At 43.4% G+C, this 234,847-nt stretch overlaps 8 protein-coding genes across 13 annotated transcripts in view; 4 read left to right on the forward strand and 4 right to left on the reverse strand.

Annotated features, from left to right (window-relative positions):
* The window catches only part of LOC139387587 (leucine rich repeat and coiled-coil centrosomal protein 1), a 22,418-nt gene extending 12,988 nt beyond the window's left edge, over positions 1-9,430 (forward strand). The window contains exons 15-20 of the mRNA XM_071133930.1: positions 1,064-1,238; positions 2,874-3,037; positions 6,831-7,039; positions 7,344-7,481; positions 7,829-7,964; positions 8,167-9,430. Coding sequence (XP_070990031.1) covers positions 1,064-1,238; positions 2,874-3,037; positions 6,831-7,039; positions 7,344-7,481; positions 7,829-7,964; positions 8,167-8,277 — 933 coding nt within the window. The 3' untranslated portion in view covers positions 8,278-9,430. The remainder of the gene's footprint in view (positions 1-1,063; positions 1,239-2,873; positions 3,038-6,830; positions 7,040-7,343; positions 7,482-7,828; positions 7,965-8,166) is intronic.
* Positions 9,431-16,041: 6,611 nt separating this feature from the next.
* On the forward strand, positions 16,042-21,293 carry LOC139387015 (E2F transcription factor 5). The gene is made up of 8 exons (XM_071132964.1): positions 16,042-16,353; positions 17,374-17,483; positions 17,659-17,820; positions 18,327-18,435; positions 18,691-19,000; positions 19,276-19,455; positions 19,692-19,730; positions 19,863-21,293. The coding sequence occupies exons 1-8, from the start codon at positions 16,216-16,218 to the stop codon at positions 19,970-19,972; spliced, it is 1,158 nt and encodes a 385-aa protein (XP_070989065.1). The 5' UTR covers positions 16,042-16,215; the 3' UTR covers positions 19,973-21,293.
* A 209-nt stretch (positions 21,294-21,502) lies between these two features.
* LOC139387372 (atypical chemokine receptor 4a) lies at positions 21,503-30,240 on the reverse strand. The gene is made up of 2 exons (XM_071133509.1): positions 30,158-30,240; positions 21,503-26,271 (listed from the first exon to the last, which is right to left on the reverse strand). Exons 1-2 carry the CDS (start codon positions 30,238-30,240, stop codon positions 25,146-25,148), a joined length of 1,209 nt encoding a protein of 402 aa, XP_070989610.1. The 3' UTR covers positions 21,503-25,145.
* Positions 30,241-48,659: 18,419 nt separating this feature from the next.
* On the reverse strand, positions 48,660-61,358 carry LOC139386708 (uncharacterized). The gene is made up of 10 exons (XM_071132541.1): positions 61,243-61,358; positions 60,760-60,952; positions 58,924-59,037; positions 58,295-58,441; positions 57,513-57,627; positions 50,476-50,612; positions 50,080-50,118; positions 49,813-49,971; positions 49,292-49,387; positions 48,660-49,164 (listed from the first exon to the last, which is right to left on the reverse strand). Exons 1-10 carry the CDS (start codon positions 61,356-61,358, stop codon positions 49,144-49,146), a joined length of 1,137 nt encoding a protein of 378 aa, XP_070988642.1. The 3' UTR covers positions 48,660-49,143.
* Positions 61,359-62,106: 748 nt separating this feature from the next.
* Positions 62,107-116,238, forward strand: LOC139387110 (rab effector MyRIP-like). 6 transcript variants are annotated; one of them, XM_071133125.1, is made up of 16 exons: positions 62,107-62,213; positions 67,512-67,692; positions 81,002-81,223; positions 88,514-88,650; positions 94,706-94,783; positions 104,489-104,586; positions 104,672-104,752; positions 104,824-104,979; positions 105,225-105,372; positions 107,343-107,956; positions 108,077-110,284; positions 110,764-110,949; positions 112,448-112,609; positions 112,727-112,789; positions 113,027-113,122; positions 115,153-115,365. In XM_071133125.1, exons 2-16 carry the CDS (start codon positions 67,583-67,585, stop codon positions 115,174-115,176), a joined length of 4,383 nt encoding a protein of 1,460 aa, XP_070989226.1. In that variant the 5' UTR covers positions 62,107-62,213; positions 67,512-67,582; the 3' UTR covers positions 115,177-115,365. The 6 variants fall into 6 exon arrangements, with proteins under 6 accessions (XP_070989226.1, XP_070989227.1, XP_070989222.1 ...); XM_071133126.1 differs by having other exon boundaries at positions 107,355-107,956; XM_071133121.1 differs by lacking the exon at positions 62,107-62,213 and adding an exon at positions 62,824-63,077.
* Positions 116,239-143,136: 26,898 nt separating this feature from the next.
* Positions 143,137-150,660, reverse strand: LOC139386709 (MAM and LDL-receptor class A domain-containing protein 1). Its single transcript, XM_071132543.1, has 15 exons — positions 150,603-150,660; positions 150,173-150,296; positions 149,583-149,712; positions 149,410-149,488; positions 149,071-149,232; positions 148,861-148,986; positions 147,837-148,028; positions 147,464-147,583; positions 147,142-147,303; positions 146,825-146,916; positions 146,374-146,541; positions 144,271-144,607; positions 143,884-143,977; positions 143,545-143,704; positions 143,137-143,268 (listed from the first exon to the last, which is right to left on the reverse strand). Exons 1-15 carry the CDS (start codon positions 150,658-150,660, stop codon positions 143,137-143,139), a joined length of 2,136 nt encoding a protein of 711 aa, XP_070988644.1.
* Positions 150,661-170,818: 20,158 nt separating this feature from the next.
* On the reverse strand, positions 170,819-177,811 carry LOC139386970 (actin-related protein 2/3 complex subunit 5-like). Its single transcript, XM_071132884.1, has 4 exons — positions 177,568-177,811; positions 177,003-177,074; positions 176,605-176,781; positions 170,819-171,743 (listed from the first exon to the last, which is right to left on the reverse strand). Exons 1-4 carry the CDS (start codon positions 177,706-177,708, stop codon positions 171,681-171,683), a joined length of 453 nt encoding a protein of 150 aa, XP_070988985.1. The 5' UTR covers positions 177,709-177,811; the 3' UTR covers positions 170,819-171,680.
* Positions 177,812-204,672: 26,861 nt separating this feature from the next.
* On the forward strand, positions 204,673-209,371 carry LOC139387598 (prostaglandin G/H synthase 2-like). The gene is made up of 9 exons (XM_071133965.1): positions 204,673-204,818; positions 205,030-205,146; positions 205,266-205,409; positions 205,674-205,817; positions 206,080-206,261; positions 206,395-206,725; positions 207,003-207,289; positions 207,630-207,777; positions 208,211-209,371. The coding sequence occupies exons 1-9, from the start codon at positions 204,758-204,760 to the stop codon at positions 208,618-208,620; spliced, it is 1,824 nt and encodes a 607-aa protein (XP_070990066.1). The 5' UTR covers positions 204,673-204,757; the 3' UTR covers positions 208,621-209,371.
* The last annotated feature ends 25,476 nt before the right edge of the window (positions 209,372-234,847 follow it).

The raw sequence follows: 234,847 nt of genomic DNA on the forward strand, positions 1-234,847 counted from the left end.
AATCGCCATGTCTTTGTGAGACGCTGAACAGATGATCTCCGCATGTGTGGTTCCCACTGAAGCATGGAGGAGGAGGTGTTTGGGGTGCATTGTTGGTCACCCTGTCTGTGATTTATTTAGAATTCAAGGAATATTTAACCAGTATGGCTACCACAGCATTCTGCAGCGATACGCCATCTCATTTGGTTTGGGCTTAGTGGGACTATCATTTGTTTTTCAACAGGACAATGACACAAAACACACCTCCAAGCTGTGTAAGGGCTATTTGACCAAGAAGAGTGTTGGAGTTCTGCATCAGATGACCTGGCCTCCACAATCACCCGACCTCAACCCAATTGACATGGTTTGGGATGAGTTGGACCGCAGAATGAAGGAAAAGCAGCCAACAAGTGCTCAGCATATGTGGAAGCTCCTTCAAGACTGTTGGAAAAGCATTCCTCATGAAGCTGGTTGAGAGAATGCCAAGAGTGTGCAAAGCTGTCATCAAGTGTAGCTACTTTGAAGAACCTTAATTATTAAATATATTTGGATTTTTTTTTTTAAACACTTTTGGTTACTACATTTTTCTTATGTTATTTCATAGTTTTGATGTCTACACTATTATTCTACAATGAAAAACATACTAAAAATAAAGAAAAACCCTTGAATGGGGAGGTGTGTCTAAACTTTTGACTGGTAGTGTGTGTGTATCTATAGCTAGCTAGTCAGCTGACCTGCCCCCAAACGCCAATATTTTTAATCTTATAGCTTTTATTTCCATGATTGATCAAAACTCATTTTCTCATGCTCTCTCTTATCTCTCTGCAGCAGACATATAGTGAGCAATATGTTTGGAACATAAAATCGCAGTATCGAATCGCAATACATAATAGAATCGTGAGAATCACAATACATATCATATCAGCACCTAGGTATCGTGATAATATCTTATCGTGAAGTCCCTGGCAATTCCCAGCCCTAGTACCTGGACTACGGGAAGTTCCTATAAGGTAGTGTGAATGGATTAGGGGCTAAGATAAGGGGGTAGGGGTTGATTGTTTCTGTGGTGTCTGTGTCCCGTCAGGGCCGTGTGCGGTCTCTGGAGGCGGGGGCGGAGGAGGACAGGCGTCTGCAACTGCAGCTGGAGCTGGTGAAGAAGGACAAGGCCAGGCTGCTGTCCCAGCTCACCGCCCAGGAGTCCGTTATAGACGGCCTCAGGGCTGAGAGGAGGATCTGGGGACAGGAGCTGGCTCAACAAGGTATGCTAACACCTTGGAAATAGAATTACTTAGTTAATAATATTAAAGAAATAAGGCACGAGGGGTTGTGGTATAAAGCCAAAATACCATGGCTAAGGGTTATTCTTATGCAACACAGAGTGCCTGGATACAGCCCTTAGTCGTGGTGTACTGGCCATACACCACAAAACCCTGAGGGTGCTTTATTGCTATTATTATTATTGCTCCTCTAACATAGTTAGAGGAGTACAAAGAAATGTTTTGTCATACCCGTGGTATATATCACGGCTCTCAGCCAATCACCATTCAGTGCTCGAAACACCCCGTTTATAGCGGTAATTATATTTCTATGGTACACTATATATAAAATTAGTGGATTTGGCTATTTCAGCCACACCTGTTGCAAAAAAATAAAATACAAAAATTGAGCACACAGCCATGCAATATCCATAGACAAACATTGGCAGTAGAATGACCTTACTGAAGACCTTAGCGACCTTCAACGTGGCACCGTCATAGGATGCCACCTTTCCAACAAGTCAGTTTGTAAAAGTTTTTGTGAAGTGGAAATGTCTAGGAGCAACAACGGCTTAGACGCGGAGTGGTAGGCCACACAATCTCACAGAACGGGACCGCGCGCGGAGTGCTGAAGCGGGTAGTGCGTAAAAATCTTCTGTCCTCGCTTGCAACACTCACTACCTAGTTCCAAACTGCCTCTGGAATTAACGTCGGGAGCTTCATGAAATGGGTTTCCAATGCCGATCAGCCACACACAAGTCTAAGATTACGATGCGCAATGCCAAGCGTCGACTGGAATGGTGTAAAGCTCGCCGCAAATGGACTCTGGAGCAGTGCTTTACCATCTGGCAGTCCGACGGACAAATCTGGGTGTAGGCGGATGCCAGGAGAGCACTACCTGTCCGACTGCATAGTGCCAACTGTGCAGTTTGGAGGAGGAATAATGGTCTGGGCTGTTTTTTTTTTATGGTTCTAATGAAGGGAAATCTTAACGCTACAGCATACAATGACATTGTAGATGATTCTGTGCTTCCAAGTTTGTGGAAACAGTTTGGGGAAGGCCCTTTCCTGTTTCAGCATGTCAATGCCCCCGTGCACAAAGCGAGGTCCATACATAAATGGTTTGTCGAGATCGGTGTGGAAGAACTTAACTGGCCTGCACAGAGCCCTGACCTGAACCCCATCGAACACGATTTGGAACGCAGTCTGCGAGCCAGGCCTAATCGCCCAACGTCAGTGCCTGACCTCACTGATGCTCTTGTGGCTGAATGGAAGCAAGTCCCTGCAGCAATGTTCCAACATCTAGTGGAAAGCCTTCCCAGAATAGTGGGGGACCAACTCCTTATTAATGGTCATGATTGATTGATTGTTTGACAAGCGTTTGTCCACATACTTTTGGTCATGTAGTGTACCCTTTACAGTGATTTCAATCTCAAATCTAGGCTAACCGGTTGTAGTTCACTTTTTTGTAGTTGCTATCCTCTTCCTTTTCCATTCATTTAAATGTGTTGGGCTGCCGTCTAGCTCCACCAGGTCAATAAATACTGAATTCAACATTTTCTCTTGAGTGACCTTTATTGACACTCGTCTTGTGTTTTCCCCTATGTTTGACCCCCCCCAAAAAACACACACACATAGGAGCGTCTCTGTCCCAGGACAGGGGTCGTCTGGAGGCGAGGATTGAGGTGTTGGCTGCTGAACTGGAGAGTCAGAAGAAACAGAACGAGCGAGACAACGACGCCCTGAGGATCAAAGTCAAGGTCATCGATGACCAGACAGAGACCATTCGCAAACTCAAAGAGGTACTCAAAGCATAGAAATAACATTTTTCCTCAACGTAGCCGTCAGTAAAGTCAAAGCTAGAACGGGGGGGTCAAGTGCAATACTGGTTAAGTGTTGTTTTTTTGTTTATTATTATTTTTTGAGGTGGGTCAAGGTGAAGAGGAGTATTTTTATATACTCTTTGAAGAGGTAGGGTTTCAGATGTTTTCAGAAGATGGCCCCCTGCCAGGACAGAGAATAGCTTGGACTGGGCTGAGCGGGAGGGCCAAGAGACCTGAGGTGGCAGAACAGAGTGCTGAGCATAGTTTGAGCATAGTCTGAAGGTACAACGGGATGGCCGTCCACCTTTTTCTCTCCAAACATAACGATGGTAATTATGGCCAAACGGTTATATTTTTGTTTCATCAGACCAGAGGACATTTCTCCAAAAAGCACAATCTTTGTCTCCATGTGCAGTTGCAAACTGTAGTCTGGCTTTTTTATGGCGGTTTTGGAGCAGTGGCTTCTTCCTTGCTGAGCGGCCTTTCAGGTTATGTCGATATAGGACTCGTTTTACTGTGGATATAGATACTTTTGTACCTGTTTCCTCCAGCATCTTCACAAGGTCCTTTGCCGTTGTTCTGGGATTGATTTGCACTATTCGCACCAAAGTACGTTCATCTCTAGGAGACAGAAGGCGTCTCCTTCCTGAGCGGTATGACGGCTGTGTGGTCCCATGGTGTTTATACTTGCGCACTATTGTTTGTACAGATGAACGTGGTACCTGCAGGCTTTGGAAATTGCTCCCAAGGATTTTATATTTATTTAACCTTTATTTAACCAGGTAAGCAAGTTGAAAACAAGTTCTCATTTTACAATTGCGACCTGGCCAAGATAAAGCAAAGCAGTTCGACACATACAACAACACAGAGTTACACACGGAGTAAAACAAACATACAGTCAATAATACAGTAGAAAAATAAGTCTATATACAATGTGAGCAAATGAGGTGAGATAAGGGAGGTAAAGGCAAAAAAAGAAGGCCATGGTGGCGAAGTAAATACAATAGGGCAAGTAAAACACTGGAATGGTAGATTTGCAGTGGAGGAATGTGCAAAGTAGAGAGAGAAATAATGGGGTGCAAAGGAGCAAAATAAATAAATACAGTCGGGGGAGAGGTAGTGGTATGGGCTAAATTATAGATGGGCTATGTACAGGTGCAGTAATCTGTGAGCTACTCTGACAGCTGGTGCTTAAAGCTAGTGAGGGAGATAAGTGTTTCCAGTTTCAGAGATTTTTGTAGTTCGTTCCAGTCATTGGCAGCAGAGAACTGGAAGGAGAGGCGGCCAAAGGAAGAATTGGTTTTGCAGGTGACCAGAGAGATATACCTGCTGGAGCGTGTGCTACAGGTGGGTGATGCTATGGTGACCAGCAAGCTGAGATAAGGGGGGACTTTACCTAGCAGGGTCTTGTAGATGACCTGGAGCCAGTGAGTTTGGCGACGAGTATGAAGCGAGGGCCAGCCAACGAGAGCGTACAGGTCGCAGTATGAACTAGACAAATCTTTTTCTGAGGACTTGGCTGATTTCTTTTGATTTTCCCATGATGTCAAGCAAAGGCACTGAGTTTGAAGGTAGGCCTTGAAATACATCCACAGGTACACCTCCAATTGACTCAAATGATGTCAATTAGCCTATCAGAAGCTTCTAACGCCATGATATCATTTTCTGGAATTTTCCAAGCTGTTTAAAGGGACAGTCAACTTAGTGTATGTAAACTTTTGACCCACTGGAATTGTGATACAGTGAAATAATCTGTCTGAAAACAATTGTTGGAAAAATTACTTATGTCATGCACAAAGTAGATGTCCTAACCGACTTGCCAAAACTATAGTTTATTACATTTGTGGAGTGGTTGAAAAAGGAGTTTTAATGACTCCAACCTAAGTGTCTGTAAACTTCCGACTTCAACTGTACATAATTACAGACATACAATTCACAGCAAGGACATGTTCATCAATCAAATGGAAACCTGACAGTAAATGATAGCAATATTGTTCCCATTTTGTTCAGTAAATGTCTTGATATAATTTTGGCTCAATATATGATAAGCATTTGTAGTGTTCCCCTCGCATAGGAAAGAGTAGGAAACCACTGAATATGCTGTAATTATTTATATCATTATAGAGACTGTGGCCACTGGAAAGGTGTCATTATACACGGGTCATTCTTGAACGAGAAAATGTGCACTGGTTCTGAAGTAGTAGACTCCTCTCAATGGTGCAGTGAAGACACCTGCATCAGAGGAAAAGCAGGGACAAAGCACTCTCATAGCAGACAGGATATAACTATAGTTTTAACTATGCTTTGTGGAAAGTAGCTATTTTTCTGTGGAGACATGGTTACTTTGGAGGCGACTACAACTATTTGAATACAGATCCCCAAAAAAGGACTACTTTTTTTTCAACTATTTGAATACAGATCTGAGAAAGCAACTGCTTAATTTTTACAATTTGAATACAGATCTCAGGAAGTGACTATTTTTCTGAAACTATTGCATTGGCCGCCTTCAGCTAATGGCGGGCTGTGTCTGAAACTACATGTTGAAGATGGAAATAGAATGAATAAGAGCACACACATTCTACTATACCAATCTGACAGTCTTGTTTGATCTACGCAATACATTTCTATCAGACCATTTTGCAAATGTCCATTCTCCTGAATGTCCATTCTCCTGAATGTCCATTGCCCCAGGTGTACATAATCAAGTCTAACCAATGATATTTTGTACAGATAAGTATAAATAAGTTATGATGATCAACTCTGTATGACTTTCAACATGGCACTGAAAATGTTGAAAGCTGCAATTCATTTTATGATACTGTAAAATACTGCAGACAGCAAATTTAATGCTTAGAAAAAGCAACTTACCTTTGATGGACATACCTTTTTGTCCATCTGAGAGTAATTGTTATTGTTTCAATCAGACACTATACCATCTTTAATTGGATAGTTGACTAGAATTCAACACGTCACAGTGTTGTTGATTGTACATCACTTTACCTACGTTCCTGGTCTCCAGTTTTTCCACCTTGTTTTCGTGGAACTGCACCTCATTCTTAGTGACACTCAGCTCTACTCTGTGATCCACCACTTCTCCATTCAGTTCATCCACATGGCTCTCACTGGCTGTCAGTCTGGCCTGCATGTTCCCCAGCTCCACTCTCTGTGCCACCACCATGTCCCTTAGCTCCTTCAGCTTAGTCCAGATGTCAGGTTGATTGTTCAGCGTCACCTTCCCGTCTCTCTCCCCCGTCACCTAGGCCCCGTTGAGTGATGTAATTCTCTCTGACCCCTGCGCTCTCTCCCTGAGCCCATGTCCCAGACAAACAGAAAAACACCAGCAGAACTACAGCACCCCTCATTCTGAAACAATGACTCTTCAGAACTAATGTAGTCTATTTGGCTCAGACCCATTCTGTGTATATATACACTGGTGTTATTGAACTTTAACTGGTGTCATTGGGGAAACATTTGACAACTTTGCCAAGGAATATGTGTGATGTAACAGTACACCGGTTGAGATTATTTCATGCCATATCTTTCGAATATGAGGTGTTTCTAGGACATGGTAAAAATCAAACCTGTTACTCTGTTTTTAAAGTCTCTCCTCCATAAAGGTTGCTTATAGAAAGTAAAAATCAGACCTTGGTCAAATACATACGTCAAGTACTTGAGGTGCACTTGATTTCAGAGCTATTGGCATTTCTCTCTGTCAGCACTCTTTCGCTTTCTCTCTCTCTCTCTCTCTCCACCCTCCCTCTCTCTCCCTCAGGGCCTACAAGAGCGTGACGAGCAGGGCCGGAGGCAGCGCGAGGAGAGCCTGCAGGCCCAGCGGCGCCTGCAGCAGCAGCTGGAGGAGTCGTCAGCCACATCGCAGGACCTGGGAGACACGGTGCAGCAGCTCAGTCTCCGCAAGGAGCAGCTCAAGCAACAGCTGGAGGACAAGGAGATGGAGCTGGACGAGGTCAAGGCCGCCTTCAGGTAGCTCACGACACGCACAAATACACTCGCACACTGCACTGAATAAACTTGAGCTCCACATGTTACTCATACATTTCCATAAATCATGCGTTGTTGTAAATGGGAGATTTGAGTGAAACATTTTGTACAGATGTGGATCTCAAATTGGGATTTTACCCATCACTACATCATTCTGAGGACCCACAATCCAATATGTCTGACACCCTGTGTCACCATCCTCAATTATTTTAATGTATGCACATTGTCCCCACTACATTCCTTCATACATACTTCATGTTTACTACTTCTATGTTCTCCCCTGCAGTGTGTCCAATAAGAAGTGGCAGGACAAGGCTGACCTGCTGACCCGGCTGGAGAGCCAGGTGAAACGCATGAAGGAGGGCTTCGACTCTAAAGAGAGCCTGCTGCTGGAGGAGAGAGACAAGGCCTCACAGGCGCACAAGTACGCTGACTAACACACCTTCAATAGGACAATGTATAGGGCTTCCTATCTAATCCAGCCGTGGATTAGTAGTAATATGATTATAATATGGTCATTAGCAGATGTTTTTATCCAAAGTGACGGTAAATACATAGATACATATGGGCCCCATATAATGAAATGAATGTATGAGGGAAAGAAACAGAAGTCCAGTGTTGCAAACACCGAGCTCCAATGACCAACTGAGCCACCGGAATCATAGAAGAGATGAGAATATAAGACATTGGTCGAAGAGCTGCAAGCCTGCAACGGTGGTCCAGGTCAGAGTAATGGCGACAGTGTATCTGTGCTTGTGGTTTCCCCTCCAGAGCGGTGGTAGAGAAGCTACACAGTATGGACGATGCATTCCGGCGACAGCTGGAGTCGCTACAGGCATCCCATCAGACCGAGCTCCTACGGCTGGCCAATGACAAGCAGAAACGGATTGAACAGTCCAATCAGAAGGTAGCTTACAGTAACGGTTACCACAGTCACTACACTGACCTGCTCAGATGCATACTAAGGAATGAATGAATGTTAACTTGAGATCCATGCACGTAACTTGAAATTCCTTGCACATCTCCTAATGCATTATTTATGCAAATGTCTCAGATGTATTCGTTATTGGGGTTAGTTTAATAGTGGAATGTGTGTGTTATTGACTCAGGTATTTCAGGTGGAGGAGGAGATGCGTCAGCTCCTGGAGGAGACTGAAACTGAGAAGAAAACAATGGAGGAGAAGATGAGACGTCTCACCAGCGTATTGAAAGACTTCTAAGTACAGCTGATGGTGTATATCATCCACCTGTAGAGTCACCTGTGTTTCTACTTGGACGTTACACTGATGAGGTGACAGCATTTGTTGATGTGAATTATTTGCAAAACGTGAATGTTAAGTTGTTCTGACAGTCAAACGTTTTTAGGGGTGGACAGGTTTTGGACTTGTTGTGGTTAGGCCAGTAAGTTTGAAAGAGGGCACTATTTCATTTTATGTCGTTTGTCATCTGCGTCCGACTTTGTGCCCAGACGGATATAGACAAGTTGGTTGTTTAGCAACAAAACCGACGTGTGCGCAACTGTGAGGCAAAACAGACGGGGTTGGCTTAGATTGTTGACAACATGTCAACTATATTTAATCTCCAATGTTTATTGAAAACATAAATACATTTGCACAATGAGCATTTGTTGTCTCTCAACCATTGTTACAGTTGTTGGTTAAGCTAGCTAACGAATTTGATCCATTAGCATCAGTCAAAACACCTCAAAACAAGAAATGGTATCAAGAACAAGACTAGCTGAAAAGAGTCACTTACAATCCCCCTCGTGGCAGTTTCTTGTCATTGTTGGTAGCTATCTGGCCATCCAGAATCACAACTCCGACTTCTATCCCATTGAAGCGTACGCATCGTTTTCGTGATGTTGTCAGCTAACCCATCTATAGACACCTGTCCCCCCGCGACTGGCTTATACATAAAGCATCCTCCATTCAGGATGCAAAGGTGTTGGTTTCCTCCTTAACTCGATTGGCGGGCCAGCCCCCCCAAAAAGGGAAAATATCAGTACTGTTTTAATTAAACAAAACATTTCCCAGACTTTTTTCTAATAACATCCAGATGTTGCACACCGTGTTCAGTGCATCAGTCTGTTGTTATCCCATGGCTGAACAGCATCCGGAAGTTGTCCGAAATCGGTGGGGAGAAATTGTGTTTTGTTAAGAGTGCACATATTTTCCCTTTTTTTTATATATATAATTTAGGCTGGTGGGCCATTAATTAAATCGAGTTAAGGAGGAATACAACATCAGGAATAACTACGCCATCTAGGGCACTAGTTTGAAATGTAATACATTTACATGTTGTGTAAATATTTGAACTAAGTTATCAAATGTGTGTATATTTTTATCATGCTAAATAAAAGCAGTTTTATTCCGCTTTCGTTGTCAAGTCTTAGAAAAAGTTTTGGGCTGGGGGGAGCAGATGGGGCAGAGATACAAATATCATTTTCTAAAAGACTAAAAAATAAGACAAAGCCATCGATGAAGTCACCCCATTGTTTTCTATGAGAATGCTCAGCGGCGCATTTGATCGGGAAGTGTCATTTCAGCGTGTCGCTGTCTTGGTACATGGAGGAGTTTTTGAAACATTGCATGTGTTTGAGCTACTCTAGGAAGTGACTGTTGCAGGTTAGCTCAGTGCCCTTCAACGTGCAATCATTGGAAAACAAAATGGATGATATACGATAAAGACTATCCTGCCAACGGGACATTAAAAACAAATATCTTATGTTTCATCAAGTTGTGGCTGAACGACGACACGGATAATATAGAGCTGCCATGATTTTCCATGCATCGGCAGCAAAGAGAAGCTACGTCTGGCAAGGCGGGGGGGGGGGGGCGGGGTGTATTTGTCAATATCAGCTGGTGCGCAATGTCTAATATTAAAGGAGTCTCTTGCCTGAGGTAAGGTAGAGTACCTTGTGATAAGCTGTAGACCACACTATCTACCAAGAGAGTTCTCATCTATATTATTCGTATCCATCTATTTACCACCACAAACCGATGCTGGCACTAAGGCCGCACTCAATGAGCTGTATAAGGCCATAAGCATACAAGAAATTGCTTATCCAGAAGTGCCGCTCCTAGTGGCCGGAGACTTTAATGCAGGCAAACTTAAATCCGTTTTACCTCATTTCTACCAGCATGTCACATGTGCAACCAGAGGGGGAAAAAACTCTAGACCACCTTTACTCCACACACAGAGATGTGGGCAAAGCTCACCCTCCATTTGGCAAATCTGACCATAATTATATCCTTCTGATTCCTGCTTACAAGCAAAAATAAAAGCAGGAAGTACCCGATAATGCGGATACTGCGCTACAGGACTGTTTTGCTAGCACAGACTGGAATATGTTCCGGGATTCATCCAATGGCATTGAGGAGTATGCCACCTCAGTCATCGGCTTCATCAATAAGTGCATCGACGATGTCATCCCCACAGTGACCGTACGTACATATCCCAAGCAGAAGCCATGAAGCAATTTTCTTAACCAACAATGCAGTTCAATAAAGAGTTAAGGGCTACTCTAGGAAGGACCGAGGACTACTACATCTGTTGTATTTGGTGGATGTGACAAATTAAATAAAGTTTGGTTTGGTTTGGTTTGCTGCCCCCTCTCATGGAGTATGTTAAATTGAAGGCCTACCGGGGTACTGCAGGCTACCATTAGCAACTAAATTGTCCTTAGAAATTTGTCTGTATGTGATTTTAAAGTAATCGGTTCAAGGACATACATTTGGTGTACTAGAAGCAATTATTGATACCATGATTGTGTTCTGATAAAAAAAAATACATCCATGAATATCGACCACGAACAAAGCCATTTCCCAATTCACTATAATGGGGGAATACTGCTTTCTGAAAACAATGCTTGCAGTACCGCCAGAGATAGATGTGAGCATAGAGTAGAATATCTTTGATACCATGGTCGGCCATCAATTTGAAATCCTCTATGTGACGTGGCAGTCGTTATTCCCTGGTTTCTAAACCCATAGGCGCAACATTGCGAGACTTCTGGAACGCGCGAAACAGACCAGGCTGGGTTTGGGATTTGAGAAGTCAAGGTAGCTAGCTATGGGGAATAATTATTCATTAGTTGTTAATTTTCTAGAAATCTAAAGCCACAACCTAGATTTGAGCCAATGTCTTAAGTGGTTGAATATTGCTAGAAAATCCCCAAACTGACAAGGTAAAAATCTGTCTTTCTTCCCCTGAACAACACAGTTAACCCACTGTTCCTAGGCTGTCATTGTAAATAAGAATGTATTCTTAACTGACTTGCTAGTTAAATAAAGGTTCAACATTTTTAAAAACCTTGTAAAAGTGACAACTGGCACTTTTCGTCAACAACGTTATATCTAGTTAAATAAAGGTTCAATTTAAAAAATATTGAAGGAGTGCCTTTGATTTGACGCCCTGCACACGCTCAGTTTGGTGCGACCATTCGAAAATGACGTGTTTCTGCGCATGATTATTATTTATTTAGTTATATATACACTTTTTTTTTCATTGTACAAAATTATCAACAACTTACATCCCTACATCAAAAAATTCTAACAAAACACAGGTATAAACAAGTAAATACATACAATAAAATCAACTGTCTTGGTGTGCTTGGACCATTCTAGTTTGTTGGTGATTTGAACACCAAGGAACTTGAAGCTCTCAACCTGCTCAACTACAGCCCAGTCGATGAGAATGGGGGAGTGCTCGGTCCTCCTTTTCCTGTAGTCCACAATCATCTCCTTAGTCTTGGTTACATTGAGGGATAGTTTGTTATTCTGGCACCACCCGGCCAGGTCTCTGACCGACTCCCTATAGGCCGTCTCATCGCTGTCAGTGATCACTGTTGTGTTGTCTGCAAACGTAATGATGGTGTTGGAGTCGTGCCTGGCAATGCAGTCGTGGGTGAACAGGGAGTACATGAGGGGATTGAGCATGCACCCCTGAGGGGTTCCAGTGCTGAGGATCAATGTGGCAGATGTTGCTACCTACCCTCACCACTTGGGGGCAGCCCGTCAGGAAGTCCAGGATTCAGATGCAGAGGGAGGTGTTTAGTCCCAGGATCCTTAGCTTAGTGATGAGCTTTGAGAGCACTATGGTCTTGAACGCTGAGTTGTATTCAATGAGTAGCATTCTCATGTAGGTGTTACTTTTGTCCAGGTGGGAAAGGGCAGTGTGAAGTGCAATAGAGATTGCATCATCTGTGGATCTGTTTGGGTGGTATGCAAACTGGAGTGGATCTAGAGAGATAATGTTGTTGATGTGAGCCATTACTAGCCTTTCAAAGCACTATGGGTCTTTAGTCATTTAGGCAGGTTGCCTTCGTTTTCTTGGGCACAGGGACTATGGTGTCTGTTTGAAACATGTTGGTATTACAGACTCAATCAGGGACATGTTGAAAATGTCAGTGAAGATACCTGCCAGTTGGTCAGCACATGCCCGGAGCACAGATCCTGGTAATCCATTTGGCCCCGTAGCCTTGTGAAAGTTGACCTGTTTAAAGGTCTTACTCACGTCGGCTACAGAGAGCGGGATCACACAGTCGTCCGGAGCAGCTGATGCTCTCATGCATGCCTCAGTGTTGTTTTCCTCTAAGCGAGCATAGAAGTGATTTAGCTCGTCTGGTAGGCTCGTGTCACTGGGCAGCTCGTGGCTGTGCTTCCCATTGTAGTCTGTAATAGTTTGCAAGCCCTGCCACATAAGACGAGCGTCAGAGCCGGTGTAGTATGATTCAATCTTAACCCTGTATTGATGCTTTGCCTGTTTGATGGTTAATCGGAGGGCATAGCAGGATTTCTTATAAGCTTCCGGGTTGGAGTCCCGCACCTTGAAAGCGGCAGCTCTACCCTTTAGCTCAGTGCGAATTTTGGCTGTAATCTATGGCTTCTGGTTGGGGTATGTACTTAGTCACTGTGGGGACGACGTCCTCGATGCACTTATTGATAAAGCCAGTGACTGATGTGGTGTACTCCTCAATGCCATCGGAAGAATCCCGGAACATGTTCCAGTCTGTGATAGCAAAACAGTCCTGTAGTTTAGCATCTGCTTCACCTGAACACGTTTTTATAGACCGAGTCACTGGTGCTTCCTGCTTTAATTTGAGCTTGTAAGCAGGAATCAGGAGGATAGAATTGTGGCCGGATTTACCAAATGGAGGGCGAGGGAGAGCTTTGTACACTTCTCTGTGTGTAGAGTACAGGTGATCTAGAATTTTTTTTCCTCTGGTTGCACATTTAACATGTTGATAGAAATTAGGTAGAACTGATTTTAAGTTTCCCTGCATTAAAGTCTCTGGCCACTAGGAGCGCTGCCTCTGGGTGAGGGGTTTCCTGTTTGCTTATTTCCTTATACAGCTGACTGAGTGCAGTCTTAGTGTCATCGTGTCAACAGCCACGAAAGGTATAGCTGAGAACTCTAGGCAAATAGTGTGGTCTGAATTTTATCACAAGATACTCTACTTCAGGCGAGCAAAATCTAGACTTCCTTAGATTTTGTGCACCAGCTGTTGTATGCACAGAACGCCTCCCCTCGTCTTACCTGTTTTATCTTGCCGGTGCAGCGTATATCCCGCTAGCTGAATATCCATGTCATTATTCAGCCACGATTTCGTGAAACATAAGATAGTACAGTTTTTGATGTCCCATTGGTAGGATATTCATAATCATACCTCGTCTAATTTCTTGTCCAATGATTGCACGTTGGCGAGTAATATTGACGGTAACGACAGCTTTCCCACTCGCCTTCTGCGAATCCTTACAAGGCACCCCGCTCTGTGTCCCCTGTACCTGCGTCTCTTCCTCTTGCCAATAACTGGGATGTTGGCCTTGTCGGGGGTTTGGAGAATGTCTTGTGCGTCCTGCTTGTTGAAGAAAAAATCTTTGTCTAATCCGAGGTGAGTGATCCTGATATCCAGAAGCTCTTTTTCGCCGTAAGATACAGTTGCAGAAACATTATGTACAAAATAAGTTACAAATAATGTGAAAAAAACACATAATAGCACTTTTGGTTGGGGCCCGTAAAACTGATGCCATTTAGTACCAGTATTACATATAGTACCAGTCAAAAGTTTGATTACTCATTCCAGGGTTTTTCTTGTGTTTTTCTGTGACTGCGTCAATAATTGTTTTTATAAGAAATATTTATGGGAATTCTAAATTGTTTGCATAGTCAACTTACACACAACATTGACACACACACTTACCCCACCAGACATGCCACCAGGGGTCTTTTCAAAGTCCCCAGGTCCAGGACAAATGTAAGGAAACAGAATATTTTACAGAGCTATGAATGCATGGAACTCCTTTCCATCTTTAAAAGTTCAAGTGAACAGCAAACCTGGTTTCAAAAAACAAATAAATCAACACCTCATAGCACAAAACCTCTCCCCCATGTGACCTACTTGTGTGTATGTACTGACATGTACAGTACCAGTCAAAAGTTGACACCTACTCATTCAAGGGTTTTTATTTATTTACTATTTTCTATATTGTAGAATAATAATGAAGACATCAAAACTATGAAATAACATATGGTATCATGTAGTACCCAAAAAAGTGTTAAACAAATCAAAATATATTTTATATTTAAGATTCTTCAAAGTAGCCACTCTTTGCCTTGATGACAGCTTTGCACACTCTTGGATTTCTTTCAACCAGCTTCATGAGGTAGTCACCTGGAATGCATTTCAATTAAAAGTTGTTAAAAGTACATTTGTGGAATTTCTTTCCTTAATGCGTTTGAGGCAATCAGTTGTGTTGTGACAAGGTAGGGGTGGTGCACAGAAGGTAGTCCTATTTGGTAAAATATCAAGTCCATATTATGGCAAGAGCAGCTCAAAAAGCAAAGAGAAATGACAGTCCATCATTATTTAAAGACATGAAGGTCTGTCAATCCAGAACATTTCACCACCACAGGAAAGGAAGACAGAGTTACCTCTGCTGTGGAGGATAAGTTCATTAGAGTTAACTGCACCTCAGATTGCAGCCCAATAAATGCTCACTGAGTTCAAGTAATAGACACATCTCAACATCAACTGTTCAGAGGAGACTGTGTGAATCAGGCCTTCATGGTTGAATTGCTGCAAAGAAACCACTACTAAAGGACCAATAAGAAGAAGAGACTTGCTTGGGCAAAGAAACACAAGCAATCGACATTAGACCAGTGGAAATCTGTCCTTTGAGATTTTTGGTTCCAACCGTATTTTTGTGAGACGCAGAGTAGGTGAACGGATGATCTCTGCATGTGTGGTTCCCACCGTGAAGCATGGAGGAGGAGGTGTTGACACAGTCTGTGATTTTATTTTATTTTATTCAAGGCACACTTAACTAGCATGGCTACCACCGCATTCTGCAGCAATACGCCATCCCAGTGGGACTATCATTTGTTTTTCAACAGGACAATGACCCAACACACCTCCAGGCTGTGTAAGGGCTATTTGACCAAGGAGAGTAATCAAATTTCATCAGATGTCCTGGCCTCCACAATCCCCAGACCTCAGCCAAATTGAGATGGTTTGGGAAAAGTCGGACCACAGAGTAAAGGAAAAGCAACCAGCAAGTGCTCAGCATATGTGGGAACTCCTTCAAGACTGCTGGCATTCCAGGTGAAGCTGGTTGAGAGAATGCCAAGATTGTGAAAAGCTGTCAAGCTGTCGTCAAAGTGTGTCTATTTAACACTTTTGATTACTAGATGATTCCATGTGTGTTATTTCATAGTTTTGATGTCTTCACTATTCTACAATGTAGAAAATAGTAAAGTAGTAGTAAAGTAAAAACCCTTGAATGAGTGGATGTTCTAAAACTTTTGAGAGAGAGAGGTGTTTCTGCGCATGAGCTTAGCTAGCCAACGTCGCTATGACATCATCTACAAGTGTGATCGGGGATTTCTATTATCGAAGCAGTTTCTGCCTATCTTCATACTGGACTGTTTTTGCTAATATCTCTGCATGGGGTAAGGGAAGTTGCCATGGCAATTGTAATCTAACGTCACTTCCGTTCGTTTTAAAAACCTCAAACAGTATTTGCCGTCGTCCTGACTGAGGTAAATAAACTGAATGGAGAAAATTCCCGTTTCTCTCAACCATCACCTCACCACCCAAGAAGTGAGTTCAACAACCTAGCTAGCTCACAGAAACATTTCTCACCCAGGACCTCGAGACAATGGCTGAGTCTGTGCGCTCGAGCCTGCCGAACGGCGGAGCCGCATCGAGTCGACATGAGAAAAGTTTGGGGCTCCTCACAATCAAGTTCGTGACTTTACTCCAAGAGGCGAAGGACGGCGTACTTGACCTGAAAGTGGTCAGTTGTCGAAGCTTGCTTCTCCTCATATTTTTCACTATTTATGCAATGTTATGTCGGTGTTTTTCCCCCATCATCCAGCCAGAGAAATTGGTGTGAAATTGAACAAAGCCAAAGCAAGGTCTTGATTCACCAGTCATTCTTCTGACCAAATATCAGATTGTCAATGTGTTATAACGTCTCAAGGTCATTTCACAGTGAAGAATGTTGTCACATTTTTGTCTTCAACCAAGTTTGCTAGCTAGCTAGTTAGGTGCTGGCACACTTTCATTCTGCCAGTTTTCATTTCTATCAAATGCCTTAATTTATATCTCCCCACTTAAAGGCATATACCTAGCAAGGCAGCTAGCTTGTTGGCTCCATAGCTAGCTACCTGTTGTCATTGGTCCATAGCTATTAAATATTGTTTTCTGGACATGCATGTTATGCAACAACTTACTTAAACTGTTAATGGGACCAAGATGATCACAACTGGGCCACCTGGCCATCCCTACTAACCCCACCCCCATCAGTGTCTGTTTCCTGACAAGGTTTCCTTCCTTTTACAGTGATTGTAATGATTGATTGATTAATGCAGAGTAGACTACTTCCACCTAACTTACTACCCACCTGGACAACCTGGCTATTTGAACTGGCTGTTTTCAACTCCTTCACTGATAAGGAGTTTGGCCATTTCCCCCTCTACTTGCGCGCCACAGCAGGCTGTTTACTCAGTAGGCAGGCAGGCTCCCTCCCTCTCCTTCCATTGTATGAAGTCTACTTAGTCTTCATGTGCCAAGTTTTGGTTGGTTTGTGGCAATTCTGAGGCTGGGGGGGTAGGCGTATATACACAGTACTCGGTAGTTTAATTATACACAATAGAAAGCAGCTTCGTAATTTCCACGTCTTTGCATGGGTTTTCATCCCCAATGTATTGTGACTGTACAGTTTTCCTCAATATTAGTTTTCTCAGTAATGGTCTCTTCAGGTGTCTGTCAGTATTGTCTAGTTTTTAAACACGTCTGTTGTGTCCATTGACAGGCTGCAGACAGCTTGGCCGTGAGACAGAAGAGGAGGATCTATGACATCACCAACGTGCTGGAGGGAGTGGGCCTCATCGAGAAGAAAACCAAGAACATAATTCAGTGGAGGTGAGTTGGGCGGCTGCCTGTTGTCTGCAGGGTCAGGGTGATTGAAGTCAGTCACTCTGGATGGTGTTAATTTCCATGCAAGACATAAGGGAAAGGAATGTGAAAAATCACTGCACATCCAAATGCCCTACACACACATTCTTCCATTCAAACCCCTTCTCTCATCCTGTCCAAGAGGGGAGAACCTGGGCTGCCAGACAGCAGAGGTGCTGGAGCAGGTGGAGGTGCTGACAGCTCAGCTGTGTGAGCTGGAGGAGCAGGAGAAGGAGCTTGACAGCCAGAAGGCCTGGCTGGAGCAGAGCATCAAACACATGAACGATGACCCCATCGCCAGCAGATATCCTTCAACATGAACTCCCTCGCACTGTGGGGGTGGTGGGGCACTGCCCCATTAGGTTGCATGTGTTACTGACCGTAAGTCACTCGAGAAACTCGTGTAGCTCGAAGTTTAGCGTGAATCATGCATTTATTGGTGGGACGTTAGTGAGAATTTGAGAAGAAGGATTCAGTCTTAAGACTGGGCTGAATTTTGGATTAGACAAGGTGAAATATGAGATGGGTCTTGTCTGTTTCTCTTACACCTGTGTTCTACCTCATCTATGCCGACAGTGATTATGTCCCTGAAAGGCCCCCCTACTTTTAACGATGAACTCAACGGAGGAAATCCGTTAAATGTAAGGATGGGATTACATACACAAGTGTAATTAGCATGTCAGTTCAGTTTTAAGCTCTTTGTTGTTTAATGCTCTTGGTCTAGTTTTTCCAGTTTACACGGATTATCACGTCAGTCTTTCCTGCTCCACTTCAGTCTTTCGCCCCATTTCTTTCCTTAACACCGCCCACGTATATGTATGTGACCCACGAGGACATCTGTGATGCGTTCAGCGGAGACACTCTCCTGGCGGTGGTCGCTCCCTCAGGAACACAGCTGGAGGTACCGGTGCCTGAAACGGTATGTCATGTGGTATGCTAGGGTGGATATTGGAACAAAGTTGAGCGCTTTATACCTATTTCACACTACTGAGCTAAGTCGAACCAAGCTAAGCCATACTGGGCTGGACTGTTTACGCATACACCAGAGTTGGTTGAACTGTACTGGAAAGGATGATGTGGAAAGAAACTATCCGAACCAGAACAGTTTGTTTTGGGTCGACACCATTTTATGAAAAGGCTATTTGGTCTACAAACTGTCCCCATGGTCTCCTAGGGTCAGAGAGGCCAGAAGAGGTACCAGGTGAATCTAAGGAGCACGTCTGCGCCGATCCAGGTGATGCTCATCAACAAAGAGTCTGGTTCCTCCAGACCCGTTGTGTTCTCTGTGCCTCCCCCAGAGGACCTGTCTTCTATGCCTACCCCACCCACCACCCCTGCGGACCTGCAGAGGTTCCCCCTGCCCTCTGACTCAGCCCATTTCCCCAGCCCTGTGACACACCACATCTCTGAACACAAGATGGCGCCACTGCGGAGGCACGATGAGGATCTTACACCCTCCTCCACCCCACCAGACATACACATGGGTAAGGAGGACTACTAGGCCATTCACTCAGGGCTTTCATCAGTTGTGAAGATATACTACCAATTACTGGTGGTGATATCTTAGATTCCCTTCTGATTGCTACAGGCTAAGGATTTCAGTGACTTAAAAAAAAAAAAAGATTGTTATTGTCATATCTGAAATCAACAACTGTATAGATGAGGGAGTAAGAGCAATGGGAAGTACTTGCAGCATCAAATCCCGTCATGCTCCAGACTAATGCCATGCTACTGTTTTGTCCCCCTTCCCCTCCTGTAGAATGCCACCCTCAGGCGACTACTGGTCTAGCAATGCAGCAGTTGGTCGGCATGCCAACAGGTGTCCAGCAGCAAGGGGTTCTGGGAGGACACTTGGGCCAGGAGCTCCAGTCCATGCTGGACATGGGCAGCCTTCTGAAATTAACCAACACAGGAGACCACATGAAGGAAGAGAGAGAGGGTGAGAGGGGGAAGTGTGCAGCCTGCTGAAACTAACCAACACAGGAGACTAGCTGAAGGGGGAGAGAGAATGTGAGGGAGCGGAGTGAGAGGGGAGGGGAGGTCTCTCCCTCAGGAGAGCAGCTGAGGGAGGTCTGGAACTGGGAGGGTGGCCAACTGATTTGGATGTGGGCTTGTATTAAAATGGCTTTACTCCCTGTGTGGCGTACTTACAGAAATGTTTTCTGTGTTCTTTAGGTGTGGCTGACCTAATAGATGAGCTGATGTCTTCTGATGGTAAACATTAGGGCTGAGAGTCTAAAGATCCTATCTAGCTGCTCTCAATATTCTCTCTCCAAAGACCATCAAGATATACACGTTTAACAGTGTGAGATTTGAGTTTTCTCCTCTCTCTATTTTGTGTTACAGTGTTCCCTCTGCTGCGACTGTCTCCCAATGCAGGGGTGGACTACAACTTCAACCTGGATGACAATGAGGGAGTCTGTGATCTGTTCGACGTCCAAATCCTCAATTACTGAGGGACGAGAGGGCATCATGTTCGTACAAACAGCGGGGTGTTTCTTTACTTTTCCCTAGCGTAGCAGAGGTTCTTCTGTCATGTTTAAATTTCCTCATTTAAGCCTACATTGAGTTATTAGTGCACTGCCTATTCTGCCAATGGTTGTACTCCTAATAATATCCCTTTGGCATCAACCCTAAACACCAACATTTTCTGAGTCCCTAGATATCAGCGACCTATTATGACCTCTTATTCCCAGCCGTCAGTCATCTCTAGCTATGGCTCTACCAGCCATTACTATCTGTCCAAATGTGAATTATGAAGAATGTAGCAGCTGAACCTATCTGCCAGAGGATGATGAGGATTTTATCCGCTGTATGACCGTAATTGGTCGGCCTTTGTTTATACCAGGAGTCACAGTGCTCAAATGGGGGTCCTGAGGGAAGTTTCTCATTCATGTGTGAGGGGAATACATTGAGAGTCCAGACAATAATACAGCCATACTTGAGTCAGCTGAAGGAAAACCTCTGCTACATTCTAGAGGAATATTACAGTTAGCGAAGTGCCTGAGTGGATGCAGCCATGATGTGGGGTTGTTGGCTATCCAATGCACTTATTTAGATGCATCTCTACATCGTCTTTGTTTGGACGACCAAAGTATTTTCCACAACTGAATCGCGTTGCGTTGACGCCAGGGTTTTTCTTTTTCTGTAGGTCCTTTTGATATTTAAACACCTCAAATAGTCATGTGATGGTGTTCGTTGCTGACATGGACACAGTTATTGACGTTTCCGGTCGTGGAGATGCTTGTTGATCCAGTGTGATTGTCTGTAATTACGTCAGGTAGTATTGATTCTCACTGACTCGATGTCTTCCTCATCTCCACCATGCAATGTGAAGCGTCTTTCTGAACTCGATCTTACTCAGTCTTATTTAACTCGAGGCCTAACTGTATGGATGTTACTGTTTTGCTTTGTAAATGAATGTGACTGCTAATATTTTAGGCTTAAATATGTTATTTCCCTTAACTAGTTATATTTGAATAGATGTATAATAGAGTTTTTTTTTTTTTTTACTTCAATGAAAGAAAATTATTCTTGGTTGTAGTTATTTTTGCAGGACTTGGAGCTGTTCAACTGCCTTATGATAATTTGACCTGCCGTATGACAATTGGTCTGAATTTTTATAGACCAGAATGGTGCCTTGTGTGAAGCGCTTTTGTATATTTCTAGTTTCTTGTCCTAATCAAAGGAATATTGTTTTGTGATTTTGTTATATTTTGTATATTTGCACATTTTGTTGGACCAAAGTTTTATATTAAACACATTCAATTGCTGTGGGCTAATGGTCATGTACTGTTGTAATGAGTTCGTATGCAGTAGGTTGTATATTTGATTACTTGTCAATAACAGGAATGTTACCCTACCATAAACATTTTACTGATGGTAATAATAAACACCAACTTAAGTATACATTTTGAGTAAATGAATTACAATATCTGGTCCATAGACTAGTGAGACATCATTCAGCTGTCCTTGCTTACTATACATTTTCTGGGTAAGAATGGTGTTTATTTGTTGACATTGTACAGAAAAAAAGTGTAAAAACAAGGCATTTCAACAACAAGCTCAGATGGTACCAAAACATCAACACTGATACATCACTAAATAAAAAAAACTAAGCAGGTTAAGGGTCATGAACAGTCAAAATCATGTTTTTCACAAAATTGGATATTTGGGTGAACATTTGATTAGGGTGTCAGCAAATACAATTAAAAGTTTAGACTAGTTACTGGCTAGCTAGGTCTTCAGCCTGCATGGAATAAAAAAGGAGGAGGAGTCTTTCAAAACTCTGACACAGTTGTCTTGTCAACACATCTGTCGCTGCTGCTGTGAACCTCATCACAAGAGACATGCCGAATGGCAGATGTAAAAGATTTGACATTATTGATGCAATTTCAATGTTTGAGTTGCTTTGTGTATCACCAAATTAGCATGAGATGATTTTACTGCAACACTGCTCACTGCATCCAAGTTTCTTGACATAGGAATTTCAGTAAGTAAGATCCCTGCCCACAGCCTGTGTTTTCAACATTTCTGGTAGAAAGAGTAGTTTTTCTCAAATTTGGAGCATTTCTATGCCAAGTATAGGGGATATTTTAGTCACTCAAAAGTCTATTTTACATGTGAATCAGAATAACTGTTCTGGACCTTTAACAACTAACAAGTGTTTAAAAGCCGGTCTCAATCTTGCTGCTCACTCGCAATGGGGTGAATTTCTGAGGTGGTAACAGACAAGGAGCTGAATAATAAATGTACCTAACAGATTTCTTGATTTCTTTAGGGTGGAAAGAGTGGGGATGTTACTCAACATTTTGTCCACAACAGAGGGTTTTGGCTAAGAGCATAGACTGATCATGTAAAAACTGTGTAATATACAGAGCAGATGCCTCAGGTTTTTTGAAAGGCTCACTGTTCTTTAGCAGGTGAAATAATAGTTCGATTTTTCCTACCACACTCTTAAAGCAAATTAAACATGTTGCAAACTGAATATTACGAACAATGTCTCTGGGTCTTCGGGTGATGCTGGTATTTAGTGTCTTTAGTTTTGAGACTGAGGGATTGACATTGTTCCCAGGGCTTACATCTTTAGAGATTCCTCTGATCCCAAGAATAGTACTTTAGAAAATAACACCCCAATAGAGTACTTCTGTTCTGGCACCGGTGCGTCAAATCTAAGAAACATAATAAAATCCCCATCAAAATCTGTCAGTTTAAAATAGAGATATGTTATTTTTTGTTGTTGCGTGGGCTGCGTCTCAGTTAATTTCATCCGCCTATGTCGCCGTTCTGCATCTGCAGTAGACAGTGACAGAGCTAACAGGGCTGTTTGTCAGATCAAGATACATCCCGAAAATTGGTCTTCTCACAAAAACGTCTTTAGTGTCTGAACGGTTTGGCCTAAAAACGAATATGACCACTCAATAGAAAGGGGAGACAGACTCTCACAAACACGTTTTGCTCTTCTTCCCCACGGGACTCGTCTAAAGGTAACCCATACAAATGAATGGAAGTATGGAGGTAGTTTTGTGCCCCAAAAATAATGTATATATATCCTGCGCCTTAGGACAGACACTTCAAAAATGTATTCCTTATGATACATTTTTTTACTTGTCTTTTTTTGCCATTTATGAATGTGTTATTCAATGCGTTTCAGGACAAAAAAATCAGGATAAAAAATAAATGGAATGGAGCTAAGCACAGTCAAAATCCTGGTTCAGTCTACTTTCCACCAGACACTAGGAGATTAATTCACCTTTCAGCAGGACAAGAACCTAAATCACAAGGCCAAATATACACTGGAGTTGCTTACCAAGAAGACCGTGAATGTTCCTGAGTGGCTGAGTTACAGTTTTGATTTAAATCTACTTTGAAAATATATGGCAGACCTGAAAATAGTTGTCTTTCAATGATCAACAACAAATTTGACAGAGCTTGAAGAATTTTGGAAAAGAATAACGAGCAATTGTTGCACAATCCAGGTGTGCAAAGAAAGCTCTTAGAGACTTAACCCAGAAAGACTCACAGCCGTAATCACTTCTACAAAGTATTGACTCATGGGTGTGAATACTTATGTAAATGTTATATTTCTGTAGCAGGTTAGGTGAAATGGGTTACATTTAGAATAAGGGTTAGGGAAAGGGTTAGATGCTACAGTTGTCACTGACGCGACTCAAAAACATGCAACCTTTTGGATTGCTAGACGGTCGCAGATTACACCCACTCATCCTCCCTGACCAACCTCCCTAGTTTTGTTTCTGTCTAAAGTAACTAGACCATTTGTAGTTATCACGTCCTGGAGGTGGTCAAAAATACATATGATATGTCTTGTATGGCTCTGAGGTCAGGCTGACACACCCCACATAATGCAGCTGTTTTTTTAGAGAGTGGAGAAGATTGACCTGTTTTGGTAAGTTGTGGCTGACATTTGGAGGAATGAGTTAATGTGATTGTAATTAGCGGCACCACCCATCCCAGAGGACTGCTATTAGTAGGAGTAACTTACAACTTCAAATAGCCATTTTCTTATCTCACACGATTACAATGTACCCTGGCCCCACTGACAAGTGTGAACTCCCCAACATGCTAGGCCAATCGAGAGGGTGTGTGTGTTTGCGTTCTGTGCAACCCTATAATTTCGCTTTAATTAACGTCTGGAACTTGTCGTTGTTTTGATAGAAAAAGACAGGAATGTAAACACTTCCCTATCCCCGAGGTCATTGTCAACCACATGTCTGAGGACAATTGCTGGTGTCAAAACAAAAATGTGGTTTCAAGATGCAGGGTAGAGCATGAATCTACTCGTTTTTTTATGCTAGACCCTTTCTGATAACTGGAATGCGTCTCCTTAGCCTAATCCCATCTGTTTGTGCTGTTTTGTCACTTCCCCTTGACAATGACCATAGGAGCTGGCACGACAGCACATTTACAAACAGATCTGGGACCAGGCTAGCCCTTACCCTTCCCCTGGTTGGGCTCAATAATTCCATAGCAGCAGATATATAGTATTAATGATACTAAAGCATCTGGTTATACAGCACTGATAGCTTCTTAATACACTGAAGCAAGATTATGAATCAGATCTTTTAGCCAAGTGATTGCTTCCAGTCCCGCTGTGTTAAGGGTGAGCAGGCCTCCGCTGAGTTTGTAGATTGGACAGACTTCAAGAATGTGGTGCAGGGTTTGCGCCACCCCACAGGCATATGGTGGGCTTTCTTTCATGCCCCATTGGTGGCCGTGGCCAGTCCTGAACCTATTGAGGGTGAATCCCTCCTTCCCGGGGAGGTTGAAACCAGGGGGCTGTTGCGTGGGGGTGGGGATGAGGTGATTATTTGTCAGGTCCGGTAACTCCCATTGTGTACAGGTCAGATGTCAGTTGAAGTCATCATTAGGTAGATCTTTCCAGACTGGCTTTCTTGAGGGGAGGCGGGTATTTGGTGGGTTGAGGAGGTCCTCATTCTATAAAAGTGCTAGAATCTCATGTGATACAAAGGTGTTAGCCAAAGAGATCCTCTCTCTCTCTCTCTCTCTCTCTCTCTCTCTCTCTCTCTCTCTCTCTCTCTCTCTCTCTCTCTCTCTCTCTCTCTCTCTCTCTCTCTCTCTCTCTCTCCCTCCCTCCCTCTCTCTTCTCTTTCATATGGAGAAGGTGCTGGTCTCCTGAGAGGCAGTGTTGTGAGAGTTGAAGGACATCTCCGTTCCTTCGTCCTCTCTCTGCTCCCCCCTTCTCCTCTTCGTCCTTTCTCCAAACGCCTTGGCTGTTTTCAGCGCATATTGTCTGAAGGAGGACCCTAGGAAGACATAGAGTAGTGGGTTGAGACAGCAGTGGGTCAGAGCCAGGCTCTCAGTGACCTGTGCCGCCCGGTCCAGGGCCTTACTCACACCACAGTGGGTCACCAGTGTGTAGACCGAGTCCATCGCCCGCCACATCTTCACCGCGTTATAGGGCAACTGGGTGACCACGAACAACCCCACCACGACCAGCAACACCCGGATAGCTCTCCGCCTCCTGCTCCTGCTCTCCTCGGGCAGCCGCCTCAGCACACGCCCCACGCCGGCGTAGCACCACATCATAACCAGGAGAGGAATCAGGAAACCCAGTAGGACCTCAACCACCTCCAGGCAGGCCTTGACCTCCCGGGCCATACTGGGCGGGTAGATGGCCATGCAGACCCTCCTCCTGGAGGTCTCCCTTACTGTGGAGAACAGAAGATCGGGAAGACCCAGGAGAAAAGCCACAGCCCACACCCCTAGGCAGACCTTCCCACAGTGCGCCCGGGTGAAGACCCTGCCCAGCCTTCCCTGGTTCCTGCCCTCCGCTCTAACAGATGCTAGGTAGCGGTCCATGCTAACACAGGCTAGCAGCAGCATGCAACAGGTGAAGTTGATGGCGTAGCAAGCCGAGACCAGCTTACAGAGAGGCAGGCCCAGCTCCCAGCCCAGTGCCGCGTCTGCAGCCCAGAAGGGCAGGGTGAGGAGGAGGAGGAGGTCGGCTACGGCCAAGTGGGCTAGGAAGGCTTCCGTCATGCTTCTTCTCAGACATTTGTGGTAGGCGTACACAGCTAGCACCAGGGAGTTCCCGGCTAGCCCCACCACCACACAGGCTGCGTACACCACAGGGAGGAAGAGGCCAGCGAAGGAGCGCACATCAGCCTTCTCACACACGGTGTGGTAGTCCTCGTAGCTGTAGTTCAGGGTGAGGTTGTTGTGGTAATCATAGTCATCCTCTTCGGTCAGATCCATACTGGAGGAATATCTGTATCTGTAGGACAAAGCAGGAAGATTACGATGGAGCACTGGAAGTCAGTAGTACAGAGGGTCTTTAAAGGAATTCACCTTGTTCAACCCGGTCTGTGCAGCAAATTCAGATCAAATTAAATTACATTGAACAAAAATATAAACGCAACATGCAACAATGTCAAAGATTTTAGTGAGTTACAGCTCATTTACTGGGAATACAGGTATGCATATTTTGGTTACAGATACCTTAAAAAAAAGTTGGGGCGTGGATCAGAAAACCAGTCCGTATTTGGTGTGACCACAATTTGCCTCATGCAGCGCAACACATCTCCTTCGCATAGAGTTGATCAGCCTGATTTTGGCCTGTGGAATGCTGTCCCCTCCTCTTCAATGGCTGTGCGAAGTTGCTGGATATTGGCGGGAACTGGAACGCGCTGTCGCACACGTCGATCCAGAGCATCCCAAACATGCTCAATGGGTGACATGTCTAGTGAGTATAAAGGCCTTGGAGAAAGAGGGACATTTTCAGCTTCCAGCAACTGTGTACAGATCCTTTCAACATGGGGCCTTGCATTATCTTGCTGATATATGAGGTGATGGCGGCGGACGAATGGCACGACAATGGGCCTCAGGATCTCGCCACGGTATCTCTGTGCATTCAAATTTCCAACCATAAATTGCAATTCTGTTTGTTGTCCGTAGTTTATGCCTGTCCATACCATAACCCCACCTCCACCATGGGGCACTCTGTTCACAACGTTGACATCGGCAAACCTCTCGCCCACACGACATCTTCCCGGTATTTACATTTTTTAACTAGGCAAGTCAGTTAAGAACAAATTCTTATTTACAATGACGGCCTACTCCAGCCAAACCCTAACCCGGACAACGCTGGACCAATTATGCGCCGCCCTATGGGATTCCAAATCATGGCCTGTTGTGATGCCTCTAACACTGAGATGCAGTGCCTTAGACCACTGCAACACTCGGGAGCCCAATTTACAGTTGAAACCGAGATTCATCAGTGAAGACCACACTTCTCCAGTGTGCCAGTGGCCATCGAAGGTGAGTATTTGCCCACTGACATTGGTTATGACACTGAACTGCAGTAAGGTCAAGACCCTGGTGAGGATGACGAGCATGCAGATGAGCTTCTGACAGTTTGTGCAGAAATCATTTGGTTGTGCCAACCCACAGTTTCATCAGCTGTCCTGGTGACTGGTCTCAGATGATTTTGTAGGTGAAGAAGCCAAATATGGAGGTCCTGAGGCCGGTTGGATGTACTGGCAAATTTTCTAAAACGACATTCGAGGCCGTAGAGAAATAAACATTTAGTTTTCTGGCAACAGCTCTGATGCACATTCCTGCAGTCAGCATGCCAAGTGCACACTCCCTCAAAACTTGCGACATCGAGGGCCTCCCGGGTGGCGCAGTGGTTAACGGCGCTGTACTGCAGCGCCGGCTGTGCCATCAGAGGCTCTGTCGTAACCACAATTCGCGCACCAGCGACTCCTGTGGCGGGCCGGGCGCAATGCGCTCTAACCAAGGTTGCCAGGTGCACGGTGTTTCCTCTGACACATTGGTGCGGCTGGCTTCCGGGTTGGATGCGCGCTGTGTTAAGAAGCAGTGCGGCTTGGTTGGGTTGTGTGTCGGAGGACGCATTACTTTCAACCTTCCTCTCTCCCGAGCCCGTACGGGAGTTGTAGCGATGAGACAAGATAGTAGCTACTAAACAATTGAATACCACAAAATTGGGGGTGGCATTGTGTTTTGTGACAAAACTGCAGATTTTAGAGTGGACTTTTATTGTCCCCAGCACAAGTGTAATGTGTAATGACCATGCTGTTTAATCAACTTCTTGATATGCTACACCTTTCAGGTGGATGGATTAATTTGGCAAAGGAGAAATGCTCACTAACAGGGATGTAAACAAATTTGTGCACAACAATTTAGAGAAATAAGATCTTTGTACATATAGAACATTTCTGGGATCTTTAATTTCAGGTCATGACACATAGGAACAATACTTATTGTGTTTATATTTTTGTTCAGTATACATTGAAATGGTAAGGCAAAAAGAAAGGAATGTTAACACCTCTATTTCCCTGAGTCATTGTGTGTGGGGACAACGGTTTGTCACACCCAAAGGGTGGGTGTCGAAACAAAATGTGGTTTTGAGATGCAGAGTAGAGCATGAATCTACTCGTCTTTTCATGTGAGATCCTTTCTGATAACTGGGATGCTTCACCAAGTTAGCTGGTCTCAATAGTGCACTTATTTATTTTAAATGCACCTTTCATTGAAAGTGCATTTACATTTTAACATCTCAATGGATTTTACAGTAAAACAGATACAGTAAAATAAAATGCAAGGCATAAAAAGCAAGAATTACAACAGGCAGAGAGTGATTATATGGAGACCAGAGACAAAGTTTGGGCCACAGTCACTTCACAATCACTTTGCTTTTTCCTCTTCTCAGTGCACAGTCAGAGGAAGATGAACGAATACACACACACACACACACACATTCCACGGGTCCAGGTGGAAACGCTATCGAAATTCCATTTGCTCAATCCATCCCAGCTATTTCCGTTGCGTCTTTTACCTCATGAGGTTACAAAATCATTGGGGGCTGTAAAATGTGTGAATGTGATCTAACGTCTTACTCATACAGGCAGAAAGGTGGGGTTAAACTCCTGTGTCTCATGGCTATCTAAGTGCATCAGGAGCATAGGTACCATAGAGAAGTTAAAAGAACCACAAATTAAATGTAATGTTATAGGTAACAGGTGTAATATGTGTATCATCCAGTAGGGTATGTGTGTGTTATGCCCATCCCAGACATTCTCACCAGTGATGGACCAATAATAACAGACACTAAAAATAAAGAGTTTCTCACCAAAACGCTATATATACATTTTCAGAAATGTTAGCTTTTAATAACAGATTGGTGTGTTTTTTCCGCTATCTAATCGTAGCAGGAGGCTGTTTCTGTTTAAAATCTATCACTTGGTGGTTTCATTTCAGAGAGACAAATAATCATGTTTCTCCGCTAAATGCTATATATCCACCCCACTCTCAGAGAAATGAGTTGTACTGCTAGGTTTTTACACAGTCAAATGTAACAAATAACTACATTTTCAACAAAGGAATTAGCAAATGATACATTTGTGACATCGATATATATAAAATATACGATTTTATCAATACAGTAGTATGAGGTCTGCATGTAAAACATTTACATTTGACATTTTTGTCATTTAGCACCGTGTTTCCCGACCCAGGTCCTCAAGCACTCTGTAACACTGGACAAGCACACCTGATTCAACTTGCCAATTAATCATCAAGCCCTCAATGAGTTGAATGAGGTGGGTTTGTCAGGGGCTACAACGAAACTGTGTACTGTTTGGTGTACTCGAGGACCAGGGTTGGGAAACACTGATTTAGCAGAGGCTTTTATCCAGAGCGATGTACAGTAAGTGCATTCATCTTAAGATAGCTAGGTGAGACAAAAACATATCACAGTACAAATATACAGGATACAAACATTCCATTTCAGCTGAAACAATGGGTACATAGCTTTTTGTACAAAAATCTATTCATAAAAAAATCAAAGTCATTTCTGATGAACACATACAAATTGGTGGATATAGCATTTCGGGAAATTAAATCAATCAATCAAGCTGAAAAACATTCACCTGGATTTACTCTACATATTTAGGGAAAGTATATGACATACATAGGGTGTCTTTGTTTCTTTATGCTGTATACCTGTCTCTCCACATCCAATCATATCTTCAGCCAAACTATAGTCAAATGCTTTTGCTCGCTAAGGAACATATCAACTACTAACCAGCTTCACAATGTCAACACCAGGAATACTTTATCCACAAATAAGTAAGCCTTACCGCATCTGCTCGTCTCCTCTACTGCAGTGAGCTGTAGCTACTGGTCCGTATCCTCCGCTGTGCTTTTGGGAACTCTGACTCATAAGCACATCACAAGGAGGGTGTTATTTTTTGAGATTGAGGGAGAGAGAGAGAGAGAGAGAGAGAGAGAGAGAGAGAGAATTACAGAATGAGAATGAGAGGGGAGGGAGAGAGCGAGAAAAACACACCTAATTTGCTCAATCATAACAGAGTACAGCATTCCTACTAATATAACTGTGTCTAGAAATCACATGGGGCTTACAGGCTTGTAATTAGTGCTACCAAAACAAAAGTAGCGGTAAGCAAACACCTAACTTATTGTTGCTGCCACAAACTCTCTCAACATCTGCTGTCATGCATTTGTGGTCGGATAATTGAACAGCTCTGGAGAAGATGAAGTTGAGTGATGGTGAACCACACCGCAAAATGAAAGACCTGACTCATTTTATTAGATATTACAGCAGGAGCTCTTTCAAAAAGTGATTTCATACATGAAGCGATGACAGCGAAAACGCAAATCAGATGTTAGTGCAGTGAAAAACAAGAGAGAAATAACCAGCAACTAACCAACGTGTGAATGTGTTTGTAAATCTACGTGCTAGCTGACAGGGATGTCAAAGCTTTCACACTAAGTTGTAGGCTACACAAGCGCAATTTTTTACTTTGTGAAAAGTTGTCAAAGTTTTTGTCTTGTTTGGAGAAAACAAAATATTTCTCTCCTGTGAGTAAGGACACAGAAAAACAATTAACAGAAAATAAACCACAGTTGTATAGCATTGTAAAGTGCAATGGAATAATAACGGAATAGAGTTAAGCAGTACAATGCCATAATATTACAATATTGTCATTATTGATGTATGTAAGCTCAAAAAAAGAAACAGCCCTTTTTCAGGTCCAAATAACTTCACAGATCTTCATTGTAAAGGGTTTAAACACTGTTTCCAATGCTTGTTCAATGAACCATAAACAATTCATGAACATGCACCTGTGGAACGGTCGTTAAGACCCTAACAGCTTACAGACGGTAGGCAATTAAGGTCACAGTTATGAAAACTTAGGACACTAAAGAGGCCTTTCTACTGACTCTGAAAAACACTAAAAGAAAGATGCCCAGGGTCCCTGCTCATCTGTGTGAACGTGCCTTAGGCATGTTGCAAGGAGGTATGAAGACTGCAGATGTGGCCAGGGCAATAAATTGCAATGTCCGTACTGTGAGACGCCTAAGACAGCGCTACAGGGAGACAGGACGAACAGCTGATCATCCTCGCAGTGGCAGACCACATGTAACAACACCTGCACAGGATTGGTACATCTGAACATCACACCTGTGGGACAGGTACAGGATGGCAACAACTGTCCGAGTTACACCAGGAACACACAATCCCTCCATCAGTGGTCAGACTGTCCGCAATAGGCTGGGAGAGGCTGGACTGAGGGCTTGTAGGCCTGTTGTAAGGCAGGTCCTCACTAGACATCACCGGCAACAACGTTGCCTATGGGCATAAAACCACTGTTGCTGGACCAGACAGGACTGGCAAAAAGTGCTCTTCACTGACGAGTCGCGGTTTTGTCTCACCAGGGGTGATGGTCAGATTCGCGTTTATCGTCGAAGGAATGAGCGTTACACCGAGGTTTGTATTCTGGAGTGGGATCGATTTGGAGGTGGAGGGTCCGTCATTGTCTGGGTAGGTGTGTCACAGCATCATCGGACTGAGCTTGTTGTCATTGCAGGCAATCTCAACGCTGTGCGTTACAGGAAAGACATCCTCCTCCCTCATGTGGTACCCTTCCTTCAGGTTCACCCTGACATGACCCTCCAGCATGACAATGCCACCAGCCATACTGCTCGTTCTGTGTGTGATTTCCTGCAAGACAGGAATGTCAGTGTTCTGCCATGGCCAGCAAATAACCCGGATCTCAATCTCATTGAGCACGTCTGGAACCTGTTGGATCGGAGGGTGAGGGCTAGGGCCATTCACCCCAGAAATGTCCGGGAACTTGCAGGTGCCTTGGTGGAAGAGTGGGGTAACATCTCACAGAAATCACTGGCACTGCAGTACTTAATGTAGCTGGTGGCCACACCAGATACTGACTGTTACTTTTGATTTTGACCCCCCTTTGTTCAGGGACACATTATTCCATTTCTGTTAGTCACATGTCAGGCTGAGACAGTGTCTCCTGACCCCTCCTGTCTCAGCCTCCAGTATTTATGCTGCAGTAGTTTATGTGTCGGGGGGCTGGGGTCAGTTTGTTATATCTGGAGTACTTCTCCTGTCCTATTCGGTGTCCTGTGTGAATCTAAGTGTGCGTTCTCTAATTCTCTTTCTCTCTTTCTTTCTCTCTCTCGGAGGACCTGAGCCCTAGGACCATGCCCCAGGACTACCTGACATGATGACTCCTTGCTGTCCCCAGTCCACCTGGCCGTGCTGCTGCTCCAGTTTCAACTGACCTGAGCCCTAGGACCATGCCCCAGGACTACCTGACATGATGACTCCTTGCTGTTCCCAGTCCACCTGACCGTGCTGCTGCTCCAGTTTCAACTGTTCTGCCTTATTATTATTCGACCATGCTGGTCATTTATGAACATTTGAACATCTTGGCCATGTTCTGTTATAATCTCCACCCGGCACAGCCAGAAGAGGACTGGCCACCCCACATAGCCTGGTTCCTATCTAGGTTTCTTCCTAGGTTTTGGCCTTTCTAGGGAGTTTTTCCTAGCCACCGTGCTTCTACACCTGCATTGCTTGCTGTTTGGGGTTTTAGGCTGGGTTTCTGTACAGCACTTTGAGATATCAGCTGATGTACGAAGGGCTATATAAATAAATTTGATTTGATTTGATTGGATGTCTGTGGAACTTGTTCAGTTTATGTCTCATTTGTTTAATCTTGTTATGTTCATACAAATATTTACACGTTAAGTTTGCTGAAAATAAATGCAGTTGATAGTGAGAGAACGTTTATTTTTTTGCTGAGTTCATGTTTTGGCCAAGTTTTGAGCTAGAATTGCATTTTTAAGGATGGATATGGGGGAGGATCAAAGAGTTCAGGACTCAAAATTCAGTACATTTTTTTGTTGATATTGGATCAAGTCTTTATCTGTGGGAGTACATCTTTCTGTACATTTCCATCAAGGTTTGGCTGAAGTATGTTGTTCTGTAAATATTTATCTGCTAAGGATCTGCTCTTTGGCCAAGTGTCTACATTGCACTAGTCTGGGATCTGAACTGATTCACTGGTTAAACAGAGCATATCAGCTTGGATTCCAGTCTAATGCGGCACCGCCCAAAGACAGCAATGAGGTGATTCACTGCTCTGTTAAAAGTCGCAGACAGCTGGTCTTCTAACTCTCTTTTCAACATGTGTATATTCTCTCACTGCCTCCCTAAATCTACCTAAGTTTCAACTGTTGATTGGAACTTGTGGAGACATTGCAAACGTCCATGATGACCTTATCAAAAATCAAAACATCTGGGGTTGTGATGCTTTCTGGATTGAGTCAAATCTCTCATAATAACCACAGTAGGAATAAGTTGGATTGTGTTTCTGTCCTGTATATACATCTCTATTTAGTAGAACAGACATATAAAACTGTTGAAAGGTTTGCTATGGTAAAATAAGCAGTAACATAGAGCATTTGACAAAGAATAAAGAGAAATTGTGAAAAGATTGACTACTGAAGCAAATACATTGCAGTGTGTCTTGAAATGTTTGTTTCCTTTGTTTGTTTGTTTTTTTTACCCCTTTTTCTCCCCAATTTCGTGGTATCCAATTGTTGTAGTAGCTACTATCTTGTCTCATCGCTACAACTCCCGTACGGGCTCGGGAGAGACGAAGGTTGAATGTCATGCGTCCTCTGATACACAACCCAACCAGCCGCACTGCTTCTTAACACAGCGCGCATCCAACCCGGAAGCCAGCCGCACCAATGTGTCGGAGGCTACACCGTGCACCTGGCAACCTTGGTTAGCGTGCACTGCGAGGCCAGTCAAGTTCTTACACATCGATCGACAAACCATTTCAGTATGGACCTCGCTTTGTGCACGGGCGCATTGTCATTCTGAAACTGGAAAGGGCCTTCCCCAAACTATTGCCACAAAGTTGGAATCATAGAATTGTCTAGAATGTCATTGTATGCTGTAGCGTTAAGATTTCCCTTCACTGGAACTAGCCCGAACCATGAAAAACAGCCCCAGACCATTTTTCCATTATTCCTCATCCACCAAACTTTACAGTTGGCACTATGCATTCAGGCAGGTAGCGTTCTCCTGGCATCCACCAAACCCATATTCATCCGTCGGACTGCCAGATGGTGACGCTTGACTCATCACTCCAGAGAACGCAGCTCCAGAGTCCAATGGTGGTGAGCTTTACACGACTCCAGCCGATGCTTTGCATGGCGCATGGTGATCTTAGGCTTGGGTGCAGCTGCTCGGTCATAGAAACCCCTTTCATGATGCTCTTGATGAACAGTTCTTGTGCTGACGTTGCTACGAGAGGCACTTTGGAACTCGTAGTGAGTGTTGCAACCAATGACAGACAATTTTATCCGCTATGCGGATAGCGTTATTCGCTACGCGGATAAACATTGCAACGTTGTTACTCCTAGACATCTCCACTTCAAAATAAACAGCACTTACAGTTGACCGGGGCAGCTCTAGCAGGGCAAACATTTGACCAACTGACTTGTTGTTAAGGTGGCATCCTATGGCGGTGCCACGTTGAAAGTCACTGTGCTCTTCAGTAATGCCATTCTACTGTGGCCTTACTTTTGTCTATGTTTGTCTATGGAGAGTGTATGGCTGTGTGCTTGATTTTATCAACAGGTGTGGCTGAAATACCCTAATCCACTCATTTGAAGGGGTGTCGACATAATTTTGTATATTTTGTGTATTTTTTCAGTGTAATTACACTGAGATATTAGACAAATCAAGGTATTTAAAATAAAATAAAAATCACTTCTGATCATTCTGTTGAGAAAACAAAACAAATTAAAGTAATGGTTTCCTCTCCATGGACTGTCTTCTGTCTCAGTACCGTCTTCTTCTATGCTGAGGATCTGGAAGGCTGAATGCACAAATATTATATTTTGTTTACGTACGGCAGCAAAGGAATAATACAATCACATACATACAGTACCTTAGGAAAGAATTCAGATCCCTTTACTATTTCCACATTTTGTTACATTACAGGATTCAATATATTTAAATATTAAATGCATTTTTCCCTCTCATCAATCCACACACAATATCCCATAATGACAAAGCGAAAACAGGTTTTTAGAAATGATTGCTAATAAAAAATAAAAATAAAAACGGAAATATCACATTTACATACTCTAAGTATTCAAACCCTTTACTCAGTACTTTGTTGAAGTCCCCTTGGCAGCGATTACAGCCTTAAGTTTTCTTGGGTATGAAGCTACAAGCTTGGCACACCTGTATTTGGGGAGTTTCTCCCATTCTTGGATTGGTTGGATGGGTAGCGTTGCTGCACAACTATTTTTTTAGCTCTTTCCAGTGATGTTCGATCGGGTTCAGACACTCTAATGCACTTGTCCTCTTGCTCAGTTGTGCACCGGGGCCTCCCACTCCTTTTTCTATTCTGGTTAGAGCCAGTTTGTGCTGTTCTGTGAAGGGGTAGTACACAGCGTTGTACGAGATCTTCAGTTTCTTGGCAATTTCTCGCATTGAATAGCCTTCATTTCTCAGAACAAGAATAGACGGACGAGTTTCAGAAGAGTTATTTGTTTCTGCCCATTTTGAGCCTGTAATCGAACCCACAAATGCTGATGCTCCAGATACTCAACTAGTGTAAAGAAGGACAGTTTATTGCTTCTTTAATCAGAACAACTGCTTTCAGCTGTGCTAACATAATTGCAAAAGGGGTTTCTAATGATCAATTAGCCTTTTAAAGTGATAAACTTGGATTAGCTAACACAATGTGCCATTGGAACACAGGAGTGATGGTTGCTGATAATGGGCCTCTGTACACCTATGTGGATTTTTCATAAAAAATCAGCCGTTTCCAGCTACAATAGTCATTTACAACGTTAACAATGTCTACACTGTATTTCTGATCAATTTTATGTTATTTTAATTGACAAAAAATGTGCTTTTCTTTAGAAAACAAGGACATTTCTAAGTGACCCCAAAACTTTTGAACGGTAGTGTATATCTAAATAATAAAAAATAACATCATCCTACTCCACTATTTAAATCTATTTAGTCCTACCTCAGGCCAACAACCTGAAAGGATGGGGCACCACCACTTAACGCACCATTTAACTGTTCTGGGTGAAGTCTCACACACCCAAATAACTCTTTGCAGCTGCCACCACAATCTCAATTTTCCGTGATTTACATTCCATCCCTGAAGTACAGTTGATAACCATTGCTTTAAATGCAAAATATCCAATCTTACTGAAACATATATCACTTGTTGACCTATCTCTCTGTACTAGTACATATATACTATACTACTCACACCACTCCTCTCAGGATCCCTCCCACCCCAACCCATCTTCCTCTACTTTCTTCACTGCCTCAACATATGACAACTTCTGCACTACTCTGACCCTGGAAACCTCAACTTGCCTCTCTCGCAACTGATATTTCTGATCCCCAGCCCTATGGGCACCCTTCCAATTAACACATACCATTACTTTCCCCAATTCTACTCATTCCTTTGTCTCATGCCCTTCTGCACACTTCTCACACCTAAGAACCTCCTTTGTACACACTGCTGCCACATGCCCATAAGCTTGACACCTGTAACAACGTAATGTATTAGGATAACTTATGTAGTGTCTTAACACTTAGTACTTATTTATGTAATAAGAAATACTCTGAATACAAGCAATTGAACTGGAGCTTCACATTTACTCAAACTAGTTAGTGCCAGAATAACATAGAACAACACCACGCATGACCAAGGGTGCTCCATCCTTAAAGGGGACATCAGTAATTAACAGAACATAACAACTTATATATCCTAACATCACTTTGTCAGGCAGAGATTCAACATCAAAACTCAAAAGAACAGACAATGACTCTGTTCTGTTTCACCACTCATGCCACCCTGTCTGCGTCGCACCAATCGACGAGCATCACAAACACCGGGAATCTTCGCCCTTCAGTTGGTCAACTTTTACATTGACTGCTGCCCTAGTAATCACTCCTTTAAATGGTGCCCTTTTCTTGAGAGCAAAAACAATTCACATTTCTCGCCCACATTTGTTTAACGCGGCCTTCTCCTTCTGACCAGCAGAAACACAAACAATTATCACAAGACAGCTTCTGGTTACCTTCACCGATTCCACAGCATCCAACTCTGTTTTCACCCACCCTGAAACCACAAATGGATCAGCCAAAAGGCAAGGGTCCACTTTTTCCCAAAAAGGCTTTGGGCTTCGAGAACTTCACCATACCTACCACCTATGATACTTCGACCTCATTCACTTCCATTTCTCCTCCTGTCTTCAACTCACTCTGCTTACACCTTCTACCATTCTTCTTCAACAAACCAAATCTATTTTTTCCCCGCCATTTTTAACCGACTCAAGCTCACCCTCTTCCTCCCTCTCTCTCTTAGACCTCCTCTGCCTCTCTTTTCCCCTCCATTCCTCCTCCGTATTCCAAGTACATGTCTCCTTATGGTAACACAGCACTTCTCCTGACAAACATCTTGTTCTTGCCTTCTCAAGGGATGCCATTTAACCGGCTGTCACAATCTCTGTACCATCAGCACAAACCCCTCGGGATGTAGCGCTCAACAGTGCATCCCACTTATAAAGCAGCTGCTTCGTCTTGATGTTCTTCTTTATCAAAAGCTACCGAGACGCTTTTACATTTCAAAGAAGCGCGCTCTTCCAACCACCATCCACCGTCTTGCTTCATGCGCTTGATACCATCCCTACCAAAGCAGATCGGGCAAAGGCCAGGCTAAAACAGCCACCACCCAACTGCCAAGCTAATTATATTCAGGTGCCACGCTCTCCACTGTCCAGAAGATGTAGCCAATGAGAAGGAATATACCGGCCAACACACACCCACCCTCTCACTGCATCGCATGATGTACACTACATGACCAAATGTATGTGGAAACCTGCTTGTCTCATTCCAAAATCATGGGAATTAATTAAAATGGAGTTGGTCCTCCCTTTGCTGCTATAACAGCCTCCACTCTTCTAGGAAGGCTTTCCACTAGCTGTTAGAACATTGCTGCTGGGACTTACTTTCATTCAGCCACAAAAGTGTTAATGAGGTCGGGAACTGATGTTGAGCGATTAGGAACGAAGTCAGCGTTCCAATTCATCCCAAAGGTGTTCTATGGGGTTGAGGTCAGGGCTCTGTGCAGGACAGTCAAGTTCTTCCACACCTATCTCAACATTCCTTTATGGACCTCACCTTGTGCATGGGGGTATTGTCATGCTGAAACAGGAAAGATTCAGAGAACTTTAATATCCTCAGAGAAGCAATTCATCATGCAGCAGTCATAAAATATATCATATATAAAAATAAATAGCAAAGGATATTTACAAGCAAATAGTAAGTGCAGTTTCATAGTGCAAGTGCTAAGTTTAATTAGTCCAAAATGTTGTTAAGTTGCAGAATTGTATTTGGAATAAAAGAGTTCTTGGCCCTATTTTTTTTTAACCTTAGGTAGTCTGTACCTGCGACCAGAGGGAAGGAGCTGGAGTTCAGGGTGGAGTGGATGGGAAGAGTCAACCACTATTTTATTTGCCTTATGGAGAGTTCTGCCCAGGTAGCGAGATGACAGTTCTTGCTGTGGCTGCCTCGTGATTTTTCCGCAAGTCCTGACTATCTTGTCCAACCTATTTTTCTGTGCAACCTTGATATTCCCAAACCAGCAGGTCAAGCAGTAGGACAGAATGTTCTCAATTAATGATTTCTAAAAGAAAACCTATTAACATTAAAAAAGTGCAGATTGCGTAGGACATACAGTCTCAGTTGGCCTTTCTTAAAAATGGAGTGAGTAACCTGATCTAGGGCAGCTTGCTCTCAATGACTAGCCCAGGGTATTTGTACTCCTCCACTATTTCAATGGCATCACCTTTTATCTGTGATGGTGTGTGCATGGTATTGTTCCTTCGAAAGTCAATCATCATGTCCTTTGTTTTTGACACATTTAATTTTAGATGGGGTGACTCACACCAGGCATGAAAATCATTCAGAGACGGTCCGTACTCCGTCTCATCCCCTTCGATGAGACTGACCAAAGCAGTACCGTCAGCGTATTTGATCAGGTGGCACCCTGGGAACCGGCTATACAGTATGTACCGGTATACAGTATGTATAGTACTGGTGAAAGAACACTGCCCTGTGGGGTTCCAACTGAAGTATTGCCCTCCTCAGAGAGTGTGTTGCCAACTCATACCTGCTGAGACCTATCAGTTAGGAAGTTGGTGATCCATGTGACAAACATCAAGTCCGAAGTCTCCCCCCAGTCTGTCCGCGAGGATCAACGGATTGATTGTGTGAAACGCAATGGATAAATCTGCGAACATGATACGCACATGGGTTTTCTGCCCTCCAAATGCATGTACACCAAATGTAAGAGCGAGAGGATGGCATCATCTGTCCCTCTCTCTGACCGGTATGCAAATTGGAGGGGGTCAAGAAGGTGTCTGGTGGTGTTGATTATCTCTGCCTTGATGATCTTCAAGATAATTAATCAAGAGAAAGGTAAGAGTGACAGGTCTGTAATCATTTGAAGCAGATGGATGATGGATGAATTTTTGGGACACGTACAACAATATATTTTTTTCCATAGAGATGGAATTTCCAATGTATCCAGGGACCTCTGAAAGATAGAGCAGAACACACCTCTCAGCTGAGTGGAGCAGTTTTTCCAGACACGACCACTTATGTTATCAGGACCCCGGGCTCTTTCGTGCTCCAGTGCTTTTGAACACTCGTATGACTTCCTCATTGATGACAAGCTCGCTTTCGGTTGCCATAACATCCTTCTCCAGAGAGGCCGGTGGAGCGGGGGGCGCCCCTTGTATCAAAGCGGGTGGAGAACTTGTTTAGTTCATTGGCTGTAGAGAGGCACACCCTCTCGTCCAGGCAGGGATCGATACGTTACCTCCCTTTGAAGGGGGCGTTTGCCATATTCTTAATGCCCAACCAGGCAGACCGAGAGTCTCCCTCTGACATTATCTGTTACACCTTATCCTTGTACTGGCATTTCGCCTTTTTTATTCCTTTGTTCACCTATCTCTGTACCTCTTTTCTTTCAAGTAGATTCCCGGAGGCAAACACTTGTTTTTTCTTGCTAAGCACCACCTTCAATTTTTTGGTCACCCATGGTTTATTGTTAGGAAACATCTTACCATTTTTTTTTGTGGAGATCACCAAATCAACACAGAATTCAATATAGCCAGACATTACTCGTTCAGGTCATCGGATGATTCTTCAAATACACTCCAGGAGGTACAATCAAAGCATCCCTGCAACTGATCACTGCTGTCATTGTCCCACACCTGTATTTGTTTTTCCACCACCTTCTTTTGAGTAACTGTCTTTAAGTTGGTTGTAGAAAAGCAGTGTTATGATCTGATCCACCCAGTGGAGGTCTGGCCAAGGATGAACTCGCTTTGGGGACCGAGCCGTAACATACTGTAAGTCAATTATCTTATTTTTCCTTGTTAGGTAAGTCACACGCTGGGTGTAAGTACTCAAAGTATGCTTGAGAGTGCAGCTATTGAAATCCACCATGATGAATTTGGGCGCATCAGGGGAAATCACATCAAGCTCTTGAGTGATGTAAAAAAGGATGTCAGCTGCATTGACACTGTTTGCTCTTGGATGGATATAAACAGCAGTCAGAAAAAGCTGGGGGAATTCACAGGGGAGGTAGAAGGGGCGCAGCGACACTGACAGTAGCTCTATATCAGAGTGGATCATTTTTTCCCCTGACAATCATAGTTTTGGGCCTCCCGGGTGGCGCAGTGGTTAAGGGCTCTGTACTATCAGAGACCCTGGCTTCGCGCCCAGGCTCTGTCGTAACCGGCCGCGACCGGGAGGTCCGTTGGGCGACGCACAATTGGCCTAGCGTCGTCCGGGTTAGGGAGGGCTTGGTCGGTAGGGATGTCCTTGTCTCATCGCACACCAGCGACTCCTCTGTGCTCGCTAACCAAGGTTGCCAGGTGCACGGTGTTTCCTCCGACACATTGGTGCGGCTGGCTTCCGGGTTGGATGCGCGCTGTGTCACTCATTCATATATCTTTAAGTACATATTCTTTATCCCTTTACACTTGTGTGTATAAGGTAGTTGTTGTGGAATTGTTAGGTTAGATTACTCGTTGGTTTTTACTGCATTGTTGGAACTAGAAGCACAAGCATTGGCTACACTTGCATTAACATCTGTTAACCATGTGTATGTGACAAATAAAATGTGATTTGATTTGATTAAAGGGGACATACCTGCAGTGATCGTGAGAGAAAACAAACCGGGCGAACGACTACTAAAAAGGAAGAGGAAAAGGGAAGGAGGTGTGGCCAGAGGTTGAGGAGGGACAAAACAAAGATTCCGCTTCCAACTGTTCTGCACTCCAATGTCCAATCGCTTAATTGCGGGCAATCTCACGGTATCCATATGAATACAGGGAGGCCTGTGCGATGGCCTTTTCTGAAACTTGGCAGTCGGAGGCGATACCCGACTCTGAAGTAACCCCTGACGGATTCACTATCACTCGTATGGACAGAGACAGTGAAGCTACTGGTAAGGAGCACGGAGGCGGAGTCTGTGTTCTGCTAAATTATAGATTGTGTAAAACTATGATTGTCTTTTTTTTTCTTTTTTTTCTTCCCTTTTTCTCCCCAATTTCGTAGTGTCCAATTGTTAGTAGCTACTATCTTGTCTCATCGCTACAACTCCCGTACGGGCTCAGGAGAGACGAAGGTTGAAAGTCATGCGCCCTCCGATACACAACCCAACCTAGCTGTTGTCCTTGATGATCTTTATTGCCTCCTGTGACATCGGGTGGTGTAGGTGTCCTGGAGGGCAGGTAGTTTGCCCCCGGTGATGTGTTGTGCAAACCTCACTACCCTCTGGAGAGCCTTACGGTTATGGGCAGAGCAGTTGCCGTACCAGGTGGTGATACAGCCCGACAGGATCCTCTCGATTGTGCATCTGTAAAAGTTTGTGAGTGCTTTTGGTGACAAGCCAAATTTCTTCAGCCTCCTGAGGTTGAAGAGGCGCTGCTGCGCCCTCTGTGCTCCCTCTGCTATTTTCTGAAGTCCATGATCATGTCCTTTGTTTTGTTGACGTTGAGTGTGAGGTTATTTTCCTGACACCACACTCCGAGGGCCCTCACCTCGGAGTGTGTCGTCAGCAAACTTGATGATTGAGTTGGTGGCGTGCATGGCCACACAGTCGTGGGTGAATAGGGAGTACAGGAGAGGGCTCAGAACGCACCCTTGTGGTGCCTCCCCCCGGGGTGGAGATGTTGTTACCTACCCTCACCACCTGTGGGCGGCCCGTCAGGAAGTCCAGTATCCAGTTGCACAGGGCGGGGTCGAGACCCGTGGTCTCGAGCTTGATGACGAGTTTGGAGTGTACTATGGTGTTAAATGCTGAGCTGTAGTCGATGAACAGCATTCTCACATAGGTCTTCCTCTTGTCCAGATGGGTTAGGGCGTGTGAAGTGTGGTTGCGATTGCGTCGTCTGTGGACCTATTGGGGTGGTAAGCAAATTGGAGTGGGTCTAGGGTGTCAGGTAGGGTGGAGGTGATACGGTCCATGACTAGTCTCTCAAAGCACTTCATTATGACGGAAGTGAGTGCTACGGGGCAGTAGTCGTTTAGTTCAGTTACCTTAGCTTTCTTGGGAACAGTAACAATGGTGGCCCTCTTGAAGCATGTGGGAACAGCAGACTGGGATAAGGCTTGATTGAATATGTCCTTAAACACACCAGCCAGCTGGTCTGCGCATGCTCTGAGGACGCGGCTGGGGATGCCGTCTGGGCAGCCTTGCGAGGGTTAACACATTTAAATGTTTTACTCACAACCTCCCGGGTGGTGCAGTGGTTAAGGGCTGTGCCACCAGAGACCCTGGGTTCGCGGCCAGGCTCTGTCGTAACCGGCCGCGACCGGGAGGTCCGTGGGGCGACGCACAATTGGCCTAGCGTCGTCCCGGTTAGGGAGGGTTTGGCCGGTAGGGATATCCTTGTCTCATCGTGCACCAGCGTGCACTAACCAAGTTTGCCAAGTGCACAATGTTTCCTCCAACACATTGGTGCGGCTGGCTTTCGGGTTGGATGCGCGCTGTGTTAAGAAGCAGTGCGGCTTGGTTGGGTTGTGTATCGGAGGACACATGACTTTCGACCTTCGTCTCTCCCGAGCCCGTAGTACGGGAGTTGTAGCGATGAGACAAGAAAGTAGCTCCTAACAATTGGATACCACGAAATTGGGGAGAAAAAGGGGGTAAAATTAATAAAGAAATAAATGTTTTACTCAAGTCGGCTGCAGTTGAAGGAGAGTCCACAGGTTTTGGTAGCGGGCCGTGTCAGTGGCACTGTATTGTGTCACGCCCTGGCCTTAGTTATCTTTGTTTTCTTTATTATTTTGGTTAGGCGGCTCTGCCAGGATCTGCCAGAGCCACCAGAGCCGTCAGTTAGCCAGGAGCTGCCAGAGCCGTCAGTCAGCCAGAAGCTGCCAGAGCCTTCAACCAGCCTGAGCAATCTCCCAGTCCTGAGCTACCCTTCAGTCCTGAGCAACCCCTCAGTCCTGGGCTGCCCCTCAGTCCTGAGCTGCCCCTCAGTCCTGAGCTGCCCCTCAGTCCGGAGCTGCCCCTCAGTCCAGAGGTGCCCCTCAGTCCGGAGCTGCCCCTCAGCCCGGAGGAGTTTGTTTAGTGGAGTGGGGCCCTTTAGTAGGGTTGCCAATCCTAGGTTGGCGGCGAGGGTCGCCGTTCCTAGGAAAAGACTAAAGCGGACAAAGACTATGGTGGAGTGGGGTCCACATCCCGCGCCAGAGCCGCCACCGTGGACAGACGCTCACCCAGACCCACCCCTCGGATGGGGTGGGATTATTATTTTGGTTAGGTCAGGGTGTGACATGCGGGATTTATGTGTTTTGTCTGGTCTAGGGTCTATGGGGCTGTTTCCTTTCTAGGTAGTTTTGTATGTATATGGTTGTCTAGATTGGTTCTCAATTAGAGGCAGCTGTCTGTCGTTGTCTCTGATTGGGAACCATATTTAGGCAGCCATGTTCTTTGGGTATTTTGTGGGTGATTGTCTTCTGTCTTTGTGTCATTGCACCAGATAGGACTGTTTCGGTTTTCACATTTGTTATTTTGTATTTTGTAGTGTTCTCGTGTATGGTCTTTATTAAACATGTTGAACTCTAACCACGCTGCATTTTGGTCCTCTCCTTCAGCGGAAGAAAACCGTTACATATTGTCCTCAAAGCGAGCAAAGAAGTTGTTTAGCCTGTCTGGGAGCAAGACATTGTGGTCCGCGATGGGGCTGGTTTTCTTTTTGTAATCCGTGATTGACTGTCGACCCTGCCACATACCTCTTGTGTCTGACCTGTTGAATTGAAACTCTACTTTGTCTCTATACTGAAGTTTAGCTTGTTTGATTGCCTTGCGGAGGGAATAGCTACACTGTTTGTGTTCGGTCATGTTCCCGGTCACCTTGCCCTGGTTAAAAGCAGTGGTTCGCACTTTCAGTTTCGCGCGAATGCTGCCATCAATCCACGGTTTCTGGTTTGGGAATGTTTTAATAGTTGCTGTGGGTACAACATCGCTGATGCACTTGCTAATGAACTCGCTCACCGAATCTGCTTATTTGTCAATGTTGTTGTTGGACGCCATGCAGAACATATCCCAATCCACGTGATCGAAGCAATCTTGAAGCGTGGAATCAGATTGGTCGGACCAGTGTTGAACAGCTTGGAGCTTCCTGTTTTAATCTCTGTCTATAGGCTAGGAGCAACAAAATGAAGTCGTGGTCAGCTTTTCCAAAAGGAGGGCGGGGGAGGGCCTTATATGCATCTCGGAAGTTAGAATAACAATGATCCAGGGTTTTCCCAGCCCTGGTAGCACAATCGATATGCTGATAGATTTTAGGGAGTCTTGTTTTCAGATTAGCCTTGTTAAAATCCATTCTCTCGAACGTGAGTTGTTACATTGTAAAATAACGTTTCTGCTATAGCGGATGTGTGGTGCCGCCGACTTTCTCAGAAGTTCGCATGCAGTTTCTGGTACCAGAAAAATTCATCCAAGTAGGAGAATAATCCACTGTATGCATTTCATGTCGCTCTACCGTAGCCTAATCGGTAATCAATTTAAGTTAATTTAATTGACAAAAAATGTGATTCTCTTTCAAAAACAAGGACATTTCTAAGTGACCCCAAACATTTGAACTGTAGTGTATATTCCCAGTGCTGAGCCAGTTGTGTAACTGACATGTTACGTTAGCTAATGTTTCATTCCCTCTATACTCAAGTGAATGAACTACTAGCAGCTAGTTAGCTAGCTAGTAGCTACCGTCCACAGCCAGTTCAGCTCTAGCTAGCCTCTAGCTACAGTATCTGTCAGGTAGCAGTATCTAACAGCTGTTTTGTCCCATTTCAACAGAAGTAAATTATATACCATTGTACCATTAGCTCGCAGAGCTAGCCAAAAGTTGGCTAACAGTAGCTAGCTTACTAACTTTAGCAATTATTTTTGCCTCAATCACACTAGACCTGAATTAAACGATGAAAGCAGCGGCCAACGATTGAAGACTGATATTCTTAATTTTTCAGTGCAATGTGAGTTTCTATTAGTCAGCATAGCAATGTAACGTTATTGATCTGTCAGTTTCCCTGGATAAATCCCTACTGTTCACATGTATACGGTATAAAGAACTCTACAGGCTTCACTGTCATGGTGCACAGTCAGTACACAACACTATGCTCATCATGTCTTAGTAGGATCAGATGGTGACAGGTGTCCCTGCGGGGTCAGACAGCCAGGGAAGACCAGTCTACGGAGCTCAGGTGAATTTTGCAGTATATTATAACAATCAGTGAAGGGATTCAAAGTTCCATCTTGTGTAGATGGGTAGGCTACAGTCTGGGACCTGGGAATAATGGTAATTAAAATTGTTGAACCATTGATTCTATTCATGGATAATATAATGTATACATGTACACCGATGTCATTGTTTGTCATGCCTCATTTAAACAGGATCAGATGGTGAAAGGGGTCTCATCAGGGTCAGGCAGCCATGGAAGACCAGTCTTTGACGGAGCTGAGGTGAATTTTTGCAGATACACTTTATTTTCTCAGTGCAGCAAACACTGGACAAGCAAGAAGCTTCAAAGATTGAAACTATTTTAAGGCAGTCTTTTAAACCTCTAAATTTGATTTCCAAACTTTATCAATGGTTGATAGAGGCTTTTCCCCATGACATAAAACATGTCAAACAAAAATGTGATGAAGTCCTGGGAGACGCTATTGATGATGATGAATGGATACAGAATGCCCAGTCATGTTCATATAATCTCAGATATAAATTACTGCAGTTTAAAACCATCAATAGAACATACTATATGCCAATGAAACTGAATATCATGCACACAGAAATGTAATTATTCTGCTGGAGGTGTAAAACACAAAAAGGGACATATTTGCATATGTTATGGTCTTGTGAAGGCTGGCTGAATTCTGGCAAAGAGTATGTTCTTTTATCTCAGCATGTCTACAGATTCTCCCTGGTTTTGTTTGCTTGGAAATGTTGATTCTGGAGACGGATATCAGAAGAAACTGTGTAACCTAGCATTTACATCGGCTAAGAAATGCATTGCCATTAATTGGAAGGTGGTTATCCTCCCACAATGTCACAATGGATATCAGTTCACATATGGTGTCAAGGGCACAGCTGGGGGCTGAGGGGGTCTATAACAAGCGGCAACAGTGAGAGACTTATTTCTGGAAAGATGGATTTTTAAAAGTAGAAGCTCGAATTGTTTGGGCACAGATCTGGATTGTAGACAGAACTCTGCAGGCTATCTCTGCAATAGATTGCAACTCCGCCCCCTTGGGCAGTTCTATCTTGTCGGAAAATGTTGTAGTTGGGGATGGAAATTTATGGATTTTTGGTGGTCTTCCTAAGCCAGGATTCAGACATGGCTAGGACATTAGGGTTGGCGGAGTGTGCTAAAGCAGTGAATAAATCAAACTTAGGGAGGAGGCATATAATGTCAACATGCATGAAACCAAGGCTTTTACAGTTACAGACGTCAACAAATGAGAGCGCCTGGGGAATGGGAGTGGTGCTGGGGGCTGCAGGGTCTGGGTTAACCTCCACATCACCAGCGGAACAGAGGAGTAGAATAAGGGTACGGCTAAAGACTATTAGAACTGGTCGTCTAGTGCGTTCGGAACAGAGAGTAAAAGGAGCAGATTTCTGGGCATGGAAGAATAGATTCAAGGCAATGTACAGACAAAGGTATGGTCGGATGATGAGTGACAATGAGAGAGGTTTTGTCTCTAGAGGCACCAGTTAAGCCTGGTGAGGTCACTGCATGTGTGGGGGGGATGAACAAAAGGGCTATCTAAGGCATGTTGGGCAGGGCTGGGGGCTCTACAGTGAAATAAGAGAATAATCACTAACCAAAACAGCAATAGACAAAGCATATTGACATTAGGGAGAGGCATGTGTAGCCAAGTGATAATAGGGTCCAAAGAGTAGCAATAGATGAGCCAGGGTGCCGATTCAGTAGTCGCTACTACGCTAGGCGAGCTGGAGACACGGCGATTCAGACAGCTAGCGGGCCGGGGATAGCAGATGGGCCTGAAGAGCCTGTTGAAACCACCTTCGACGATTACGTCGGCTCAGATCTTGAGGTAGGAATCCGGAGATGTGGTAGAGAAAAAGCAGTCCGATGTGCTCTGGGTTGATATCGCACTGTGCAGACTATCAGTGGCTAACTGACTACTAGCTGCTCTGTTAAAAGTTGCAGACAGCTGGTCTTCTAACTCTGTTTTCAACATGTGTATATTCTCTCACTGCCTCCCTAAATCCATCTAAGTTTCAACTGTTGATTGGAACTTGTGGAGACATTGCAAACGTCCATGATGACCTTATCAAAAATCAAAACATCTGGGGTTTTAAGGTCTTCTGGATTGAGTCAAATCTCTCGTAATAACAACAGTAGGAATAAACTGGATTGTGTTCATGTCCTAGACATATACAACTGTTGAAAGGTTTGCTATGGTAAAATATGCAGTGACATCGAGCATTTGACAGAGAATATCGAGAAATTGTGAAATGATTGACTACTGAAGCAAAGACATTGAATGCGTGTCTTGACATTGTTGTTTCCTTTGTTTTAACTGTGATTTAAGGCTTTGAATAACATTCAAATACAGAGTCCATTCCAGGAGCATAACATCACCTACAAGTTTGGTGACCCCAATGTGATTTGTCTTACCGAACATTCAGAAATGAGTGAATGGCTTAGTCCAGTCCATAGCGCGGTAGAGTTTTATTTATAATTCCATTGCTGGGAAACTGAAAAAAAAGTAAATGAAAGTTTAGTCCCGCTTTATTTGAAATGCATCTTATGAAGGCTTCATAAAGCCCCACATAGACGCTTCACATATCATCTATAACCTTATATCTTGCTCTATAAAGATTCATAATGTGGCATAACTGTGTGACATAACCATGCATTTATTTGTTCACATTTAGAAATCACATTTGGAAATATTTTATAGAGCATGAAATGAGTTACAGATTATTTGTGACCTATTTATGCAGTGCTTATGAAACCTATATGTTTTTTTTAAAAGCTTTCTCAAGATGCACTTCAAATAAAGCAGGACTGAGTGTTTTACTGTTGATACCACATGTTTTTTTCATGCTTATTTTACTTATGACCCAAAATAAAGCAAGTTTCAGCGGTGGGTTTCTCTCCATGGCCTGTCCTGTGTCTCAGTACCGTCTTCTTCTATGCTGAGGATCTGTAAGGCTGAATGCACAGATACATTTTTTTTGTACGTATGGCAGCAAAGGATTAATACAATCAGATACATATACTATCATGTAAACCTCTAGCGTTCCCTTATATGGACGATTGTCGGGTACACGTCACTTACAGGAACAGCTAGTTCGGAAAATGCAGCCAAGGCTCCAGGACGATAGGGTCTTTTGCGTCTGCCCTTAGTACTCTCATGCCTCTTAGTCCTGGAACTCTGAGGTGAAAGGATTAAGAGTGGAAAGGATTAAGAGTGGGTTTCCTTGAGAACTGCATATAATATTACATGAATTCAAGAGATTTAATATCAACCTTGCAGTATGACAGTACAATAGCATTGTAATGATATGGGCTGTCCACTCGATCAGCCAGTTTATACCCTCTTAGAAAAAAAGTGCTATCTAGAACCTTAAAGGGTTCTTCGGCTGTCCCCATTGGAGAACCTTTTGAAGGACAATTTTTTTATGCAGGTGGAACCCTTTTGGAACCCTTTTTTCTAAGAGTGTAGTTCTGATACATTTAAGGTTACTTATTCCCTCGACGGAGATGTAGCACCTTACTTAAAATCGGGTGAAAGTCTACATATCCTTCACATGTTTCAACACTACAGCGTCTCTCTCTCTGTTTCTCTCTCTCTCTAACCTCGGGTGGCGGTGGAGGTCCAATAGCATTCTTCAGGACTGACATCACTGAACAACTCCCTGGAAGCTGGCCGCCGCACCCCCCTACCCTGTTTCGGTCGGGGAACCCCTCCTCATGTCTCTTTGCTCTGAGCTGCACAACCAGTGGCTTCATGTCTACCTGATGTCCAAATGATGACACCATTAGAATCGATCATGGCTCAAAGCAAGTAAAGTAGAAATGATGTGGAAATGTAATGTGGTAATATGTGATAAAATTGTTTCTTACCTGACGTGGAGGTCCTGGGAGGAATGGGGAAGAGCCTCCCTGTTGAGAGTGGTGCAGAATGAACGTGATAGTGCCAGAGTGACTTCTATACCAATGTGCACATTCTAACTGTGTGTCAGTCTAGAGCAGGGCTCCCCAACTCTGTTCCTGGAGAGTTACCGTCCTGTAGGTCCCCCCATGAAAACCGCCCCTCTACCATCCAAGATCCCCCCCCACAGTCACCCCCGAAAACCTCCCTCTCTAGCGCACTTGATTCTAATAATTAGAATCAGGCTAGTTAGTTACAACTGGGGTTGGAGTGAAAATCTACAGGAGGGTAGCTCTCCAGGAATAGGGTTGGAATCATAGATTATAGGACAGGGAATAAACCTAGTAGAATCCAGAGGAATGTCTCACCATGGCTTGGTTGGTTTGAAAAGCTGCTGTCCGTCTGTCTTGTCCAGGGAGGGCCGTGGTGGAGAGCAGACAGACCTGCAGAAACAGGACACACAGCAGCCACACAGCCTTCTCCATGCTGATACACTGGATCCTGACTACGCACAACATCCTCTTTATATACTGACATGGCTAATGATTACCAGATGTAGAGAGGGAACACTGAGGAATTCCAACAATAACACACACACACACACACACACACACAGAGAGAGAGAGAGAGAGAGAGAGAGAGAGAGAGAGAGAGAGAGAGAGAGAGAGAGAGAGAGAGAGAGAGAGAGAGAGAGAGAGAGAGAGAGAGACAGGGCAAATTTTTAACTGTGTGTGAACAAGAGGGAGGAGGTATGGACTGTATTAGGAAAAGAGGCTTTGGGAGGATTCCATGTTACAGCAAACTGTGAGTCAGTGGGTACCATTTAAAATGAGGAAGGATGATATATTTCTCTATGAGCATGGCCTTATTTCTATTACAGCATATTGGATGGCTCATTCATGTTCCATTCACCCAGTTCAATGTAACATCGATAGGTATAGGCTACTACATGATACTTTCATTTACCCTGTACCCATCATGAGGTTGCTACAACCTAGCCTATGAATTAAAGCTTACAACGTAGGTGCACAGGTCGAGATAAAAAAAAAATGTGTAATCAAGGTGACAGACACATTCAATACCGCCTTGCACACTCTTGGCTGCATCTAGCTGATCTAGGGTGTAATCATTTGTCTAACAGTTGCAAACAAGAGTTTCTATTGTATAGATTCAGGTATGTTTATCCCCGCTTCGTTCCATTTGTTTCCGTTTAAGAAAAGTTTTTCAACAGAATCGGTGGAATGAATACACCCTGATCACACGCAAACACAGTTCCATTTCATAGCAGCCACATACAAACAGCATGATCAATTTGCTCGTTGTATAAATAATTCCTCCTTGCACCTCTCACCTTTTCTCTTCGCTTGTGGACTTCAACTAGATTAAACCGCAGGGCATTTTTTTTCTTGAGCGGATGGTCGGGGGCCCGGAACATAATTATAAATAAATGCGTAGACTGCAAATTGACAGCAAGAAGCCCAAACAGATATGTTTGACTAAAACATAATAATTTCAAATATTGCTTACATTTGTGTATGATCATGTGTCTCTATTATGCATGTGAAGACTTGGGAACAGATTTCATAAATTAAAATCACTTAGAGCTGATTTTCTGGTGTTTTTACATTCTTATGTACAACAATTATTATTACATTTTTTAAAGTGTTTTTTTTTTACTCAGAAAACTTGGGTGGCCAAATAAAACCACCCTTGGGACAAATTTGGTTGGGGAACCCTGGCCTATATCATTGCCTACATATTAGCTAACGTCTTAGTCAACATAGCTACTAGAAGTAACGCGTTAGTAAACCCGCTACAATCATGCAGTACAGTGTACAGTCAGCAAGCAGTTTAGCAGTTACACCAGCGGGCCCCGGTGGCAATACATTTAGAAAACCAAAATCTTACCTTGACTTGGAAGAGATCCAGTGTTGGATAGCCATAGCCAGCTAGCTAACATAGCATCCCTTTCTGTTTGAGCCGGGTGTTTGAGTAGGCTAAACTAACTAGCTGCATTCGCTAGCTAAGTAAGTGGAAAAAAACACTATGAAGTTTAACCAGCTCTCTCTCACTCCCTCTTTTGCTTCTTAATTTTTGAAGAAAATGATTTGTTCAAAACTGTTTAACTATTGTCTTTCTCTCTTTGAGTCAACTATTCAACACATTTTATGCACTGCAGTGCTAGCTAGCTGTAGCTTATGCTTTCAGTACTAGATTCATTCTCTGATCCTTTGTTTGGGTGGACAACATGTCAGTTCATGCTACAAGAGCTCTGATAGGTTGGAGGATTTCCTCTGAAAGTTCTCATAATTACTGTGTAAGTCTATGCGAAGGGTTAAGATCCATGAGCCTCCTAGGTTTTGTATCGAAGTCAATGTATCCAGAGGAGGAAACTAGTTGTCCTCCAGCAACGGTGCAACCCTACAGAGTGCTGTTGGCTACTGTAGACGTTAATTTCTGAATATATTTAGTATAGCTGTATCTAAAAAACAAGTATCACTTTTTAAATGTTTCAACAATTGTATTTTTCTGAAATTCACTGAGGAGGATGGTCCCCTCCTTCCTCATCTGAAGAGCCTCCATTGGATTGAGTAATATACTTTCTTATTGGAACAGCTTGTCAGACAAGAGGGAGTTGATCTTGGCTTCCCTGGCTGTTGGTTTGGTTTAATATGTGATTTTGTAGCATACAGAGGCGACCATGACAACTACTACTAATGATTATAGTAATACAATAATAACAACAGTCAATTTCATTTGCAAAGACCTTTTTACATAGTTTTGCAGTCTAAATGCGTACAGAGAAATAAAATACCAACATACACTGTAGTTATTATTGATAATCCAGTAGCGAATAGATGATCATGTCTTCAGAAGCTATTGGGCTGCCTTCAAGATGGAACCCAAGCCAATTGCGACACCACCCACTTTGTGGTATGTTCTTGCTTGTTCTTGGCTTTCTTCTGCCTCTCCTGCCTTTAAGTCCTGGAACACTAAGACGAGATGAGAGAACGATCAGAGATGGAAACAAGCCCAATGGCTTGTCTTCATTTGTTTGTTTCTCACCTAAGGTGGAGTGGAGGAGGACGAGGTCTATGAGGCAGGAAAGGGGATACGCCTTCCTGTTGATTGTGATGAAGGGAGAGTGGGGTATGTTGAGATATGTAATATTCAGCATCACTACGTCAAGGGAAATATAGTATTCTTTCTAACAAAGATATCTGCATATATCTCAGGATGTTGTGTATCCCTGTAAATAATCAGAATTCATGTCAACATTCTAGTTTTGAAAACATAGCTTGTCCAAAAAAGGTGGTCTCTTGGCACAACTTACCCCTGGGGTATGGGGTAAGTTGAGCTTAGGAACAGGGTAAGTTGAGCTGCCTTGGGGTAAGTGGGTGATGATGTCGTGTGACAGTGGGTGATGGTGCTGGTAGGTCAATGTTTAACTCATGGGATGGGGGTGTGGTATATCTTAAATATATGTCTACATTCAGATATACAGTACCGTTCAAAAGTTTGGGGTCACTTAGAAATGTATTTGAAAGAAAAGCACATTTTCTTGTCCATTAAAATAACATCAAATTGATCAGAAATACAGTGTAGACAGTGTGTTTTGCAGGTACTATTTAATGAAGCTGCCAGTTGAGGACTTGTGAGGCGTCTGTTTCTCAAACTAAACACTCTAATGTGATTGTCTTCTTGCTCAGTTGTGCACCAGGGCCTCCCACTCCTCTTTCTATTCTGATTAGAGCCAATATGTGCTGTTCTGTATAGGGAGTAGTACACAGCATTGTACGAGATCTTCAGTTTCTTGGCAATTCCTCGAATGGAATAGCCTTCATTTGTCAGAACAATAATAGACTGACAAGTTTCAGAAGAAATAGCTTTGTTTCTAGCCATTTTGAGCCTGTAATAGAACCCACAAATGCTGATGCTCCAGATTCTCAACTGGTCTAAAGAAGGCCAGTTTTCTTACTTCTTTAATCAGCACAACCACTTTCAGGTATGCTAACATAATTCCAAAAGGGTTTTCTAATGATCAATTAGCCTTATAAAAATTATAAACTTGGATTAACTCATGGGATGGGGGTGTGGTACGGTGTGGTACGTGCCATTGGAACACAGGAATGATGGTTGCTGATAATGGGACTCTGTACATCTATCTAGATATTCCATAAAAAATCTGCCGTTTCCAGCTACAACAGTCATTCACAACATTAACAATGTCGACACTGTATTTCTGATCAATTTGATGTTATCTTAATGGACAACAAATGTGCTTTTAAAAAAAAAAAATTAAACAAGGACATTTCTAAGTGACCCCAAACTTTTGAATGTTGTTTTGATGTGCCAATTTGTAGGCAAAGTCTCTGCATTTGAGGTAACTAAGCCCATGAATCTGTCCGCGAGATTCTTGATATGCTTATCAAGCTCAGACTCCATGTCATCAGATAATATCTTGTGTTCATCTGCTTCTCTATCATAGCCTCTCTTTCACACAGGTACAGTTGAAGTTGGAAGTTGACATGTACCTTAGCTAAATACATTTAAACTCCATTTTTCACAATTCCTGACATTTAATCCTAGTAAAAATTCCCTGTCTTAGGTCAGTTAGGATCACCACTTTATTTTAAGGATGCGAAGTGTCAGAATAATAGTAGAGATAATTAATTATTTCAGCATTTATTTATTTCATCACCTTCCCAGTGGGCCAGAAGTTTACATACACTCAATTAGTATTTGGTAGCATTGCCTTTAAATTCTTAAACTTGGGTCAAATAATTTGGGTAGCCTTCCACAAGCTTCCCACAATAAGTTGGGTGAATTTTGGCCCATTCCTCCTGACAGAGCTGGTGTAACTGAGTAAGGTTTGTAGGCCTCCTTACTCGCACACGCTTTTTCAGTTCTGCCCACACATTTTCCATAGGATTGAGGTCAGGGCTTTGTGATGGCCACTCCAATACCTTGACTTTGTTGTCCTTAAGCCATTTTGCCACAACTTTAGAAGTATGCTTGGGGTCGTTGTCCATTTGGATGACCCATTTGCGACCAAGCTTTAACCTCCTTGACCGATGTCTGGAGATGTTGCTTCAATATATCCACATCATTTTTCTTCCTCATGAAGCCATCTATTTTGTGAAGTGCATCAGTCCCTCCTGCAGCAAAGCACCACCACAACATGATGCTGCCACCCCCGCGCTTCACTGTTGGGATTGATATTTTTCGGCTTGCAAGCCACCCCCTTTTCCCTCCAAACATAACGATGGTCATTATGGCCAAACAGTTCTATTTTTGTTTCATCAGACCAGAGGACATTTCTCCAAAAAATACAATCTTTGTCCCCATGTGCAGATGCAAACCGTAGTCTGACTTTTTTAATGGCAGTTTTGGAGCAGTGGCTTTTTCCTTTTCTTTGAGTGGTCTTTCAGGTTATGTCGATATCGGACTCGTCTTACTGTGGATATCGATGCTTTTGTACCTGTTTCCTCCAGCATCGTCACACGGTCCTTTGCTGTTGTTCTGGGATTGATTTGCACTTTTCGCACCAAAGTACGCACCAAAGTACGTGTCTCTAGGAGACAGAACGCGTCTCCTTACTGAGCGGTATGACAGCTGCGTGGTCCCATGGTGTTTATACTTGCGTACTATTGTTTGTACAGATGAACGTGGTACCTTCAGGCGTTTGGAAATTGTTCCCAAGGATGAACCAGACCGCAGGTACACCTCCAATTGACTCAAATGATGCCAATTTGCCAATCAGAAGCTTCTAAAGCCATGACATCATTTTCTGGAATTTTCCAAGCTGTTTAAAGGCACAGTCAACTTAGTGTATGTAAACTTCTGACACACTGGAATTGTGATACAGTGAATTATAAGTGAAATAATTTGGCTGTAAACAATTGTTGGAAACCGACTTGCCAAAACTATAGTTTGCCAACAAGAAATTTGTGGAGTGGTTGATAACCGCGTTTTAATCACTCCAACCTAAGTATATGTAAACTTCCGACTTCAACTGTACATGTTAATTTTCTTTATTGTTAATGTACGTATTCAGTGTCTGTCACGTTCTGACCGTTAGTTCCTTTGTTTTGTATTTATTTAGTATGGTCAGGGCGTGAGTTGGGTGGGCAGTCTATGTTTGATTTTCTATGATTTGGGGATTTCTATGTTTCGGCCTAGTATGGTTCTCAATCAGAAGCAGGTGTCATTAGTTGTCTCTGATTGAGAATCATACTTAGGTAGCCTGGGTTGCACTGTTTGTTTGTGGGTGATTGTCTATGTTAGTGGCTTGTGTCAGCACAGGTCTCATTTGTAGCTTCACGGTCGTCATTAGTTTATTGTTTTTGTATAGTGTTGCAGTGTTCAGTGTTTTCTTTATTAAAATTCACTATGAACACATACCACGCTGCATTTTGGTCCTCTGATCCTTCTCGCCTCTCCTCTTCAGATGAAGAGGAGGAAGACCGTGACAGTGTCATTTAGTTCTTTTTTTTCATCCCTTGCTGCTGCTCAAATGGCCTTTTTCCCTTCTACTTCCTTGGTGGCTCTTTATAGAACCTCCAGGGGGGCTTCATACAAATGCGCCATTTGTAAATGATGTCTTAGTGTTGGAGCGTGCCCCTGGCTATCTATAAATAATAAAAAACAAGAAAATTGTGCTATCTGGTTTGCTTAATATTACTTTTACTCTTGACACTTAACTAAATGTAATTGCTAAAAATTTACTTTTGATACTTAAGTATATTTAAAAAATTACGTATTTTACACAAGAAGTATTTTACTGGGTGACTCACTTTTACTTGAGTCATTTTCTATTGACGTGTCTTTTTACTGAAGTATGACAATTGGGTACTTTTTCCACCACTGGTATGGGATATGGTGGCCATTCGGCTCAACTTACCCCAATGCAAACATTTTGACTATATTAGTCCACACAGCTACAAGGATGCACTTTAATGCTTGGTTTAGAACCTCATATTGGAGCGTATAGAGACCCCAACTGATGTACAAAACAATCTTAAAAGTATCTACTTTGGTTTAGATACAAGCATCATGAAACCTATAACACAATACAATAATTTGACTTTGTGAAAATCCGTTTTTTTTAGACCTAACTTGCTCACCACTTTTTCATGTGGTTCCTTCCTTCACAGACTCCTTGAAATGATAACCTCTTCCTAAATATTTGGTCACATGATCATTTTTATGTATGGTTTCCCAGAAATAAGGGGTGGCTCAACTTACCCCACTCTACCCTGCATACTGTTATATCATAAGAGAGGAGAACAAAATGTTTATTTGAATCTGCCAGGTGACCAGGCCAACTCCCAACTCCCTTTTTTCAGCCTCTGCTTTACTAACAACCTCTTCAGTTCTTCATATCTGTTTAGCTGTCTCTTACCCAATGGGGAGGTGCATGGAAGGAGCGCTCCTCTCCTAAGCGGGAGTGACAGATTCATGGCTTTTACTGGCTGACATTGGCTCCTGACTTTCTCCCGACTCTTAATCCGTGAACTCTGACGTGAGAGGAGAGAACAATCAGTGATTGGAAACAACATTGGCTCTGTCAAATGTGTTAATTAGTTAGTTTCTCACCTGCGATAGAGGTATAGGAGGTAATAGGGGTAAGTCTCTCTGTTGAGAGTTATTACATATTGTCACACCCTGATCTGTTTCACCTGTCTTTGTGATTGTCTCCACTCCTCTCCAGGTGCTGCCCATCTTCCCCATTATCCCCTGTGTTTTTATACCTGTGTTCTCTGTTAGTCTGTTGCCAGTTTGTTTTGTTTCGTCTAGCCTACCAGAGGTTTTCCCTCTGTTCCTGGCTCTTGATTGTTCCTGTTTTCTTGTTTTCCTGGTTTTGACCTTTTGTGCCTGCCTTGAGCCTGCCTGCTTGCCTTCCTGTACCTTTGCCCCACCGATATGGATTTCTGACCTCTGCCTACCCTGAGCCTGCCTGCCTACCCTGAGCCTGCCTGCCGTCCTGTACCTTTGCCCCGTCTATCTGGATTGCTGACCCCTGCCTGCCTTGACCTGTCTTTTGCCTGCCCCTGTTGGATGAATAAACTGTTGTTAATTCAACATGGTCTGCATCTGAGTCTGCATCTGGGTCTTACCTGAAACGTGATACATATTGTCATACCATAAGAAAATATCACTTTTCTCAGCTTCTGCTTTACTTACAACCTCTTTGGTTGGTGTTTGGTGGTGTTTTACCCAACTGCCCCCAGGATGACTCATGGGTGTCAAGGCTCCTAGGCGGGAGCGACACATTTCCAGGTTTTTCTTGCATTCACTCCTGAATTTCTTCTGCCTCTTAATCCTTAAACTCTGAGGATGGAGGAGAGAGGGTTCAGACAGTCGAAACAAGAACAGTGGTTCTTGACCACTCAACCACTTTGATTCTTCAAATCTTTGTTTGGTTGTCAAGGACCAAAGCCACCCATGCCACGGCCTTTTCTCCCTGCTTCCATCCCTCAGATGCGGGTAGGAGCATCATGTCAAAAACTGTCAGACTGACCAATAGCGTTTACCCACAGAACATCAGGCTGCTGAATAGCCACCACTAGGCAGGTACCTGCTCCCCCCCCCCACATGGACATATACCCTGCCCTCAACCCCTAATGGACGTTTATCATCATTACAGTTGTAAATATGTATATATTATTATTTTATATTTTCTAATTCCCTTCTCTTTTTGACCTTCACTGTTGGAGCTCTGAGCTTAAGAATTTCACTGTACCCTGCAATTACATCTGCGACCCTGTGAATGTGGCTTAATAAACTCATCCAATCGAATCATCGAGTCTTACCCAACCGGTAGGAGGCCCAGGCATTCCGGAGAGTCCACTCATCTCTCCTATGAGGGAGAGACAAACGTTCTTGCATTGGCCCTCAGCCTCGGTCTGCCTCTTAGTCCTTGAACTCTGAGGCCAGATGAGAGAGGAATCAGACAGTGGAAACAAGGGCAGTGATTCTTATCAAATTCATTTTCTGAAGTTGTGGGTTAATTGTTTCTCATCTGAGGTGGTGCTCACAGTACGATTGGACATGAGCCTTCCCGTTGACTGCACATATTTTCATACCTTAGTGATGTTAGTGGAGTTCACCTATTATATAACGGGTATTTTCACTAAAGTGGACAGACAGCCCAGCCGGCCTAGCTACAGTAGGCTTGGACAGCTCTCTTGTACGTGTGGATGAATAACATGACATGGGTTTTTGGTAGAGAGAGGACAGCACCATGTTACCATGACAATTGCTTCGACAACCCCAATGTAACTTCTCTAGCACTGGAACTGTACACTCAGATAAGAGAAGGAGTTGGTATTATCTTTGACACCATACAACATCATACAACAATTGCATCCTCATTGTTAACAGGAATTTGTTATTGAGAAACGAACATCGGAAGTAAAAAAAAACTTCTGAACATAAGCCCGCCCGAAATATGAATATGATAGCAATTCATCTATTCGTACATTTCCATTCTCCATTACTATAATTCAATCCAAATCAAATTGTATTATTCACATGCTTTGTCAAGAACAGGTGTAGACTAACAGTGAAATGCTTACTTACAGGCCCTTCCCAACAAACGCAGAGAGAAAGAAAATAGAGAAATAATAGAAAAGTAATAACACTTAATAACAAAAGCAATAACACATACACAATGAGTAACGATAACTTGGCTACATACACAGGGTACCAGTACCGAGTTGATGTGCAGGGGTACGAGGTAATTGAGGTAATGATGTACGTATAACTAGGAATAGAGTGACTATGCAACAGGATAGATTAAAAAACAGTAGCAGTAGCATATGTGAGGAGCAGAAAAAGAGTCAATGCAGAAGGTCCGGGTAGCTGTTGGTTAACTATTTAACTAACTACCGTAAAACTTCAGATAAACGCAGTCTCAAATAGCTGCCTGTTCCTTTTAATAGCCGGGCATCGACACACATACAGTATCAGCAAATTAGCGCCTGTTTCAAATAAACGCTGGGTCTAATTCTCTTGTTTAGGAGTGAACTACAGTGAGTACCCGCAAAGATTGCGCAAACGAAGAGAAAGGAGAGCCACATCCTTGCCATGGGTGAAACAGAAGTGTGGTTTGACATGGTCAGCTCAACTAGCAACACGATCTCACGGTCTCACTTCAGTATTCAACATTTGTCCAGGGGTAGATGAATGTCTATGGGCGAAGAGAAAGTAGGTAAGGCTGTTAAAACAGAATAATTTTTTTTTTGACTGTCAATCATAATTCACTTTGACGTTTAAGTTGCCCCAAGTGGACGGTATTGAAGTCATCTCACGATGTCCTGGGGACCTGAACAAACGTTGAATAGTGAATTCTATCTGGTGTGATTGGAACTACGGGGGATACAAAGCTCAACAAGGTCAAACTGGTGAGAGAATGGTGCTGAAGCACGAAATCGGGGGCGTATGATAGGCAGCCTAGTCTTTGCAAGTCTGATCTGCGATGGATTTGGTATTATAATGTTTATACAGGTCATACTGGTCACAGTGAACAGTGCGGTAGTCTTTTCAACATTTTATTGAGCAAAAGCTGTGTGTATTAAGGACATAGAGTCTAATAAGCGCTGTTGGTGTTCAGTGATAAACGCCCGAGCTACTAATTGAAGTTTTACCGTATTTAGCAGTCTTATGGCTTGGGGGTTGAAGCTGTTCAAGGCCCTGTTGGTTCCAGACTTGGAGCATTGGTACCGCTTGCCATGCGACAGCAGATAGAACAGTCTGTGACTCGGGTGGCTGGAGTCTTTTACAATGTTTAGGGCCTTCTTCTGACACCGCCTGGTGTGGAGGTCCTGAATGGCAGAGGTCCTGGATAATTGAGTGAAAACATATGATGTGTGTCAGCCCACATAGTTGAAGCCGCACATGCACATAGTAATATCATTGATGTGATCTGAAGATACGAGTAAATTTGCCTAAAACATGTACCATAATGATTACTTTATTTGGACAAACCCTCACTGACTCATAATGTTCCCCGACCCCAAAGGTTGTTACACCCATGGAGACACATTTATATTTGTGTTCTATTTAACTCTGCGGGTAGAAAAACACAGTTCATTCTGACCAGTAAAGAACAGAGGATTGGAATGTCTTACCATGGCTTGGTTGGTTTGTAAGGCTGCTGTTCATCTGTCTGGTCAGAAAAGGCTGTGGTGGAGAGCAGACAGACCTGCAGACACAGGACGCCCAGCAGCCACATAGTCTGCTTCATGCTGATACACTAGAACCTGCTACACACTCAACTCCCTTTTGTACTTTTATCACACGGGTGCACAACGCACACTCATGCATGCATGCAACACACCCACTTTGCTCTCCAATCCACTCCCTCTCTCAATTCAACTACCGGTATAGTGTACTACTTAGTGCAGTATATATTTTTTACTTTATTTAACTAGGCAGGTCAGTTAAGAACAAATTCTTATTTTCAATGACAGCCTAGGAATAGTGGGTTTTAACTGCCTTGTTCAGAGGCAGAACGACAGATTTTTACATTGTCAGCTCAGGGATTCAATCTTGCAACCTTTCGGTTACTGGCTCAACGCTCTAACCACTAGGCTAACTGCCGCCCCAAGTATATGGGGCATAGTGTGATTACGGTGTGATTCTGCGCTCTGATACCGAGTCTACTACAAGCATCAGAGATTAGAGACGTACCATGGAGCAGCAGAGGCCCCCAGTGAACTTTGCCCTCCCACACCACACCACACCACACCAAAGCCCTGGCAGCAGCCCCAGCTGGCTGGATCCTCATGTGACTGGGTTTCACATGAAGCAATCATTAGTCCAGCTTCATTCTCCAAAGAATCACTTTACCCACGCTCACTTTATCACGCTCCCTCAAAAAGCCTGGACTCAGATCTGTGTGACACTAATGACCATTCCCGTTGGCAAGACAGCACAAACAGATCTGGGACCAGGCTACAAAAAGCCTCCTTACCCCAGGAAACCTCACTGTGTGACTGTTCACTGTTCCAGCAGGAGCTTGCTTTTCTTTTCTGGGATATAGTCACAGGCTGTGGAGTTTCCTGGTTATTAGTTTGTATTTATTTCACCATCTCTTGCAGTTGAGTACCTGTTTTTCTCTCTCTTTTTTCATGCTGGGCTGATGCGTGTATAGAATGCATTGTTTTCTGGTTGGGTTCAGTAAGGGTGTGAGGAGCAAGGCTATCTGAATGGGAAAGGGATGCCAGGATAAAAACTTCAGTGAGCATTCAGTTGATCATGACTTACATTAAAATGTGATCAAATGTGCCCACGAACAAATTTGTATTTACAAGTGTATTATTTCATGGCATTTCAGGTTTAGTAGGCCGATGTGATTATGGAGTGTTAAACTTTGTTCCATGAAAAGTTAGCCTCAAATCCAGCTGCAGTTGCTCCTTAGAAATAGATGATGGAAGCTTAGAATATGATGACTTTATTCTCATTCAGTTAAAAACATTTCATGGAAAATGTATTGCTCAATTATATTCACTTTTGTCGATGAATGTAACTACTGTGGCATAGTCTTTGTGATATTACTGACGGGCTGTACAAATGAATTTACAGTTTAGCCTACTGTGCTGCGTTCATTCCAAACAGTAAAATAACGGTTTACATGTCGCGGTCTGATAGGCTCTTTCGCTAGCAGGTGTTTGCAACTTCAATTGCGCTTGTTAGTAGTCCAGATGCCGCCCTTTCCGTACTGTACAGAGACTGAAACATAGGTTACTAGCTTTATGCATGAGTTGCCTAAAAAGTCAGTCGAAATTCTGAAGAGTCTAACATGAAATGAGAATGAAATGGACTTGACTTACACGGATATGATCATGTAGGCTAGAGTGTTTCTGGTTTTTATAAATCGTGTTAATGCGCGCTGGCCAGAGACCGGGATTTGTTTACTGTACCGGTGTGGAACTGAGAAGAAGAAGCCTAGGGCACGGACCCGGTGAGTTACTTATTTGTCTATATTTTAATGTTTCGATATAAGCTACGTTATAAATGACAAATTAACATGTTATTATTACACCCCTTCAAAGTTATGGTAATACTATACTGAGGAAGCAGAATATCCTAATAGTAATAGCCAAATCATTAATATGAATTTGATTTCACTGTTCATCACTATCATCACAAGGTAGTGCTGGTATAATAACAAATTATTCACAAATGTACATTCAATCTCTCTCTCTATCTCTCTCTCCTCCTCCAAAAGAGATACTGAATGGATTAACCCGATTGTACAGATGCAGGCAATGTTTCCTGTTAACTCCAGGAAAATGGACTCCTGTGTACCTCCTCACATCAGCTCAACAGATTGTAAATCAGTAATCATGTAATCAATAATCAGTAATCAACTCTATTATGTCAGAGTTGGAGTGAGACATCAGCTTTTGGACTGCCTACACGCAGGCACACACACACACACACACACACACACACACACACACACACACACACACACACACACACACACACACACACACACACACACACACACACACCCTGTTGAATTTCTTCCGGGACTTCTGACATATGGTATTAGAGGTCTTCACTGGTCCACCTGAACCTGGATTTTCAGACCCGTCCCAGGACCTGCGCGAGTCCGGGTCCAATTTTTGAAACTTTTCCCCCGGGTCCGGGTCGGGTGTGTTTGATTGTCATCGGGTCTCAAGTCAACTACAGCTAATAGACCCGAATGGACCCGACCACAGCTCTGCATAGCCTATAGCATATTTATTTTACACTAATAAGGTGAATTTATTGATTTATAGAAGGCCTAGCCAACATATAAAACCTATTTGTTTACCAGAATGGCAACTTGGCTGATGTTATTTTTTTTTTGTCACTCGGGTCCAATCGGGTCTGGTCTAGACCCAGACCATTGTTGGTCTGGTTGTCGTTGGCTCCATTCGAGTTTGGGTCTGACTGTCCTGATTGTCCTCTAGTTCATATACAGTTAAACGTTGTTTGAAATGTTGCTCTGTGAGTCAGAATGAGAGAAAAGGAAACACTTGGGAAATGTAATTCAGGTCATGAGTACTAATTCTCCTTACAAAACGGCTTGATTGTTGTGGCTTAGCAGATTGAAATGTGTGTTCTCTCACCATGGGGGTTTAGGGGGCTGCTGTGCTGAGAGCAGTCCTAATCACCTGCTGTAGTTAGTGCCTTAATCAGGAGTTATTAACAAGCCAGTGATACGTGTCATACCTGGGTTCAAATACTATTTCAAATCATTTCAAATACTTTATCTAGGCTTGATTGACCTTGCCTGGTGCAATGGATCCAATACAACAGTTGAAAAAGTGCAAACCCAACCAATCTGGCACTTCAGGCAGGCTGAAGCAAATGCTAAAAGTATTTGAAGGTTTTCAAATTGTATTGAACCCAGGTCTGGGGGGGTATTTGGCTGCTCCTGAAGAGTCAGACAGCTCAAGGTGTTGTTCAATCTGAGAGTACAAGTGTCTAGCACAGTGTAGCCCAGCCAGGTTTTCCTTCAATCAGTCCCACTTGTAATCTTGTGCTCACTCTTGTTTTTCAGCACAGACCGTTAGTTGAGCTTTTCATTCATCATTGTTCATCTTAAATATTTAGCTTTGTGTTTCCCGCACACACAAAATACCAACCATGATTTGTCTTTTGTCGTCGAGGAAATGAAGGACTTGGAACCAATCTAGACAATGGTATCTTGATTTAAGAGAGAGTCAGAGCCTACAGTAATATTTCAATGTACGGATGATTAGGTTATATTCATTCACTCAAGTAAAGGCATCTCATTGCTGAGTGAAAAGGGACTAAATACAATTCAGTCTTCTGTAAAAGGAGATCATTTTTATAAAATTTTGTAAAGAAGTGTGCATTTCGGGAATGCTTATGGTTCTCCTACTGCATTGTTTGTACACAGGAAGACAAATGATGCTATGTAAGGATTGGATAGGAAGGTCTTTCTGCCCGACCTGCATACCAGAAAACTCACACACTGACAAAAGACTGCAGAGCCACCATGTATTCCTTCCTGGTGCATGCTCTATATTGTGAAATCAACACAGACACAGCATTTCATTAGACCTAAGAAGTAAAAAAGGTTTAATTTGTACAATTGAAGTCGGAAGTTTACATACACTTAGGTTGGAGTCATTAAAACTTGCTTTTCAACCACTCCACAAATGTCTTGTTAACTAACTATAGTTTTGGCAAGTCAGTTAGGACATCTACTTCGCGCATGACACAAGTCATTTTTTCCTACAATTGTTTACAGACAGATTATTTCACTTATAATTCACTGTATCACAATTCCAGTGGGTCAGATGTTTACATACACTAAGTTGACTGTGTCTTTAAACAGCTTGGAAAATTCCAGAAAATTATGTCATGGCTTTAGAAGCTTCTGATAGGCAAATTGACATCATTGGAGTCAATTGGAGGTGTACCCGTGGATATATTTCAAGGCCTACCTTCAAACTCAGTGCCTCTTTGCTTGACATCATGGGAAAATCAAAAGAAATCATCCAAGATCTCAGAAAAAAATTGTAGACCTCCACAAGTCTGGTTTATCCTTGGGAGCAATTTCCAAACGCCTGAACGTACCACGTTCATCTGTACAAACAATAGTACACACAAGTATAAACACCATGGGACCACGCAGCCGTCAAACCGCTCAGGAAGGAGACACATTCTGTTTCCTAGAGATGAACGAACTTTGGTGCGAACAGTGCAAATCAATCCCAGAACAGCAGCAAAGGACCTTATGAAGATGCTGGAGGTAACAAGTACAAAAGTATCTATATCCACAGTAAAACAAGTCCTATATCAACATACCCTGAAAGGCCGCTCAGCAAGGAAGAAGCCACTGCTCCAAAACCGCCATAAAAAAGCCAGACTACGGTTTGCATCTGCACATGGGGACAAAGATTGTACTTTTTGGAGAAATGTCCTCTGGTCTGATGAAACAGAAATAGAACTGTTTGGCCATATTGACCATCGTTATGTTTGGAGGGAAAAGGGGGAGGCTTGCAAGCCGAAGAACGCCATCCCAACCGTGAAGCATGGGGGGTGGCAGCATCATGTTGTGGTGGTGCTTTGCTGCAGGAGGAACTGATACACTTCACAAAATAGATGGCATCATGAGGAAGAAAACTGATGTGGATATATTGAAGCAACATCTCAAGGCATCAGTCAGGAAGTTAAAGCTTGGTTGCAAATGGGTCTTCCAAATGGACAATGACCCAAAGCATACTTTCAAAGTTGTGGCAAAATGGCAACAAAGTCAATGTATTGGAGTGGACATTACAAAGCCCTGACCTCAATCCTATGGAAAATGTCTTGGCAGAACTGAAAAAGCGTGTGCGAGCAAGGAGGCCTACAAACCTGACTCAGTTAAACCAGCTCTGTCAGGAGGATTAGGCCAAAATTCACCCAACCTATTGAGGGAGGCTTGTGGAAGGCTACACGAAACGTTTGACCCAAGTTAAACAATTTAAAGGCAATGCTACCAAATACTAATTGAGTGTATGTAAACGTCTGACCCACTGGGAATGTGATGAAAGAAATAAAAGCTGAAATAAATAGTTCTCTCTACTATTATTCTGACATTTCACATTCACTTCAACTGTATATTTGTTTTAGTTGAATCTTGATGTAGCTAGTTGTTAGTGATAGATACAGCAGTGCGGTGTGTGATACAGTCTTTGAAAAAAGGTGCAAAGTAGAACCATATATGGTTATTCGGTTTGTCCCCATGGGGACACTGCTGGATCACTCATACTCCCTTCAATTCACCTATTCTCTGCTTTATAAAATTACAGAAAATACTCATTTGAAAGACAGAAATCATGGCAAAACGTGTAATTGTCAGTACTGTAAATGTAAAGTGATTAAGGGAATACCAGATACATTCACAATATTTCCATATACATTTTAAAGCATTCTCACACATCTTTTTATATTTATCAGATTATTCAAACTCCTGATTTTAAAGTTGAAATACTTAGGTCAACACTAATGCTCAGGCACTATATAAAAGAAAGAAACATAGAATGCTCAAGGTTTTAGGTAGAACCCTTTGTCTTACAATGAACCGTTGTTTATCAAAAAGGGTTCTTCAGACAAAAACAGTTATTGGTGGAACCCTATTCCTCAGCAAATAACCCTTTTTTCTAAGTCTGCTCACTGAAAATTACTTTTGCTAAAGGAGGAGACGACACTGAGCATAGTTCTCTGTTGTGCTGTGTTGATCTACGTTAGGCACACACTTAAGACAAGCTTAACCCACTCAAATCCCAACCTTAACCATTAGAAGAAACAACCCAAACTGTCCTTATATCATAATCTAAGAGAAACGTCCCCCTTTGACCTTTTCCCAATGTCTGTCATCCACTTACAGTCTGTCCTGAGCTCAGTGGAGACAACAGATTGGGGCAGGGGGTTGGATTGACAGTGGTACCTGAGTCAGCCATGAGGCGGAAGCTGGACATGTCGGGACTGACGGACGATGAGGCAGAGCACGTTCTACAAGTGGTGCAGCGGGACATGAAGCTCCGGAAGAAAGAGGACGAGCGCCTCAGGTAAGTTTGGACCTTTGGACCATAGAGTTGGATGGAGGGCACACTTGCCACAAAGCCTGTTTTAGCATGGGTAGTGCCATTGAAGGCTTTCAATATTATAAAGTAATCAACTTGTTGGGACTTGCTACGGGTTATGGAGGATCACAGATTTCCATCTAGGTCAAATCAAATCACACTGTATTTGTCACATGCTTCGTAAACAACAGGTGTAGACAAACAGTAAAATGCTGATTCACTGGTCCTTCCCAACAACGCAGAGAGAAAAAAAAAATAATAATAGAGAGTGCAAATCTGTCATCAAGGCAAAGGGTGGCAATTTTGAAAAATCTCAAACATAACATATATTTTGATTTGTTTAACACTTTTCTGGTTACCACATGATTCCATATGTGTTATTTCATAGTTTGTATGTCTTCACTCTTATTCTACAATGTAGAAAATAGTACAAATAAAGAAAAACCCTTGAATGAGTAGGTTTGTCCAAACTTTTGACTGGAACTTTAGGTATGTACATATACTGTAGGTAGGGATAAAGTGACTGGGAAACAAGATAGATAATTGACAGTAACAGCAGCGTATGTAATGAGTCAAAAGAGTTAGTGCAAAAAGGGTCAATGCAGATAGTCCGGGTAGCTATTGGTTAACTATTTAACTAACTATTTAGCAGTCTTATGTCTTGGGGGTAGAAGCTCTTTAGGCTCCTGTTGGTTCCAGACTTGTTGTTTGCCGTGCGGTAGCAGAGAGAACAGTCTATGACATGGGTGGCTGGAGTCCAGGCATTGGATATCACAGGAGATTTCCCATCCTGCCTCTGGCCCACTGTGTCTCCAAAACAAGAGACAGGAAGAGCCTGCCCTTTCCTGTTTGACTATGACTCACCTCCTGCCTAAATCACCATGGAAACTGGTATACACCCAATCTCAAACCCCCAAGGGACCTGGGGAGATCTGAGAGGATTGGATGGGGATAATCAATATGGCCTATCAAGGGGGAAATAGAGTCATTACTGTACAGTACTATATTGCTTATACCCATCCAGTCATTACCAGTCCTTTCAGATTTGCATAACTAGGTAGGGGTGTATGAATTCAAATGACAGCTATTGAAGGTCCTTAGATACAAGCGTCAACACCACAGTGTGCGTTTGTGATAATTGGATACTAACTGAATGAAACTAAAAGGTGTCCTTGATTGGTTCTGAATACCCACAATCGCAATGAATTAAATGCATTAATGTACTGAGTTATGCTTGGTGAGGTAGTGAGCAGTGAGAAGCATTCTCACCTTTCCTTAGCCCTGCTGAGTGAGCCTTCAGAGGGTTAAAATAACATTAGAATGTCACCACTTCTGTCCAATCTCTCTATTATGCTCCAGAACCTTCAGGGAAAGTTCTCTCTCTCTCTCTCTCTCTCTCTCTCTCTCTCGTTCGCTCTCTCTCGCTAATGCATGCTTATGTACAGGGTGAGATTGTATCTCTTTCCCTGTTGAAAACCACAGTGAGTTATTCTGTCCTAATGGGCACAGAGTTGATCTAGCCTCGCAGAACCAGTCTGAGAGCTGTGTTAAAGTGGTGAGCTATCACGCAACCAGGCAACGAGGCAGTTGTCGATTTAGTGGTAACTGAAACATGGGGATTTGGCCAAGATTATTAGATTGTTTTGGACTGATCAAAGTCTTGGCCTGAATCTTTGGTGTCTGGCCAGCATTCACTCATGATCTATTGCAACATTCAGTGCAATAAGGTACGTGTCAACATTATGGAGATGTAGCTACCACGGAGGCTTGATCCACTTGACTAAGAGTAGTAGAGATGTGCTGGCTCTTACAACCTGGAATGTAGAAACCGCATAAGGAGTGTGTGCTCAGTCCTTGGAGACTCTAACTAGGCTTAGCTTAAGCTGAACCTTTTTTTCATTCCTCCTTGACTGATCTCGAGATAGTGGCAACTGACCAGAGGATGACCCGTTTGTAAAGACCAAGGCTTCACTTAGTTTATATCACAGCTGTACAACCTTCGCATAACCAGCATACTCTTGTTGGTGGTCTTCACCGCTCTATCTTCCAACCAGACGTTTGACCCTTCACCTCCCCAGTGATTAGGAAGTGAGTTTCGCTGCTGCTGCTGTGTTTGATTCTCGTAAACAGGGCAGGCGCTTACCATCAACTAATCTTGTTGTTTTCCATTTATGTCTGGATTTGTACAGTCAGGCTGGGGAGATTGGGCGAGCTTGATGGTGCAGTTTCTACACAGCATAACACACTGCTGGTTTTCTGAAGTGTGGCTTGATTGAATTTCAGCTGTATTCATCATCAGATTGATTATTATTCAGAATGTCCTCCTTGATTTAGAGGTAGTTTCAGAGATAAGACACTGGATGGTTTAGTTAGCGTCAGATCCTGTGATCCTGTTTTAATCAAATGCTGGTGATATACAGTACCAGTCACGCCCTGACCTTAGAGCTTTTTATGTCTCTATTTTGGTTTGGTCAGGGTGTGATTTGGGTGGGCATTCTATGTTCCTTTTTCTATGTTTTTGTATTTCTTTGTTTTGGCCGGGTATGGTTCTCAATCAGGGACAGCTGTCTATCGTTGTCTCTGATTGGGAACCATACTTAGCTTTTTCCCACAGGGTTTTTGTGGGTAGTTATCTTCTGTTTTGTGTTTCTGCACCTGACAGGACTGTTCCGGTTTCCGTTCATTCTCTGTGTTATTTTTGTTATTGAGTTGATTCAGTTGAATTAAAAGTATGCACATTTACAACGCTGCGCTTTGGTCCACACCTTCTTCAACAGACGATTGTTACAGTACCAGTCAAACGGTTGGACACACCTACTCATTCAAGGGTGTTTATATATATTGACTATTTTCTACATTGTAGAATAATAGTGAAGACATCAAAACTAGGAAATAACACATATGGAATCATGTAGTAACCAAACAAGTGTTAAATAATTAAAAATGTATTTTATATTTTAGAAACCTTCAAAGTAGCCACCCTTTGCCTTAATGACAGCTTTGTACACTTATACACCTGGCATTCTCACGACCAGATTCATGAGGAATGCTTTTCCAACAGTCTTGAAGGAGTTCCCACATATGCTGAGCACTTGTTGGCTGATTTTCCTCCACTCTGTGGTTCAACTCATCCCAAACCATCTCAATTTGGTTGAGGTCGGATGATTGTGGATGCCAGGTCATCTGATGCAGAACTCCATCAATTCTTGGTTAAATAGCCCTTATGCAACCTGGAGGTGTGTTTTGGGTAATTGTCCATTTGAAAAACAAATGATACTCCCACTAAGCTGATTATATCTCCCTCACTAACTTTAAGCATCAGCTGTCAGAGCAGCTACTGATCAATGCACCTGTACACAGGCCATCTGTAAATTGCCTACCCAACTAACTCAATCCCATATTGTTATTCTTTTGCTCTTTTGCACCCCAGTATCTCTACTTGCATATCATCATCTGCACAGCTAGTTAACGCTAATGAATTTATCCTCTGCAGCAGAGATAACTCTGGGTCTTCTTTTCCTGTGGCGGTCCTCATGACAACCAGTTTCACAAAGCACTTGATGGTTTTTGAGTCTGCACTTGAAGAAACTTTAAAAGTTCTTGAAATTTCCCTGATTAACTGACCTTCATGCAAGTAGCCTAGTGGTTAGAGTGTTGAACTAGTTACAGAAAGGCTGCAAGATCGAATCCCTAAGCTGATAAGGTAAAAATCTGTTGTTCTGCCCCTGAACAAGGCAGGTTAACCCACTGTTCCTAAACCGTCATTAAAAATAAGAATTTGTTCTTAACTGACTTGCCTAGTTAAATAAAGGTACAAAAGTAATGATGGACTGTTGTTTCTCTTTGCTTATTTGAGCTGTTCTTGCCATAATGTGGACATGGTCTTTTACCAAATAGGGATATCTTCTGTATACCCCCTAACTTGTCACAATACAACTGATTGGCTCAAATGCATTAAGAAGGAAATAATATTGAAATGCATTCCAGGTGACTACCTCATGAAGCTGGTTGAGAGAATGCCAAGAGCTGTCATCAAGGCAAATGGTGGCTACTTTGGTGACTACATGATTCCATATGTGTTATTTCATAGTTTTGATGTCTTCTCTATTATTCTACAATGTAGAAAATAGTAAAAAAATAAAGAAAACCCATGGAATGAGTAGGTGTGTCCAAACTTTTGACAGGTACTTTAGTTACTGTCTATTAATGACACAATGGCTTAATGACATTGAGCTATAATTTGTTAACTGCACACACACACACACACACACACACACACACACACACACACACACACACACACACACACACACACACACACACACACACACACACACACACACACACACACACAACCCTTTTCAGTTGTTATTACATCATGAGGCTAAACTCTCATTCCATGCAGCTAATGTACCTTGGCTAAGGCTTTCTCTCTCTCGCTCTACCCATCTGTCCCCAAGTGCTTGCTCTATGCATCCTGCTTTTCAATTTCTCCTTTGACATGCAGGAGCATCACACAATATCATATAGGGATGAGTGAGAGCCCGGAGGCACTGAAAGACACATCACACTCAGTGTGGTCTCAGAGATCCGAGTTAAGAGGGAGAAACTATATAAACTCAGCAAAAAAAGAAATGTCCTCTCACTGTCAACTGCGTTCATTTTCAGCAAACTTGTGTATATATTTGTATGAACATAACAGCATTCAACAACTGAGACATAAACTGAACAAGTTCCACAGACATGTAACTAACAGAAATTGAATAATGTGTCCCTGAACAAAGGGGGGGGGTCGAAATCAAAAGTAACCAGCTGCATCAAGTACTGCAGTGCATCTCCTCCTCATGGACTGCACCAGATTTGCCAGGTCTTCCGCCAAGGCACCTGCAAGTTCCTGGACATTTCTAGGGGGAATGGCCCTAGCCCTCAGATTCAACAGGTCCCAGACGTGCTCAATGGGATTGAGATCCGGGCTCTTCGCTGGCCATGGCAGAACACTGACATTCCTGTCTTGCAGGAAATTACGCACAGAACGAGCAGTATGGCTGGTGGCATTGTCATGCTGGAGGGTCATGTCAGGATGAGCCTGCAGGAAGGGTACTGCATGAAGGAGGAGGATGTCTTTCCTGTAACGCACAGTGTTGAGATTGCCTGCAATGACAACAAGCTCAGTCCGATGATGCTGTGACACACCACCCAAGACCATGACGGACCCTCCACCTCCAAATCAATCCCGCTCCAGGGTACAGGCCTCGCTGTAATGTCCATTCCTTCGACGATAAACGCGAATCCGACATTCACCCCTGGTGAGACAAAACCGCGACTCGTCAGTGAAGAGCACTTTTTGCCAGTCCTGTCTGGTCCAGCGACGGTGGGATTGTGCCCATAGGCGACATTGTTGCCGGTGATATCTGGTGAGGACCTGCCTTACAACAGGCCTACAAGCCCTCAGTTCAGCCTCTTTCAGCCTATTGCAGACAGTCTGAGCATTGATGGAGGGATTGTGCATTCCTGGTGTAACTCCGGCAGTTGTTGTTGCCATCCTGTACCTGTCCCGCAGGTGTGATGTTTGGATGTACCGATCCTGTGCAGGTGTTGTTACACCTCTACACATCTTAGGCGTCTCACAGTACGGACATTGCAATTTATTGCCCTGGCCACATCTGCAGTCCTCATGCCTCCTTGCAGATGAGCAGGGACCCTGGGCATCTTTTTGTTTTTGTTTTTCAGAGTCAGTAGAAAGGCCTCTTTAGTGTCCTAAGTTTTCATAACTGTGACCTTAATTGCCTACCGTCTGTAAGCTGTTAGTGTCTTAACGACCGTTCCACAGGTGCATGTTCATTAATTGTTTATGGTTCATTGAACAAGCATGGGGAACAGTGTTCAAACCCTTTTACGAATTATCTTTGAAAGACAGGGTCCTGAAAAAGTGACGTTTCTTTTTATGTTACCCAATACCACTGAGGTGTTGCCATTCTATTCTCACATTCCTGCAGTTCATACCCTGATGAAGACAGCTTGGCTCGAAACGTTGGTAATAAAAATGTTGCATCTGAGCTGCTAGAGTGTGCGGCTCTCTTTTATTTTCACATTCCTGCAGTACCTTGTAAAAGAGTGCCAACATGGTTGCCATGTTCTCAGAATATAAGATATTAATGTTCTAGACACGTTTCATGGGAACGTTGCAAGAACATTCATGTGTCCAGTTTTCTGAGAGTTCGGAGAATATTCATTCAACGTCCCACCAAACATACACAGAACATGGTTGCCATGTTCTCAAATGATAAGATATTAATGTTCTAGACACGTTTCATGAGAACGTTGCAAGAACATTCCTGTGTACCAGTCATTGGGATGGTCCCAAAGAAACATTCTATAAAAAAATATATTGTTTCATCATTATACATCACCCCTTGTTACTGTGGCTGAGCCCATCAAGGCTCTGATTGGTGAACCACCGATCCATTCACAGCTCTTTGTTTGTTGGCAAGGTTAGGGACACTCATACACACACAAACAATGCTTTTAACATACAGTGTTTTCAGCTTACATATTTGACACACATGATTACATTTTGCATGTTCATTTATAAAGTTATTATTATTCCACATGTCCACCCCTGGGATTTGAATTGTACACGCACATATCCCAACCAGAAGCCATGGATACCAGGCAACATCCGCATCAAGCTGAAGGCTAGAGCTGTCGCTTTCAAGGAGCGGGACACTAATCCGGACGTTTATAAGAAATCCCGCTACCCCCTCAGGTGAACCATCAAACATTCAAAGCGTGAATACAGGATTAAGATTGAATAATACTACACCGGCTCTGATGCTCGTCGGATGTGGCAGGGCTTGAAAACTATTGCGGACTACAAAAGGAAACCCAGCCGAGAGCTGCCCAATGACACGAGCCTACCAGGCGAGCTAAATGCCTTTTATGCTCGCTTCGAGGCAAGTAACACTGAAGCATGCATGAGAGCACCAGCTGCTCCGGACGACTGTGTGATAACATTCTCGGTAGTCGATGTGAGCAAGACCTTTAAAACAGGACAACATTTACAAAGCCGCAGAGCCAAACGGATTACCAGAGCCTGTACTCAAAGCATGCGCAGACCAACTGGCAAGTGTCTTCACTGACATTTTACCCTCTCTCTGACCGAGTCTGTAATACCTACATGTTTCAAGCAGACCACCATAGTCACTGTGCCCAAGGAAGCGAAGGTAACCTGCCTAAATGCTTACTGCCCCGTAGCAATCACGTTGGTAGCCATGAAGGGCTTTGAAAGGCTGGTCATGGCTCACATCAACAGCATCATCCCGGATACCCTAGATCCACTCCAATTCGCATACCGTCCCAACAGATCCACAGATGATGCAATCTCAATTGCACTCCACACTGCCCTTTCCCACCTGGACAAAAGGAACACCAATGCCAGAATACTGTTCATTGACTACAGCTCAGCGTTCAATACCATAGTGCCACAAAGCTCATCACTTAGCTAAAGACCCTGGGACTAAACACCTCCCTCTGCAACTGGTTTCTGAACTTTCTGAGCTGGCCTCCACAGGTGGTAAGGATAGTTAACAACACGTCTGCCATGCTGATCCTCAACACTGCGGCCCCTCAGGGGTGCGTGCTTAGTCCCCTCCTGTACTCCCTGTTCACCCACGACTGCATGGCAAAACATGACTCCAACACCATCATTACGTTTGCTGACGACACAACAGATTACAGACAACAATGAGACAGGCTATAGGGAGGAGGTCAGAGGCCTGGCAGTGTGGTGTTAGGACAACAACCTCTCCCTCAATGTGAGCAAGACAAAGGAGCTGATCATGGACCACAGGAAAAGGCGGGCCTAAAAGGCCCCCATTGAGATCGATGGGGCTGTAGTGGAGCGGGTCGAGAGTTTCAACTTCCTTGGTGTCCGCATCACCAACGAACTATCATGGTCCAAACACACCAAGACAGTCGTGAAGAGGGCATGACAACACCTTTTCCCCCTCAGGAGACTGAAATAATTTGGCCTGGGTCCCCAGATCCTAAAAAAGTTCTACATCTGCACCATTGAGAGTATCCTGAACGGTTGCATCACCGCCTGGTATGGTAACTGCTCAGCATCTGACCGTATGGCGCTACAGAGGGTAGTGCGTACGGCCCAGTACATCACTGTGGCTAAGCTTCCTGCCATCCAGGACTTATATACTAGGCAGTGTCAGAGAAAGGCCCAAAACATTGTCAGAGACTCCAGTCACCCAAATCATAAACTGTTCTTTCTGCTACCGCACGGCAAGCAGTACCAGAGCGCCAAATCTGGGACCAGAAGGCTCCTTAACAACTTCTAACCCCAAGCCATAAGACTGCTGAACAATGAATCAAATGGCCTCCCAGACTATTTACATTGACTAACCTGTTGACTCGGTACCAGTACCCCCTGTATATAGCGTCGTTATTTTTTTGTGTTCATTTTTTATTATTTTTTACTTTCGTTTATTTGGTAAAAATATTCTTAACTCTTTTTTGAACTGCATTGTTGGTTAAGGGCTTGTAAGTAAGCATTTCACGGCAAGGTCTACACCTGTTGTATTCGGGAGCATGTGACTAAAGAAGTTGGGTTTGATTTTATTACATTTATTTTGTCAGCTATCAGTTCATCACACTAGTCCCTCATCAATGAGTATGGTTACATGCACACAATAATGTGATTAATGTGGATAGTCTGATTAATATAATAGTTCAATTAAAATGTTTACATGCTTTGCAAGAAGAGTGATTCCCTAATAATACTGTTTACGTGGACACTTCTGAAATGAGGCTACCTGATGGCAGAAAAATCAAATCGCCAATCAAATATACGTTCTACCACGGCGAACGTTATTTTTGGGAAGCATATTTGATTCTGACTTCGAACATAAAGTTTGTATGTGAAAACTACTTCTAAGATGCATACATTCAGTTGTTCCAGACACACTTCACACACACTAAAGAGGGAGGCTTACTTGGCTGGTGCTAGCACATGCACAGATCAAGTACACCTCTGGAACACCAATTAAGGTGTTTACATGTCCTAATAATTAAAAAGATTGCTAAAAAAAACAGGTGTTTTAATCGGCATATTCTTACTTCCATTTTGACCATGCACCGATTAAGATAGGCAGAGTAAGGTAGTTCCTTTATTTCTTTAGGGATATGAATACCATGTATGTCCACTTCATCATCAGACCATTTTACTGGTAAACTACACGGTAATGTAAGTGTTGTATTTTTTTGCAACTTAATATGTAATATGGTATACTTATCCTAGGTGGGTTGTAATCCAGAGAGGTTAGAAACATGATCTAAATCATCTATGAGGCTGTGCAGGGATCCAGGTTGCAGATTTAAGAGGAAACTCAATTAAGTCGTCAGCATAAAACGACACCTTTGTTTTTAAGCCCTGGATTTCTAGCCCCTCTATATTATTGTTGGATTGGATTTTAACAGCTAACATTTTGATGGCCACAATAAATATATATGCAGACAGTGTAGAACCTTGTTTTTACTCCTTTTGACAGTTTAATACTTTCTGAGAAGTAGCCAATTTTTACTATTTTACACCTGGAGTTCTATACATAACTTTAACCTATTGTATAAGAGATTTACTGCATATATCAATTCTAGTCATACTTTATCAAAATTACTTTCTCATACCTTTTCAAAATCTTCCATGATGTCACGATCGTCATGGGAAGTAGACCAAAGCGCAGCGTGGTGAGCGTACATTTATTTTTATTCGCCAACAAAAACAATAAACAATACAAAACGGCCGTGAAGCTTACAGGGCTATCGTGCCCCTAACAAAGAAACTCCCACAAAACCAACAGGGGAAAAGGCTGCCTAAAAAGGCTGCCTAAGTAAGATCCCCAATCAGGCTCCGGACTGGGGACCGTCGCTGGAGGCTCCGGATTGGGGACCGTCGCTGGAGGCTCCGGACGGGGGACCGTCGCTGGAGGCTCCGGACTGGGGACCGTCGCTGGAGGCTCCGGACTGGGGACCGTCGCTGGAGGCTCCGGACTGGGGACCGTCGCTGGAGGCTCTGGACTGGGGACCGTCGCTGGAGCCCTGGTCCTTGGAGGAGGCACAGGATGGACCAGGCTGCAGAGACCTACTGGAGGTCTGGTCCTTGGAGGAGGCACCGGGCTGTGGGGGAGCACTGGAGATCTGGTGCGTATTCCTGGCACCACTCTTCCCGGCTGAATGCCCACTTTAGCCTGGCACCTTCAGAGCGCAGGCCCAGGTCGAACCGGGCTGTGGGGGAGCACTGGACATCTGGTGCTTGACACTTGCACCTCTCCTCTTGGCTGAATTCCCACTTTAGCCCGGCACGTGCGGGGAGCTGGAACAGGCTGCACTGGGTTCTCCTGGCGAACTAGGGATACCGTGCGTAGAGCTGGCGCAGGATAACCTGGACCGAAGAGACGCACCGGAGACCAGGAGCGCTGAGCCGGCACAATCCCTCCTGGCTGAATGCCAACTCTAGCATGGCAACTGCGGAGAGCTGGCATATAGCGCACCGGGCTATGAGAGCGCACTGGAGACACCGTGCGCTTTACCGCATAACACGGTGCCTGACCAGTACCACGCTCCTTACTGTAAGCACGGGGAGTTGGCTCAGGTCCTACCCATGACTCCGCCAATCTCCCCGTGTGCCCCTTGGGGCTGCCTCTCGTGCCTGCTACGATGACTTGCCTCCTCATATCGCCGCCGCTCCTCCTTCACTGCCTTTATCTCCTCCTTTGGACGGCGATATTCCCCAGCCTGCCTCCAGGGTCCCTTACCGTCCAGGATCTCCTCCCATGTCCAGGAGTCCTCTTTACCACACTGCTTGGTCCTTTGGAGGTGGAAAGTTCTGTCACGATCGTCATGGGAAGTAGACCAAAGCGCAGCGTGGTGAGCGTACATTTCTTTTTATTTAAGATAAATGTCGCCAACAAAAACAATAAACAATACAAACCGACCGTGAAGCTTAACAGGGCTATCGTGCCCCTAACAAAGATAACCTCCCACAAAACCAACAGGGGAAAAGGCTGCCTAAGTATGATTCCCAATCAGACACAACAATAGACAGCTGTCCCTGATTGAGAACCATACCACAAAGAAATAGAAAACATAGAAAATCAGAACGTAGAATGCCAACCCAAATCACATCCTGACCAAACCAAAATAGAGACACAAAAAGGCTCTCTAAGGTCAGGGCGTGACACATGAATACCAGATCTGGTTTCCTAGATTAAAGGTGTTCTATTGTTTTAAGTACTTGTCTTATCTCAAATGTATCATTCATTTAAAATACCTGTCTAATCAGGATGAATAATATCCAACAACACCTTTGCTAGGATTTTTGCATCACAGCACTGAAGTGTAAGGTGCCTCCAGTTTTTTAGATAGACTGCATCTTTATACTTACTACCTGGTTTCTTTTTCAATCGTAGTGAAATCAGAACTTCTCAAAACAAATCAAATCAAATGTATTTATATAGCCCTTCTTACATAAGCTGATATCTCAAAGTACTGTACACAAACAGCAAGCAATGCAGGTGTAGAAGCCCGGTAGCTAGGAAAAACTCCCTAGAAAGGCCAAAACCTAGGAAGAAACCTAGAGAGGAACCAGGCTATGAGGGGTGGCCAGTCCTCCTCTGGCTGTGCCGGGTGGAGATTATAACAGAACATGGCCAAGATGTTCAAATGTTCATAGACGACCAACAGGGTCAAATAATAATAATCACAGTGGTTGGCGAGGGTGCAACAGGTCAGCACCTCAGGAGTAAATGTCAGTTGGCTTTTTGTAGCCGATCACATTCAGAGGATCTCTACCGCTCCTGTTGAGAGAGAGAGAGAGAGAGAGAGAGAGAGAGACTTCCTCCTAGGGACGGCATGGAAGAGCACCATAAGCCAGTGAGTGACTCAGCCCCCGTAATAGGGTTACAGAGATTTCCAGTGGAGAAAGGGGAACCGGCCAGGCAGAGACAGCAAGGGCGGTTAGTTGCTCCAGTGCCTTTCTGTTCACCCTCACACTCCCGGGCAAGACTACACTCAATCATAGGACCTACTGAACAGATTCTTTGATAAAGACTTTGACAAAGACTTAAAGGATGAGACTAAGTCTGCGTCTCTCACATGGGTAGGCAGACCATTCCATACAAATTGAGCTCTATAGGAGAAAGCCCAGCCTCCAGCTTCCTCCATAAATTCTAGGGACAATTAGGAGGCCTGCGTCTTGTGAGCGTAGCCCATGTAATGCTTTGTAGGTTAGCAGTAGAACCTTGAAATCTGCCCTTGCCTTAACAGGAAGCCAGTGTAGAGAGGCTAGTACTGGAGTAATATGATAATTTTTGGGGGTTCTAGTCAAGATTCTAGCAGCCGTGTATAGCACTAACTGAAGTTTATTTAGTGCTTTATCCGGGTAGCCGGAAAGTAGAGCATTGCAGTAGTCTAACCTAGAAGTGACAAAAGCATGGATACATTTTTCTGCATCATTTTTGGACAGAAAGTTTCTAAATTTTGCACTGTTACATAGATGGAAAAAAGCTGTACTTGAATCAGACTTGATATGTTCGTCAAAAGAGAGATCAGGGTCCAGAGTAACGCCGAGGTCCTTCATAGTTTTATTTGAGACGACTGTACAACCATCAAGAATAATTGTCAGATTTAACAGAAGATCTCTTTGTTTCTTGGGACCTAGAACAAGCATCTCTGTTTTGTCCAAGTTTAAAAGTAGAACATTTGCAGCCATCCACTTCCTTATGTCTGAAACACAGGCTTCCAGCGAGGGCAATTTTGGGGCTTCACCATGTTTCATCGAAATGTACAGCTGTGTCATCCGCACAGCAGTGAAAGTTAACATTATGTTTCCGAATGACATCACCAAGAGGTCAAATATATAGTGAAAACAATATTGGTCCCAAAACGGAACCTGATCGTTGACAACTCGTATAGGAGTGGTTAAAACATGCTAATAATGTATCATTGAGTAGACTATAAAAGGTTTAATATACTTCAACTGGTATGCCATCCAGCCCTGGAGTTTTCCCTGGAATAAAGGCTTTAATTGCATCAAGAAGTTCCTCCTCTACAATTTGGCCCTTACACAAGTCTTCCTGTACAGCTGATCATTTTACACTATTATTTCAACAACAACAAAATCCTAATAGATAACTTCAGTTTGTGGAAATCACCCTCCCCCTCTCACTCATCCTCTCTCCCCCTCACCCCCCCCCCCCCCCCCTCACCCCTCTCCATCATCCTCCCTCAGTGAGCTGAAGCAGGAGCTGGATGAGGAGGGAAGTCGCTGCTCCCTCCTCTCCCGGCAGCATCGCTTCAACGAGCGCTGCTGCATCCGCTGCTGCTCTCCATTCACCTTCCTGGTCAACCCCAAGCGCCCATGTCTGGACTGCAAGTACAACGTCTGCAAGACCTGCCGCTCCTACAGCAAGAAGGACAAAGCCTGGGTCTGCTCTGCGTGTCAGAAAGGGAGGTCAGTGGGGATGGAGGAATGTGTGATTCTGTGTACAGGTATAAGCGGGGATGAAAGTGGGAGGAGGTGTCGTAGGATGGTGGATTGGAGATGAAATAGAAGACTGTCATAGAATTGTCCATGTGTGTGGGTGTGTCTATGTGTTTGGGTGTGTCAATGTGTGTGGGTGTGTCTATGTGTGTGGGTGTGTCTATGTGTGTGTGCATTTTGTAGTTAGCCTATTTGCCAATGGTGAATGACAGTGACAGTCTTCATCCGCTGTGTGAGATTGTGTTGAGCCTTCGACCTCAGTGACTAACTGACTATGTATTACTAACTATGTATTTAGTACTGGAGATGTCAGGTAGCCACACTGTCATAAACACATGTAATCTCCACAGTCTCCTCTCTCAGACGTCACTGTCTGTGACACCTGTACACCGCCTGTGTCAACTTAGTTTATATTCACTATGCAACATACTGTACATGCACACACACTGTCGCACCTCAACATGGCAACTACCACTCACACATTTACTAAGTTTATCACCCGTGTAGGCCTAGAGACACACATTTACTAAGTTTATCACCCGTGTAGGCCTAGAGACACACATTTACTAAGTTTATCACCCGTGTAGGCCTAGAGACACACATTTACTAAGTTTATCACCCGTGTAGGCCTAGAGACACACATTTACTAAGTTTATCACCCGTGTAGGCCTAGAGACACACATTTACTAAGTTCATCACCCGTGTAGACCTAGAGACACACATTTACTAAGTTTATCACCCGTGTAGGCCTAGAGACACACATTTACTAAGTGTATCACCCGTGTAGGCCTAGAGACACACATTTACTAAGTGTATCACCCGTGTAGGCCTAGAGACACACATTTACTAAGTGTATCACCCGTGTAGGCCTAGAGACACACATTTACTAAGTGTATCACCCGTGTAGGCCTAGAGACACATGTTTACTAAGTTTATCACCCGTGTAGGCCTAGAGACACATATTTTAAGCAAACGCAAAATAGGGTCATATAGTTATGACCCTATAAGTCTCTCTGACTAGAAGTGTTGCAGTTTGTTTGCTTTAGGTAACACTGATCTTTGGTAAAGGTTTTAACTAAAGCCACACTTCTCCCCATTGATTTGATATTTCGTTCTGTTCAAGACATATTGTGGTCATGCAGTACTGTTTATGGGCAAGCTACTATGTGCATATTAATGTTGACCAGTTAATTGAGCTTACCCTGGGTTGCCCAGTAATGGTTAGGTTAAATCACATCAGTCCACAGGGATCACAACCTCTGTGTTGTGTTGAAGCACTCATTAACCTCATGTATTATTCATGAGCCATGCTGCTTTGCATACAGTAAATATCTTAAGACACTCTCATCTAGAAATTGTAAATACTAAGCCAATGGTTGGTCTCTTTTGTAATATTATAGCTTATGATATAGGCTCGTATTCACACTGTGTATCAGACACTCATAGATATCTTCAGAAAGTATTCATACCCCTTGACTTATTCCCACATTTTGTTGTGTTACAGCCTGAATTCAAAATTGATTAAATATATTGTTTTACCCAGCTACACACCATACCCCATAATAACAAAGTTAATTTTTGTTGTTGTTGTAATTTTTGCAAATTGATTGAAAATAAAATACAGAAGCACCTTTGGCAGCAAGTTTTTCTGGGTAAGTCTCTAAGAGCTTCCACACCTGGATTGTGCAACATTTGTCCATTATTCTTATCAAAATTCTTCAAGCTTTGTCAAATTTGTTGTTGGTCATTGCTAGACAACCATTTTCAGGTCATGCCATAGATTTTCAAGTAGATTTAAGTAAACACTGTAACTCGGGAACATTCACTGTCATCTTGATAAGAAATTAAAGTGTAGATTTGGTTATTGAAAGGTGAATTAAGGTGAATTAATCTCCCAGTGTCTGGTGGAAAGCAGACTGAACCAGATTTTCCTCTAGGATTTAGCCTGTGCTTAGCTCCATTCCGTTTCTTTTTTATCCTGAAAAACTCCCCAGTTCTTAACGATTACAAGCATACACATAACGTGATGCAGCCACGACTACGCTTGAAAATATGGAGAGTGGTACTCAGTGATGTGTTGTATTGTATTTGCCCCAAACATAACACTTTGTATTCAAGACAAAAAGTGAATTGCTTTGCCACATTTTTTGCAGTATTACTTTAGTGCCTTGTTGAAAACAGGATGCATGTTTTGGAATATTTTTATTCTATACAGGCTTTTCTTTTCACTCTGTCATTTAGGTTAGTTTTGTGGAGTAACTACAATGTTGTTGATCCGTCCTCAGTTTTCTCCTATCACAGCCATTAAACTCTGTAACTGTTTTAAAGTCACCATTGGCCTCATGGTGAAATCCCTGAACGATTTCCTTCCTCTCCGGCAACTGAGTTAGGAAGGACGCCTGTATCTTTGTAGTGACTGGGTGTATTGATACACCATCCAAAGTGTAATTAATAAATTCACCATGCGCAAAGAGATTTTCAATGTCTGCTTTATTTGTGAGGCATTGGAAAAACTCCCTGGTCTTTGTGGTTGAATCTGTGTCTGAAATTCACTGCGTGATTGAGGGACCTTACAGATAATTGTATGTGTGGGGTACAGATATTAGTTATTATTGGACACAGAGTGGGTCCATGCAACTTATTATGTGACTAGTTAAGCACATTTTTACTCCTGAACAAAGGGGTTGAATGCTTATTCACTCAAGACATTTAACCTTCTAATTTTTCATAAAAAATGTACATTTCTAAAAACATGATTCTACCTTGAAATTATGGGGCATTGTGTGTAGGCCTATGACAAACAATCTCAATTTAATCCATTTTAAAACCTGGCTGTAACAATACAAAATGTGGAAAATCTGGAAAATGTCTCTGTCTTTTAGAGATGAGGATCTCATCCTCACAATTGGCTACTGCACTCTGAAGATGTCGAACACTTCTGATTCTCTGTGGACCAACTGTATTAAATGCATCAACTGTGGCTGAAGTGGGTTGGTGCTCCTCCAGAACTCCAGATGTACAGTACTACTTTAATTTGACCAGTTTCTCACAGCAGGAAAATATTACTTCAATTCATGGACATTTTTGTAGGGGTTGGTAAATACTTTGACATTTTAAAGTGGAAATTACAAACTTTAGAAGCCTTTTTAAATCTCAAATACATTACAATTTAAATTTCCTGCTGCACAGGAAACATATCTGCGACAACAGAGTAATCAAATTAATGCAGGTGCATCATTTTGGCACCCAGAATTAATTATTGCATGGTCTGCCCAGTAAGTCGATTTTGACTGTCATGAGAGACTAGCAGCTTTACTACAGGTGGTGCTTTCATGTCTTAGTGAGTCTGTTCAACGAGGCAGGATGCAGAAGAACTGTGTAGGCTATGCTAGTTGCCCTGCATGACATGTCCAGCATCTCTCTGGCCTTGTTTATACCTGGCGCTAACATGGGTTCTGTGTCCTGATCTTGTCCACATTCTGATTGTGCCCACATTTTCAGACATGTGTCTACACATAGTACCAAAATGTGCCTCTTATCTGTCCTCTGTGTCCGCATTGTGAACAGATGTCCTGGTCCTACCCTGGCTAAATATGTGGTTGCTTCAAGTTGTGTATTTACGGTCTTCTGTTATCAGCTCCAATGTTAGTCCATTATAGCCTAGTTTGTTAAACAGCCTACATAAACAAATGCCAAAATGTAAGGCTATCCCATATTTGTTTTAATACATTGAACAGTCCACATTGTTCTAAATAATTGCATGGCTTTAATATGGAAATATATTGTTAAACATAACATTCACACTAATGTAGGCCAACTATAAAACGCATCATGAGCCATGGGCCAAACATGGCCAATTAGCAAGATAAGTCACCATTGATTAGACCTAAAAAAGACAGTGAATAATTTGAATCAAGTTGTAATAAAATATTTAAAAAACGACTTGTTTTAAATAAGCCTCAGTATGTCTAAATAGAGTTAGGCTACAGGAACCATAATTGCGCCCCATGGGCATGTAATAACAAGACTACATAGACTATGGAGCTTTGATATGACTATCATCGCCGTTGATATGGCCAATAGTGACTTTGCAGGTAAATTAACAGTCTACAGTCTCCATAGTCTACAAGCGGATTCAGCAGCATGGACAGCAATCGAAATCCCCGCGATTTGACAGTTACGTCCTTCAGAGTAAAGTTGAAGATAATAAACAAAAAAACAATATCAGTCTTTTTAATTAAATGAATTGATCCTCCTAAACAGGGTTCCTACAGTCACTGACATCCTTCATGCGATGGGCATCGCGCAAATGAGTCCAAACTTTTCACAGAATCTGGGCAAATATACTGTGTGTACATGTATATATGTCCAATATAAACTGAAAAGGGGAATATCTGTTGACTGTTTTGCTGTTCGTGATATTTTCATAAAACATAGGCTACTGATAAGGCTACTTGTGTGTGCCTCCGTTGGCAAAATCAATGCCTTAAACAATTGTGTCACCACTAAAACCAGCTTTTGGTCGGTGTAGTTGTGCTGACTGAAATTGTCATATTGGCGCATGTTACACCTAAAATATTTCCATCCCTTCCACCTCAGCGCAATGGAGCTGATGTTAGACAGATACATTACCAACTCTGGTGCAAATGTTGTAAAATAGCAGATTGCTGGCTTTTACAAGTCGAAATTGCCAACGAGTGTGCGTTTGACACTTGCGCCAGTCTAATGATGATTTATAGAATTCACTGTCCAGATTCATATACACTTGTAAGCTATCCAGAACAAGTGTGTATTTGACTACCTCCGGAGGTGGGCAGGAAGATCTGATCTCAATCTGACCACAACCTGTCTTTTGATTGTCTACACCTGTTTAGAAATGTGGGCACAATCAGAACAAAGGTCGCATGTTACCAGGTGTAAACGGGACCTTTGTAAGTGAGTCAACCTTGGCAATGGTTGGCTGGGAGTAATATGTGAAGTCTGATTGTCTGAGAGTGTACAGGGGTTCGCAGTTAATTGACTAAGAGTCTATATGAGGCAGCAGGTGAAGACTGATTGTGTGAGTGTGCAGCGGAAAGCAGCCTATTGGCTGAGAGTGTTCAAGAGACCGTGTGTCATTGGCTGTTTTGGTTCAGGAAGCAACAGGTGAAGGGTAGCCTAATTAGCTGAGAGTAGTGTCAAATAAGTTGGATCTGTTCCGAAAGTGGACCTGGGGCTTTCCCAGCCGAACCCGATATGCATCATTTTTCATGTATTTTTTATATAGAGACCCATTCCGAAAGTACCCGAGGAACACTAGACCCATTCCGTGTAGGCCTGTTCAGATCCAGACCCGGTCCGATCCGAATGAGGGAAGCAGCAGAAAAGGCTGTAGTGCATGCACTTCCTCATAGTTACAAATAACAACTCCATTCAGAATATAAAGCAGCAGTCTGTTGGCTCTTGGTCATTGTAGACTATCCTCCTCATTTAACTTTTAACTCCGTCATCTTAATTACATCTTCCATTGATTAGATATCTCCTAACTTTTGCCCCACAAGGAGGCTCTATGACAGACAAGTCATTTAAAATGACACATAACGAGACCCGTGACAATCATATCAGATCCGACCCAGACCTGTGACATTATTTACAATTCAGAATCCGGACCCTCTCGGGTATTCGGGTACAACTGAATCCGTGAAGACCTCTGGCTGAGAGTATACAGAGAAAAGCAGGCTTTTGGCTGAGAGGGTTCAAGAGACAATAGAGCCGACTGACGACTGACTGCTGACTGACTGATCGACAAAGAACCTTGCATCATAAATAAATACTCATTATTATTTGTATATCAGTCAGTGTGTCATTGGTTGACAGTGTTCCGGAATTAGCATTCTTAATTCCATTCCTTTACTAGATTTGTGTGTATTGGGTATATGTTGTGTAATTGTTAGATATTGTTAGATATTACTTGTTACATATTACTGCACTGTCGGGGCTAGAAGCACAAGCATTTCACTACATCTGTTAAACATGTGTATGTGACTAATAATTGGATTTGAGCAGGTCATTGGCAGGTCATTAACTGCGATTGTACAGGAGGAGACAGAAGGCATGTAAAATCTGGACCAGCTGTTTCTAATGGCAGCCCTGTTCTGCCCAGCTGTTCCACTGTAGGATTTAGACCGGTGGACTGTTTACCTACATACGCAGCTAGAATGAAGATGATTTCCCTGGCAGACAAGGTGTTTGTGGGGGTCTGTGTGTGATCTTGTTCTTCTATCCTCATGAGGACCTGAAATCCCCAAAAGGAGAGTAAAACAAAGGGAAATTCTCCCTCGTTGGGGACATTTCTCAAGTCCCCACAAAGACAAAGGCTATTTTAAGCTTAGGGGTTATGGTTACAAGTAGGGTTAGGTTTAGAGTTCAGTGTTAAGGTTAGGTTTAAGGTTTAAGGTTTGGGTTAGGTTTAGGGTTAGGGAAATAGGGTTAACCCTAACCCAGGGAGGAAATGGACAATCGATTAAAGGGAAATAAATATGTCTACAATCAGAGATCTCCTACCTAGAATAAGTTGGCAGATGTTCAACATAGTGAGATGAGGACAAGGGATCTGTGTGGGTGTGTGTGTGTTGGCCATGGTCCCCTTGATTCAGAGGTACAGTATATGTGGTCACACACGCAAAGCCCATACACACCCTACAAAGTTATGACAGTAAGAGGTCACAGAATGCCTTAGCCCTTACCCAGAACAATGGAGCTAATGGAATCGTCCTAAAAGTTACAACCCCCCCCCCCCCCAAAAAAATAGTCCCTGAATAGAATCTGTGTTTGAAATTCACTGCTCGACTGAGGGACCTTACAGATAATTGTTTGTGTGGTGTACAGAGATGAGGAAGTCGTTCAAAAATCATGTTAAACATTTTTAATGCACACAGAGTCCATGCAACTTATTATGTGACTTGTTAAGCACACTTGTACTCCTGAACTAATTTAGGCTTGCCATAACAAAGGGGTTGAAAACATATTGACTCAAGGCATTTCAGCTTTTCATTTATTTGTAAAATGTTCTAAATACATAATTCCACTTTGACATTATGGTGTATTGTGGGTAAGTCAGTGACAAAAAAACTACATCTCAATTTAATCCATTTAAAATTCAGGCTGTAACACAACATCAGGGAAAACATCAAGGGGTGTGAATATTTTCCTGAAGCACTGTAATATCACCACATCTAATCAGTCCTCCTATCTCTCTCCTCTCTGTTGTCATCGTGCCAGGCTTCTGAAGACCCAGTCCCTGGAGTGGTACTACAACAATGTAAAGTGTCGCTTCAAGAGGTTTGGTAGTGCCAAGGTGCTGAAGACACTATACAGAAAACACCTGGCGGAGCATGGGACGCTGGGAGAACTCACAGGTACTGGACTGGACAGTTTTTTTTTTACTGCTGCCACTACTTTAATCGAACGTTTGCATCGACCGAACGAGTGCAGAGACTCTCTGCTTGTGTCAAATCTTCCAGCATCTTAGGGATGGATCAACATTTACAGAATGGTTACATGGAGGAAAACGGGGAGGGTCATGCTTTTTAAATTTCAGTCAAGGGCAGGGTTTAGTATTTTTATGGTCTAGTCCAGGGGAGGGTCATGTAATTTGTAATTGATAAAATGTCAATATTTCTTAGTGTTTTAGAATGAATTGCTTATTAAGCTATAAATAGATATGTGCCCGATGCCGTCCCTCATCTCTGATTCTCCGCTTAATATCAAATGTGCCTATAGGCTATTTAGTGTTGTCTCAAGTCAAATGATCCATAGCCTAGGCTATGGGCTACGAAGTGCATGCTCTGGGAAGCAAAGCACAGAGCAAAATGATATATTTCTAAGATAGCTGCTGGGATGGTGTAAATACAACTGCATTACACACTGCAATGGATATTCCAACCCTGAGCCCCGGGCTGCTCTGCTCTTGCTGATCAAAACCATTTTTGTGTGCTGCCATCCAGTGGCTGCGCCGTGTAAGCCTACAATGGTAGTTCAGGAGGAGTGAAAGGCTTCATCCCAAAAAATTAGGCCTAGTCTAAAAAATATTGCACGTGGACTAGCCTATACTTTATGTTCTGTTCCGTTTGAGAAGGAAGAGCGCAAAGATGAGAAGGTCAACTTTGATAGCTTTCTAATACAATAATTGATTTTATTAAAAACAATATTTTATTCTACCCATGATGTATTTATCAGAGTTATTGACCTCTCAATAAGCCAGATTCAAGGAACGTTGTGCTGCTAAAACTTGACGCAGCAGCCACAGCACAATCAATCAGAAACGGACAGCTAATGTTGCTGAAAGTAGGCAAATTCGAGTAGGCAACCGTCTTCATTTGAATTAGACTTTACTAACAACAACAAGACTTTGTGTTGGAGCCTATTTCTTCCTATTTAAGAAATAAGAGGCATGCCCTCCTGTTTTACAGATTCAATTAGGCTACAGGCTGCTATATCCATAGATTCGTCGGTCAATTCCTCCACCCACCATGCACTCTTTAAATAACCTTCCTCCTTGTCAGTGAAGGTCTGTTACTATCCGGATAAAGGTAAGACCCAGATGCAGACCATGTCGAAGTAACAATGTTTATTACAGCAACAGGGGCAAAGGTACAGGACGGCAGGCAGGCTCAAGGGCAGGCATAGTGGTCAGGCGGGCGGGCTCAGGGTCAGGACAGGCAAGGATCAAATCCAGGAGGACGAGAAAAGAGAGACAGGAAAAGCAGGAGCTGACACAAAAACGCTGGTTGTCTTGACAAACAAGACGAACTGGCAACAGACAAACAGAGAACACAGGTATAAATGCACAGGGGATAATGGGGAAGATGGGCAACACCTGGAGGGCAGTGGAGACAATCACAAGGACAGGTGAAAAAGATTTGGGTGTGACAGTTACATTAAAATCAAGACTCAAATTGAGGGGGTATGTCTACCTTTAATTGAAGAAAATGGCCAAGAAGCACAGGCCTACCCCTTGTTAGCGTAAGATTTTGGAGGAGAAAAAATTAAACCTCTCATTGAGTTAAGCCATGGAAGAAGAGTAGCCAGCAGTTAAAGCTTACATTTTTCTACGTTGGTAGGCCTACTCTTTCTAGGGTGGAAAGGTAGGCTTAACTTTTGAAAGTAACATGCTCAGATTCCTAATTATTTGCAAACAGGGACAGTTTCGTTGCAAACAAAACACACCGATTTGGCATTAGAGAAATATAATAAGATTAACACATAGGCCTATCTGTCTGTCCATTCATAGCCTGTAATTTTGGTAATCTATGTGGCATAAAAAAATATGATGCTAATATGTAAAATGAATTAGAATTGCATGAAATGTTTATAAAAGGCTATTTTTTCTCTGACTGGCAAATACAATGATAGAGTCATGCAATGCTTTTCCTACACTCCTACTCTTTTCCACAGTGGTCTGCAAACCCACAACTTTCAAAAACCTCTAATGTCATATCATGCTTAAAGGACACATTTTAAGCATTCAGGGAGGATTTAGGTAAAAATACTACATATATTGCTGAAGGGAGGGCCATCCATTTTCATTTTATTATTTATTTTTATTTTATTTCACCTTTATTTAACCAGGAAGGCCAGTTGAGAACAAGTTCTCATTTACAACTGCGACCTGGCCAAGATAAAGCAAAGCAGTGCGACAAAAACAACAACACAGAGTTACACATAAACAAACGTACAGTCGATAACGCAATAGAAAAACATGTATACAGTGTGTGCAAATGAAGTAAGGAGGGAGGTAAGGCAATAAATAGGCCATAGTGGCAAAGTAATTACAATTGAGCAATTAACACTAGAGTGATAGACATGCAGATGAGGATGTGCAAGTAGAAATACTGGTGTGCAAAAGATCAGAAAAACAAAAACAAATATGGGACGAGGTAGGTAGTTGGTTGGCTATTTACAGATGGGCTATTTACAGATGGGCTGTGTACAGATGCAGCGATCGGTAAGCTGCTCTGACAGCTGATGCTTAAAGTTAGTGATGGAGATGTAAGTCTCCAACTTCAGTGATTTTTGCAATTCGTTCCAGTCATTGGCAGCAGAGAACTCGAAGGAAAGGCGGCCAAATGAGGTGTTGGCTTTGGGGATGACCAGTGAAATATACCTGCTGGAGCGCATGCTACGGGTGGATGTTGCTATGGTGACCAGTGAACTGAGATAAGGCAGAGCTTTACCTAGCAAAGACTTATAGATGACCTGGAGCCAGTGGGTTTGGCGACGAATATGTAGCGAGGACCAGCCAACCAGAGCATACAGGTCGCAGTGGTGGGTAGTTTAAGGGGCTTTGGTGACAAAATGGATGACACTGTGATAGACTGCATCCAATTTGCTGAGTAGAGTGTTGGAGGCTAGTTTGTAAATCACATCCCAGAAGTCAAGCATCGGTAGGTTAGTCAGTTTTACGAGGGTATGTTTGGCAGAATGAGTGGAGGCTTTGTTGCGAAATAGGAAGCTGATTCTAGATTTAATTTTGGATTGGAGATGCTTAATATGAGTCTGGAAGGAGAGTTTACAGTCTAGCCAGACACCTAGGTATTTATAGTTGTCATTTTAGCATTTAAGAGCAGTTGGAGGCCAAGGAAGGAGTGTTGTATGGCAATGAAGCTCGTTTGGAGGTTTGTTAACACAGTGTCCAAAGATTCTTAGAAGTAGTTTGTGAACCAGGCGAGGCAGTCATTAGAGAATCAAAGGCTGTTGAGTCTGCCGATAAGAATACGGTGATTGACAGAGTCGAAAGCCTTGGCCATGTCGATGAAGACGGCTGCACAGTACTGTCTTTTATCGATGGCGGTTATGATATCGTTTAGGACCTTGAGCATGGCTGAGCTGCACCTGTGACCAGCTTGGAAACCGGATTGCATATCGGAGAAGGTACGGTGGGATTCGAAATGGTCGGTGATCTGTTTGTTAACTTGGATCTAAAAGACCTTGGAAAGGTAGGACAGGATGAATATAGGTCTGTAACAGTTTGGGTCTAGAGTGTCTCCCCCTTTGAAGAGGGGGATGACCACGGCTGCTTTCCAATCTTTAGGAATCTCAGACGATACGAAATAGAGGTTGAACAGACTATTAATAGGGGTTGCAACAATGGCAGCGGATAATTTTAGGAAGAGAGGGTCCAGATTGTCTAGCCCAGCTGATTTGTAGGGATCCAGATTGTGCAGCTCTTTCAGAACATCAGCTGTCTGGATTTGGGTGAAGGATAAGCGGGTGAGGCTTGGGCCAGTTGCTGTGCGGGGTGCAGAGCTGTTGTTCGGGGTTGGGGTAGCCAGGTGGAAAGCATGGCCAGCCGTAGAGGAATGCTTATTGAAATTCTTGATTATCATGGATTTATCGGTGGTAACAGTGTTTCCTAGCCTCAGTGCTGTGGGCAGCTGTGAGGAGGTGCTCTTATTCTCCATGGACTTAACAGTGTCCCAAAACTTTTGGGAATTAGAGAGGTCCGATTGCATTCAGGTCAAGAGGTGTGTGTGTGTGTGTGTGTGTTGTGTGTGTGTGTGTGTGTGTGTGTGTGCGTTCTTGTGCGTGCCTGTGGACCCCCAATACACAGCCAGTTAGCAATAGAGTCGCAAAGAAAACAGAATGAGGCTTTGTTCTCAAATCTAGTTCATGTCACTCAAGTTCACTGCCTTCCTCCTTAAAAGGACTGGAAATGACCATATCCACTTCCCCAATCCACTTCTGAACTACATGAACACTGGGCACACGCAGTCCAGGGATAAGGTTGATAATGCCTCACACAAGACCCAGTAATGCAGTTACATAACAACAAATAACCTCAGCTTTATGTGCATATTTAGAGGACCTGAATAGAGCTCAAAGCAGAATGAGAATGTATGACTAGGGCTGTTATGGTGACTGTAATACCGCCACACCGACGGTCACCAGTCTTGATGGCAGTCAAATTCCACTTCACATTTAGTCATGGTAATTAGGTTTCTGCAATCTCTGATGCTACTCAGCACTCTATTAATGCAAATGTAATCGAAAATCTAATCAATGACCCATGAGCCCATGTTGCCCAACATTTCAATAGGTCATGCAATTGCGTGAGAAAACATGGCCTCTATTAAAAAGAGGAGGATCCCATCAGCTTTCTATAGGCTTACAATATTTATTTCTCAACTTTCCTAATATTAAGCACATTGCTTCTCTATACAACAGGTGTATAGCCTACCTGGCTGGCATGAAAATGAACCATTCGCTATTTAAGTACATAGATGACATGTATTTTTCCGCTGCCCCTGTTTCGAGACAGGTGCATGATAATGGTCCATTCTAAATCCAATCAAATTTCACACATATATTATTTAGTATGTATGTAAAGACAATATTAAATCAAGGATAGTGTGATGTGTGATTGTGAATGATGCCTGGCTTAAGGGAAGAAACAGCAATGTATTTTTTTGCTACCTTTTTCAAATCATGTAGCCTAGCCCATAGGCCTATATGTTTTGAGAAGGTGTGTATCACAACTGAAGTGGCCAAATGAAACATGTGAGTTTCAAGTTTGGGGAAGATAATTTTCACCATAAAAATGCACCTTAATAATAAAAGCAATGCATGCACAATCGTAATTGTGGTCACTTTTGAGAACTGTGTTTTCCTGCTAATGGAACATTTGCGCTTATAGCTACTGCCATATGCGAATTGCTACGCTTATACGGTGAAGAAATATCCTAAAAGTTTATCAATATTTAAAGCTAAACATTCTCATCTGTTGCGTCAGGCTCATTGCTTAAAGGTTTTTTGATGCTAGTGGTTGTATTAATTTGGCAGCTAGCGCATCCCACAACTGTCCCAGACTAACATGCGTTTACATTTTTGTCTTTTAAACCATCATCTTTGAAATGCCAAAGAATGGCCAAAATGTATTATTCCAGCCCAGGCGCAATTTAGATGTTGCACACTAGATGGCAGCAGTGTATGTGCAATGCTTTAGACGGATCCAATGAACCATTGCATTTCTGTTCAACATTTTGTATCAAGACTGCCCAAATGTGCCTAATTTGTTTATTAATACATTTTAAAGTTCATAACTGTGCTATCTCCTCAAACAATAGCATGGTATTATTTCACTGTAATAGCTACTGTAAATTGGACAGTGCAGTTAGATTAACAAGATTTTAAGCTTTCTGGCAATATCAGATATGTCTATATCCTGGGAAATGTTCTTGTTACTTACAACCTCATGCTAATCACATTAGCCTACGTTAGCTCAACCGTCCCGCGGGGGACCCACCAATCCAGTAGAGGTTTACGCACATAACAGGAGACAATTATTTGAAACAGACAAAGTTGTCCAATGCCTTAAGTTTTCCAATACCGATTTTATTTTCCTGTTCACACCTTTTTGCTACATTGTGACCTACTGAACATGACCCATGCCCTGTGTGTTGTATCTTTTTGCAGAGGGTAGCACGTATGAGGAGAGCATCGGCAACGAGGGCAGCGTCTGTAGTGAAAACGCCTTCTACAGACAGAGTGAAGGTAGGCTTCTGGCTTTCCCCTTCTAAAGCATTTCATGTCTTTACTGAAAGAACAGATAGGGGTGCCGTAGGAAGCCTAGTGGTTAGAATGTTGGGATAGTAACTGAAAGGTTGCTGGTTTGAATCCCTGAGTCTACTAGGTGAAAAATCTGTTGATCTACCCTTGAGCAAGGCACTTAACCCTGGTTGTTGTCCATAATGGCTGATCCCTGGCTGTGACCTCTCTGAGGTATCTCAAAGAGATATACAAAAATAACTATTTCCATTACATACTTGTGTATATTTGTTAACAAATATAAGCACCCCAATCATTATTATCATTTTGTTCATAAAATAACTTCAGGTTCTGGTGGCATGCATCATAAATGGTGGTTATCTCGTGGCTTTTCTTTTGCAAAATAACTATACATTTACTTATTTTCAAATTATTGTCAACATATAACATCACATTAAGGTGTGGGACGTTTACTGTATGGCAAGTAACAATAGCAGGTCTAGGGGGAAAAGGTAAGGAACTTGTCTGTCTGCCCTGCATTAAAGACCAAAAATGGTTAAAGGAAATTGTGATAACTAAAAATATATATCAGTTTCATTTAAGGACCAAAAAATTGACAGCGGTGCCATTTAAATTGCAAAATAGTTGGGAAGAGATTTTCGGTGTACCAATTCCATGGCACATGGTTTATGAATTGACACGCAAAACAACGGCAGATTCAAAACTTTGATTTTTTCAATTTAAATTATTGTCCAAAATTCTTACAACTAATAGAATGTTATATATATGGGGGATACAATCTTCCCAGCTCTGCAGATTTTGCTGCAAGGAGGCAGAGTCATTAGATCATTTATTTTGGTACTGTCCATATGTAGTTTGTTTTTGGTCACAGGTCCAGGAATGGCTGAAGAATTGCAACATTTACCTAGAACTAACGCTGCAGATAGCAACACTGGGTGATTTGAAAAGTCAAAGTCAATCGATCAATAATATAATAATTATTTTAACAACATTTTTTATCTTTAATTTACAATCTGTAGAAACTATGAGAATAGAAAGGTTCAGTACTTTTGTACTGCACAGTTAAAAATATATGGCAAATAGAAATCCAAAATGGGATAGGTTGAATGGAGCTGAAGGGGGGCACTAATAACAAGATAACCAATGTAAAACATACTGGGTCTGTAAAATGTACATAGGTTCAGAACTTTTGTGAAATAGCACAGTTACAAATAGAACTGATTGACATCAGAAATAGAGGAAGGACTAAAAACAAACAAAATATAACTATTGTAAAATAGGTTGTGTCTGTAAAATGTGTATAGTATGTATAAACTGAAGGTAGAAGCCGAAGTGTTAATGTTTATTAGTTTACTCCAATTGGGGGAGGGGTGGTAGGGTTTGCGGGGAATAATAAAGGTATATTAAAAAAAAGTGTATATATATATGTGTATATATATATATGTGTGTATATGTATGAATGTTTTTGTATGTATATACACTACCGTTCAAACGTTTGGGGTCACTTAGAAATGTCCTTGTTTTTGAAAATTGATAAGAAATTCAGTGTACACATCGTTAATGTTGTAAATGACTATTGTAGCTGGAAACGACAGATTGTTTTATGGAATATCTACATAGGCGTACAGAGGCCCATTATCAGCACCCATCACTCCGGTGTTCCAATGGCAGGTTGTGTTAGCTAATCCAAGTTTATCATATTAAAAGGCAAATTGATAATTAGAAAATCCTTTTGCAATTATGTTAGCACAGCTGAAAACTGTTGTTCTGATTAAAGAAGCAATAAAACTGTCCTTTAGACTAGTTGAGTATCTGGAGCATCAGCATTTAGGGGTTCGATTACAGGCTCTTAATGGCCAGAAACAAATAACTTTCTTCTGAAACCCGTCAGTCTATTCTTGTTCTTAGAAATGAAGGCTATTCCATGCGAGAAATTGCCAAGAAACTGAATATCTCGTACAAAGCTGTGTACTACCCCCTTCACAGAACAGTCCAAACTGTCTCTAACCAGAATAGAAAGAGTGGGAGGACCCAGTGCAGAACTGAGCAAGGGGACAAGTACATTAGTGTGTCTAGTTTGAGAAACAGACACCTCACAAGTCCTCAACTGGCAGATTCATTAAATAGTACCCACAAAACACCAGTCTCAAAGTCAACATTAAAGAGGTGACTCTGGGATGCTGGCCTTCTAGGCAGAGTTGCAAAGAAAAAGCCATATCTCAGACTGGCCAATAAAAATAAAATATTGAAATGAGCAAAAGAACACAGACACCAGGACAGAAGGTCAGCATCCCGGAGTCGACTCTTCACTGTTGACATTGAGACTGGTATTTTGCGGGTACTATTTAATAAAGCTGCCAGTTGAGGACTTGTGAGGTGTCTGTTTCTCAAACTAGACACTAATGTACTTGTCTTCTTGCTCAGTTGTGCACCAGGGCCTCCCACTCTTTATATTCTGGTTATATTTTCCTGTCAAAATGTAACAACTACTTTTGGGTCTCAAGGAAAATGTATTGAGTAAAAAGTACATTATTTTCTTTACGAATGTAGTGAAGTAAAAGTAGTTAAATATAAAATAGTAATGTACAGATATCACAAAAAACGACTTAAGTAGTACTTTCAAGTATTTTTACTTAAGTACTTTACACCACTGCCCAAATGCCTTCACACCAGTACATTAGCATACTTTATATACTGTTACACATGCACTTATCACATAGTATTCCATACAAGATAAGACCATGCAACCTGAGTTGAAACCAGAGTGAGGTGAACATGTACAGTACATAAACAGATGCATGCGCCATATTTTTATGTGATGGACACTTGATACGATCACATGATATTGTTGTGGTATGTCACAAAATAATATTATAGTGATAGACGAGGTAGTTTTATGCATACAATCAGGGGTAAAGTGGCTGAGCAGCATGATAAAAAAAATAGTAGCAGCAACGTATATTGTGTGTGTTTTATAACAGAGTCATTTTAATAGAGCCACTGCAGATAGTGCTAATGACTGGTCCGCCCAAACCACTCATGAAAAAGGGAATCTATATTCGGAGAGCCTGTTGCTGTCCTGCCCTTGACTTTGGTGCAGGGCATGTGATGTCCATAAACTCTTCATCACAAAATTGTCTGATCTTGTCAAAAAGATAGCTTGTGTCCAGTCCAGGTGGCACTTTACAGGCTGACCATCTTTTTAAATGTTTTATTTATTTTTTATTTCACCTTTATTTAACCAGGTAGGCTAGTTGAGAACAAGTTTTAATTTGCAACTGCGACCTGGCCAAGATGAAGCATAGCAGTGTGAACAGACAACACAGAGTTACACATGGAGTAAACAATTAACAAGTCAATAATACAGTAGAAAAAAGGAGAGTCTATATACATTGTGTGCAAAAGGCATGAGGAGGTAGGCGAATAATTACAATTTTGCAGATTAACACTGGAGGCCACGGTTGGAGGCCACGGAAGGAGTGTTGTATGGCATTGAAGCTCGTTTGGAGGTTAGATAGCACAGTGTCCAAGGACGGGCCGGAAGTATATAGAATGGTGTCGTCTGCGTAGAGGTGGATCAGGGAATCGCCCGCAGCAAGAGCAACATCATTGATATATACAGAGAAAAGAGTCGGCCCGAGAGTTGAACCCTGTGGCACCCCCATAGAGACTGCCAGAGGACCGGACAGCATGCCCTCCGATCAGAAAAACCGAGGCTACTGAGTCTGCCGATAAGAATATGGTGATTGACAGAGTCGAAAGCCTTGGCAAGGTCGATGAAGACAGCTGCACAGTACTGTCTTTTATCGATGGCGGTTATGATATCGTTTAGTACCTTGAGCGTGGCTGAGGTGCACCCGTGACCGGCTCGGAAACCAGATTGCAGAGAAGGTACGGTGGGATTTGAGATGGTCAGTGACCTGTTTGTTGACTTGGCTTTCGAAGACCTTAGATAGGCAGGGCAGGATGGATATAGGTCTGTAACAGTTTGGGTCCAGGGTGTCTCCCCCTTTGAAGAGGGGGATGACTGCGGCAGCTTTCCAATCCTTGGGGATCTCAGACGATATGAAAGAGAGGTTGAACAGGCTGGTAATAGGGGTTGCGACAATGGCGGCGGATAGTTTCAGAAATAGAGGGTCCAGATTGTCAAGCCCAGCTGATTTGTACGGGTCCAGGTTTTGCAGCTCTTTCAGAACATCTGCTATCTGGATTTGGGTTAAAGAGAACCTGGAGAGGCTTGGGCGAGTAGCTGCGGGGGAGGGGGGGGGGGGGGGGGGGGGGGGGGCGGAGCTGTTGGCCGAGGTTGGAGTAGCCAGGCGGAAGGCATGGCCAGCCGTTGAGAAATGCTTGTTGAAGTTTTCGATAATCATGGATTTATCGGTGGTGACCGTGTTACCTAGCCTCAGTGCAGTGGGCAGCTGGGAGGAGGTGCTCTTGTTCTCCATGGACTTCACAGTGTCCCAGAACTTTTTGGAGTTGGAGCTACAAGATGCAAATTTCTGCCTGAAGAAGCTGGCCTTAGCTTTCCTGACTGACTGCGTGTATTGGTTCCTGACTTCCCTGAACAGTTGCATATCGCGGGGACTATTCGATGCTATTGCAGTCCGCCACAGGATGTTTTTGTGCTGGTCGAGGGCAGTCAGGTCTGGAGTGAACCAAGGGCTATATCTGTTCTTAGTTCTGCATTTTTTGAACGAAGCATGCTTATCTAAAATGGTGGGAAAGTTACTTTTAAAGAATGACCAGGCATCCTCAACTGACGGGATGAGGTCAATGTCCTTCCAGGATACCCGGGCCAGGTCGATTAGAAAGGCCTGCTCACAGAAGTGTTTTAGGGAGCGTTTGACAGTGATGAGGGGTGGTCGTTTGACTGCGGCTCCGTAGCGGATACAGGCAATGAGGCAGTGATCGCTGAGATCCTGGTTGAAGACAGCGGAGGTGTATTTGGAGGGCCAGTTGGTCAGGATGACATCTATGAGGGTGCCCTTGTTTACAGATTTAGGGTTGTACCTGGTGGGTTCCTTGATGGTTTGTGTGAGATTGAGGGCATCTAGCTTAGATTGTAGGACTGCCGGGATGTTAAGCATATCCCAGTTTAGGTCACCTAACAGAACAAACTCTGAAGCTAGATGGGGGGCGATCAATTCACAAATGGTGTCCAGGGCACAGCTGGGAGCTGAGGGGGGTCGGTAGCAGGCGGCAACAGTGAGAGACTTATTTCTGGAGAGAGTAATTTTTTTAATTAGTAGTTCGAACTGTTTGGGTATGGACCTGGAAAGTATAACATTACTTTGCAGGCTATCTCTGCAGTAGACTGCAACTCCTCCCCCTTTGGCGGTTCTATCTTGACGGAAAATGTTATAGTTGGGTATGGAAATCTCAGAATTTTTGGTGGCCTTCCTGAGCCAGGATTCAGACACGGCAAGGACATCAGGGTTAGCAGAGTGTGCTAAAGCAGTGAGCAAAACAAACTTAGGGAGGAGGCTTCTGATGTTGACATGCATGAAACCAAGGCTTTTTCGATCACAGAAGTCAACAAATGAGGGTGCCTGGGGACATGCAGGGCCTGGGTTTACCTCCACATCACCCGCGGAACAGAGGAGGAGTATTATGAGGGTGCGGCTAAAGGCTATCAAAACTGGTCGCCTAGAGCGTTGGGGACAGAGAGTAAAAGGAGCAGATTTCTGGGCATGGTAGAATATATTCAGGGCATAATGCCCTGGAAGGATGCAATGCAGCTGAAACCTGGTCCCGACAGTCCGAACACTCCTTGGCAACAACACCAGGCTCCAGAGCATTGAAGCTGTAAAACAGGGAATAACAAAAAATCAGAAGACATTACAACCCTGCACAACATCAATTCACCTCCCAAGTTTAGATAAGAATAACCTCATACAATTAATTTTTTTGCTGGTACTGCTTGATCTGTAGAGGAGGCCTGAAGTACAGAGTCAGGTATTGTTGCCAGCCATAGCTTTCCATCAGCACCGTACCATCCTCCAGTCCAACCAGATGTGGGATGTTGACCCCTGTCACAGTGCTGTCCTTCACAAAACCAGCAATCTCAGACAATGTTCACTCTGGTCTTTCTGAAGCGCTGCTTGATGAGCCCGAAGCACCAGTCGGGGGCAAACTTGGTGTGGCCTGTGATCAGGAAGTGAAGGTCCAGACTGTGGTGGAGCTTGTGCATTGTCCGCCAGGCACAATACCAGAGCACAAACATGTTATTGTTTTGGCCACTGCAGTTATCACAATGTAGGTCCACGCGTGTTTTCCCAACTCCGTAGTTGGTGAAGAAATGGTGCATGTAGTTGATGACTGTTCTACTGCCTTTGCTTGCTTGGGCCAGTTCTCTTTTTGATGACTGTATGACTGGTGGATTAGAGTCAGGCGTGTTCTACTGATTGATGCCGATTCCAGATACAAATATTTTTGCATTTTTATACGATAGATGAGTAATGGCATTCTGAGATATCACTATGCACAGTTCCTACAAGGAATTTTCACTACTGTAGCTAGCCAGCCATCTAACTTCAGCTGGCTAGCTAACAGCAAGCTTTAACTAGCAATGCAAACTGATTGTCATAGCTAGCTAAAGTTAACCAACAGGTAGGCTGGACACATGACATTTTTAACAATGTTCTTTTCTGATAAAAACTAGTTCATTGCATCTGCCGTGGAGCCCAGTTTCATAATATGACCATATTTCCCAGCTGCTTGCCGTCGTTTTGAAGTAATCGCGAAAAAACAGGCCTTATTTTAGTGTATTTTTCACCCTGCCAGCTCCTATTAGTTCTATTGAGCACTGTGTCACCAACTCGCCTTCCGAAAGTTTTATTCCCAGTATATTGTTCAACGTCACAATGTCTGCTTTGCTATTGTTGGCAATGAGACCTGCTCACGTTGTTTTATAGTTCAAATGTATTTATGAGCTATAGATCTGTCATTCTCATTGAAAGCAAGTCTAAGAACTGGTAGATCTGTTTTATTTCTATGCTTCCCGTTCTTAAGTTTCATTTTTGCCTCTTTTACTTTCAGTTTTGTACACCAGCTTCAAACAGCTGAAAATACAATATGTTAGTTTATTATAAACGTATTTAGATCGTACAAACACTATGCTTGATTTGCCACATGAACAGGAAAGTTGGCGAACTATTAGAATTTTTGATACGAGGAAATGGCAGAGCGATTTCTGCATATTGCACCTTTTAAGAACTCCTCTCAACAGGAAGGAAGCCACCCAAACCTGTCTCAATGGACTCAAAGGGGCATTGGATGCCATGAACATAGGCAAATCACTTGGATGGGAAAGTATTCCAACTGAAGTCTATTTAAAATGTTGGAATCAATTAGGTCCACTATTAAATTATTAATACAGCCGTTCTTAAATGTTAATTTGGGAGAGATGTGAACACGACACTAATTTAGCTCTTATTAAAAAAAGGTAAGGATGCCACCCAGTGTTTTCACTATAGTCCTCTATCTTTGATAATCACAGATATTAAACTTATATAAAATATTGGCGTCGCGTCTCGAGACTCACATGCTGACTACACCAGGCGTGCGCGCATGTTGATTTTGTCCATCCACACCAGACTCGATCAGGACACCCAGGTTGAAATATCAAAACTAACTCCTAAAACTACTCCTAAAAAAACAATGAGGAGATGGGAGAGGCAGGACTTGCAGCGCATCAAGCCTCACAAATAGAAGCAAGTTCTACTTTACCGCCTGGCTACACAGACTCGGTGACGTGAGCAAGCAGTGTGGATGCAATGATTGAATAACATGTATGTGTAAATGTATTTTGCAACGCTCGCGCACGCAATGCGGGCGGTATGGTCAGCATGTAATTTACCTAAATTAATCCACACGGTCCAAAGTGGGTTTGTTTAAAAAGCGTTTAACCTCGGATAACCTCCCATCGACTATATCATCAGAAACAACAGCTCTTTGGGCTGTATTATTTCTTGATGCACAAAAAGCTTTTGATAGACTAGAATGGTCAGTCTTGGAACATATTGGAATTGACAACAATTTCATTAATATGATTAAAATACCATATGCCAATTCTTCAGCCATGTTTTTTTTTTTTCAATAATAAGAACAAATTCTTATTTACTAAGACAGTAGGCCAAACCCTAACCCGGACGATGCTGGGCCAATTGTGCACTGTCTTATGGGATTCCCAATCATGGCCGGTTGTGATACAGCCTGTAATTGAACCAGGGTCTGTAGTGACGCCTCTAACACTGACATGCCTTGCCTTAGACCGCTGCGCCACTCGAGGCAATATCTGCTCTGCTTCGTTCAGGATCACTAGAAGCAGCAGACTAGGAGGTCCAATTTCACCTCTGCTGTTCTTATTATCCATGGATCCCCTGGCCCAGGCAATTTGGCAAACGATTTAAATAACACAGATTTCTCTATATTCTACTGATCATTTAATTTCCTTATATGCAAATTACATTTCACTATATATATATATATATATATATAGACACTGTATCTCAATTGTTCCCAAATGCATTGAAGATCATAGATACATTCAGCTTTAATCTCAAGTTATAAAATGTATCTAACCAAATCAGCTCTTCTGTCTCTCAAGACCCTGATGGAGGACTCCATCTCTACGTATAGAATCCCAACCGTTTTCCATTTTAAATATTTGGGAGTAGATATATTTCCTTCTTTAGATTAAACCATTACCAGAAACTTTAACAGAACGCTCAAATCAATTCAATCCGACATCAGTAGATGGAATAATATCCCAGTTGTTTTCACTGGCTGAATATCTATTGTCAAAATGAATATTGCCATGGCTGAATTTCTGTAGTTAAATGCATCCCATGGTTCCCCCTTCTGGCTATTGGGATAAAATTCATAGTGCGGTATAAAAATGTATATGGCAAGGTTAACGATCCCGGATACAATTTGTACATTTACAAAGAGGGAAAGACGTAGGAGGACTATATGTTTACCAAACTTTCAATTGTATTTCTAGGCTCTAGCATTTGGCCCCATCTTAAATTGTTCCAAACATTATTATTCTGCCTCCTGGTTGAGTATATAGAGATTGCCCCGGAAGAGGTGATCTTCACTGATCTATCCCTTAATGTAAATTACGATTTGGTGCTACTATTGCTCACACTTTCTATTTGATGCAAAATTGAAAAACAATTTAACTGGGAATCAAAATGTCATGCCCGTACTCCAATATTTCACAACAATGCCTTGAGATCTGGAGGGCGGCCTTTTGCATCCCCCTAGTAGTGCAAATATGGAATACGAACCCTTACTGATATCATGGACAGTAATGGTTTGAGAAGATTTGAAAAATACATTCACATTACCAGGTAATTCCTTATTTTTTTCTCCCATATTTACAACTTAGGTCAGCTACCGAATCATCTAATGATGGGATTTATAAATAAATTATCTGGGCTCCAGAAAGGACTGATCACTATAATGGATCAATGAATCGGGGGTTACCCTCATTTTGTTTTTGTACATGTTACCCCCCTCTGAAAAATAACAATTACAAAAATAAATAAAAACAAAAAAAGTATTCCAAAAAGACAAACAAACCACTAGCAAGACAGACTACCACCCTCTGCTGGCTGGTGAGTGTATAGCAAGACAGACTTTAATCTAAAGAAACCTCTTGGTTATGTCCCCATCCCTTTTCAGAGCACAGCATGGCAGAGACCCTGACGGTGGCACTAAGGGTGGCAGAGGAGGCCATCGACGAGGCCATCACCAAGGCAGAGGGACACACCGACAGTCAGGTAACATATTCTGCAGGATGGAGTTGTCTAAAAAGAGTAAACATCTTATTGACTGTCTGGCTGACTTCGTTGTTGTTCTGACTAGGACAAGCAGAGCGAGGCAAGGTATCTGCGAGACCACAGAGAAGAGCTGATTGAGGAACTGGCCACAACCATTGTGCAGAAAGTACGTCCAATTTCATTTAATTTAAATTAATTTCAATACAATTGAATTCAACTCAGTTTATTTCATGCTAGATCATCCGGCGGAGGAAGAATCTAGCTGAGATGAAGCCAGACTATGACATGGACTGGCTCCCCGACAACCAGAGTGGTGACCTGCCCTTGGCTTCAAGCTCCCCCAGCTGCAAGATCTCCCGCACCACATCAGCCCGCGCCAAGGCCTCTATATGGGTTAGTACGGAGTTTAAGGTGGTTCAGGGAACTACCTAACGTGATCAGTAGCCTTGCCTAGGCTTTAGCTCAGAGGGCTAACTGCGGCATGCAGTCGACCCAGGTTCAAAACCCAGTCTGTCACATAAGACCAGTACAGAACATATTTATATATACAGTATATACAGTGTGGCCTATGTTGATTATATTTACCTAGAGATTAGAGATTAGAGATTCAACTATTTCATTATTTGTATTTGTCTCAGCGGTCTCACTCTGCCTTCTCGCTGCTGGATGACAACGTTATGATGCAGTGCTCTGGGGTTTCCCAGGACTCTCAGCATGGGCTGAAAAAGGAGGGAGGAGCGGCAGGATTGGCCAACTGGAAGAGTGTTGACCGCCTGGACAACTCCAGTAAGACCCTGCTGGCCACCGCAACTCTGCTAGTCATTATTCACACGCACCATTACAACGGTCTTTCCACACACCTAGCTTAGTCATTTTCAAAATTACACTTTTTTTCAATTATTTATTCGCTTGTCTTCCATGTCCTAGACAATTACAGTTTCAAGATGCAATACAGTGGCTTCCGAAAGTATTTACCCGCCTTGGAATTATTCCTATTTTGTTGCCTTACAACCTGGTATTAAAATAGATTTTTGGGGGGTTTGTATCATTTAACTTACACAACATGCCTACCACTTTGAAGATGACAAATATTTTTAATTGTGAAACAAACGAGAAATAAGACAAAAAAACAGAAAACTTGAGTGTGCATAACTATTCACCCCCCCCAAAGTCAATCATTTGTAGAGCCATCCTTTGCAGCAATTACAGCTGCAAGTCTCTTGGGGTATGTCTCTATAAGCCTGGCACATCTAGCAACTGGGATTTTTACCCATTCGTCTAGGCAAAACTGCCCCAGCTGCTTCAAGTTGGATGGGTTCTGCTGATTTACAACAATCTTTAAGTCACACCACAGATTCTCAATTAGATTGAGGTCTAGGCTTTGACTAGGCCATTCCAAGACATTTAATTGTTTCCCCTTAAACCACTCAAGTATTTCTTTAGCAGTATGCTTACGGTCATTGTCCTGCTGGAAGGTGAACCTCCGTCCCAGTCTCAAAATCTCTGAAAGACTGAAACAGGTTTCCCTCAAGAATTTCCCTGCATTTAGCACCATCCATCATTCCTTCAATTCTGACCAGCTTCCCATTCCCTGCCGATGAAAAACATCCCCACAGCATGATGCTGCCACCACCATGCTTCACTGTGGGGATGGTATTCTCGGGGTGATGAGAGGTTGTCGGGTTTGTGCCAGACATAGCGTTTTCCTTGATGACCAAAAAGCTAAATTTTAGTCTCATCTGACCAGAGTACCTTCTTCCATATGTTTGGGGAGTCTCCCACATGCCTTTTGGCTAACACCAAACGTGTTTGCTTATTTTTTTCTTTAAGCAATTTTTTAAGCTTTTTTTCTGGCCATTCTTCCGTAAAGCCCAGCTCTGTGGAGTGTACAGCATAAAGTGGTCCTATGGACAGATACTCTAGACTCAGCTGTGAAGCTTTGCAGCTCCTTCCGGGTTATCTTTGGTCTCTTTGTTGCCTCTCTGATAAATGCCCTCCCTGCCTGGTCCGTGAGTTTTGGTGGGCGGCCCTCTCTTGGCAGGTTTGTTGTGGTGCCCTATTCTTTCCATTTTTTAATAATGGATTTAAATGGTGCTCCGTGGGGTGTTCAAAGTATGGGATATTTTTTTTATAACTCAACCCTGATCTCTACTTCTCTACAACTTTGTCCCTGATCTGTTTGGAGAGCTCCTTGGTCTCCATGGTGCCGCTTGCTTGGTGGTGCCCCTTGCTTAGTGGTGTTGCAGACTCTGGGGCCTTTCAGAACAGTGCCTTGCGAAAGTATTCGGCCCCCTTGAACTTTGCGACCTTTTGCCACTGAATAATTTTGCACGCCCAATTTTTCAGTTTTTGATTTGTTAAAAAAGTTTGAAATATCCAATAAATGTCGTTCCACTTCATGATTGTGTCCCACTTGTTGTTGATTCTTCACAAAAAATACAGTTTTATATCTTTATGTTTGAAGCCTGAAATGTGGCAAAAGGTCGCAAAGTTCAAGGGGGCCGAATACTTTCGCAAGGCACTGTATACTGAGATCATGTACTGTAGTAAAAGACTGGTAGCTAAATGCATCCTCCCCTGTGTTTGTGTGTCTGTGTGTGTGTGTGTGTGTGTCTGCCTGTGTGTGTGTGTGTGTGTGTGTGTGTGTGTGTGTGTGTGTGTGTGTGTGTGTGTGTGTGTGTGTGTGTGTGTGTGTGTGTGTGTGTGTGTGTGTGTGTGTGTGGCATCTGTCTACCCTGATGTGTGTGTGTCCGGAGGTGCGTCCTCAGTGCTGAAGAGCCCAGACGGGAACTGGATCGCCCAGCAGAGCACACAGCTGTCTCGGCCCAGCCTGCTGACCAAGAGGAAGTCACTGGTATTCAGCGTTTTGGAGAAGGAGTCCGGTGTGATCTCCGCCTACGATGAGATGGGCTCAGATGACGCCGAGGGGGGAGAGGGGGCCTGGGGCGCCGCCCTGCTGGAGATACGCAGGAAAATGACAAACGCCAACAACAACCAGGGGTCAGAGGCACCAGATTCTCAGGCCTCTGACGACCAGCAGCACAGCCTCCCCTCACCCTTGTTGGACCACCACGCCAGCACGGACACCCTCAACTCTGAATCTGAGGTAGGAGAAGATCAGATTCGAGGTCAAGGGCCGAAGCCCCAGAAGCCTCTGCTCGCCATCCTGAAGAGAAAGGTGCCTGTGGAGCACCGGTGCACCCCCTCTTCACGTCGGTCATCCCGCCCGGGCATCTTCGACGTGAACTTTAACCCTGAGGGGACGGAGGCTGAGAGCAGCGGGGCTGATGAGCTGGAGGAGGGGGGCAAAGTCAGGAGGACGCGAAGGAGGAAGAGGACTAAGAAGGATCAGGGGGAGGGAAGAGGAGAGGTAAAGCGAGACAGTCTGTCACTTTCACTTATGACCTCAATCACACTTATTCCCCTTATCATGTTGGACATCCATTTTATTTCTCTGATAGCTTCTATGTCTTCTATCTGCTGTTAACAGGAGTATAGCAGCATGCTACTGGATGCCCTGGCCAAGAAACTAAGTGTGAAAAAGACCAGCCAATCTGGCGCAGTCACCCCAGACACTCTGACTTTGGATGGAGGCTTGACCTCCAGGTCGCTGACCCCTGAACCCCGGGGTCCTGAGGGGGAGGCCCCCGGCTGCGGGGCCCCTAAGGGCCAGGGAGGAGGGACCATGGGAGTGACCATCAATCTTGAGCAGGAACTGACCATCAGACTGAGAGAGCTGGCCAGCCAAGTCGGCCTCGCACACCTCTCATCGTCTGAGGACGAACTGCACAGATCAGGAGAGGACGAGGGAGGAAGGGAGGGAAGGAGAGAAGGAACTCAGGAGGAGGAGCGGTTATGGCATATAGAAATCGAGATGGAAGGAGGGAGAGCGGGAGAGGATGAGGAGGAGAAGAGGACAAAAGAAAGGGAGGGAGATGGAGGAGGAGAGCTGAAGTCAACACTAATCAAGCTAGCTAGTCAGGTCAGAGGCACAGAATTCTCATCCACTGAAGATGAGTTGGACAGAGTGGGTAGGGTTGAGCGAGAATGGGAGAGAGAGCGGGTGGAGGAGAGGATAAAAAAGAGGGAGAGAGAAGGAAGAGAGGAGCACACCGTAAAGTTGCGTATGCTGGCTAGCCAAGTCACACATTTCTCATCAACAGAGGAAGAGCTTGACCGAGTGGGTGTCAGCGATGGAGAGATGGAGGAGCAGAGCGAAGGAGAGAGGGAGGGAGAGAAGGAAGAGCTGACATACGAACGGTGCAGACTGGCTAGACAGGTCAATGACGCGCAGTTGTCATCAACAGAGGACGAGCAGGATAGAGTGGGTCTTTATGATGAAGAGATGGAGAAAGGGAGGGAGGAGAGAGGAGGAGAAGGGGGTGGAGAGCGGGAGGAGATTGACGCTGAGGCACTGTGGGAGATGGAGGGAGATAAAGAGCAACTGACCTCCAAGTTGAGAGATCTGGCCAGTCTCGTTAGCGCGTCCCAATTCTCCTCTACGGAAGATGAACTGGATAGAGTGGGAAGGAACGAGGGAGAGAGGGAAGAGGGGAGAAAAGGAGACAGAATGAAGTTGTCCAATAGAGTGGCAGACTGGGTCAGAGAGAGATGTGGAGAGGAGGGAAAGTGGCATGGAGAGAGATGGGGAGAGATGGAGGGAGAGAGGAGGAGGGTACAGGTGGAGAGGGTGAGAGAGAAGCCCTGGTACCTGGGGGGGATGGAGGTGGAAGGGAGGAGGATGAACAAGGAGAGGAGAGATAGCATCGGAGAACTAGACGTCAGACTCTTTGACTTTGAGGATGAAAGTGAAAAAGAGGGAGAGCTGCAAAGCGAAGAGATGGACACAAAGGTAGAGGAAGAGGGAGTCATGAAGGTACAGAGGATGATGGAGAGGATGTTTGAAGGAGGAAAGGAAGGAAAGAGGGCAGGGGAAGCAGAGAGAAAGGTGGAAGGGGGGATGGGAGAGGCAGAAGTGGGAGAAAGAGAGCGGGAAACAACAGAAAGTGTGGACACTGTGGAGGGAGAGGTGATGTTTGACAAAATAATCAGCAACCTAGAGGACACACTGGGTGGGATGGAGGTAGAGATTGATGGAGAGATGGTGGCGAACCCCGAAAGAGAAGGGAGAGAAGAGGATAAGAACCAAACAAAGGTTGGAGAAAGCAAGTTTAAGAAAGAAGAAGAGATAGATGAACATCTAATTAATGAGATGCTAATGTTAGAACAGCTGTCAGACAGGTTTGGCACTTTAGATAAGACTGGAGTCAAACCTCAAGAGAAGGCTGGAGGGAAGGAAAGAGAAAGGGACAGTTCGGATAAGACAGTAGAGTGTGTCGTGGAGCAAGGTGAGAAAGAGGCTCGAGAGAAAGATGAGCAGGCTGAAACAGAGACCCATAAAAGCATCCGACCACAGCATTTAGATGAGAGAAAGGAACAAGTGTCAGACCAGACAAAGAGCGAGACATCCCGAGACCTGGAAGAAGAGAGCAAGGGAGTAGAAAGAGGGGGATATGAAGGTGGGGAGGTAGAGGAGCAAACAAGTGAGAAGGAGATAGATGATTTTGGGGAAAGAGAAGGAGAGAATTTTGAGAAGAATACAGACGAGAAAGAAACTGAGAGCAACCGAACTAAGGACCCAGAAGAGAGCGCCCCCTGTGTTCAGGAGGAGATACTGTCTTCAGTGGAGATCCAGAATGTAAGAAACGAAAAGCACCTAGCTTTACCCATAGAGATGCCTAAATTGCTATGTAATTCTGTGGATCTACCATTTCGACATTTCTAACCTCAAAGCAACTAACAGCTGTAACACTAACTCTGTGCTTGCTCCTCTATACCATACTACTTTCCCTTTCTTTCCCCCCTCTGTCCTCCCTCGTTCCATTACTCTGTGTTAGGATAGTCCTAACAATTAGGACCTAGAAAACACACACCAGATCCTTTCCGCTTTGCTACAGCAGGTGCGATCACAAACTGATAACTTGACTGTGCTTTGGGCAACAGGGGTAGCGCTATATGCAGTCAACCAGTCAAACACTCTTTCTTTCTCTTGACTCTTTGGCTCTTCTCTGCTTGTCTAAAACTGTTGTTCTCACTTGAATGGATGTGTTCCACACAGAGACCGTAGGCTTTTAGGGATTGCATAAAACTTGTGTAAATCCAATTGCGTGTGTGCAGAGGTACTCGGCGATGTCACTGCGCAGTATCACCACTGAGGTGCTGACGGTGTTGAATGCGACAGAGGACCTACTCCAGGGGGTGGAAGAGGGTGACTACGCTTGTTCTCCTCCCTACACCCCTTCACTACCTCTCAACACTGACACCAAGAGGCTGGACGAACAGCTCAGCAGACTGGAGGAGAATGTAAGACCTGTCTGTCTTTGTGTCTGTATAACATTTAACACACAGTGCCTTTGGAAAGTATTTTGACCCCTTGACTTTTTTCCACATTTTGTTACGTTACAGCCTTATTCTAATGTATTAAATAGTTTTTTCCCCCTGTCATCAATCTACACACAATATCCCATAATGACAAATCAAAAACACATTTTTGCAAATTTATTACAAATAAAAAACTAAAATATTACATTTACATAAGTATTCTGACCCTTTACTCAGTACTTTGTTGAAGCACCTTTGGCAGCTATTACAGCTTCGAGTCTTGGGTATGACGCTACAAGCTTGGCACACCTGTATTTGGGGAGTTTCTCCCATTCTTCTCTACAGATCCTCTCAACCACTGTCAGGTTGAATGGGGAGCGTTGCTGCAGAGCTATTTTCAGGTCTCTCCAGAGATGTTCGATCAGGTTCAAGTCCGGGCTCTGGAGCATGTTTTGATCAAGGATCTCTCTGTACTTTGCTCCGTTCATCTTTACCTCGATCCTGACCAGTCTCCCAGTCTCTGTCGTTGAAAAACATCCTTACAGCATGATGCTGCCACCACCATGCTTCACCATAGGGATGGTGCCAGGGTTTCTCCAGACGTGAAGCTTGTTTCTCATGGTCTGAGAGACTTAAGGTAGCTTTTGGCAAACTCCAAGCGGGCTGTCATGTGCCTTTTACTCTACCATAAAGGACTGAGAGTGCTACATAGATGGTTGTCCTTCTGGAAGGTTCTCCCATCTCCACAGAGGAACTCTAGAACTCTGTCAGAGTGACCATCGGGGTCTTTGTCACCTCCCTGACCAAGGCCCTTCTCTCCTGATTGCTCAGTTTGGCCAGGCGGACAGCTCTCGGAAGAGTCTTGGTAGTTCCAAACTTCTTCCATTTAAGAATGATGGAGGCCACTGTGTTCTTGGGGGACCTTCAATCCTGCAGACATTTTTTGGTACCCTTCCCCAGATCTGTGCCTCAACACAATCCTGTCTTGGAGCTCTACGGACAATTCATTTGACCCCATGGCTTGGTTTTTGCTTTGACATTCACTGTCAACTGTGGTACCTTATATAGACAGGTGTTTGCCTTTCCAAATCATGTCCAATTAATTGAATCTACCAATGGAAACAGGATTCACCTAAGCTCAATTTCATGTCTTATAGCAAAGGGTCGGAATACTTATGTAAATAAGGTATTTGTTTTTAATTTTTTATAAATTAGCAAACTTTTTTTTTTTTAACTGTTATGTCTTTGTCATTATGGGGTACTGTGTATAGATTGCTAAGGATGTTATATTTATTTAATCCATTTTAGAAGATTGCCGTTACGTCACAAAATCAAGGGTTCTGAATACTTTCCAAAGGCACTATATTTCACAGTCCCCGTGGGTTCAAGAACACTGTGATGCTAACCTCTGTTAATGTTATAAAACTGAAATGCCAACAGTCAGTCTATCTGTCTGTGCCAAATGAATTGTGCCATTCAGGTGTATGTGGCGGCGGGCACGGCCTACGGCCTGGAGGCGGAGCTGGACGACCTGGAGGAGTGTGCCCGGGCCATCGGCGATTCCACCTCTGACCTGGAGCTGTCCTACCTGGAGGAGCAGGTGGCATCAGCTGCCGCCCAGGTGCATCAGTCTGACCTCCAGGTGTGTTCAAGTCTGGATGCCCTCTGTGTCTCATAGCTAGCTAGTTAGTGTCCAAAATGGCACCCTATTCTCCATGTAGTGCACGACTTTTGACCCGAGCCCTTTGTGGCATTTCAGACGCAGACTTTTGCTTTGGAAAAAAGGAGAAAGCGGGGGATTTTACCTCTGGTTTTACCTCGGGTATGATGACATTAGAACTAGAAAATGTTATGTTATTGTATGTTTGAATGTTGGTGATTGTCACATAATGAAACTAGAAAAAATAAAATGATTGGAAGAAAGAATTAGAAAGATATCCATAATGTGGATATTTGCCTGAAAACATACAAACATATACATTCAATGGTGTTTTTTAAGTCCTTTTAAGTTGATCTGAGTGAGAGAATATTCATGTTAACGTTACGCACTTTGTTGTAGGTGTCGGACATTGCGGCCAGGATCACAGCTCTGAAGAATGCAGGTCTCAACGTGGTCCCACAGAACCGCTTCACTAAGCCCAAGAAACAGCCTAAGGTACTGGACCAGACCAGGTCACTTAGCACTAGGACCAGGAGTTTTACCTGGTCAGGTCATGTGGTCAGGAACAACTCCTGGCTCCACTTGTCACTCACTAGCAATTATAAACATATCTTGTGATTTTCGAACAACAATTTATCAAGTGTCACGTGACTCTCTGCAGCCACAAATGTTGGTCTCGTCACGGCAGAGAGGAGGCGAATACCTGCTCCACTCTTGAAGGGTTAGAGATATGTGACCAACCAGCTCAAATCGGTCTTATGAAACAAAATTTTACACTGGATTAAAGTAGAGACTCAGAGCTACAAAATGGTATGTCATACATTACAGTTGAGAACAGTGGGAAAGTCATTCTGCTTTGATCATCGATAAACTTGTAAACTCACTTTTGAGAAAATGGCCTTTGAATGTTTGGTACTACTACTGGAGAGCTCCTCTTTGTCTACACCCATTCAGCATCGTTCACACCCTCTTAAGCTTTAGCCCCACCCATCTCTTTAAGGATTAATCTGAGCATTCTGTGGAAACAACAGCAGCCAAGCACCCAAGCTAACTTGGTAACTACTTCCAGACACAAATGAGAGAACAGCTCACTTAACATTACTTGCCCTAGCAGAGCTGGTTAGGCTGTTATGTTATCCAGAGCGTTGGTGACTGCAACTGTGCTGTCAGATTGTCCGTTCGTTAATTCAGAGCGTTTCGCTCTTGGAGCATTCAGAGCGCAAATATGCAAGTAGCTAACCAACCAGGTTCAATGTTAGCTAGCTAACATTGGCTATAGCTAGCCAAGCAAATTACTCTGAGATACAAATAATAAGATCATACATGTAACGTTAGCTAGCAAGCTAGCCAGCTAACATTAGCTAGCTAGCTAGCCAGCTAACATTAGCTAGCTAGCCAGGTAAACAATGAACCATAATCCAGTCAAAAGTTTAGAAACAACTACTCATTCAAGGGTTTTCCTTTATTTGTACTATTTTTTTTAACTACTTTTTGTTCTATTGTAGAATAATAGAAGAGAGAGTGCCTTGAATTCTAAATAAATTACTGACAGTGTCACCAACAAATCATCCTCACACCACCTCCTCCATGCTTCACGGTGGGAACCACACATGCGGAGATCATCCGTTCACCTACTCTGCATCTCACAATGACACGGTGGTTGGAACCACAAATCTCAAATTTGGACTCATCAGACCAAAGGGCAGATTTCCACCAGTCTAATGTCCATTGCTCATGTTTTCTTCTTATTATTGTTGTCCTTTAGTAGTGGTTTCTTTGGAGCAATTCGACCATGAAGGCCCGATTCAGGCAGTCTCATCTAAACAGTTTATGTTGAGATGTGTCTGTTACTTGAACTCTGAAGCATTTATTTAGGTTGCAATTTCTGAGGCTGTTAACTCTAATGAACTTGTCCTCTGCAGCAGAGGTAACTCTGGGTCTTCCTTTCCTGTGTCGGTCCTCATGAGAGACAGTTTCATCATACCCCTTGGTGGTTTTTGCAACTGCACTTGAAGAAACTTGACAGGAAAGAAATTCCACAAATTAACCTTAAACAAGGCACATATGTTAATTGAAATGCATTCCAGGTGACTTACCTGATGAAGCTGGTTGAGAGAATGCCAAGAGTGTGCAAATCTGTCATCAAGGCAAATGGTGGCTACTTTGAATAATCTCAAATTTAAATATATTCAGATTTGTTTAACACTTTTTGGTAACTACATGATGCCATAATCTACAATGTAGAAAATAGTACAAATAAAAACCCTTGAATTAGCAGGTGTGTCCAAACTTTGGACTGGTACTGTGTGTGTGTGTGTGTGTGTATATATATATATATATACACACACACATACACACACATATAAACAGTATCAATATATATATTTATATATATATATATATATGCTGTATGCCATGATAGTCACACATGTACTACAAACACATTAGTTCCTGTATTCAATAGTGTGTGGTCTCATACTGTATATGTTCTGTATTTTGACCCACATACCTTATCTTTTTTTCAGATAAAGAAACCTAAGCCAGACTGATCAGGCATGTTGACCCCTGTCATGACCTCTAGCTTCCCCTCACACCAGTGCTACCTGCCTTTAACCAACCACCAGGAAAATGCCGAGTGCCGACTGACAGTATTACCACTCATTTGGGCACTGTGGACATAGACGAGAGTTGTAGATTTTTTTATAATGAGATTTTAAAAAATAGTACATACTTTATGTAAAAAAAATGGATGAAGTTAAAAACAAAGATGGTTTCGTACCTTTTAACCAATCAGTAACCATATAGCCATATAAGGTAATGAAGAGAACGGACACTAACAAGCTGTGTTGCTCCTGGCTGAAAGCTGTGATTAATACTACTGATTGTTTTAACATGTTTTAACAGTTAAAGGTCAAATGTAGCCATTTTTATCTCAACGTAAAATAATTTCTGGGAAACATTTAAGTAGCTAACTGTGAATTTTTTTTACCATTTGAATTTAAAACAAACAAAAATATATTTTTAGCGAATAACAATTTCTCAAGCAAGAATTTAGCTAGGACTGTGTGGGAGTGGAGAGGGGAAAACTGAAAAATAGCTGTTATTGGCAGCTGTTAATAACTAACAGACATTTCCTATTGGTCTATTAACTAATTTACCACCTGGTGATGCCACCAGGCAGGCCTAAACTCCATCCCACAAAAACAGGCAGAAATTGCATGTGTTCTTTTTAAACAGCCTTTACACTAAAAGCGCATTATCATTATTTTCACAGTATTATCCCAACCTCAGTGTGGAAATGCATATATAAAACACAGGAAAAATCTCTTTTTTGACTGCACTGGGCCTTTAACATGTTTAATAGTCTATCATTGTTATGGGAACAATTACATATGAGTTAGTTATTGCAAAAAGTGCCAAATTACATCCTTAATCATCAATGATTTGTCTAATGTTAAGTATCTGTTGAATATGCGTAATACGTCATTTTGTATTTTCAGGTAAACAGAAAGTCCCACAATAAAGGGCTATGGTCGTTAGTTCTTTCTAACCTTGTACATTTGATGTTTGATTGTAAATTATAGTGCACAATAAAATAATCAGTCAAGTAACTTGTGGCTTATCATTGTGCTCCTACAGACAGACCTTTCAATGTGAAGGCTAGCTACTTGTCTTCCACTATTACAAGTGTGGGAACAAAGTCATGAACTAAATAAAGCCTTTGAAGTTATCAATTTTGGGATTCATCCACACACAGAGCTTGCCTAACCTTTTAGGTTAAAGAGATGGGGAAAGACATTTGTTTTGGTTTTTGGTTTGGGTTTTTGAGAGGAGGAAGTGGCACCACCTGTGTTGATGGAGCCGAGGATCTGCACACAGGGCTTCTGGAGAAATAAAATCCATCTTTATGGAAACAAACATACAACAGTTTATGTTCCAATGGGTGTTAAAGGTAACACCCACTTGTTTCCCTCAAGCAGTGCTCCTGCCTTTGTTTTCCATAGACATTCGACAGCATCCCACCTTCATCCCCTTCACTAAGGTATGCATTACATTAAACATCACTTAATGACCGGAGAGGAATAGGTCAATTCAACTGTCCAGTTTAATTTATTCTGTGTCCAGTCCTCTGCAATCACAGCATTCTCACGCAAATTAGAAATGTTACAAATGTCATGAAAATGACAATGGGGAAAGCATATTTACAGTAGAGAATCATTAGTACATTGTTCCAGCTTTTCCTGTCACTGTAGTTGAGTTCAGTCAACTCTGCATAGGCATGAGACTCTCCTGTGGCACCGCCATTTCCATCTCCAGCAAGCTGTAGTAGTGTAGACCACCAGGAAAATAAAACCTGGTCATCATGCTGATGACATTCTTAGCTTATATTGTTCATTGCTTTTTAAATCAACCTGGAGGTTGTCATATGCTGAATAAAAGGTAATTGAATAAATTCCTCGACACAGTTCTTCCGCGGAAGAACTGAAGAAGGCCAAAGCGTGTTATTTTTTTCACAACCTTCAATTTGTCCTCCAAGTGTCTGAATTTGGTCTCACAAACTCCGTCTGTTCCTCTATTCATGCACCTTCACTAGACTGCGAGGTAGCGATAGCACACAATCTCATTTCCACGGTAGAAAGTACCAGAAAGTACCAGTTTCTTACACCTTGGTTGGACTGCGAGGTAGCGGAAGCATACATTCTCCTTCAACAGTTTAAAATACTAGTTCCTCCCCAAAGCGCCCTGAATGGTCAGGTCTGGTTAGTTCTGGTCAAATCCGGTTAGTTCCAGTCAGCACTGGTCTGACACGAAGCGTATTCTCTGGTCGGGGTCATTGAAACTGTCCTTGCCGTCCATGAAGCTCTCCCTGAGGTCTCGGCCAGAGATGATGAACCCTTGTTTGGGGTCGATGACCACCACACCATCCTTCTCCAGCGCCCTGCGTACCACCTCGGAGTACGCAGGGTTCCGCAAGCTCTGACGGGATGTCAGCTTTATAGCAGGCCAGCCTACCAGCCGCCTCTGGGGGAAGCACAGAACTGAAAGGAGGTTTGTGCACAAACAACTGTAAGAGAAGCATCCTTAAAATATTGGCATTCATTCAAGTACTTTCGGTGCGCTCGCTTATTGCTTGCCCAGCCTAATGGAACCAATGGAACAGTCCCAAAAGTGCACGCCCTGCCTATCGTGATCATATGTATTATTCACTAGAATAAGATTGGCAACCACTTCTTTGTGTGATCTGAAAGAACAAAACAACATACAGATGGGTAAAGGATTTGTTTGGACACCTAGTGATCATTTCATGGCAAGTCAGAGGGCTGCAGCCAATGTTCACACCAGAGCCACATATAGATGCATACCCTCACCATCACTACATCCTTGAGCAGCCCGAGCTAAACACAAACCTCAGCACAACTCCCATTCTATACCCGTCTCCCTGGAGTGCGCACTCTTTCACTCCACATCATGGGTTTAGATGGACACATTTTCACACAAGTGGGATTCAAGAAGCAATTCAGTCCTTTTTACAGTAAATCCACGAGGAGGAATATAACTAGTGCACGCTTTGGGAAGAATACATTTGGTCAGAAAGTGTGCCAGATATGTAGTGCTACTAACACACTGGAGGAGCACTGGTGAAGGGCAGGGCGGTGGAGACCGTGGTGCTGGGTCTGGTTGCAGTAGTAGTGGTGGTGGTGGAGGTAGTCGTGGCGATCCGTTGTCTCACTGTGGTTGTCGTAGCAACTGGAGTGGTTGTAGTGTGATCGAGAGTAACAATGTAAGGTGGCGTCGTGCTGGTGTGAACCATCTGAACTCAGCTCTGCCCCCCCCCCCCCTGTGAAATCAAGATGGAGTGAATTAGTATCCAGTTTTGAATGAGTTTCCTTGAAGCAGAAGAAAACTAATGAATTGAATAGTGAATCGTTCAGCTCCTTTTCAGGGCAGCCTCCGTCTACCCAGTCCTGGCGATGTCTGTCGAAGCCACTGGAGCACCTGATTAGGAGAGAACAGCAACTATGAGAAAACACAGAGCTGATATGGGAGAGATAGGCTGGTCTTTTTTCTTTTGGGTTCTTCACAGCAACATTCCAGTGTATTCTCTACCTACAAATGGCAATAACCTTTACTTGGACTATTTACCTCTACAGTCCACTAAACGAGCTGCAGTTAAAGCCGATCTCAGAAGAGACAAAAGGACTACAATGAGAACTGGACACACAATGAGAGACTAAGGAAGAAGGCATTTCCAATAGAACAGCCTCTCCTGAACCCTAGGCCAGAGCAATATTCATTAGAACACACTGGAGCAAAATGTTTTGCAAAGGAAAACTAAAATGCTTCTTATTGCACAAGTTCAACTAGTCCGCCCCGTTTCAGTCTGTTTTGTGCCAAATTAATACAGCCCTGGAGTACCCCGAAAATGTAACATTTTCGTTCCAACCCAGCACAAACAATAACCATATGGATCCCACTGTAAAGAGCTCGGCAGACTTTGACTTACTGGGCAGAGGAAGCACCTCGACCGCAGTGGAGTTGGAGATCTTGGACTTAAGGATACCCACTTTGTGGTACTCATAGACGATCCTCCTGCCATCAATGGTGGTCAGACATAGTGTTCTAATCATAATGGAGGACCAGGGATGCAGGGAGAAGAGACACACAGAGACAGTAGATTAGTAAAGTACGTTGATATTCACTGGGTGTCTGCTCAGTCTCATGAAGCACCACAAGCGCGTCAGAGACGCCCACTTCGACTGGGTGGTTCACTGCACTGACCTTAATGATGTCAATAGGAACCTAAACACAAAGAACAAGCACACCAAAGTCAGTCGATATGTATGACTGCCAGAGGGGAATTCACCTCCTTGTAGGCGAAGACGATGCTTCTGTCACTGTGCATAGAGGTCTGGAAGGTGAACCGGCACTGACTGTCGTGCAGGTGAACCTGGTCCCGCTGGACCACCAAGGCTGTGCCTAGTGGACAGACACACACAGAGACAGAGCTGGTCATAACCATACACTAGCACACCCAACCACACATGTAAGGTTCCAGGTTGTCCTTTTTTTTTTGTACTGATGCAGCTGCACAGATGATAAGATCTCACAATGCATGGGTCCCATTATGCCTGGCGAAAACCAAACACTGCATTCCACAGTAAGAACCTCATACCAACGGTCAAGCATGGTGGTGGTGTGACGGTTTGAAGATGCTTTGCTGCCTCAGGACCTGGACGACTTGTTTTAATAGAAGGAACCATGAATTCTGCTCTGTATCAGATAATTCTACGGGAGAATGTCAGGCCATCCGTCTGCGAGCTGAAGGGCAGCTGGGTCATGCAAAAATGACAATGATCCAAAACACGCAATCAAGTCTACATGAAAATGGCTAAAAAGCAATGCATTTTATGTTTGGAATGGCTTAGTGAAAGTCCAGGCCTAGATGTTGTGGCAGGACTTGAAAGGAGCAGTTCATGCTGGAAAACCCACACTTCGCTGAGTTAAAGCAGTTCTGCATGGAAGAGTGGGCCAAACATCAACCACAGTGACGTGGGAGACTGAACAACAATTACAGGAAGCATTTGGTCGGAGTAATTGCAGCTAAAGTGGCACAACCAGTTATTGAGTGTAAGGGGGCAACTACTTTTTCACACAGGGGCATTGGGTGCTACATAACTTTGTTTGTGAAATAAGTACCCCGTTGTTGTGTCATTTGTTCACTCAGGTTCCCATGATCTAATATTTTGGTTGAAGATCTGATAAAAAGTAAGCAAAATAACAGAACATCAGAAAGGGGGCAAATACTTTATTACGGTACTGTAAGTCAAATACTTAAGACCATTAAATACTTCAGATCCACTTGATTGGTACAATCGGCAGGGTAGCCTAGTGGTTAGAGCGTTGGACTAGTAACCGGAAGGTTGCAAGTTCAAATTCCCGAGCTGACAAGGTACAAATCTGTCGTTCTGCCCCTGAACAGGCAGTTAACCCCTAGGCCTTCATTGAAAAGAAGAATTTGTTCTTAACTGACTGGCCTAGTTAAATAAAGGTAAAATAAACAATGGAATGAACAGAATATTTAACATTATGTGTATATAAACGCAGGTCTGGAACTCTCCGGGAGGACGTAGCCCCTGCACGCCAGCACGGGAAACCCCTGAGGAGAGTGAAAGGTGCTCCATATGACAGTGTACTGGTTAAGTTTCATCCTACCAGTGTTTGAAAACCACGTGACAATAGCATGTTGAATGTATTTTCAGAGGAGAGAGGGACAGGCACTCTTGTATTCTTCACACTAGCAGGCACAGCCCAAGGGGATGGTATACGGGCAGCTATGCCAGAGGAGGAGGGTGTGTTGTGATAGGGTTCTGGTGGCCACAGGAGACCTCGAAGTGTTGTGGTGGTTTGGGGAGACATAGAATACTTTCGAAGACCTCGGTTTCAATGGGAAATCAGCAGTTCAAACAAAAGTACTCTCCTCGCCATTGATTTGGTGAATAGCTGAGTGATGGGGCTGGAGAAATGTAACCACTCTCAAATTCATAGACAGAGCTATGGATCCAAGATCAACATGACAGTTGTAACCGTGTTTTGAGGCAACACAGTGTTTGTTTACTTCCAAACGAAGGAGTAAAAGAAGCTAATATCATAAAGCATTTGTAAAAAGTACAAAAACGTATGTAGTGATCGCAGACTGCCCCTTAAAAGAGCTATGACTGGCAGTAATAGGTCTACATTTCAGCAAGGTGACATTTATGAAGCAGGTCCTCTTATCTTGCTAAGTTGTTTTATCTCCTGGTATCTTGGGAAAGTCCCTTGGGAAGTATTATTCTATTTTATTCTATGCCAGTCAACTGTTTCCACTCTTTCATGATTCAGCATTGCAGCGATGTCGAATATCACAACAATTGAGCCTGTTCTTTTATGGCCTAATGTTTACAGTAATTGCTTCAGCATTTAAGCTATTTCTAAAAAGGTGAATAACTTGCCAAAACATCAAGGCTAGAAATCATAGTGCACAAGGCTGAGCGTTAAGAACAAACCACAGAGATAATTTGAGTATGATAATGACTTACCACTTGCAGGCTTTAATTCCACATGGCTTATTTTATACTGGCAAACAATCAATATTACAGTGATAAAATTGAGTCTTCGACATCGTCAGTTCCTATGTCTGTTTTTTCTCTCTCCTTTTAAATCCCCAAAACACACTATCAAATAAAACACCCTGTTTGACAACTATTCATGCCCTCTGCACAAGGTCCTTTTGGTTCGAAGTCTCAAGGCTATACTAAAGGCTGTCCGCTTTTCAAACAAAAAACCGGAGCAAGGTACGCAATAAAAATCGAGTAGTTTAATCTTTAACGTAAAATACAAAACATTTCAATAGCAATACTTCCTGTAAGAATCAAAAGTTGCTATATCTATTCTTCATGGAAAGGTTGTGTGATCAGTTGATAGGACAAAGTAGAGCTAAGATCATACGTCTGACAATGAGTGTGATGCTGTTATTATCGTCACCCTCCTGCATGGTAGAGACTGGAGCCTGTCTGTAAGCGCTGGAAACTCGATGTGCACACGTCCCAAAACAGTGAGTCCGTGGCTGTGCTGAGTACATAGGACCGTCTCTTTCTGTACTATTTTGTGTGTGTGTGTGTGAGAGATGGATCATACTGTACTTCCTCCCACAGCCAAACACAGGACCTCTTCACTATACTGTATCTCATTAATACTGAATGCCGGCCTTATACAGTTGTGTACTAGTGAGCCTTGGCATAATACTGTAGCTTTCAAGATGAAATAAAAGACATCAATATGTCAACTCTCGGTTACCCAGGTTACTACATTGGAGTTATCATTGAGAGTATTGTTGTTGCGATTCGGTATAGTTCCCACTTGGTCTGTGGTGATGAATGAGAAACAGATATGGTTGTGCTTCTACTGCACCATTAACAGTAGCCACATGATAAATAAGCATCGGTTGACTAGACTAAGCAAGATGCCACTGAACATCACACTGCCAAGGACTGTGTTCACCCCGGAAGTCTATACCACAAATGGATGAATACACACTAACAGTAGCTGTGGTTTTCTATCATGTGTTAAAAATAAAGAAACCACGTCTTTGATCCTCAGCTAGTTTCAGAGGCAGACAACCTACAGTAAATGTGCCTGTGCTCACAAACAATCATTTTCCCCTCGCAGCTCGAGGTTCTACATGGAACCCAAAATACTTCTGTCCACTATGGGGACTGCCGCAGAACCCTTTTGGAACCCTTTTGTTTTCTAAGAATGTGCCAATGTCTTGCCACTGGCATGCCAGACACCCTCGCAGCTCTGGGGGGCCCATGCGCCTGTCATAGATATATCTATTTTCTAGTAACCCTTCAAAATGTCATTCATATGGACCTTTTTCATTTCCATACGTATGTACTGCTGTAGGAGGCTAAGTGTTTGTTTCTTGGGCTAGGAATATGACTGAAAAAGTGACTCAGGCCTTGACAAATAAAAATAAAATACTGGTTGAACACGTAAGGGGATATCGGTTGACAAATGCCGCGGTCAAGGCTATGCCAGTGTAATGAGTGGAGCTTACACAGGTGCTCAAAAGGCATATCAGAACAAGAGCCCAATGCTTCTGAGGTAGTTCTTCATGAGTTTTAGTTTAGAAAACAATCTCTCCGCAGAAGCGACAGTTACAGGATGGTAAAAAAAAACAGCTTTATTACCTTGGAATACATCAGGGAAACTGGGCCGAAGGGAGTTGGGCTTCAAATAGAGCAGCTCTGCAACATCTTTAATTGAGCCGCTCATTCTCCTTAATTGCCGGCCTCGACAGGTTACGGAAAGAGATTAACTGTACAGGTCGTCTGGATACTGGACAGCCAATACATTGTCAGACGCAAATAGATGATCATGTTTAGTGGACAAAAAAAAAAGAAGAGGGTTGCGATTTGGTTTATTCTGGTGAACCGCCGTTTGTGTTGTGTGGTCGTAAATATCAGCAGTCCTTTACCTCTGGTATGTCTTCGCACGCACCATTCAAAACGAAGTTTAAATTGTGTGCATCACAGTGGACATAGGCATACAATGCACCATGTTTCAGGAAAGACTGTCTGGGTTGGCAATACTCGGTATAGAAAACAGCCGGCCCGCAACCTGGACCGACAGTGAATTTTTTTCCCAGGGGATTCTCTGAAGTTGGATTTCATTTAATTTACCTTGAATATCGCAGGCCATTTGTGTAGGCTATTAGCCAGAAAACAATAAATAGTTGCTTCTTTTATCCTCGAGCCAACTACGTTTTTCCTCATTGTTAGGCTATTTGTATTTATTGAGGATGACCCTTAGCTGCTGTGTAGTTTTTATACAAAGTTCATAAATAGCATCTAAATACGATAGATGGCTATAGATAGTGTACTGAATTAAGAAACAATCCCTTGGATGCTAGTGTTTTGAAGGTGGACTGACTATTATTTGGCATTGTTAGACTGGTTTTTACGCACAACAGCTTTCCATCCAAGCTGGGAGAGAGCACGGGGAGGGCTCATGTCATGCAGGTTCAGGTAGACTACACAGGACAGGTGCATATTATAAAACATCTCGTGGTAGCTGATTAGTATTAGTTGCAGCAAACATTTATTTTACAATCTGCAATGTTTGAATTTCCAAATTGAATTACTGAACAAGTAATTACATCATTGCCACCAGCCAGCAGTCTAAATATGACAGCATTGAAACACCATGTATAGCTTTATGAAATAGGCTTAACGAAAATGATGAACAAATAGGCCTACCAATAAACATGTATACATTAGCTAAAGCAAAGATACACATGCCCTTGCACCACAGAAAGCCTATTATCGATTAATTAGGCATGCAGCCGCATGGGGGAGTCTGGGTGTTTGCTACCATGTCTGTGCTGGATGTGCCAGGGCCTGGGGATGGCTGGATAGTGGGGCTGGGGCTTGGAGAGAGGTCTGGGGACTGGGGATGGGGGTGGATAGAGGGCTGGGGGTTGGGGCTTGGAGAGAGGGCTAGGGATGGGGCTTGGAGAGAGGACTGAGGCTTGGAGAGAGGACTGGGAATGGGGCTTGGAGAGAGGACTGAGGCTTGGAGAGAGGGCTGGGAATGGGGCATGAGATGGTTGTCTTGTATTACAGGTTAGAGAGGCAAAGACTGAAGAATAAACTTGTAAATAAACATTTATTACAGTAAAGTGCAACACAAAAAACTACCTTACTCTAGATACAAAGATTTCTGTTTGTTGGTTTATCTAATGTCATTATGAATATACCACTTTTTAACATAGCTATTGATCTTGATCAACATTGTCCTTGTCACTATGGTAAATGCAATTCCCGAGCATAAAATAATGAACATACAGTAGCAGTCAAAAGTTTGGACACCTACTTATTCAAGGCTTTTTCTTTATTTTTACTATTTTCTACATTGTAAAATAATATTGAAGACACCAAAACTATGAAATAACACATATGGAATCATGTAGTAACCAAAAAAAGTGTTAAACAAATCAAAGTTGCCACCCTTTGCCTTGATGACAGCTTTGCACACTCTTGGCATTTTCTCAACCAGTTTCATGAGGTAGTCACCTGGAATGCATTTCAATTAACAGGTGTGCCTGGTTAAAAGTTAATTTGTGGAATTTCTTTCCTTCGTTAATGTGTTTGAGCCAATCAGTTGAATTGTGACAAGGTAGGGGTGGTAAAAGACCAAGTTCATATTATGGCAAGAACAGCTGAAATAAGAAAAGAGAAACGACAGTCCATCATTACTGTAATCTACAATGTAAAAAAAATGAAAAAATAAAGAAAAACCCAAAACCAAACTTTTGACTGGTACTGTATATCAATCGAGCGTTCCTGAGGCTATAATATGAATACTGTTCGATACAAACTGTAGCTTATACACTTCAGTTGACACTGTACTTGGTAGTGTTTGAGTTTATTAATTTCTTTTACAGGGATAGTGCACATGAATCAATGTTTCTGTAAAAGGGATGGTTTTAGCCGGCCAGCTAATTTTCAACCGCTCTCCCTTAGTGTATATCGTAACTTTGTGTTGTTATGAGCTCATGAGAACAGTTATGAGAACGGTTTAGAGATATTCCTCCTCAAGCATCCGAGTTAACCCCTCTGAACTCTGCAGGGTCTGAAGAGGGATCATACAAGGCGTTGAAGAATGACAGCTCAGATTCCCTTCCGACTTCTAAACCCTAGAAATAAAAATGGAGTCTCTTCATTACAGTCCTAGACAGAGCACAACTTGGCCAATATGGCTCTCAAACACACGTTTTCACGACGGCATTGACTGTCATAACTTTGAACAGTGTAGAATATGATTTTGGGATGATGTTCGCTATTTTATGTTATTTCATGTTATTTCATGTAATTCTACTTACGCTGCTCAGATCGAAAACGTGGACATTTTCCAGAGGTTCAGGCAGGCTGTGGGGGAGACATCACTGAATTATTTCTACCACTGTTGTGATCAGATACCATTGGATCTGTTTTTACATTGGAATCACAAATACTGCCATTGTCATCATCACTGTTATCATCATCATCATCAGCAGCAGCAGCAGCAGCAGTATTCTCATCACCACGAAAGACATCGCCAACTCATCATTAACAACTTGATCATACTTCTCATCGTGACATACTTGGTGGAGCGTTTCCGTGGGAGGACAAAGAGAACAGTGGCGATGACAGCCACCGCCAGCAGAGAGAGAACCACTCCCAACCACACGGCCCACGAATCTGTCGGCACAGGAACACATTAGAGAGTTCAAAAGTCTGTGAACACTGTAACATTGTGTACATCAGTGTAACACCCTCGTCAAAACGGGGTTGTTAGTAAACTCATTCTAATACCATCCTTCCGACCACACCAAATGTCTAAACCTGGGGGGCTGAGGGACCATTGATCAGATGTTCCAGTCCAGAACAAGTCCAGCCCAGTCCAGTACAGCACAGTACAATACAGCTCAGTGCAGTGTGGTTCAGTCTAGTGCAGTGCAGTCTAGTACAATACAGAGAGAGGCCTACTATCTGGAGTTGGAGTGTCCGTGGGTACGGTGTTGTAGCAGTGACCAGGATGGATGGTGATGTCATCGAGAGCCACGTCACCGCCGGGGGCCCGGCCCCTCCAGTACATGAACACAAACTGTGGAGGGGACAGGACACAGCCTTTATATAAATCACAGACATATAGAGTATAATTAGTGACACATCAGTCTCACATGACCGTGCTTCCAAGTCTTGTTAATGATTTGGCTTGGAAGCCTGGGAATTGTGGTTTCTGACACAGGTAGTCACACACTAATACGGTAGTCCAGTGATGTTTAATCAAACCAGGGACAAAACGTACATGGAGAAGACAAGTATAAAATGTAAGAAGATCCTTGTATGCTTTCCTGGCCACTACAACGACCGCTTAATATAAAGCCTCCCTGAAGAGTTAAATGAGTTACTTAATACGTATGACTGTAGACACTTACCCAGAATGGCTGTGAATAATCCACGTATACGCTGCCCTCCAACCACACGTCTCCCTGGCTGCCTGACTCCGTCCACAAGACATCAGCAGCACCTCCACTAGCATGCTGTTTCCTGGGGGAATGAAAGAATCAACCAATCAATAAGCCAATCAATCTACCATCCATACACCCCGTCCATCAACCAATCCATCCACCCACCCACCGTCCAAACTGTCCGTCCCTCCATCCATCCTTCCGAAGACAACACGATCGTACCCACCTGTCATTGCGGTAGAGGTTGAGGGTCCCGATGTGAGGGCCATACATGTGAAACCAGAAAGTCAGACAGTAACCCCTGCTGTCCGCCTGCAGTATCTCACTGACCAGCATGGATCTGTCTCCCCATTGGCCAACAGAACTGTCCACATACAGGTAGTAACCTGGGAGGAGACAGGACAGGGAGAAACTAACAGGCCTTTTCTGACCAGCATCCCATTGACAGCCAGACTATCCAACATATAGAACTGACACTTACCTTAAACCTAACCTTAAAGGGATAGTTTGGGATTTTGGCAAGTTCCATTTATCTACTCCCCAAGAGTCAGATGAACTCGTGGATACCATTTCTATGCATCTGCGTGCAGTTTGAAAGAGGTTGCTAATTAGCATTAGCGTAATGACTGGAAGTCTATGTAGAGCCTATGTAGACTTCCAGTCATTGCTTTTAAAAGATAGTTAGCATTGGCTTGCGAATCTACCTCAGACTTCCTTTATACTGGAGGCAGATACATAAAAATGGTATCCACTAGTTTGTCTGGTGTCAAACTCAATCAGTGCAAGGGCCATACTGGAAAAAAAATAAAAAATTCACAGGCCAGCCTATTATGTTTGTTAAAAGCAAATTTAAAAAAATCATACAACTACGACCTAAACTGGCCATTGTTCTATTAGAAAACATATGGCCCTTTATAATGTACACAGGATGCTGTATATAGCATATTTGACATGTAAAAATTAAAAACAATTAAGAAAAGTAATAAATACCATTTGTCCAGCCTTTGCTGCTTGCAGATGTGCATTAGGCTATATGCTGCGACCCTAACCCAAAAAACAATTGAATAACTCCAAATAGCAAAAACATATCTAGGTTATTGTAACATTTAAACCTAAAACAAAGTTTACATTTTTTTTGCACTGCATGGATCACCGGTGAGGTTGAATGCAGATTTGCTGTATGGCAGTGGAGGCTGGTGGGAGGAGCTATAGGAGCACAGGTAATGGTTGTAATGGAATAAATGAAACGGAGTCAAACATGTGGTTTCCATATGTTTGACACTTTTCCATTCCAGCCAATATAATAAGCCTGTCCTCCTAAAGCTTCTCCCACCAGCCTCCTCTGCTGAAAGGTGCACTCAAAGGGCCGGTTTACACTTTCAGTCCGGTAAAATATTCGGTCAGTGCCTTCAGTGATGACACAGTGCACTGGCTGGCTCGTGTGTAGGTCTGGGAGGAGGGGTGTTGTGTGTGTGTGTGGCCATTTGGCGTGCAGCACATTGGCTGTGACTTGTAGTGCAATGCATCGCGGGCTGTATGGAAGCGGGCCAAAATGAATTGACAACCCAAATCATTGCGTGGGCCGGATAGAAATGTGTCATGGGCCGGATTCGGCCCGCGGGCCTTGTGTTTGACACGTGCCCTAACCCTAACCGAATTTGAACAAATTCTCTAATTAAATAGCCGTTTGCACGTCAGCAACGTCCCCTGTGTTTTCCCCCACAGGACAGGTACACGTAACACAAAAACTTTCAAAATGTTTGGAAAACAGAGACAATCATACCAGAACGTTAACATTAAGAACGCTAATTTGATTTCTCTGTTTGAAAACATTTTGCTACGTTGTGCCCTACTGAACATAACACATGCTCACCTAGGGAGGAGTTGGTGGTGTGGTCCACACTGGGCCCAGTGTTAGGGTTTGGTGAGGCCCCTCTGCCCCTCAGCCAGTCCCCCTCATCCACCCCTGCCATGGCCACGTTGGCCCAGCCACACAGGTTGGTCTGGAAGTCACAGCGTCCAGGGGGAGGACAGGGGCTGTTGGTCACCAGGATGTCATCAAAGGCCATGTCTCCCTCATCACTGCTCCCCTTCACCCCCTCCACAATGATCTGAAACCGCGTAATTGCTATGAGAACCACCAGGAACAAAATCACCGTCATGTACAGCGATCCTAAAACGACTCCTTGTGGACCCCCAGATGTTTCACAATTTTGTTGTGGCCCTGAAATAACTCACCCGGTTCACCTATTCAAGAGCTTGATGGTTAAATCAAATCAAATTGTATTCATCACACGCGCCGAGTACAACTGGTGTAGACTTTCACAGTGAAATGCTTGCTTACAAACCTTTCCCACAGATGCAGTTGTATTGATTATTATAAAAGTTATTATAAAAAATAAAATAGTAACTAACACGAGAGGAATACAATAAAATACACAAGAATGGAGCTATATACAGGAAATACCCGTACCAGGTCAATGTGGAGCTATATACAGGGAGTACCAGGTCAATGTGGAGCTATATTCAGAGAGTACCAGCACCAGGTCAATGTGGGGCTATATACAGGGAGTACCAGCACCAGGTCAATGTGGAGCTATATACAGGGAGTCCCTGAACCAGGTCAATGTGGAGCTATATACAGGGAGTACCAGGTCAATGTGGAGCTATATTCAGGGAGTACCAGGTCAATGTGGAGCTATATACAGGGAGTACCAGGTCAATGTGGAGCTATATTCAGGGAGTACCAGGTCAATGTGGAGCTATATTCAGAGAGTACCAGGTCAATGTGGAGCTATATACAGGGAGTACCAGGTCAATGTGGAGCTATATACAGGGAGTACCAGCACCAGGTAAACGTGGAGCTATATGCAGGGAGTATCAGCACCAGGTCAATGTGGAGCAATATACAGGGAGTACCAGGTCAATGTGGAGCTATATACAGGGACTATCAGCACCAGGTCAATGTGGAGTTATATACAGGGAGTACCAGGTCAATGTGGAGCTATATACAGGGAGTACCAGGTCAATGTGGAGCTATATTCAGAGAGTACCAGGTCAATGTGGAGCTATATACAGGGAGTACCAGCACCAGGTCAATGTGGGGCTATATACAGGGAGTACCAGGTCAATGTGGAGCTATATACAGGGAGTACCAGGTCAATGTGGAGCTATATTCAGAGAGTACCAGGTCAATGTGGAGCTATATACAGGGAGTACCAGCACCAGGTCAATGTGGGGCTATATACAGGGAGTACCAGGTCAATGTGGAGCTATATACAGGGAGTACCAGGTCAATGTGGAGCTATATTTAGAGAGTACCAGGTCAATGTGGAGCTATATACAGGGAGTACCAGCACCAGGTCAATGTGGGGCTATATACAGGGAGTACCAGGTCAATGTGGAGCTATATACAGGGAGTACCAGGTCAATGTGGAGCTATATACAGGGAGTACCAGGTCGATGTGGAGCTATATACAGGGAGTACCAAGTCAATGTGGAGCTATATACAGGGAGCACCAGGTCAATGTGGAGTTATATACAGGGAGTACCAGTACCAGGTCAATGTGGAGTTATATACAGGGAGTACCAGCACCAGGTCAATGTGGAGCTATATACAGGGAGTACCAGTACCAGGTCAATGTGGAGCTATATACAGGGAGTACCAGGTCAATGTGGAGCTATATACAGGGAGTACCAGGTCAATGTGGAGCTATATACAGGGAGTACCAGCACCAGGTAAACGTGGAGCTATATGCAGGGAGTATCAGCACCAGGTCAATGTGGAGCAATATACAGGGAGTACCAGGTCAATGTGGAGCTATATACAGGGACTATCAGCACCAGGTCAATGTGGAGTTATATACAGGGAGTACCAGCACTAGGTCAATGTGGAGCTATATACAGGGAGTACCAGGTCAATGTGGAGCTATATACAGGGAGTACAAGTTCGATGTGGAGCTATATACAGGGAGTACCAGGTCAATGTGGGGCTATATACAGGGAGTACCAGGTCAATGTGGAGCTATATACAGGGAGTACCAGCACCAGGTCAATGTGGAGCTATATACAGGGAGTACCAGGTCATTGTGGAGCTATATACAGGGAGTACCAGCACCAGGTCAACGTGGAGCTATATGCAGGGAGTATCAGCACCAGGTCAATGTGGAGCTATATACAGGGAGTACCAGATCAACGTGGAGCTATATACAGGGAGTACCAGTACCAGGTCAATGTGGAGCTACATACAGGGAATACCAGGTCAATGTGGAGCTATATACAGGGAGTACCAGGTCAATGTGGAGCTATATACAGGGATTACCAGCACCAGGTCAATGTGATGCTATATACAGGGAGTACCAGAACCAGGTCATTGTGGAGCTATATACAGGGAGTCCCAGAACCAGGTCAATATGGAGCTATATACAGGGAGTACCAGGTCAATGTGGAGCTATGTACAGGGAGTACCAGGTCAATGTGGAGCTATATACAGGGAGTACCAGGTCATTGTGGAGCTATATACAGGGAGTACCAGCACCAGGTCAACGTGGAGCTATATGCAGGGAGTATCAGCACCAGGTCAATGTGGAGCTATATACAGGGAGTACCAGATCAACGTGGAGCTATATACAGGGAGTACCAGGTCGATGTGGAGCTATATACAGGGAGGACCAAGTCAATGTGGAGCTATATACAGGGAGTACCAAGTCAATGTGGAGCTATATACAGGGAGTACCAGGTCAATGTGGGGCTATATACAGGGAGTACCAGGTCAATGTGGAGCTATATACAGGGAGTACCAGGTCAATGTGGAGCTATATACAGGGAGTATCAGCAGTAGGTCAATGTGGAGTTATATACAGGGAGTACCAGTACCAGGTCAATGTGGAGCTACATACAGGGAGTACCAGAACCAGGTCAATGTGGAGCTATATACAGGGAGTACCAGGTCAATGTGGAGCTATATACAGGGATTACCAGCACCAGGTCATTGTGATGCTATATACAGGGAGTACCAGAACCAGGTCAATGTGGAGCTATATACAGGGAGTCCCTGAACCAGGTCAATGTGGAGCTATAAACAGGGAGTACCAGGTCAATGTGGAGCTATATACAGGGAGTACCAGGTCAATGTGGAGCTATATACAGGGAGTACCAGGTCAATGTGGAGCTATATACAGGGAGTCCCTGAACCAGGTCAATGTGGAGCTATAAACAGGGAGTACCAGGTCAATGTGGAGCTATATACAGGGAGTACCAGGTCAATGTGGAGCTATATACAGGGAGTACCAGGTCAATGTGGAGCTATATACAGGGAGTACCAGCACCAGGTCAACGTGGAGCTACATACAGGGAGTACCAGAACCAGGTCAATGTGGAGCAATATACAGGGAGTACCAGGTCAATGTGGAGCTATATACAGGGAGTATCAGCAGTAGGTCAATGTGGAGTTATATACAGGGAGTACCAGCACCAGGTCAATGTGGAGCTATATACAGGGAGTACCAGGTCAATGTGGAGCTATATACAGGGAGTACCAGGTCAATGTGGAGCTATATACAGGGATTACCAGCACCAGGTCAATGTGATGCTATATACAGGGAGTACCAGAACCAGGTCAATGTGGAGCTATATACAGGGAGTCCCAGAACCAGGTCAATATGGAGCTATATACAGGGAGTACCAGGTCAATGTGGAGCTATGTACAGGGATTACCAGTACCAGGTCAATGTGGAGCTATATACAGGGAGTACCAGTGCCAGGTCAATGTGGAGCTATATACAGGGATTACCAGTACCAGGTCAATGTGGAGCTATATACAGGGAGTACCAGTACCAGGTCAATGTGGAGCTATATACAGGGAGTACCAGTACCAGGTCAATGTGGAGCTATATACAGGGAGTACCAGCACCAGGTCAATGTGGAGCTATATACAGGGAGTACCAGGTCAATGTGGAGCTATATACAGGGAGTACCAGGTCAATGTGGAGCTATATACAGGGAGTACCAGGTCAATGTGGAGCTATATACAGGGAGTACCAGGTCAATGTGGAGCTATATACAGAGAGTACCAGGTCAATGTGGAGCTATATACAGGGAGTACCAGGTCAATGTGGAGCTATATACAGGGAGTACCAGGTCAATGTGGAGCTATATACAGGGAGTACCAGCACCAGGTCAACGTGGAGCTACATACAGGGAGTACCAGAACCAGGTCAATGTGGAGCAATATACAGGGAGTACCAGGTCAATGTGGAGCTATATACAGGGAGTATCAGCAGTAGGTCAATGTGGAGTTATATACAGGGAGTACCAGCACCAGGTCAATGTGGAGCTATATACAGGGAGTACCAGGTCAATGTGGAGCTATATACAGGGAGTACCAGGTCAATGTGGAGCTAGATACAGGGAGTACCAGGTCAATGTGGAGCTATATACAGGGAGTACCAGGTCAATGTGGAGCTATATACAGGGAGTACCAGGCCATTGTGGAGCTATATACAGGGAGTACCAGCACCAGGTCAACGTGGAGCTATATGCATGGAGTATCAGCACCAGGTCAATGTGGAGCTATATACAGGGAGTACCAGATCAACGTGGAGCTATATACAGGGAGTACCAGGTCGATGTGGAGCTATATACAGGGAGTACCAAGTCAATGTGGAGCTATATACAGGGAGTACCAAGTCAATGTGGAGCTACATACAGGGAGTACCAGGTCGATGTGGAGCTATATACAGGGAGTACCAGGTCAATGTGGAGCTATATACAGGGAGTACCAAGTCAATGTGGAGCTACATACAGGGAGTACCAGGTCAATGTGGGGCTATATACAGGGAGTACCAGGTCAATGTGGAGCTATATACAAGGAGTACCAGGTCAATGTGGAGCTATATACAGGGAGTACCAGGTCAATGTGGAGCTATATACAGGGAGTACCAGGTCAATGTGGAGCTACATACAGGGAGTACCAGAACCAGGTCAATGTGGAGCAATATACAGGGAGTACCAGGTCAATGTGGAGCTATATACAGGGAGTATCAGCAGTAGGTCAATGTGGAGTTATATACAGGGAGTACCAGCACCAGGTCAATGTGGAGCTATATACAGGGAGTACCAGGTCAATGTGGAGCTATATACAGGGAGTACCAGGTCAATGTGGAGCTATATACAGGGATTACCAGCACCAGGTCAATGTGATGCTATATACAGGGAGTACCAGAACCAGGTCAATGTGGAGCTATATACAGGGAGTCCCAGAACCAGGTCAATATGGAGCTATATACAGGGAGTACCAGGTCAATGTGGAGCTATGTACAGGGATTACCAGTACCAGATCAATGTGGAGCTATATACAGGGAGTACCAGTGCCAGGTCAATGTGGAGCTATATACAGGGATTACCAGTACCAGGTCAATGTGGAGCTATATACAGGGAGTACCAGTACCAGGTCAATGTGGAGCTATATACAGGGAGTACCAGTACCAGGTCAATGTGGAGCTATATACAGGGAGTACCAGCACCAGGTCAATGTGGAGCTATATACAGGGAGTACCAGGTCAATGTGGAGCTATATACAGGGAGTACCAGGTCAATGTGGAGCTATATACAGGGAGTACCAGGTCAATGTGGAGCTATATACAGGGAGTACCAGGTCAATGTGGAGCTATATACAGAGAGTACCAGGTCAATGTGGAGCTATATACAGGGAGTACCAGGTCAATGTGGAGCTATATACAGGGAGTACCAGGTCAATGTGGAGCTATATACAGGGATTACCAGCACCAGGTCAATGTGATGCTATATACAGGGAGTACCAGAACCAGGTCAATGTGGAGCTATATACAGGGAGTCCCAGAACCAGGTCAATATGGAGCTATATACAGGGAGTACCAGGTCAATGTGGAGCTATGTACAGGGATTACCAGTACCAGATCAATGTGGAGCTATATACAGGGAGTACCAGTGCCAGGTCAATGTGGAGCTATATACAGGGATTACCAGTACCAGGTCAATGTGGAGCTATATACAGGGAGTACCAGTACCAGGTCAATGTGGAGCTATATACAGGGAGTACCAGTACCAGGTCAATGTGGAGCTATATACAGGGAGTACCAGCACCAGGTCAATGTGGAGCTATATACAGGGAGTACCAGGTCAATGTGGAGCTATATACAGGGAGTACCAGGTCAATGTGGAGCTATATACAGGGAGTACCAGGTCAATGTGGAGCTATATACAGGGAGTACCAGGTCAATGTGGAGCTATATACAGAGAGTACCAGGTCAATGTGGAGCTATATACAGGGAGTACCAGGTCGATGTGGAGCTATATACAGGGAGTACCAAGTCAATGTGTAGCTATATACAGGGAGTACCAAGTCAATGTGGAGCTATATACAGGGAGTACCAGGTCAATGTGGAGCTATATACAGGGAGTACCAGGTCAATGTGGGGCTATATACAGGGAGTACCAGGTCAATGTGGAGCTATATACAGGGAGTATCAGCACCAGGTCAATGTGGAGCTATATACAGGGAGTACCAGCACCAGGTCAATGTGGAGCTATATACAGGGAGTACCAGGTCAATGTGGAGCTATATAGAGGGAGTATCAGCACCAGGTCAATGTGGAGCTATATACAGGGAGTACCAGCACCAGGTCAACGTGGAGCAATATGCAGGGAGTATCAGCACCAGGTCAATGTGGAGCTACATACAGGGACTACCAGAACCAGGTCAATGTGGAACAATATACAGGGAGTACCAGCTCATTGTGGAGCTATATACAGGGAGTATCAGCACCAGGTCAACGTGGAGCTATATACAGGGATTACCAGTACCAGGTCAATGTGATGCTATATACAGGGAGTACCAGAACCAGGTCAATGTGGAGCTATATACAGGGATTACCAGCACCAGGTCAATGTGGAGCTATACAGGGAGTACCAGCACCAGTTCAATGTGGAGCTATATACAGGGAGTACCAGTACCAGGTCAATGTGGAGCTATATACAGGGAGTACCAGCACCAGGTCAATGTGGAGCTATATACAGGGAGTACCAGCACCAGGTCAATGTGGAGCTATATACAGGGAGTACCAGCACCAGGTCAATGTGGAGCTATATACAGGGAGTACCAGTACCAGGTCAATGTGCAGAGGTACGGGATACTTTAGGTAGATATGTACATGAAGGCAGGGTAAAGTGATTAGACATCCAGATAGAAAATAATAAAAGTTAAATAAAGAACAGAGTAGCAGCAGGAAACAACTAGTGTAAAAGTGAGTGAGTGTGCATGTAGGTTTGTTTACGTAGTGTTGATATGTGTGTGTGCGTATGTAGTGTTTGAATATGTGATGGATTTGTGTGGGAGTGACAGTGTGGGATTGAGTGTTACCCGTTTCAAGAAGCTAGGTGTATGTCGCACATCACTACTTCACAGGAGAGGCATTTTAACGTAATAATTTATTTTTAATCAACATTTTGGGGGCAGAAATGCCTTCTGGAACATGTGAACTTTCATTTGTCTTAATAACAAACGTGTATGCCATCTGTAAATACAAATCATTTTGTAAAATTAGGAGCCTAGTTGGTTTAGCCACAGAAAAAGTTAAGAACCGTCCCGCTAGCCATGATTGGCTGAGATAATGGATGGGCTGGACATGCCAAGAGGCTATTTCAGATTGGTCTGCCCTGTAGCACACTTCTGTCTGTAACATGTGATGCTCAGTAAGTGTAGATAATCATTGCTACCACTGCCCTTTTGAAAGATTTAACATTAGCAATCCAGAACTGCAAAAGTGTTGCTACTTTCTGCACACGGAAGAGTGTGAACCGGAGGGATTTGACACAATGGGCCAAACAAGCTGTAGCTAGCTAAAAACCAAATGGAAAAGACACGCTGCCGTGAAGAATTCATCCATGTACTGTATACGGGTAAGAGTCTAGCTACATTTTCAGATATTATGGGTTTCAAATTTAGTCAGAAAGTCGTTTTCATTGCAAGTTAGCTTGCTGGCTCGCTAGCAAATGTTACGTGTATGAACTGTGTAGTAATATTATTTGTATCTCAGAAAGCCATTTGCATTGCTAGTTATAGCCTAATGTTAAGCTAGCTAGCTAGATAACGTTGCACGTGGTTTGTTAGCTTTAGCTACCTGCAGATTCAAAGTGCAGCATTTCACGCCTGGTGGCTAGCTATGACAATCCGTTTGTACTGTAGCTATGGTTTTTTAAATGTTTTTTTATTTATTTAACCTTTATTTAACTAGGCAAGTCAGTTAAGAACAAATTCTTATTTACAACGACGGCCTACCAAAAGGCAAAAGACCTCCTGCGGGAACGGGGGCTGGGATTAAAAATAAAACAACATATAAATATAGGACAAAACACACATCAGGACATAAAGAGAGACCTAAGACAACAACACAGCATGGTAGCAACACAACATGACAACATGGTAGCAACACCACATGGTACAAACATCATTGGGCACAGACAACAGCATAAAGGGCAAGAAGGTAGAGACAACAATACATCACGCAAAGCAGCCACAACTGTCAGTAAGAGTGTCCATGATTGAGTCTTTGAATGAAGAGATTGAGATAAAACTGTGCAGTTTGAGTGTTTGTTGCAGCTCGTTTCAGTCACTAGCTGCAGCGAACTGAAAAGACGAGACCCAGTGATGTGTATGCTTTGGGGACCTTTAACAGAATGTGACTGGCAGAACCGGTGTTGTATGTGGAGGATGAGAGCTGCAGTAGATATCTCAGGGGGGAGTGAGGCCTAAGATAAATAAGCATCAGCCAGTGGGTCTTAAAACAGGTATACAGAGATTACCAGTTTACAGAGGAGTATAGAGTGCAGTGATGTGTCCTATAAGGAGAATTGGTGGCAAATCTGATGGCCGAATGGTAAAGAACATCTAGCCACTCGAGAGCACCCTTACCTGCTGATCTATAAATTATGTCGCTGTAATCTAGGATGGGTAGGATGGTCATCTGAATCAGGGTTAGTTTGGCAGCTGGCGTGAAAGGAACGATTACGATAGAGGAAACCAAGTCTAGATTTAACTTTAGCATGCAGCTTTGATATGTGCTGAGAGAAGGACAGTGTACTGTCTAGCCATACTCCTAAATACTGGTTTGGGATTATGGTTAATTGTTTAGCTAGCTAGCTACAAGTCTAAACAAAATACTCCACATCGCCAGATGGTTAGATGACCCATCTAGTTAGCCAGGCGGGCCTTCCTCTGACACCTCCTGATATAGAGGTCCTGAATGGCAGGGAGCTCGGCCTCAGTAACATGCTGGGCTGTCCGCAGCGCTTTACGGTCAAGGGTGGTGAAATGACCATACCAAGCGCTGATGCAGCCAGTCAAGATGCTCTCGATGGTGTCGCTGTAGAACTTTGAGGATCTGAGGGCTCATGCCAAATCTTTTCAGACTCCCAAGGGAGAAGATGCACTGCCGTTCCCTCTTCACAACTGTGTGGGTGTGTGCGGATCAAGTCCTTAGTGATGTGGACACCAAGGAACTTAAAGCTCTCGAACCACTCCACAATAGTCCTGTCGATGTGGATGGGGGCCTGCTCTTCCATCTTTCTCCTTTAGGCCACGATTAGCTCCTTGGTCTTACTTTGTGGGAGAGGTTGTTGTCTTGGCACCACACTGCTAAGTCTCTGACCTCCTCCCTGTGGGCTGACTCATCACCGTCGGTGATCAGACCTACCACCATCGTGTCATCAGAAAACTTGATTTTGGTGTTGGAGTCGTGCGCGGCCACACAGTCATGGGTGAACAGGGAATACAGGAGAGGACTAAGCACACCCCTGAAGAGTCCCCGTGTTGAGGGCCAGCATGGCAGGGGTGTTGTTGCCTACCCTCACCACCTGGGGCTGACCCATCAGGAAGTCCAGGATCCAGTTGCAGGTTGAGGGGAGTCCCAGGGTCCCTAACTTGGTGATAAACTTGAAGGGGACTATGGTGTTGAACACTGAGCTGTAGTCTATGAACAGCATTCTCACATAGTTATTTCCCCTTTTGTACAAGTGGGAGAGGGCAGTGTGAAATGTAATTTAGATTGCATCATCTGTGGATCTTTTGTGGAGGTATGCAAATTGGAATGGGTACAGCGTGTCTGGGATGATGGTGTTGATGTGTGTCATGACCAGCCTTTCAGAGTACTTCATAATTACATTTAGGCTGATTACCTTGGAGCTCTTGGGAACAGGGACAATGGCGGTCAGTCAGAAACATGTTGGGATTACAGACTGGGACAAGGAGAGATTAAAAATGTCTGAAGATACCTACCATCTGGTCTGCACATGCTGTGAGAACGCGCCCTGGTATTCCATCTGTCCCCGCAGCCTTGTGATTGTTAACCTGTTTAAACATTTTGCTCACATTGGCCACGGAGAGCGGTATCATATAGTTATCCGGAAAAGCATGGGCTTTTGCGCGAGGCACAGTGTTATATTCCTCGAAGCGAGCATAAAAGACATTCAGCTCGTTTGGGAGTTCTGTGTTGCTGGGCAGCTCATGGCTGGGTTTCCCTTTGTAATCCGTTATCGTCTGCAAGCCCTACCACACAAGACAAGTGTAGAACAAGTAGTAGGATTCCACCTTAAACAGGATTATTTACAGTAAGTGTTAGGCTGGAGAAGGATGGGAATAGAAACTAAAAACATTGGGTTTCGACACATAGCAATCATCAGTGTGTTTGGTCTAGGACGGCATCCCACAGCGTCAAGACAGGGGCTCACCCTGTAATCGTCCCTGTCCAGCTGCAGCGTTGCCTGGGCAAACCTCCACAGAGCCCCCTGGTCCCCTGAGTGGGACAGCAGCATTACCATGCCCCCTTGTTCACTCCACTGGTACACATTCAGCGTCCCCATGCCCCTCCCGGACATGTGGTACCACAGCTTAAGACACACCCCTTTACCTGCGCCACAAACAGACACGTAACAAATATTATTTTTCTGTTTTTTTAGGATTTGCTCAAAAGTAGTACACTATATGCAAGTGAAATAATAGGCTATCATTTAAGACCGAACCTCTGTCATCTCTAGGAGATGGTTGCCAGTCTATGATTGCGTTCTGATTCCCTCAAAGTGTGCACTTGTCCACTCTTCTCCACGCATTGAATAGCATTGGGGATGGCATGGGTTCAAACCAATCCTCCACCAGTCCTTTCCTTTTAATTCCATGAAGGGAAGTGAACAAGTGCACATAGAGCAGAAGGGTAGAGAAATGGGACGCAGAATATCCCTTTCACCTGCAGGGAAAAGTGGGGAGGCCATCCTGGCTGTCTGTCCAGGCTGGTCAACCCCCGATGAGGGCAGGTAGAAGTAGTGTCCAGTGGCGGTGTTGGTGGTGTGGTCGTAGTCCGGACCCGTGTTAGGGTTAGGTGTGGACCCGGACCCCCTGACCCAGTCACCGTCATCATCAGCCTGCTGAAGCCAGTTACAACTGCTCTCCTCGAAGTCACACAGGTCTGGAAGGTAAACATTTTTTTTTAATGATATACAAAATATACACAAAATATGCAAAGATATGTGGACGTCAAATTAGTGGATTTAGCTATTTTAGCCACACACCGCCATGCAGTCTCCATAGACAAACATTGTCAGTAGAATGGTGTTACTGAAGAGCTCAATGACTTTCAATGTGGCAAAGTCATAGGATGCCACCTGTCCAACAAGTCAGTTGGTCAAATTACAAAGTGGTAGGCCACACAAGGTCACAGAATGGGACCGCCGAGTGCTGAAGTGCGAAGTGCGTAAATATCTTCTGTCCTCGGTTGCAACACTTAATACTGAATTCCAAACTGCCTCTGGAAGCAACGTCAGCACAAGAACTGTGAGTTGGGAGATCATGAAATGTGTTTACATGGCCGAGCAGCTGCACACATGCCTAAGATAACCAAGCATTGGCTAGCCAAGCATTGGCTAGTGGTATAAAGCTCACCGCCATTGGACTCTGGAGCAGTGGAAATGCGTTCTCTGGAGTGATGAATCATGCTTCACCATCTGGAAGTCCAACGGACGAATCTGGGTTTGGCGGATGCCAGGAGAATGCTACATGCCCGAATGCATACTGCCAACTGTAATGTTTGGCGGAGGGAGCAGGAATAATGGTCTGGGGATGTTTTTCATAGTTCGGGCTAGGCCTCTTAGTACCAGTGAAGGGAAATCTTAACACTATAGAATACCATGACACTCTAGATTCTGTGCTTCCAACTTTGTGGCAACAGTTTGGGAAAGGCCCTTTCCTGTTTAAACATGACAATGCCCCCGTGCACAAAGTGAGGTCCATACAGAAATGGTTTGTTGAGATCGGTGTGGAAGAACTTGACTGGCCTGCACAGAGTCCTGACCTTAACTCCATCGAACACCTTTGGGATGAATTGGAACACTGACTGCGAGCCAGGCCTAATCTCCCAACATCAGTGCCCGACCTCACAAATGCTCTTGTGGCTGAATGGAAGCAAGTCCCCGCAGCAATGTTCCAACATCTAGTGGAAAGTCTTTCCAGAATAGTGGAGGGTGTTATAACAGCAAAGGGGGGACCAAGTCCATATTAATGACCATGATTTTGGAATGAGATGTTAGACGAGCAGGTGTCCACATACTTTAGGTCATGTAGTGTATCAACATATAATTAATGATATATGGAAATATACAGGTATATTAACATATACAGACATACATAAAAACGAACAAATGCATGCTAGGACTTGTATCAGAGTACACCATTAAGAAGAGTTATACTAAGTGTACAGAATGAAGTTATGATGAAGGGTACCTGATGGGGCACAGGGTCCCGCGGTGAAGGTGATGTCATCGATGGCGATGTCCCCTGCCTCCCCGCCCACCGAGGCCTCCAATACCACCAAGTGGACTTCGTGTAAGGTCACATGACTCTGGGCCAGCCGCCACTCATCCCCCTGAGTGCGACCCCTGTACCACACCTATAGATAAAGACAGGAGAGCAGGTAGATGATATAGATCACTGATCTAGTGTCAGATATTACCTATAGCTCATAGGTAAAGACAGGGGACAGATTTAGATGTTACTCCTAATCTCTGATCCAGGTTCTGTTCTTACCAGTGTTCCTAGCCGGGACTGTGTGGTGTGTAGCACCATCCTGAGTGATCCTACAGTGGGCCCAAACATGTGGTACCAGAAAGAGAGGCAGTACCCCTGGGGCCCTGCAGGGGGCAGCAACTGGGACTTCAGCTGAGCAACACCACCAACGGTGCTCGGAGCAGAGCTCTCGATGTACAGGTAATACCCTAGGAATTAAACAACACACTGATTAACATTGAGGAAACTATTGAATTATGCAACAGGTTGGAACCGTTGAAGAAATTAAAAGCACCCTGCTGACTATGCCAACATTAAAACATGGCAACAGTTCCATAATATGATGTTATATTGTCCAGATGTGATGTAATCATGGTCATTGGTTACACTACCCCTTTAAAGTACCAGAAACAGTGAGGGAAGAACCATAGCCTACTATATCGCTAGCATCAAACAATGAGAGATGCTTTTATGTTGCAATAAAATATCAAACAAAAACAGGGTGTGTTTTAATGTACATCATCATGAAATGAGTACATTGAGTGGTGATGTGATGCAACTGTGGGACTGACTGACCAGTGGTGGTGGTGTGGTCCCCAGCAGGCCCAGTGTTTGGGGTGTCTGTAGGACCAGACTTCACCTGCCAGTCCTGTTCCTCCTCTGCCCCCCGCATCCAGCCACACAGGTCCCTCTCGAAGGAACAGTCATATGCAGACAGGGCTGGGGAGAGAAAAGTAAAATAGTGACCCAGTGACATGATGTGGCCTCGGCCTTTATTCATAAAGCTTCTCAAAGCACTGATCTAGGATCAGGTCTAGGATCAGGTCCTCCCCCCTGTCTACCTAGTCTTATTCCTTATGATCTAAAAGGCTAAACTGATCCAGTCCTAGCCCTACCTGGTGGCTGGTAGGATGTGTCACAGTTGAGGAAGGAGATATCGTCCAGAGCAACAGCACGAGAGACATCTGAGAGGCTCTCCCCGGCCAAGCTTCTGAACACTACCTGAGAGGACAGACAATTACGTCAGTACAGTCAACTAGCATGCTGTGGGTCCAGAGGTTTCTCCTGATCGCCTGACCTGAGAACAGAATAATCTCGGCCTAGTAGAGTCAAGTAGCGACCAGAGTTTTTCCTGGTCTAGTAACATGATCAGTTAAAAATGACTCCTGGACCTAAACATGTGGTTTTATGGCTCCACTGAAATACCGTGCCAGTTCAATGTATGGCCCAATGGAGTCATATCAACAAAGCTGGTAAAGGGTATATGGGAACACACACCTTGTAGGGCTGCAGATGTTGACCTAGGGGCAGGTGCTCTGGTCTCCACTGGGGGGCGGTGGTGAGTGTGCGTGACCATAGTGCTACCTCTTTGCCCTCAGCCTCCTGCAGAAGAACAGTCAGAGACCCTACACTTTTACCGCGCATCTGGAAGTGAAACCTGAGTGAGTGAGAGAGAGAAGGGTGGGGTGGATAGAGAGAAAGAGAGAGATGCTACTACATGGTCCGTGAGTCTATAATATAAAATATTGTTGAATAAAACTGAGGTCAAAATCCACAGGTAGACATCGAAGGCGGGCTCGTGGCATCAGCCTACTGGCTGCCCTGTCTGTCACTCACAGTATCTGGCAGTAGGGGGACAAGGATGGGAGGGCGGGACTCTGGAGACGAGCCTCGATTTGGGACTGGCTGAAATTGACTGCCATGTAGTAGCCTATACACAAAGTAGGAGGGAGAAGGAAAAGGCCCAAAACATGCAACCTGTAACTTTAATTTCCTGTCAAAAGTGCTGCTGCTGCACTTGCTTTTTAAACTGTGTTGAGGAACGTAACCATCTGTTTTTTTCTTGGCTGATTGTGTTAATAGTACCGATCGAGTTGTCACTGGTGAAATGAAAATAACAGAACACACCTTTATGTTAAATGGCTTTACATGTGCTGTTGCGTTGTCATTGGTAGGTGGTTGTGGCCATGTGTTTGGTCAGTGTGTGTGGTCCCTTGTAGTTACCTGTGCCAGTCGTGTGGTCCGTCTCTGGTACTGTGTGGTTTCCGGCTTCCTGTCTCTGCCATCTGTTGACGCCCTCACTGGTGTCACTCCACAGACACTGGTCACTCTCAAACGTACAGGGACTGGTGGTGGGAGGGACTGAGGAAGTGGGTGTGGTTTCAGTTGTGGGAAGGTCTGAGGGAGTGGGTGTGGCTGGATTAGTTGGAGGGACAGAGGAAGGTGGGTTGACTGGCAGCTGGCTGTTGTTAGGGTCGTGGACACACTCCTTGAAGAAGGAAACGTCGTCAACTGCAACCAGACCAATGTGGTTATCTCCTCTCTTATACTGGAATACAATCTGCAGACACACAAGCATACGTACACACACACACACCAAGTGAGCCGATGTGAGCAAGACGGATTACCAGGACATGTGATCAGAGCATGTGCTGACCAACTGGCAAGTGTCTTCACTGACATTTTCAACCTCTCCCTGACCGAGTCTGTAATGCCTACATGTTTCAAGCAGACCACGATAGTCCCTGTGCCCAATAAAGCAAAGGTAACCTGTCTAAATGACTACCGCCCGTAGCACTCACGTCGGTAGCCATGAAGTGCTTTGAAAGCCTGGCCATGGCTCACATCAACACCATCATTCCAGAAACCCTAGACCCACTTCAATTCACATACCGCCCAACAGATCCACAGATGACACAATCTCAATCGCACTCCACACTTCCGTTTCCCACCTGGACAAAAGGAACACCTATTTGAGAATGTTGTTCATTGACTACAGCTCAGCGCTCAACGCCATAGTTCCCACAAACTCATCACTAAGCTAATGACCCTGGATCCTGGACTTCCTGATGGGCCGACCCTAGGTGGTAAGGGTAGGGAACAACACATCTTCCACGCTGATCCTCAACATGGAGGCCACTCAGGAGTGTGTGCTTAGTCCCCTCCTGTACTCCCTGTTCACCCACGACTGCGTGGCCAAGCACCACTCCAACACCATCATTAAGTTTGCCGACGATACAACGGTGGTAGGCCTGATCACCGACAACGATGAGACAGCCTATAGGGAGAAGGTCAGAGACCTGGCAGTGTGGTGTCAGGAGAACAACCTCTCACTCAATGTGAACAAGACAAAGGAGCTGATCGTGGACTACAAGAAAAGGAGGGCCGAACAGGCCTCCATTAACATCGACGGGGCTGTGGTGGAGCATGTTGAGAGTTTCAAGTTCCTTCACCAACAAACTATCATGGTCCAAACACACCAAGAAAGTTGTGAAGTGGGCTCGACCACACCTTTTCCCCTCAGGAGACTGAAAAGATTTGGCATGGGTCCCCAGATCCTCAACAGTTCTACAGCTGCACCATTAAGAGCATCCTGAACGGTTGCATCACCGCTTGGTATGGCAACTGCTCGGCATCCAGCCATAAGGCGCTACAGAGGGTAGGGCGTACAGCCCAGTACATCACTGGGGCCAAGCTTCCTGCCATCCAGGACCTATATACTAGGGTGTGTCAGAGGAAGGCCCAAAGAATTGTCAAAGACTACAGTCACCCAAGTCATAGACTGTTCTCTCTGCTACCGTACGGCAAACGGTACCGGAGCGCCAAGTCTAAGTCCAAAAGGCTCCTTAACAGCTTCTATCCTCAAGCCATAAGACTGCTGAACAATTAATCATATGGCCACCCGGACTATTTACATTTACATTGCCACCCCTCCTCCCTTTGTTTTTACACTGCTGCTACTCGCTGTTTGTCATCTATGCATAGTCACTTAACCCCTACCTACATATTACCTCTAACCTGTACCCCTGCACATTGACCCGGTACAGGTACCCCTTGTATTTAACCTCATTACTGTTTTTTTCCCCCTTTAGTTTATCTAGTAAATATTTTAGTTATTCGATTTTCTTAACTGCATCGTTGGTTAAGTAAGCATTTCACGGTAAGTTATACACCTGTTGTTTTCGGCACATGTGACAAATAAAATTATATTTTAATTTGACACCAATGAGCCATCCAATCTGTTATGCAATACACACTAAATAATCTCCATGTCACAAATGTCTGTGTGTGTGTGTTTGTATGTGTATGTGTGTTGTCCTCTCTGACCTTGCTGTTGACCGGTATGAACAGTATGACCTCTGCCCTGTGCCAGCTGTAGTCCTGTGATGAGTCTCTGGTCCACAGCACAGTGTCATCAGCCCCATCCTGGTCTGTCCTCAGCCTCATAGTCAGACTGGCCGTCTCCTCATCCTGACTGTAGTAGAAGAACCTCACCTGTAGGGAGAGACAGAGAGCAGCGTCTCACTGAGAGAACTACAGACTAGCTTGAGGAGGCTTCGGTACTGCTGTTGGTGCATAGAGATGGAGAGAGGGCACACTTCCTATCTTTGCCCTGATCGTTTCTGTGATGGCACAGGCAGCACTATCGCGGCCTAAAACAGGCTTTTGTGGCAAGTGCACCCTCTAGCCAACTCTATGTGCTGGTGTAACATTCGTGTTCATTGTGAACCATATAGATAGCGATTGACAGAGTGGTTGTGAACGTAGAGTGACTCACGGTGCAGTTGGAGCTGGGTAGCAGAGTGCTGGAAAGCAGCTCTGATGTCTGGCCCTTCTCAGTCAGGTGGCTCCCGGGAACAACATAGTGCCCTGAAACATAAAGACGACCTCGTTCTATCACAAAGAACCGGCCTGTATCTACACCACCGACAGTAGTGGGGGGACGGTAATCTCAGCACCCTGAAGTAAATCTCTCAGGAGCGTTGCTACTCTATAAGTCTGTGACGAAAGACCACGGGGATGGCCAGAGGGCAAATCTTGAACTCCCCAATCCACACACTATAATCTGTCTCGAAGTGCACCGAGTGGACCTACCTGCTCCGTTGTTTTTGGTGTGGTCCCTCGGCGGCCCGTGTTGAGGCCAGGCACTCTCTCCCTTCTGGAAGGTCCAGTCAGCCCCGGGGGTGTCCACCTCACTCTCCTCCCAGGAGCACAGGCCCTGCTCAAAGCTGCAGTGCCCTTCGTAACCCTGCTTCTCTGGATACACGCGGACAGAGGAAAGGGAACACTCAGGATACAACCAACCCGATTAGAGCTCTTTGTTATTATTATGTGACCTGGCCAGGAAAAACTCCAGGTCCTGGTTAAAAGTATGAACCAAGGTTTTCCTGCGTGCAAAACGGTCCTTCTCACTCACCACAGTCGGCCTCGTCAGTCCCATCCCCACAGTCGTCGGTGTAGTCACACACTCGGCTCTGCGCCACACACACACGGTTAGAGCAGGTGAACACTCCAGCTGGACAGGAGTCCTGGGGCTCTGAGGGGGAGCGAAAACAGAGTTCAGCAAAGACTCACTCAACCTGCTTTAAAATCAGCACTGGAGCAAAGTGAGATTCAATCTATATACTGTAGCTCCTGTAATAGACAGGTATGCTATGTTTTGCTATACTATATTCCCCTAAATGCAATTGACCACTTAGGATATTGCCATTGTATTTTATAGCGTAATTGTTTCCCTTCCTCTGCAACACAACCCCTGTCTACAGTCACTTTGTGTGTTTGCTGCTCACCAGGCAGACTACAGTTGAGGAAGAGGATGTCGTCAATGGCGATGTCCCCTAGCTGACTGAAGGTCCTGGTCGCCTGGAAGAACAGGGTGAACACATGGGGGGTACGCCACGCGTCCCCCTGGTCCCCCGACCGCCACCACAGAGGAGTGGTCCTGGAACCCTCCTGAAGAAGCACACGGAGTTCCCCTACACCTACATCAACGCAAGCACACACACAATGCACACACCCATAAACACTACGACGGCCGATACCAAAAATGTAAACATAAGCAGACCAAACCTCTTTGGTCCTTTAAAAACCTGCTGTATGTAAAAACATTGTGTGCTATAGCTTGGAAAATAAATAAATTTGACTCTGGATGACAACATAATGATGTTTGCTTCCAACATTAGGTCTGTTTTCCTAAAGAAGTTAAATCCGCTTTGTGTTTTGTTTCCTTGCCACGATACTAACGAGTATCACAATACTGGTATCATCCCGGCCCTTATAAACACGCATAAACGCAAAACGTGCACATACAGGTAAAAAGTATATTGAAAGAAGGTGCTTCCACACAGGTGTAGCTCCTGAGCTAATTAAGCAATTAACAGCCCATCATGCTGGGCAGGCCATTATTTTGGCTACCGTGGCTATGTTCCTATAGGACGACAATGCTCCCCATCCACGGAGCACGAGTGGTCCCTGAATGGTTTGATGAGCATGAAAACGATGTCAATCCTACGCCAAGGCCGTCTCAGTCACCAGAGCTCAACCCAGTTGAACCCTTAAGGGAGATCCTGGAGCGCTGCCTGAGACACCGTTTTCCACCACCAACAACAAAACACCAAAGGATGAAATGTATATGGAGTTCCAGACACTTGTAGAATCTATAGCGATGTATGGAAGCTGTTCTGGTGGCTCGCGGTGGCCCAAAACACTTGTTGTTTGGCGTTCCCTTTATTTGGGCAGTTACCCGTACGTGCAAGCACGCAGAATCACACAGCACTTGTTACGCACGCATGCAGATGTGTTGGAGCATCTTACCTGTTCCATACATGTGGTAGTAGAACTCCAGCAAGCACACAGCACTGGCCTGCTTCATGGTGGGACTCTGCAGCGCTGCAAAGCTGTCCACATCCCCACGGCTAGACTCCACCGCCATGTACCAGCCTGGAGGAATACAGGGTAAACAGAGGGGGGTTCAAGTAGAACTACAAGGGTGGTGTGTGTCTTAAATGTGTGTGTGTGTCTTACCCAGCTCAGTGCCCAGGGTGTGGTCTAGTGACGGGCCAGTGTTTTCCGCGGTAGTGCCATTCCTGCCCCGCTGCCAGGTAAACTGGCCCACACTGACATCCGCCCAATCACAGGTGCCGTTCTCAAAGGAGCACCCCACAAAGTCGCCGCTGGTCCCATTGTCTGTCGGGACAGGTGAACGTGGGATGGAAGGACATGGAATAGGGTATGGGGGGACCGAAACAGGTGTAGGGGACAAGGGCCGACAGAGGACAGGGACAGTTAGCCTTGCTGTTTTGATTTTCCCATAACCAGTCTACAACTATAGTTATAAAGCCTTCCACATGGTTTGTACTGTACCTGGACAAAGCCCTGGCGTTACAATGATGTCATCAACAGCAATAAATCCACGGTCTCCAGATTCTGCGTCTATCAGCACCTAGACAGACAGGGGTTAGAAAGTACACTCAGATGAGCAGGACCAGTGTGTGAGCTGCTTACAAAGCGTTAAACCAGTCACTCAGTCACTGTACCTGGAATGGGCCGGACTTCTCCACAGAGCCAGAAAAACGGGTCCAGTTGGATCCCCCAGACTGGGTCTCAAACAGTAACTCTTTTTTTGTTGGACCAGAGCGCTCAAACACGCGCAGGGCCCCAGACTCACTGCACAATAAGGAACACATAAAGGGAGGGCCGATAATTATTCTATTAGAGAAATGTTGACTCCTACCACACTTTACCAATATAGAGCCTGCTATCCCAATAGTAGTAGTTCATATACAGGTCATTACAATAGTAACGTTCCATACGGTGGCAGGTAGCCTAGTCTTTAAGAGCGTTGGGCCAGTAACCAAAAAGTCGCTGGTTCGAATCCCCGAGCCGACTAGATGAAGAAAAAACATCTGTTGATGTGCCCTCGAGCAAGGCACTTAACCTTAAACTGCTTCTCAATAAGTGTCTGCTAAATTACTAAAACGTAAATTACTCCAACCAGAGGGTGGGGTGTGTATGTCTTGTTTTTGAATGTATGTAACTTGTCATATGTGGTTTTAATGTACCGGACACCACACAAAATAACTTCCCCTCTAAGAAAAGTCAAGTCCCAGTAAGTCTAGGCTCTGACCTGCCATTCATGTGGTACCAGATGGTAAGGCAGGTGGCTTCAGTCTGAGACCGGATCCACTCGGAGACCACCACGGCCCGACTGCTCTGGTTCTGTGGCAGGGCCGGGCTCAGCAAAAACCTCCCTGATAGGAGAACAGATCACAATATAGGTATACATCAGTCATCATCATAAGGCAGCAACTATCATTTCAGCTTGAGTATCTGATGCACAGGAAAATGGGCTTTGATGTCCGGCTGCACCACATTAAGCTACTAAAACGATGTGTGTACAATCTCCGTGTTTATTTTCCGTTATTTTACTAGGTAAGTTGACTGAGAGCATCTTCTCTTTCACAGGTCTAATTGGAAGGGAATCCTATTCTAGCATGATTTTCAACTAGTTGACCTGGATCGATCGACGTGTTTCTCTTTGTAACTGCCTGCAGTGCCTGTGGTCCAAGCTCTCACCCTCTGGTGTCTGACTGGTGTGGTCAGTGTCTGGGCCATGGAAGCGTCCGTCTGCCTGTACCCAGTCGTGTCCGCTTGTCCGGGCCTCGTTGACCCAGGTACACTGGCCAGACTCAAAGTCACAGCTGCCCGTGGGAGTACAGGCTCCTTCCCTCATAGACACGTCATCAATCTGCACCGTCGAATCAGAGCCCGGCGCGTGCTCTGCTCTGAAAACCACCTGAGAGTGTGTGCGGTGTGTGGGGTGAGGGGATGGGAGGTTTGTGGGCGTGTGAAGTCAGAAGAAAGTGGAAAGATATCCATCAGTCACTCGCCATTCCACTTTCCAATGAGGATACCTGGTCATAGGAATGGCTGGTATCACAGCCAATTAGAATGCGTACAGTGTTGCGGTAGCTAGCTAGCGGAGCTAACCTTAAAGGTGTTAGGGGCGGACACAGTGAGTTCTGCCACCTCCCAGCCTGTAGAGGAAGCTCCAGAACGCTGCCACAGAGCCAGGCCCTGCTCCTCGCTCCTCAGGACATGCACTGACAGACGGTCAGTGGCGCCAGCAGGCAGCCAGTACCTAGAGGCGAGGAGTCAGAGATCAGGGCAGAGGTGAAATGAGAAGATTGTGGGGTGAGGTTTTTAGTAGGAGAGTGAGGTGAGAAACGAGGCTAAGGGGTGAGAGGGGAAAAGAAAGGTGAGGAGAGGAGAGTGAGGTAACAGCGAGGGACTGAGCTCACCAGAAACGAACACACATCCCTGTGGTAGAGCTTAGCTCTGAAGAAAGCAACTGAGCCACCTCGATCTCCTCGGTGTTCCGTTTCAACACAGTCAGATAGAAACCTACAGGACACAGACAATCAATAATTGCCATTATAATAGATTGGATTTACGCAGCACTTTAACGGGTGCTCAAATCCCACTTTTGCACCAGCTAAATTCGCAGCCAAACAATGCCATGAATGACTACTGTTTGACCTGCTTCCTGAAGATGGCCAGGTGGGACTTCCTGGTTAGATAAGGTTCAACAAAAAAAAGATGTATCCCTTCCTTTTCTACCACCCTTCCCAAACACAATGATATTGGGCCATAATAGCACTCACCATTCTCAGTTCTGTAGGTGTGGTCCAGTCGGTCCTTCCTGCCACTCAAACGGCCCCAGCGCCCCTTGTGACTCACGTCTACCTCAAAGTCACACCAGGAGTCTACCTCAAATCCACACGGATCTGTATGAAGCAAACACTTATTACCCTGATGCTTCCCCATCCTCTCCCGATTTAGAATATCCTCATAGTCTCAAATCAGTGAGGAAATATATTGCCTACATGATGTGTTTGTTATGGTGTAACCCCACAGAATGAAATGGAACTCTAGTAAGTGATATGATCGACATAGGTTATACTATGTGCATTAGTGGCAATATAATAACAACAATTATATACACTTTCAGTGTTAAAAAATGCTTCACAGGGCAGTCTGTTTATAGAGCCATTATGAACGCATCTCTTACGTTGATCTTTGCAGGCCCCTTCCTTGACTGTGACATCATCGATGGCTATAAACCCACTGCCAGAGGTATTCCTGCTTCCAGAGAACTGAACCTAGACCACAGATCATACATATGCATTTATTATGGATCCCCATTAGCTAAGGCAGCAGCTACTCTTCCTGGGGTCCAGCAAAATGAAGGCAGTTTATAAAATTTTCAAAACATTACAATACATTCACAGATTTCACAACACACTGTGTGCCCTCGGGCCCCAACTCCACCACTACCACATATCTACAGTACAAAATCCATGTGCACGTGTGTGTATGTTATCTTGTGTGTGTGTATGCATGTGTCTGTGCCTATGTTTGTGTTACTTCACAGTCCCCGATGTTCAATAAGGTGTATTTTTATCTGTTTAAAAAAATATATATAATTCACTGCTTGCATCAGTTACTTGATGTGGAATAGAGTTCCATGTAGTCATGGCTCTATGTAGTAGTGTGCGCCTCCCATAGTCTGTTCTGGACTTGGGGACTGTGAAGAGACCTCGTGGCATGTCTTGTGGGGTATGCACGGGTGTCCGAGCTGCGCGCCAGTAGTTCAAACAGACAGCTCGGCGCATTCAACATGTCAATGTGCAAGTGTGTGTACCATCAGGTAAACCTCTCACATATACAAGTAGTGATGAAGTCAATATCTTCCTCCACTTTGAACCAGGAGAGATTGACATGCATATTATTAATATTAGCTATTCGTGTACATCCGAGGGCCAGCCGTGCTGCCCTGTTCTGAGCACTCATTACCACTGTGTGTGTGTGTGTGTGTGTGTGCGTGTGTGTGTGTGTGTGTGTGTGTGTGTGTGTGTGTGTGTGTGCGCGCGCACGCATACCTCCTGTGTGTCTACTATGCCGAGTTGAACCTGTGCATTCATCCACTCTGAATCCTGGCTGCCTTGGCGAGTCCACACCACAGTTCTTGATGTTTTCTACCATGAAGAGAATGATTATAGTTCCATGTAATACTAAATGTTACAGTATTCTTATAGGTGACGCATTGAAAAAAACAGAACTATTAGTTGAGAAGGTAGTTATGTGCAAGTTAGAGGACAATGACATAAAAGCTTGGTGATGAAAGGCACTTGTTCAACCGTCAGTTCAACCAACTGTAGAAGGCTGTTACTCTAAAGCCCCTCGCCACTAATACATATATTGACAATGATTTGGGCAATAGCAGTCATCAGGGAATTCTGTATGTTTATTATAAAGTAACTAAGGCCCAGAGTTGTAAAACTCCTTATAAAACATCTGTGTAAAAAAATATACGGCTAGGACAGAGATTAAGCCTAGTCCCGGACTAAAAAAACAAGCTCAATTTGGATTCTGAATTGAAAGTACTTTTCATTCCAAGACCCGGTTGAGTCTGTGTCTGGGAAAGCAGCCCATACTGTAGTAGCTGTCTACTGTACATACCGTCTGCACTAAGAGGTCCAGGTTGGACACAGAGGGTCCCAACATGTAATACCAGAAGCCAACGCAGAGGTCTGTGGTTTGGAACGTAAGAGGAACAGAGACGACCGCGGTCTCACCGTCCACGCTACCAGACATATTCATCATCAGGTAAAACCCTGTCACACACACAGGACACAAAGCAGGCATTTATTAAATGACAGTCTTCGCCACTTTGAGTGACACTTGTGGAAGATGCACAAGGCGACATGACCCCCTCCTTTGGACCATCTGGCAGAACGGCCAGAATATGTAGGAGACGGTGCCAGACGCATGACGGAACCAACCCTATGAACTATGCCTATGTAACGTGTAACCAGTATATAAAGAGATCTAACAGGACTGCCCCGTGGGGGAAGCTCACTTCAGACCGGTACTTTATGCATCTAAGTTTGACAGTGACCTCTCCAGCATGCTGATAATAAACAATGTTTGATTTAAAAATGTATTTGGAATGTCCCTGTGTAAAATGTCCATGACAGTAGCTAGCTCTTCAGGTCCAGAACAGTACCTTTGTCATTTCCGACCGTGTGGTCGTACAGCGGTCCATTCCATGGCTGGTCCACCTGCAGGCCTTGGGAGTGGACCCAGTCGAAGGCGTCGTCGGTCTCCTGGACACAGTTACACAGGCCTGATGGGGAAAGACAGGAACATTTTCATCTCATGTAGTTTTCCCATCTTCTCTGTTACAGGCGTATGTTATTGCTTCCTTCACAGTGCTCCTTTATGAAGCTGAACCCTCCCCGCAACTCATTCTTAATGCCAATCAGACCTAAGTAAATCTTCTTGGAATTCTTCCTCAATTCCAGGAGACTTCAGGCTAAACTAGGAGGGGTTGGCAAACAGATCTGGGACCAGGTTGATGTATTTCCTAGCAAGCCTCTTCTCTGTGCCTCACCATGTTCAAAGGTGCAGTCCATAGGAGTGGCTGGAGGGGTGGTGGGTACTGTGGTGGGGGCTGAAGTGGTTGGGATCAGCTCTGCACAGCTCAGGTTCATCCTAACGTGGATGTCATCCAGGGCTATGCCTCCGTCTTCGCTGCCGGGGCGCCTGGTAGAAAATATGATCTGCAACAAAACACATGGTCCAACAATGTCTACTTGAATGCTCACTGGTACATTGGTTGACCGCTGTCTGATTGGTTGACCGTTGTCTGACCTGGTGTGGTCCTGTAGCGTTGTAGTCCACCATGGCCTGATACCAGATTGGGTCGAGTTTACCAAATCTGCTCCATATCGAACGTAGAACACCCGTCTCGTTCACATAGACTGTCAGCTCCATCGGCTCTGGGCAAGGGGGAAGCAAACACTAAATGCACACTTTTTTGGGGGGGTATGTATGACACCAGTAGGCCCTATAGTGGCATGGTATTACACGCACAGGAGGCTGCTGTGGGGAGGACGGCTCATAATAATGGCCGGAACGGAGCAAATGGAATGGCATCAAACACCTGGAAACCATGTGTTGGATGTATTTGACACCATTCCACTGACTTCACTCCAGCCATTACCACGAGCCCAATTAAGGCGCCGCCAACCTCCTGTGCATGCAAGATCGGTTTATTGTTTGCATTATATCCTTCACCATTTACAGCCATATCAGAGCCAGTTTAGGCTACTTACCCATGGGTCCCCACATGTCCATGAAGTACCAGAACTCTATACATGCATTCTCTGCCGCCTCCATTGGTTCACTCTGCAGCTGGGTAATCTCCAGTCCAGAGGAAAATACACATGTCGTAAAGATGATGTAGTGTCCTGGAGAGGAGAGCCACAACAAACACAAGTAAAGCCATTTTCTTTAGACAATGAAAACCACAGCGGGAAACGCTGTGCCCTGGGTATAAACTTCAGCAGGCTAACGCTGTCTTGTGGCACAGGGCCGACCAGGGCTCAAACTCAATTGGTCACACAGGCTTGAAGACTTGTTAAAGCTCCCCAAGCCTAAAGTTGAGCTAAGACTTTAGCTCAGCGGTCAAATACGATCTTGTGGCACAGACAGTTGACCTAGGATCAAACCCCTTCAGTCACACCGTCAGCCTACCCTGGCCAGAGTTGGTGGTGTGGTCCACTGTTGGAGAGAAGCGCCCTCCACTGGACCCTGACCACCATTCCCAGTCCACTCCTGACACAGCTGGGGGACTGTTCAGCCAGCCACAGTAGTCCATCTCAAAGTCACAGAACCCTGCAGAACACACACACACACACACACACACACACACACACAGATGGACTTACGTGCACACACATATGGATGGACGCATGCACGAACTCAAGAACACACACATATTAAGAATAGCTTTCAGAGCCTTTCTGGTTTCTGTGTGTATTTTGTAGTTTTTTACATTAACATCCCACTGGTCATCGATTCATTGACACACTCACCTTGTGGTGGACACGGCCCATTAACAAGGGTGAGGTCATCAATGGCAATGTCCCCCTCACGGCCATCCCCGGCCACAGCCTCAAAGATGACCTGTCAATCAGGAAACACATTGCTGTAATCTTAGTGAGTCTATCTATTAACGGTCTGTGTTTGATTGTACGACAATACGTACAGGGTCCATGCTTCACATGTGTAAATTAGTGGGAAAGTAGATTACAGGGTACAGTAAACAGTGGTCCTCAGCTGAAGGTTTCCTCAGCTGAATTCCAGAGTAGAAGTCATACTATATCTAGGGTTTGTCTGAAATGGCACTATATTCCCTATATAGTGCACCACTGTAGGGCTCTGGTCAAACGTAGTGCACTATTTAGGGAATAGGGTGCCAATAGGATGCCTAGATATCACCCCGTACTCTCATTCTGACTCTCTGTGTGTGCTAGTACACCTTTAGTGGTCTACTGAAGGGTTGAAGTGCACAACCTGACTGCAGATTGCACGTCAGCACTCACCAGACTGACTCTGATTATGTTGAGGGTATATTTCAGTTTTTTCAGATTATCCAAAGATTATATATCGCAGACCATGGCGGACTTTGTGACAAACTCAACCATGTACGTGCCAGCTGTTTTATCTCCAGCGCAGAAAAGCAAGACACCTCTTTTCTCTATCTTTTCATTGGAAGATGATTTATGACGCTCAATCAGATGTTTAACGGTTCACATGTGGTAAAACACTTTATCGGTGTGGATCTACTTCTAGTGTTAATTCATGTACGACCAAAATGTGTGTTTAGCTTTCACATGCAAACACCACAGTTGGGGTCAATGTGATTTCAATTCAGTTGTGTAGTAAGTCCGTGCTGGGGCAGATTACTTTTAACATGAAAAAATAAAGTAATCAGTAACGTAACCGATTACTTTTGGATTACTTTCAATTCTAACACCCCGGGCATATTTTAACTGCAACTAAAATATAGTAACATGACTATTTCTAATTTGGGGACTGGTGTGAAAGCATACAAATGCTATAATTCACATTATATTTGATATTGTGAGACCCTCCACAGGGCTCAAAAGAAACTTTTTCCTAACGTTTTCAATTGGTGGCACAAGCCAACAAATCTGGTCATGCGGGGTCAGGCAATAGAACACACGAGTAGTCTAATGATCTTATCTTAAACCCACTCAAATGACTTAAGTCTAATAGACTACTAAAATGGTATGATTCAATAAATCAATTGTTTAAATTAATTAGCATGTCCGAGCAGGAATGCATGATTCAAGATACTGTGGTGTATAACCTTAACCACGGATTATCATAACATTTGGGTTGGACAATAGGTTCGATAGTTCATGGTTTGAAATGTTGCTCAATTGGAAAGCATTTTCTTCCCCGCTACTCAGAGACAGATTGAAAGTGAACTGTAAATACACTACAAAGCAGCAACTCTATGGAGTCCAGACAACTTTTTGATTGACCAGGCCTGTGGTAAAATGGTTTGGTAGCCTTACCTATCGATTCAATCAATTGAAATACAAAAGAAGTCACGCACCCTTGACGGGCGATCAGAATCTTGCCGAGCTGAGGGCATGTGAGAAGTCTTGAGGGTGCACAAAATGACAGCAGTGCTGACGAAGTCTTATTAAAATCATATTGGATGAAGAAATCCTATTTTTTTATACCTTTATTTAACTAGGCAAGTCAGTTAAGAACAAATTCTTATTTTCAATGACGGCCTAGGAACAGTGGGTTAACTGTCTGTTCAGGGGCAGAACGAAGGATTTGTACCTTGTCAGCTCAGGGGTTTGAACTGGCAACCTTCCGGTTACTAGTCCAACGCTCTAACCACTAGGCTACCCTGCCGCCCCAATGTCATTAGCTGTTTAAGAAAGTAACTGTAATCCTGATTAAAAATGTGTTTAAGTCGTCCGGGCTGATTACAGTTACCTCATTTTTGTAATTTGACTACTTAATCTCCATTACAAATAATCCATAGTAGCAGCAGCAACAGTAGTAGTAGCAGTAATAATAGTAGCAGTAGTAGTGTCTGCATGTACCTGGTAAGGTATATCAGGGCTGAGGACCGTAGTTCGGCCGTGTCTCCAGCGATCTCCCTGGTCTCCAGTCCTGCTCCACAGTAGGGTCTGGGTCCTGGAGCCTGGGAAGGGCTGCAGATAGATGTTGAGCTCCCCTGAGGCCCTGCCCTCCATGTGGTACCAAAACATCCAGCACTCTCCACTGCGAGGGGTGGCATCGTTCACCCCCGTTATCATACGCCCCCTGCTACCCACGTGGTGGTTCCACAGCTGGGCACTCAGGTAGTATCCTGAGCAAAAACATACCATCATATACATATACATATGAGTGTGTGTGTGTACACGAGTGCCTGCTTGTGTGCGTGCGTGTGCGTGCGTGTCTCTCTCACCCAGTTCAGTACCCAGAGTGTGATCCAGCGCTGGGCTGGAGGTGTTGGCTCCCAGGGCCCCGGTGGTTCTGTTCCAGGTGAAGTCTCCAGACGTCTTCACCTGCAGGCCACACAGGGACCCCTGGAAGGTGCACTCTCTCTCCGCCGGACAGGAGCCATTCACATTGCTGCTGCTGCTCACTACCATGTCGTCTATGACAATGCTACCTTGCTTACCACCCACCACAGCCTCCAATATGAACTGAAAAACACACGTAATGTGGTCAAAATACATGACAATACATTGAAAAATACAGATGGTATATGGTCAAAATGTAGAGAAATTTGCCGTACCAGGCGGTGATACAGCCCGACAGGATGCTTTCAATGGTGCATTTTACAGCACTCGTGTACACACACACACTCATCCTGTCAAATAGATATTGTAAGTCGCCCGTAGTCTGTTATAAAAAGGACTAAGTTGTTCTGATGAAAATACCAACCAGAGGGCAAGCGTATCATGAAGGACTTTGGTTGCAAGCAGGACTAAGACAAAGAGGAAGCGGCAAAGCGAGAGGGCTCACTCTCACCAAAATCTGTCCAGAAAAAGACCAATGCGTTTCTGTGGGCTTAGTAATATGCAGGCCTAAACTTGATGCCTGCGATTCCTGCTTTTGGGACAACGACTCCCATTGTTAGGTTGGAGACATGAGCATCTCATCATTATACACAGATCTCTGACTAAGGTAACACCAACATCATCTTTTAGGGAGCGGAAATGAGGTGACCAATAATGGTTGCAATTGAGATCAGCTGTGCGGGTGAATTTAGCGCATACGGGTTTAACAAGACATCAACTGGCGATCATCTTGTGCCATCGGCGGTTGCAATAGACCCCTTGTTTTTTAAATTATATTACAATAAACTACATTCTGATGGCTACCCGTTAGCCTATCCATTGCCACATAACGAAAGATGTGAAAACCAATAATAGGCTACTGTTTGTTTCCCTGGCTGAGTGGATGAGCTGATTTGGGCCCTCAGCTGATTGATTTGGGCCTACTGTAGAACGATAAACTTCCCTCCAGTGTGGATGCTCGCCCACGTTTTCTAGTTAGGCTACGTATAATTTGCAGAGGTGGGTAAAGTACTGAACATCTGTACTTTAGTAAAAGTAGATTGTAATTTACTCAATTAAGAAACTACTCAAGCAGCTCCTCCAGTAAGAGTAAACAAAGTATCCAGCCAGAAGTACTAGTTACACATTTAGTTTGGTCATTTTTTTACACCTTATGGTAAACTGTGACAGCAAACAAAAAAGACAACTACTTAGTCTAACTGATTTGACATTCATTTATTATTTAACCCTGCCAGCAGCATCTTGCAGATGTCCTCCAGCACAGGTAGTCTTCAGTGAAGACTGACACCAGACAAGTCCGTAGCCTGTTGTTTTTTTTCTGCCTAAATTGGTCATTACAGTCACGTCCCATCGCTGCAACTCCTGTACGGACTTGGGAGACGCGAAAGTCGAGAACCACAAAAAATGACCCTGCCAAGCTGCACTGTTTCTTGACACACTGCTCGCTTAACCTGGAAGCCAGCGCACCAATGTGTCAGGTGAAACACCGTGCAACCCGGCCGCCAAACCCTCCCCGAACCCGGGCGACGCTGGGCCAGTTGGAGCTGCCTCCCGTCTACATCCATTTTTGCCATATGTATTCTATTACAGACACCTTAATGCAGACTTTTAAATTATACTATGTGAGCTAAACATTCAAATGAAAAAAATATGTAAAACATTTTCCTTATAGTATTATTTTTTGAGATTACTTATGATACTGTCCCGACTACAACAAAAAAATACTTTAATACGTGTAATTTTGGCCTTGAAAATGTTTAGTGAAATAATATTCATTACTGCATTAGTGGTGTGGGGGCCGTGCTTTGGCAAAGTGGGTGGGGTTATATCCTTCCTGTTTTGCCCTGTCCGGTAGTGTCCTCGGATGGGGCCACAGTGTCTCCTGACCCCTCCTGTCTCAGCCTCCAGTATTTATGCTGCAGTAGTTTATGTGTCGGGGGGCTAGGGTCAGTTTGTTATATCTGGAGTACTTCTCCTGTCCTATTCGGTGTCCTGTGTGAATTTAAGTGTGCTCTCTCTAATTCTCTCTTTCTCTCTTTCTTTCTTTCTTTCTCTCTCTCGGAGGACCTGAGCCCTAGGACCATGCCTCAGGACTACCTGACATGATGACTCCTTGCTGTCCCCAGTCCACCTGGCCGTGTTGCTGCTCCAGTTTCAACTGTTCTGCCTTATTATTATTGGACCATGCTGGTCATTTATGAACATTTGAACATCTTTACCATGTTCTGTTATAATCTCCACCCGGCACAGCCAGAAGAGGACTGGCCACCCCACATAGCCTGGTTCCTCTCTAGGTTTCTTCCTAGGTTTTGGCCTTTCTAGGGAGTTTTTCCTAGCCACCGTGCTTCTACACCTGCATTGCTTGCTGTTTGGGGTTTTAGGCTGGGTTTCTGTACAGCAGTTTGAGATATCAGCTGATGTACGAAGGGCTATATAAATAAATTTGATTTGATTTGATCCAGGGTTTATATACATTACTGATTCAAACCCACACGTGAGCCGGGTCAGTGGCTGTAACCACTGGATCACACAGGCACTGAGGCAACCAATAATTTATTTGGCCTATTGTTTGCCTTGAACAATTTATTATAACAAAAAAATACATCTACCCCCTACAAATATGTCAATTTATTCTAAATATTAAACACCCATTCAAACCCTTCTGCTGCAGGATGATTTATTATCCTGCGACGAAAGGGGTCAAATTAAGATCCGACATACGGTATGTACCTGTAGTGGGGTGTCAGTGGTGAAGGTAAGGTCTGTAAAGCGCCACTTGTTCCCCTGAGTCCCATGTCTCATCCACACAACAGTCTCTGGCTCTCTGGTTGACTTGGTGAGGAACCTCACGGAGCCTGGAGAAGAACCAGATAGGGGTCATGTCTGTTCAACTGTGACAATAGGCAGTAGGCACCATTTGGTCTGTTTTGATCCCCCTTGGCCTCCTCAGAGTCTGATGTCAGAGTTATCATGCCTATTGAAACTCCCCACGCAATTGTATCTTTATTGGGCCGGGAAAAAAATTACGAATTGCCGTTTGCAAATAATGAATTCAAAGATATTGAGTTTGGCCATCAGTGGCGCCTAAAAAAAATATCCTTACCAATATCACTGCCGTACATGCGATACCAGAAACTAACACAGATGACTGTGCCTGCTGGCTGAGGGTAGCTGATGAGTCTGGCTGTTGATGAGGGGTCCAGCTTACTGCCGGGGTTAATGGACATGAAATAACCTGTTAACACATGCACACGCACAGTTGAGAACGATCTTGTACTCTAACCAGGTTTCCATCCAACTTTTTTATGCAAGTAAAGTATGGATTTTAAAAAATGGAACAGTCTTTGGTAAAAAAATAAAATAATAATTCACTAGGTGGCATCTTTTTGTTTCAGTAAAATGAATTATGCGAGAAATGGCAGTGGAAACGCATTCATGAACACATATTGATATAATAACCATAATTTGTGTGGGCCTCCTACTATGACTCGGGAAAGCATGCAGTTTATTAGACTACAGATTAAATACATTATGATGAACTTCACATGGGGATGAAAGTGCACGGTGATGAGTTTGATGCTCCTTTCCAATAAATATCGATGGTCTTATTCTGGTGACATGATGATCCATTCACACCGATCTCAACAAATCATTTCTGTATGGACTTCGCTTTGTGCACGGTGGCATTGTCATGCTGAAACAGGAAAGAGCCGTCCAAACTGTTGCCACAAACTTGGAAGCACAGAATTGTCTAGCATGTCATTGCATGCTGTAGCGTCTGTCAGACTGCCAGATGGTGAAACGTGATTAAACACTCCAGAGAACGCATTTCCACTGCACCAGAGGCCAATGGAGGTGAACTTTACACCACTACAGCCGACGCTTGGCATTGTGCATGGTGATCTTAGACCTGTGTGTGGCTACTTGGCCATGGAAAGCCATTTTACAAAGCTCCCAACTAACAGTTATTGTGCTGATCTTGCTTCCAGAGGCAGTTTGGAACTTGGTAGTGAGTGTTGCAACCGAGGACAGGCTATTATTATGCACTACGTGCTTCAGCACTCAGCGGTCCCGTTCTGTGAGCTTGTGTGGCCTCCCACTTTGCTGAGCTGTTGTTGCTCCTAAACGTTTCCACTTCACAATAACAACACTTATAGTTGACCCGGGAAGCTCTAGCAGGGCAGAAATTTGACGAACTGACTTGTTGGAAAGGTGGCATCCTATGACGGTCCAGGTCGACAGTCACTGAGCTCTTCAGTAAGGCCATTTTACTGCCAATGTTTGTCTATGGAGGTTGCATGGCGGTGTGTTTTATTTAATACACATGTCAGCAACAGTTGTGGCTGAACTGGCCAAATCCACTAATTCGAAGGGGTGTCCACATACTGTTGCATGTGTAGTGTAGTCAACATCCAAAATATACATCAAATAAACAAAACCACACACCAAGAGAATAATCCTGTTTACATTTCCTGACTAAAACATTTCTCCTTCCATCTCTCCATCTAGGATATGATCTAGTCTGTGGTTTGGCAAACCCTTGACTTACCACTGCCAGTAGTGTGGTCTATTCCTCTTTCTCTCTTCCACAGCAGGGAAACAGTGTGGTCTGGGTACCTTTAAACATCACCAGGAATAATGTTATTTTAAGGAGGAGGATGATGATGATGAGTATGATTATGAGGATTGGAGATTATATTGATTCTTATTATGGTTGTTATTGTTATTACCAGGCACAGGTGTCCTTCTCAAAGTCACAGGTGAGGAGTTGGGAGCCTGCAGGTATGTCCCCTTCCCCACAGCTCTCAAAGCTGATATCATCCAGCATGATGTCCTGAGCTCCAAGGGATGAGGGGTCCACAGAAAACTCCAACTAAAGGGGGGAGGAAAATAGAGAGAGAGCAAGAGAGAAAGAGTGTGCATGTACAAGTGTGAGAGTGTGTGTGTGTGTGTGTGTGTGTGTGTGTGTATGTGTGTGTGTGTGTGTGTGTGTGTGTGTGTGTGTGTGTGTTTCCAATGCCAACCTTGAAACCTCCTGGTTGATTACCGATGAAGGCCGTAGCATTCTCCCATCCTCTAGTCTGCTGTGGCTTGGAGATCATCAGTAATTCTGTGCTCCCAGTGTTTCGGATCATCTTCAGATACATCCGAGCGGACGCACTAAAGTCACCATAGAGGTGGTACCAGAAGCTAAAAATATGAGAGCATCCTTAGTACAACAGCTACTGTAGCGACCTCAACAAGAGGCTTGGACCTCTTGGCTAAGGTGTAATGACTAAGGCCAATTACCTCTGACCATGTCTGGCTAAGAACCCACAAACAACATTTTAAACTCTTTCTTGATATCATAGTAAATGAGCTCTAGCTACCACATGGAAAAGCATTAGTTTGTATTTTAGTAAATAGCTGTTTCAATACACCATCAGGTTGTGAAATACTTTTAAGAAGACTTCATACCTCACGAACTCTCCCTCCTCCTCTTTTTGTTACGCAATGATTAAAACCGTAAAGCTGTAAATCAAAGGGAAACGCTGACCAGTACAGAATTTCTCCTTACCTTATATGGCATCCCAAAGCCATTGGTTGGTCAACGGAATGCAACAACACGGCCCTGCCAAAGTGTGTTGCTGAGTCTCCTTCCACATGCATAACATGACCTGGGACATATAAACACACACATCAAGCAGGCAGCACAGATACTGTACAAAGACGCACATGGACAACACAGCAGTCCATAACAATGGAGCTATGTGACCATTCTATTCCCTAGGGGCTGGGTTTCCCTTAAAGCAACGCAGCACTGAGATCATCTTTCGTCCATTTCAATGGAATGAAGATGAACTTAGTGTGTGTATTGAGACATATACCCCAGGGTGATCCCGTGGTGTGGTCCTGTCCAGGAATCAGGCTGATGTTAGCCCTCTCCAGACTCCAGCGGTACACTCCCACACTGCTGTCGTTCCATCCACAGGAGTGGCGCTCAAAATTACACGACCCTGAGAGGGGACACCAGGGTCGTATTCATTGGGCACAAAACAGAAGATAACAGGCGGACACAGGGATGGACTACCTGAACTTGTCAAATAGAAACGCTCGTTGTTGTTGTTGTTTTGTTTGTTTTTTTAAAACGCTACGGTGTGCCCTAATGAATATGACGCAGCAAACAGTCTGAGACGCGCTAGAGAAACACTAGGACTAAAACTAAAGGGATAGAAAGTGTTTGATTGTTAGACAGAATGGTGTTTTTTTTTTTATCAAAGGAAGAAACAACTTGTTCCCACAGCCTCTGTCGGGCATTTTGAACGAGAAGAACGAAGAGTTGAGCAGAGAGAAGAGAATAATAGCTCTCTAGAGCTGAAGAGTACGCAGAGAAGCCGGAGGAAGATTTCAGATTGACGTACCACAGAACTCCTCGTCGGAACCATCGTCACAGTCGTCCTTGAAATCACAGACATCATCAACTGGGACACATTTGCCAGACGCACACAGGAAGTCGCTCTCAGGACAACAGGAAACTAGGATCAAAAAGACTGAAACAGAAAAAGTTCCTTGACCTCTCGGATCTGATCATTCTATATGTTGAATGACAACATTACATTGGCAAACTGCAATTAACAGAATTCAGGAGGTGTGTGTCTACTGAAAATGAGAAAGGGAGAAACAAATGAAGAAATATGTAGAGTATTTTCATTCTGAATAGCACTGCTGTTGATCATTGTCTGCCGAGCTGGACACATATTCACAAAGCGAATTCACCGAACAGGAAGGTTGATTACAACGGCAACCATTTCAATATAACGGTTACCGACGGCCTCTGACGAACCATTCCATCCCCTCTAGGTATCACTGTTGCGCCACACGTGAGACCACCCTGACTGTCCTGCTTATACACTCATCCAAGAGTCAAACACAGTCGTGCACATAGGATCATGCGATTTCGTTATGTGTAAGGTAAACTCACCTGATAGGAGAACCAATAATCTTCTCATGTTGAACAAACCATGGAAACAATACAATAAATACAGAAAAGAAAGAAAAGGAATGTGAGGCTTCAGAAAACTGCCTGACTGGTATAAACTTTATCATCCCATCCAAGGAACTGATTGAACTGATCGTTTTTATAAAGATTCCATTATCTCAACCGTTTGGTCTTATCAATAGCATGTGCCTAAAGTCCACACAGCGCACTCATTAAACTCACATCACATTCCCTCTGCCTAGTCTTTATGGCCCACCATGTATTTCAGGGCCAGTATTCATTAAGAGAGTCTCAGAGTAGGAGTGCTGATCTAGGATCAGTTTAGCCTTTTAGATCATAATGAAGAAGATTGTATTACAGGGGGGGGGGGGGGGGGGGCTGATCCTAGATCAAAACTCCTAATCTGAGATGCTTTTTGAAAACGGGCCCTGAACCCTGAACTCTGTCGGTCTGGCACAGCACAGCTGAGCTCTGGACTACCTGATCTAGAGAGAGAGTTAATATGGTTCTGCTCCTTGATCCCTCACTGTGTTCCTTCTTTGCCAGCTTTCCTAGAGATTGTAAGGCGGTGGGAGTTGAGGCAAAGAAAATCAAGTGTGCTTGTAACCAACTGGCAGTGAACCTAGTCGTCAGTGTTGAGAGTGGGAACAGTACACCGATGTTAAACGTCAAACGACTGTACAGTTTACCGATCAGTGTATGGGTGACAGTTGAATTTGAGGTCTGGAAACCAAAGTCAGTGATAAGCTACTGTGTGATGTAGATTAGTCTACTAATCATCAACATTCTAATCTAATCGACACGGACACAAAAGTGACGTGATTGGGACATAAGATTTTTTTTATAAAAGTTAATACAAATGATTTACCATAGTAACATTCATTGGGTTATTGATAGATGGACTTCTAAATAACGCAAATAATATGTTACTATGGTAGTCAGACTATGGAATTGTGATGTGGAACCTCCTCTGTGACATCATATTGTGTCCAAGCACAGTCACCATAGACATTATGACATCATGAACAGGTCGGTCACCTGTGGTTTATTGTGACATCACCATCCCTCTGTATCCATTTGAGGACAACAAAGTCAGTGGGTCATGAGGTATGGCATCTTGGAGGTTGTCAAATCCATCAACTGCCCCTGGTATGTTCAGATAATTAATTGAAAATAAATATTGCATTACAATATCATTGGTTATTACAATATATAGAACATGCCAATAGTTTGAATTATGCATTTACTTTGTAGATTCATATGTTTACTCTTACAGAATATTAGTAAGGTCAACCCTGTCTGAATTAACAGTTTCTTTAAGATGCCATTAAAGAGGCGAGGGCTACAAATCGTATAGATTATAGTGGTAAAACATACGGTAACAGGCTACTACTGTAAGCGGTTGTTTCTGTCTGAAAAAACTTAGTGGTACTCTGTTTCCCTGCCAGTCTGTGGGAGGCGTAGGGGGCTCAGGAGACATCTCTCCATGGCCAGAGACTCACTGAAAGTGCTGAGGAGGGGGAGAGAGGGAAGAGGGAAGCGTGGGACACCGGCTTGCCCCTGCCCACCAGGAGCCTCTGAGCCATCAGAGCGGAGAGACTCTCCCCAGCCACAGTGCAGGAGAGTGGACGCCAACTCTGTGAGAAGGCGCAGGCCTCCACTAATTGGCTCTAGAGATGGGATGAAACACTTTCCCCGTAAGAGGCTGGAGGCCGACTCTGTGAGGAGGTGCAGGTCTCCGTGGGGAAGGAGGAGAAACTCTCCCCAAGGCAGGAGGTTAGACAATCCTATCAGGAGACGCAGGTCCCAGATCGAGAGGGACCAATCTCCTGGGAGCTGCAGAGAGAGGGAGGGAGAGAGTGATGAGAGTAAGGAAGAAGAGGAAGGAAACAGCAGCAGCTCTGGCTCTGCCAGTGAGAGTGAGACGTCTGGAGAGAGTGAAGGAGAAAGACAGGAGAGAGAAAGTAGAAGAGTGATGAAGCAGGCTGCTTGTCTGTTTGAAGAGATATCAGGGCTGAGGGTCAGGGAGAGTCACACCCAGGAGACAGAGAGTGAGGAGGAACAACAACAACAACAAGCATTCCCTTATTTGTTGAGAGTAAGGACCAACAGAACACCCAACCATTTACCAAGAGAGAACGCTAGAGGCCGAGCCAGACCCAAACCAAAACCAAGTAGGAGCGAACCCACCAACAATGACTCTCCTGGCCCATCCCGAGCCAAGAACCCACGCATGAGGCCCAACATGATCAAACTGAAGTCCAGAGAGAGAGTCAAAGCCAAGGACATGGGGGAGGAATCGCTCCTGAGCCGACGCAGAAGTCGAAGTGAGACATCCAGCAGAAGTCCTTCTTCTCAGAGTGAGACAGTAGGAAGACGGGTCACTCCAGCCTTAACGTACACGTACAGACTAAGGCCCAGAGCCCCAGCTCCAGCTCCACATAGGCAGATCGAGCTTGAGAGAGAAGCTGCTGCCATTAGAGAGAGAGGGAGGAAGAGAAAAGAAGAAACCCTGAGAGGACAGAGCGAAGTCAAGGAGGAAGAGGAAGACGAGGAGGAGGAGAAAAAGGAGAGCGCAGCTCTTTCCTGCTCGGGACTGAAGGGAAGGAGAGGAGGGTTGGTGAACAATGTTAAGGGACTAAACCTGAGATGGCGTGATGACAACACCAAACGGAAGAGAAGAAAGAGGGCCAGAGAGGAGGAGGAGAGCAGTGAGGAGTTGGTGGAGAGGGTGTGGTCCAGGGAGGGCTGGAAGAGGAATAAGAACAATAGAAACACTAGTCCGGAGATACCCATCGTTATCCACTATCTAACCCGACAAAGGAGAGGCCAGTTGAAGAACCCACTACCCAACGATAGAGGATCGTCCTCTTCTTCTTCGTCCTCAGACTCCAGTATCTTTAATCTTGGACCCAACCCCAGTAAGACCGGACTACACGTAGTATCAATTCAGCAGAAGAAGAATTAGCCTGGCCCCAGATGTGTTAGTGCTGTCTTGCCATGGGCCTGACAATGACCACACAGGAGCTGGCAAGACAGCACAAAGACATCTGGGACCAGCCTAAAGAAGAACTAGTATTTGGATATGACATGAAACAGTATCTGATCTTGAGTTTGTTATTTCTAATCTGTGATGATTTGGGCTTTATCTCATGCGTAACTTTGTTGCAGGTAGCTTTGAGTCTCTCTTCACACTGGGGAGCATGCTGGGTAAAGGAGGATGTGGGGCGGTCTACGCCGCCATGCGCAAAAGTGACGGCCAACAGGTGAAGCTTTTAACAGTTGGTTAAAGAATTCTAATTCTGGTCGTAGTAAGTTAACAGAAAGGAGGAAACATTCAAATTTTCATCTATCAATATTCACATAACGCAAGAAGTGAAAGCACACTACTATATGAATATATCATGTTGCTTTTACCCCGTCAGGTGGCCATAAAGTATGTGAACAGAGGAATGGCCGAGCCATACGTAAAGCTTGTAAGTAGCCTGTTTTAGTTGACGCCATGGCAAGTACTGTAAGTCTAAGAAGACAAGAACGCTCCTACTGGGTTTTGGTCTGGGTTTGGCTCGCCCTCTTGCGTTCTCCGTTGGGAAACAGTTGGGTGTTCTGTTTGTCCTTACGCTCAATAAAGGGAACACTTGTTGTTGTTCTTCACTCTCCTTCTCACCTGTGGAGAACACCTCATCTAATGGCACCCCCCCCCTTTCAACCTTTCCACCCCATCTATCCCCCTCACCTCTCCAACTTCCCCACCCCTCTCACCTCCAGCCCGGAGAGAGGAGTGCCTTGCCCCTGGAGGTGGCCCTGATGCAGATCGTCTCACGGCCCCCGTCCTGCTGCTACGTGCTGGGCCTGCTGGACTGGTTCGAGGAGGCCGAGCGTTTCATCCTGGTGCTGGAGAGACCCTATCCGTGCATGGACCTGTTTGATTTCATCGAGGAGCTGGGAGGCCGGGTGGACGAGTGTCTGGCCAGGATCATCATGATACAGGTGATGGGTCGAGACCTGTGTGGCACAGTTGGTAAAAGCGTGGCGCTAGAAACGCTAAGGTTGTGTGTTCATTTCCCGCAGGGATCACATACACAAAGATCTCGTGTCACTCCTAAGTCACACTTTACTTAATCACTGTTTTTTTAAGAGGCATATATTATGTTATTGCAGGTGGTACTGGCTGTTCGGCATTGCCGCGACCGAGGGGTCCTGCACCGAGACGTCAAGGCTGAGAACCTGCTGGTGCAGACGGACAACCTGCGGGTTAAGCTCATCGACTTTGGCTGCGGAGACCTTCTGAGAGAATCCTCCTACAGAGACTACTCAGGTAGGACACAACAGGAGAATGGCTGGTCAGGGTGATCATGTTCAGTTGGCAACGGAATGCAAGGAAACGCTCTGAAACCGAGGGAAATGGGGAGGTACTATCTAAACTCGTCCAATAAGAAGCGCTCATTACCGTTAAAAAAAAACATTTTGTCAGTGTGCCCTAATGTACATGACCAGTGGTAAAGATAAATAAAAAATAAAACAATTCTAATGTTTCACCCCTCAGGCACAGAGGAGTACTGTCCTCCAGAGTGGGTGCTGAGCGGTGTGTACCAGGGCCGCCACGCCACCATCTGGTCACTGGGGGTACTGCTCTACGGCCTGGTGTGTGGCCGTCTGCCCTTCAACAAGGAGGCTGATATCATTGCTGGGCGCCTGCGCTTCAAAAAGGGCCTGACTAAAGGTGAGCGGGAGGGAGGCAAGTGCAATAGACCATTTGAGAGAGAAAAATAAAGAGTTTGTGTTGGTAAACGTGGGTATGCATTTAGATGTGGTTATGGATACATAAAATGGTGCTCAATGACAAAAAATATATATAAAATAGGGACCCAAAGGCAAACTCACCATCCTATAATTTTTTTCCCTTTATGGTACAGAGTGTAAGGAGTTGATCAACTGCTGTCTGCAGCAGGATCCCACCAAGAGGCCTGTTCTAGAGCAGATCCTTCTTCATGATTGGATGGCAGACGGACCGGTGATCTAGGACGAACTTTATGAGACTGGGTGATCTACCACCTGGGTCAGCTGTGGTTACCATGACAACAACGATCAGGGAAGAAACGCAAAATTAACCTCTGCAAGATACCAGTATATGAATAAAGAGAAGAACGCAATCACAACACACCGAGTGGCATGTCAGGGTTTTTTCTGCAGTTTTTTCATAGACATTTTCCATTGTCTTGTTTTTCCATAGAGAAACTTTAGTGTTTGAAATTTAAGAAATGTGAAAATTTCAGGAGAAAAAAACAAACAAAAAAATGGTAAGATGTTTGTTTATTAAATCCAGAAATGTCCTATACAGCATATATATATAAAAAATGAATATTTCAATAAGGCATTTTGGTCATTTGATTCAGAATGTGTACACTTGTTCTAAAGGAACGTGATATTCCCTCAATAACTCTACCAAGACATTCTGATATTTTTCTATACTTGTAAATAGGCCCTCTGAGACATGTGTCCAGGATCATAGTGATAACGTCACTACATTCCAAAGGGCTCGTTCCTAGCTTGGCCCTAGATCTGTTAGTGCTGTATATTATTCATGCCCAGTGGAGTTGGCTATAGATGACAAACAGATCTGGGACCAGGTTAACTTGTTCCAGCGTAATCGCACACAAACTGGTCTCTGCATTAGAGGGCATGAAAGCTTACTTGACGGTGCCATCCTACCCACCATGACGATAGCACAATATTTATCTAGGAAAATGACACAATAGCACATGTCATCCTTACGACGTTACGATGACGGAAATCTTACAATATAAGTATTTCTCAACTTCGTTGACAAGAACAACAACAACATTTTGACAACCGTTGGATTCCGATGGAATATCGTTAAGCATTTTAGGACTACGAAGGGGCCGTTTGAGACAGGCTGTCCGATGTCTGCGAGCTTCCTTCAAGCGTAGAGAGAAAACCAGTCCTGGGGGGGGCGCACATTCATAAAGAGTCTCAAGAGTGTCCGTGTATTCTTACTCATTAGGATCTAAAAGGCCAGACTGATCCTAGGTCAGTGCTCCTGCTTTGAGACGCGTTATGAACACACGCCCCCTGGGGGGTTTCCAGTGCCAGCACATCCCCTGAGTGAGTGGTCCCAGCGGTCAGTCAGTCAGGTCCAGTACAAGCCCTTACACAGTTTTCCTGGCCGTGAGCACTCTCACGATGGAGCCCACTCCTCCTGCAGAGAGAGCCTAGAACACACACAGAAAGATACACACAGTATGAACACAGTGAATGCAAAGAACAGCATTATATCAGCAGCTTGCGGGACACCCACTAGAGGTTTGTCATCCCTCAATGTAATTCCTCTCTCCTGCTAATCAAATAGCCTGTGTGTTTATCTGGTCAGCTTTTGGCGTCTCTGGATAGATAGACTGTCAACATTCTCAAAATAACGTGTTATAGGGTGCGGTTTTTGGAGGAAACTTGCTTTCTGGACCGTTATTGACGTCTGTGAGATGTGCGACATGCCCACTCGCTGCCGCGTGTGTAGGTGTCGCATGGTTTGATATGAATAACATGGGTTCGTGGTAGGCCTATCTATTTAAAAAACAGAAGCCTAGAATGTAATGACTATAGTGATGCATAATTGCAATGCAGTTCCCCCCCCGTCTGCAAATTAAAAATGTGTCCATCTGTTCAGGTTTTTGGTCTCTGGATATAGAAAAAACCTCCCATAGGTATGTTTATATATTACAGGTACAATATTTAAATGAATATCAATTCATATTCCTCCCATGGGCCTATTTCCCTTGGGATCGTGGCACTTCTATTAACAATTAAATGTTTTGATAGGCATTTTTACATTTAGGTCATTTAGCAGATGCTCTTATCAAAAGCGACTTACAAATAAAATTAAAGGATTGTGATCCACTTTAAAATGACAGCTGGTGGAGACTTGGTGGGACACAAACACAGGATGTCATTCAACCAACCGCGTCGTTGTCTGGTGTCAGGGGGTCAAAGGTGAGCAATGGTGGTGAGTGCATACATCTTCATACTTTTCTCTCGTACTGGTCCCCCGTGGGAATCGAACCTACAAGCCTGGAGTTGCAAGCGCCATGCTCTTACCAACTGAGCCACACGGGAACAAATGAGCCTACCCATGAGCCTACCAACTGCACCTACCATGAACCCATCTCATCCGTATCTATTAAAAAAAAAAAAAAAGCACAGTAGGCCTGTAGGTTAGGGATGGTCCTTCATGTCCGATGCGCAGGACTCACATCAAAACTGGGAGTGTAAATCCCCCCCCCCCCCCTCTCCCGTGTAGGCTGACTAATCTACCAGCTCACATTTGTTGCTTATGTTTTAGGCCTAGTGCTTGTTTGACTCATTATGTACCTTGCTCTAATTGACGGCGTTACTTGAAAGGATTTGAAGTTTAAGAGTTGGGGAAAACAGGGCAGCGGGTCATGAGCTCTGCTGACTGCTGCTGAAGATTTGACGCACAGGCCCGCCATAGACTATAAGCGCAGCGGCGCAGTTGATAGGATGCTGTACCTTGGATACTGCGGATCGCTGGCTGCATATTCATATTACGACGCATAATTGCCATGGTAATTTGGAATGTTCAGTCAATTAGCATATTTATTAGGGATCCCCATGGCAGCAGCTACTCTTCCTGGGGCCTGGCAAAATTAAGGCAGTTATACAATACCGAATTCACAACACACTAAGTGAGTGCCCTCAGGCCCATACTCCACTACCACATATCTACAACACAAAATCCATGTGTACGTGTGTATTCCATGTTTGTTTATTCCATGTGTAACTCCGTGTTGTTGTTTGTGTCGCACTGCTTTGCTTTATCTTGGCCAGGTCGCAGTTGTAAATGAGAACTTGTTCTCAACTAGCCTACCTGGTTAAATAAAGTTGAAAAAATATATATTAGAAAAATAGTGCATATGTTATCGTGTGCGTGTGTATGCATGTGTCTGTGCCTATGCTTGTTGCTTCACAGTCTCCGCTGTTCCACAAGGTGTATTTTTATCTGCTTTTTAAATCTGATTCTACTGCTTGCATCAGTTACCTGACGTGGAGTAGAGTTCCATGTAGTCATGGCTCTATGTAGTACTGTGCGCCTCCCATAGTCTGTTCTAGACTTGGGGACTGTGAAGAGACCTCTGGTGGCATGTCTTGTGGGGTATGCGTGGGTGTCCAAGCTGTGTGCTAGTATTTTTAAAACAGACAGCTCGGTACCTTCAGCTTGTCAACACCCCTTACAAAAACAAGTAATGAGTCTCTCTTCCACTTTGAGCCAGGAGAGATTGACATGCACGTCATTAATGTTAGCTCTCCGTGTACTTTTAAGGGCCAGCCGTGCTGCCCTGTTCTGAGCCAACTACAATTTTCAGAGGCCCCTCTTTGTGGCACCTGACCACACGACTGAACAGTAGTCCAGGTGCTACAAAACTGGGGCCTGCAGGACCCGCATTGTTGATAGTGTTGTTAAGGCAGAGCATCACTTTATTATGGACAGACTTCTCCCCATCTTAGCTACTGTTGTTTCAATATGTTTTGACCATGACAGTTTACAATCCAGGGTTACTCCAAGCAATTTAGTCACCTCAACTTGCTCAATTTCCACATTATTCATTATGATATGTAGTTGAGGTTTATGGTTTAGGGATTGATTGATTTGTCCCAAATATAATGCTTTTAGTCTTGGAAATATTTAGGACTAACTTATTCCTTGCTACCCATTCCGAAACTAACCGCAGCTCTTTGTTAAATGTTGCAGTCATTTAGCTGACGTGTATAGCGTTGAGTCATCCGCATACATAGATATAATGGCCTTACTCAAAGCATGTCGTTAGTAAAGATTGAAAAAAGCAAGTGGCCTAAACAGCTACCCTGGGGAATTCCTAATTCTACCTGGATTATGTTTGAGAGGCTTCCATTAAAGAACACCCTCTGTGAGCACCCTCTGTTAGACAAGTAACTCCTATCCACATTATAGCAGAGGGTGTAAAGCCATAACACATACATTTTTCCAGCAGCAGACTATGATCGATAATGTCAAAAGCTGCACTGAAGTGTAACAAAACAGCCCCCACAATCATTTTATCATCAATTTCTCTCAGCCAATCATCAGTCATTTGTGTAAGTGCCGTGCTTGTTGAGTGGCCTTCCGTATAAGCACGCTGAAAGTCTGTTGTCAATTTATTTACTGTGAAATAGTATTGTATCTGGTCAAACACTATTTTTTCCAGAAGTTTACTAAGGGTTGGTAACAGGCTGATTGGTCGGCTATTTGAGACAGTAAAGGGGGCTTTACTATTCTTAGGTAGTGGAATGACTTTAGCTTCCCTCCAGGCCTGAGGACACACACTATCTAGTAGTCTGAAATTGAAGATGTGGCAAATAGGGGTGGCAATATCGTCCGCAATTAACACCAGTAATTTTCCATCCAGATTGTCAGACCCCGGTGGCTTGTCATTGTTGATAGACAACAATACATTTTGTCACCTCTTCCAAACGGACTTTACGGAATTCAAAAGTACAATTCTTGCCTTTCATAATTTGGTCAGATACACTTGGATGTGTAGTGTCAGCATTTGTTGACGTTTATCTTGCCAATGAAAAAGTCATTAAATAAGATGGCAATATCAGTGGGTTTGGTGATAAATAAGCCATCTGACTCAATGAATGATGGAGCCGACTTGTCTTGTTTCCCCAAAACGTCATTTAAGGTGCTCCAAAGCTTTTTTACTATCTATCTTTATATAAATAAATGATGTCTCATAACGGGTGCGTCCTTATTACTAACTGGAATAAGACATTTCATAAATGCGTCAAGTGCAGCGTCAGGTTGCTCCTCATTACACACCACAGACCAGAAAATATTATTTACATTATCAACATATGAATCCCTACAAAACGTCTTGTATGACCTCTTATACACTATATTAGGCCCAGCTTTTGGAACTTTGGTTTTCCTAGATATGGCTATTATATTGTGATCACTACATCCTATGGATTTGGATACATGTTGAAGATTTCATTCCTGTGCTGTTTGTAAATACCCTGGCAGGTTGACTGATAACCAGAACCAGTTTACAAGACCTGGTTACAGTTTGACATTTTTTCTTGAGTGGGCAGCTTGATGATAGCCAGTCAACATTTAAAATCACACAGAAAATATACTTCTCTGTTGATATCACATACAGTATCAAGCATTTCACACATATTATCCAGATACTGACTGTTAGCACTTGGTCGTCTATATAGCAGCTTCCCACAAGAATACAGTTGAAGTCAGAAGTTTACATACACTAAGTTGACTGTGCCTTTAAACAGCTTGGAAAATTCCAGAAAATGATGTCATGACTTTAGAAGCTTCTGATAAATGATGTCAATTAGCCTGAGTCCATTAGAGGGGTACCTGTGGATGTATTTGAAGGCCTACCTTCAAACCTCTGTTTGATTTCATGGGAAAATAAAAATAAATCAGCCAAAACCTCAGAAAGAAAATTGTAGACCTCCACAAGTCTGGTTCATACTTGGGAGCAATTTCCAAACGCCTGAAGGTACCACGTTCATCTGTACAAACAATAATACGCAAGTATAAACACCATGAGACCACACAGCCGTCATACCGCTCAGGAAGGAGACGCCTTCTGTCTCCTAGAGATGAACGTTTCATGAGCTCTGTCAGAAGGAATGGGCCAAAATTCACCCAACTTATTGTGGGAAGCTTGTGGAAGGCTACCTGACACATTTGACCCAAGTTAAACAATTTAAAGGCAATGCTACCAAATACTAATTGAGTGTATGTAAACTTCTGACCCACTGGGATGTGATGAAAGAAATAAAAGCTTAAATAAATCATTCTCTCTACTATTATTCAGACATTTCACATTCTTGAAATGAGGTGGTGATCCTAACTGACCTAAGACAGGGAATTTTTACTAGGATTAAATGTCAGGAATTGTGAAAAACTGAGTTTAAATTTATTTGTAAACTTCCGACTTCAACTGTATCATCATTTAGCATGCCCACACACCCTGGAAGTGCTTCCAGCCATTCACCAATAAGGATACATCTTACCTTTTCGTGCCACAGCAGCAGGGTAGCACTGCTGTTTTCAGAAGGCTTCTCAAAACCCTTGTAGATGTACTTCATGAGCAGGTCAACGCCGTTCTTATCCAGAGACTGAACAGCCTTCTCAATGTCACTACTCTTGAAGGCGCTCAGCACTTTAAGCACCAGGGCCTCAGCACGATCCTATAAACACACACTTTAGTATCTTCTGCTCAGGAAGTACACACTTTCACATGCCTCAACTCTGTATGATGTCATGATGTGTGAACCGCAGACTATACAGTTCAGTTTTGAGGAGATGGAAGCTCAAAGTGTATGTTGAGGAACACAGAGGCAAGTTGTGTTTAACATTGGGCTGTTATTAATGCTCAAAACACATCTATTGTGTTGTAAGGAAGACTCACCTTAACATTTTGGTTTTTGGTGTTGATTGGAGGATTCTTCAGCACAGCCTGCAGCGCTTCCATCAGGTTGCCTGTGCATCACAGTGTTAAGGAAAACAGACAGAGAGACAACACACAACACAGTTTAACACTGATGAGACAGTCATGGTCGGCTTGATTCACCTCTTCAAATCAAGTTGCTTTTATGTTTCAGAAACTCAATGACTAACTGACTTGTGGAATCCACTTCCTACCCCCCAATTTGTCAGAACCTGCTTCAGGTAATAAACCAAATATTAGGCCTACCACCACCACTAAACTTCTACTGAATAAAACACCAAATCTGACTGCACAACGTGTATTGTATTTTCTCCTCAAATATATATAACGATTAAAAGACATGAGAGCACCACGCCCTGACTTGAAATTACACGCGCAAAAGCATATACTTGATTCTGCAAAATCACACCACGACTTGCCAGATGGTCTGTGCATTGCAACATTTTGGAGAAAATCTGTATCGGCTTCACGCCACTTTATCAAATGTAAATGTGCACGTATTAAATCAAATCAATGTAAAAGGATATTGTCTGATCAGCGAATCCACTTCTGCTTCATCTGGACCGACCTGACTCTCTCCATTATCCTCATCATCCACAAATTTGTTCTCGTCGTACTCGTCAACGTCCACCTTCCTGAATTGGTTCGAATCAGTATTTTTCGACATTTTGACGGTATGGTTTGTTGTTTAAAGAAAAATACTGCAATCTGTCTGTGCTCCTTTTACAGTAAAGTAATTCCTGGTTTAATTTCCTGTCTCGCACTGACAGCTTCACTTCCGCATAGAGGGCGCTTTCTAGTGGTTGATGTATGATTTGTATAGTTGGAGCAGTACTCATAAATAACAGTAGATGGAGGTAGAGGTCAAGAAAACACTATCTCTCTGCCTAAGTGAAAAGCTAGGCTGAAACGCCTGCATTTTGGAGCTGCCTTACTCAAGAAAGAAAAAAAGAGACCATGTTTGTATTCGGCTTTTTAATTTTAAAAAAACGTTGTATGCAAACTGATATGTGACACGTATTAATGCCAAAATAGCATGCAAAACAGGCAACGAAAAAGTATATATACAGTGGGGCAAAAAAGTATTTAGTCAGCCACCAATTGTGCAAGTTCTCCCACTTAAAAAGATGAGAGGCCTGTAATTTTCATCATAGGTACACTTCAACTATGACAGAAAAAATGAGAAAAAAATTCCAGAAAATCACATTGTAGGATTTTTAAATGAATGTATTTGCAAATTATGGTGGAAAATAAGTATTTGGTCACCTACAAACAAGCAAGATTTCTGGCTCTCACAGACCTGTAACTTTAAGAGGCTCCTCTGTCCTCCACTCGTTACCTGTATTAATGGCACCTGTTTGAACTTGTTATCAGTATAAAAGACACCTGTCCACAACCTCAAACAGTCACACTCCAAACTCCACTATGGCCAAGACCAAAGAGCTGTCAAAGGACACCAGAAACAAAATTGTAGACCTGCACCAGGCTGGCAAGACTGAATCTGCAATAGGTAAGCAGCTTGGTTTGAAGAAATCAACTGTGGGAGCAATTATTAGGAAATGGAAGACATAAAAGACCACTGATAATCTCCCTCGATCTGGGGCTTCACGCAAGATCTCCCCCCATGGGGTCAAAATGATCACAAGAACGGTGAGCAAAAATCCCAGAACCACACGGGGGGACCTAGTGAATGACCTGCAGAGAGCTGGGACCAAAGTAACAAAGCCTACCATCAGCAAGGGCATTGAAGATGAAACGTGGCTGGGTCTTTCAGCATGACAATGAACCCAAACACACCGCCCGGGCAACGAAGGAGTGGCTTCGTAAGAAGCATTTCAAGGTCCCCATAGAAAATCTTTGGAGGGAGTTGAAAGTCCGTGTTGCCCAGCAACAGCCCCAAAACACCACTGCTCTAGAGGAGATCTGCATGGAGGAATGGGCCAAAATACCAGCAACAGTATGTGAAAACATTGTGTAGACTTACAGAAAACGTTTGACCTCTGTCATTGCCAACAAAGGGTATTTAACAAAGTATTGAGATAAACTTTTGTTATTGACCAAATACTTATTTTCCACCATAATTTGCAAATAAATTCATTAAAAATCCTACAATGTGATTTTCTGCATTTTTTTTCTCATTTTGTCTGTCAGTTGAAGTGTACCTATGATGAAAATTACAGGCCTCTCTCATCTTTTTAAGTGGGAGAACTTGCACAATTGGTGCCTGACTAAATACTTTTTTGCCCCACTGTATATACAGTACCAGTCAAAAGTTTGGACACACCTACTCATTCAAGGGTTTTTCTTTATTTTTACTATTTTCTACATTGTAGAATAATAGTGAAGACATCAAAACTATGAAATACACACATGGAGTCATGTAGTAACCAAAAAAGTATTAAACAAATCAAAATATATTTGAGATTCTTCAAAGTAGCCACCCTTTGCCTTGATGACAGCTTTGCACACTCTTGGCATTCTCTCAACCAGCTTCTTGAGGTAGTCACCTGGAATGCATTTCAATTAACAGGAGTGCCTTGTTAAAAGTTAATTTGTGTAATTTCTTTCCTCCTTAATGCGTTTGAGCCAATCATTTGTGTTGTGACAAGGTAGGGGTGGTATACAGAAGATAACCCTATTTGTTAAAAGACCATGTCCATATTATGGCTTTTTGGATTCCTTTCTCTGCAAGTTGAACGAGTGGATTACTCAATTCGATGGCGCCAACTAAACTGACTTTTTGGGATATAAAGAACGATTTTATCTTACAAAACGACCATGCATGTTGTAGCTGGGACCCTGTGGATTGCAAATCAGAGGAAGATTTTCAAAAAGTAAATGAATATTTAATCGTTATTTGTGATGTCAGGTGTTGGTTGAAAAATATTTTGATGTGGGGCGCCGTCCTCAAACAATCGCATGGCATGTTTTCGCTGTCAAGCCTATTGTAAATCGGACAATGCAGTTAGATGTACAAGGCTTTAAGCTTTTAACCGACATAAGACACTTGTATGTACCTAAATGTTTAATATACATAATTTTTATGATTATTTATTTGAATTGCGCATCCTCCAATTTCACCGGAAGATGTCGACAGGTGTCCCGCTGACAGGACGCCTAGCCCTAAGAAGTTCAGTCAATCCGGAAAATTTCAAGAGCAAAAACCATCAAGCGCAATGATGAAACTGGCTCTCATGAGGACCGGCACAGGAATGTAAGACCCAAAGATACCTCTGCTGCAGAGTACAAGTTCATTAGAGTTAACTGCACCTCAGATTGCAGCCCAAATAAATGCTTCACAGAGTTCAAATAACAGACACATCTCAACATCAATTATTCAGAGGAGACTGCGTGACTCAGGCCTTCATGGTCGAATTTCTGCAAATAAACCACCACTAAAGGACACCAATAAGAAGAAGAGACTTGCTTGGGGCAAGAAACACGAGCAATGAACATCAGACCGTGGCAATCTGTCCTTTGGTCTGGAGTCCAAATTTGAGATTTTTGGTTCCAACCTCGGGGTTTTTGTGAGACGCAGAGTAGGTGAACGGATGATCTCCATATGTGTGGTTCCCACCGTGGAGGAAGAGGTGTGATGGTGTGGGGATGCTTTGCTGGTGACTTCGCTTAGTGGGACTGTCCTTTGTTTTTCAACTGGACAATGACCGAACACACCTCCAGTCTGTGTAAGGTCTATTTGACCAAGCAGGAGATTGATGGAGTGCTGCGTCAGATGACCTGGCCTCCACAATCACCCAACGTCAACCCAATTGACATGACTTGGGATGAGTTGGACCACAGAGTGAAGAAAAAACAGCCAACAAGTGCTCAGCATACAGTATGTGAGAACTCCAACAAGACTGTTGTGAAAGCATTCCAGGTGAAGCTGGTTGAGAGAATGCCAAGAGTGTGCAAAGCTGTCATCAAGGCAAAGGGTGACTACTTTGAAGAATCTCAAGTTTAAAATATATTTAGATTTAAAACGTTTTTGGTTACTACATGATTCCATATGTATTATTTCATGGTTTTGATGTCTTCACTTTTATTCTACAATGTAGAAAATAGTAAAAAATTAAGGAAAACCCTTGAGTAGGTGGGAGTAGGTGTGTCCAAACTTTTGACTGGTACTGTATATATATATTTTTTTGCTAAACAGGTGTACCAATAAAACGTTATGAATGCGTTTAGACAGGCAGCCCACTTCTGATCTTTTTTTCACTAATTGGTTTTATGACCAGAGCTGATCTGAATGGTCAAAAGACCAATTAGTGGAAAAAAAGATCAGAAATTAGCTGCCCGTCTGAACGCAGCCTATGAGCCACATAAATAAGAAGTATTATTGAGGTTGCATAGTGACCATTTGAGAATAATAAAAAACAAGGTATCGTTGTATATTAGACAAAAATCCATGTGAATCATTTTGGGGCGGCAGATAGCCTAGTGATTAGAGCTTTAGGCCAGTAACCGAAAGGTTGCTAGATTGAATCTCTGAGCCGACAATGTACAAATCTGTTGTTCTGCCCTTGAACAAGGCAGTTAACCCACTGTTCCTAGGCTGTCATTGTAAGTAAGAATTTGTTCTTAATGGACTTTTCAAGTAATAAAAAAATATGCAAAAAATATGCTGTGTCAGATCAAATGTATTGAGTGTACTGTCTCTCTAAGGTTAGATTTGACTGTGCTTTATTTCAGTTTCATAGCCATTGGTAGGGTTACTGAAGTTGGTGGGTACTTTTATTTGTCCTGTTACAGACTTGTACAAGTGTGTAATGCAAATGTGTTTTTTGCATATCCCAACTCCCCCCGAGACACCCGCGGAGAGTGGCTTCACAGACAGGGTCACCATTTTGCAGCACCCCTGGAGCAATTGGGGTTAAGTGCCTTGCTCAACTGTATTGCAACAGATTTTTAACTTTGTCAGCTCTAGAATTCGAACCAGCAGCATTTTGGTTACTGGCCTAACGCTCTAACCCGGAAACTATGGTGTGAGAGAGAAGAGGGAACTTCCCTCTCAATTATAGGTGAGGAATGACGAAATTCCCAGGTAGCCTATTGAAACACATTGCTTAAATGAGGAATGACGAAATTCCCAGGTAGCCTATTGAAATGTATTGCTTAAATGACGAATGACGGAATTCCCAGGTAGCCTATCGAAACGCATTGCTTAAATGAGGAATGACGAAATTCCCAGGAAGCCTATTGAAACACATTGCTTAAATGTGGGTTCCTAGCAAGAGGTAGGACGTTCTATGACTCCTGTATGCCATACCAGTGCCATAAGCATACCCCTAACCACTTTCAATACAACGAGGACCCCGCTTAACCATCAACGGACAACGAAGTATGCTAAGTTGAGAGCCTAGTCAGCCTAGTCAACTAGGTTAACAGAGGGTACTGTAAAATAACATGAGTCAACTAACACATTCCTGCTCCAGTTTATTCCAGTTTATGAATGGAATAGATACTGAGTGTTTAGGTGATTCACTTAAGTGTTAGTAGTATGTGTTATTAAATATACCTTTGAAAACCAGGAAATAGGGGTGAAACAGTGAGTCAGCATTCAATTTCTACAGTAGATGACAAGTGTGTGAGTCTTTGAAGTTTTTGCTAGGGGAAATGCAGGAGCATACAGCTGGTTCACAGACAACAAGGTAATAGAGCTGAGTCATTGTTTTTGTTAAGATCTCTTTTCGGTCTACCAAGAGCTGTATGTGGTTCCCTTCCACTTGCACACATCGCACTTATACAATCACACAATACAAATCCAATCTAATTTTATTCACACGCGCCGAATACAACAGGTTTAGACCTTACCGTGAAATGCTTACACACAAGCCCTTAACCAACAATGCAGTTCTATAAAATATTTACGAAATAAACTAAAGTACAAAATAAAGAGTAACACAATTAAAATAACAATAACGAGGCTAAATACAGGGGGTACCGATACTGAGTCAATGTGCGGGGATACAGGCAAGTCGAGGTAATTTGTACATGTAGGTAGGAGTAAAGTGACTATGCATAGATAATAAACAAGGGGGGGGGGGGGGGGGGTGACAATGTAAATAGTCCTGGTGGCATTTGATTAATTGTTCAGCCGTCTTATGGCTTAGCGGTAGAAGCTGTTAAGGAGCCTTTTGGACCTAGAATTGACGCTCCGGTACCGCTTGCCCTGCGGTAGCAGAGAGAACAGTCTATAACTTGAGTGACTGGAGTCTTTGACAATTTTTAGGGCCTTCCTCTGACACCCCCTAGTACATAGGTCCTGGATGACAGGAAGCTAGGCCCCAGTGATGTACTGTGCCGTACGCCCTACCCTCTGTAGCGCCTTATGGCTGGATGCCGAGCAGTTGCCATACCAGGCGGTGATGCAACCGGTCAGGATGCTCTCGATGGTGCAGCTGTAGAACTGTTGAGGATCTGGGCACCCATGCCAAATCTTTTCAGTCTCCTGAGGGGAAAAGGTGTTGTCATGCTCTCTTCACGACTGTCTTGGTGTGTTTGGACCATGATAGTTTTTTGGTGATGTGGACACCAAGGAACTCGAAGTTCTCAACCTGCTCCACTACAGCCCCGTCGATGTTAATGGAGGCCTGTTCGGCCTTCCTTTTCCTGTAGTCCACGATCAGCTCCTTTGTCTTGCTCACATTGAGGGAGAGGTTGCTGTCCTGACACCACACTGCCAGGTCTCTGACCTCCTCTCTATAGACTGTCTCATCGTTGTCTTTGATCAGGCCTACCTCTGTTGTATCGTCGGCAAACTTAATGATGGTGTTGGAGTGGTGCTTGGCCACGCAGTCGTGGGTGAACAGGGAGTACAGGAGGGGACTAAGCACGCACTCAATGTTCTCATGCGGATCTTAATTTCTTGACGATATTAGTGCATCAAGAATGACAATGCAACTTACGTGGGCTTATTCTGTCAAAAGTTTGAGTTACTACACACATAGGACTAATTTAAAAGGCAAATAGCAGTTTCATTTGTCATGTAAATAAACATTGACCCATCTTCTAAACACATACCATCGCACACATACTGTCCAGTCCATATTGTCCATTTCTTTATCAGTATTTGATACTTGTAAACAACATTGTCTACCTGTGAAACAGGAACCCATAACTTTAATTTACATGAAACATTGCTACTGTCACGAGTCCGACCGAGGGTGTTTCCCTTTCCCGGGCAGGTGGCGCTCGGCGGTCGTCGTCACCGGCCTATTAGCTGCCACTGATTGTTTTTCCTTCCCCTCCTTGTTTGTTGAGTGGTAGCACCTGTGAGTGTGTAATTAGTTTGTCTTTATTAGACAGCCGGCCCGCCTGGTTGTTGTGCGGGATTATTTCATTGTAAACCTTCGGCTCTGTGGTATAGGCACGTTGTGTCCCATTTTGTACATTTTGATTCCCTGTGTTTTGGGAACGTAACGTTTTTGTGAGCACCCTGTGGTGCATTGGTGCGATTAAAGGACGCGCAGCATTGAACTCTCTGTCTCCTGCATTTGACTCCACACCCACGACACCCGGAGCATTACAGCTACACTACCGGTTCACAAAGACAGATTTTTAAACACATTCAAACCATTAATGAATCATTGCATCTCCTGGCCCACTTTTTTGAATATATCTCTGTATTGGCAACAGGGCAGTATACTATTTGTTATCTATTATATACAAATAAGTGGTTAACCATTCCACAGGTATAGGTTCACTTTGTTGCATGATATGGCCAGTGGCAGAGTAGCTAAAAGCAACCCAAAGGAAGAGGTTCCTTAGTGAGACACCATCAATGGAATAGGGCCATCCCAATGTGGAATGTGTGTATAATGAGCTTATGGTGTGTTGCCAATCCATTTCAGCCTACCAGCCTGCCAGCCTCTGAGAAATAAAATAGAGGTTTGCTCAACTTTCCACACAACCACATTTCTTTTCACCCTCACATCACGCCACTCAGTCAGCCATCCCCTGCTTCTCTCCCACTGGGTAGAACGGGAGAAGGGGAGGGGAGCTCTAACATTCCCCCCAACTCCTTTTTCTGCTTCTCTTCCGCAGTGTAGGGGATGGAGAAGGAGGGCCGAAGGAACTGAGCAACTGTGTGAACGTGAGTGAGGTTGCGTAGGGAGAGTGTGGGTACGGGCCAATGGAATTTCACTGATTGACTCACATAAGGAGTGGTGGCGCTGTGGAAAGGCAGGCATGTGCTCCTCATTAGTACAGTGAGGGGTCAGTATCCCCGCCTGCCACGGGTGGGCCAGTCGTGTATAGCCGTAGCACAATTTTGGTGACCTTATGACCTTTTTTAAGACAAGGTTTGATCCCACCCAGGAACACACAATTATTTACAATACTTGTCACACCGTACTTAATAAAACATTCATCATATGATAACGTTTACTCTGTTGATAGGGATCAATGGCGGACTATAGACAACAGAGCAGAATGCCTCAAGATAAAAACCTAATATTCAATATCTGTAAATCGGACTAAATATTAGCACTTCACTCCACATACTCCTATACTGGTGGGAAATAACCTTCAATCTGGATAACACAAAACAAAATGATAAGACTAGAGATATGTATCAACCAATATTACCAATACATTCAACACCAAAACATGTTGAAGAATAAGCACAGAGAACCAATCCCCAAAAGAAAACTAGACTCCTCGACTGGCACAAACGATGTATGCTTTTCACCACCAGGAACGGTAAGCGTAGAAACCAACTTGCTAAAGTCGATCAATTATATTGGGCTTACTTGAACTTGAGATAAGTGACGAAAATGACGCGACAATAGAGAAAGAAAGAAAGAAACAAGCTTAAAGGTGCAGTCAGTACTATTGAAACGGACGTTACTCTGAGAGAAGTCTTACTTAAAATACAGACTAGATCTAGGCGGGAAAATATGGGATTTACCGGTATTATTAAAGGGAATGAGGGTGACGATCCAGAGAGTTTGGTGAAAGATTTCCTGGTTAAAACGCTACAGATCCCAGGTGATACTGTAGAGTAAATCAAACTTTAGCATGACATAGTTTGAGTCAGATTTGTATTCTTTAAGGATAAATAATGGTTAAAAGCCTGAGCAAATGACTCGCTGGCACGAAAATAGACATGAATGATCTGAAGGAAATTGCAGAACGGCACAAAGTTCTCTACCCACTCTTCAAAGTGAGTAGACTAAAATGAAAACGTGTAGCTCTCGTAGTCGATAAACTGTACATTGATAACCAACTATTCCGAGACTACCTTTAGACAAGTCAGTTAAGAACAAATTCTTATTTTCAATGACAGCCTAGTGGGTCAACTGCCTGTTCACGGATAGAATGACAGATTTGTACCTTGTCAGCTCGGGGATTTGAACATGAAACCTTTCGGTTGCTAGTCCAACGCTCTAACCACTAGGCTACCCTGCGGCCCTATAGATAGTTGAAATAATACGAAGTTTGAATATTGGAACACCCATTACTATCCATGGTAGGGATTGTAATAAAAAAAAGAGGAAAACAAAACAAATTGCTAAAGACATAAATTACAAATACACTATACCTTTCACGATAGGGAATGTTGTAAAATCATTTTTACAAATGGATAAAAGACAGCATTAGAAGAAGGGACAATTATAGAAATAATACTTTTTTCAAATATAAAGGAACTGGAATACAAAAGTACTCAAAAGCCCGAAATGAGGTGGGAATCAACATGGTAGGGTATAAAAACACAATAAACAGAGGACATAGAGAGCCAGTATGTGGGTATGTGCGGGTGTATATATGGGAGGAGTGTGGTTGTGATTGAATATGTGGCAATAGAGACGCGACAATAGAGAAAGAAAGAAAGAAACAAGCTTAAAGGTGCAGCCAATACTATTGAAACGGACGTTACTCTGAGAGAAGTCTTACTTAAAATACAGACTAGATCTAGGCGGGAAAATATGGTATTTAGCGGTATAATTAAAGGGAATGAGGGTGACGATCCAGAGAGTTTGGTGTGTTTTTGTGATTGGAAAAGTGTGGGGAAAAATGGAAATGGTTGCAAATGCCAGAGCCCATGTGTGTCTGTGAGCAGGAGTTGTGACAGAGTTTTCTATTTTGTGCAGATATGGGATATACATTTGAAAATAAATGACAAATAGACTATTTATTTATTGTCCTATCATGATGGAACGGTCCCCAACCCTATACCCTAGACACCCACCTGAGCAACCCACACACTAAGGAGAAGTCCTTATCTGTTTTATAGGCCTACTGCAAGTAGCCTATACGTGGCCAAGACAGATAGATAAACGCGGTCAGAGACCCACTAAAGCAACACTGTCCCCTCAAGAGTCTGAGCCTGCCTGGCAAGGTTGGCCAAACAAAGCCAAAGCCCCCAGGTGGGTGAGCGTTATATACAAGGAATTTCTCAAAGCTGCTAATGAGAAACTTGACGACCTTGTACCAAGCTGGTGGGAATTCTGGTGGAGATACAGTACATCTGATCTGGCAGACTCACTAAAGACAAATTCTTCGTTTGTGAATTATGTTTGAGTGTTGGAGTGTGCCCCTGGCTATTCGTCAATAAAACAATTGTGCCGTCTGGTTTGCTTAATATAAGGAATTTTAAATTATATCTGCTTTTACTTTTGATACTTAACTACACTTTAGCAATTCCATTTACTTTTGATACTTAAGTATTTTTAAAACCAAGTACTTTTAGACTTTTACTCAAGTAGTATTTTACTGGGTGACTTTGACTTTTTCTTCAGTCATTTTATATTAAGGTATTTCTACTTTTACTCAAGTATGACAATTTAGTACTTTTTCCACCACTGCTGTAAAGACAGTTGTACATTTGTCCACATGTCGGCGCCAAATGACGACAAATGCGTCTGACCGTCCATATAGCTCCCACCGTCCATACTGTACATGGTCCGTGCACGTGGTCCGTTTTGACAAAGCTCTTAAAAAGGAAAGAAGAGAACATTTATTGCTTTGCTTAAATGAGGAATGACGAAATTCCCAGGAAGCCTATTGAAACACGTTGCTTAAATGTGGGTTCCTAGCAAGAGGTAGGACGCTCTGTGACTCCTGTATGCCATACCAGTGCCATAAGCATACCCCTAACCACTTTCAATACAACGAGGACCCCGCTTAACCATCAGCGGACAACGAAGTATGCTAAGTTGAGAGCCTAGTCAGCCTAGTCAACTAGGTTAACAGAGGGTACTGTAACATAACATGAGTCAACTAACACATTCCTGCTCCAGTTTATTCCAGTTTATGAATGGAATAGATACTGAGTGTTTAGGTGATTCACTTAAGTGTTAGTAGTATGTGTTATTAAATATACCTTTGAAAACCAGGAAATAGGGGTGAAACAGTGAGTCAGCATTCAATTTCTACAGTAGATGACAAGTGTGTGTCTTTGAAGTTTTTGCTAGGGGAAATGCAGGAGCATATGTCTAGACAGCTGGTTCACAGACAACAAGGTAATAGAGCTGAGTCATTGTTTTTGTTAAGATCTCTTTTCGGTCTACAAAGAGCTGTATGTGGTTCCCATTTTATATTAAGGTATTTCTACTTTTACTCAAGTATGACAATTTAGTACTTTTTCCACCACTGCTGTAAAGACAGTTGTACATTTGTCCACATGTCGGCGCCAAATGACGACAAATGCGTCTGACCGTCCATATAGCTCCCACCGTCCATACTGTACATGGTCCGTGCACGTGGTCCGCTTTGACAAAGCTCTTAAAAAGGAAAGAAGAGAACATTTATATTTATCCTACTGTTTTTACTAAACAAATGTCCACGATTTCTATATATATGGTCCATGCCTTACATACTGGTTATTGCTTTGGAAGTTTACCAATAATGCATTTTCAAAGTAAAATAATATTGTGTTAATATGAATGAGAATAAAAATGAGAAAAACAGCTATATAAATAATAACCATAATAATAGTCCTAATAAATAATTATTAATGATTAGGATGATTATTTATTATGTGATATCCAATTGATTGATTTAACCCTTGTGCTTTGCTGGGGGGGGGGGGGGGGGGCGTAAAAATCTGTTGTTCTGCCCTTAACCCACTGTTAACCCACTGTTCCTAGGCTGTCATTGTAAGTAAGAATTTGTTCTTAACGGACTTTTCTAGATAGGTAAAGGTTAAGTAAATAAAAAATATGCAAAAATATATGCTGTGTCAGATCAAATGTATTGAGTGTACTGTCTCTCTAAGGTTAGATTTGACTGTGCTTTATTTCAGTTTCATAGCCATTGGTAGGGCTACTGAAGTTGGTGGGTACTTTTATTTGTCCTGTTACACACTTGTACAAGTGTGTAATGCAAATGTGTTTTTTGCATATCCCAACTCCCCCCGAGACACCCGCGGAGAGTGGCTTCACAGACAGGGTCACCATTTTGCAGCACCCCTGGAGCAATTGGGGTTAAGTGCCTTGCTCAACTGCATTGCCACAGATTTTTAACTTTGTCAGCTCTAGAATTCGAACCAGCAGCATTTTGGTTACTGGCCTAACGCTCTAACCCGGAAACTATGGTGTGAGAGAGAAGAGGGAACTTCCCTCTCAATTATAGGTGAGGAATGACGAAATTCCCAGGTAGCCTATTGAAACACATTGCTTAAATGAGGAATGACGAAATTCCCAGGTAGCCTATTGAAATGTATTGCTTAAATGACGAATGACGGAATTCCCAGGTAGCCTATCGAAACGCATTGCTTAAATGAGGAATGACGAAATTCCCAGGAAGCCTATTGAAACACGTTGCTTAAATGTGGGTTCCTAGCAAGAGGTAGGACGTTCTATGACTCCTGTATGCCATACCAGTGCCATAATTTGTACATGTAGGTAGGAGTAAAGTGACTATGCATAGATAATAAACAAAGGGGGGGGGGGTGACAATGTAAATAGTCCTGGTGGCATTTGATTAATTGTTCAGCCGTCTTATGGCTTAGCGGTAGAAGCTGTTAAGGAGCCTTTTGGACCTAGAATTTACGCTCCGGTCTCTCTTACCGGTAGCAGAGAGAACAGTCTATGACTTGAGTGACTGGAGTCTTTGACAATTTTTAGGGCCTTCCTCTGACACCCCCTAGTACATAGGTCCTGGATGACAGGAAGCTAGGCCCCAGTGATGTACTGTGCCGTACGCCCTACCCTCTGTAGTGCCTTATGGCTGGATGCCGAGCAGTTGCCATACCAGGCGGTGATGCAACCGGTCAGGATGCTCTCGATGGTGCAGCTGTAGAACTGTTGAGGATCTGGGCACCCATGCCAAATCTTTTCAGTCTCCTGAGGGGAAAAGGTGTTGTCATGCTCTCTTCACGACTGTCTTGGTGTGTTTGGACCATGATAGTTTTTTGGTGATGTGGACACCAAGGAACTCGAAGTTCTCAACCTGCTCCACTACAGCCCCGTCGATGTTAATGGAGGCCTGTTCGGCCTTCCTTTTCCTGTAGTCCACGATCCACGTGACAATGTAAATAGTCCTGGTGGCATTTGATTAATTGTTCAGCCGTCTTATGGCTTAGCGGTAGAAGCTGTTAAGGAGCCTTTTGGACCTAGAATTGACGCTCCGGTCTCTCTTACCGGTAGCAGAGAGAACAGTCTATGACTTGAGTGACTGGAGTCTTTGACAATTTTTAGGGCCTTCCTCTGACACCCCCTAGTACATAGGTCCTGGATGACAGGAAGCTAGGCCCCAGTGATGTACTGTGCCGTACGCCCTACCCTCTGTAGCGCCTTATGGCTGGATGCCGAGCAGTTGCCATACCAGGCGGTGATGCAACCGGTCAGGATGCTCTCGATGGTGCAGCTGTAGAACTGTTGAGGATCTGGGCACCCATGCCAAATCTTTTCAGTCTCCTGAGGGGAAAAGGTGTTGTCATGCTCTCTTCACGACTGTCTTGGTGTGTTTGGACCATGATAGTTTTTTGGTGATGTGGACACCAAGGAACTCGAAGTTCTCAACCTGCTCCACTACAGCCCCGTCGATGTTAATGGAGGCCTGTTCGGCCTTCCTTTTCCTGTAGTCCACGATCAGCTCCTTTGTCTTGCTCACATTGAGGGAGAGGTTGCTGTCCTGACACCACACTGCCAGGTCTCTGACCTCCTCTCTATAGACTGTCTCATCGTTGTCTTTGATCAGGCCTACCTCTGTTGTATCGTCGGCAAACTTAATGATGGTGTTGGAGTGGTGCTTGGCCACGCAGTCGTGGGTGAACAGGGAGTACAGGAGGGGACTAAGCACGCACTCAATGTTCTCATGCGGATCTTAATTTCTTGACGATATTAGTGCATCAAGAATGACAATGCAACTTACGTGGGCTTATTCTGTCAAAAGTTTGAGTTACTACACACATAGGACTAATTTAAAAGGCAAATAGCAGTTTCATTTGTCATGTAAATAAACATTGACCCATCTTCTAAACACATACCATCGCACACATACTGTCCAGTCCATATTGTCCATTTCTTTATCAGTATTTGATACTTGTAAACAACATTGTCTACCTGTGAAACAGGAACCCATAACTTTAATTTACATGAAACATTGCTACACTACCGGTTCACAAAGACAGATTTTTAAACACATTCAAACCATTAATGAATCATTGCATCTCCTGGCCCACTTTTTTGAATATATCTCTGTATTGGCAACAGGGCAGTATACTATTTGTTATCTATTATATACAAATAAGTGGTTATCCATTCCACAGGTATAGGTTCACTTTGTTGCATGATATGGCCAGTGGCAGAGTAGCTAAAAGCAACCCAAAGGAAGAGGTTCCTTAGTGAGACACCATCAATGGAATAGGGCCATCCCAATGTGGAATGTGTGTATAATGAGCTTATGGTGTGTTGCCAATCCATTTCAGCCTACCAGCCTGCCAGCCTCTGAGAAATAAAATAGAGGTTTGCTCAACTTTCCACACAACCACATTTCTTTTCACCCTCACATCACGCCACTCAGTCAGCCATCCCCTGCTTCTCTCCCACTGGGTAGAACGGGAGAAGGGGAGGGGAGCTCTAACATTCCCCCCAACCCCTTTTTCTGCTTCTCTTCCGCAGTGTAGGGGATGGAGAAGGAGGGCCGAAGGAACTGAGCAACTGTGTGAACGTGAGTGAGGTTGCGTAGGGAGAGTGTGGGTACGGGCCAATGGAATTTCACTGATTGACTCACATAAGGAGTGGTGGCGCTGTGGAAAGGCAGGCATGTGCTCCTCATTAGTATAGTGAGGGGTCAGTATCCCCGCCTGCCACGGGTGGGCCAGTCGTGTATAGCCGTAGCACAATTTTGGTGACCTTATGACCTTTTTTAAGACAAGGTTTGATCCCACCCAGGAACACACAATTATTTACAATACTTGTCACACCGTACTTAATAAAACATTCATCATATGATAACGTTTACTCTGTTGATAGGGATCAATGGCGGACTATAGACAACAGAGCAGAATGCCTCAAGATAAAAACCTAATATTCAATATCTGTAAATCGGACTAAATATTAGCACTTCACTCCACATACTCCTATACTGGTGGGAAATACCCTTCAATCTGGATAACACAAAACAAAATGATAAGACTAGAGATATGTATCAACCAATATTACCAATACATTCAACACCAAAACATGTTGAAGAATAAGCACAGAGAACCAATCCCCAAAAGAAAACTAGACTCCTCGACTGGCACAAACGATGTATGCTTTTCACCACCAGGAACGGTAAGCGTAGAAACCAACTTGCTAAAGTCGATCAATTATATTGGGCTTACTTGAACTTGAGATGAGTGACGAAAATGACGCGACAATAGAGAAAGAAAGAAAGAAACAAGCTTAAAGGTGCAGTCAGTACTATTGAAACAGACGTTACTCTGAGAGAAGTCTTACTTAAAATACAGACTAGATCTAGGCGGGAAAATATGGGATTTACCGGTATTATTAAAGGGAATGAGGGTGACGATCCAGAGAGTTTGGTGAAAGATTTCCTGGTTAAAACGCTACAGATCCCAGGTGATACTGTAGAGTAAATCAAACTTTAGCATGACATAGTTTGAGTCAGATTTGTATTCTTTAAGGATAAATAATGGTTAAAAGCCTGAGCAAATGACTCGCTGGCACGAAAATAGACATGAATGATCTGAAGGAAATTGCAGAACGGCACAAAGTTCTCTACCCACTCTTCAAAGTGAGTAGACTAAAATGAAAACGTGTAGCTCTCGTAGTCGATAAACTGTACATTGATAACCAACTATTCCGAGACTACCTTTAGACAAGTCAGTTAAGAACAAATTCTTATTTTCAATGACAGCCTAGTGGGTCAACTGCCTGTTCACAGATAGAATGACAGATTTGTACCTTGTCAGCTCGGGGATTTGAACATGAAACCTTTCGGTTGCTAGTCCAACACTCTAACCACTAGTGCGGCCCCATAGATATTTGAAATAATACGAAGTTTGAAGAATGGAACACCCAATACTATCCATGGTAGGGATTGTAATTAAAAAAAGAGGAAAACAAAACAAATTGCTAAAGACATAAATTACAAATACACTATACCATTCACGATAGGGAATGTTGTAAAATAATTTTTACAAATGGATAAAAGACAGCATTAGAAGAAGGGACAATTATAGAAATAATACTTCTTTCAAATATAAAGGAACTGGAATACAAAAGTACTCAAAAGCCCGAAATGAGGTGGGAATCAACATGGTAGGGTATAAAAACACAATAAACAGAGGACATAGAGAGCCAGTATGTGGGTATGTGCGGGTGTATATATGGGAGGAGTGTGGTTGTGATTGAATATGGGGTGTGTGTTTTTGTGATTGGAAAAGTGTGGGGAAAAATGGAAATGGTTGCAAATGCCAGAGCCCATGTGTGTCTGTGAGCAGGAGTTGTGACAGAGTTTTCTATTTTGTGCAGATATGGGATATACATTTGAAAATAAATGACAAATAGGCTATTTATTTATTGTCCTATCATGATGGAACGGTCCCCAACCCTATACCCTAGACACCCACCTGAGCAACCCACACACTAAGGAGAAGTCCTTATCTGTTTTATAGGCCTACTGCAAGTAGCCTATACGTGGCCAAGACAGATAGATAAACGCGGTCAGAGACCCACTAAAGCAACACTGTCCCCTCAAGAGTCTGAGCCTGCCTGGCAAGGTTGGCCAAACAAAGCCAAAGCCCCCAGGTGGGTGAGCGTTATATACAAGGAATTTCTCAAAGCTGCTAATGAGAAACTTGACGACCTTGTACCAAGCTGGTGGGAATTCTGGTGGAGATACAGTACATCTGATCTGGCAGACTCACTAAAGACAAATTCTTCGTTTGTGAATTATGTTTGAGTGTTGGAGTGTGCCCCTGGCTATTCGTCAATAAAACAATTGTGCCGTCTGGTTTGCTTAATATAAGGAATTTTAAATTATATCTGCTTATACTTTTGATACTTAACTACACTTTAGCAATTCCATTTACTTTTGATACTTAAGTATTTTTAAAACCAAGTACTTTTAGACTTTTACTCAAGTAGTATTTTACTGGGTGACTTTGACTTTTTCTTCAGTCATTTTATATTAAGGTATTTCTACTTTTACTCAAGTATGACAATTTAGTACTTTTTCCACCACTGCTGTAAAGACAGTTGTACATTTGTCCACATGTCGGCGCCAAATGACGACAAATGCGTCTGACCGTCCATATAGCTCCCACCGTCCATACTGTACATGGTCCGTGCACGTGGTCCGTTTTGACAAAGCTCTTAAAAAGGAAAGAAGAGAACATTTATTGCTTTGCTTAAATGAGGAATGACGAAATTCCCAGGAAGCCTATTGAAACACGTTGCTTAAATGTGGGTTCCTAGCAAGAGGTAGGACGTTCTATGACTCCTGTATGCCATACCAGTGCCATAAGCATACCCCTAACCACTTTCAATACAACGAGGACCCCGCTTAACCATCAGCGGACAACGAAGTATGCTAAGTTGAGAGCCTAGTCAGCCTAGTCAACTAGGTTAACAGAGGGTACTGTAACATAACATGAGTCAACTAACACATTCCTGCTCCAGTTTATTCCAGTTTATGAATGGAATAGATACTGAGTGTTTAGGTGATTCACTTAAGTGTTAGTAGTATGTGTTATTAAATATACCTTTGAAAACCAGGAAATAGGGGTGAAACAGTGAGTCAGCATTCAATTTCTACAGTAGATGACAAGTGTGTGTCTTTGAAGTTTTTGCTAGGGGAAATGCAGGAGCATATGTCTAGACAGCTGGTTCACAGACAACAAGGTAATAGAGCTGAGTCATTGTTTTTGTTAAGATCTCTTTTCGGTCTACAAAGAGCTGTATGTGGTTCCCATTTTATATTAAGGTATTTCTACTTTTACTCAAGTATGACAATTTAGTACTTTTTCCACCACTGCTGTAAAGACAGTTGTACATTTGTCCACATGTCGGCGCCAAATGACGACAAATGCGTCTGACCGTCCATATAGCTCCCACCGTCCATACTGTACATGGTCCGTGCACGTGGTCCGCTTTGACAAAGCTCTTAAAAAGGAAAGAAGAGAACATTTATATTTATCCTACTGTTTTTACTAAACAAATGTCCACGATTTCTATATATATGGTCCATGCCTTACATACTGGTTATTGCTTTGGAAGTTTACCAATAATGCATTTTCAAAGTAAAATAATATTGTGTTAATATGAATGAGAATAAAAATGAGAAAAACAGCTATATAAATAATAACCATAATAATAGTCCTAATAAATAATTATTAATGATTAGGATGATTATTTATTATGTGATATCCAATTGATTGATTTAACCCTTGTGCTTTGCTGGGGGGGGGGGGGGGGGGGGCGTAAAAATCTGTTGTTCTGCCCTTAACCCACTGTTAACCCACTGTTCCTAGGCTGTCATTGTAAGTAAGAATTTGTTCTTAACGGACTTTTCTAGATAGGTAAAGGTTAAGTAAATAAAAAATATGCAAAAATATATGCTGTGTCAGATCAAATGTATTGAGTGTACTGTCTCTCTAAGGTTAGATTTGACTGTGCTTTATTTCAGTTTCATAGCCATTGGTAGGGCTACTGAAGTTGGTGGGTACTTTTATTTGTCCTGTTACACACTTGTACAAGTGTGTAATGCAAATGTGTTTTTTGCATATCCCAACTCCCCCCGAGACACCCGCGGAGAGTGGCTTCACAGACAGGGTCACCATTTTGCAGCACCCCTGGAGCAATTGGGGTTAAGTGCCTTGCTCAACTGCATTGCCACAGATTTTTTACTTTGTCAGCTCTAGAATTCGAACCAGCAGCATTTTGGTTACTGGCCTAACGCTCTAACCCGGAAACTATGGTGTGAGAGAGAAGAGGGAACTTTCCTCTCAATTATAGGTGAGGAATGACGAAATTCCCAGGTAGCCTATTGAAACACATTGCTTAAATGAGGAATGACGAAATTCCCAGGTAGCCTATTGAAATGTATTGCTTAAATGACGAATGACGGAATTCCCAGGTAGCCTATCGAAACGCATTGCTTAAATGAGGAATGACGAAATTCCCAGGAAGCCTATTGAAACACGTTGCTAAAATGTGGGTTCCTAGCAAGAGGTAGGACGTTCTATGACTCCTGTATGCCATACCAGTGCCATAATTTGTACATGTAGGTAGGAGTAAAGTGACTATGCATAGATAATAAACAAAGGGTTGGGGGGGTGACAATGTAAATAGTCCTGGTGGCATTTGATTAATTGTTCAGCCGTCTTATGGCTTAGCGGTAGAAGCTGTTAAGGAGCCTTTTAGACCTAGAATTGACGCTCCGGTCTCTCTTACCGGTAGCAGAGAGAACAGTCTATGACTTGAGTGACTGGAGTCTTTGACAATTTTTAGGGCCTTCCTCTGACACCCCCTAGTACATAGGTCCTGGATGACAGGAAGCTAGGCCCCAGTGATATACTGTGCCGTACGCCCTACCCTCTGTAGCGCCTTATGGCTGGATGCCGAGCAGTTGCCATACCAGGCGGTGATGCAACCGGTCAGGATGCTCTCGATGGTGCAGCTGTAGAACTGTTGAGGATCTGGGCACCCATGCCAAATCTTTTCAGTCTCCTGAGGGGAAAAGGTGTTGTCATGCTCTCTTCACGACTGTCTTGGTGTGTTTGGACCATGATAGTTTTTTGGTGATGTGGACACCAAGGAACTCGAAGTTCTCAACCTGCTCCACTACAGCCCCGTCGATGTTAATGGAGGCCTGTTCGGCCTTCCTTTTCCTGTAGTCCACGATCCACGTGACAATGTAAATAGTCCTGGTGGCATTTGATTAATTGTTCAGCCGTCTTATGGCTTAGCGGTAGAAGCTGTTAAGGAGCCTTTTGGACCTAGAATTGACGCTCCGGTCTCTCTTACCGGTAGCAGAGAGAACAGTCTATGACTTGAGTGACTGGAGTCTTTGACAATTTTTAGGGCCTTCCTCTGACACCCCCTAGTACATAGGTCCTGGATGACAGGAAGCTAGGCCCCAGTGATGTACTGTGCCGTACGCCCTACCCTCTGTAGCGCCTTATGGCTGGATGCCGAGCAGTTGCCATACCAGGCGGTGATGCAACCGGTCAGGATGCTCTCGATGGTGCAGCTGTAGAACTGTTGAGGATCTGGGCACCCATGCCAAATCTTTTCAGTCTCCTGAGGGGAAAAGGTGTTGTCATGCTCTCTTCACGACTGTCTTGGTGTGTTTGGACCATGATAGTTTTTTGGTGATGTGGACACCAAGGAACTCGAAGTTCTCAACCTGCTCCACTACAGCCCCGTCGATGTTAATGGAGGCCTGTTCGGCCTTCCTTTTCCTGTAGTCCACGATCAGCTCCTTTGTCTTGCTCACATTGAGGGAGAGGTTGCTGTCCTGACACCACACTGCCAGGTCTCTGACCTCCTCTCTATAGACTGTCTCATCGTTGTCTTTGATCAGGCCTACCTCTGTTGTATCGTCGGCAAACTTAATGATGGTGTTGGAGTGGTGCTTGGCCACGCAGTCGTGGGTGAACAGGGAGTACAGGAGGGGACTAAGCACGCACTCAATGTTCTCATGCGGATCTTAATTTCTTGACGATATTAGTGCATCAAGAATGACAATGCAACTTACGTGGGCTTATTCTGTCAAAAGTTTGAGTTACTACACACATAGGACTAATTTAAAAGGCAAATAGCAGTTTCATTTGTCATGTAAATAAACATTGACCCATCTTCTAAACACATACCATCGCACACATACTGTCCAGTCCATATTGTCCATTTCTTTATCAGTATTTGATACTTGTAAACAACATTGTCTACCTGTGAAACAGGAACCCATAACTTTAATTTACATGAAACATTGCTACACTACCGGTTCACAAAGACAGATTTTTAAACACATTCAAACCATTAATGAATCATTGCATCTCCTGGCCCACTTTTTTGAATATATCTCTGTATTGGCAACAGGGCAGTATACTATTTGTTATCTATTATATACAAATAAGTGGTTATCCATTCCACAGGTATAGGTTCACTTTGTTGCATGATATGGCCAGTGGCAGAGTAGCTAAAAGCAACCCAAAGGAAGAGGTTCCTTAGTGAGACACCATCAATGGAATAGGGCCATCCCAATGTGGAATGTGTGTATAATGAGCTTATGGTGTGTTGCCAATCCATTTCAGCCTACCAGCCTGCCAGCCTCTGAGAAATAAAATAGAGGTTTGCTCAACTTTCCACACAACCACATTTCTTTTCACCCTCACATCACGCCACTCAGTCAGCCATCCCCTGCTTCTCTCCCACTGGGTAGAACGGGAGAAGGGGAGGGGAGCTCTAACATTCCCCCCAACCCCTTTTTCTGCTTCTCTTCCGCAGTGTAGGGGATGGAGAAGGAGGGCCGAAGGAACTGAGCAACTGTGTGAACGTGAGTGAGGTTGCGTAGGGAGAGTGTGGGTACGGGCCAATGGAATTTCACTGATTGACTCACATAAGGAGTGGTGGCGCTGTGGAAAGGCAGGCATGTGCTCCTCATTAGTATAGTGAGGGGTCAGTATCCCCGCCTGCCACGGGTGGGCCAGTCGTGTATAGCCGTAGCACAATTTTGGTGACCTTATGACCTTTTTTAAGACAAGGTTTGATCCCACCCAGGAACACACAATTATTTACAATACTTGTCACACCGTACTTAATAAAACATTCATCATATGATAACGTTTACTCTGTTGATAGGGATCAATGGCGGACTATAGACAACAGAGCAGAATGCCTCAAGATAAAAACCTAATATTCAATATCTGTAAATCGGACTAAATATTAGCACTTCACTCCACATACTCCTATACTGGTGGGAAATACCCTTCAATCTGGATAACACAAAACAAAATGATAAGACTAGAGATATGTATCAACCAATATTACCAATACATTCAACACCAAAACATGTTGAAGAATAAGCACAGAGAACCAATCCCCAAAAGAAAACTAGACTCCTCGACTGGCACAAACAATGTATGCTTTTCACCACCAGGAACGGTAAGCGTAGAAACCAACTTGCTAAAGTCGATCAATTATATTGGGCTTACTTGAACTTGAGATGAGTGACGAAAATGACGCAACAATAGAGAAAGAAAGAAAGAAACAAGCTTAAAGGTGCAGTCAGTACTATTGAAACAGACGTTACTCTGAGAGAAGTCTTACTTAAAATACAGACTAGATCTAGGCGGGAAAATATGGGATTTACCGGTATTATTAAAGGGAATGAGGGTGACGATCCAGAGAGTTTGGTGAAAGATTTCCTGGTTAAAACGCTACAGATCCCAGGTGATACTGTAGAGTAAATCAAACTTTAGCATGACATAGTTTGAGTCAGATTTGTATTCTTTAAGGATAAATAATGGTTAAAAGCCTGAGCAAATGACTCGCTGGCACGAAAATAGACATGAATGATCTGAAGGAAATTGCAGAACGGCACAAAGTTCTCTACCCACTCTTCAAAGTGAGTAGACTAAAATGAAAACGTGTAGCTCTCGTAGTCGATAAACTGTACATTGATAACCAACTATTCCGAGACTACCTTTAGACAAGTCAGTTAAGAACAAATTCTTATTTTCAATGACAGCCTAGTGGTTCAACTGCCTGTTCACGGATAGAATGACAGATTTGTACCTTGTCAGCTCGGGGATTTGAACATGAAACCTTTCGGTTGCTAGTCCAACACTCTAACCACTAGTGCGGCCCCATAGATATTTGAAATAATACGAAGTTTGAATAATGGAACACCCAATACTATCCATGGTAGGGATTGTAATTAAAAAAAGAGGAAAACAAAACAAATTGCTAAAGACATAAATTACAAATACACTATACCATTCACGATAGGGAATGTTGTAAAATAATTTTTACAAATGGATAAAAGACAGCATTAGAAGAAGGGACAATTATAGAAATAATACTTCTTTCAAATATAAAGGAACTGGAATACAAAAGTACTCAAAAGCCCGAAATGAGGTGGGAATCAACATGGTAGGGTATAAAAACACAATAAACAGAGGACATAGAGAGCCAGTATGTGGGTATGTGCGGGTGTATATATGGGAGGAGTGTGGTTGTGATTGAATATGGGGTGTGTGTTTTTGTGATTGGAAAAGTGTGGGGAAAAATGGAAATGGTTGCAAATGCCAGAGCCCATGTGTGTCTGTGAGCAGGAGTTGTGACAGAGTTTTCTATTTTGTGCAGATATGGGATATACATTTGAAAATAAATGACAAATAGGCTATTTATTTATTGTCCTATCATGATGGAACGGTCCCCAACCCTATACCCTAGACACCCACCTGAGCAACCCACACACTAAGGAGAAGTCCTTATCTGTTTTATAGGCCTACTGCAAGTAGCCTATACGTGGCCAAGACAGATAGATAAACGCGGTCAGAGACCCACTAAAGCAACACTGTCCCCTCAAGAGTCTGAGCCTGCCTGGCAAGGTTGGCCAAACAAAGCCAAAGCCCCCAGGTGGGTGAGCGTTATATACAAGGAATTTCTCAAAGCTGCTAATGAGAAACTTGACGACCTTGTACCAAGCTGGTGGGAATTCTGGTGGAGATACAGTACATCTGATCTGGCAGACTCACTAAAGACAAATGCTTCGTTTGTGAATTATGTTTGAGTGTTGGAGTGTGCCCCTGGCTATTCGTCAATAAAACAATTGTGCCATCTGGTTTGCTTAATATAAGGAATTTTAAATTATATCTGCTTTTACTTTTGATACTTAACTACACTTTAGCAATTCCATTTACTTTTGATACTTAAGTATTTTTAAAACCAAGTACTTTTAGACTTTTACTCAAGTAGTATTTTACTGGGTGACTTTGACTTTTTCTTCAGTCATTTTATATTAAGGTATTTCTACTTTTACTCAAGTATGACAATTTAGTACTTTTTCCACCACTGCTGTAAAGACAGTTGTACATTTGTCCACATGTCGGCGCCAAATGACGACAAATGCGTCTGACCGTCCATATAGCTCCCACCGTCCATACTGTACATGGTCCGTGCACGTGGTCCGTTTTGACAAAGCTCTTAAAAAGGAAAGAAGAGAACATTTATTGCTTTGCTTAAATGAGGAATGACGAAATTCCCAGGAAGCCTATTGAAACACGTTGCTTAAATGTGGGTTCCTAGCAAGAGGTAGGACGTTCTATGACTCCTGTATGCCATACCAGTGCCATAAGCATACCCCTAACCACTTTCAATACAACGAGGACCCCGCTTAACCATCAGCGGACAACGAAGTATGCTAAGTTGAGAGCCTAGTCAGCCTAGTCAACTAGGTTAACAGAGGGTACTGTAACATAACATGAGTCAACTAACACATTCCTGCTCCAGTTTATTCCAGTTTATGAATGGAATAGATACTGAGTGTTTAGGTGATTCACTTAAGTGTTAGTAGTATGTGTTATTAAATATACCTTTGAAAACCAGGAAATAGGGGTGAAACAGTGAGTCAGCATTCAATTTCTACAGTAGATGACAAGTGTGTGAGTCTTTGAAGTTTTTGCTAGGGGAAATGCAGGAGCATATGTCTAGACAGCTGGTTCACAGACAACAAGGTAATAGAGCTGAGTCCTTGTTTTTGTTAAGATCTCTTTTCGGTCTACAAAGAGCTGTATGTGGTTCCCATTTTATATGAAGGTATTTCTACTTTTACTCAAGTATGACAATTTAGTACTTTTTCCACCACTGCTGTAAAGACAGTTGTACATTTGTCCACATGTCGGCGCCAAATGACGACAAATGCGTCTGACCGTCCATATAGCTCCCACCGTCCATACTGTACATGGTCCGTGCACGTGGTCCGTTTTGACAAAGCTCTTAAAAAGGAAAGAAGAGAACATTTATATTTATCCTACTGTTTTTACTAAACAAATGTCCACGATTTCTATATATATGGTCCATGCCTTACATACTGGTTATTGCTTTGGAAGTTTACCAATAATGCATTTTCAAAGTAAAATAATATTGTGTTAATATGAATGAGAATAAAAATTAGAAAAACAGCTATATAAATAATAGCCATAATAATAGTCCTAATAAATAATTATGGATGATTAGGATGATTATTTATTATGTGATATCCAATTGATTGATTTAACCCTTGTGCTTTGCTAGGGGGGGGGGGGGGATGACATCCATTGTGGATTGGGTCAGATTGACACACACAGTTTAAACACACTCAAGACAGTCAAAGAACCAAGTAAAAACAGACCAAACTTTATTTTGTCTTCTCAGACCTTACAGAAAGAAAGAAATACAAGAACATTTAATTTCAAAAACAATATATTTGAGAACTTTTTGTTAAACATATTTCCTTTCTCACAAACAAGCCTTTTCTGTTTCCCTAAGCAGGCATTGTTTTTGAATTCCCGGTAACAGTAACACTTAGGTGTGATTTGACTCTATTGGTCAAAATGATCCATTCAGTCTTTCTCTCCACATGTTGAACACAATGTACATGTGTGCTTTCTGCAGATGTGTTCATTGCATTCTACACAAGTGGTGCTGGTTTTATTGTGTAGGCCCTGGAACAATTTTGATTACACTGGAAGCTGACAGTCTACCTTGACTTCCTTATAGTACCTTGTTTAGACTTTCATGTCCTCTCATCTGATGGAGGGGATGGTATACCAGACCCCTCCTCTGAATCCTCTTCACCAAAGAAAAAATGCATTATCTGGATCATCAACAGCATTGTCCTCTGAAATGTCTTCTGTCTCTGAAACCTCTTCCTCTATTTCACTGTCACAGTCCAGAATTTGTGACGAGGCCTCGTTGACTGAAATTTTTTGGGGAGCTCATTTTTGCAGTGTCTGTGTCAGAGATCTGCTGCTCTCGCACTGAGAAGGAGAAGCTTGGGGAAAGCTCCTTTTCACCCAAACAGAATTATAAAAGTGCAACCAGAACCAGTCAAAACAAAACACATCAAAGACACTTGTTTATTTTGGACCTGTGCAAATATCTATACACATGAAAGCCTCCTTGGTCAAAATGACGCACCAACTCATGTTTGAATACAAAATCTACAGACATTCCACAACACATCAGTGTGTCCACATTTTGAAGTTAGGTTTATGACCCTAAATTAGGAAAAGTCATTTAATTTCATGGCAAAAAAGAGAGGTAAACTAGTATTTTAGACAACTCAAAAGCAGAAATGGGTCAAATTGAACCTCAACATAACAGGAGGGTTAACAATTTAAAACACATACAAATGTTACAAGCCGAAACAGATACATATACATGTACCAAAAACTGTTGAGGATATAAACACAATAAAGTCCAAATACTTTAGTATTGTGTGCCAAAACGTTTGTTGACAGCGTCAGATAGCCTATGATGGTAAAGTAAATCTTCCCTATGGCCGACAAACTTTAGTGTGGTATTAGCCTGGTGTCTCAAATAACAATGGATACTTAGTCGCAACAGTGTAGGGCTGTAGGCTGTATTTCTTTCAGTTTTGTCATCAATATTCAGTGGGGAAAACAAGGAAAAGTCTCAACACACGTCCAGTCAGATGCACATTTATTTTGATTGTAGTTACGCTTTCGGTCAGTCGACCTTCATCGGAGCATTTCTCCAAAAACCATAGTGATAGATAAGGACACACAGAGAGCCAGAGGTCAACTGACCGAAAGTATAGCGACGATCAAAATACTTTTTGGATCTACCTGGAAGTGTGCGGATACTGTTGTTAATTTTTTTCACTAATCGATTTTGGATGTGCGATAGATTCTGCCTGTTATACGTTTTTAGAAAATGTGTTACTTTTCTTATCAATCTTTACACAATAGAATAAAATAAGACGAAAAAACAATGTTCAGTGATTGAATACACTGTAAATACCGTTACTTTTGTTTTATTGTTTAAAATTCTCACTATGTGGATGCCAAAATAGACTGGATGCAGAAGAGACCAAATACCTCCAAGAGGAAGATGATTGGTTAAAATGTTCCCCTCCCGGCTCCCCTCGACAAGAGCGTAATAGTTTGCGTAGGAGCTTGGAATGAGCATCATACATAAATATGGACCAGGCATCCAAGAACCTCAGAATCACTGTGACCAGAAGTGAGCAGGAGTCGACTGGAATTTGACATTTTATACCGGATTGCGATTCAATAGAATCTTTCGGGAATGAATAGAGTAATCTGTATAATTTTGCTCTTGACTGTGGGGCTCTACTTCTGCGAAGGAGGTGAGCATATTTATTTTGATTCTCATGTGAATATTTTTTTCATCTTTAGTTATTCTATTGTGAATAACTAAATTATACCTTTACTGTACATAAGGTGTTTTCGATTTATCTGAATAGTTTGTTAAAGATTATAATGCTTGTAATGAAAAAAAAAATGTGTCATTAACAATAATTTTGTATAGCCTTCTAAACTTTTGCCGTATCTTTTCAGTTGATCCTTGCTGTGCACAGCCTTGTGAAAATAGGGGGTTATGTAATTCAAAAGGCTTTGACAACTATGAGTGCGACTGCACAAGGACTGGATATTATGGAAAGAACTGCACAACTCGTAAGTAAAACATTTTTTGGTAATACAGATTATTCCAACGATATAATGGGGCATTCTTATTACCGCGATTTATTCGTTATTGTTGTCATACATATTTCCCACTTCTATCCACTCTGCAGCTGAATTCCTAACATGGATAAAAATATCATTGAAACCAGCTCCGAACACTATTCACTACATCCTTACTCACTACAAAGGGTTGTGGAACGTCATCAACAAGATCACCTTTGTGAGAAACGCTATAATGAGCTATGTCCTGACATGTAAGTTGAAATAGTAAAACCTTTTCGTTAGCGCATTATAGAAGTTTGCATTAAGATTTGTCTATGAATGAAAGAAAGTTGACTCAATTAATTATGTGGATATATGATATTTACTGACATGGGAAGTATGGAGATAAAGTAAGAATAGAATAGAATAAATAAATAACACATTAAAAATATTTTTTATTTTTACATTCAATTTAAAAGATTAGGTCTTTTCTCAGCTTCCTAACAAAATAAATATTTCTGCCTTTGCCTCTATAGCCCGCTCACATTTGGTGGACAGCCCACCGACTTACAATGCTGATTATGGCTACAAGAGCTGGGAGGCCTACTCCAATCTGTCCCACTACACACGGACGCTCCCCCCATTGCCAAAGGACTGCCCTACACCTATGGGAACCGCAGGTAATGAGTTCACGCCTAACCAGTCTTTTGGGATTCCTTACAGTTTACCTGAGATTATGGAAACCTTAAAAATTCCCCTCCGATGGGTTACTCAATCATTCCCACCAGTCGAAAGTCACAGACTTCCCAAGAGTCCAAAAGGAGACGGAACAATAACGCAGTCATATGAACATTATTTTAACTGTCTTTATTAACCAAATACATTTTTTGTTGAGATAGAACCCCAATTATGTTCCTAACATCTTTTTTTGTCTCTTGATAGGAAGAGCAGTGCTCCCGGATGTCAAGCTCGTGGTGGAGAAGGTTTTGTTGAGGAAGCGGTTCATTCCGGATCCTCAGGGTTCCAATCTCATGTTCGCCTTCTTCGCCCAGCACTTCACCCACCAGTTCTTCAAATCAGACTTCATGAAAGGACCAGCTTTCACCAAAGCCTTGGGCCATGGCGTAAGTCTAATTTACAATACATGACAAATAGTGCGTCTGTCACATGAAAATATGTTTCCATTTTGTTTCATGGTTGACTTTAACTTAGGCTTAGAGTGTATGTTTGGACTCACTTTCTACCTCTGTGTTTCAGGTGGACTTAAACCATGTTTACGGAGACACTCTGGAGAGACAGCACAAGCTGAGGCTGTTCAAGGATGGCAAACTGAAGTATCGGGTTTTGAACGGCGAGGTCTACCCCCCATTGGTAAGGGAGGTTGGGGCCGAGATGCACTACCCACCCCAAGTGCCCGAGGAGCACCGCTTCGCTGTGGGCCACGAGCATTTTGGCTTGGTCCCCGGGCTCATGATGTATGCCACCATCTGGCTGCGCGAGCACAACCGTGTCTGTGACGTCCTGAGGCAGGAGCATCCCGAATGGGACGACGAACGCATCTTCCAGACCACACGCCTCATCCTAATTGGTGAGTCACCAGTACCAAAAGTGGACACGCATACTGTACCTACTGGTCATAAACGCTTCAGGTCCTTATAATGGGAATCGTATATGATCAAAGTATGGCAATATTCAAGTATGTTCTAGAAACTGTACAATGCATACAGATGAAAACAGCTCTGTATAAAACAGATCAAAACTCTATATTTGGGTGTCAGGTGTTTATTGAGAAATGTCTCACCAACCTCAAGGAGTGTTGTCATGCATTCTCTTACTCCCGCCCTCCCTTCTTTCCTGGCTCGCAGGCGAGACCATTAAGATCGTGATTGAGGACTATGTCCAGCACCTGAGTGGCTACCACTTCCAGCTCAAGTTCGACCCAGAGCTCCTCTTCAACCAGCGTTTCCAGTACCAGAACCGTATCGCAGCTGAGTTCAATACCCTCTACCACTGGCACCCGCTGATGCCTGAAACCTTCAGCATTGAGGACCGCGCCTACACCTACCCGCAGTTTGTCTTCAACAACTCCCTGGTCACAGAGCACGGCATCAACAACCTGGTGGAGTCCTTCACCAAGCAGATCGCTGGAAGGGTGAGTTGTCTGGTGGGGTGGACACCGTGGGGTCCAATGAGGAATAGCGGAAATGAGTGGACACTAAGATCCTAACAGCAATAGTCTTACATTGGGGCCTAAGTGACAATTCTTATATCAACTTTATATGCTAAATAATGAATAAATGAGTGGAGCTGTATAAGGGCACTGGAGTTTGGTAGGTGTTCACTTCGTAGGGCAACAACACCTATATCTAATGGTGGAAATATATTAACGAGAATGACAACAGACACCATACCCCAACAAGATATTTTTACAGAGAAAAAAAGGTGTCAAAAGTTGATATTGACCGAGGATCTTGATTCCCTTTGGTTCCCAGGTGGCTGGTGGACGGAACCTGCCTCTTGCACTAGTGGGTGTGGCAGCTAAGGCCCTGGAGCACAGCAGAGACATGCGTTACCAGTCCCTCAACGCCTACAGGAAACGCTTCAACATGAGGGCCTACACCTCCTTTGAGGACCTCACAGGTGAGAACTAAAATTGTACACACCCTATTATGATATGTGTATATCCTCAATCGAATAGTTACTTAGTTACCAGGTGAAAGGTAACATTTAGTAAGCACAGGTCCATGGCAACTGAAGTAGTCCCTGGATAAAGTGACAGGATTGGTTCAGCTCTTTTGTTATTGGCATCGTTACCACCTTCATGACAGCTGCTGATAGAGAGTGGGCAGGGAGGGAGTGATCCAAGTGTATGGTGTCTGTACTTGTGTTATTGAGTTCCCATAAAGACCAAAACACAGATTTGTCATAGCATGCACTTTGTTTGTCAACTTATTTTTTGGGGGGAGGTGAGGATGTATTGCATGCCTTTCTTTTGCTGCATTGTGGTATAGACATTTGTGAGTAGCAGGCTAGATTTATTAACCCTTTGTTTGTTGTTCTGTTGGTGTTGCAGGAGAGACAGAGCTGGCTGCGGAACTAGAGAGTCTATATGGGGATGTAGATGCTGTGGAGCTGTACCCAGGCCTTCTGGTGGAGCGCCCCAGACCTAACGCTGTTTTCGGGGAGACTATGGTCGAGATGGGTGCACCCTACTCCCTGAAAGGTCTCCTGGGAAACCCCATTTGCTCGCCGGAATACTGGATGCCCAGCACGTTCGGCGGAAGTGTGGGCTTTGACATCGTCAACACTGCTTCATTGGAGAGGCTGGTGTGCAGCAATGTCAAGGGTTCTTGTCCGATGGTGTCCTTTCAAGTGCCTGATTTTTTGAGAGCATTTGAGTCGGCGTCAGTCAACACAAGTGAGGCCCACCTGAGTGACATGAACCCAGGTGTTCTGTTCAAAGAAAGGACTTCAGAGCTTTAAATAACTTAAACACTAGGTTCTATTCAAGTACACAAATACACAGTTTCTCAGTGTTCTAAAGATGGTCTCGTTTTAGCTTAATTTGCTTTATTTAGTTATTTATTATTGATTAATTTATGTATTTAATATTTATTTTGTACTGTTGAATATTGAGTTGTTATTAAGTTATTAAGTCATTATTATGTTTTTAAATATGGATACCTATTACAAATGTCTTACATGAACAAAAGCAAGTTAGTTTACTCTGTATACAATGTGGAACTTGAAGGAGTTGCATTTACTTGAAGAAAATAACTATTAGCAATACTTGTATGTTGTTCAGCTACTGAATGGATACAGCTGGGCTGTATTTGTCAATACTTTTTTTGTTACTTTAAAGACAAAGACTTTATTATTGTAAATGGATGAAGTGTATAATGGATGTAGAAATATACCGTTTTTTCAGAAAGTATGAAGACACCGTATTTTTCTCCAGCCCCATCCCTCAGCTGTTTACCAAAGACAGTGGCGGGCTGTCTGTTTTTTGTTGTTGTTTCAACTGCGGATTGCCCCTTAAATGTTATGAAAGTCATAATTTACATTCCAACTAAAATGGTTAGGCACTTGAGAAAACATTAAAAGATAATCGATCTGTCAAGATTATCATTTTATCTGTCTGATTCAATATATTATATTCATGTCACTATGTCACCCCTTGACCTTTTCCATATTTTGTTGTGTTACTGCCTGAATAAAAAAAATATTAAATTGAGATTGTTTTGTCAATGACCTATACACAATATCCCATAATGTCAATGGAGAATGATCTTTTTTGACATTTTTACAAAATTTGAAATATCTTGAGTCAATTCAACCCCTTTTTTATGGTAAGCCCAAATAGGCTCAGGAGTAAAAAAAAAATGCTTAACAAGTCACATAAGTTGCATGGGCTAATAATGTTTAACATTACTTTTTAATGACTACCTCGTCTCTCTACCCCACACATACAATTATCTGTTAGGTCCCTCAGTCCAGCAGTGAATTTCAAACACATATTCAACCACAAAGATCAGGAAGGTTTTCTAATGCCTTGCAACGAAGGTCACCTAGAGTACCTTGAAAAAGTATTCATCCCACTTGGCATTTTTTCCTATTTTGTTGCATTTAACCTTTAATTTAAATAGATTTTTATTTGGATTTCATGTAATGGACATACACAAAATCTTCCAAATTTATGAAGTAAAAATAAAAATAAAAGTTGTTTAAAAAAAAAAAAAATACAAAACTTAAAAGTGGTCTGTGTATATGTATTCATCCCCTTTGCTACAAAGCCCCTAAATACAGTGCCTTGCGAAAGTATTCGGCCCCCTTGAACTTCGCGACCTTTTGCCGCATTTCAGGCTTCAAACATAAAGATATAAAACTGTATTTTTTTGTGAAGAATCAACAACAAGTGGGACACAATCATGAAGTGGAAGACATTTATTGGATATTTCAAACTTTTTTAACAAATCAAAAACTGAAAAATTGGGCATGCAAAATTATGCCCAATTAAGCCTGAAATGTGGCAAAAGGTCGCAAAGTTCAAGGGGGCCGAATACTTTCGCAAGGCACTGTACATTCTGGTGCAACCAATTACCTTCAGAAATCACATAATTAGTTAAATAAAGTCCACCTGTGTGCAATCTAAGTGTCACACGATCTCAGTATATATATACCTGTTCTGAAAGGCCCCAGAGTCTGCAACACCATTAAGCAAGGGGCACCATCAAGCAAGCGGCACCATGAAGACCAAGGAGCTCTCCAAACAAGTCAGGGACAAAGTTAAGGAGAAGTACCAATCAAGGTACAAAGAATGGAGAGTCAGTTCTTCCATGGAATTGCTCGGCTTTGTTACTGTTTGCAATAAAGTCTATTTGAATTCACAAGCTCTGGTATCGGAGAGATATTTGATTCAATATTTCCACGACAGTACCTGAAGTAATACCGCAATAATAACTAAAGTAATACCGCAAAAAAAATGTGGCAAAGCAATTCACTTTTGTCATGAAAACAAGGAGTTATGTTTGTGGCAGCACATTACTGAGTACCATTCTCCATATTTTCAATCACAGTGGTGGCTGCATCATATTATGGGTAATATGGGTATGCTTGTAATCGTTATGGACTGGAGAGGTTTTCAGGATAAAAAATAAATGTAATGAGCTAAGCACAGGCAAAATCCCAGAGGAAAACCTGGTTCAGTCTGCTTTCTACCAGACACAGAGATGAATTCACCTTTCAGCAGGACCACAACCTAAAACACAAGGCCAAATCTACATTGAGATGCTTACCAAGCAGACAATGAATGTACAGTTTTGACTTATATCTATCTCAAACTCTATGGTAAGACCTGAAAATGGTTGTCTAGCAATGATCAACCAATTTGAAAGAGCTTGACTAATTTTGCATAGAATAATGGGCAAATGTTGGACAATCCAGGTTTGGAACGCTGTTAGAGACTTAAAGACTCGCAGCTGTAATCACTGCAAAAGGTTCTTCTACAAAGTATTGACTCAGGGGTGTGAATACTTGTGTAAATGAGGTATTTCTGTATTTCATTTCCCAATACATTTGAAAACTTTCTAAAAACATGTTTTCACTTTGTCGTTATTGGGTATTGTGTGGATAGGTGAGATTTTTATTTTTATCCGTTTAGAATTCAGGTTGTAACACAACATGTGGAATAAGTCAAGCGGTGTGAATACTTTCTGAAGGCACTGTAAACACTTTGTTGCAATAACTGTCTCCACTCTTCTGGAACGGCTTTCCACTATATGATGGAACATTGCTGTGGGGACTTCCATTCAGCCACAAGAGCATTACTGAGGTCGGGCACTGATGTTGAGCGATTAGACCTGGCTTGTGGTCGTCGTTCCAATTCGTCCCAAAGATGTTCGATGGGTTTGAAGTCAGGGCTCTGTGCAGGCCAGTCAAGTTCTTCCACACCGGTCTCGACAAACAATTTCTGTATTGACCTCGTTTTGTGCACAGGGAATTGTCATGCTGAAACAGGAAAGGGCCTTCACCAAACTGTTGCCACAAAGTTGAAAGCACAGAATCATCGAGATTATTTTTACGTGTTACGCGCTTCAGCATTTGGCGGTCCCGTTCTGTGAGCTTGTGTGACCTACCACTTCACAGCCGAGCCGTTGTTGCTCCTAGACATTTCCACTTCACAATAACAGCACTTACAGGGCAGACATTTGATGAACTGACTTGTTGGAAAGGTGAAATCCTATGACGGTGCCGCGTTGAAAGTCAATGAGCTCTTCAGGAAGGCCATTCTAATGTTTGTCTATAATTTTTGTAAATTTTGTTTCACTTTTATTTAACCAGGTAGGCCAGTTGAGAACAAGTATTAATTTACAACTGCGAGCTGGCCAAGATAAAGCAAAGCAGTGCGACACAAACAGCACAGAGTTACACATGGGATAAACAAATGTACAGTCAATAACACAATAGAAAAATGTGCAGTGTGTGCAAATGATTCATTTTCTAAAATGGATTAAATAATTTTTTCCCCTCATCAATCTACTCACAATAACCCATAATAACAAAGAGAAAACAGGTTTTTAGAAGGTTTGCAAATTAAAAAACAAAAAACAGAAATCCCTTATTTACAAAAGTATTCAGACCCTTTGCTATGAGACACAAAATTGAGCTCAGGTAGATCCTGTTTCCATTGATCATCCTTGTGATTTTTCTACAACTTGATTGGAGTCCACCTGTGGTAAATTCAATTGATTGGACATGACTTGGAAAGGCACACACCTGTCTATATAAGGTCCCAGAGTTGATAGTGCATGTCAGAGCAAAAAACAAGCCACGAGGTTTACGGAATTGTTCGTAGACGAGGCACATTCTTAAATGGAAGAAGTTTAGAACCACCAAGACTCTTCTTAGAGCTGGCCGCCCGGCCAAACTGAGCAATTGGGGGAGAAGGGCCTTGGTCAGGGAGGTGACCAAGAACACAACGGTCACTCTGACAGAGCTCCAGAGTTCCTCTGTGGAGATGCAAGAACCTTCCAGAAGGACAACCATCTCTGAAGTACTCCAGCAATGAGGCCTGTATGGTAGAGTGTCCAGACGGAAGCCACTACTCAGTAAAAGGCACATGACAGCCGCTTGGAGTTTGCCAAAAGGCACCTAAAGGACTCTCAGACCATGAGAAACAAGATTCTCTGGTCTGATGAAACCAATATTGAACTCCTTGGCCTGAATGCCAAGCATCACGTCTGGAGGAAACCTGGCACCATCCCTACAGTGAAGCATGATGGTGGCAGCATCATGCTGTGGGGATGTTCTTCAGTGGCAGGGACTGGGAGACTGGTCAGGATCGAGGGAAAAATGAACAGAGCTCAGAGAGAGATCCTTGATGAAAACCTGCTCCAGAGCGCTCAGGACCTCAGAATGGGGTGAAGGTTCACCTTCCAACGAGTCAAGGACGCAAAGCACACAGCCAAGACAACGCAGGAGTGGCTTTGGGACAAGTCTCTGAATGTCTCCGGAGAGACCTGAAAATAGATGCTCCCCATCTAAGCTGACAGAGCTTGAGAGGATCTGCAGAGAATAGTGGGATATAATCCCCAGATACATGCGAGCCAAACTTGGCGTCATACCCAAGAAGACTTGAGGCTGTAATCGCTGCCAAATGTGCTTCAACAAAGTACTGAGTAAAGTGTGTGAATACTTATGTTAATGTAATATTTATGTTTTGTTTTTTTTATACATTTGCAAAAATGTAAAAAATATATTTATGGGGCATTGTGTGTAGATTGACGAGGAAAAAACAAACAATTTAACCAATTTTAGAGTAAGGCTTTAATGTAACAAAATGTGGAAAAATTGAAGGGGTCTGAATATTTTCCGCACGCACTGTATATCCACAGGAGTACCATTAAATAAACGTATCAAAGCCTTGGTAGTGCATTCAGATTTCTATCGCCTGAAGACATGGGATTGCATTTTCATGCATTTTGCGCTTTTTAAAAATGAAACCTTCATTTAACTAGGCAAGTCAGGACAATTTGAAAAGGGGAAAAAACGGAAGTGGTCACACTTTCCCATTGTATTGCCAACTTCTATTTAGGCTAGATCGGCACACCACTAGTATGTAGAGATGTTCGACTTGTCAACATCTCATGTCTAACATGGTATTACAGAGATGTTATTTGGCTATGCATTTTTTATTTTTTTAAATAATCTATCCTACACGACACGCACAAGCACATGCACAGGCTTCGGCACCACACGGAGCTTGAAAAGATGATGTGGAGGTGAGCTAGAGTCAGAGAGATGCTGTGTCACTAGTTAGCTGAGTCGGCACTTATAACCTGTCACCTGATTATTTTGTTGACTAGGTGGGCTAGTGTTAAAAGTCTATAGTTAGACTCGTGCCCATTCTTCACATTTACAAACCAGATCTGTGTGTGACTTGTAAAGTTACTTTTGGCTTCCTTCTCATAGACAGCTTAGGATGTCCATGTGATGTATGCAGAGATGATAATCATCAGGATGTCTAAAATGGCATTCGCTGTCCCAGTAACACAGTCTGACAGGTTGGTATTGGTGTGTCTTAAAAGAGAATACAGTCTGTTTACAGGAGAAGATGGGAAGCTCAGCTCTTCTGTTCAGACTTATTCAGGGTCCTCCAATGTTACTCAGAATCAGCCTGAGTCAGGAAGAGTCTGAGTCTGGATTTGAGTCTGGCTTTGAGTCTGATGAAGAGGGTGTAGCTAATAGCAAGCTAGTTCTGGTCCACACTAGCTTTGGTTCAGGGCATAGCTAGTAGCTCTGGTTTGCACTAGCTCTGGTCCAGGGATTATCTAGTAGCTAGCTAGCTCTGGTCTACGGCGTAGCTAGTACCTAGCTAGCTCTGGCCCGCACTAGCACTGGTCCAGGCCGTAGCTAGTAGCTACAATGAAAAAAATATAAACACAACATAAGTTAAGTGTTGGTCCCATGTTTCATGAGCAGAAATAAAAGATCACAGAAATATTCCATATGCACAAAAAGCGTATTTCTCTCAAAATGTGCATATATTTGTTTACATTTATGTTAGTGAGCATTTCTCCTTTGTGTAATGATCATGATGTGTAATGATCATGCTGTTAAATCAGCTTCTTGATATGCCACGCCTGTCAGGTGGATGGATTATCTTGGCAAAGGAGAAATTCTCACAGGGATGTACAGTGCATTCAGAAGGTATTCAGACCCCTTCCCCTTTTCCACATTTTGTTATGTTCCAGCCTTATATTTAAACAATGTTTTAAATTAACTTTTTTCTTCATCAATCTGCAAACAATACCCCATAATGACAAAGCAAAAACATAAATATTTCTTTAGAAAAATACCTTATTTACATAAGTATTCAGACCCTTTGCTATGATACTTGAAATTGAGCTCAGGTGCATCCTGTTCCATTGATCATCCTTGAGATGTTTCTTCGACTTGATTGGAGTCCACCTGTGGTAAATGCAATTGATTGGACATGATTTGGAAAGGCGCACACCTGTCTATACTGTATAAGGTCCCACAGTGGACAATGCATGTCAGAGCAAAAACCAAGCCATGAGGTCGAAGGAATTGTCCGTAGAGTTCCGAGACAGGATTGTGTTGAGGTACAGATCTGGGGAAGGGTACCAAAAAATGTCTGCAGCATTGAAGGTCCCCAATAACATAGTGGCCTCCATCATTCTTAAATGGAAGACGTTTGTAACCACCAAGACTTTTGCTAGAGCTGGCTGCCCAGTCAAACTGAACAATCGATGGGAGAACCTTCCAGAAGGACAACGATCTCTACAGCACTCCACTAATCAGGCCTTTATGGTAGAGTGGCCAGACAGAAGCCACTCTTCAATTAAAGGCACACAGCCCACTTGTTTGCCAAAAGGCTCCTGGTCTGATGACACCAAGATTGAACTCTTTGGCCTGAATGTCAAGTGTCGCGTCTGAAGGAAACCTGGCACCATCCCTACAGTGAAGCATGGTGGTAGCAGCATCATGCGTGGGGATGTTTTTCAGCGGCCGGGACTGGGAGACTAGTCAGGATCAAGAGAAAGATGAACGGACCAAAGTACAGAGCTTTCCTTGATGAAAACCTGCTCCAGAATGCTTCAGGAACTCAGACTGGAGTGAAGGTTCACCTTACAACAGGACAATGACCCTAAGCACACAGCCAAGACAACGCAGGAGTGGCTTCAGGACAAGTCTCTGAATGTCCTTGATTGGCCCAGACAGAGCCCGGACTTGAACCCGATCAAACATCTCTGGAGAGACCTGAAAATAGCTGTGGAGCGATACTCCCCATCGAAGCTGACAGAGCTTGAGAGGATCTGCTGAGAAGAAAGGAAGAAACTCCACAAATACAGGTGTGCCAAGCTTGTAGCGTCATACCCAAGAAGACTCGAGGCTGTAATCGCTGCTAAAGGTGCTTCAACAAACTATTGAGTAAAGGGTCTGAATACTTATGTAAATGTGGAACATTTCTGGGATCTTTTTTTCAGCTAAAGAAACCAACACTTTACATGTTGGGACCAAGACTTTACATGTTGCGTTTATATTTTGTTCAGTGTAGATGACTCTCTGTCGATCAGAAGCAAGGATGGTTCTGTGCTATGTACCGAATTGTTACCACTACTCCGATAAGTACATTTGCATTTAATATTTTTTTACCTCTGTAATCGAGAGGCATTGCTGGAGCCGTGTGATGAGGTAAGTCCTTATTGCTATATGCTAACAAGCTATTTTGGTAAGGTCAAAGCTAGTTGCTTGTGAAAATCTGCTAGATAACCCCCCTGACTGTAGTTATGTGTACAACGTACATTGCCTTTCTTACAAGGAAGAAGAAAACCAGCATAGGCTAGCAGAAGGACTGTTGTGCCCTCTTTAGTGAGCTAGCCAGCTAGATAATGTTAGCTCATGGTTTTTGTAGTCATACTTTTTCATGTGGTGACATGCTATCTAGCATTAGCCCACCAGGGAAGGGATATTTAAATCAAATCAAAACAAATCTACAAAGAAGGCGCAAACAGAAAGGGCCTCCTCGCTTCTAGTCCTTAGGAAACTTTGCAGTATTTTGTTTTTTTTCCGTATTATTTCTTACATTGTTAGCCCAGAAAATCTTAAGTGTTATTACATATTGTCACCTTACCAGCACTACTACCAGGAATACGACTTAGCTTGCTAGTTAACGTTAACTCACCGTTTGTGTAGTCAGATTTGCTCTCAAACGTCAGGCCGGCACCATAGCAAGGGTAATTGGTTAGCTAGCGTGTCACTACTTAGAAAAGTCTGACTACACGAACAGTGAGCTAATGTTAACTAGCTGGCTTAATATCACTTGGTGGGCTAGCTAGTTAAGTACCTTGGTTGGCTAGTTAGCTACATTAGCTCAAGTTGGCTAGCTAGCTCACAAAGGACTTGTGGGCTCAATGTTTTCCCCATACAACAGTTTTGTTCCACGACCACATCTGTTGTACATGACTAATCAAATGACCTGTGAAGTCAGTTAGAAATGTCAACTGGGAGGAAGATCCAGACACATCCACCATGACAGAAAACTAAAATCCAGACACATGAAGTTCCAGGCCCCTTGGCTGCTGAATAATGTAGGAGGCTGCTGTCTGCACAGTTGCAAAATGTTCTCACTGAGGTCCACCTTGAGGAAACATTGGCGCAATTCTCCTACTGGAGAATCAGCTGTATACCCGCAACAGGTATTCAGCATCACAGCTGTCTGATAAAGTACTTAGGATGGGAACAGGACTTCCAGACAGGAAATGTTGATTACTTTGAACGTTACAAGGACTGCGATGTCTATTTTGCCAAGTGGAGGGTCGAGATGCTGTCATTTGAGGATAAATTGTTTACGGCGCATATGAAGTTGCATCACAGCTACACCAACTTGCACCTGGCTCAACTATTCTGTTGTCAGCAATGTTGCCATCACTTTCACTAAGGTGATCTACAAGCTGTTTTTCAGTAGCATCATGAAGACTGTTCCAAGTCGGGAGAAGAACCAAACATGCTTAAATGCTTCTTTTCAGGGGTCCAGCAGAAACTGGAGGATGATCATTGACTGTACTGACATACAAGTTGCTCCTCCAAGTCAGATGGATCTGCAGAAGCAAACCTACTCTGTGTACTGTTCAATGTACCCCTTCAAGATACTCCTGGGAGTTGCAACTAATGCGGTTATCACAAACTGCAGTGATCTGTATTTAGGCTCTGTGTCGGACAAAGCCATTGTCCAGAAGGCGAGGTTTGAGAAGATCTTCACGTCTGGTGACATGATTTTGGCAGACAAAGGCTTCTTGATACAGAGCTTGATGCCTGCAGGAGTCACTGTGAACATTCCTCCATTCCTGAACCACAGAAGGTTCACAGAGAGTGATAAACATCTCATAAAAGACATCGCAAGAAACAGGATCCATGTTGAGAGGGCAAATGCTTGACTAAAATATATTTTTTAAATTGTGATATTCATCCCACCTTATCTGCGTTGTTATAGTAATGTGCTGGCGCAGACTTGCTGTGCACTTGTTAACCTCCAAGACCAACTCATCAGATAAGTAGCTGTTGATTGGGAAACAACGAGGCATGAGGTTTGGGTGTTGTGGGGACCATTTGTCACATTTTCCACGGTGGGTTTGTGTTCTGAAAAACAATGTATTTCCTGTCCAGATAAAGATGTTGATACAGCAGTAGCTAACACACATTAATTATTACAAAGCAGAGTCAGTGCAGTAAGTGACTTCCCACCAGCTGCTGCTGTGCACAGTTGACCAAACATGCTGATCTATGGACTGATTTCCTCTGATATCAATCCCTCTTATTAGGGGCAGCGTGTCTACAACGTCAGGGCAAATGAAGCAAGCAATCTCTTTATGTCAGAAGAGATAGAGCTAGCAAGTTGTCGAAGTGGGACCATGTCTATGTTCCCTCAGCACTACGTTCCGTCAGTTCTACTAAACTAGGGATTGGCAACCCAAATGGAAGAGGAAGAGTCACTTTTCAAATTCTCTCGATATCTAGTATTTTTGTTACGTGATAAATGTTTTACATTGCGCATTTTCTTCACGCCCTTGATGTACGCAGGTCTTTTGGTGAGTTGATCCACTGTTGCATGAATGAATAAATAAGGACGATCAATAACGGATTAGATGCATGTTTGTTGTAACACATCATTTTACAATAAACGTTGAGTCCGGCCATACAGTTCTTTCAGAAAGTATTCACACCCTTTGACTTTTTAAATATTTTGTTGTTACAGCCTGAATTTAAAATGGATTAAATTGAGAAGTTGTGTCACTGGCCTACACACAATACCCCATAATGTCAAAGTGGAGTTATGTTTTTAGAAATGTTTACAAATGAATTAAATATGAAAAGCTGATATGTCTTGAGTCAATAAGTATTCAAATAAAAAATGAAAAGCTGAAATGTCTTGAGTCAATAAGTATTCAACCACTTTGTTATGACAAACCTAAATAAGCTCAATGAGTTAAAATTTGCTTAACAAGCCAGATAATAAGTATATATTTTTTTAATTGAACCTTTATTTTATCAGGGAGTCATACTGAGAACAACGTCTCTTTTACAGATGAGACCTGAATTACATAAATTACAGACAAATACACACATCAATATAAACACAAAATGCAAGCAGAAAGAGAAACATGGTCATAGAAAACAAACACATTCCAAATCATAAAATCACATTTTGAAGATTGTTGCACAAATAAGTTGTAAGAAAACTAAAAGCTGATTTACCTAACTCCGTAGAGACCGAAGGGATTTCCAGAGTTAACCATCCCTGTGTGGTAACTCGTATGTCTAAAGTTCAGTAAAGATGATCGGTACAGTGGGACTTTTTGTAAAAGGGCTTTATAAATGAAAATGTAGCAATGTATCAATCTACGTGACATCAAAGAGGGAAAACCAACTTTCTGGTAGAGAATGCAGTGATGAGTAACTAAAACTGTTTCCTGTAATAAAGCGCAGTACGCTACGACAAACTGCATCTAATGGCTTTAATGAAGTGGCTGCTGGATTCATATTGATCAGTGTTACTCACATTTTTTTTGTAAGGGGGTCACTTTGGGTTGAGACAATCATTCAGAGGGCAGCACAGATCTTTCATTTGTTGTACTTATTCTTCCAATATGATCAATTATCAATTGAGAGCAAACTCAGAGCAATGGAGCGCATACAATTGATTTGATGTACAGCACATCACAAATATATACATGCACACATCAAATAGGCTACATCACATGTATAAGAGCCGTGTTAAGGGTTACCTCAGTAGTGGGACGAGCGAAAATGTCCCTTCTGCTCCTTGACTGAATTCATTCTAAATGTATAGTCTGTTGTTGCTATCCTTGTGAGGCAATCCAGGTGTGCATTTGTCAGTCTGTTTCTCTGTTTATGTTTCACAATGTTCATGGTTGAAAATGTTGCTTCACATTAATAAGTGCTGACAAAAAAAATCTGTCACCTTTTGCACACACTGCTTCAGAAGTGAATACTCTGTGTCTGACACAAGGCTCCAGAAATGGGTAACACCTGATCTGAGTTTGGGCCTGATCTGGTAGAGCTGTGCTCAGACGGGTCTGGTAGCATGGGAGGGAGGTTGTAGAGGGAATTGAAGAGGGTGGTGTGGAGGGCAGTGTGGCTGGCAATGCTCCAAACTCTGTTTGGGGCCTCTGACTGTGTACAGCTTGGGCATAGCTCAGTGTATCTGCATGCAGGTCCTGGGAGAGAAGTGGTGGAGGGTGGTGTGGGGGGCAGTGTTGCTGGCTGTTCTTCAGTCTCTGTGAGGTGCCAATGGATGCAGGTCTAAAAGAGGGTCTGATTTGTCTCAGGGAGTTGGTGGCTGTCCCGTTGCTTCTGTGGGGTGAGGTGGACTAGCTGCCCAGAGCAACATCCTTTGACGTCCTGGCGAAGGTGGAGACTGCCTCTTTGTACAATGGAAAATTGTCATAAAGACAGACCAGGCTGAGGGTGGGATGGTGGGCCAGGTGTACGTTTAAGTGATAATGCCCGAGAAGCCGGTGTTTGGAGGATATATTGAAACGGGTGTTCTTATGCCCGAGACGAAGTCGAGGTCTGGAAAACCGTGCCAATATATCCTCCAAAGACTGGCTTCGAGGGCATTATCACTTTTATGCAACGGGTTACAAACATATTCAAATAATGATTGACATATTTTCATTAACGTTATTTTTATGAATTTATTCATACTATCTCAAATCCAAACATGTCCCAACACAAATGTAGGGTTGCTACCCAAGCTGACTGGTCGTTTGTTCCATTGGTTCAGTTGGCAGAGACACGACCCAGTCGTTCAATCTTTTTGTTCTGTATCTATGGACGCGACCCAGTCGTTCGTTCTAAATGTTCCATTGTCATACTGGCTGGCAATGTTCTTATCCCTTGCTTGCTAGCTAGCCAACTACGACTAACTTACAGTCACGTCAAACAGTGCAGCCAGAATAACAACAGTAGCTGCATTTGCATTTGTTTAAGCCGTTTTCTAGTGACATTTATTTGACACATCCATAACAATGAGCTAATGGGATAGAATATTTTCTCTCTCGTCGGGACACTGTTGTTCAGAAGAGCTAGCCAACAATACAGCTAACAGAATCACAACAGACTGAAAACTAGCTGCACTTCGTTTTGTTTGACCTTTTTTCGTATATATCCATATATTTATATATATCCATATATTTATGCCAGCTGATTATCGATTTAAACTGGCTGAGAAATCTGTCTGTCTCGTCACGACTCCTGACACGTTCAATACTATGGGAAAGCTGGAGATATAATTTGAATATTGAAACAATGTTGCAAATGTCAGAGAGACAGACAGCAAAGTTTGTTCAAATCTCCACTGTTGAAAACAAAATGTTAGTCTAAAAGAAATGTGAGATGATGTCTAGATGCTTTTTATAGTGGACATCAAGTTTATAAATTGCCTGGCTGGGCTGATGAGACAGTGGATTGCGCAGTCAGATGGAACAGAGTAAATTGGAATTTTAACGTCATAGATTTAGCCGGTGGTAACTTGTGGAATTCGATTTTAATCAATCAACATTCAGGATTAGAATGGGCCATAGCACACAGTCCCGAGAGAGCCTGGCAGAGTGGAAGCCTCTCCTCTGGAGCAGGGTAGATATTACTATCTTTGCAAGGGGGTAGATGATGAAGGCCCTCTCTATCACTTCCCTTAGTGATGTGGCCACCCTCTCCTGTTGAGCACGCAGGTCAATGGTCCCCATGTGAATGATGATATGGCTTGGGGAGCAAAGTTGGGCCACAGTCAAGAGCTCCATAGCTCTCTCTGTTGAGGGGCATCATTACTATGACACCTTTTTATTTGGGAAAAGTTTATTCCATTTGAGTCCATCATTAATACATTGTCTGGTTTCTCGTCAGGTCTCTGGAGGATGGCAGGAGTGATGGGAGTAATTACAGGCCGTGAGATGGGGATGGAGTGGTTCAGCTGGGTTGGTGCATTGGTTGGTTGGGTTAGTTGGTTGGTTGGGTTGGTTGGTTGGTTGGTAGGTTATGATTCAGCTGTTGGCCTGGTTCTGGGATTTGTGGGACTCTTTGTAGAGTGGATGGTGGTGGCTGAGAAATTCCTGCCTTAGCTCATGTAGCTCCTTTTGCAGGTTGTGCTTGTGGCTAGTGTTGACTGTGCTGGACAGTTCCTCTCTAAGTCTGTGCAATTCCAACCTGAGAGCCTGATTGTCCTCAACATTTTTCATTGCACACATTGCAGTTCCTGGATCCCATCCCTATGCTGACGCACCAGTCTGATCTCCTCCTCTATAAGATGCTGTGGTACTGCAGGTGTCACATATCAGAGAGAAATGCTCAGGGCTGTGTCTACTGCAGATGAGGGAGGGAGAGACTTCATACTGGGGCACAGAGGGAGTGGAGACTGTGGTTAGGTATTGACAGTGGAGCGATTTTAAGTTCAGCAACAATATGTTATTTTTGGTCGAAGTAGTGGACAAATTGATCCAGACTGGCCTCCGAACCTTGAACCATCACAGTGCTATTATCATACATTTTAATGTTACATTTGGGGGTGAAATCATTTTAAGTTCATTGTTGGTCTTGTGTAGAGCTGTGTGCCAAGCATTAGGATCATCCGTGTCCTTTTATTTCCTTGATCGGGAATAAATCTGCCCTCAGTCTCTAGGGATTATTTTAGAAATGTTTGTTTCCTAACTCACTCGTAACATTTTGAGGATACATGCTGGCAAGGTCTCTGAAACAATGCTTAGAGAATGCATCTTCATCTTCTTCATCTCCATGGTGACCTCTTTGAACAATGCATTCTGCTCTAGAATTATGTGCCTTTTGATGTGTTAGGTTCTTATTTTTTGGAGTAAATGACTCACGGACACTAGAGAAGCTTAACCAAGTTTAATTCTTCCCAAAGGTTCTGTACAGATGTATTCAGACAGCAAAACATTTCTCTCCATCACAGTTATATACATCCCACTTAAGACCCTCCTCCTTCTCTCCAATCCTTACATCTTATGGTTCAACAGGAAAAGGGTAACAGGATACCAAACCCTTATTACTCCCTTAATAAGGGGATCTGACCTCACCTCTTGACCTCAACCCCTCCTTTACCCAATCCACAGATGTCCATCTGTCTTTCCTGTATCAACACGGTTTTCTCCTCCCGTCCCCCAACACATTCCAAAGCCACTCTGTCTTTCTACAGACCTCACTCCTTAATATACTATGCGTCTGATCTGTCATGTCTTTAATATCTCAATGTTCAAAATGTCGAATCCAACAGATGAAAGCACTTGTTTAAATAATGCACCTATAGATAAATGATGTTTTTAACCAATGCACTTTTGAGAATAATACAAAAATATATTAAATGTGTTTTTCAATTAAACAACACATTACACATAAATTAAAATACTCTCTCAAATGTTCAGAACGTTTCTACCTCCTTTCCAAGTGCTATTTTGCTTGCTTGTTTGTTCATCTGAATACTTGCTTCCCTGTAAAGGCCTGAACTATCCTCCAGAAATCGCTAAGAAATTCTTCCTCTTTCTCCCTCTGTTGGTTTTGTGTTTGTTTATCTATGTCTTAATTCCTGTTGTTGTCCTTGTTGGGTTTATGGTCCTCCTATCCCATTCCTTCGTTGTGTTGCCTGATGATTCAGCAGATGAGTCTTGCAAGAACCAAGTCGATCAATCTCTCAAAATCTCACCAAACTATTTCCAGAAAATAAAAGTTTCTCCCAATTCCTCTAGATGGGCAGAACACAGCAATGCATTAAAATAACTAAACTGATCACATCTTTTTTTTTGTTAAAAAATTGTAATTTAAGGAGTACCTCTTCTTAAGTGCTGCTGCTCATGGAATTGGTTGCTAGGAGATGCATGTATTCAATCTGTGTGCAATAACAGAGTTTAAAATGACTGTTGAATGACTACCTCATCTCTGTACCCAACACATATAATCTCATTTGTAAGGTCCCTCAGTCGAGCAGTGAATTTAAAACACAGATTCAACCACAAAGACCAGGGAGGTTTTTCAATGCCTCGTAGATGGATAAAAAAAACACACAAAAACAGGCATTGAATATCCCTTTGAACATGGTGAAGTTATTAATTACACTTTGGATGGTGTATCAATACACACAGTCACTACAAAGATACAGGTGTCCTTTCTAACTGAGCTGCCGGAGAGGAAAGAAACCTCTCATGGATTTCACCATGGGGCCAATGGTGACTTTAAAACAGTTACAGAGTTTAATGGCTGTGAGAGGAGAAAACTGAGAATGGATCAACAACATTGTAGTTACTTCACAATACTAAATGACAGAGTGAAAAGAAGGAAGCATGCATCCTGTTTGCAATAAGGCACTAAAGTTCAACTGCACAAAATGTGGCAAAGAAATGCATTTTTTTGTCCTAAATACAAAGCATTATATTTTGTGCAAATCCAACATAACACATCACTGAGTACCACGAGTGGTTAGAACGTTGGGCCAGTAACTCAAAGGTTGCTGGATCAAATCCCCGAGCTGACAAGGTAAAAATCTGTCGTTCTGCCCCTGAGCAAGGCAGTTAACCCACTGTTCCCCGGGTGCTGAAGATGTGGATATTGACTAAGGCAGCCCCCCCCCCCCCCCGCACCACTCTGATTCAGAGGTTGGGTTAAATGTGGAAAATACACATTTCTGTAGGTATCCCCCTTTCCCCTTGTCATATTTTCAAGCATGGTGGTAGCTGCATCATGTTATGGGTATGCTTGTCATTGGCACGGCATAGGGAGTTATTTTTGTAATAAACAGAATAGAGCTAAGCATAGTCAAAATTCTAGAGGGAAAACTTGTACAGTCTGCTTTCCAACAGACACGGGGAGAAAAATTGACCTTTCAGCAGGACATTAACCTAAAACACACGGCCAAATATACACTGGAGTTGCTTCCTAAGATGACATTGAATGTTCCAGTGCGGCATAATTACAGTTTTGACCTGCAGCATACCAACCGGCATACCACTGCTGGCTTGATTCTGAAGCTAAGCAGGGTTGGTCCTGGTCAGTCCCTGTATGGGAGACCAAATGCCAGGAAGTGGTGTAGGAGGGCCAGTAGGAGGCACTCTTTCCTCTGGTCTAAAAAATATCCCAAATCCTCAGGGCAGTGATTGACACTGCCCTGTGTAGGGTGCCGTCTTTCAGATGGGATGTTAAACGGATGTCCTGACTCTCTGAGGTCATTAAAGATCCAATGGCACTTATCGTAAGAGTAGGGGTGTTAACCCCGGTGTCCTGGCTAAATTCCCAATCTGGCCCTCAAACCATCACGGTCACCTAATAATCCCCAGTTTACAATTGGCTCATTCATCCCCAGTAACTGTTCCCCAGGTCGTTGCTGTAAATGAGAATGTGTTCTCAGTCAACTTACCTGGTTATATAACAGGGGGAAAAATATATATATTGTACAATCCAGGTGTGCAAAGCTCTTAGAGAATGATCCAGATTCTGTGATCCTCTTTTGTTTATTTTTATCCAGGATAAAAATCAATCTGGATACCACAAGATCACAGAATCCGGATTGTCAGTACTTTTACACCTTGCCATCTACTGGACAGGTTCAATTACTACTTCTACACTGTCATAGGGAAACATCAATATGCGAATGACATGAATAAAGGACAAAAACACCATTTAATCCAAGGGGTGCATTCAGTTCAATTAAACGTTTTCTACGTTCTCCAAAACGTTCTTGAAGAGACTTTTATTTTATTTTTTTATTGTATTTTTTACCTTTATTTAACTAGGCAAGCCCGTTAAGAACAAATTCTTATTTTCAATGACGGCCTAGGAACAGTGGGTTAGGTTAACTGCCTGTTCAGGGGCAGAACGACAGATTTTTAGGTACTTTAAGGTACTGTATGTTTAGGTGGGTGTGGCAGTGGGTGTGGCAGTGGGTGTGGCAGGGGGTGACTTGAAGCAATGAGTGACGTAAAGAATCGTTCTGAAAGCGTTCAGAACAGTTTCCGTTTAATAGGGTTTTTTTTGTACTGAACGCAGTCCTGATTAAATGGCAGATTGGACTGATTCGAGGAATAAAAATATAATTTTTCAGTTTTGAAATACCCAATTCTAACATTTAATCCAATCTCATTGCTGAAATTTGACCAATTAAATTTTGAAAAACTGGGCCCTGGAGATACTGAAGGAATTTGGAGATTCCATCTTCTCCCTGCCCCTGTGAACTACACCTCCCAAGAGGCTAAAGCAGAATGATGTTTCACAGCGGTCAAGCCCCCCCTACTGGGGTACGGATGTAAAAATCCCTCTAAATGTTGTTAATCTTGTTCATTTTTTACAATTAAACACCAGGTGCTTCGCTATATATCACATTTGACATTGTCCGTAAGTTTGAGTTCATTTGCACCCAAAAAATCATGCAATGATGGAAAGACATGTGCGTTGTCCTTGTTAATGCAGACAGAGAAGAGCTCCAACTTCTTAATCATAGCCTCAATTTTGTCCCGCACATTGAATATAGTTGCGGAGAGTCCCTGTAATCCTAGATTCAGATAATTCAGGCGATAAAAAACATCCAGATAGGTCAGTCGTGTGAGAAACCCGTCAGACAAGTGAAAATTATGGTCAGTAAAGAAAACTTTAAGCTCGTGTCAGTACTTTGCCCCTTGATAACCAGTGCACTTCTTAATGTTGTAAAAGGGTTAAATGGTCGCTGCCCATATAATGCATAATGCAGACAATACACGAGAGTTCAGCGGCCTTACTTTAACAAAGTTATCCATTTTCACTGTAGTTTTCAAAACGGCTTTCAAGCTGTCAGGCATTCCCTTGGCAGCAAGAGTCTCTCGGTGGATGCTGCAGAGTCCCCAAGTGGCATCGGGAGCAACTGCTTGCATGTGCATTACCACTCCACTATGTCTCCCTGTCATGGCTTTTGCGCTATCAGCACAGATACCAACACATCTTGACCACCAAAGTCCATTTGATGCCACAAAGCTGCCCAGTATTTTAAAAGTATCCTCTCCTGTTGTCCTGGTTTCCAATGGTTTGCAGAAGAGGATGTCTTCCTTAATTGACCCCCATAAACGTAATGGACATATACCAGGAGCCACGTCTGTTGACTCATCAGGTCAACCAAAAAGTTCCATGTTGCAGCTACAACCAAGTGATCAGCACCCTGCGCAATCAGCTTCCTGGGGTTGGGCAAGGACTTTGGCCGGAGTGACGCACAAATTCTTTGCTTGTCAGAAGCTATTTGTGGGACACAAAAATTGGATTTATTTTATAGGTCCATTATCATTTCTACATACTTTCTATCTGGTTTGAGATGTCCAAGTCAGGGATGCACTGATGTGGAAATTCTGATCCAATGCCTATAGTGCCTTCAGAAAGTAATCATACCCTTTGACTTATTCCACATTTTGTTGTGTTACAGCCTGAATTCAAAATCGATAAAACATTTTTTTTACCCATCTACACAAAATACCACAAATTGAGAAAATGAAAACATGTTTGCAAATAAATACAGAAATATCTCATTTACTATAAGAACCGACACTGGAGACGAGAAGCAAATACAGGGAGTGAACATTTAATGGAAAAAAGACATCAAACAAAACAAGAACAGCGTCTGGACGGGGGGGAACAAAACGACATTGCAACAATAATTGTTAAGGGTGTGCACTGGAGTCGAAGTCAGGTGCAGGAGAGCAGAGTGTAGTGAACAGGCACACTTTTTTATTCCGGACCAACAAAAGCACAAAAGTACATAAATGTGCCCAAACACAGAACATAGACAAAAAGTAAGGCGCGTAACAATACCCACATTACATAAATACAATTTCACACAAAGACATGGAGGGGAACAGAGGACTAATACATGCAGTGTGATTGGGGAATGAAAACCAGGTGTGTATGGAACAAGACAAAACAAATGGAAATATGAAAAATGGAGCGGCGATGGCTAGAAAGCTGGTGACGTCGATCACCAAACGCCGCCCGAACAAGGAAAGGAGCCGACTTCGGCGGAAGTCGTGACAATAATGCTGACACGAGTACATAACTGAGGAACAAACAGATATAGAGGGGGCAATCAACAACGTGAAGGAGTCCAGGTGTGTCCAATGAGCGCTGATGCGCATAATGATGGTGACAAGTGTGCGTAATGAAGGGCAGCCTGGCGCCCTCTAGCTCCAAGAGAGGGGAAGCGGAAGCAGGCGTGACAATTTACATAATTATTCACACCTCTTTGCTGAGAAATTCTAAATTTAGCGCAGGTGCATCCAATTTCCTTTGATCATCCTTTAGATTTCTCTACAGTCTCTACAGCACTTCACCAATCTGGGCTTTATGGGAGTGGCCAGGTGGAAGCACTCCTGAGAAAAATAACCTGCTTCAGAGTACAAATTACCTTAGACTGGGGTGAAGATTTACATTCCAACAGGACAATGACCCCAAGCATATAGCCAAAGCATAGCTGCAATGGCTTCAGAACAAGAATTTGAAAGTCCTTGAGTGGCCCAGCCAAAACCCAGACCTGAATCCCATTGAAAATCTGTGGAAAGACTTGAAAATTGCTGTTCACTGCCGCTCTCCATCTAACTTAACAAAGCGTGAGGAAATCTGCCAGGAAGAATGGAAGAAAATCCGCCAATCCAGATGTGCAAAGCTGATACAGACATATCCAAGATGACTCAAACTGTAATTGCCGCCAAAGGTGCTTCTACAAACTATTGACTCAGGGGTGTGAATACTTATGTAAATGAGATATTTCTGTATTTAATTTTCAATAAATTGTCAAACACCTCTAAAAACATGTTTTCACTTTATTGTTATGGGGTGTTGTGTGTAGATGGGTGAGGGGAAAAATATATTTAATCCATTTTGAATTCAGGCTGTAACATAAAATGTGGAATATGTCAAGGGGTATGAATACTTTCTGAAGGGGCTGTATATCTGATATTTTCTTTCCAACATCGACCTATACACAGTACCAGTCAAAAATTTGGACACACCTATTCATTCAAAGGGTTTTTCTTTATTTTTACTATTTTCTACATTGTATAATAATAGTGAAGACATCCAGACTATGAAATAACACACATTGAATCACATAGTAACCAAAAAAAGTGTTAAACAGTGGCGGGTGGGACCTGCTTTGTATGTTATTTTGGCATTAATACGTGTCACATATCAGTTTGCAAACAATGTAAAAAATATATATATATAAACTCAAAAAAAGAAATGCCATCTTACTGTCAACTGTGTTCATTTTCAGCAAACTTAACATGTGTAAATATTTGTATGAACATAACAATATTCAACAACTGAGACATAAACTGAACAAGTTCCACAGACATGTGACTAACAGAAATGGAATAATGTGTCCCTGAACAAAGGTGGGGTCAAAATCAAAAGTAACAGTCAGTATCTGTTGTGGCCACCAGCTGCATTAAGTACTGCAGTGCATCCCTTCCTCATGGACTGCACCAGATTTGCCAGTCCTTTCTGTGAGATGTTACCCCACTCTTCCACCAAGGCACCTGCAAGTTCCAGGACATTTCTGGGGGGGAATGGCCCTTGCCCTCCGATCCAACAGGTCCCAGACGGGCTCAATGGGATTGAGATCCGGCCTCTTCGTTGGCCATGGCAGAACACTGACATTCCTGTCTTGCAGGAAATCACACACAGAACAAGCAGTATGGCTGGTGGAATTGTCATGCTGGAGGGTCATGTCAGAATGAGCCTGCAGGAAGGGTACCACATGAGGGAGGAGGATGTCTTCCCTGTAACACACAGCATTGAGATTGCCTGCAATGACAACAAGCTCATTCCGATGATGCTGTGACACACCACCCCAGACCATGACGACCCTCCACCTCCAAATCAATCCCGCTCCAGAGTACAGACCTTGGTGTAACGCTCATTCCTTCGACAACAAACGCGAATCTGACTGGTGTGACAAAACCGCGACTTATCAGTGAAGAGCACTTTTTGCCAGTCCTGTCTGGTGGGTTTGTGGCCATTGGCGATGTTGTTGCCGGTGATGTCTGGTGAGGACCTGCCTTACAACAGGCCTACAAGCCCTCAGTCCAGCCTCTCTCAGCCTATTGAGGACAGTCTGAGCACTGATGGAGGGATTGTGTGTTCATGGTGTAACTCGGGCAATTGTTGTTGCCATCCTGTACCTGTCCAGCAGGTGTTGTTACACATGGTCTTCCACTGCGAGGACAATCAGCTGTCCGTTCTGTCTCCCTGTAGCGCTGTCTTAGGCGCCTCTCATTACGGACATTGCAATTTATTGCCCTGGCCACATCTGCAGTCCTCATGCCTACTTGCAGCATGCCTAAGGCACGTTCACGCAGATGAGCAGGGACCCTGTTCATCTTTCTTTTGGTGTTTTTCAGAGTCAGTAGAAAGGCCTCTTTAGTGTCCTAAGTTTTCATAACTGTGACCTTAATTGCCTACTGTCTGTAAACTCTTAGTGTCTTAACGACTGTTCCACAGGTGCATGCTCATTAATTGTTTATGGTTCATTGAACAAGCTTGGGAAACAGTGTTTAAACCCTTTACAATGAAGTTCTGTGAAGTTATTTGGGTTTTTACGATTTATCTTTGAAAGACAGGGTCCTGAAAAAGGGACGTTTCTTTTTTAGCTGAGTTTATAATTGAGTTAATAAAGCCGCATACAAACATGGTCTCTTTTTTGTTTTCTTGACAAAGGCACATCCTAAATGTAGGTGTTTCAGCCTAACTCAGTGCTTTCTGTGGTGGTGGGGCAAGCTATCAGAAAATATTAAGCGTTGCGCCGTGATTGGCTCAGTGTTCTGTCACTCATGGGGACACTGCGTCACTGCCAAGTCTAAGGGTAGAGTTCACGCCCCTTGGGTGCTTTCATAGAGTTACATTAGATGTGCCCATCCAAGAAGGCTCAAGGTCATTGGCCACAGATAAGATGATGTCAAATTACGTTGTATGTACAGTAGCTTTGATTGGACTGATCATGTCAACATCATTACCTAGCAGTCATAATCATGAATCAAGTCGACAATCTACTGGCAATTATTTTTTAATCCTTGTCATATGAAGAGAAATAATGAACAGAAATTATAGATAAAATGTATTGGTGCTCATCGGCCATTGGGAATCGAAAAATTCAACAATGAGCGGTTTGGAAGGAATCAGTGACAGTGGCTAAATGTAAGCATTGCAAACAATCACTAGCCTGCTATTCAGTGGAGTGGTTGTGTGGTCTCAAATCTGGGATTAAGGGTCTCTTTTCCAAGTTTAAAATGATAAACATTCAACATTGGCCAAGCTGTCAATGAAGCATGATTTGTGCCGCGCTCAAAACAACTGTTAACTCGGAACTGTGAAAACTTGACTTCAGTGAGTTCAAGGTGACTGAGAAGTCAGGAATAAACGAGCTCCGACTGGGAAAATACGTTTTCAACGGTCATGCAACTCGGAATTGTAAATCCGGCCTCTTTCTAGAGCTACGACCTGAAGATCAATGACGTAATCACCATTCAACCTTGTTTTTTCCGAGTTCCCAGTTGTTTTGAAAGCACCATAAATCCAGAGAAAACCAGACTTTGATTACAAAATTTGCCCATGAAGGACCGCCGTGCCACCTTCCTATCCAAGTGAACACTGCACAGCAAGGTGAGTCCAACATTGTATTGTATGATGCTGCATGAATTATGTAATATGCCAGGGAGATATATATACTGTAGCTAAGAAAGTAATACTAAGTGTATGTTGTGTAGTAAGCTGTTAGTAGCCCATGTGCCTCACCCTAATAATTTGGAATATTTACCCTTCTTAATTTGACCTACTGTTCTGACTTGGTGGTGCACATGTAGCCTATAACCTGTTTTAGAGAAATGTGACCCGATTCAGAAAAATAGGCATATGTCACGACTTCACAGGAGAGCCGTTTGAAAGTAATTCATTTAAAAAAAATCTAAATACATTTTTGGCATAAATTCCTTCTTGAACGTGCCTTAATAACAAATGTGTATGCCATCTGTAAATACGAATAAAAATTGTTAAATTACGAGCAGTGTTGGGTAAGCCACAGAAAAAGTTGGCAACCTTCCAACTACCCATGATTGGCTGAGAAAATGAGTGCGCTGGACATGCCAAGAGAGGTGTTTGGATTGGTCTGCCAAAGAAGCTCGTCAATCTGTGTTGATAATCCTGTCGAACGCGGCATTAAAAAAAATGTATTGCATAGTGGAGCTGCATAAGTGTGGCTCTCCAATTTCTGGAGGAAATGTCTTCATCGGAATTACGGATTGCCTCTTATTCGTTTGTCGTCCCCTTATGCCATAGTTTGTACATTTCAATTGTCAGTTTAAGCAAGTCAGCCATATCAGCGTTGTTTTTTTAAAAGGCAGTAAATGAGGCTGAATGAACTGTTTCGCTGCCAGACAAGGCTCTGCTGATAGCCAGGTGTAACAGTGGTAAGATGTTGGGACTGATGTTGGGACGGCATTTTGTAGGCCCTAACAGTTTGTGGGCACAGTTTGTCACCGTTATAGTGCAATTAATGTATTGTTTAGTGTTATGGCTTTGCTGTCATATTTTTTTTGTTTTTTTGCCCCACCAAGATTTACATGCTAAAATCACCACCTCCCGGGTGGTGCAGTGGTTAAGGGCGCTGTACTGCAGCGCCAGCTGTGCCATCAGAGTCCCTGGGTTCCCGCCCAGGCTCTGTCGTAACTGGCCGCGACTGGGAGGTCCGTGGGGCGACGCACAATTGGCCTAGCGTCGTCTGGGTTAGGGAGGGATTGGCCGGTAGGGATCTCCTTGTCTCATCGCGCACCAGCGACTCCTGTGGCGGGCTGGGCGCAGTGCGCACTAGCCAAGGTTGCCAGGTGTGCCTCCGACACATTGGTGCAGCTGGCTTCCGGGTTGGATGCTCGCTCTGTTAAGAAGCAGTACGGCTGGTTGGGTTGTGTATCGGAGGACGCATGACATTCAGCCTTCGTCTCTCCCGAGCCCGTATGGGAGTTGTAGCAATGAGACAAGATAGTAGCTACTATTGGATACAATGAAAAAGGGGTAAAAATCGCCACTGAGTGTTCAAAGCTGTCATCAAAGCTGCTTTGAAGAATCTCACATATCTCACATTTGATTTGTTTAACACTTTTTTGGCTATGTGTTATTTCATAGTTATGATGTCTTCACTATTAAATTTACAATGTAGAAAATAGTAAAAATAAAGAAAAACCCTGACTGGTATATTACATTGTTACATTACATCCTTTTTAACCAAGTACAAGATGTCAAATTACTTGAATATGGGAAAGGTGTAACAATTGTTATTGCATCAAAAGTTACTGAAATGTACCAGAAAGGTATTGGAAAGTTTTGGTAAAACATACGGGAAGTTCATCAGGTAATAAAATGTGTGTAAAAAAATAAAGATCTGCATTGCTGTTAATTTGTCACAGTCCCTTCCAACTTGTCCTGTGCAGCATGTGAGCGATGTAGAGGGAAACTAAAGACACATAGACGACTTGTTCCGGAGAGTCTCAGCTTTCAGGAATGCGGTCATGAAAGCTAATAGCCCCAACCGTTCATAAACTAGAGCCAAATATGGAGGAACAAAACTAAACTGCTCTGTTTGTCCAACTGCTAATAGCGGACATCGGAGGTTACTCACGTAACCGCGGATCTGTGAACCAAGTGGCTCAGTCACTTTCCTTTCACTTCTCTGTCATCCTCGGGTCTGTCCCTCTGCGTGAACTTTTTTTGCAACCCTGACAGTCCACTTGCAGGCAGCGCTTCTGGGAAAGTTGCAATAACCATCTCTGAATACTGAAAGAGGCATTAGAGGGTACATGGAAAATCGCTGTCTCTCTCCTCCACAATCAGCGTTACATGCGCAATGTAGTAGCTGTTCAGAAATGACGAAATTATAGCTATCACCATAACCAAGCAAACCATAAAAGCGCTGGAAATGTATTGTGGTGTACATGGAGGCTACACGTTGCTGTATGTCTGGACCCAGTAGCGGAAATGTGGTCCCATTTCAAAGCAAGAGATTAAACAAAATAATTTTCCAAACGATTCCAAACTAATGTTGATTACAACATTACCCCAAAAATGGAGGAGGCGGGTGGCAGCTGGAGGAGGTAGGGAACTGGTCTGTCTGCCCAATATAAAGGATTAAAACTAGCTGAGGAATAAAAATAGTATAAATAGGAAAGTATACCAGTTTCATTTGAGGACCAGGATTTTGCCATCTGAGCCATACAGATTGCAAAATAGTTGGGGAGAGATTTTTATTGTACCGATTCCATGGTAGAAGGTACATGAGTTGATAAATAAAACAACGCAAGATTCAAGACTTCGTGCTTTCATCTAAAATTATTATACAGAAACCTTGCCACCAAAAAAATGTTGAATATTTGGGGCATAAAATCATTGAAGCTCTGCAGATTTTGTTATGAGGATACAGAATCAATAGACCATTTATTTTGGTATTGCCCTCAGGTAGCCTGTTTCTGGTCTCAGGTTCAGGAATGGCTGAAAATGCATAGCATTGATCTAAAATTGACCCTAGAAATAGTACTGTTATTTACTAATATACTAATACTCTTAGTATAAGTATTTATCTTCAACTCACAATCTGTGGATTGTATTCGAT

This window comes from Oncorhynchus clarkii, chromosome 28, assembly GCF_045791955.1.
Source record: "Oncorhynchus clarkii lewisi isolate Uvic-CL-2024 chromosome 28, UVic_Ocla_1.0, whole genome shotgun sequence".
NCBI lineage: Eukaryota > Metazoa > Chordata > Actinopteri > Salmoniformes > Salmonidae > Oncorhynchus > Oncorhynchus clarkii.

What these genes read in the sequence shown, in the direction of transcription:
- LOC139387015 (XM_071132964.1), top strand. Translation starts at nt 16,216, where the DNA reads ATGGCTGAGTCTGTGCGCTCGAGCCTGCCGAACGGCGGAGCCGCATCG. An exon ending in CCCACCAGACATACACATGG is followed by an intron (nt 19,001 to 19,275) that starts GTAAGGAGGACT and finishes CCCCTCCTGTAG; the next exon opens with AATGCCACCCTCAGGCGACT. An exon ending in CATGAAGGAAGAGAGAGAGG is followed by an intron (nt 19,456 to 19,691) that starts GTGAGAGGGGGA and finishes TGTGTTCTTTAG; the next exon opens with GTGTGGCTGACCTAATAGAT.
- LOC139387372 (XM_071133509.1), bottom strand. Translation starts at nt 30,240, where the DNA reads ATGAGTCAGAGTTCCCAAAAGCACAGCGGAGGATACGGACCAGTAGCT. An exon ending in AGAGGAGACGAGCAGATGCG is followed by an intron (nt 26,272 to 30,157) that starts GTAAGGCTTACT and finishes TTTGTCCTACAG; the next exon opens with ATACAGATATTCCTCCAGTA.
- LOC139386708 (XM_071132541.1), bottom strand. Translation starts at nt 61,358, where the DNA reads ATGAAGCAGACTATGTGGCTGCTGGGCGTCCTGTGTCTGCAGGTCTGT. An exon ending in TTCAAACCAACCAAGCCATG is followed by an intron (nt 50,119 to 50,475) that starts GTGAGACATTCC and finishes CACTCTCAACAG; the next exon opens with GGAGGCTCTTCCCCATTCCT. An exon ending in TCCCAGGACCTCCACGTCAG is followed by an intron (nt 49,972 to 50,079) that starts GTAAGAAACAAT and finishes TTTGGACATCAG; the next exon opens with GTAGACATGAAGCCACTGGT.
- LOC139387110 (XM_071133121.1), top strand. Translation starts at nt 62,999, where the DNA reads ATGCGCGCTGGCCAGAGACCGGGATTTGTTTACTGTACCGGTGTGGAA. An exon ending in GACGCTGGGAGAACTCACAG is followed by an intron (nt 88,651 to 94,705) that starts GTACTGGACTGG and finishes ATCTTTTTGCAG; the next exon opens with AGGGTAGCACGTATGAGGAG. An exon ending in CTTCAGTGGAGATCCAGAAT is followed by an intron (nt 110,285 to 110,763) that starts GTAAGAAACGAA and finishes GCGTGTGTGCAG; the next exon opens with AGGTACTCGGCGATGTCACT.
- LOC139386709 (XM_071132543.1), bottom strand. Translation starts at nt 150,660, where the DNA reads ATGGCCCAGACACTGACCACACCAGTCAGACACCAGAGGGTGAGAGCT. An exon ending in TGGTACCACATGAATGGCAG is followed by an intron (nt 149,713 to 150,172) that starts GTCAGAGCCTAG and finishes CTTATTGTGCAG; the next exon opens with TGAGTCTGGGGCCCTGCGCG. An exon ending in AGAAGTCCGGCCCATTCCAG is followed by an intron (nt 149,489 to 149,582) that starts GTACAGTGACTG and finishes CTGTCTGTCTAG; the next exon opens with GTGCTGATAGACGCAGAATC.
- LOC139386970 (XM_071132884.1), bottom strand. Translation starts at nt 177,708, where the DNA reads ATGTCGAAAAATACTGATTCGAACCAATTCAGGAAGGTGGACGTTGAC. An exon ending in TGGATTCGCTGATCAGACAA is followed by an intron (nt 177,075 to 177,567) that starts TATCCTTTTACA and finishes CTGTGATGCACA; the next exon opens with GGCAACCTGATGGAAGCGCT. An exon ending in CCAAAAACCAAAATGTTAAG is followed by an intron (nt 176,782 to 177,002) that starts GTGAGTCTTCCT and finishes GTGTGTTTATAG; the next exon opens with GATCGTGCTGAGGCCCTGGT.
- LOC139387598 (XM_071133965.1), top strand. Translation starts at nt 204,758, where the DNA reads ATGAATAGAGTAATCTGTATAATTTTGCTCTTGACTGTGGGGCTCTAC. An exon ending in GCTCTACTTCTGCGAAGGAG is followed by an intron (nt 204,819 to 205,029) that starts GTGAGCATATTT and finishes GTATCTTTTCAG; the next exon opens with TTGATCCTTGCTGTGCACAG. An exon ending in CTCCTTTGAGGACCTCACAG is followed by an intron (nt 207,778 to 208,210) that starts GTGAGAACTAAA and finishes TTGGTGTTGCAG; the next exon opens with GAGAGACAGAGCTGGCTGCG.